Raw genomic sequence first — 219395 nt, 5'->3', positions numbered from 1 at the left:
GAGCATTAAATGAAGTAACACAGCTACAACTCAGGTTCAGCTGATTGATTTCTTGGAGAAATTGAGCCCAGTGTTGCCAACTTCTCAATTTTTTTTTTCAAGAGAACCCAGAATTATATATGAAATATTCTGATTTTTAAGGTTGGAACAAGTCTGCCAAAAGAAAAAGGCTTATGTTGAAATACATGCCTGAATTCACCCAGCAGGCCATCAGTTTGCAACCTCTGATAGGGTATTTGGACAGCATTGTCAATGATTTTATGTACATCTTGGGGTTTATATGAACCATTTCTGTGGACTCATCTTGACTATACCCCAAGTGCCTGGCACTGTGTCCTGTGCATAAATATATAATGAATGAATTAGTTGCATGAACATCTCTTTTTGCAGTTAAATTTCACTGTTATTCAATCTAATTGGCTGGCAAAACATTTTGACTTCATTCTTAGATTAGTTTCTGCTAAAGGTCTGCTACTAGTGTTTCCCAGCTGTTGAGCATTGCCATTCTTGGTACTTTGCTTTAAGGTTTGTTTCAAAATATTCTGGATGCTTGTGTCAGACATTGGTCATCACACTCCTTCAACTGCCTTATCATTACTTTTGTTCTCTGGTGTCACCCTTCTCTACAACATAACATTCCCAGTGCATGGAAAATGGTTTCACTGTCTAAGGAATGAAAGGATTAGTCCAGTATTGTTTCTTCCTCATCAGAGTATCTTCCTTACACTGTACAACACAATAATGGAGGTGAAGATGGTTGTTTCAAATACTGTTTCCATTCATTCAAAGATAAATCACTGAAAAAAAATCATTGAGAGCATACCCATGTGCCTGGCATAAACAAGACAAATAAAATAGAGTCTTTTATTTCAAGGGAAGTAAAGCATATGATAACAGTACAGTATAGTATGTGTTATAAAGAGACAGAAACACACTCTACAGGAGAGGTGTTTCTGCCTTCTATCCCTGGCCTTGTCTTCTTCTGGCCCTGGCCTGTGCACAGCTGGAACCCAGGTATGGCCAAGGCAGGACCCCTCAGCCACCCAGAAGGAAGTGCCCTGAAAGGGAGCAGGGTCCAGGCACTGAATCATCTGGGGAGGACCTTTTCTGGCCTGACTCCCACCCCCATGTTTAGAACACCTCCAGAAGCTGTCCCAGGAAGACATCCTGGAGTTCGTACATGACCATCTCTCTGTGGACTGGGCTGTCGAAGACAACGAGGTGTTGAGGCAACTTCAGGCCTCCATGGCAGAACTACATCGAGCTAAGTGTGACCTGCTCCCTCAGGTGGGTCCAGTGCTAGGTCCCCTGGTAATTCACCATCTGGGGCAGTACATAGTGACGAGGGCCTGGGAATCACCAGGTCTGCTGTCTGGTCTTTCTACTCTCTTCCCCTCCTCTGCTCTAAGAAGCTTCTGAAAGCTTCTGAAAGCAAGGCCAGATGGGCCTCAGGACAGGTGCTGGCCTCAGATGCCTCAGAGATGAGGCGGGAGATGTCACCATCTGCCACCAGCTCCTCCTCCATGCCCTCCAGTTCTTGCCCTCAAAGACCCCCTGACAGCTGCAGGAGCCTTCAGACCTATCCGTTCAAGTAGAAGACCCCACCTGAGAGCAGCAACAGCCCCCAGAGGGCAGTAGGGCATCCCTCCCGAACTCCCACGCAAGGATGCCAGGACAGCAGGCTCCAAGCCAGACAGTGAAAAAAAACCTGAGTCCCAAAGCTAAAAAGGATTTGGGGCGAGGGCACAGGTGGGACCCCTAGGCCGGAGGCAGCACCTAGAGTTTGGCTGAGTGTGGGAATGGTCCAGTCTTGGCATGGAGTGGACAGCCCTAGGGGCAGAGGGGGCCAAGTGCCTGGGGGCATCTCACTCACTATTTGGGAGAGGCGAAAAGTGGGTCAGGTAATAGTTAGGGTGTCACCTGCTTGAATTCTGAACCAAGACTGAGACCCAGGCCAAGTAGCTATGGGGTGAGGGCTTGATGCAGAAAACCTGAGCCAGTCTGGTCCAAACACTGTGGGGACATCCCAGGAGCAGCCTAAGTTGCCCTGCAGTTTCCAAGCCTCAGGATGACCACACCCTTTGCTTTTGGATCAGCAGCCTGCAGGAGTGTCCTCAGTGTCAGATCAGGGAGGCCACACAGCAACCAGGAGCACTCCAGGGACCCAATGCCATGGGCTCTGTATGGAAGCTGAGCACATCTTTCCTTGCAGCAACACCTGAGGAGTTTCTGAGGAAATCCCTGGGTCTGGAGCTGGTGTCCCCATTACCCAGGCCTTGGCTGGCCTCCCTTAGCATGGAGACCCTCCCCAAGAATAATGGGCTGGCCCTCTCTGGACCACGAGCACAAGTCCAGCAGATTCAGGAGGCCAAGGTCCAGCAGCAGGAGGATCTGTGCAGAGCCCAGGGCTGTGGGTCTCTCACTGCAGGCCTGGGGAAATCAGAGTCTGGCCAGCCTGACCCTGGTCCAGACAGGCCACCAATAGTAAGGACCCTCCTTCAATGGAGCTCACTTCCTAACCTCCACACGGACTTGGACTTTGGGGGTCTGTGGTTCCCCCTGGACAGCTTTCAGCAGGAGTGAGTGCTGGGTCCCTGTCCCATCCATATCAGCCATGGCCACCCACAGGACCACAGAACAGGCCCAGTCCTGCAACCCCATGGAAGCCCCATTATCAGGTCCTGCCTGGACCACTGAAGGCTCACAGGCAAGGCCCAAGTCACTTGGCAAGCTGCCCTGCAGACGCAGATGGCTTCTCAACCAAACATTGTTGGGAAAATAGAATAGTTTGGTCAGGGCCCTCACCTTGGGTCCAGTTGGGTGTGGTTTTAGCACATCCTTTGTAAGCAAATTGTGTGTGTGTGTGGAGTTAGTGCGCATGTGCGCCAATGTATCTTTTTAGTTTTGTTACTATTCTCGTGTTCTTAAGAGAGAAAAAGAGAGAGAGAGGGAGAGAGGAGTTTTAGTGAAGCAGGTGGGCAGGTGTCTTGGACGTCCACCCTGCGCAGCCATGCTTTCCAACCTATGGCTCCCAGGACCTTTTGGCCAGTTACCTACCTCATAGACCTGTGTGAAGGGGTCTGGTGACCCAGCCTGGTGTGTGTGGGGTCTGGTGACCCAGCCTGGCATATGAAGGGTTTGTGACCCAGTCTGCGAATGGGCTTGAGGGGTCTGGGAGCTCCAGATCCAGACCTAGCTCAACAATCAGCCCAGTCGGTACAGGATTACCAGCGGGTAAAAGAGCCTGACAACTGGCATGGTCATGTAGCTAGACAATTGGCATCACGAACAGGATTAAGAGCTAGACAATTGGTGATGTGAGCAGGATTCCAGAGCTTAGCCTTGGCTCCACAACTGGCGATATTGGCAGGGTTCCGACAGTAGCTGTGGCATGGCAAACATCAATGTCACTGGGGAGGCTGGATATTTGCGGACCACTGGAGAGGAGGGAGAGCATGGTGTCCTACCAGCCCCAGCCAGCCAGCAGTGTGCCCTGCATGCTCATGCTGGTTGATCTGAGGGACGGACACAAGTATCAATCCCAGAAGGACCCAGCTGGGCCACAACCAGAGACCAAAGAGGGGAGGGGCACAAGAAGTACCATAGGCCCCCCATCAGCCAGGATGATGACCAAGAGGACCCAGCCCCCTGCAGCCCTGGCCATTGCTGGAAATTTTGCCAAGGCAGGGCAAAACCTGGCAGAGTACCGTGTGCCCACCTGGGGCCTGCCTATGCCCTGCAAGGCTGAGTCAGTGTCTACAGGGTACTGAAGGAACAACTGCCTCCCTCGGAGAGAGCACAGCAGGAGGAGGCGTTTCAACCACCAGCCTCCATCCCACAAGGAGACTGGGAAGGCCAGGCTTTGGGGCCCTGAGTGGCCATCTGGGCACCGATAAGGCAGAGGTCTGAAGCCAAGCCCAGGGCACTGGGCCCCTGCTTCCAAAATTCAAGAGCTCATTCTCCAGGAAACTCTGCAGGCCTGTGCCCAGGGGTCCCAGTCCCTAGGTTTGCCTTCCTGGGCAGCTGCAATACAAATACCCAAAATCTCAGGAAATGCAGCCCAACATGGAGCTAGAAGGCTGCACAAGGTGGGGACCAGAACCCCAAGTTAGGCTTCAGTGTTACTTAGGAAGGACTTCCTCCTGGGACAACAGAAGCCCTCTGGACTGGAGCCCACTCTTCCTTGTTGGTTACTACAAATAAAATTTTATCGGTTACAATGTATCTGTTTTTGTTTCTCTCAGAGCTCTGTAGGAAGCACAGGACACTCTGGGGCAGAGATAGAATGGGGTGGTGCAGCCCAGGCCGCAGACCAGCCTCTCCCAGCCTCCCCCTTGCCACGGTGTCAGCAACCCAATGGCCACACAGAGCCCAGGTTCCCACATACCTCATTAGAGGTCACAGTTCCACAGCTTCCCACTCTCAGCTAGACACCAGGGTCAAGGCCATCAAATGATTACCGAGAGTCAATCTTTGCCTGGAAAAGGCCCAGAGAGGACTGGGAGGGGAGTAAAAGACTAGGGTGCCAGCAGAGTATGGGACAGTTAATGACAGTCTGTGCAAAGCGTCCCTGCGGCAATCTACAGTCACCTCTGTGCTTGGACTGTTTGGGTTCCAGAGGGACTTCCTTCCCTCTTTTTCTCCTCCTCCTCTTCTTCTCTATTCCTACTCCTGGCATGTGGCAGCCTCACATCCTGAACCTGTGCGGAGGCAGGTCACAACGGATGCTGCTGACCATAGGGCAAGGGACTGGACAGTGAGGGGAGCATGGTAGAGTCAGAGTGAATGCAGTGGCTCATCTGGCTGGTGGGGGGCTGCTGATCTAGGAGCAGACTAAGATAGTACAAATGTATGGGCATGTGTATGTTTGGTGTGCATGTGTGTGCATACCTGTTGTACCTGTTTTTTTTCCTAAGACCCTGTCTGTGATCCCAGATGACCCCACCTATGCTCTTGCTGAAATCTGCAGAGACAGATCACAGCCCCTGGCTGGTGCATACTGTACTTTGTAACACCATTCTCATGGGTGTCAGTTACAGAAACAAACGAACTCCCTTAGGGTTTCCTTCCACATGTGTCAAGAAAGCGATGTATTATTGTCCTATTTATTTATTTTTTCATTCCATTGATTCTTCTTACCACCTTTCCTCTTCTTACTAATTTTGTATGAAGGGGTTCTTGATGGGGGAAAGACAGCTGGTAAGAAATAAGGTACCGAGGGACTATTGAAGTCTCTTCTGCCTGTTTGGGGACTGCCCTTGTGTGGTCCTCAGTCTACTCTGGTGGGTGCTGGTCATATTACCTCATGGCCTCTGCTCTGTATCTCTAGAAGTTTGGGCTCTTCTGGGAGGGCCTTGAGACAGCAGCAGAACAGGGTATCAGGGTCTGAAAAATGTCCCCCCATTCCTTTGGCTCTGTGTTCAGGTGGTGTTAGACCACCTTGCTGTCCCTTGTGAGAGGGACTCAGAGGGCCATTGTGGGAGAGAGTGTGAAGCTGGGCATCCAGAACCTAAGACGCCACTGTCCCTCCCTGGGGTCCTGAAGCAGGGGCCATATTCAGAAAACACTCCGAGGACCTGGGCTGGGGGTGCGGACATGAGGAGGAGATGGTCTGTGGGCTGAGCAGGGGCATTTCTCATTGATTTGGTGCCTGGGTGACAGGAATGACTCATGTTCCTTCTCAGAGCACAGCACTCAGGTGACTCCTGAAGCCCAAGAGGAGCTGAGTCCTAAGAGCTCAGCTGCTCATGGTTGAAGAAATAAATGTGAACTCAACTCTCTATTCCATGTGAATTTATATTCAAATGTTATTGACAATTATCAAATTTTAATGCCTTGTTACCAATTATTTCATGAAAGGTTATCTGTATAAGTAAGTCCTGGCTCAGGAAGACTTTGAAAAATAATAGGGATCAATCCTTTTGTGACTCATCATTTGGCCATATAAGTAAACTTAAATATAATGAGAGCAGCCCTGAAAAGATGTGTGCATTGTATTCTTGCATGTCCAATATTGGTTTTTTTTTTTTTTCCGTGACCGGTGCTCAGCCAGGGAGTGCACCGCTCATCCTTATATAGGATCTGAACCTGCGGCGGCGGGAGCGTCGCCGCGCTGCTAGCGCAGCACGCTACCGAGTGCGCCACGGGCTCAGCCCGCATGTCCAATATTGTGAGCCTTTGGGAGGGGTGGGTGGTGACTTTCAGTGCCTTATTGTCCTCATCTGTGAGGAAAACTCGCTGAATAACATTGGGCTGTAAAGGCAGACTCTCAGGAGTCCTTTAGGACTCACCTGGCAGGCATGTTCTGCGAGCATCAGGATTCTGGGCCTGTGCTCACAAGCACTGGGATCCACCCAGACCCTGAAGAGAACTTTTACACGGTGGGTGAAGAACTTCAATTAGTTCTCCACTTAGCCACTTGATATTTTGAGAGTATATGCCATGGTTTTAGGACTATATTCCCTGCAGAGTCTAAAAGTGAAAACAGAGATAAACCCAGCTAAATTATCCAAGATTATGAGTGCCCTGTGTTTAAGAGGTACTAATCCTGGGGAAATGTTTACTTCCCTATATTTAATTCCCCTCTGTCCCTTATGAATGGAACACATTCTTTAAGAATTTGATTCCATAGAAAATTTTATTATTTTTTATTTAGACTGTACATGTTCATGGGGTACATTGTGATGTTTCAATACACGCATACATTGTATAATGATTCACTCGGGGTAGTTAGCATATTTATCACCGAAACATTTATTGTGGTGATAACATTCAAGATCCTCTTTTCTAGGTATTTTGAATATACATACAATATTATTAGCCACAGTCACCCTAGAGCACTAAAATTTAGTCTTCCTTTCTCACTGTAAATTTGTACCCATGGAACAACCTCTCTTCATTCCCCACTACAATCTTCAGCCTCGGGTAACCACTACTTTAGAGAGAACCCCTTCTGTGAGAACCCATTTTTTAGATTTCACATATGAATGAGATCATGGGGTATTTGTCTGTCTGGGCCTAGTTTGGGTCAGGTAACATAATGGTCTCCAAGTTCATTCATGTTGCAGTAATTTCTTTTTTCTGGCTGAATAATACTTCATTGTGTATATATAACACAATCACAATTTTTCTTTATCCATTCATCCATTGAAGGATATTTAAGATTTCCATCTCTTAACTATTGTGTGTCACCTCTCCCAGGGTGATGGAGAAGCAAAGAATTAATCAAAGCCGGGATTACTCAAAGCCCATTTCTCCAGAGCAGTGAGATGCTCGAAAGGGTTAATCCCAGGAACAATTCCTTCAAGAGAGAAGGATTCCTAGGAAATTAACCCCAAATTAGGTTTTCTCTCAGTTTTTATTGTCCAGGCAAGAAAGTTACAGAAAAAGAACACTGGTGGTTACAAAAAGAACAATGAGATAATTGTCATGGCAACACTTAGTTCCTTAAGAAACTCAGAGAAACAGCCAGAGGCAAGATGTGAAACATCCCCCAACCATCAACCTTGAAGCCTTTAGCTCAAATACTTTCCCATCATTAGGTTTAGCTGCACCAAGGATGACTGCCCTTAGAGCAAGCATTTTTGCTGTTACAATTTTTTTTTATCTACAACAGAGACTTTAGTCCTGGGAAAGTTTTCTGTTTTCACCAAGCTTAGCATTACTATGTTCAATACTAAAAAGTTAGGCTGTACCTTAAACTACTGGGTTTGGCTTTGCTAAAACTACAGGGCTGTGGCCCCACAAAGCTATAAGTTAGACCCTGTGAAATACATTTGCTTTATTAATGTTGGTGTCCTCCACAGTTGTGAACAGTACTACAATGAGCATGGGAGTGCAGATATATTTTTGACACATTTATTTTATTTTATTTGGATATATATTCAGTACTGAGATTGTTGATCATAAGGTAGTTCTATTTTTTATTTTTTGAGGAACCGCCATACTGTTGTCCATAAAGGCTGTAGCAATTTACACTCCCACCAATAGTGTATAAGATTTCCCCATTCTCTGCACCCTCAACAACATTATTTTTAGTCTTTTGGTGAATAACCAGTCTATCTGGGGTGAGGTTGAAAGGGACCTTAGCCAGAGAACTGCCATCTTTGGGATAACTAAGACCAAACAGAAAATTTCAGTGAGTCATTAACTTAGAAAGTGATAATCATCTATTTCTAGAGATTAGCAGAAGAATTGAGAAACTGACCGTATGGCTAAAACTGCCCCGGGGATGAAATCATGCCCCAAAGGATCCTTCTCAAAAGTTTATTTCTGTTCATTTCCCATTACACCTTCTTATGCTGATTTACTTTAGATGTCGTGCACCTAAAATTAGGAATTGAGACTAAGTTTTCTCGTTTTTCTTACCTTTCCCAATCAATTGCAAAGAAAGGAATTCCAAGAGAAAGGCAAAGCACCCTAGCTGATTATTAGCTCACTTTCTTGCTTAAAGAAAAATTGCATCCACGTTAGTTAGAGGTATGAGTCAGGCGTTTTTATGTTCCAGTGATGCTTGACTGAGGTTATAGTCATTGAGCTCTCCCTAGGAGATGAGGACTCCTGAGGTAATGTCAAGGGTTTGAAGCTGACCAGTCCATCAATTGCAGACTCCATGATGCCAAAGCACCCAGTCCATCATGGGACCCTGACATCTGAATCTGCTGATCCGGTGACCAGCCTCTCTCTCTGTCTGCAGGACAAACCTTTACCTCACCTTCCCACCTCTTCCCCTTTACAACCCCCAGAACAAGCATAAGAAGGCAGGATGAATTCAGCCTGGTCTCCTCCCAGATGCTGGTTATCTGAATAAAGCTTCCAATGCTACCACCAACTTTTAGACTTTTGGGTCATTTGTTTAGTGTGAGAGGGCAAGCCTTAGCCTGTTGACAGTAACAAGGCGATGTCTCATTGTGGTTTTGATTGTAATTTCCTGATGATTAGTGACGTTGAGCATTTTTTCATATGCTCATACCATACCATTTTAATTTCTATAGCTTCATAGCATATTTTGAGGTCAGGTAATGAGATGCCTTCAGCTTTGTTCTTTTTGTTCAAATTGCTTTGTCTATTTGGGGTGTGCTGTGGTTCCATACAAATTTTAGAATTGTTTTTTTCTATTTCTGTGAAAAAAAGTTCATTAGTATTGTCATAGGGATTGTTTTGAATCTCTAGATCACTGTGTGTAGCGTAGACATTTTAATGACATTAATTCTTTGAACCCGTGAACTTGGGGGTGTCTACGACCTTGTGTGTTCATCTCTTTCGTCAGTGTTTCATAGTTTTTATTGTAGACATCATTCACATCTTTAGTTTATTCCCAGGCATTTCGTTTATTTACTGCGCTATTTAAAAGGAATTACTGGTAGGTGGGAGCGAAGCCAGTGGGAGACCCTGCCTCACCTTTGGAGGTGAGAAAGGGGCGGCTTTCCTAACTAGTCCTCCCCGCCCCGCGCTCGGGTCTCCACGGTGCCCTGCGGTCCCCACCTCTCCCGCAGAGCCGGGCTCCACTCCGCCTGGAAGCGGGGAGCTCGGACGTCTCCTGGGCTCTGGCCGGGCCGGCGGGCGCATGCAGGCTCCTCCGTCCGAGTGCGGGACGAGCGCGCGGGACCGGGCGGCTGAGGCGGACCCAGGAGGTAGGGCCGCGGCGAGGGCAGTAGTGTCCGGCCGAGGCGAAGGGAGGCGCGGGGTGCCTCGGGAGGGTCCGGGTGTCCGGGGCGGGGCGGCGGGTGCTGGGGCCGGATAAGGGGAGGCGGTGGGGCGTGACCCCGGGGCCTGGCGGGCCGGGGGCTGCGTGTGGCGGGGCGGGGCGGCGGTGATGCCGGCGCAGGCCGAGAGACCCGGCGCCCTCCTCCGGGCAGGAGGAGCCTGGCGCTGGCCGCCATGTCTGCCCCGGGTGGCCGCGGCGGCGGGTGCTGGGGCCGGATAAGGGGAGGCGGTGGAGCGTGACCCCGGGGCCTGGCGGGCCGGGGGCTGCGAGTGTGGCGGGGCGGGGCGGCAGGGGACGCGGTGGCGAGGGCGCGGTGGCGGGGAGCGCCGGGATCCCAGCAGGGCGGATGGTGGCAGGACAACCCGCCTCGCCGGTCACTGTGCAGCGGCCGCGCGGCAGCGCGTGTGGGGGACGGCGCCCTCCCAGGCAGCCCAGGAGAGCCCCTTGCAGTCCACTCGCCGAGGCTCCGCGCCTGCGGGTCCTCCTTGCCGGGCCCTGCGCCCGTCTGCCCCCGGGAATTTTCTGAGGGGGTCATTGCATTTCTGGGAGGCCCCACCACCACCCCCCTTTTTCATTTTGGCTGAAACCCATTGCCCAGGCGGCTAAACTGGGGCAGGTGGGGCTGTCCGGGTGTCCCACCCACACCCCCAGGACAATGTAACCGGGTTTTCTGGGCTGTGGGAAACTCTGCCTCAGACTGGGACGGGTAATGGATGGCGCAGGGATCTAATCCTCAGCGCTTTGTAGTGATGCAAGTTAAGAGACAGTCATCTCTCAAGTCCAAGTGGTGGTATCAGAGCGGTGATATATGGGGCAAGTCTGTATATATTATGTATATTCAAATAGACATATTTGACTGTGTAAAGTTTTAAAACTTTTGTTTGGCAAAAGATACTTTAAGCAATCAGTGGACTAATAGTGGATTAGGACGAATTATATAGCTTCAATGCAGGTAACGTACAGAAGATTAGTATTCACTGTATTCCTCAATTGGTCAGGAAGAGAGAAAACAACCGCATAGAAATGGGGAAAGGACATAAATAGGTAAGTCAGAAAAGCAATTTCAAAAGGTTTACAAATTTATGAAAAGATGCTCAAGCTCAGTAATAGAATGCAATTTAAAGTAACTGTGATACATCACTTTACGCTAATCAGACTGTCACAGCTATAAACACCAATACCACTTCGGTTGGGAGAAGAAAAGAAAGTTTCATACATTGCCCGTGGAGATGTGATTATAGCTTTTACAAAAAGAATAAACTGAAATACAACATTCTGTGAATTTATCTCATTGAAATAAAAGTACTGGTATATCAAGGTGTATTCACATGATGATTATTTCAGCATTGTTTTTGGTGGTTAAAAACTGGTAAAATAACGAATTTATTAACATGGAGTGGTTGGGTAAGTTATATCTACAACACAGAATATTGGAGATATTTCAGCAAAGTATTTTTAATTGACAAAAGAAAGAGGTAAATAAAATAAGTACTTTGTAAGTCAAGTGTAAAGCCCCTATAATATTTGGTTATGTGAGTAAGTAGTAAAATATGAGAAGGTGTGTGCTAGGTTATAACCACGAATAACTGGGGATGATGAGTTTGAAGGGAGCTGAAGAAAGAAGGGGAGTGCTGAGCGAAAAAGGAAAAGGAAGTGATTTGTTTTAAAAGATATAAGGTATTATGCATCATATGATCATATATGTCATATTGTAATACATGTGTGGGAGGATATGTATGTACATGTAATATTTTGAGAGGTATTTTAAATGTCATTAGCTATGTGTGAACAATTTTATCTAATCAAAGAAGAACTGGGAGAAATAGAAGTGAAGGGAAAATTTCTACCTTCTCTGCCCTGAGGAATGTACAATCCCTGATGTGAAAATCTGAGTTGAATATTGTCTCCAAAGACACCAGGGTCAAAGCATCTTCATGAGTGTATAAAGTTTCTTAAATCTGTCTTTCCTAAAAGATTTGAGTGATGGAGAGGGTCCTGGGAAAGCCTGTGTATCAAATCCCCAAGACCTTGAAGCTCAAAATAAAATAATTTACACGATGCTACATGTTATTTTGTTGGAAATAAAAGAACTGTTTGGATTCCTTTTTTTGTAGTTTAATGATCACTGCCTGGCAAATTCATATTGAAAACCATGATCTTTATTTGATTGATTTTCTGAGTGAGTCAAAGACAGATTTATAAATGTGCTGAGCCTCTCTGCACAAAAGGAGGGTTTTAGTTCAGAACTAACCTTCTGCAGCAGCAAAGCTATTTCTCTTTGGAGAACAAAGGTGGAGGAAAAAACACAAGGACAGTTCTGATGCCTCTAGGCAGAAGGAGGATGAGCATTGAATCTTTATGTTTTTATGTCCTTCCATGGACTCTCTTTCTGCAGCTCTGACCCTGAGTTACAGATAATTAAATGGTCTGTGCAGGAGAAAAGTAGACATCAAAAGTACTGCTGAGATGATTCGGTTTGTAGTGCCTCCATTCTTTCTGCTCCTTATAGAATTTCCTGTGAAAGAGACCAAGGTTCTATTGCTGACAGTAACTTTCTTGCTGTATGTACTTCAGAAGCCAAAGGACCTCTGTGCGTCTCTGATTCCTTAATTCTGCCATGAACATGGTGCTCATGGTCTCCACCCTACACTGCATCCAGAATGGGCTGGTGGTCAGCACAGGTAGCCTGAGTATGGCTTATGAAGTTTGACAAGCATAAAGTGGAATAAGTGTTAGTGACACATTGAGTCAGAGAAAAGATGAGAAATCACTGCATTTCCTCCCCTGGACAAATTTCTCCCATATGCTTTCATTATGCCGATGCCTCCCATGCACCTGTCTTTATTGTACGAGCAGTGCCAGATCCAGTTTTCTATCAGATAGTTAAACCTCAGCAGAGCCTTTGGCTTCTTGGCTTCAGAAGGGATTGGGCATGGCATTGCATGGTAAATCTGGGTTCTGTCTCAAATATGACTGTACTGTCCTATCTTTCAGATCCCACTGGAAGAGAATGGACATTGGAAACAGTTCCTTCATCATTTAGTTTACTCTTGTGTATCTAACAGAATATTCAGGGATCCAGTTCCCTCTCTTCTTCCTCTACCTAGGAATCCGTGTAGTCACTGTCAGGAAAACTGGGTTGGTTTTTCTAACTGGACTGGATTCTAACCTTCACACTCCCATGTACTACTTCCTCTTTAAATTATCCTATATTGATCTTCTGTTATTACTCCATAACTGTTGGTAAACTTTGTGTCAAAGATGAACACCATCTCCTATGCAGTATGCATGACTTAGCTCTTTTTCTACTGCTTCTTTGTCAGTGCAGAGTGCTATGTGTTAACAGTGATGGCCTATGATTGCTATGTGGCCATCTGTAAGCCCCTGCTGTATAAGGTCACCATGTCTCCTCAGGTATGTTCTCTGCTGACTGTGATTGTGTATGTGGGGGCATTTATAGGTGCCTGGGCCCACACAGGGTGCATGATGAGGCTGACCTTCTGTTAGGCTAACACCATCAACCATTACATGCGTGACATCCTTCCCCTCCTGGAGCTCTCTTGCACCAGAACTCTCATCAATGAAATGATGGTTTTGGTGTTGTGGGCTTTGACGGTGGTGTGCTCAGCCTCACCATTATTGTCTCTTACACTTCATCCTCTCCAGCATCCTACATATTCACTCCACTGAAGGAAGGTCCAAAGCCTTCAGCACTTGTACCTCACATGCAGTTGTTGTTTCTGTTTTTTTTTTAAGTCGAGGGTGTCCATGTCCCCCATCCTTCTCCTGTTTGTGTATGAATCAGGGGAAAGTGTGCACAGTCTTCTGTACCATTGTGGTGCCCATGCTCAATCCTCTGATCTACAGCTTCAGGAACAAGGAAGTTAAGGTTGCCCTGAGAAAAAGCTTGAGTAGAAAAACATTTTTCTGAACTAGGAGCAGTACTAATTGTCAGAAGACAATATGGTTTTCCCTTTGTCCCCTCCCTCCCACAACACCCCAGAGGTTTTTCACACAGACAGAAGTGGGATATAACAGAAAGATCAATGAATTTGGGATCAAAAGGCCTGCATTGAAAGCTTTGGAAAATAAAGACGTCATTATAGTTTTATAGGGTAGCTGGAAACAATAAGTTAATGTAAATTAAAGTGTGTATTGGGGCCAAATAGATGTGAGATTTATTCCCTCCTTTTCTCTTTTCCTTCTTCGTTTCCTTCCTTCCTCTCTCTCTCTTCTCCTCCAATGTTTTCCGCTTATATTTTAGAGGGAATTTTCAAACTCTTTTCAAATAAATTTACTAGTTTATTACAGATTACAGTCACTTGAGTTTGGAAAGAATCCCTTCATCTACAACTTTAGGTAGAGTTTGCATCTGAACTTCAGACCTACATATTTCACTGCTTAGCATCTCCATTCGAGTTCTCCGTAGGCATCTGAACTCAATGTGACAATTAACCTTATCATGGCAGCACATCCAACCCCACTGAACTCTTTCTTCTTCCTGTGATCACCGTCATAGTGAACAGTACCATCACCTGTCTAACTGCTCAAACCCAAGAGGGGTGTCTTCCTTGATTCCTCTCCCTTTACTCATCACTTCTCACCCCTGCTTTGCAGTACTCAGTGCTGCTGTTACAGAGAACCCCTGTAATTTCCCCTTTTGACCCATTTCTCCTAGTATTACCTGATGAGATGGCTGTGCCTCCTCTGTACCTGCCGTCCATGTATGAGCAGAGCACTGTCCAGCTGTGAACCCCTGTAGTTTCCCAAATACAACACATTCTTTTTCCCTGAACACTTGTCCACAAGTTCTTCCCTCAGCCTAGAACACTCTCTCATATCCTCTTCTTTGCCTTGCTCAGCCTATCCATCCTTCAGGAATGAGATTACCCAGAACCTCTGCAAAGTCTTTCCTGAACAGAAAGACAAAGTTAGACGAACTTGGGGTATAATCTCATAGCATTCTATGCCTACCCTGTTGTGGTACAGGTCCCACTGTATAAAAACTTATTTTCCCCTCAAATCTCTCCCCCTCTAAGTCTATTGGCAGAAGCTGTATCTTGTTTGATATTGTTTCTCTATTACCTAAAACAGATTTGAGTCCCTGACCTAGAACAAGCACTTAATATTACATTTATAATCTGATTTTACTTACTTAATTATAAGAAAATTCTAAGAAACTTATTTGCAGGATAATTTTTGTTTAATATAAGGCAGTAATGTATATAAGAATGACATATCCAGCATGGTTTTTCAAACATAGTAGAAGAATAACTTGATAATTTATACAGTGTGTATGGGATTTCCCTTGTTTTCTTCTGGCTACCATCTTTGTAGATACATTTTGTTTATTGAACAGTGCTGCTTCCTAAATGGTTAAATAATATTTGCCTTTCCACATCACTCTTGTTAGCTGTTCCTCTCCCTTTTTTTTCCTTCTATGTTAATGTTCAGATATCAGCTGAAGAGAAACCCTGCTTCACTTATCCTGCCAGTTCCAGCTGCTCCTGTTGTATGTTTTACAGACTAACGTAAAAAATAAGGGCCTCAATAATAGCAGTTCTCACGTTCTTGTTTAATTGCCTGATTAGTTATCTGTCTTCTCTACTAGATGATGAAGACTTTCAGGATAGACAGCATGTGTGTTTTATTCACTATTATATCAACAATGCTTAGCCTGGCTTCTGGCCCTTAGTAAAGACTCAATAAATGTTGGTGGAATATTTATTTATTTCGCCTATATGTACACTTGTTATGACTTTAAGTTTTGACTTGAAAAGAAGACATGTTTGCGTAGAATAGTGACCCAAAGAATTGCTGCCACTTCTGTGTCATGGAATGATTTTTGTAATAATCTACTTTCATTAGGATTTTTTCTATCTTCTCTTAAAGCACAATGATGGAAAACAAAGCTTTATTTATTTTTATCTGGGTTGTTGTGTGTATTCAGGAGTCAGCAGTGGAAGATGTGAGTTGGGCAGACTTCAAGAGTAGAGCAGGTGAGCTCACAGCCTCTGGTGTTGGACTACCTGGGAGTTTGGCTCTTTCATTTACTAATTAAGTAGTCATAAAAAAAATTATCCAACGTTTCTGGATGTCAGTTTTTTCATCTCTAAAATGAAAATAGTAATACTGTCTCCTTCAAAAGATTTTATGAAGATCTCTATCCACTTGCTTGGTATTCAAGCTTCAGTAAATGGGATGTAGTTCTGAATATGCAGCTGTGTTGCAGTGTCATTTTTCTTTCTGAACCTCAGATTAAGAGCTTGCAAAATCAGAGGTTTGGCTGGATTATGCCCAGCATTCCACCCACTTTTAAAATCTTATGATAATTTTGTCTCAATTTTTTCATTTAAGCGATAATAGGATTGGGCTGGATCAACAATTCACAACCTGGATATTTGTCAGAGTCACTTACAAAACATTTAAAATTATGATCCCCCATTTCCATCTTAGATCTACTCAAACAGAAGATATTTGTGAGCAGGGCTCTGGTATCTGTACTTTTAAAATGTTTTTCAAACTATTATGACATTACTGTTTGGATGACTGGTGATTTAGGACTTTCCCACAACATTCAATGAGTTTACCACTATCTATTGACAGAGGGATATGTGGAAGATACTATAAATGTTGCTGAAAAGGTGGTTTCCTGGTGTCCAAAAGTTCATGAACTATTTCAAGAAGGAGAGAGGTGTCAGCACTGTTAAATACTGTAGAGACTAGGGGAGGTAAGCATCAGGTTATGTGCCTCATGTTGGAAATCTGCAAACTGGGTGAGAGAAATTGTATGAAAGTGGTAGAAGCAGAGATCTGATTACAATTGACTAGAAAGTGGAAGAGAATGAGGAGGCAGAAAAATATGCATAGCTTACTTATTCATCATATATTAGAATAACAGATCAGTGGAAAAACATAGAGATCTGGAAATAATTCCAAGTACGTGTAAGAATTTGGCACACAATGTTAAAACAATGTATTTGCTATTTAGAAAAAAGTACAGGTAGATAATTACATTATTTCACATACCAAAATTAATTTCATGGTATTAAGCATTAATATTTAACAAATTTATCTATAAAGGAGCTAAGGAAAATATATGTGAATATTCATGTAACTTCAGCGTGAAGGTAGAAGAAACCACAAGAAAAAGCTTTTATTAAAAAAGCCCTATGGTGAATAACTGTTTAGATACAACGATAACAAATAAAAGTCATTAACTTTCACTTACTACTCTATGGTGAAATAGATATTTTGACGGGCTTATTTGTAACAAAATAATTAGATCCTGCGTTAAACATAATATTCATTAAATTGTTGTGTGCGCAGGATATACAGAGAATTACCAAGAAGAATAAAAAGGAGGAAGGAGGAAAGAAGGAAGAAAGGAAAGAAGAAATGAAGAAGGAAGAAGGGAAGAAAGAAGGAAAAGAAGGGAGAGTGGGAGGCAGAGAAAAAGAAAGGAAGGAAGAAAGAAAAGAAGCAAGTTAAAGAAAACTTTAAAAAAATAAATTACTGAAACTGGAGTAGTGATCTGTGAGTACACACATAAGGTCTCATCTGCAGGTGAAAAATTATAACAGCCATGAAGGCCAGCAACAAAGTCAGGGGCCTTAAAAAAAAAAAATCCAGGCCTCCAAAATTAAACCTGGGACGTTAGAAGTAGGAGTGGGGGGGGGGTCCCAAGGTGATAGTGCCCTAGCTTTTTAAAAACAAGTCAAAAACCAAAAAATGAACAACTATAAATACTCTCTACAGGAAAGTGTTGTTAGCATCCTATGTTAGGTCCCTAGGTTTTCCAAAGCGTAAGATAAACGAAATATAATTTTATAATCAAAGATCCCCAAATTTATAATAGGGGTGGGGGATGAGGAACAACCTCCAGAGTGTAATCAGAAAGATCAAATAAAAGATTTAGATCTTCATGGATTTTAGATGCTTCAAGAATGAGGGTACTTTAAAAAATTCATGGTAAGATTGCATTATCTTTCAATACTATTTTTCTACAAACTTTTTGAAGTACCCTCATATTAGGTATATAATATATAAATGTGTTATAAATATTATATAAAAATAATGATAAATAAAATGATTAAGGAATCAGCAGATAGAGTCCTACATGAGCAAGCCATAAGAGACTACAAAAAATTCAAAATAGAGCTTTTAGAAATACATTTGCTGGAATAAAATAATCTAAATTCAGAATAGACACAGATTACAAGAGGATCTGAAAAATTTCTTAAAATGCAGCACAGAGACAGTAAAAGATGAAAAATATGAAAGAAGCTAAGGATTGTGGAATATGGAATAATTAGGTCTCATACATGTCTACCTAGAGTCCTAAGACAAGAGAATAGAGAAATGATGAGAGAGATTACTTGAAACGAATGCTTAACATTTTCTGAGATCAGTGAAAGACATGAATCCACAGACACAGGCTAGTGTGGCTGGAGCAGAGTTAGTGAGGGAAGAGTGACAGGTACAAGGTCTGAAAGGTAACGAGGAGAGGTGAAGATCATGCAGTGATACAGGAAGCATAACATATATGAAGCAGAACAAATAAAAATAAACCCATTCCCAGACACATTATTAATAGTAAGTGCTACTGAACAAAAAAGACCAAGAAAATAATCTAAAATGGACAGAGAGAAGGATCACTCTGAAATGAATGGCAAAGTAACAAAGGCCCCTAAGAACAAATCAGAAGACAGTGAAATAATTTACTCATTCATTTATTCATTCATTTATATGACAACTGTTTATTTCTACTCCTCATAGTGTTTTAGCCACTATAAATATGCCCTCAAGTAGCTAATGTGAGCAAAATGAACCAAATACATGGTATCATAGGAGGTGGTAATCATGGGAAAAATGAAACAGATGAGCATAGAAAATGTTGGGGGAACATCTTTAAGTTGGGTGGTCAGAGAAGGTCTTGCTAAGTTGTTTTCAGAACAGAAACTTGAAGATGGTGAGGAGGTAAGCCATATAGACATCTGGGTGAAGAATATTCTAGAAAGGAGAATCAGTAGATGCAAAGGTGCTGAGGAATAGAAGTGGTGCCTGAGCAGTTAGAGAAACAACAGGAAGACCGTGTGAGTGGAGCAGTGTAAGGAGAGAGAAATAGGTAAAGAAAAAAGACGTAAGCAAGGAGATTTACAGCTTTTACCAAGTGAGATGTGGAGTCGCTGGAGGGTTTTGGGCGTAGGAGTGAAATCATGTGACTTACATTATAACAGGATCATTCTGGCTAGTGTGTGTTGTGGTAAAGGTGAAAGTAGCGAGAACTATTTTGAGGCTATCGTAACAATGCAGGTAAGAGATAATGAGAGATTGAACCAGGATTGCAATAGAGGTGGTGAGAATCGGTTGTATAAGGATAGATTTGAAGGTAGAGGTCACAGGATTTGCTATTGATTGGATCTGGTCTAAAAGAGAAAGGAGGGGCCACTGGTGACTATACAGTTTTTGGCTTGACCACCTGAGAGGACTGAAGTTTTATTAATTCAAATGGAAAAACATAGCAGGAGGAGCAGATTTTGGGGGCAAGATCAGAATACCAGTATAGGACATGGAGTGTTTGAGATGGTTGTTGGGATAAAAGCAGACATCCTGAGGAGGAACTTGGATGTAATAGTACAAAACTTAGAGGGAAGGTTAGGCCAGAGATATAAATTTGAGAGTCAATATACATGTTGAGGTTTACGGCCTTAAGACTGAAGGAAATCACCAAAGTGAAGCTTATATGAAGAGGTCCGAGAGTTGAGTCCTGGGACACTACGATACTGGGAGAAGCTGATGAGCCAGCACAGGAGACTGAGAGTTAGATGGAAAGAGGAGAGCTTGAAGGGTCCTGAAAACCAAGAAAGAAAGTATTCGAAGAAGTGATTAACAGTGCCAGCTGTCCCTGAGCGTAGAGTGGGATGATGACCAGAAACATGGATTTAGCAAGGTCACAAATGTTGCTGATGTCTTTGATCATATTTTCAAGGTGCTGAAAGAAAACAAGTATCAAAATTCAGAAATTTGTAATTGGCACAACTATCTTCCATGGACAAGGGTGAAATACTGACAGTTTTGAATAGACAAAAACCAAAAATCCAGTTTTTCACTACAGACTTACACTAGAGGGATTTCTAAAGTGAGCCTTTCAGGAAAAATAAAAGTCATCAAAAAGGACAGTCTGAATTATGAGCAAGAAAATTGACAAATGTGTAATTAATCTAAGCAACAATTGTCTGCTTCATATGCTCATATTCTTTCTACTAGTAGAATCAAATACAAGTATTTGTTGTAGTTAGAACTAAAATGCTGTATAACACCGACATGCATGTTAGAATAGGGGTGTCAGAATTAGTGTTTTAAGTTTTAAGTTTCTTTGGCTTTTCAAGATTGGGATAAAATAATTAACTTTGGGCTTTAAGCGTGCATGATAAAAATATGTGAGTAACTGCTAAAAGAAGATGAATAGGAAGTAACTCTACCAAGTGTGAAGAGTAGGGATAAGAAATGGAGAAAATAAACAAAAACACAAAATTCAATGCGAAAAAGGCAACACAGGGACAATAGACAGCAAACATTAAAATGGTAAGCAAAAAATCTAATATGTCAGTAATCCTAATAAATCTAATTGGGATAAACACACTTCAAAAGATGGAGATTATCAGTTTGTATAATAATAAAATTTTATTTTATATATGCTGTCTATAAGAGACTCATCTAATAAGCACTTGAGAAAGTTAAAAGTAAAATGATAGAAAAGGGATATACCAGGAAAACAATAACCTAAAGAAAGTTTTAATAGCTATATTAATTTTAGGTATAATAGTTTTTGAGATGAAAATTAGTATTAGGGATAGAGAGGATCACCACATAATGATAGAAGACTCAATTGACCATGAAGATACAGTTCTTACATTATATCCACCAAATTAAAATAAAATCTTGTAAAGTACAGTTCTATAGGAAAACATTTTTATATTCACCATCTTGTGGGTGCTTTCAACATTTCTTTATCAATCATTTTTTTGACCAGAAAAGATGTAATAAAGATATAGAAGATTTGAAAACAAAGGTAATAAGCTTGATTACTGAATATGTATAAAATCCTCCTTCATTTTATTAAAGAGTAAACAGGGGCCGAGCCCGTGACGCGGCGCACTCGGGAGAGTGCAGCGCTGGGAGCGAGGCGACGCTCCCGCCGCGGGTTCGGATCCTATATAGGAATGGCCGGCCAGTGCACTCACTGGCTGAGTGCCGGTCACGAAAAAGACAAAAAAAAAAAAAAAGTTTAGTATGACGTCACCATAGTAACGGCAACCAGTACGCAGGCGTTCTTTTAAAGACTGGGTGTGCTCCTGCAGTCGCTGAACCTGCCCTCCCCCTCAGACCGCCTTGTCTCCATTTCCCCGAGACTGCTCCTCCCCGTGGAAGCCAAATCGCCAGTCACCGCCCGCCTTTTCCTTGACGTCATTGGAGCGCGCCAGGTTTCAAAGGCTCGGGGGCGGGCTCCTGGATTCGCGCATGCGTCCCTGTGCGCTTTCCCCAGGCTGGTTCGGCCATCTTTCAGTGCCGCGCCTCCGCCTGGCCTTAGGTATCTCGTGTTTCGGGGCCGTCTGTGCTGTAGCCGCCGCCGCCGCGATGGGCAAAACTGCTGACTCCCGGACTCCGGGAGCCCTACCCGACCCGGTGCGGAGCTTTAATTGCTGGAAGAAAAAACACAGCCATAGGCAGAACGGAAAGAAGCTGTTGAGGAAGCAGCTGAAGAAGCCCGAGTGGCAGGTTGAGCGCGAGGGTATCAGCCGCCTTATTCAGAACTACGAGAAGGTGAGGATGGAGCTGGGGAGGAGGCGCGGACCGGCCCCTGCCGCGCGCGGAGTGGGCCGGCAGCGGGGGGCGGACCCGTCCCTGGGGACCCGGCCTGGGGAGCATGCCGTAAGTCCACTGGCTGGAGAAGGGAACGGGGTGGGAGTTGTCACCGGAAGCCCTGTTAAGGCCCCAGGAGTGGTCCAGTGGGTGCCACAACCCAGGCCTCTCCACCGTCGTCTCCACACTTAAAAAATGTTAGAAATGCAATGGTACTTAAGGGCAGGGAGACTAATGCTGTAAAACTTATAGTAATATTTATAGTAATAATACAACAGTAATGGTAATAACGACACCTACATTTTAAATCACGTATTAATTATTTGACTTCTTAGGTATGGATCCGAATATTCCCATATTACAGATGAGAAAATTGAGGCTCCAAGAGGATACGAAAACTTATCCCAAGTTCTCACACTTAGCAGGTATTTGGAATTGGATCCTAGACTCATGTCTTTCTAATTGCAAAGCTTCTGCTTTTGATGGTTAAGACAGACTGTCCCTCAACATCATCCATCCTCCTTCCTGTGCGCATCTCATTTTCTCCACTTGCTCATGTCGCTATCAAAGAATTGGTGTAGAAAAGTTAGATTGTTGGTCTGTTCCTGTTGCCTATCATCCCCAATATTGTAGCTTATGTTCCCAGATAAGTATCCTTGTAGTTAGGACTTTGACCTCTTAACCTCTTTCCCCCTCAAGATCCTTAGGTCCTTCAATTCCTCTCCTCCTTCCCCCAAATCCCATGGCCTTCACCCACCGAACTCAGCCTGCTCACCCAACTCAGCGACTGCCCCCTTCTAGCACAGTATAGTCAGGTATTTAACAGGTGGAATATTCCTGGAATTTAAGTCATCATGGGTCATCCTGGTGTAGTCTTCCTTTAAATGACCCTGAGATTAACAATAAAGTTAGAGCTTAGAGTTTGAGAGTTTGGGCTTTGGAGTTCAGATGATGATTTGATCCCGGCTCCTGCTCACCAGATGTGTGACTCTGGGCAAGTTACTCTGTTTGCTTCCTTTTTCTTGTCTTTAAAAGGTGTAATAATAGTACCTACCTTATAAGTCGTTATGGGGATTTAGTAAGATAATGCATGTGAAGCATTCTGCACAACACCTGGCACATAGAGATATTCCATATATTCGCTGTTATATCATTACTGCTACTGTTGTATACAAAGCACTTCAAGAAGGCACTGTAAAGTAAATTGCTATTAGATTTCATTTCGAACTGTGAGTAGAATTGCCTAGGGAGTATAGCCTCAGCCCTTTTTTGGTTTATTCCTGTGTACCAGTGACTTCTTATTGTGTTGGGCCCAGAGCTCTTCTGAGTTCGTATTCTTATTTCTGACTATACTGGATGTTTTACCTAATAGAGTCACAGGATACGTTAAGTGCCAGAAGTCATTTTCTTTTCCCTCATACCTCAGCAACCCCTCCTAAATCCATAATCCTATGTATTAGTTTCCTGTTGCCATTCTAACAAATTACCACAACCTTGGTGGCTTAAAATAATAGAAATTTATTCTCTCACAGTTCTGGAGACCAGAAGTCTGAAATCAGTTTCACTGGGCCAAAATCAAGGCATCATCAGGTCCATGATCCCTCCAGAGGCTCTAGGGGAAAATCTGTTCCTTGCTTCTTGTAGCTTCTCGTGGCTGCCAACATTCCTTGGCTTGTGGCTGTATAACTCCAATCTCTGCCTCCGTGGACATGTTGCCTTCTTCTGTTCTCTGTCAAGTCTGTCTCTGCTGTCCTTTTATAAGGACACTTGTGGTTGCATTAGGGCCCGCTTAGATAATCCAGGATAAAATTTCCCTATTTCAAGAAGTGTGATTAATTTTTATCACACCTGCAAAGTCACTTTTTCCCTATAAGGGAACATTCATAGGTTCCAGGGGTTAGGTAGGGCATCGACATATTTGGGGACCATCTTTTAGCTTAGCACATCCTAGCTCCACCATCTAAGCAGACCATTGAGCCAGAAAACCTAGAAGAAATCCTAGACACTTCTCTTTTACCCATTCTTATAACCATCTGACTGATCACACTGGTGATCTATTCTGCTTCTTAAATTTCTCAAGTGCATCTCCATCTCTACTGCTATCCCCTAGGTCAGGCCTCATCATCTCTTGTCTAGAATACTTCGGTAGGTGTCGCTTACAGCAGGGGTCAGCAAACCTTTTCTGTAAATGATAGTACATGTTTTCAGCTTTGCAGGTCATAAGGGTAGAACTATTCAACTCTGTCCTTGTAACACAAAAGCTGCCATAGAAGTATGTAAATGAGTGAGTATCGTGTTCCAGTAAAACTTTAATTAGTGAAACAGGTGGCCAAGGGGATTTGGCTCTTAGGCCTTTTACATCCCTAGTCTATTCTCAATCATTTTACTCCTGATTAAAACCTTTACTTGGCTCACAGTTACTTTCAGGAAAATTTTCAAACAATGTGTCAACATGTTCTAGTCTATTGAAAAACTAAGTTATTTGTGGTCAGGTAGACCTGTTTTAAATCTCACTGAATTTAGGTATTGACTAGCTGCATTTCTTAATGTTCGTTGAGTCTCAGTTTCCCAATTCAACAAACAGATTATTAATCACCCAGAGGTTGTAAGGTTCAAATAATGTATGTAAACCAAGCAGTACATGACAAGCACACATGAAGGAATGATTTGCAGTTTGGTGAATTGGCCATGTTTCTTGATGCTTCTTGATGTTTCTTCTCCAGTACTTGATGTTTTCACTGCTTGTAGTGAGCATTCCCATTCTCCCACCCACCCTAGGGATACGTAGTACTTGTCCTTCATGATTTGTTTTACACTTCTCTTATTGACCTCCCCAGGCAGAGTTAGGGCTGCTGTGCATCTGTAGGGTTGTGTAAATACCTTTATTATAGCATTTATGACCTGGCTGTGATGATTTGCTTCTTTATTTAACTTCTTTAACTGCCTGCTAGATCATGAACCTCTCAAGTTCAGAGACCAGTGATATACAGTCATCCCTAGGTATTCATAAGGGATTGGTTCTAGGACATCTCTCCCCCTGTCCCCCCCCCCAACTGTATACCCAAATCCATTGCTCAAGTCCCTCATATAAAATGGCATAGTATTTGCATACAACCTGTGCATGTCCTCCCATATACTTTGTCATCTCTAAATTATCTGTAATATTTAATACAATGTAAATGCTGTGTGAATAGCTGTTATACTGTATTGTTTAGGGAATAATGGCAAGAAGAGCCTGTACATGTTCAGTACAGACACAACCATCTGTTTTTTTTCTTGAATGTTTTGGATCTACATTTGGTTGAATCCATGGATGTGGAATGGATGTGGAACCCACAGATATGGAGGGTCCACCGAAGTCATCTTTGCTCTCCTGAGACTGGTAGCACAGTGCTTGTCCTTGAGGAGGTGCTCAGTCAGTGTTGAGATGATGTTTGGTGTAAGATTAGACCTTTTCCAGAGGCTTTGCTCTGGTTGTAGCATTGGCTCATTCTTTTTGGTCTCTTGTTTTAATGATAATTCGTAACATTTATCAAACTTTTGTACATGTTGACTTACCATATCCTCATAACAAACAACCATGTGAAATTGTTCCCATTACACGGATGAGAAGACATTAAGGCATAGCAAGGTTAAATTATTTGCACAAGGTTAAATAGCTAGTGAAAAAGGAGTTCTAGCCCAGGCAGTCTAGGTCTGACACCAGACTCCAAACCACCGTACTTTACTGAGATTCATTTGTTAAACAAATGTTTAAATTCCAATCTTTTCATTAAGTTGAAGGAATAGCTCTTTTTCCTCTGAGCATTGTTCTGTTTTATTTTTCTAATTTTAGACATATTTTAAGATTTGGTCAAGAAATAATGGGGCCAGCAATACTAGCATGTAATCATTTAAATAGCAGATTTGTTACTCTCTTGGTAACCAAGGTGCAGACTCCTCATTGTGTGGCTCCTCAGGTGGTAGCATTGGGGAATACAACTTTTATTATAGAGCCAGGGTACAGGGTGGTGCTTAGTTGCCTCACTGGTGAAATACTGAACAATTGGATTTATAAACCTTTGAAACAATTTGACAGGCACTTGTTGAGGCCTATGTAAATGTACATAGGAAAAATTCATATCTGGGTCCCTAGGGAACGGTGATGCAGTGGAGTGCGGTTGATACATTTTGACAAATTTTATAATAGTAAATATGTATAAAATGTTATAATAGTAAATAGTATATAGGTAACTCAGTGCTGTGGAGTTAGAGGATGGTGTAATTAGGGGGAAAAGGTTGAGTTACTGGGCAAGGTGCTCCTTCTGGCCAAATGTATTAGAAAAACCGTGTTTCCTCTGGACTTGCTGTCTTCTTCCTGGTGGTTGCAGCCTCAGGCAGGCCTGGTTTGGGGAGCTGGGTGGATGGGTTCAGCCCACCATACCTCAGCTTTACCAGCTGCCTTTGTGCTGTGTGCAAGCTGTCCAGCTGTTTGTGGTAGCCATGAGTGGAGCTCATTCTCTCTTTTTTTTTTTCTTTTGACACCTCGAGATCATTGGGTAGGAGCTAGTTCTTGAATGATGAGTTCACCAGATGGAAAAGATTGGCAAGGACATTCTAGGTGGAGGAGCAACATGAGGAAATACAAAGAAATGTGAAAATGCATAGAGTTTTTTGAGGGAGGAAATACTCCTTGGAGTGTTGCATGCGTTCCTGCATTGGCTTCATATGGGTTGGAGAAGAGATTTTTTTTTGCAGGTGGGTTGTGAGTGACTCTCGAGGCTGTGGTAAGCAGAATAACAACCTAAAGATGTCTGCATCCTAATCCCTGGAACCTGTGAATATGTAAGATGGCAAGGGGTCAGTTAATCAGCTGACCTTAAAGTAGGATGCTTAGCCTAGGATATCCAGGTAGGCCCATTATAATCATAAGGGTCCTTAAAAGTGGGAGGCAGCACAGTCTGTGTCAGTGTGATGTGGCAAAGACTTGATGGCCATTGTTGGCCTTAAAGATGGGAGGGGGAACATATCTTAGAAATGTGGGCAGCCTTTAGAAGCTGGAAAAGGCTAGGAAATGGACTCTCCCTTAGAGCAATCAGAAAGAATTCAGCCTGGCTGACTTTTTTGTTTTAGCCAAGTAAAACCCAGTTTGGATTACTGACCTCCAGAACTGTAAGATAATACATTTGTGTGGGGTTAAGCAACTGTAGTAATTTGTTATAGCAACAGTAAGAAATTTATACAGAGGCCATGCTCAGAGACTTTATCTGGAAGCAATGGGAAGTCTGGTGGCAATTAGAGAATATGTCCCAGTTATAAAGGTTCTGGAGGCTGAGACCAGGTAGAAGACTATTGGTGTAGCCTAGGTCTTGGGTCCTCTGAGAAGCAGATGGCAAGATGGGATTCGATGAATTGGAGATTTATCGGGGAGAAATGCCTGCGAAGGATGAAGGAAAGAACAGGAATAGGAAGGGAGAGGAGAGGAGGAAAGAAGGAACAGGTAGGGAGTCTGACTGTAGCACAGTTGTAAGAAAGCTTCAGCCAGCTGATGGGGAGTTTCTGTTCCAAAGTTGTCAATTAGAGGAACCCCCCCAGCCTGCAGTAATACTGCTACTGAACTTAGTCACTGACTAGGAGCAGCCAGGGAAAGCATGGTGTTTTCAGTGGTGGATCTAAAGGGGTGACAGCTGGCAGGGTCAGTCGGCTGTGCTCCCCGCAGTAGGAGATCTGGCTTGTGTCTTTCTAAGGACATCACATACGGTGTATGTGATGGAGAACTGGAATTGAGGCTTATTGAAAAGTGATGAACTATTTGTTGTAGTTCAGCAGCTGTTTTCACTGCTGGATGGCTCAAAGTCTGTATCTGGGATTCACTGAGATTTTTACGATAATCACCTGTGCTATATAGAAACTCAGCATTCTAATCCTGCCTTTTTTTCCAGTTAAAATTTGGTCTGGTGTGATTTGAGGCACATTGCTTTTCTCCTCTTGATTGCAATAGGTGGAGCACTCTAGGAAGGTTTTATACTTTTTTCTCTAGGCATTATTCACTTTTGTGAGAAATAGCTATTATCAGAGAGAGGTGGAAGAAGGTGGTTAAGTGATATTCACTCTGTTCTCCCCTCTGCCCCCTCCAACTTTTCCACAACCGTTGGGAAGTCTTTAGAAAGGACTTTCCTGACTTAAGAAGAATAATGATACAGATTTTAGTGAGAGTGTGAGGATTGTGGAGACAGGAGTGAATCCCCCCATCCTCAAGCAAAAGATAGTGTTATTCTGTTTATAGGAACCACAGCCGTCTTCTGCTGTGTATACACCTTCTGCTGTATATAGTACTTCTGCTAAGTATTGCTTGGACTGTAACAGACTCTTCTAGAGCCAGGTTGGTAAACTTCTTCTGTAAAGCCAGATAAACTTAGGCTTTGTGGGCTACACAATCTCTGTCACAACTGCATAAACAATATGTAAATGAATGGTTGTAGCCGTGCTCCAATAAGACTTTTCTTACAAAAACAGGCAGCAAATTGGGATTGGCCTGCAGGCTGTAGTTTGCTGACCCCCTGTTCTAGAGCATCAGCAGGATCAAAATTTCTTTCTCTTTCTTTGGTGACCTCTTTTTTTTTCTACTAGTTTAATTCAGTGTGTTGTTTTCTTTTTAAATGCATTATTCTTTTTTTTTTAATTTTTAACTTTTTTGTTTTGCCATTAAACAATGTAAACTTTTTTTTTTGTCGCCCTTTGCCAATTTCTCCCTAATTCTCCCCCTCCCCCTTTCCCACCTCTGGTGGCCTCAGCTTTGTTCTCTTCTTCTGAAAGTTCAAGGAATTATTGATTGTTGTATCTTTCTTTTTTTTTCCCCTCAGCTCCTACTTATGAGGGAGGACATGTGGTATTTCTTTCTGTACCTGGCTTATTCCACTTAACATAATTTTCTCTAAGTTTGCCCATGTTGCTGCAAATAGCAGAATTTCATTCCCTTTTATGGCAGACTAGAATTCTATTTTGTATGTATGCCACATTTTCCTTATCCAGTCATTTGTCGATGAACATTTAGGTTGGATCCAACTCTTAGTTGTTGTAAATAGAGCTGCAGTAAACATAGGAGTGCAGGAATTCCTTCGACATGATGATTTCCATGCCTTTAGGTATATACCCAGCAGTGGAATTGCTGGATTGTATGGCAGTTCTACCTGTAGTTGTTTGAGGAAACTCCATACTGTTGTCCATAATGGCTGTACAAATTTACAGTCTCACTAACAGTGTAGAAGTGTTCCCCAGTGACCTCTTTTTAAGATTATGATGTTGTTTTATATTGTAATGGTTGACAGTAGAATGTTGGAACAGTTTCACTCTTCGAAGATTCCTCTCTAAGAGGTTTACAGACTTTAGAAAAATGTGCAGTATTTTGTTTGAGGAGCCCACCTTGCCTGTGCTGTGTCTCTTGATGGGGATCATAGAGGGTGTTGCCAGTCTACCTCCTCCTGTAGGCATTCCGTTCCCTGTGAAAACAGCTTTCTAGCTGATAGTACAACAGTGCAAGGATGACCACACCTAATTTTAATGTCCTGTTTGGAAGATTATCCACTGAAGTTTCTTGCTGGGACAGGATGTCATTTGAATAAGTCATTCTTTTTTTAGTATATGTGCTGCCAAAACAAGCACTGAGTAATCATTCTTCTAATGCTAGTACACTGATTCTGCCTCCTCTCATAATGTCTGAAATGATTTGTAAGGATTATGACAACGTTTTAACATTTGTGTTTTCAGTATTTGTGGGCAGAGAGTAACCCTGGCCTGGGTTACATCAAGAACGCTGGGAAAGATAATGTGTAGATTGTGAAATGAAATACAGCTGCCATCCCTTTGCTGCCTAGAGTGTAACTTAAAAAAATGAGCATTACAGATGCAACTTTCCCCTTTTGTGAATCACGAATAATTTGGCGGCATATTCCCAGATATGAGCAGTAGTTCCTGTGTTCAGTATCTGTAATAAAATAATTCTTCTGAGCAGCTGAAATGAAATTCAGAAAATTGGATTTATGCTAATAAAGAACATTAGTAATGAAGATTTGGATAATGCAAAGTTAAAGGGCAAAACATTACTTATCATGGCATCAGAGCATGACACAGACATTTCTCCTGATTTCTTTGAAATAATACTGTTCCTTTAGTATACCCCCAAAATGAGTAGTTTATCAGGTTGGATTTCATAGGCCACTGATTTATGATTAAAATTTTGAAAAGATTGTGCTCACAAGATCTACTTCTTTCAACTAAGATCTACTTTTTTCAATCTTTTGTAGAAGTTGTGCATATAGAACTATTTTCATCGTGGTCTGTGGCTTGTAGTCATTTTGTCCCTTATTTTTTTTACACTGATATCCCTTAAAGGATGACTGAAAGTAAATTTTCTTTCTAAAGTTGAGGTGGTGATGACTTACTGTGTTAATATCTTGGAGGTGAAGGATGTTGAAGGTATTAATGTATGTTACTCACATGTCTAGTAATTTATTTATTTTTTAATCAACTTAAATGGTTTTACAGACTTACAGTTTTGATTCAGGACAGCTTCCTCAAGGCAAATTTCCTTTCAGAGGGAATGATGACTTTTAATTAGCAGTGATGATTGAATTTAATCCTGCCATACCAAGGATGAGCTAGGCAGTACAAGTTAGAGAAAAAGTGATTTCATTGTGAAATAAATGAATTATCCTGTAGGTTATTTTGTCTTTTCTGACATTGTCCCCTTTTGTCCTTTTTTTCTAGATAAATGTAAATGAAATCACCAGATTTTCAGATTTCCCCTTGTCCAAAAAAACATTGAAAGGTAGGTATATGGTGATCTTGGGACATGTTATTGGATTTCTTGATGCTTTTTTATAAATCAGAGAGGATTTAGGGAGTTTAACCTGAAAAATCTTACTTTGATATCATGAAAACCAATTAAAAATGAGCAGTATTAATTTGAGTTTTAACAATCTGTCAGTCTCATGATTTCTAGACCAAAGAACATTGAAAAAAAAAAAAAAGATGCTAGGAGCCTCTGAATAATTAAAATGAAACCTAATCGTGTTAGTTAAAATAAGCAAAGGAACAAACAAAAATTTGATACCCTTTGTATTGGTTTGCTAGGGTTGCCAAAACAAAATACCTAACTAGGTGTCTTAAATAACAAATTTATTTTTTCATAGTTCTGGAGGCTAGAAGTCTGAGAAGAAGGTGCTGTCAGGGTTGGTTTCTTCTCAGGGCCATAAGGGAGGGATCTTTTTCAGGCCTCCCTCTTTGGCTTGTGGACAACTGCCCTCTTGCTGCCCCTCTGTCTTTTTTTTTAATTGACAAGAATTGTATGTGTTGTATACAACATAATGTTTTGAAATATGTATCAGAGTACTTTGAAAAGGTTGTGGAAAAATGGAATTAAAATGTAATATGAATCCTTCCATGAACTTTTTGAAGGCTCCTCATATATGTTGTGGAATGGTTAAATAAAGCCAATTAACATTTGCATTCCCTCACTTTTTTTTTTTTTTTTTTTGGTAAGAACACTTAAAATTTACTCTTACTCTTAGCAGTTTTCAAGTATACAGTATATTATAAGTAACTATAGTCACCATGATGCACAATAAGCATCTTGAACTTATTCTTTAAAGGCTGCATAGTATTCCACTGAGTGTATATGTACTGTATTTTCTTTATCCTTTGCTAGACACTTAGGTTGATTTCATGTCTTGGCTATTATGAATAATGCTGCAATGAACATGGGCGTGCACATCTTTCTTCAACATACTGATTTCATATCCTTTGGATATATACCCAGTAGTGGGATTATTGGATCATATTGTAACTTGCTACCTATTCACATGGTTGTCCTTCTATGCATGTCACCCTTGGCGTCAGTTTGTTCAAAATTCTTCTTAAAAAGACGCCAGTCATGGTGGATTAGAGTCTACCCTGAGGGACTCATTTTAACTTAATCCCCTCTTTAAAGGATCTGTCTGTCTCTAAATACAGTCACCTTCTGAGGTACTGGAGGTGAGGACTTCAACAAAGGAGTTTTGGGAAGACACAACTGAGCCTGTAACACTAGGATTTTCTAAAGTATCATTTTCCCTTTCCACACTGCCAGGTTTGCAAGAAGCCCAGTACCGTCTGGTTACTGAGATACAGAAGCAGACCACTGGGTTGGCTTTGCAAGGTAAAGATGTACTTGGAGCTGCCAAAACTGGATCTGGCAAGACTTTGGCTTTCCTTGTTCCGGTAAGTGCTTTACTTATATTGGATCAGATCCTCTATTATACAATTTTATAACATTCTGTACCTTAGGTGCGAATGAGTAATTATGTAAATAGTTGTCTTCATATTGGATTTCCTGGCTAGAATGCAAGCTTTATTAGGAGCCACATCTGTCTTGTTCTCCACCATATTCCCCAGATCCTATTGCACAGGGTGGGCACTCAGAAACGTATTGAATGAATAAATGATTGTGCCTTGACAAGCCTTTACATTCTTGAAGGTTGTTGGGTGTTCCAGTATGGCAATTCAGTGCAGTAGGACTGGTGGGGAAATCTGTTCCTGTTATCACCCTTGCAAACCTGCCAATAGCATTTATTCTTGCTACCTATTTAGGACAAAGCTGAAATATTGTCATGTTAAGGAGATCTGGACATTTGTTAAGAATTTCCTGGGTCATTGACATGTCCCAGTAAAACAGTAGAGCTTCCTAGGAATTCACTTACATCTCAGTTACATAGTTTGTCTCCTAATTTTTGATTGCTACAAAATAATTGTCCCAGAAAAATCACATTTTAGTATTTGTTCCAAGTATTGCAAAATCATTTTGCTCTTAAGTCCTAGTTTTTTTTAAAGCAGAGTATCCATACAGTTAGAGAATTCAGTCAATATATAACTTCAGCAGTAACACAGCTAAAAGTTTATTTTTATGTGGTTATTGCTCAGAAAATGATAAATATTTTTCTTCAGTGTGTTTTAATGGTTTGTGGGCTACACATACCTTTCACTGATATCCAGTCTCCTGATGGGATAGCTCTGGCAGCAGCTGAGCTACCATGGGGCTTCTTTTCCTTTCCTTCTGAGTTAGAGGTGGATGCTTCTGATGGAAGAAAAAGAAACAAAATCTGTTCTTTAGGATTGGATAAAACTTGAGTGTTATGTCTTCTGCTTAGAGGGTGCCTTTGATTTGAGGGGCAATACTGAGATGTGGGTCAAAAAGCTGATTTCTCTAAGGACTTACTGAATATGAGTTTGTTGTCTTTTTTGAGGTGCTGGAAGCCTTATATCGTCTGCAATGGACCTCAACAGATGGGCTGGGGGTTCTGATAATATCACCCACGAGAGAACTGGCCTATCAGACCTTTGAGATTCTCAGAAAAGTGGGAAAGAATCATGACTTTAAAAAAAAAAAAAAAAAAGAATCATGACTTTTCAGCTGGTCTCATCATTGGTGGAAAGGTTTGTCTTTTTGTCCTTTTCCTTCTTTCTTTCCTTCTACCATGTTGAAGCATTGTGGCACTTGACAGGCGAGAGGTGGAGACTTCATCAAAACAGACTGACCTCCTAGGCAGGTCCTCATAGGTAGTGATGCTTTGGTGTGGTGACTGTCATCTAGGGTCTGGTCCCGAAAGTCTGTTTTTGTCAGGGTATCTGAATTGATGAAGCTCTCAGAGATAGATTTACTCTAATCAGCCTATAAATCTACTTATTTATATATATTGGGAAAGATGACATTTCAGGATGTGGACTGGTACCTTTAATAAAATATCTGTCTAGGAGGTTGAATAATTCACAACATTGCTATGTCAGCAGTAGAAGAAAGGAACGTAGATTGTTTTGAGGAGTGTTTATTTTAGGTCATGGTTAAAACTTGCTGTCCAATTTTTGTTCTACTTTATAGTACATTTGGAATGCCTGTATCTGCTAGAATCTCCTCTAGACTGAAGATAAGTTCTTAACTTCTTGAATTTCTATGCAAACATACACAAAAGAGGAAAGAATAGCATCCAGACCCTCATGTACTCATGTACCTGTCACCCAGCTTAACAATTAACAACATTCTGTGGTTCTTGTCTCAAGGAGAGAGAACCTCTAAAATGTAGAGAGCTTGGCTCTTTTTTTTTTTTTTTTCAGTCCACAAAGTGTGGTGAGTAGCGTTGGAGAGCTTGTTGAGTGTTCCTGGGTACTGATTTAAAGAATGGGGGTAATTCTGGGTTTTAAGTCAATTCTGGTGGCCTTAATAGGAAATCAAGACTTACAAATGGAGCATTCATTTAATATATATGGGGGGGTACTTCAAAAAGTTCATGGAAAAATAGAATTAAAAGATAATACAAATCGTTCTATGAAAATTTTGAAGATCCCTGGTGTGTGTGTAATTTTTTTTGTTGTTTTTTGCCTCAAATCTGGGTATGACTAAGAATCTAGAAGACCCCTGTATTAGTCAGGGTTCTCCAGAGAGACAGAATCAATAGGATATGTTATAATTATGAGAGGGATTTATTCGGGGGATAAGCTCACATGGCTATGAAGAAAAGTCCCACGATAGGCTGTCTATAAACCGGATGCCAGTAGTGTGGCTCAGTCCAAGTCCAAAGTCCTCAAAACCAGGGAAGCTGATGGTGTCCTTGGTGTAAGTTCTGGAACCCCAAAACTGAAGAGTCTCAAGTCTGATGTCCAGGAGAGACAGGAGAGAAGAGTGTATCCCAGCTCCAGCAGATCCAGAGAGCGAGCGGTTCACCTCTTTCTTCTGTCTCTTTTGTTCTTTCCGGACCCCCAGAAGATCGGATGGTTCCCATCCATACTGAGGGTGGGTCTTTCACACCCAGGCCACTCAGACTCTCATACTAATCTCTGCTGGAAACACCCCCATGGACACACCTGAAAAGATTGCTTTACCAGGTTTCTCAGCATTCCTTCATCTAACCAAGTTGCCATCTATAATTAACCTTCACAACCTCTGAGCTCTTTAGGTCTTCACTCAGGAATTTGATTTAGCCCCCAAATTTGGATGCACTGCAGAAATAGAAGAGAGAAGTTATGTTTTTTTCCTGAATATGTAAACTGCTATGATAAAATGCCACATGCAGATGGCTTTTTATAGTTTTGGTATACAGGCTGCTCAGTGATGTGTCTGTGTAATCAAAAGAAAGAACTGTTTTCAGGATCTGAAACATGAAGCTGAGAGGATCAACAATGTAAATATACTTGTTTGCACACCGGGTCGGCTTCTTCAACACATGGATGAAACGATATGTTTTCATGCTACTAATCTCCAAATGTAGGTGAGTAACAAATTTCTAATGGAAAATAACTCAGACTGAGGAGAGAGCCATCACATTTTAATGATATAAATGTTATATTAGATAACTATTATGATTAAAAACATTCTGAGGAATAACTTTTAAGTTTTTTGGCATGTGGGCTCCAAACCTAGAGAATACAATTAGCCCTTTTTTTCTTTTTCTTTTTCTTTCTTTTTTTTTTTTAAATATGTACTCTTATATGTGAAATTAGGTACTTCAATATTAGACATTGCCGAGAAGTTTTTAAATCTGTCACAGCCACTTCTGATCACTGAAACGTCAAATTGGCATTTTTTAAAATGAACTTTTTCTGTTTTGCTTGGTGATACTACCTAATGTGTATTCTTTTAATCAACTTTTTATTTTTGAATACTTGTAGATTTGTGGAAAAGTTACAATGATGGTAAGAGTTCCTTTGTTCCCTTCACCCAGTTTTCCCTGATGTTAACATCTTGCTTAACTATGGCATCTTTATCAAAACTAAGATTAATATTGGTATGTTATGTAAATGCCAGGCTTTATTCAGATTTCACCAGTTTTTCCACTGATGTCCTTTTTATTTTTTTAGGGTCCAATCCAGGATACTACATTGCATTTAGCCTGATATATATTTTAAATATTATAGTTCAACTTGCATTTTCTTTTTTAGTTCTTGATGAAGCAGATAGAATCTTGGATATGGGCTTTGCTGATACCATGAATGCTATTATTGAAAATCCTCCCAAGAGACATCAGACTTTACTTTTCTCAGCAACACAAACCAAATCTGTAAAGGACCTTGCACGCTTGAGTTTGAAAAACGCTGAGTATGTCTGGGTTCATGAGAAAGCAAAATATAGGTATGTACTCTTTGATTCAATCAAAAAATCAATGTTCTTTTTTAGTTTAAGAATTTGATATTTTAAATTTATGTTTTCTAGGAAATAAAACGTTTTATGTTATTAGATGTGCTAAGCATAGTAAATATATCAGTTAAAATTACTCAAATTTTGGATATATCTTTAATGTGAGTATGCTCTAAAGCAGCATTTCCCAAAATGTGGTTTGGGAACATTATTTTTTCTATAAGATGTTAACAGGTATTTTACCATTTGCCAGCTCTTCTCTCCTCCCACCACTCCCCCAGATAAATGAGAGAGGGGATGAATTCCTGGATAGATAAATAGCAAATGTTGAGTCAAAGTGAAACAGTTTTTTTTACGTCAAGATTTCTCAGAACCTTTAATGTTTTCATGGATGTTGTGACTCCTCAAAGCAGTGGGAGGTAGATACAGCTTGCTACATTTACCAAAATTATTTGGGTATGTAATCATTCTTTGGCAGTATTACGCAAGACCAATGTGCTATGGAGAACATTTTATCAAATGCATTAAGAGTTAGCAAAATATCTTTGTTTAAAATTGTTTTAGCATCTGTTATTTTGTCTTGGTTTCACTAAAAACTGGAAGTAAAATATGTGTGTTTATGTGACAGTAAAAAGTGTGTGTGTTAGTGGTATGCAAATGGTTGAGGGAAACTGTATTTCGATATGACAATTGGAAGTATGTGTATATTGGGTATGAATCATTATAGATTATGGACATACTTGACTTCCAGAAGAAATGTTTTCCAGTGAATATAAGTTGGATTCTGTGTTGAAGACATTAATATGGATTCAATTGTACCATTATTTGTATCTTAAAACTTTCATTTCTTCTTGCTATGAAATGTTAGTATAACAAGAAATAGATTTGGAAAGTGAATTTGGTTATCCTGTTGGAAAGTCCCTATGTACAGAAAATATAGATATTCAGGCCCACCTTGACCTTCTTCATCAGATGTCTAGGATTAAAAAAGAGCCTAAAAGAGGCCAGACTATATGCTTCCAGGTGATCCTAACAGATAAACTTTGGAGAATCTGAGTACTGGTAGCTTTTGCTATCAAAAACTTGGCAGTGGAACAGGAAGAGATATTTGAGGTATAGTTTCTTTCTTGGCTTACTATTTAGTTGACATTGGTCTTTTAAAGTTGTGTTGAGATAACTATTGAAATTTGTTACAATTAACGTGATAATGTAAAGTCTACTATCTAAGTCTTTTGATTTTTCTCCTTTGTTCTTTTTGCTGTTTGCCTCGTGCTTATTTTCAAAATTCATTAGACACAAATTTTTCAATTATGAATTTCTAAAGCCTTCTATAATTTAAGTTAATTGTGCACAGTATCCCTATCCCTAATTTCTGTAGATGATAGAGTTGGTTATTATCTGTAGGTTATAAAATTTTTAGAGAAAAACTGAATGTGAAGACTTTGATTATATTTTGCAAATGATTGTTGAAATGCAGTTCCATCACTTGTGAAAATGTGGCTTTCAGGAAAAAGGTTTAGAAGGCAGATATGCAGCCACATAATTTATAAAACTACAGGGTGTATGATAGTGACTGCAGTGCTCTGTAGATCCATATTCATTGGAAGCCCTATAAAAAAGCATATGCTGTTGGGAATTTTGTCTGATGTAATTATTGACTTTTCCCCTTTAACAGTTAATACGTCATGACAAGTTATAATCAAGAATATCTTAAGGCATTATAGAATATCTACTCTCACATTATGAAGGAACTGGAAATTAAATTTTAAAAATTCACATCTTCTTGAAGTTGTATGTCACACTATACTTAGAAAAAGTGTAAGTTTTTTCTTTATATTGCTATATGTAGACAAATAGTGCTTCTAATGTTTTTATTTTTAAGAGAAAATAGTTGCCTTTGGGCCATAGTGACTTCCTGTTTTCCAGTGACTATAAGTTGAATTCTGTGGTACATTATAAAAAATTTCAAATTTGAGATACATATTTTGAGTTTATATTATTTGAGATACATACAAATTTAGTATTAAATTTTCTGTTAACTTGAAACATTAATCATTATAAAATGTTCCTTTTTATTTTTACTAATACTTTTTGCCCTTAAAGTCTAGTTTGATTGCTGTTAGTCTGCCGATAGCAGCTTTCTTTTGGTTAGTGTTTGCATGGTGAATCTTTCCCATCCTTTTTCTTTCTACGTTGTGTACACCCTTAACAGTTTTAGATTTGTCTTTGTAAGTAGCATATTGATTTTTATCTTGTATGATAATTGCTTTTTAACCTGGGTGTTTTCTTCTTGCATTTTTGTGCTTCCATTTGAGAATTTTTCTTTTAGTCAACGAATTTTCTTTTAGTACATGTTTGTTAGTGAAAAATTCTGGTTTGACTTTTCTGAAAACCTCTTTATTTTTTGAAGGCTGTCTTGGCAATTTTTTTTTTTTTTTTTTTTTGCTTTTCAAAGGTATCTTCTATTGTGCTCTAGTTTCCATTATTTCTGTTAAAGTCAGCTGACAGTTCTCTTGTTCCTTTGAAGGTATTATTATTTTTTTTTTGTAAGATTTTTCTCTTTGGTTTTTACTAAAAATCCTTTGTGCTCCGCCTATTCACTCCTCCTTAATGCCTGGCAACCAATGGCCTTTCTACTGTCTCCATCTTTGTCTTTTCCAGAATGTCATATAGTTGGAATTATAGTGTATATATCTTTTTCAGATTGGCTTCTTTCACTTAGTAATATGCATTTAAGATTCCTCCAGGTCTTTTCATGGCTTGAGAGCACGTTTCTTTTTAGCGCTGATTAGTATTTCATTGCCGGGATGTTACAATTTATTTATCCATTCACCGACTAAAGCACATCTTGATTATTTTCAAGGTTTGGCAATTATGAATAAATAAAGCTGCTATAAACATCCATGTGTAGGTTTCTGTGTGGACATTAAGTTTCAGCTCCTTTGGGTAAATACCAAGGAGCACAATTGCTAGACCAGATGGTAAGAGTATGTTTAGTTTTGTAAGGGGGAAAAAACAACAACAACAAAAAAACTGCCAAACTGTCTTCCAAAGTGGCTGGACTATTTTTTGCATTCCCGCCAACAGTGAGTGAGAGTTCCTGTTGTTCAGCATTGGCAGTGTTTGGTGTTGTCCGTGTTCTGGATTTTGGCCATTCTAATAAGTGTACTAGTATCTCATTGTTCTGATTTGCATTTCCCTATGACATATTGTGTGGAGCATCTTTTTATTTATTTGATTGTGTGTAGGCTGGGAATGAGCATCTTTTCATATGTTCATTTGCCATCTGTATAACCATCCTCTTTGGAGAGGTGTCTGTTAAAGTCTTTGGCCCATTTGATTGAGTTGTTTGTTATTGAGTTTTAAGAGTTCTTTGTATATTTTGGAGAACAGTCCTTTATCAGATGTCTTTTGCAATTATTTTCTCCCATTCTGTGGTTTGTCTTCTCATTCTCTTGATGGTATCTTTCACAGATCAGAAATTTTTACTTTTGGTGAAGTCCAGCTTATGTTCTCCTTTTGTGGATTGTGACTTTGTCTTATCTAAAACCAGTTGACTTCTAGTTTTTGATTGTTTCCCTTTTTTCCCTGTCAATATAAACACAGATACACACAGGTGCACATGTGTATGCGTATGTGTTGTATATGCGCACCCTGATAAATAGTACCAAACTATGTTCTGTTTTGCTACTGGCTTCTTAACAATGTATCATAGAGATTGCTCCACAGCAGTATATGGATAGATTTCTCATTCCTTTTTTATAGTTGCACGATATTTAATTGTGTGGATATACAATAGTTTATTCTGTGAGTTCCCAACTGATGGACATTTGGGTTGGATTTTCATCTTGTTTTTGTTTTTTATTGGAGTATTTTTGGAATAGAATCCTAAAAGTAGGTTTACTTAAAGAGCAAGTGCATGTGTATTTCTCTCCAACATTTTAATATGAAATTTCAAAAATGCAATAAGTACAAAGACTTTAACAGTAAACACCTTATACCTACACCTGGATGCTACCTAATTTACTAGCCATTTATCCATCCCTCTAACTGTATATTAACTCCTCTCATTTTTTGATGCATTTCAAAGTAAATTGCAGATATCTGTCTACATCCCCCTAAGTACTTCAGCACACCTATCACTAATGAGAGTTCAGTATTTGTATAGATTTTCTTTTTTTGATGTAAAATTTACATATAATGAAAAATGCAAATTCAAAGTGTACATTTGCTGAGTTTTAATGAATGTATATATCTCTGTAACCCAAACCTCTGATAAGATATAGAACATTGCCATTAGCCCAGCAAGTTCTCTTGTGCCTCTTTTTAGTTCACCCTTGGCCCTACACTTTCAGAGGTGACCACTATTTGCATATATGTCTGTGTGTGTGTGTGTGTGTGTGTGTGTGTGTGTGTGTGTGTGTGTGTGTTTGACATATAATCTATAAGGGATTTTGAATGTATTTTAAAGTCATGTGTTGGATTTACTTTTTTAAGGAACAATAGAGAAAAGATCTCTTTTTGACGTATGTGTGTGGGAAATTTGTTTGAGAGATGTGCCACCATAAAAATTTGTTTCCTTTTTTGGTCTGGATTTCGAAGTTACTACCATGGCATACTTTTAATGTTTTTCCTCCCCTTAATTCCACAAGCACCCCTGCCACTTTGGAACAGAATTACATAGTTTGTGAGCTGCAGCAAAAAATAAGTGTGCTATATTCCTTCTTGAGAAGCCATCTGAAAAAGAAGAGTATTGTATTTTTCTCCAGTTGCAAAGAGGTACTGACTGTTTATTTTCTTTATGAACTTATTGATGTTGAATCATCCCTTTTGAGATATCACATTTCGGTTACACAAATAATTGTGTCATATGAGAAACACAGTGCTAGGTGTGGCAATGGATCTGTAGATAATAAGAATCCCGTGTCTTTTTGTAAAGGAATCTGTGGATGGGACTTTAATCTGGATGAGGGCAGAAACTGTCTTTTCTTCAGTATTGTGGTAGGTGCTAACAATACTGGAAACGTAGTAGCTCTCACATATTGGTAGAATGAACAATTGGCAGCTAGGCTAAGCAGAGGTCTTTATAATCTGACACCTCCCATCCCCTCCATGGATATGGAACTGAGTATTGCGTTTATTTCCGTGCTTCATATCTTTGTTCGTGCTGATCTCTGTTTGGGATGTCCTCTCTGTATCCCTTCACCCTAATTCTGGGGAAATATTTAGTGTTCTTTAAGGCTAAGTTCAGATGTTCCACACGAAAGTCCTTTTCTGACACTTCCATTTTTTAGAATCAGTTGCTCTCTCCCCTGTCCTTCTGTAGTGTTTTGTTTATACCTTTATTTAGTTCATAAACACTTCTTGAACACTATACCAGTGCTAGGAATAAGGGATTCAGAGATGTATGAGGTGTCCATTGACAGGTGACTGGATAAAGACAAGGTGGTATATATACACAATGGATTACTACTCAGCTGTAAAAAGTGAAATCCTATCATCTGTGGCAACATGGATGAGCCTAGAAGACATGAAGTTAAGTGAGATAAGTCAGGCACAGAAAAATAAATACCCCATGTTCTCATGTGTGGGAGCTGGAGAAAAAAATTGAGCTTATAGAAGTAGAGAGTAGAGTTGTGGTTACTAGAGGCTGGGAAGAAAGGGAGGTAGGAAGAGTTAACAGAATCAAAATCACAGCTAGAGAGGAGAAATAAGTTCTGGTGGACTATGGTAGTGGTAGGCATTTATAATTAACAACTTATTGTATATTCTCAAATGGCTAGAAGACAGGAGCTCAAATGTTCTTCTCATCATGAAAATGATAAATTGTGTTGGCGAATATACTAATTACCCTGATAGGATTTCACACATTGTATACATATATTGAAATATAACTCATGTATAATCAATACATGTCAATTAAAAAATAAGTTTTTATTCATCATGAAAAAAAGTTCATGGAAAAATAGAAATAAAAGATAATACAAATCTTTCCATGAACTTTTTGGAGTACTCATGTGAGAAAACTTTGTCTCCTCCCCTAAGGAGAAAGGAGCATGGTCAATTTTGTGTGCCAGTTTTTCTTGTACCATGTTTCAGACTCCTGATCACATACAGTAGTTGGCATCTTGTAGATCATTTCTAGATTTATAGCTTTTACAACAGCTGAGCTTGATAAATATGCAGGTGAGTTTCCCTCCAGCTTGTGGGGAAGATGAATGGTGGTTTGTTTCTCTTGTTGGGTGAAAACACTTGAACTCTATCATTTTACTATGTAAAGAATAACTTCATATTTTTTTAAGACCTATTTTAGATTTTCAGGACTTTATATCTTCTAAAAAAGGATGGTTTTGGTATCTAGATGTTAGGAAATAAATCTGAGAGTCCTGTTAAAGTTTCTGCTTTGTAATACTCTGCTTTTCTTCTTGTCACAGTAGACAAAGTGTCCTTGCTTGTATCTGTGACTAACTCTTCTTGTGTGTTAGACTGTCTTCTCGTGTGCTCAAGTCCTTTGCTACTGCAAATACCCCTTTCTCTCCTGCATTTTCTTTTCTCCCTATCATTCTTTAATATTGCCCATATTAAAAATAAAAAATCCTGTGTCCCTTTCTAGTCACTACCTCTTTTCTCTGCTCTTCTTCATAGCAAATTCTCCTAAAGGCTTATCTCTAATAGCTGAGTCACTTTATCATCTCCTTTTCTCTCCTTAGCCCACCTTTGAGTCAGCCTTTATTAAGGGATGCAGCTTTCCAGAGGTGGTGCTCAGTTATCAGTCTTTATCTTACTTGACCTCTTAGAAGCATTTGGTACTGCTGACCATTTTCTCCCTCTTGAAGCAGTCTTTAGACTGCTGTGACTCCTCAGTCATTAACCTGTCCTCCCCTCATGTTTTCTGACTACTCTAATTTTAACCTCCTCTCCTTGACCTCTGCAGTTTGGAGTGCCTCAGATCACTCTACTCCACTCTTCCCATCTATGCTTTCTTTCTAAGTAACATCATTAGTTTCATGGCTTTAAATTCCATCTATGTGCTAACAACTGCCAAATCCACATCTCAAGCCCTAACTTCTTTCCTGAGCTCCAGACTTGTGTATCCCCTTGACTACTGGGTATGTTGCATACCTACAATGCATCTCAAATTTAACATAGGAAAAGCAATTTAAGAGTTCCTGTCCCTATGTCTTCCTCCCCCAACTCTTCCCCATCTTGATAAATGACTGAATCCTTAATTCCTGTCTGTCTTCATCCCATATTAAATCTATCGGTAACTCATAAGCTCTGTCACTTCTCACCCCCTCCCATGCTACAGTGCAGTCTGAACCATGCTTAACTTTGTCTTAGCCTTCTAATTTGTCTCCCCATTCTCTCTCTTTCCTGTAGTTTTCCCACGTAATAGCCAGAATGGATCTTTGGAAAGTAGAAACTGGAATATGTCATTGCCTTGCTTAAGACCCTCCAATGACTTTCTATAAATTAGAATTAAACTCCATACTTAGAACTTACATGGCTTTATCCCACATATGTTTTCCCCCTCAGTTAGTTTGTCAATTCAAGGCCAGTCCTGATTCAAGAGATACAGAAAGTTTTTATGAACTCAGTTTACACTTCCTGAGTTTCTATATGTACTTCTTCTGAGATTGATTTGCCTGAGTGCATCTGTGGTCTGGAAATTCTACTTTTCCATCTCCCCTTTCATGGTGGCCCTTTTAATATCTTTACAAAAGACAGGTGTAAGTTCATCTATCCCCAGTCTTACTGGTACATTGTCCCAGAATCAGAACCTTTCACTAGAGTATTGCTATTGAGAAAATGAATGTGTCTGCTGACTCTGTAACACGTGATTTTGCAATTTAGGTGGTGCCCCATTCTTTACCTTCAACAGAATTGAAGAGAGACTTTAATGGAGTTATTAACTGATAGATGATTACAAATAATTTTTGCTGATCTGTCATTATGATTTTTGGCATTTTTTGAAGGAGTTCAGAGTTAAGGTTTCTTCTAGTCCTTTTTCTGTATTTATGTGAACAGATTTTCTTAACTCCTATGTTAGAGAAAATAGGAATAAAATGCTGAACTCTGCCTCAGTCTATCAATCCAGTTTCCGTTTATGAGTATATAAACTAGAGACATAAAACTAAAACAGTAAGCTCCTTCTAGTTCCGTACATTCAGATGTATTTACAATAAAATTTTGTCTTATAGTTATTTATCAAATCCTAACATATTTCTTGTTTTGGTCAGTTTTATACTACTATTATGATAATTTCTCAGTCTGAGAAGAAAGTTAATAAAGCCATATAAACAGAAAATTAAAATAATGTGTATCAATTTTAACTTTTTTGTTGTGGAAACTTATGGATTATGATAACACGATTAATAAGATTTTCAAGCTTAAAACTTAAGATATGGTTCTGTGGGATCAGGAAATAGAAATGAGAGTTAAAGGAGGAAAGGAAGTAAAAGTTCTTTCTGTTAAAGGAGTTTCTTCACATTTTTTGCATGATTGATGGGTATTAAATTGCTTTGCTATTTAGAATCTGTTGGATACGTTTATAAGAGATAAGTGTTTATTTTTAAAACATCAGTATTTATCAGTAATTACATTTTTTGCAACTATTCAATTTTGGAAAAATTTCAGATAACTTAAATGCAAGAAGAGCATTTTTTCCCCAAAAAAATTATTTGAGGAAAAATTCGATCAAAAATGTTTGAAGATCACAACTCAAGACTACATTTCCCTTTCCTCTGCTCAATATTTAAAAAAATATTTTTTTAATTGGTGAAATGTGTGCTCCTTAGTACATTTTTGCTGTTTATTTTGTAAGATTGCTGCCATCTGGCAGTACCAAACTCATTCTTCTGTTAATGCCCAGGTGCAGTATCTATACTGAGTGTTTTGCCGGCTATGTCCTGGTATTTCTATCCTTGCCCTCCATGGTCGACAGCAGCAGATGAGAAGAATGGAAGTCTATAATGAATTTGTCCGTAAGAGAGCTGCAGTGCTCTTTGCTACTGATATTGCAGCTAGGGGGCTGGGTAAGAAAACTTCCTACAGTGAAATTTCTGTGATCATGGGAAACATGATTTGCTTGTAAGGTGTATTTTGGGAAATATAATAGATTCACATAAGTGGGCTTTCTTTTCTTTCCTCTTATTTTGTAAGAGGAAAAATAAGTAAATTGATGAGAGTGGATTACCGTTAAGAATTTGTTGGTGAAAATTTCCATAATATTTGCATCTTTTGTGCTCTTACTGTTTTTTTATTGATAATTTTACCATAGAATCCTGAGGAACATATAAAACCAAAGGAAGATTAAACATTTAAAGACATGAAAAAAAACCTGTTTCTTTGAAAATTGGAAACTTGTTGATAGCTATTGTCACTCATTTCACAAGAAAAATCAATGAAGTCCATCTTTTTACCAACCATTCTAATTTTTATTTTAAAATCACTACACGTAATGTATTTAAATTTATTTTCAAAAAGCCGCTGTGTTAGTTTACAACTTGTGGCTTTGTGGCGGTGGCATGGGGTGGAAGTAATTAGAGAGGAAAACTAATTAAGAGGTAGGAAGGAGCAAAGGATGAGAATATATAGGTGGTAATTTGAATTCTTCAATCACTTAATTTTATTATATTTGTTAATTATGGCAAATTTTTAAACATAAGCAAAATAAGTTTAATGTCCTCTTATATACACATTATCCAGCTCTAACAATGATCTTTGTCATGATCCCCCTTTTCCTCCTGTCTGTCTTGGAGTATTCTAAAGCCTATCTCAGGCATATCAGTTCATCCACATGTGACAGGAGATAGCAGCCAAATATGCATATTTTTAAAGCTCTCTGGGCTATTTTCTCAGCCCTATAACAACTCATTTCCCCACCCCCTCATCACTATTTGGCTATATAGTTTTGAAACATTTTGATTGTGTTTATATGTATTTATATGTCTCTGATTTTTTGAACCTAAAATGCTTTAGGTCAACAAAAGCAAATTTTGAACTGAAGTTTACTCCTTTTAAGGGCCAGATTCCTTTCTTAATTATAAAATAATTCTAAAAAATCACACGTACTATCTACTTACAATGTCATATTTTCCTTGGATTTTCTTAAATCAGATAGCAATCAATGTAGCCCTTTTTGTACCCTTTCTCTGTTGCATTTTACTCCCCTCTCTCCAAACACACTTACTGTCTTATGTTTGGTGTGTAAACTTTTAGTTGAAGGTTCTTTACCTGTAGTCCAAAGAGTCTGTGATAGAATTCAGTGGATCTGAGAACTCTGAAGAGGAGAAAATTACATATTTTCACTAGCCTTTAACTGAAATATAGCATTATGAAGGTAAGCAACAAACTATTATAGTTTCAATAGTACCTATGACTTTGTCACTTACTGAAATCCTTGATGTTTTCATTTTGCATTAGTTTTTACAGATATCTTGGAATATTATTTACACTCAGTCCTATTTAGATGTTATGGTGGTTATTAGACCCACGATTAGGTCATGTTAGTTAATGTAGTAAACAAGCCCATACATTAGTATATCAAATTCTATAAAAAATATTGATGTCTATAGTTTTTATTAGAAATGTTTTCTCTTGTAGTCCTATATGTTTTCATTTGTGCATTTAAAACATTATTTTGAGGAGTTCATAGGCTTCAACTATGGCACAAAATGTCAAGAGCCTGTGTTCTAGTTTATTTTTTAAAAAGTATTTTCTGTGGATATATTCATTAGCAATTTCTAGTATTATCTTGGGTCTTCTAGAAGTTCATATAAACAATATCGTTATACATACTAGTCTGTGACTTGCTTTTGAAGTCTTTCCATGTTGGTGTATAAAGATCCAGTGTTTTTATGAAGAGTACCCCATAGTATGAATTTATGCAGTTATCTATTCATTCCTGTAAATAATGAACACTTAAAGTTGTTTTTTATTTTCCATTACAAACACTTGCAGTGAATATCCTGAAGCTCTCTTTTGTAAATGTCCAAGAACTTCTTTAGAATATACCAGTATCTTTTTAAACTTTATTCTTAATTTTAATTTTTAATAATACACGTACATGGGTGTAAAAATGAGTTAAGGGAACATGCAGGCTCTGCTAGAAGTAACTCCTTAACTTTTTTATTTCCTCTTGTGTTTAGTTCCATATTCCTAAGTAATCTTATGTTCTGCCATTTTTAAATCTATCAAGTTTAGAAATTATCCAGAAACTTCCTTTTATTACCTCTCTAACAATCAACCGTCTTCTGCTACCCGCCATCTATTATATATTGTTATATCACGACTTCTGGTTAAATAAACCTTTTTTTATTTACGTTGTTTTGGTTATAAATTAATTGCTTCTGAGGAAAGTGTAGTGTATTAGGGCTACTTTCTTTCTTATGCTTTCTTTTGCGATTTTCTTTGAGTTAATAATTAAGTTGTTACAAAATTTTGCTTAGTTTTCCATGTTCCCAGTTCTAATTTCTCTAATGTTCAAGCAAATGCCACATTCCTAGTTTACTAACAGTTCAGACACAGTTCTGTTTCTTTTCCCCTTGGGACCTCCCTTTTGCAGCTTCTGCCTCTAGTTCTAATCTGAACTGGTTGCTCCATAAGCCGTATGCACGTTTCTCTTCCTAGGACTCTTCTTTCTAGATCTCTGTCTTCTTTCTTGGCTTACCTTTTTTTTCTCCCTTTTTAATCTTATTTTCTAATAGCTTCCTAAGCGTACATGGGAGGTAAATTTTGAGTCTTTGCATATCTGATAATGGCATATCTTTGAATGATAATCAGGTTGGGAATAGAATTTTAGTTTGAAATTTTCTCTCTAAATTTTACAGATATTTTTCATTGTCTTCTAGTAGTCAGTATTCTGTTGAAGGTGTTTGCTTTTCTGATTCTCTGATTCTTTTTTTTGTAACCTGCTTTTCTTTTTCTAGATATACTTAGGATTTTCTGTTCATCCAGTGTCCTGACATTTTATGATAATGTACCTTAGTGCAAGGTCCTACTTAGTTGTTGTGCAGGCATTCAGTGTACATTTTCACTCTGGACCCGTACTTTAATAGAATTTTCTATGATTAATGAAATATTCTACGTCCAGTACTGTAGCTAGTTGCCACATGTGGCAATCGAACACTTGAAATGTGGCTAGTGGAACTGAGGAAGGGATGAGTGTTTAATTTTATTTAATTTTAATTAAACTTGAATAGCTACAATATTGAGCAGTATAGAGACTCATCTCTTTCAGTTGTAAGATACTTACTTTTGAATTGCTTCTTGGTGTTTTGGTTAAATAACATTCAATATTTATGTTATTTTGACTATGTAATTATTGTTTGCTGCTGAGGGAATTAATTCCTTAGATTGTTTCTTATACTTTTTTTTTTGCAATTCTCTTTGAGTTAACAACTGCCTTATAAAATTTCTCCCCTTCCTCACCCTTATTTACTTTTTTTTTTTTTTTTGTCTTTTTCGTGACCGGCACTCAGCCAGTGAGTGCACCGGCCATTCCTATATAGGATCCGAACCCGCGGCGGGAGCATCGCTGCGCTCCCAGCGCTGCACTCTCCCGAGTGCGCCACGGGCTCGGCCCCTTATTTACTCTTTCTAGAGGAGTATTTGACCTCTTTGATCTTCTAATTTCCCTGTTCTCTCCTATTGCCCATCTCTTTGTCCTTTTCGTGTTCTTTCTGGAGTATTTCTTTGACTTTATATTTCAACTTCCCTAATAAAATTAAAATTTTTAAGTGTGTAGACCTCCTTTTTTACAGCCTCTTGTTGTTTGATGGATGCATGTTTTCTCTCTCTGAAGGCATTAAGTTTTTATGTTTTCTTCTCCACATTGTTTCTGTTTCTGCTCTGTAGCCTTTTCTCTGTCATTCATGTTTGAGGCTTCTCTCAGTTTTCTGCAATTAGATGTCTTTTTATATTTAGCAATGAGGCACCAAAAAACTATTTGAAGTGATTTGTACATGGATGAGGCTTGTTGACTAATGGCCTTCATTGTGAGGGGATTTAGACAGAGTCGATCATTTTGTGGAAGACACAAAATGTTGAAGTATATTGTCTTCCAGCATTTAATCTCTCTAGGGAAGAAAACCTCAACCTCATGAGAATTGAGCTTGCTGCTGGCTCTCTGGAAGCCTAGCAAGAAAGTAGACATGCAGGCTTTCCCTCAGTACCCCTGTTTTCACTCTGCCTCTGCCTTCTACTGCATCTGGTGTCCTGGGGTCTGAAGCCTTCCTCCAGATTAAGGCTCTTGGTCTTGAGACCCAACTATACAGGAGAGGGTAGGGGACTTGAGACTCTAAGTACTGCTTTCAGCCCATCTTCCTGTTTGTAGCATTGTGACGTGCCCCTGCCTTCTGAGTCACCTGCTTACTTCAAGTCCTGAGAGAATTGTTCTAAATATCTCTGTTCTGTTTTTCTTGGTTCTTTCTCCACATACTGAAATTCTGCCCTTTTGAATAGATCATATGACTTAGTGACAGTTTTTCAAAAAAAAAAAAATTTAACATTTACATGTATATTTTTGTGGGGTACAGTTGTGTCGTTTCAATATATGCATATACTGCACAATGATTCACTTAGGGTAGATAGCATAGTTTTGTACCCGTTAGTCCACCACTTCCCCCACCACCCCATTTCCCTCCTGGCCTCTGGTAACTGTTGTTCTACTTTCTACTTCTATGAGAGCCAGTTTTTTTTTTAGATTCCACGTATGAGTGTATGACTTAGTGACAGTTTGATGCTTCTAAGTATCATTATCTTCCAATATCTTTTTGTGTGCTCAGCCCTTTTCCTTGATAGAAATTGATTTGAAATCCTTGCAGCAAAATCAAGGAGTTGAGAGCAGGATTCTCTGGAAATGAATGGAAACTTCTGTAGCCAGAAATATATATGGAATAATTATCGCTAGGAAATGGGGAGGGACCTAGAAAGACATTACTTCGGATAAAGGTGGGAATAGCAGGAAAAGTAAACCTTCATTTAAATTTAGAAACTGGTTTTGTAGTTCACTAGGTCCCCATGAAAAGTGGTTCTTTTAGGTTATTAAATATCAGGGTATTTCATTATTTGTCTGACCCAAAGCAGCTTGTCTCTTCTATGTCAGATATGAAGAAATCTCATTCATACACTGTCATTAATTTAGGTTCACTTTGTCAAAGAAAAATGTTTATCTCTTGGTTCACACAATTAACTTTATTTCTAATAGGATTCACAGATGATCTGTTAGTTTGATGTGATAGTCATAGAAAGTTTGGGCAAGCAATATTGTAAAATATAAATAGTGCAGCAGGACAGACATTTAAACTGATTTTTTTTTTTTTTAAACTTGACATTCTTTCTTTGTAGATTTCCCGGCTGTAAATTGGGTTCTTCAGTTTGATTGTCCAGAGGATGCCAACATGTATATTCACAGAGCCGGTAGAACTGCCAGGTAGGTGTAGCGGCCCATTTCTTTGCTTTTGATGCTAAGTACAAAGCATGCTTCCCAACTGCAGACAAAGAATGGAAGGATTCAGGTACATTTAGTGCTGGTTTGGCATTTTGTGGTGTGAGTTGATAACAGCTTCACAGCTATTGTAAATCATTATGGCAGGTACTCGATTAGTGCTGAGAAGAATCCATGAAAAACTTACTTTAGTTTTATTTTAATCTTCCCTTACTAAACTTGTCAGTAGAACTGCTCACTGAGCATCATCTCATCGAATCCTAATGATCTCTCAGGTATAGGACCTACTATTCAAAGCTCTGTTTTCAGGTGAGGAAAAACTGAGTCTTTGAGCAGTTAAACAACTTGTTCAAAGATCTACAGAGCCAGTGCAAAGCAGTATGACTCCTCTAGTCTAGATCTTGTCCTCTTCTAGCGTATAGGCTCTAGTAAGAGGCAAAGCGGTGTGGAGTCATGAATTTTTTTCCTTTCTTCCTAGTGCAAGAATTAGAGGCATTGCTGGAGGCCACTCCCAAATATTTCTTTTTGTGCCCCTCTCCCCCAAACCCACCACTCCATGAAAGCACCCTTTGCTCAAGAGCTGTGGGAGAAATAGAACATAGCAAAGTCAGTCATTTGAAACTAAATGGCATAGAAAGGTATCTGAATTAATGAAAAAGGATTCTACGACATGTCATTGCTATTGAGGTTGCAGTGAAGCCTGGAGATGAATGCTTTTGGTAGAATTATAAATAGTTGACATCTTTCTGGATAGCATTTGGTAATGCTTATCAAAGCCTTAGAGTTCTTCTTTTTGCCTTTGTAATTCCGCATCCAGAAATGGATCTTAAGAAAATAGAGATGAGTAAAGTTTCCATAGAGATGTTTGTCTTACTAATACTTGTAATGTTTAAAAATTGATGGCAACCTAAATATTAATCACAATAAAGTTATGATTAGTTACAATTAGCCACAGATGGACTGTTTCTTTGGTTTTACATTTTCTCAAACCTGGATTATTGAGTATTTATGATATGGATTTCAATGTTGATCTCACTGGACCAACAGTTGCTTGTGATTTCAAGCCACAGGCTTTTGTTTAAGGGTTTCCCAGGGATGGCAAGATCTTTAGGCCCAAGCAAAGACTGTACTTTTCTGGCAAGCTTCTTTTTTCACCTGCCCTGTGCCTGTTTCATCAAGAGGCTCCAGGTGTGAAAGTTTCCTCTATCCCTTGCTCATCCAGGAAGTCCCTTTGGAGTTTAGTCTAAGATTTCTTTGGATCTGTAGTTTTCAGGTGGCTTTGGAAAAAAATATAATTTTTGTTTGTATATGGTAACTTCTTGTTTGTTTCAGCTGGTGAAGGTTTTCCTGTCCTTCTATGGCTTAACAAGAAGTAGAGCTCTTCTTTCCTATATGTTTTTTAATTTTCATAAGCGATGTTTGAATGTTTGAGTGTTTAAATGTTTTTTGATTGATTCACATTTACCCTGAGGTCATCTTCAAATATGGGTTATAATCAAAATGTACTCACTTAAATGTGTTTCTTTGACCAGCATGAAAGAAGGGAGAGAATAGTATAGTAATAAAAGACTATTTAAAAATAGGGTTTATATCCTATAGGGTTCAAAAATATGTCTCTTAATTGCCATTTTTTAAATGTTTTATTTTTATTTTTAATTTTTGGGTGGGTATGGTGCATGGATCAAACCCTGGCCTTGGTGTTATCAGCACCACACTCTAACCAACTGAGCTAACTGGCCAGCCTCTCTTAATTGCAACGAGTGGTATAGTATTTTGAACAACAAGCAATAGAGTTAGAACTGGGTTCTGTGTATGATGTCATTGTGTATTCAGGCAAACTTGTCTTCAGGATTTTATTTCTTCTGGTATCTAAGTCAGATGGGACATGGGTAGAAAAGCAGTGTGTTCTCTTTTCCATTTTATAAGAAAGTGCATGGTGCCTGAGTGGTTCTTAATCTGTTGGGTACATGTTTGAATTATTATTCATAGTGAGACATTCTGAGAAGTCATTATTTCTCCAGTGTTTAGTTCTCAGTAAATGTGTGGTATGTATACATGTGTACCTGTACTTATGTACACATCTGCATCCTATGGTCCTCTGGATAGGTAAGGTTGGATATGGTGTCTCACAGCATATTGGATGTCGGGCTTAGATGCTCTTAGATGTACCAATGATATAGACCTGGATAGGGCAGACCAGACTGACTCCTTCCTAGAATACATTTAGCAGTATTTAAAAATGACTCTCCCTATATGAAGATTATTGGACATCTCAGTATACCAAGAAAAGGTCCAAGACGGAGAAGTATTTCAGGGTTCTTTGTTCCTGGAGAAGTTGTTGAAAATCTTATGTAGTTGAACATCTTATGGAGTTGAGCATGCTGTGGTGAGCATTAAATTGGGTCTTAATGACCGTGGAGAGGAAGAACATCACAATGATTGTGTCTGAAGAGAGAGAATACTAATTTGAAAAAAAAGTTTTAATGTAATTTTTAATGTAGTCATCAATTTTGAAAGTACAGCCTGTTTGACCTTTTGTAACAATTAAAAATATTTTGAATTGACTATTTAGATGTGTAGTCAGTGGAAAGGTTTAGCATATATAATGCTTATTTTGTTCTCTGGTAGTTTAAAAGTTGCCATTAATGGGCTTAGAGATAATTAGAAAGTTTTGTGGCCATAGGACTGAATAATTGAATAGAATAAAGGCTAAATTAAAATTTGAGACTAATTAAAGTCATGTGTTAGGCTGTAATTAAAACCAGGTTGCCAGATAGTATTTGCTTTTGGAATTGAACTGTAATATATGAATATAGGAAAATGAATTCGTTAGCAAATAGCTAAGATTTGGGGAATCTGTTCTTTCCTTTCTATACTTTAAATAAAAATAAGGGGTGATTCAGGTACTTGTTGCTTTGAAGTACTTATTCTGTTTTAATTTATTCACCTGTCTAAAATTCTTTTGCTCTAGAGCCATCGAGAAAAACTTCCCTTTATTTTCCTTAACCACACACACACCTTAAAAAAAAAAAGATCTCCTTTAGGGACAAGTGAAGCAAGGGATATGAATATAATTTTATAAAGCTGTATCCTGTGGTGCATTCTACCACTTGAGAGATTCTCTTTAGGGCTTACAGTTTTTGGTACTCATAAAACCAAGCTCTTCCATTTCTTATAAAAATGCCCAGTTGGAAATAGAAAAGATTTGGGAATGAAAGGTAGGCACACCTCAGATACTCCTAACTTTTATAATGCTTTTATTTGGGGAGGTTTGGGGGGGCCTGTGGGAGTTTATGTATAACTATTTTCTTTTCCAGATCAGTAGAAGGTAAAATAATTTCGGCAATATTCTCGCTTAGCTTTATTTGTCTGGCTGCATTTTGTGACTCTCAGAAATTTCATGAGTAATTTGGGTAGCAGAATGTGATTCCACTAGGGGACAGCAGAGGCCAAGCCTTTGCATTGTACGCACACTGGCAGCAGTTTAGATCTTAACAGCAAATGTGAAGATGGAAACTAGTTAAAATTTCCAATAACGTGAAGAGTTATTTTGTTTGTGGAAAATACTAGCACTTTCTGGAATAGATATGGGATTTTAAAAAGTTTCTTTAATTGGTTTGTGAATTGAAGTAATAAAAGTGAAAGGACAATTTCCATGAGCATTAACTTAAAGGACAGGAAAATTTGCTAGTGAAAATTCTTTCTTTTATTCCTTTCACTTAGATTCGTGAAAGTCCTGTCTTCATTCTGCTCCTTCTAGATAGAGGCTGATGCTTCCTTATGTGGTAATTTGCCATTGTGTGTTGGTATCTAGGGTTTAAAGTTTTAATAGAAGTCCAAGGCAAATCCTTCATTTTGCATCTTGAAGGAGTGAGGAGCTGGTGTAGAGTATAGCTGTAGAGTAGATAGAGGACTGACATTTCTTAGCAGTCTACATTTTGTCATGAACTTACTTCCCCATCTTGTCTCCTACTGTCCATTCAATACAGCAGGTGGACCAATCCTTTTAAAACACAAGTTAGATCATGTCACTCCTCTGATGGCTTCCCATTTCATTCAGAGTGAAGGCCAGTGACATCCTGGGCCTATGCTGTTCATTCTCCCTTCTGCCCTTCCTTTTTCTGTTCTGCTCTTGTTCCCTGTGCTCCATACTGGCCTTGCTGTTTCTTGTACATGCCAGGCATGTTCTTGCCTTAGGGCCTTTATATTCACTGTTTGGCTCAAATGCTTCCTCAGGTATCCACACAGGTATCTTTCTTACCCTCCACCAACCACTTCTTTCCCTGCTCTGTATTTTCTTTTTTCCATAGCCCTTTCTGCCTTCAAATATGAATTTCAAAGTGTTCATGGAAAGATTCATATCATCTTTTAAATTTATTTTTCCACCAACTTTTTGAAGTACCCTCGTATACTAGAGCATTTACTTAGTATATTTTTTGTTTCTTTCTCCCTATTAGATTGTAAGTTCCACAAAGGCAGCAGTGTTTGTCTAGTTTATTGATGTATGCTATGTGCTTAGAACAGGTCCTGGCATATAGCAGACATTTGAGATAATAAATCCGACTTATGAATAGATCTTACCTAATATGTTAATTATCTATTGCTGTGTAACAAATTGTCCCATGGCTTAGTGGCTTAAGGCAATAATTTACCTCATAGTTTCTGTGGGTCAGGAATCCAGGGGTGGCTCAGCTGGGTCCTCTGGTTCTCAGTCTATCACAAGGCTCCAATCAAGGTGTCATATGGTACTTTAAGCTCAACTAGGGTTGGATTTGTTTCCAAGCTCACTCACATAGTTGTTGGAGATTCATTTCCTCCCTGGCTGTTGGTCAGAGGCATTTTAGTCCCTTTTTATATGGTTGTCTTCATAGGGCAGCTCACAACTTGTCAACTGACCTCATCAGAGAGAGCATTATGAAAGGGCAAGGAATTGAAAGGTGGAAGCAGCAATATCTTTTATGACCTAGACTTGTACGTCACATTCCATCTTATCTGCAGTATCCTAGTGGTCACACATCTGAGCCTATTCACTGTGTGTGAGGTAACTACACAATGGTGTGAATACCAGGAGGTGTGGATTATTGGGAATTATCTTAGAAGCTACCCATCACACCCAGTATCAAGTTTTATTAATAATTTTAAGGATAAAGGCAATCTCGAGTTATAGGTGAAGCAGGAAGAGGTCTGGGACCTCCATTACAGCCCCAGGTATTTTCTTGCCACATTAGGGTGTACTCTGCCCAGCCTAACACAGAAGACTCTAACTGATGTGTGTGACATATCACTTACACAGATGGGCCATTTGTATACTCAGGTGCAGAGCTCACTAGAGAGAAATATCCACTGAATCCATGGATTGTGAACAACTCTGGTACATTCTATTAAAAGCCTCTCATAGATGAGGACCCTCATGCTAACAGCGTTTGTCTCCCAGGAGGTCTGTCAGTATGTTTACGAGGAGATTTGACTTTGGCCATATCACTTTTTTGTTTGTTTGTCTGGCATCCTCCTCCCTACTTACCCCTATACCACATGGGGAATGAATGGATTGTGGCTTAGCTATTTACTTCCCAAAATTTGATAAATATTTGTGTAAATAATGGGTGAACTCATTTAGCCTGTAGAGCAACCTTATGAAAGAGGTTTTCTTACTAGGAAACTTTTTCTCAGAGACTTGAGGTAAAATGTGTCTAAGATTACTCAGTTGAGTAAGTACCAGGCCTGGGATTTATACTCAGGTCTTTCTGATTCTATAGCTCGTTCTTGCCAATGTGCAGCTGTTTACATTTAATGGATTCTAGTGGGTGCTGCTCCTATGCAGGGCTTCTAGAATGCATGAAAGCCAGGTACTTGGAGAAGGAAGGTTGATGTCTTAAATTTGCTGCCATTTGTGGTCATGAAGATAAACTAAAAATGTAGTCGTTTTCTTTCTTATTTGGATTGTGAGAGCCAGATATCCCATAGTTGTTCAGACATTGTCTTTAAAAGTCAGGAAACTTAGGTCTGAATTTGATTTTGTCACCTAATAGCTGTGCACCCTTGGGTCAGTTTTTAAATTCCTTAAGGCTTAGTTTCTTCTCCTGTAAAATGAGGTAATCATATCTAATTCTCAGTTGTTTCCTGAAAGTACAGTTTTAGGTAGAATCAGTACTGCTTTTATTTGAGTTTTATTTTTATTCTTATCTATTAAAATTTAGCTTTAAAAAATCCTTTTTTGGGGGAACAGAGTTGATAGAATTTAAGATTTCTACCCTTTGTGAACTCTATAAATCCATTTTCTTAATCAGTGTGCTAGAAGCTTTCCATGCAGTATGTATTAACCGGCTTGGTTTCTTTCCAGTTATTTTATGGAGAACTTAATTTGTCACTGTTGAGTCTATCGTGATATACCTTTTTGTTATTTGAGATATTAGGTTGCAGATGACTTACTTTTTCCCAGAATATTTCCAAACCTATTCTTTTTTCTCCTTAGAATCCAGTGTAGAGTGTTTAGACATCCTGTAAGTCAGAGATACCTTCTTTCCTGGAATCAGCTCTCTTTTGTACCATATTGTGTGGGAGGAACAGAACAGTTGGACTCAGATTCCTTATGGCTGTCTTTCTGCATCTGCATGACAGACTGCACTGTTCTTTCATAGTGACATGAAATCTTGGGGATGGTTGCCACAGGTAAGGCTGAGGTATAGGGAGAATGGGAAGATTCAGGGAAGGAAAAAAAGAAGGACTGTGGAATAGAGTGTAATCAACAAATGTTTCCCTTTCTCCACCTCTTGATTATGCTTGTGTTATGAATAATGACTAGTATATTAATAGTCACAGTTGTAGAATTTCATATCCTAAAGGGACCTAGATCATCTTATTCAAATGTATAATGTGTAAATAAGAAAATGTAATAGATCGCAATAAAATCTTATCAAAAATTGTATAGCTAATGAATAAATAGTACGACAGTACTGGAACCCACTTCTTTTGGCTCCAAATCTAGTGTTTTATCTCCTCGTATAACATCTAGTGGTCACTTGCTTTCCTTTACTCACCAAATATTTATTGAACAACTGTTAGGGACACGTGTGTGTTAGGGACACGTGTGTGTTAGGGACACGTAGCACATTCGTACATCCTCAGATTTAATGGTCAAGATGTGGAAATACACTAATTTGGTAGTACTAGGATGTGTGTTAAATGAAGTAAGAGTGATATAAGATGTCCAAAAGCATATAGAGTTAGTTTTTTACTTATTTTTGTTAACTTGTATTTTATTACCAAAGTAATGCTTATTCGCCATGCAGATTCTAGACAATAATGGGAAAACAATTAAAATTATTTAAAATCTACCACCCAGAAAGTTTTTTTTCGTGTATGTTTGTGTGTATATATTTTTTCAGATTACAAAAATGGAATTGTGCTAAATAGACCCTTTTGTAACTTGACCTGTAATCTGGGACACCAGGTGGAGAGAACTTGGGGTGACTAGGCAGTTATTAACAGGGCCAGATCAGGGCAGGGTGGAGTGTCTGCTTATACCTCCCAACTACTGTTAGAGACTTTATTGGAATGGAGTTGATGTGTTAGAGAATTTGAATTGAAGTTAAAGGGTTATTGGCTTTTGGGTAAAAAGCAAATTATTGCCAGAATGGCAGGGCTTTTTTTTTTTTTTTTTTTTTTTTGCTTCTCTGGCCATAGTTTGAAGGTTATTTTAATGGAAGAATTACCATGTGCATCCAAGTCAGTGGTCTGAATCTCCTATTTTAGCCAAAAATACTAGTGAGCTGCAGGATGTGGAGATAAGCTTTTTGGTATTAGTTAGACAGTCATGATCAACCTACTGAGGATCCTTGTTTCTGGACAGCATGCTGGTATAATTGAAAAAGCAGTGGATCCGAAGTTTAAAGTCTGATATGTAGTGACCAGCTGATTTTAGGCCAACTTCCTGGTATTTTGGGAACTTTATTTTATATTTGCGTCCTCTACTGATTGTTTGCTTTTAACATCAGCAAATTAATGTAAAACGAAGTTCTTTGTAAATTTGGATGAGCTGCGTAAACACAACATGGCATTAATAGTAATGGTGAAGATGAAATTTTTGTTGTTTCAGATGCAGGGCTTTTTTATATGGTGCCTATATATGTCTTAAAATAATCTATTATGGTGACTACGGTTAATATACTATATTCTTGAAAATTGCTCAGAGTGAATGTTAAATATATTCTCACCACAAAAATAACTCTGTGAAGTAATGCATATTTTGATTAGCAAGATTTAACCATTCTACACTGTATATATACTTCAGAACATAATGTTGTATATAATAAATCCATACAATTTTATGTCAATTTGAAATAAATTCTAAAACAAAAATCTGTATATGTGGAGTTTTAAAATGTAAGTATTATGAAGAACATTTATTTCTCTTGTATATATATTTAGCCTTAGGCCATGGATATTGCTTTTGAAGTCTGAAAGCTACCTCATGGGTAAATAGACTTTATTCTTATAAGCATTAAAACAAAGTGAAATGGCTTATGCCTTCTTTATAAAAAGAGCTTTTATTCTTGAAAACTGGAAATTTTTTAGTATTAGTGTGTAGGAGATAATTTGTGCTTTACGTTGTTTCAGGGAAAAGACATGTATAATGTAAAATAGGTAAAATGGCCAGTGATGATCTTTTTAATAGATGCTTGCCTTGTGGGATTTGGCTTTGGATATTATTTTCCATTTTCCTTTGGGGAAACTAAACTGCACTGTTACAGTCTGTCTTAACCTTGTGTGGCCTTTTATATACATATTCTGTTAGCTATAGCTTTAAAAGGTTTGTGCGTGGCCCCTTTGTGACTTTAATCCCAATTCGTTCTCACAAATTCTCTCCGGGTGCATGAATGGGTAAATAAGATAGATATAGATGACTGGCCACATTATTCCTGCTTATGAGTCAGAAGAATCTCAGAGAACATTCAGTGGATGCCTTTTTGATGTCAGAGAGTTCTCTTAACCCTTTGCCCTAGTTCTTGCTCTATGTAGACTTGTGGGCCTATTTATTTTATCATGCTGTCTCTGAATTTTGTATAGAATGTTGAAAGGGTTGACAATCTTTCAAACCACTGTTTTCCCTCTTCCCTGATTTTTCCTGTTTGGGCCACACAGAGTAAACCTTTCTACTTCTGAAGGCCTGAGGGCATTTTGGTACTGCTTAGTGGTCAGTATTAACTGATTTTGTCCTCTTTGATCCTTGACGTGTCCCTAGTGAGGTCTTGGTGCTTCAGAAGTTGTGATGTCCCCAAATATCTCGTCTGCTTAGGGTGTCACCTCTTTATGTTATACACTAATAACTTATGCCTTCATGGATGGCTTAGCCCAATATTGCTGAGGCAAATCCTTTAAATTCATATTTCTTTGTAGTGAATAGATATGAAAAACTTTCAGTCATATTATTCTGTGTTAAAATATAATAAAGAACGTATGTGGTACTACTTTTTCAGTTATGAAATATAGTTAGTAAAAGGATTAAGTAAGTTGTATGTTCAGCTTTACTCTTTCCTGCATTAACTAGAAAAAGCAAATAAGCATGAAGACAAAAGTATACAGGGGATTCTTAAATGCTGCCTTTTCCCCATGGAAACCTTGACTCTCCCATCTGTATCCCTATCCCTAATGTTTGACTAATTCCTAATTATTTCTGTGGGTCTCAGCTTAGATGTCATTTCTTCAAGGAAGTTTTCTTGTCTCCTAGACTACATTAAGTAGAGCTCTCTGTCATACTTACACATAGCTTCCTGTATGTCTACTAGTTCACTCATAACACTTGATTGTTATTACTAGTTTTAATTACTGGTTTTAATGTCTGTCCCTAATAGCTTTGTAACAGCCAGGACCATGTCTTTTTTGTGTGTGTGACCAGTTAGGGGATCGCAACCCTTGGCTTGGTGTCGCCCGCAACCCTTGGCTTGGTGTCGCCCGCACCGCGCTCAGCCAGTGAGCACACCGGCCATCCCTATATAGGATCCGTACCCGCGGCCTCGGCACTCCCAGCACCGCTGCGCTCCCAGCGCCGCACTCTCCCAAGTGAGCCACGGGGTCGGCACCAGGACCATGTCTTTTTTATCTCTGTTTCAGTGCCTAGCCTATAGAGGATCTTTAATAAAATGTGTTGAAAATTAATGAATGAACTTGAAGAAAATTTAACATTTCGATAAGTTTTATATTTTCCTGTCTGAATCTGTGTACACATAAGGATATTTACATATTTATCTTATGAAAATGAGATTAGACTAGAGTTTCACCTTATTCATAGGAGTTGAATTTTAGAGCCAACATGTCAGGTAAAAATTGCCCTTCAAATCTTACTTTTTATTTTTGGCAGCTGGCTGGTACAGGGATAGAACCTGGACCTTGGTGTTATCAGCACCATGCCCTAACCAACTGAGCTTACTGGCCCGACCTCAAATTTTAAAATGCAGTATAGTACCATCTCTCAGCAAATCATCAAAGTCAGTTTTTCCTTTCAGCATTCAATGATAAAGGTCTTACAGTGGTATTCAGTCTCTCCATGCAGAGGCATCCACGGTCTTCCAAAAACAGGATCTTATGTACCTTTTTAGCAGTCTTTCCTGTTGTCCATTTATGTACTCCAGCTTTGGTGTTCACTCTTTACTAAATTTGCCTTGTACTTTCTGGTTTCTACTCCTTTGTTCATGTAATTCATCTTTGGGATACCTTAGCTTTTTCCTTTCTGTCAAGGCCCACCTGAAATGCCATCTGCCATGACTATTTCTGTTTATCTCTGGCTAGCCCTGAGTGAACTCTTTTTACTTCTGTGTTGGTGGCATTTATTGCTGTGGTTGACCTTCAGCACTTATTTACAATTCTGTGACTGTTCTCTTGACTCTCTTGCTTCTGTGTTTTTGTCTTTCCTACTCAACTGAGCGTTAGATAACAGAAGACAGGGATTTTCATCTTCTGTTTCTTTGTGTTCTTCAGTTTATGCCTGACACAAAGTTTCTCAGGAAATAGTTTATTTGGTTAATTATAAAAATTTCCCTTTGTATTTTATAGCTTGAATCCTGAAGAGAGTGCTTTGAGATTTTTTTCTTTTGTTTAATTAAAAATATTTCCCCAAATACCCAATTTCATTGTCTGTTTTACTAGTTGCATGTCATAGCTGACACTAAGGTATCAGGAAGTCTGTATGCACGTAACACAAGAAGCTTAAGTAACTACAAGATGCCTTGTGGCCCATGTTAGTACAAATTTCTGAAGGTGCAAGTGTGAAATAAGATTTTACTAGGTGAGGGAAGAGAAGTTACATGGATTGGAGGTATGTGTTTTATCTGAGCAGTGATCCATTTCTTATAACTGATGTCTCTGAACAACTTTATACCCAAGGTATAAATAAAATTCCCAGGAAGATTAATTGATTTCTTTAATATGTTTGCTGCCATGTTCATTAAATGACTGATTTTATTAGATCCTCTAGTGACTTGAGCGAGAAATCGTCTCCATGCTATATAAGTAGACATTTATTTAAGAAATGTCCTTTGGTTGGTTTCTTTCTTTAAGATCTAGCTCTTGTACTGTGGCACAGCCTAAAAGTCACTAGGAATTATAACGAGTGATGAAAATTTGATATGAGGCATTCAGAGCCCTAACTTTCTGCTGCCACAGAAGGTTAAAAACTGGTATTCTTAATATTTACCAGTTAGATGAATTTGCTTCAGCGTTTTTGTTCATCATACTGTTAAAATGTAAAAAGCAGGTTGCATTGATACAGATTTTCTTCTTGTTTAGGTACAAAGAGGATGGTGAAGCTTTATTAATTTTGCTTCCCTCAGAAGAAAAAGGGATGGTACAGCAGCTTCTCCAGAAGCAAGTACCTGTGAAGGAAATCAGGTAAGAGCTACGTGTTGTTTTTATGTTATTATTAGGAAAATAAGGACATGAAATTACTGTGCTTAATTATGTATACCAAATTCCCTTCTAATCCAATCAGCTGTCTGGTTTGTGACTTAAAAAAATAAAGACTATTTTTTTTTTTATTAGAACAGTTTTAGGTTCACAGCAAAATTGAATAGAAAGTATGAGATTTCCTTCATACACCATGCCCCATACATGCATAGCCTCCATTTACCAACATCCCCTGCTAGAGTGGTACATCTGTTACAGTTGATGAACCTAAACTGACACTTCATTATCACCCAAAGTAAGTTTATGTGAGGGTCAGTCTTGGTGTTGTATACTCTACAAGTTTGGACAGATATGTAAAGATGTGTATTCACCATTATAGTATCATACGGTATTTTCACTGCACGAAGAAGTTCTGTGTTGTCTATTCCTCTCTCCCCTCATCACCTCAGCCCCTGACAACTACTAATATTGTTACTGTTTCCATGGTTTTTTCTTCTCAGAATGTCATACAGTTGGAATCATACAGTATGAAACCTTTTGATATTGGCTTCTTTTACTTAGTAACATGCATTTAAGTTTCCTCCTTGCTTTTTCATGGCTTGAGAGCTCATTTCTTTTCAGTGCTGAGTAATATTCCATTGTCTGGATGTAACAGTTTATCCGTTCACCTGCTGAAGGACATTTTGATTGCTTCTAGGTTTTGGCAATTATGTATAAAGCTTCTATGAATACCCACCTGGATGTTTTCAACTCCTTTGGGTAAATACCAAGGAGCATGATTACTCGATAATAAAAGTGTGTTTGGAAGACAGTTGGGCAGTTTCTCACAAAACCAAAAGGGGCTACCGTTTTGCATTTTCACCAGCAATGAAAGAGTTCCTGTTGCTCCACATCCTTGTCTGAATGACAAGTTTCAGTCTCACTTGTATTTGGGCTGTTGAAATGCTTTGGCTTGATTTCTCTAAAAATAATTTGGAGGGTGGTTAGATGGAGGAAGAGTGGTCGAGGAGGTAGAAGAAACAGAATTGGCCACAAGTTAATAATTGTTGAGGCCGAGTGAAAGTTTTCTACCTTTGTTTATTTTGAAATTTTCTAAAATTAAAACAAAAAAAGGAAAAACAACCTCATCCACCACCACGCATTATCACCCCAGCTTTTCAGGAACAAAGTGGTTCAGTCTAAAATCAGGGAAACAAGTGGGGTGTCTTGTGAAACCTAGAATTTTTCTCTCCTGTAGCCCCAGTGGGCAGAGTTAAGTACCATCCCTGTTGTATTATGCCTACTTTCCAAATAGAGAAGTCAATATTTATATTCTTTTGCTATTTGTTTATTACTTAAGATTGATTTTGTGTTATTTGACTAAAAATGAAAGCAGTTATAAAAATGATATTAGACTTCACTCTATTTTATTGAGGATCCATCTCCCATGGGAGACTCCTTTCTATTTTTGTAGAATTAAGAAGTAACTAGGGCTAATTGCGGTGTTAATCTAAGTATCTTTCACTCACTCATCAAGGGATGTTTAGAGAAAGTGTCTGTGTCATTTCCTTTCTCTTTTGATATTCGTAAGAGAATCAAATTTATGTCCTGTGTAATTTTGGTCTAATCTGGGTCATAGATGAGAAAAAATGTTACACATTGAAAGATAATACTGAGGAAAATAGGAAAAGATTGTGCACCATTTTTAGTCTCTAAAATTGAAATATTTTTATTTAACCTTTATCTTTTTGTTACAAAGAATCAATCCAGAAAAACTTACCAGATGTCCAGAAAAAACTGGAATCCTTTTTAGCCCAAGATCAAGATTTAAAAGAAAGAGCACAAAGGGTAAGTTGTTTTTGAACTGGATACATTTGTTGGAGTGGAATTTATGATAAAATTAAATTTCATCATCTTCTGTTCCTTCTAGGTTGCATGCTCATGTTTCAGATATTCAAGCAGTGTAATTTTCAGATAGATAAGTCTAACTTATTCCTTAACTTTGAAAAATGGTTTTCTGTTCATTTGCTTGGTAGCTGGCTAGTGTGGGGATTCAGACCCTTGACCTTGGTGTGTTACAAGGCTGTACTCTAACCAACTGAGCTAACCGGCCAGCCTGAAAAATGTTTTTTATATTAACCTGAGAAAATCTCTATTTGTCTATAGTCTTAGAAAAGACATATGGAAAATCCTCTTAAAGATAATTTTTAGATGCATGATGGCCTGGTTTCTAGTATGTTTATAAAACATACTAGTATGATTTGAAAACTGTGGTCATAAAAAAAATGTAGTAAAATGGCCTTTGAATTGTCATCTATAGTTATTCTAGTATAAATTACAGTATAAAATTAAAACTTTGAAATAAAAAGCCTCTTTAAAAAGTATGTTCTCTTGTATAAGAAATGTAGGTTTGAAATGAAAACAAATTTACATGGGTTGCAATTTAAAATGTATTTGCTTTTGTTAAGATATTAACTTTCATGAAAGATTTGAATGGACGTTCAAATTAAATAACATACTGAAGAAGCAAAATTTCTGAAACAGAGGAGGAAGAAACCACAGTAATAATACTCTGCCAGTTCCCCAAGATGGGTTTTTACCCTGACTCTGAGGGGACAGATATAACAGTCTATTATTTGCTTAAAATTGATGGAAGTGTCACAACAGTGGTAGCGGGACTGAATTTAAAAAGTAGGCTGCTTCAGTTTATCCTAAATCCCCATTCTGTCCCTCCGTTGAATTCTTAAACATATATAAAATTAATCATAGTATTTGAATAGGAGTAAGAAAAAATATTAATATTCAAGTTTCATGTACTATAGTTTTAGAAGATTACTTACAGCTCTTTCAGAAAAATTACTTAGGACTAGATGACAAGATGCTATTAGTTTTTCAGTAAATTAGGTGCTCTGTCTTTAAATGTGACCCAGAAAAATATTTGTAGCCTTAGTTTCACTTCAGCTGCTGAAATGAAATGAAATGTTTTGACTGCAGTTTGAGTGATTTGAGAAGCTCATATTAAATCCAAGAGTTATTCTGTATCTAATACATGTCAGTATACTTGTGCATTGCAAAGATACATTGCTAACCATGATGTTTGACATTTGTTCATGCACTTTTTATCATGCGAGCATCACAAAATGATTTTTGATCTGCGTCTAAATAAATGAGATTTTCTATTAAGCCAGTGCTGCAATTCAGCAATCATTTAATTGCTCACTGTGTGCTTTGTACATTACTTTGTGAAGTGAGAAGGTATTAAACGAAGTGGAAGATTAGGTTAGGTGTACTTGTAAAGAACCTTATATTGTTCATGAATTTGGACATATTTGAAGGAAATTTAAATAGTTTCTCCTTTATTTGTTGAAGCATTGAATTGTAGGTGCCTACAAAATTGGATGACCAGGGTGATCCACAGTTGTACTCCTGCTTCCGCAAAGCCTTATTTAAATTTAGTTGCTGCTATATTACTTTTAAAGATGATTTTGAATTGGATATTTTCCCCATGTAATAATACATAGACTTCTGCATTTACAGCTCTAATTATATTTTCCTTTGTTTCTATTGTTTTTTATACCCTCTTTCTCCTCCACTATGTAAACTTATGAAGGCCGAACTGTTTTGTTTGCCTTTATATCACTCATAGAAGCCAAGGGTTTTCCTCAGGAAAAGCAAATGGATACATGATTATACAATTCTTTCTGTACCATACATCCAATATTACATATTTCTGATTCTTCCTTTGTAATGTCTCTTCTGAAACTGTCATCATGAGAATAAGGTAGTATAGGGTTTTAAAAATTCTTTACTTCGTTCAAGTACATAGTCATTTATTTAGAAGTAGCTCTTTACAGGTGTGACTTAGAGGACTCATGCTTGAATACCATTGTAAGCTAGCTTATCGTTTAGATCTCTTTTATGATAATGAATATTAACATACATTTATGGAGCACCTACTGTGTAAGATGTGTTTGTTTTCTCATCCCAGCTATTTAGATTTGCAGCAAACTTGTATTAACTTGTGAATCTTATTTATGTTCCTCAGAATTTTAAACATAATAGTATGGAAGGAACTGTAGTTTAATGAATGTCATGGTTCTTGAGATTACATTTTAATAAACTGGGGAAGTGCTATGTCATATGAGGCAGGAACATCTGTTTTCATAACAGTATATCCTGCACCAGTGCCTGGTACATAGTTAATGCTCACTGAGTCTTTGGATGACTGTGTGAATGAATAGATAAATATTGTTACACAGGGTTGGTAGCAAGTAATTAACTGGTTAGGCTGTTGTGCAACCATCAGGACTTGAGTTGCTTGAGTTTTTAAAAGCTTCAAGTTGACTTCAAGGGCGTGGAAAATTTAATTACTTTGAGAGCCTTTTCTTAAGTAATAGGTGCTACCTTACTGTCTTTTAAGTGGTTGCTGAGACAAGGGACTCTTCTACTTTTGGGGTGCCAGCCATTTCAGCTGTCATATTGGAGAGACAAAGAGGAAGCAAGATTGAGCACTAAGCTATATGGACCTCATCATATATATCACCAGTAGTCTTTGGCATCTTCATAGGATTTCGCTGCCAGTAAATAATTCTCTGTGGGATTATTTTACTGCTTATTGGAAGTCAGTGTCACGATTACTTGTTTTATACTGAGATGCACTCTGAGAAAAGGCTGTATAAAAGTGCATTTGTGCTAAGGAAATTCGTTTTCTCCAAGAAAGTGGAAGTCAGATTTCATGTTCCTTTGGGGCCACACAATAAAACCCTGTCTACTTTCCAATTTAGGCAAATATATTCAGGCATCTGAGACTTGATAACATGTAATGAGTATGGGGCATTGATTACTATGAGAAGAGGAGGGTAGAAAAGATTAGGCTGCTTCACTGAGATCTACTGGCAGCGTTTTTACTGAGAGTGGATATAAGGATGTCACCTCTTAGTTTTGGGGAGTGAATGCCGGAGAGATCTGCTTTATGTCCTAACAGTTCAAAACTGCAAATTTCAAACTTTTAAGTTTTCCTTCACAGATCATGGTGTTTGATCCTTTTAGCCTTTACTCATGCTGTTAATGTCTGTTTGGAATACCCTTCACTTAGCTCCTTCTTGGCCTAATTAACTCATGATTTATTACGTTAAGGGTTGTTTCATCTGGGAAACTGCCTGTACAGTTCTGGTTATGTATGTGTACCTGTGGTTTCCAAAGAGCAGGATGATCCTTTGGCATACAAGAAAGAAAATACTAGGTTTCGTATTTATATATTTATCTTGAGAGAAAAAACACTAAGCTTTTCTAATATTAGTTGCTTTGACACCGTCACTGTTTCACATATGTTGTTATATATAATATAAAAGTATAAAAATGTTATATATAATATAAAAGTGTAAGAGTGGGAGTTAGTGAAACACAAGGGGTTTGTATCAGTATCTGTACTTATTTGTTGGTTTTCTGCATACAGCAGTGTATTTTAATTTGTTGTGTGTGCTTGGTTATCTTAAACATCCAAATTTTGTGGTTATCCTCCGTGGTATAAAAGCATACTGGACATAATTAAGTCAAAAGTTAACTAATATTTCTACCTTGCTCTTGTACAGTGTGAGACCCTTGGAACACTTTCCCAACTCAAATGTTACCATTTTCAGTATTTTAGTTTCACATTTTCTCCTACCTCCAGTTTAGTCACTCCCTCCCCCTCAGAGAGCAGTGCTTATTATTTAAAACTACAGCAACATGTTTACTTATTTGCTCAAGTCTTTCTTGTGACCTACATTTTCCTTTTGGAGTTAGTTTTCTTCTTAAAATACCATTTTTTAGTAGTTCTTTCAGTGAGGGAAGGGTATGTTATTAGTAAATCTTTTTGTGTCTGAAAATGTTTTTCTTTTACTCACAAGTGTTGGAGTCATTGGGTGTGACAGTTATCTGATCTATTATCCCACTGTCTTCCAGCACATGCTACAGCTGGTGTCAGTCTAATTGTCAGTGTTTGTAGTGATTTGTCTTTCTGATTGCATTTAAAATTTTGTCTGACTATTCAGTGATTGTTCTTGTACTTCCTGAACCTGAAGATTCGTCTTTTTCACCAGTGCTAGAAAATTCTCAACATTGTTTTCTGTATTTAAACTCCAATTTGATATATGTTGTCTCTTCATTTTGTTCATATTTTGTAATCTCCTTTTTATATTTTCTGTGCTGCCTTTTTGTTTAATTCCTCAGATTTATCTTCCAGTTTAACTCTGTCATCTTTTTGTGTACCTAATCTGTGTTTTTAACCCAACCATTGATGTTTAAATTTCTGTGCTGATTTTTCATTTCAATGGGTTATATTTAGTGCGTTTTTTAGTCTGCCCTAAGAAAAAGGTACTATCTCATTTTTTCTCACAGTTTTGATTTCTTATGTTTTTTAGTAAATGCTAAACTTAATAGAATTATGAGGTAGATACTCAAAAAAATAATTATCTAAATTTCTTGGGAATGTAAACTCCTTTGACACTGAATTTTTTTTTACAATATTTGTTAATTTAAAATAATAGCAAATGCTGCTTGCTAACTTAAAATAGTTTTTAATGAAAAATAATTGTCTTCTAAAATAAAAATTAGTGAGAAAATAACACCATTATATATTGTTAACCATACAAATCTCTTTAACATCTGCTGAATAGAGTTGAAAACAGTTGGATTATAATAATATTTTCTGAGTTTAATCTGTTGCAATATATTCCTTTGAAGGATATTAAGAAAGTCTGGCCTTGCACAGATTTATAGTTGGAAAGGGAGGAATGTGTTAATACCCCTCTCAGATGTGTACATTCTTCTTTGATAGCACACCAGAACTCAACCAGTGATAGTTTCATATAAATTCTGAAACCACATCAATGAACCTTTTGTTCTTTGTTACAGTCAAGTCCATTGGTCTGTCTTGTACTCCAAAAAGGCCTTTTAACTGTATTTTTTAACCTCATGTTTTGTTTATTTGGAAAATATTCTCTGAGTTATGCAGATCTTCCAAATACTGACCTATTTCATTTTATAAGTATCAAAACCACATTTATTATCACCAATGGTCTCATTAGAAAAATCTTTTTTGGGAAGCTATCCAGTGCACAGTAGATACAAATTTCCCACAATCAAATTTGCTCTTAAAGCTTGAATTTTATCATTGGCAATAAATACTGTCAGTTTTCTTTGAAGTAATAAGCTCACTTTGTGCATTTTTGAGGAGATGTCTGTAATTGACCAAGGCTCAAAACCATTGTCAGTGCCCTCCTGCCAGAGACTACCAGGAACACACCTGTAGTGGACTGAATTATGTCTTCCCCCAAACTCACTGAAGTTTAAATTGTGTCCTCCGAGTTTTATGTCTTAGAATCTTAGCCCACATTGTGACTGTTAAGAGGGTGGGAAATCCTATTATGGTAATTGAAAGGACCATGCCATAGTGAATCGGTTAAAAATGGAGGTCAAGGGCATGGTTCTGGGGGCTTTAAAAGAAGAGGAGAGTCTGTCTTGCTCTCTCTGCTTCAACCATCTTGCTATGTGAGACCCTTGGTCACTGTCACCACCATCAGATGGACTTTGGAATTCCCAGCCTCAGAAACTGTAAGCAAACAAATTTCATTTTCTTCATAAATTTCCCAGTTCCGTGTACTTTGTTATAAGCAACACAAAACAGACTAATACACCTGTGGTTGAACAAGTTGGGTTAATTACTTGTGGTGGCAAGGGAGAATGCACACCATGAAGAACCATGGGGCATCTCAATAAGAATTTATTAGACAGGACTTACTGTAGGACTTGGATTTATGTTAAATGATTCAGTGGAAGGTTAAAAGAAGGGGGCCGTACTCTGGATTAGATGCTGTGGGGTAACTGGGGTGATTCTTTTACTGGTTTTCTTAATAAATCTCATTTAAGGAGGAAGGAATAAATGGAGGCTAAAGCTTTAATTGGTGAAGGAATTGTGGTCACTCTTATTAGCTAGGAAAGGAGGATGTTTAGTCATCTTGTGGTTTGGGGAGTGTTGATGTTTTTATTTTTGTTTTTGTCTTGACCCATCATGGTCAGTGTCCTAGTCTGATGTTGATGTTCTGTTTAACAGGAGAACATGAAGGCTTAGTTGTGAGGGTCAGGTCTTAGCAACATCAAGACTCTGCTGATACCAGACCAGCTTCTAGCTTTCAGGGCTGCTCTTGTTGTTTTTGTTACTGTGGTTTGTCACTTGTTCTTGTGAGTAAAAGTGGTGCCCATTTAAAAAGAGTCTAGTTCAGTTTGCAACTCAATCTCACAAGTGCTTTTCCTCAAGATAACTTTTATATTTCACTGTGCAACAGAAGTGCTTTACGAATACTTGCCATTTGGCCACGTGGGGTATTAAAAAGTCTTGTAGCAGGCTGAATAGCAGTCTCACAGAAGATATGTCCATATCCTAAGCCCTGGAACCTGCCAGTGTTACCTTAATTGGACAAAGGTTCTTTGCGGATATAATAAAGATCTTGAGATGAGATCATTTAGGGTTATTCAGGTGGGTTCTAAATCCAGTGACAAGTGTCCTGATGGGAGAGAAAATACACAGAGACAGAAGGAGAGAAGACACAGAGAGTCAGTGTGATCATGGAGGCAGAGATCGGAGTGACATGTCTATAAGCCAAGGAATGCCTGGAGCCACCAAAAACAAAGAGGGAAGGAATGGATTCTCCCCTTGCAGCCATTGGAGGGTGTGTGTGGCCTTGCTAATAGTACCTTGACTTTGGACTACTGGCCTCCAGAAGTCAGAGAATAAATGTCTGTTGACAAGCCATGAAATCTGCATTAATTTGTTATGGCAGCCTCAGAAAACTAATACTTATACTCAAGGGTTAAGATTTAATGATCAGTTTTTACTGGTTTATGGAGGGCATTTTAAAGTGAGACTGGCATCTTTTATTACAAGCATGTGATGGTAGAGAATATCTGATGAGTACAGTTTGTTGATGTCTTTGTTTTTGTTTTTAAAAAAGCATTTGTTAGCATTTAATGAACCTCTCTCCATGTGGCTTCAAACCACTGGGACAGAGACCTTCCCTTCCCCCCAAATCTTCTCAGCTTCTCTGCTGAAGAATTTGGCCTTCATGATGACAGGCTGCTTTGGGAGCTTTCCAGAACTTTGCAGTAGCCTGATCGCATCTCATCAGAGATTGGAGCCGCTCCAGTCTTGTTTCTGACAGCATTTCCCTGTGTCTGTTCACTAACCAAGGTCCACAGTTTATCAAGGTTGACAGTTAAGCAGAAGCTTTGCTTCCTCTTCAAGTGGTAATGCCTCATACCACCTTTCCCAAAGTAACCTGGGTGATATTTGTCAAAGTTGATCCTGTGGTGATACATGCCACCAGCATTACTCCTGCCTCCCAGATGCTGCTGGTGCTTGCCAATGCAGCCGTGGCTCACGTGGCCCCTAAGTTTCTAGATCTTCTCAGTCTGGATGGCATGGTGGCGGCTGAGGTGAAAGAGCACCAATGTCTTGATCTGTGGTAAGGTACCAACAGTTTTACCCCAATGCTGTTTTTGTGTCATAACTGATAATGTCAATATGGTGAAACATCAGTATTGTTATGAACAAAGTTTTGACCTTGCAGACTTATTGAAAGGGTATTTGGAGTCTGTGGACCACACTTTGAGAACCAGTGGCTGAGGGAACCTGACCCAGTTGTAGAACCCAGATAGAAGATGAAGAACTTTCTTCTTTGAGACTCTATGTGGAGTACAGGATATTGAAATCACTATGTTCTTTTTCACTGCCATCTCAGATATAAAGTGTAGCAGGGTGCCTTGTGTACATGGTATTTGTTGAATTAGAACTTTTTATTTACTGTTATGAACATTATGGTACTTGAATAAATGAGCAAGTAAGAATGATTTCTCTCATCATTGAAGAGAGATCTATAAGTAAGAGAGTAGATCTTTTACTTATAAGTGACCAAAAGCAAACTCAAGACTAACTTTCTCTTCTGCTCACTCAAGATAATTGGCTGTTGCTTTTAGAGATTTACCTATCAAGGTAGCAGCACTTACTATTGGTGCTTTACTTGTCTTTTGGTGAGGTCTGCTGGTCTACCCGCGTTCTTTAACTATCATGGTTTCTCTTTTGGAACCTATAAAATTTATTTTTTTGTTTATGGTTCTATTTTTCCACCAAATTAAGTCTAGGAGGTCCATGAGCCTTTTCTTTCCCCTCCATGCTTCCCACCGTGTGTGCATGCACACACACTCAAAGGCACAAATGCACCTTTCACTTAGTTATGTAGTTGTTTGTCAGCCTTTTCCTGGAATCTGGTTCTATCATTCATTGCAGAATTATAAATTTTGATATTGAAGGGTTTGCATTAGTTTATTTATAGCAGAACTGAAGAGGACAAAATATAGTAAGGGCTTTAGTTTATATCTTAGTGTTGCCTATAAAAAGTAGTTTTAAACTTACTAATGTTTAAAAAAAAACACTTGTATTCTCATTTAATTGTTTTGGAAAGTGCCATAGTGCTGAGAAGGGAGATCCAGCCCTGCAACTGCTAGTGTGAAAATGAGTACTGGGCCTAGAAAAACATAAAAAGAAGCTATCTTGCTTTCCTTAGAAAGGATAGAAAGTACTGGTTCCCAGAGATGCACAAAGATGAGTGGCCGCACACATGAAATCACTTAGTGGGTGGACAGAGTGAAGGTGTTCTTAGGAAAAACCACCACAACAAAAACTGGTATTGCAAAACCATTACTGTGTAAGCAATTTAAGTACTTAATAATACTAGTTTTTTTTTTTTTTTTTTTTTTTTTTTCCCGATTGGCTTGGGGCTACTTGACAATCAGAAGGAGAAATCAGGCTTGTTTTTTATTTTTTTCCAGTAGGAAATGTGAAGTAATTGAATTGATGCTGTGTTCTGTATGTAATGAGAGAATGGATCTTGCCTTGGTTTATTGCACCTTGGTGAGGTGGGAATCATCTGTCCATTGGCCGTGTGGCTAGGCTGGCATCTTGTGGGCATTGCCCTGTGAAGGTACTTAGGTTGTAATTTCTTCACTGCTGAGTTATTTACTATTCATCCACTTAACACAGTATATGGCTTTGTTAACATCTGTTGTTTTCTGTTGTCTTCTCTTTCTCTTGGACTTTGGGAGTTTATATTTAAATTATTTCTTGTACATTTTTAAATGTATTCCTTGCTGGAGGCAGCAAAGTGGGTACGCTCAATTCATTATTTTTAACTGGAAATATCTGCCTTTGTTTAGCCTTTGGCCTTGAATTGTACCTCAGCTGTTTTCTTAAATCCCTGAAACCTGTACCTGTTTACATTAGAAAATATTATTTGCATTCCATTTTCCCCATTCAAATCTATACCCCTGTATTAGTCTGTTTCTATTGCTGATAACAGAATACCTGAGACTGAGCAATGTCTGAAGAAATGAAATTTATTTCTTACAGTTTAGAGGCTAGGAAGTCCAAAGTCCAGGGAACACAGCTGGTGAGGACCTTCTTGTTGGTAGTGACGATAGCAATGCAGCATACCTCATGATGAAATGGTTGAGCAAGAGAGAGAGCTAAGCTTCTCAGTTGCTCTCCTTTTTAAGCTATCAGAACCATGCCCATTACTCCATGAATGGATCAATCCATTCTCAAGGACACATTCTTCACAGTCTAATCACCTCTTTAAGGCCCCACCTTTCAATAACCATCACAAGATTTCCCATCCTGTAAACACTGTCAGAGTGGGGATTAAGTTTCTAATACATAAAACTTTGGGGACACATTCAGCCAATAGCAACCCTCTGTAGTATTTCTTACACTGTATTCTGTATGTTTTCCCCAGTGAACATGAGTTTTGAGCTTTACTTTTTATAGTTTGTATTATGGAAAAATATGTGTATAGGCATGTTAAATATGCCATTTCATACCATTTGCTGGTATGCTTTGAGGGTGGATTTGGGCATCCGGTCCCTCTCTGATCTAGTGAAAATCACATACTTCTCACTGTTAGGAGATTACTACATCTACCGGTGATCAGTTTCTAACTTGCTGGAGTCAGAAGACACCTCAATTTATATGACTGGATGGCTGGCAGCATAGTGGTCTTTGGTAATGTGTTACAACTTCTTACCAGTCTGGGCTCTTATTGAAATAACTCAGTACCAGGTAGCTTTAGGAGTGACAGAGAACACAGTGAAACATTTTAAAAACCTATTTAGAGTTAGACATTGGCACATTTAAATGGTTGGTATTGCCAAATGCATCCCATTCCGAAAGAAGTGAAATAAATGTTCATTAGCTCATTAGTGAAATGAAGGAAACATGGTGCATATAAGGGTGAGTTGTCATGGGAAATTACACGGAAATGAAAAATGTTAATCTTAAATTGGTTTTGCTCTGCATGCTGACTTTTAAAATGTGACAGGTTACATTGGCAGATGGATCTATGAAGACTGTGACCTTTGCAAGGAAGCATGCAGTACATTTGACAATTGAGTGAATGTATCAGGAAATAAATGAGTGAGGTACTTTGTTTAATTAAGGGATTGGTGACCAGCTAACTGAAAAAGATTAAAGAGGAATTTATGCTAAGCCTTGGTATCTGTGTCGAGTTATGAAAACTGAAGCATCTATTTAGTTAAGTACAATATCTGAAAGCAGTGCCTGAGTATCTTGGTTTGCTTATGTAGCAGGTGGTAGCAAAGAATGCACTGACTTTCTCACACCCCTCCCTAAGTACTATTTAAAATTTAAATATATAACTGTAACATCAAAAAAAAAAAATAATGTGACTTTAGAGCTACTTATATGCTCTACTTTTTTGTCACTTTCTCAACTTGTCTGCATATTTGTAGTTTTAATGCAATATCATAAAAATTGATTTTTTCTTACATTTTGAGGTATAATTTTCATATTGCATAGGTGCAGATTTTAAACAACTTCCTCTGTGCCCTGTCCAGCTCCCTAACATCCTCTCACACAATCACTGTTATTTCATTGACCAAAGCTTAGCTTTTCCTATTTAAGAACATCATATAAATATAATCATATAGCATGTACTCTTTTATGTGTGATTTCTTATGTTCAACATACTGTTTTTAAAATTCATTCATGTTAATGGAAATATCAGTAGTTAATTCATTTTCAGTGCTTCATTATATTTTATTGTGTAAGCATACAATATCTGTTTACTTGTAGGTGGACGTTTGGATTATTGTTAGTCTTTGGATAGTATGGATAAAACTGTGTAGACATTCATGTACAAATATTTTATGGAAATATGTGTTCATGTCTGGGTAAACACCTGGGTATGGAATTGCTGGGTACATGTATGTTTAACTTTAAAGCAGTAGTTCTCAATTGTAGGTGATTTAGCCCGCCCAAGAACATTTGCAATGTCTAGAAACATTTTTGATTATCTCAACTGAGTGTGGAAGGGTGGAGGTCAAAGATACTGCTGCCCATTGTACAATGCACAGAATAGTTCTCCACAACAAACAAGTGTCTGGTCCAAAATATTAGTAGTGCTGAGGTTGAGAAATTCTGCTTGAAACAAAACTGTGAAACCTTATTCCAAAGTGGTTGTGTTCTTATATATACATTGGTAATTATCTGATAGTTCCAGATGCTACGTATATTTTCGAAAATTTGGTATTATTAGTCTTTTTAATTTAGACATTCTAGTGGTGTCCTGTTGTGGTTATAATTTGCTTTTCCTGATGACTAGTGATGTTAAGCATCTTTTCATGTTTCATCTTTTCATTCCTATTTTCTGCAAAAGTTTCTGTTCGAGTCTTTTGGCCCTTAAAAAAAAAAAGGATTTTTTTCTTTTCTTTTTTTTTTTTTTATTTAAATTTTATTTTGTCGATATACATTGTAGCTGATTATTGCTCCCCATCACCAAAACCTCCCTCCCTTCTCCCTCCCCCCTCCCCCCCAACAATGTCCTTTCTGTTTGCTTGTTATATCAAATTCAAATAATTGTGGTTGTTATATCTTCTCCCCCCCCCCCCGGTTTGTGTGTGTGTGTGTGTATGTGTGTGTGTGAATTTATATATTAATTTTTAGCTCCCTCCAATAAGTGAGAACATGTGGTATTTCTCTTTCTGTGCCTGACTTGTTTCACTTAATATAATTCTCTCCAGGTCCATCCATGTTGTTGCAAATGGCAGTATTTCATTCGTTTTTATAGCTGAGTAGTATTCCATTGTGTAGATGTACCACATTTTCCGTATCCACTCATCTGATGATGGGCATTTGGGCTGGTTCCAACTCTTGGCTATTGTAAAGAGTGCTGCGATGAACATTGGGGAACAGGTATACCTTCGACTTGATGATTTCCATTCCTCTGGGTATATTCCCAACAGTGGGATGGCTGGGTCGTATGGTAGATCTATTTGCAATTGTTTAAGGAACCTCCATATCATTTTCCATAGAGGCTGCACCATTTTGCAGTCCCACCAACAATGTATGAGAGTTCCTTTTTCTCCGCAGCCTCGCCAGCATTTATCGTTCATAGTCTTTTGGATTTTAGCCATCCTAACTGGGGTTAGATGGTATCTCAATGTGGTTTTGATTTGCATTTCCCGGATGCTGAGTGATGTTGAGCATTTTTTCATATGTCTGTTGGCCATTTGGATATCTTCCTTAGAGAAATGCCTACTTAGCTCTTTTGCCCATTTTTTAATTGGGTTGCTTGTTTTCTTCTTGTAAAGTTGTTTGAGTTCCTTATATATTCTGGATATTAATCCTTTGTCAGATGTATATTTTGCAAATATTTTCTCCCACTCTGTTGGTTGTCTTTTAACTCTTTCAATTGTTTCTTTTGCTGTGCAGAAGCTTTTTAGTTTGATATAATCCCATTTGTTTATTTTTCCTTTGGTTGCCCGTGCTTTTGGGGTCGTATTCATGAAGTCTGTGCCCAGTCCTATTTCCTGAAGTGTTTCTCCTCTGTTTTCTTTAAGAAGTTTTATTGTCTCAGGGTGTATATTTAAATCCTTAATCCATTTTGAGTTGATTTTAGTATACGGTGAGAGGTATGGATCTAGTTTCATTCTCCTGCATATCGATATCCAGTTATCCCAGCACCATTTGCTGAAGAGGCAGTCCCTTCCCCAGTGAATAGGCTTGGTGCCTTTGTCAAAGATCAGATGGCAGTAAGTGTGTGGGTTGATTTCTGGATTCTCTATTCTATTCCATTGGTCAGTGTGTCTGTTTTTATGCCAGTACCATACTGTTTTGGTTATTATAGCTTTGTAGTATAGCTTAAAGTCAGGTAGTGTTATGCCTCCAGCTTTATTTTTTTTGCTCAGCATTGCTTTGGCTATGCGTGGTCTTTTATTGTTCCATATAAATGTCTGAATAGTTTTTTCCATTTCTGAGAAAAATGTCTTTGGAATTTTGATGGGGATTGCATTGAATTTGTATATCACTTTGGGTAGTATGGACATTTTGACTATGTTGATTCTTCCAATCCAAGAGCATGGAATATCTTTCCATCTTCTTGTATCCTCTCTAATTTCTCTCAGCAGTGGTTTGTAGTTCTCATTATAGAGATTTTTCACCTCCTTGGTTAACTCAATTCCTAAGTATTTTATTTTTTTGGTGGCTATTGTAAATGGGCAGGCTTTCTTGATTTCTCCTTCTGCATGTTCACTATTGGAGAAAAGAAATGCTACTGATTTTTGTGTGTTGATTTTGTATCCTGCTACTGTGCTGAAATCATTTATCAATTCCAACAGTTTTTTTGTAGAGGTTTTAGGCTGTTCGATATATAGGATCATGTCATCTGCAAACAGGGACAGTTTGACTTCATCTTTTCCAATCTGGATGCTCTTTATTTCCTTCTCTTCTCTGATTGCTCTGGCTAGTACTTCCAACACTATGTTGAATAGGAGTGGTGAGAGTGGGCATCCTTGTCTAGTGCCTGTTCTTAAAGGAAAAGCTTTCAGCTTTTCCCCATTCAGGATGATATTGGCAGTGGGTTTGGCATATATGGCTTTAATTATGTTGAGATACTTTCCCTCTATACCTAACTTATAGAGGGTCTTTGTCATGAATGAGTGCTGAACTTTATCAAATGCTTTTTCAGCATCTATAGAGATGATCATATGGTCCTTGTGTTTGAGTTTATTAATATGGTGTATCACATTTATTGATTTGCGTATGTTGAACCAACCTTGCATCCCTGGGATGAATCCCACTTGATCGTGATGAATAATTTTTCGTATATGTTGCTGTAAGGGATTTTTTTCTTTATAGAATCTGGTTAAATCCTTTGTCAAATATATTATTGCATATATTTTCTGTCTGTGGCTTTTTTTTTTTTTTATGGTGTCTTTTGAGAAATTTTTAACTTTGGAGTCCAGTTTATCATTTTAATTTCTTTTTGGCTAGTGGTTTTTGTGCCTTATGAAGGCTTTGCCCATAGCAAGATGTCACTAACATTCTATACTTGACTATTTTGTAGGAATTTTATAGTTGTAGCTTTTATGTTCTATTGTAATTAATTTTTAATATGTTGTGTGAGGTGGGGAGGATTGAGATGTATTTATTTCCATGTGGATTTTCACTTCTTATAGATCATGTTTTTCACAAGATTGTCCTTCCTCCAAGACTGTCCTTCCTCCAATGAATAACTTTAACTCAAGCCTAAACTCAGTTTATCTGTTTATTTGGGTCCATTTTAACACTTCCTATTATGGTCCATGTGATCTCTATCTATCCTTATTGCCGGTATCATTTACTGCCTTAATTACTGTGGTTCACAGTGAGTCATGGAAACAGGTAATATGAGCCTTTCAACTTTATTCTTCCTCAGTATTGTTGCCTATTGTTTTGCCTGTGCTAAATCTTCTGGATTTTCATATAAATTTTAGAAGATGCTTGTAAGTTTCTATAAAAAACACGTTGGGATTTTAACTGCAATATCATCGATCAGTTTGAGGAGATTTGATGTCTTAACAGTGTTGACTTTTCCAGTTTATGAGCTTGCTGTATCTCTTCATTTGTTTCTTTAGAGTTTCAATTCTGACAGCAGTGTTTTGGAGTTTTGGAGCAAGGTCTTAGAGTTTCGTATTTGTTTCTTAAGTGTTTTATGATTTCTGATAATATGTCAGTGTTACTTGGGAAATATTTATTTTCAAATTGTTTGTTGCTGGTACAAGAAACCTTGAATACAGTTAATGTTTGTGTTTTGATTTTTGTATCCTGTAAAATAGGTAGATTTACTTGTTAGTGCTATTAGGATTTATTTTTTGGTGGGCTCCTTAGGATTTTCTGCATAAACAACCATGTTATCTGGGTCTAAAGACCATTTTATTTTCTCCTTTCCAATCTGTATGTGGTTTATTCATTTTTCTTGCCTTATTTCAGTGGTTAGGAGCTTTAATATATAATATTGAATAAAGAGTGGTAAGAGTGAATATTCTTGCTTTTTTCCACATCTTAGGAGAAATGCATTTATTATTTTACCATTAAGTATGATTTAGAATGTATTATTCCATTTTTGCCTACCCAAGGGTCTTCTTAGGTTCACGTAAACATTTGGTGGTGGAAGACTTGATTGCCATACTTGGCTTCAGGGCAGACTCAGGCATGCCTCTTCTGTGGGAGCCATTACTGCATTACATGGGTTTATCTTTGGTTCCCAGGTGAGAGTTTCAGGTACAAGGAGACAAGATCCACATTGAGTGGATGGGAGAGCCATCCTGGCATAGAAGCTTCATGCCCTCAGAAGCTGCTATCTCTTGTAACAACGCTACAGCTATCTCTTACAGGGTTTCTGTAGGGGACATGTTCATTACAAGAAAGCCTGAATTTGTACTTCCTATCATATTATTGATAGTTCTTCAAGTCCAGATTCATTCTACCAATGAGACGTCATTTTTACTATAAGCATAAAGCTTGTGGACATGCTACTGTTATCAGGTTGCCAAGGACATAGAGCTAGAAAGTTAACCAAAGTCTTTTTACCTACCTCATAGTTGTCTTTCATCAAATTGAGGAAGTTCCCTTCTATTCCTTCTTTGTTGAGTGCTTTTCTTTTTTAAATTATGAAGGGGCATAATTTAGTCAAGTGCTTTTTGTACATGTACTAAGATGATTTACAGTTTTTCTCCTTTAATTGGTTAATATGCTGAATTACATTTATCAATTTTTGCATTCCTGCATAAGACCCAAATCGGTCATTCTGTACTATCCTTTTTATATATTGCTTGGTTCAATTTTCTAGTATTTTGTTAAGAATTTTTGCTTTAATGTTCATGAGTGAAACTGGTCTATAATTTTTTTTTTTTTTGACTGGTAAGGGGATTGCAACCCTCAGCATGGTGGTGTCTGCACCACGCTCAGCCAGTGAGCGCACCGGCCATCCCCATATAGGATCCGAACCTGCGGCCTCGGTGTTACCAGCAGCGCACTCACCCAAGTGAGCCATGGGGCCGGCCCTATAATTTTTTTTTATAATGTCCTTTGCAGGTTTTGATGTAAGGGTTATACTTGCCACATAAGAGGAATTGGATGTTTTTGTGTAAGATTGTTTTACCCTTAAGAGCTTGGTAGAATTCACCATTGAAGCCAGTGGTACCTGGAGAATTTTTGTCAGAAAGTTTTTAATTTTGAATTCTTTAGTATATATAGGGATATTAAAATTTTTTTCTTATGTTAAAGTCAGTTGTGATTTCTAGTTACTTGACTACTTAATCTTAAGTTGTATGGATAGTTTAGATAATTTCAGTTTACCTGTCTTCAGGTTTATTGGTTTTTTTTTTTTTTTCTATTGTGTCTGATTTACAGTCAATTCTTTCTGAACTTTTGATTTCAGAAATTTTGTTTTTTCCATTTTTTTCCTTCACGATTCCAGCCTCTTTTGAAATACCCATCTTTTTAATCTACTAAATCCATTTGTCTTCTCCTTATGCAGTATTGCACTATCTTGATAATGGAGATTTTTCAGAAGTCTTGGTACCTGGTAAAGAAAATTATCTCACCTAATTCTTCAAGAATGCTGTGTTTATTCTTAGACCTTTGTAATTCCATACAAATTTTATTTTTTAATTTTATTTTTAATTGCAACATAATTGATTATCATATTTGTGGGGTACAGAATTGACTATCAGTATTTACGTACAATACGTGATGATCAAATCAGTATAGTTGACATATTCATTGTTATAAACTTACTCATTCTTTGTGTCCATTAACCAATTTCTCCCTAACCCTCCTCCCACTCCCCTTCCCCTTCTAACAACTATAGCTCTGATCTCTCCTTCTGAAAGTTCCATGTCTTATTGTGTTTGCTGTTTCTTTTTTAGCCCCATTTATGAGTGAGGACATGCAGTATTTCTTTTTCTGTGCCTGGCTTATTCACTTAACATAATTTTCTCCAAGTTCATCCATGTTGTTCCAAATGGCAGAATTTCATTCTTTTTTATGGCTGAGTAGTATTCCACTGTGTATATATGCCGTATTTTCTTTATCCAGTCATCTGTCGATGCACATTTAGGTGGATTCCATATCTTGGCTTTTATAAATAGAGCTGCAGTAAACATGGGAATGCAAATATCTCTTTGACATGATGGTTCCCATTCTTTTGGGCATATACCCAATAGTGGGATTGCTGGATCATCCATAGAAATTTTAGAATCAGCTTTTCAATTCTTACCTAAAAATCTATTTAAATTTTTATTGGCATTACACTATTATTTCTTTAGTTTTACTCCCCTTAGGTTTAATTTGCTGTTTTTTTCCTAGCTTTTAGACAAGGAGTTTTTTAGTTATTTAGGTTTCTAGTTACTGAATTGATAACTTTAATTATTTAATCTTTGTTTCCTTAGTAGTTACATGCTCTTATGATTTTTTTAGTAATTACTCTAAATATTAAGATATATCACTTTATCAAAGCTTAATATTTATTGTTAATTGCATTTTTACCCTCTTCCTGGGCAATGCAAGGACCTCGGAAATATTTTCACATCTTCCTGACTTATACACTACAGTTTTTGAGTATTTTAATTCTGTTTATTTTAAACTAAGAAGATACTATTATTGTTGTTTTAAACAGTTATTTTACCTCACTCTCACCGTTTTGTTCTCTCAATTCTTCGTACATATCTTCAATTTAAAATTCTAAAGAATTCTTTTGTTATTTTCTTTAATGACATACTGGAAGTGATCAATTCTCTTAGCTTTGCTTTGCCTGGAAATTTTTTTAACTGCCTTCTTGAGGGATATTTTTGCTGAGTTAAATATCTTTTTTTTTTTTGAATATAGATACCTTGTTTGGCAGTAATTATTTTTCAGAGCTTTGAAAATGTATTTTAATCGTCTTCTGGTTTCTTTTTTCTTTTCTGTTGAAATGCCAGCTCTCAATCTATTTGTTGTTTCTTTGAAGGAAATAGTCCACTTTTCTCTGAATGCTCTTAAATTTTTGTCTTTATCTTTCATATTCACTAAACTTCCCATGTTTTGTTAGATGTAGATTTCTTTAAATTTTTTTTCTTTTAATTTTCATAGAAATTCATGAATCTGCAAGTTGATGCTTTTCAGCAGTTTTGAAAAATTCTAGGCCATTATCTTTTAAAATATTTCTTCTGGTCCATTCTACTTTCTGTCTTTCTGAGATTCCAATTATAAAGTGTTAGACTTTATGGCTGTGTCCTCTGTTGCTTGCCTTCTCTTCTGTGTTTTTCACCTCTTTTTTTCTCAATGGTTCATTCTGGATATTTACACTGACCTATCTTATAATTTATTGATTTTTTTTTTTTTTTTTTTAGCTGTGTCCAATAGGCTGTTAAACCCATCCATAGAGCACAGAGGCCTGTGGACGGCGGAGGGGGCGGACCTGAGGCGGGGCGGGCCGGCACTGACAGGCCTTCGCCACCGAAATCGCCTTCAGCTGGAGGTGCCGAGCGCAGGCGGCGATACATGGCCTCGACATGGGAGGCGCGCTGCCCACACCCGGAGCTCGGCGCCCCGCCTGAGCGCGGGCGCCTCAGCCTGCACGTCCTCTCCCCTCTGGCCGCCAGCCCGCAGACATGACCGTGAAGCCTCCTCCTGGAATGGGATTTGCTTGAACATTTTCTTCATGGAAGCGATGTCCCCCCAGCAGGAGACTCTAGTGGGGGCAGCCGGGGCACTCCTCTTCCCTGACAGGAGTGTCTCTCATCGCCGGATGCCCCAGCACCAAGGTGAGGATGCTGAGCGGGGTCTCGTGCCCTTGGCTGCCGCTGCCGCAGCTCCCTCTCCCCGCGCACGCCCTCTGAGCCCGCCACCGTGTCACGTGAGCTGGATGCCGTCACGGGGCTTTAATGCTGGAGGCTTGTGGCCCTCGGTGTTCCATTCAGGGCCTTCGCGTGTTCTGTTGCCCCTGACGACGACCGCACTGCTGTCTCTCGGTTCACTCCGGTACCAGCTGCCTTATTGATCTCTGAAGTCTTAACCCGTCTCCAAAGTATTAACCCGTCTCTGAAGTCTTAACCCGTCTCCGAAGTCTTAACCCATCTCCGAAGTCTTAACCCGTCCCTGAGCGACCCGCAGCCTCCCTCCCCATCTCCACCCGCCGCAGGATCGGCAGCCCGGCTCCTCCCTCAGTCCGGGCCTGGGGCCTGGACTGGGGGGGTCACCTTCCCCCAGCCCCTCTGCGTGCTTGGACCCTGAGTCCCCTGAGGTTGTCTGGGCGCGCATCGCCCCTTGGCAGGGTCATCTCCGAAGTCATCAGGACCGCCGGCATCTGCGTGGGCGCAGCAGCCAGCCACTTAGAAGGTAGGTGGCCGGGCTCAGCCCCCTCATCTAGCCGCGGAGGTGCGGCTGCTGCTCTACGGTAATTTGGGGAGGGGAGGTGTTCCCGTGCCCTGCTGGATGGTCCTGGATCGGCCGCAGGTCTCCGAAGTGGTGGTCAGAGTTTGGAGGTGCGACTATGGATGCTAACGGTCGACATTCGGGTACATGGAGGTTTGGCTTGGCTTAGAGCCGGGCTGTGTGGGAGCCGGGGGCTGTGTCAGGGTGTCGCGAGGGCCGAGGTGGGGAGCCTTCGCCCTGCACTCGTCCCCTGGCCCTCGGGACTTGGGCAGAGCTGGAGAGGGATCTCGGTGTCTGTGTGGGGGTGGGGGTGGCACGTGTTCCCTGTCAAAGCTGGGAGGAGGGATGTGGGCAACTACTTGTAGCGTTGCCATTCCGATCAACATGGCCGCGGTGTGGTGGGAGCATTCCGATCGGGGTCGGGTTTCCTTGGAACGGTTCCCTGAGCAAGTGCACGTGGGCCGCTCTTAGACACTGATTTAGATGTTTCTAGCCGTGTCTGCCACCATCCCCGCCCCCTCACTCCAAGCACAAAACCTTACAATTTTGGATATTTGGCCATTTTTGTTCCTCATCATGGCGGTGCTCTTCCAGCTTCTCTGGAAAGAAGATGCGATTGGAGGGATCATGTAGCTCTTACTTAGGAAATATCTTAAGGCATTGCACCTATACCTCTAGCTCCCTGCTTGTACTGATCTTACTGTCTTTTATAAATCTTCCCAACAGGATCGTGGGTCGGCTGGAGGTCAGTTGAAGAGAGGTGAGATCTGTACGCTGTCTAGGAGTGTATGTAAGTTCCCAAGGACTTTAATCGTGTCGCAGAGCCATCTAGGGGTGTCTGAGCTTGATGATGTATGGGCTGTAGTGCCGGCTCAGCCTTTGATGTATTCAAGCTGCGGTTTGTCCTTGTCGCTTTTCCCCTTCAGAGATGGAAGGGGGGAGAGAGAGAGAGAGAGAGAGAGAGAGAGAGAGAGAGAGAGTGTGTGTGTGTGTGTGTGTGTGTGTGTGTGTGTGTGTGTGTGTGTGTGTGTGTGTGTGTTCAAGTCTTCCTAAATAACACGTATGAATTTAGTGCTACATTTGGGAAAATAAATGAATGTTAAGTAATTGACAGAGGTTTTAAAGCATTTTTTATTTTTGTAAACTTACAGAATTGGGAAAAAATAAGACATTTTCCTGAACAGTTCTGAGTGTTATTAAGCATACTGGTAAAGGGGGAATAATTAAAGAATAGCATCATTTATCAAGTAGTACTTGCCCAATAAATAAAAGGTTGCTTTGCCCTTTTCCCACTTTTTTACTCAGTGTAAATGTAAATTGATAATGTTGCTCACCTGCTTAAAATTTTGTAGTGGCTTTCGGTCACATTTATAACAACATTTAGACCTCTTTTCGTCCTCATTTGTGTGTTCTCTAGCCACGTGGGCCTTCTTTCTCATACATCAAATCATCAAATGCATTCCTGTTTTGAGGCCATGGTGTCTTTGCAGTGTTGACTGTTTCATGTTGTTCAGACCTTAGGTTCTCCCACAGGGCTGTCCCGACTACCTAAATGGAAGTTGCCCCACAGTCATGCTCTGTACCTTCTGCTTTATTGTCATCTCAGCATTCATCCTTGTTTGATATTTTATTTACTTGCTTTTCATCTGTTACCTGTATCTCTCCCCAGATTGTGAAAATATTGAGATAGGGACCTTCTCTATATTGTTCAAGGCTACCTCCCTGTGCCTAGAGTAGTGCTTGCTACATATTAGGTGTTTCATCAATGCTAGTCAGGTTATGTACAGTGGTGAACAAGGCAGATATGATTCCTGTCCTCAGAATTTATGGTTTAGAGCAGGGTCAGCAAACCTTTTCTTAAAGGACCAGGTAATATTTTCGGATTGCAGGACATACCTACTCTGTTGCAGTTCCTCAGCTCTGCCATTGTAGCACTGTGAACAATATGCATATGAATGGGCTTGTGTGTTCCAGTAAAACTTTATTTAGAAAAACATGCTGTTATTCCTGTTGTGTAGTTTCCTGACCCCTGGTCTAGAGCAGTCCTGTTGAGTGGAACTTTGTGCATTGATGGAACTGTTCTTTATTTATAATGTCCCGTTTAGTAGCCACTGTGCTACATATGGCTCTTGAAATGTGGCTGGTTCAACTGAGGAGCTAAAATTTTTCAACAGCTTCATTGAGGTATAATTGACATACAGCTAACTGTACATATTTAAAGTATTGTAAATTTATGAGTTTTGACATAAGTTTGATGCATGTGAAACCATCTCCACAGTCAAGGTAAGGGATATATTCATCATCCCTCGAAGTTCCGTCCTGTCCCTTTCTAATCCCTTTAGTCTCTCCCCATTCCCAGGCACCCACGGGCCTGCTTTCTGTTGCTGTAGGTTAATTTGCATTTTCAAGACTTTTATATAAACGGAATCAGACTTTACATTTGCCTGGCTTCTTTTGGTTTGAGATTCATCTGTGGATTTGCATGTACTGATAGTTCATTTCATTGCTGAGTAGTATTCTACTGTAGAGATAGACCACAGTTTGTTTATCTATTCACCTATTAGTGGACATCTGGATTATTTCCAGGTTTTGGCTATTACAAATAAAGCTACTGCTGCTGGAGGCCATTGCTGCAAGCTGTTGCTGCCGGTGTCCCCAGGATGTCCTGGGAAGCCACCACCACTGCTGCTTCTGCTGCTACTGCTGAGGACTGCCAATGGCTCCCGGGATCTTTCCCAATTACCTAGTGTGGACCTGTGTGTGAGGGGTCTATGACCCAGTCTGTACAATGGCTTTGAAGTGTCTGAGCCCTAGCCCTGACAGTACAAGTGGAAACTTAGTATAACTAAAATAATGAAATGTTTTGGCTTTAGTTATGAATTGCCTAGCCACACAATTGGTGTTGTCACGTAGCTTTACCATTGCCTGTGTCGGCAGGAATCCAACAATAACCCCAACCAGACAATTGGTGTAACTACTGCTGTAACAGTACAGTACAGGTAGTAGGAATCAAGCCAAGGTCTGAAGGCGAAACAGAATCCTGCAAAAAATTTAGACTATAGCTTGATGCATATGAACAAACTGCCACTTTTTTTGTAGTAAAATCAATGCAGTATTCCATTACTGAGACTCTTCACATTGGGAGGTGCTGCTATATCCTGCTATACAAATACTTGTCTTCCAAATTTCCTTTCTCCCTGCAACCTGTGCAGTTACATTAGCCTCAGGATGTTAGATTCCTGAGGTTCCGAAGAGGTGTGACTAATAGAAATAGTGAGATGAGACTAGCAAGATAGAATATATAAACTAGGTGATTGAAATCACTAGGGTTGGGAGAGATTAGAGTCTTCTGGAAATCTGACAGCTGTGGGCTGTTTCTCTAGAAGAAAAGCACCAAATAAATATACATCACGCAAAAAATGTTATACAAGTAACCTGGCCTGAAACTGATTCATGGTTAATAACTCCTGATCAATATGTTTGATATTCTCTGTTTCTTAACCCATTTGTTTCTTGTCTTTGATCAGTGTTTTAAATAATTGTTTTAGCTGCTGTCTCAGCTGTGGTAAGAAGATTTGGGTGTACAGACTCCGTATGTGAGCCAAAAGATTAATGAGGGGAACAGAAACACTAAGGCCAGAGCAGTGATGACAACAGTAAGTTGGGAGAGATCCCTGGGGCCATTGTGAATTTGTGGGATAAGAATTGTGCCAAAGAATTTCAGTATCCCCTTCCCACTGGATGATTCCTCCTCTATTCCTATGCTAGGATGTAGGTTTTATTTTACTAGCCAAGAAACAGTTCCTTTATGAGTCATGTAATGAGATACTGACACTGAGCCAGCTGGTTAGTTTTATATGGTTCCTATTAGAGCAACATCCAGTTCCCAAGCATGACTGCCCTAGGCCCACCCACAGACATGGGTGAGACTTCTGGTTAGGATAGGGCGAAAGGGTATAGCAGGAAGAATGGCTTTAGTGTGACACAGCCTGAACTTCCCTCATGGCTATTTGTGGTTATATTGTTAATTTTACTCATCTGTCTCTAGTGGCAGGCTCTCTGGCTGTATCTAGAGATATTAAGATTGAATTTAGAGAGTAATTATCTGGACAATCCAAACCTCATTCACCACAAATTTTAGGTCATTGGAAACAGAGTACCTGACTTATCGAGTTTATCTTCTATTAATATACCACCTAGAAGAGAAAAAATGATTTTTTTCTTTTTTTAAAAAAAGTTACACTAAAAAAGCCTATTTGGAGGAAGAGATTCCCAAATGTGCAAATATTTCAATGTAGAACAAAATTTAAAAGCTGATTAAATGTTTATGTAAAAATTTAGTCTCTATGCCTTCACTTTAACAGTTTTTTTCTTCTCGTTTACTGGATCTTTCCAAGTACTGTCTTTCCTTGAAGCTCAGTTTGGGGCCTGTCCTGCCTATGAGATAGGAATAGTAGTTCCTACCCTGATGACATTTTGGGGTATAAATGAGATAATCTATGTCCAGCCTTTAACATAGGGCCTGACACATGATAAGCAATAGTAATGGTTATGATCTTACTTTTCCCAAATACTCAGATCAACATTTAACCTGTTTATTCTCATAAGAAACACTGCCTATACCATGTTTGACACTTACTATCCCATTTTTGATGTTATAGTTTATCTCCATAATGAAATTTAGGTTCCTTACTAGGTAAAGATAGGCAATAGAAAATTTGTTGATTTGAGTTGAAAATCAACATTTACTTCCCTTATAAGCCACATGGTCTTCATTTCAATATTTTTTTCCTCACAGAAAATGGAAGCAGAAAGGAGGAGGAGTGCTCCATCTCATATCCTGGGTAAAGCCTTACAAAAGCGGCCTGGTACCAGGTGAGTGCTAAGTTTTATTTGAGGGTGCTTCAGAAAGTTCACGGAAAGATCCATATTGTTTTTTAATTCTATTCTTCCACGAAATTTTTGAAGTACTCTGGTATTATACATTGGTATGTGCTTGGAACATTATATTAGACGAAGAGTGTTTCGCATCACATTTTTTTACGTGTGGGGTTGTTTGTTTTATTAGTACCAGAATTCTCTAATTAATAATAGGAAATTTGACATTTGTTCTGAGATTATTTAATAAGATCTATTCTTTATGGGAATTATAAAGCCTTTTAGAGCTGGTATGTATGCTTGGTTGCTTCTTTGTCTTTATTATCTCCCACTTATGAATGAGGACATGCAGTATTTCTCTTTCTGTGCCTGGCTTATTTCACTTAACATAATTTTCTCCAAGCTCATCCATGTTGCTGTGAATGGCAAAATTTCATTCTCTTTTATGGCTTGGTAGTATTCCATTGTGTATATATACCACATTTTCCTTATCCAGTTATTGTTGATGGACATTTAGGTTGGTTCAGTATCTCGACTATTGTAGAAAGAGCTTTGATGAACTTGGGAGTGCAGATATCCCTTCAACATGATGATTTCCATTCCTTTGGGTTATATACACAGTAGTTGGATTGCTGGATTGTGTGGTAGTTCTATCTGTAGTTGTTTGAGGAGGCTCCATACTGTTTTCCATAATGGCTGTAAAATTTACAGTCCCACCAACAATGTAAAAGGATTCCCCTTTCTCTGCATCCTTGCCAGCATTTGTTATTCTTTGTCTTTTTGACAATAGCCAGTCTAACTGGGGTGAGATGATATCTCAGTATGGTTTTGATTTGCATTTCCCTGATGCTTAATGATGTTGAGCATTTTTTCAGGTACTGGTTGGCCATTTGTATATCTTCTTTGAGAAATGTCTATTCAGCCCCCTTACCCATTTTCTAATCAGATTTTTTTATTTTTTTACTGTTAAGCTGTTTGAGTTCCTTCTATATTCTGTTGCTGCTTTTGTTTGTTTTTTGTGGCTGACCTGTACAGGGATACAAACCCTTGACCTTGGTGTTACAACACCAAGCTCTAACCGTTGCACATTCTAGATATTAATCCCTTGTCAGATGTATAATTTGCAAATATTTTCTCCCATTCTGTATACTCTGAATTCTAATGCTTACAATTTCCTAAACCCACCATACTCTCTAATCATGGCTCAAATGTCACTTGCTTCAGAAACTCCTCTAATGCCTCATAAATAATATTCATGCTCCTATAGAACCCTGCGTATCTTTTAGTCATAGCACTCAATCACACTTCATTGGAATCACCTTATATATCATGTTCTCTTCAGTGTCCTAGCATACATCTGTTAATAAAATAATGCCTTGTACATACTTGAAGTTCAATTACTATTTGTTGGATGAGTGAGTGAATGAAGGAGTGGCTCCATTTCCAAACCGAGAGAGGAATTTAGTAGGTTACCATAATAGTTTCTGACTTTCCTGACCTCCTTCAGGTAGCCAATACATAAGAGACTTTCTTGTTGATTGGTATTATTTGTGAAATTTATGCTAGTGGCAAAATTGGCAAATTTTTACCAAAATGGACTTCATTGCTTTGTTAGTCAAAAGTTTTCTCAGGCCCACATATCACTTTATTCTTTTTAAACTGCTTTCTATATTCATTAAAAACAATCAAATACATTTGTTCCTGGTACAATGTGCTAATTTTTTATGGTATGATGCTGGGAGGAAATCTTTAGGAGATTATATTGTCTCCCCACGTTCTAGTGGGCTTTGACAGGGTAAAAATTTATTTTTGTACTTGCAGGACAGCACATCCATTTAATTTCTTCATTCCAACTTTAGCATAATTTTCTAATCACAGTTCTGATTCAATTTTATCTTTCATTTTGGCACCAGCAAAGCACTCTCTCATTAATGCATGTTTATTCATCCTTCCTCACCATTGTTCATGGGATAGCAGGCTATCCTAAGACATCCTCACTGTAGTACATCTTCACTGCAAGATAAATGCCTTCTCCTGTACAGCTTGAAAGTTAGGGTTTCTCAAAGGAGTTTTGGCATTTCTTGATTGACTTTCCGTCAGAACCTTGAGAAAAAGACATATGAAGGAAGCAGAAGAATAATTGTTACTTTTAGCAAGAAGCTTATTACTGTGGTTAAGAAAGTTTGGACTCTGGAGCCATATTCTTCCTGGGTTTGAACCCTGGATCTTCTTACCAGCTGTGAGAATTTTTGCAGTTACTTAACCTCCTCAGGCCTCCCTTTCCTCGTAAAATGGGGTGACCTCAAAGGGGATTAAAAGTGTTAATATTATAATGTATTTGGCATATTGTGATTGCTATATAAGTTTTTGTTAAATAAAATCATTAAAATATATCAATCTGTCTGGTACCCTGTCACATAATGTCTAGTTTTCTGGGTGTTCCAGGTTTAGGCTTATCTTCTCAACTTGACTGTCTGCTCTTTGAGTGAAGAGACCGTATTTTCTGCTTTTCCAAATCTAAATGTTCAGTGCTGGCTATAGAACAGATATTTTGTAAATATTAGCTGAACTGAATGATTGATTTCTTTATTCCCCTAGCTAAGTAGGTCAGCTCTCAGTTGGAATGGAAAAAGGGATGAGTCTGCAGCTGCCTGACATAGTATAACACTGCCAGTGTTGAAAAGCCACACAAAGAAATGTCAATTCTGGAGTAAGCAGCTATTTAATGTATGTTGACTTTATGCTCACACATTTACTCTATCATGTATATTATCACTGCCATTAGTTTTCTGACACCTAGTTCCTAGTGTAATGGGAAGACACAGAGAGTGGATTCTGGGTCCCTGCTCTAGTGCTATATGACCCTGGTAGAGTCACCTATCCTTTCTGTGACTGGGACTTTTCCTTCATCTGTCAGTGATGGGGGAGGGGTGGATTGAAGTTGACTGAATATTTCATGTAGCCCTCAACTCTACAATTTTGTGTTCCTTTATTCTGATAGCAACTCAGCAACAAGTAGAATGGAAAACAATATGAATGGTCCTTGCAAACCCTTTTATTGCAACTCTTAATACATCTCCGAGAGTGCATCTGTCACACTGCTGAGGAATAAGTAGTATCCTCTTTCAGTGCAAAGCTCAAACATTTGCTTATGTGGGATCTTTTGTCTGTTTATTATCATAATGTTATTTTAATAGCCAGCCTACACAGTGGCCCCCAGTGGTTCTCACCTCCTGGTAGTCACACCCTGGCCTAATCCCCTTCTGCGTTTTTTTTTTTGTTTGTTTTTTGTTTTTGTCATTTTTTTGACCGGCCGCACCGCGCTCAGCCAGTGAGCGCACCGGCCATCCTTATATAGGATCCGAACCCGCGGCGGGAGCACTGCTTGGGCTCCCAGCGCCGCACTCTCCCGAGTGCGCCACGGGGTTGGCCCCTAATCCCCTTCTACGTTGCATCACAATTGATCTGTGTAACCAATAGGATTTGGCAAAAGTGATGTTGTGTGGCTTCTGAGTTTAGGTTATAAAAGAAGCTTCCCTCTTGATTGCTCTCACACTCTCTTTCTCTGATCACTTGATCTGGGGGATGCCATTTCATGAGCAGTCCTGTGGAGAGACCCACAGCAGAGGAACTGAAGCCTCCGAGTAACAGCCACATGATGAGCTTGGAAGCAGACTTTCCAATGCCAGTCAAGTCTTCAGAGATGGCAGCCCTAGATGAAAGCTTGACTGCAGCCTCATAAGAGATATGAGCCATACCCACCCAGCTAAGGAACTCCCTGATTACTGACCCTTAGAAACTGTATAAGATAATAAATATTTGTTGTTTTAAGTTGCTATGTTTTGGGGTAATTTGTTAGGCAGCAATAGACAACTAACACAGTCATCTTCAAACTATGAAGAAACTAGCTTTCTAAAATGTTTCTGTCGCATACCTTTTATGTATTCTTATAGCTGGAGGTGGAAAGATAGAAACAGATACTATTCTCATTTATAAATAAAAAATGTGATTTCTCAGATCATGTAATTTGTTGGAAAAGGGACCAGACAACATTCTTTCTTTTTAAAAACAGCTTTATTGAGATACAGTTCATACTGTTTAACTTAGCCATTAAAAGCATACACTTCTGTGGTTTTTATTATATTGGCAGGGATGTGCAACCATCACCACCATCTTAGAGCATTTTCATACTCCAAAAACAAACCTGTAGCCATTAACCGTAACTCCTCATTCTCTCCCACCCACCCCCACTCCATTGCTAGCTCTAAGCAACCACTCATCTATTTTCTGTTTCTTATATTTTCTGTTTCTTCCTTTCTTTGCCTCTTCTGGACATTCCATATAACTGGAATCATATGCCATGTGGTTTTTTGTGACTGGCTTCTTTCAGTTAGTGTAGTGTTTTCAAGGTTCATCCATGTTGTAGCATTTATCAGTACTTCGTTAATTTTTTATTGCCAAATAACCTTCCATTATATGGATAGATACCACGTTTTGTTTCTTTATTCATCAGTTGATGGAAAATTAGGTTGTTTCCACCTTTTGGCTATTTATGAATAACACTGCTGTAAACATTCTTTTACAAGTTTTATGTGAACATCTGTTTCATTTTTCTTGGATATATACTAGGAATAGAATTGTTGGGTCTTATGGTAACACTGTGTTTAACTTTTTAAGGAACTGCCAAACTATTTTTCAAGGCAGCTTCGCCATTCTACCTTCCCACCTGCAATATATGAAGGTTCCAATTTCTCCACATACTTACCAAAACATTATTTTCTGTCTTTTTGATTATAGCCGTCTTTGTGTGTGTGAAGAGGTTACTTATTATGGTTTTGATTTGTGTTTCCCTAATGATATTGAGCATATTTTCAAGTGTTTATTTGCTATTTGTGTATCTTTTGGGAGGGAATTTATATTTAAAACTTAAACCATCTTTAATTGGTTATTTGAATTTTTAATAATGAGTTATGAGTTATTTATATATTATCAAATTCTTAAAATTATTTGCATATTGCAAAGTACAAGATTTTTTAATTTTTATTTTTAATTATTAGCATTTCATTATTACAAATTATCATTTTTCTTTATGCCCTTTACCCAACCTTTCACTTCCCAAACCCTTTCCCTCCCTCCCCTCTCCCTCTAGTGTCCTAGCATTTGTTCTCTCCTTCTGAAAGTTCAGTGTATTGTTGTGGTCTTTTCTTCCTTCCTTCCTTCCCTCCTACCCTCCCTCCTTCCTTCCTTTCTTCCTCCCTCCCCTCCTTTCCTTTCTCCTTTCCTTTTTCCTTTCCTTTCCTTTCCTCCCAGTTAATGAATGAAAATGTGGCATTTCTCTTTCCTTGTCTGGCTTATTTCACTTAACATAATTTTCTCCAGACTCATCTGTGTTGCTACAAAAGGCAGAACCATATGCCAGGTTTTACGCTAATATTTTGTGTATACATTGTTTGGCAGCTTTTCTATTTTCCAAATAAAGATATTTAATCTTAGAGGTTTAAAATAAGTTATCTTATGTTTGCAACTATTAAGTAGCAGAGTTGAAATTTAAATCTACTTCTCTCTGACTCTAAAGTTTGTTATCTTAGCCAGCATACTAGATTGCCTCAATAAGATCAATTCAATTTTGAGAATTTTCTGTATCTTAAGATAAAGACCATTCCTAGGAGCTGGGTAAAGAAATGTCATTGTTACTATTATAATCTTATGTGGCCATTAGGTTCTATGTGTTGTGGCTTCATGTAGACAGGTCATCAGCTTAAATGAAAATGACAGAATGATTCTGAAATGATTCAGACACCAAATCATTGACTTTTATCTCTAAGTCATGGAGGCTAAATCTTCCTATAAATTATATTGCTTAATGTAATTATTTTATTACTTCATATATTTTTTAGTATAAAGTGGAAATTTTATTTATTTTATTTTATATTATTTTCTTTTGTTTTCACTTTTGGCCATAATTTTTAATGCTAATTTCTAAGTTTATGGCCTGTACCAGAGAATATGGTAGTATGGTATCTGATTTTAAGAAATTTTTTATGACTTGATATATAGTTAGGTTTTTATGAGTATTACATGTATGTATGTGAAGTATTACCAGTTATATAAATAATCAATATTCTTCCTAATATTTTATCCTCTTACTCTGTCACTTGCCAAAAGAGCTATGAAATGTTTCCCACTTCAATTGTGGACTCACAAACTTGTTATTCTATTAATTTCTTGCTGTATATGTTTCGAACCTATATTGTTAGGTCCATAAAGTGTAGGATCTTTTTGGTGTATTGTACTTTTTATCAAATGGAAATATCCCTCTCTGTCCCGTATATTCTTTTGTGTCCGTCTCTTTGGGCTCAGCAGAATGTTTTTGAGATTCATCTATGTTGTATGTAGGAGAAGTTTGTTCCTTTTTATTGCCAAGTAGTATCCATTGCACATTGTATACCGCAATTAGTTTACTCATTCATGTGTCAATAGACATTTGAGTTGCTTGCAGTTTGGGGTTATTATTAAGAAAGCTGTTAAGAATATTTGTATGCGAGTCTTTATGTGGACATTGTCTTCACTCAGGGTAAATACCTAAGAGTTGAATTCCTGAATCATATAGTATTTGTTTAACTTTAAAGGAGACTACCATACTGTTTTCTAAAATGGTTGTACAATTTTACATACCCATCAGCAATGTATGAGATTTCCAGGTGTTCTACATCCTCACCAAAACTTAGCAATGATAGTTTAAAAAATTTTAGCCATTCTAGTGGGCATATGGTGGTTTTAATGTTCACGTTCCTGGAGATAAATGATATCACGCATCATTTTATAGAATTATTGCCTGTTCATATGTTTTTCTTTGTGATCTGTTTAAATTTCTTGCCCATTTTTTAATTTATAAACTTAGGGAATTGTAAGAGTTCTTTATATATTCTGGATATAGCTCCTTTGTCCAGTATAAATATTGAGAATTTTTTCTCTAAACCTGTCTTTGTCTTTTTATTTTCTTAACAGTATTTTTTTTTTTTTGAGGAGCAAAAGTTTTTAATTATGTTTAATTAAGTTTTTATTATTCCCCAATTGGATTGGGAAAAGAGGACATGTGTTTTCACTCTGGAACCTTTGTGAAAAATCAATTGACCTGTATGTATAGGTCTACTTCTGGAGTCAATTCTATTCCATCAATCTGTATGTATATATTTTCATTACTTTGCTTTCCAAAGTATCTTGTTTTGTTGGTATTGTGACTATTTTAAAAATTTTATGTTCCATTTGCTCATTGCTAATATGTAGAAATACAATTGATTTTATTAACTTTTTATCCTTTAACCTTGCTAAGTTCACTTATTAAATTCTATTAGCTCTTTTTAAATAAAATTCTATTAGCTTTAATGTAGATTTCTCAGTATAGTCTTTGTTCACATTCATTTTCTTTATGAATAAAAACAGTTTTATTTCTTCCATTCTAATTTTTGATATTTATTTTCTTTTCTGGCCATAATGTACTGGCTAGAACTTCTAGTATATTATTGAACAGAAATGGTAAGGAAGATATACTTTCTTTATTCCTGACCTTAGGTAGGAATATATCAGTCTTTCAACTTTAAGTATGCTACCTTTAGAATTTTTTTGGAAGATGCCCTTTGTGAAGTACGAAGTGCCCTTTAATTCCAGTAATTGAGTATTTTTTCATGAATGAGTGTAGAATTTTGTCAAATGCTTTTTCTGCAACTTTGATATGATCATGTTGGGGTTTTGTGAGGGTTTTCAGACTTAATTTGGTGAATTATGTTATTTCATTTTTTAAATAATCTTTTTATTTTGGAATAATTTAGATTTAGAGAAAAGCTTTAGAAAAGCAGTTTCTGCACAGCCCCCAACCAGGGAACGCTATTGTTTATATTTGACAATATTACAGTATATTTGTCATAACTAATGAACCAACATTTTTAACTAAAGGCCATACCTTATTCAGATTTTCTTAGTTTTTATCTTTTTTTTTTTTTTTTTTTTTTTTTGTGTATCAAGATCCTATCTAGGATACCACATTAGATTTAGTCAGCATATTTCTTTAATCTCCTCTAGATTGTGACAGTTTCTTAGACTTACCTTGTTTTTGATGATGATTTTGAATAGCACTGGCTAGATAATTTGGTAGAATGTCCTTCAGTTTGGATTTATCTGATGTATTTTTGTGTTTAGAAGGGGGTTATGATTTATGAATTATTTTTCTGTCTGTGTTCATGTGAGATAGGGGTCTGTAATTTTCTGGTAACATCTTTGTCTGGTTTTGGTATTAGGATAATGGTGGCCTCATAAAATGGGTTGGAAAGTGTTACCTCCTCCTTTTGAAAGTGTGTGAGGGAAGGTCATTATTTCTTCTTAAAATGTTTGGTAGAATTTATCAGTGAAATTATCTAGTGTTTGAGTTTTTTTCTGGGAAGATTTTAGATTATATTATCGTTAATATATATAGAACTATTTTGGTATTCAGTTCTTTCATGAGTCAATTTTGTTCATTTGTGTCTTTCAAGAAATGTGTACATTTCATCCCAATTATCAACTTAATCAACACAAAGTTAAGCATAATATTCTTTTTTTATGTTTTTGATGTATGTGGGAACTATAATAATCATCATTCTTTTATTCTTGGTATTGGTGATTTCCAAATTATCTTTTATTCCCTACGTCAGTCTAGCTAGAGGTGTATCAATTTTGTTTATCTTTTCAACAAACCAGCATTTGGTTTTGTTGTTTTTCTCGATTGTATTTACTTTCTATTTTATTGACTTACTTTTTGTCTTTAAAGATTTATTGAAGTGTAATTATGTACAATAAAGTGCACATGTTTAAAGTGTACTATTTGATGGATTTTGATACATTAGGCACCTGTGCAACGAATACAGCAATTAAGATAATGAACATTTATATAACCTCCAAAGTATCCTTGTATGCCTTTGTAATCAATCCTCCTTTGATACCTCCAGCCCACCCTCTGGCAATCAGTGATCTACTTGATGTTACTATAAATTAGTTTGCATTTCTGAGAATTTTATATAAATACTGGGCCACTTTCTATTGCTGAATGGTATTGCACTGTGTGAGCAGACCACAATTTGCTACCCCTTTTAAATGCTGGTGGACGATATGGTTTTCTTCGAGTTTTGTGATTAAAAATAAAGTTGCTGTGTATGTTCACATACAAGTATGAGTATTTGTGTGTATCTTGATTACATATACTTTCATTTCTTGATAAATACCAAGAAGTGGTAGCTGGATTGTAAGGTAGATATATTAAGAAAATGACAAATTGTTTTCAAAATGGTTGTACCATTTTATATTCCCACTAGCAATGTATGAACGTTACAGTTGTTCAGCATCCTTGCTAACACTTGCTATGGTCATTCTTTTTAATTTTAGGCATTCTGTGTGTGTGTCATTATATTTCTTTGTGGTTTTAACTGGTATTTCCCTGATGACTGATGATGTTGAGCATGTTTTCATGGGCTTATTTAGCATCTGTGTATCATTTTTGGTAAAGTGTCAGGTTGAAATCTCTTCAGTTTTTGTTGGGCCATTTTTCTATTGTTGAATTTTAAGTGTTCTTTATAAATTCCAAATCTGTGCTGTCTAGTGTGGTAGCCACTAATCACTGGCAATGTATATTCAAATGAACTAAAATTATATATTATAAATTTAATTCCCCAGCCACACTAACCTCATTTCAAAAGCTCCTTATTACAGTCATTTATTAGTTCTAGTAGCATTTTAAAAATAGATTTATTAGAATTTTCTACATAAACAATCGTATCATCTTTTACTCAATGCCCCTTATATTCATGAAGTTTCTCCATTTTGGCTGTTTGGAACAAGAAATATTTCCAGCCTTGTAAGTTCAGGGTATCACTCTACCTGCTTTTTCTTGATGGTGATTTCTACAACCTGAGTTAGTTTCCTCACTCGCATGCATTGATCAGTTCTCAGATGAAAACTTATGAGGAACCCTTTGCAGATCTCTGAGCTCTGTAGACAGCTCTTTCCTCACTGGCACTCTGCTTTTTGAATTCTAGCCATATTGGCCTGCTTGAATTCTTGACTCTGTCTCCTCAAGTTGGGCTCTGTTTTGCTTCCTCCTTGTACTGTGGGGTGGAATATCTCTCTGGGCAGCAATCTGGGACAATCTCAGAACTCACCTTGTTTATTTGCTTTCTCTTAGGTATTACTGTTCTGTACTTCTGTTGCCCAATGTCTGAAAATGATTGTTTCATATATTATTTCCCATTATTTTGTAGTTTAAGTTATTCTAGCATGGTTAAAAACAGAAATCTCTATTTTAATGACTTTTGCTCTTATCTTTATTATTTCCTTCCTTTCACTTATTTTGGATTATATTTGCTCTTCTTTTCCTAGCTTCTTAAAATAGAAACTCAGATTACTGATTTTAGATCTTTATCTTTTCTAAGGAGACATTTTTTTCCTAAGCATTGTTTTAGGTGCATTCCACAAACTTGGATATATTGTGTTTTCATTTTTCTTCAGTTCAAAATGTTTTCTAATTTCCCTGTGATTTCATCTTATACCTGTGGCTTATTTTTTTGTGTTGTTTAATTTCCAAATATTTCAGCACTTTCTGAGTGTCTTGCTGTTATTGTCCTTAATCTAATTATATTGCAATTGAAAAACATGCTCTGTATGATTTCTGCAAATTACCTGCTGGGATTTTGATTGGGATTGCACTGAATCTGTAGATCATTATGGTAGTATCGATATCATAACAGTATCGATTCTTCCAATATATGAACAAAATATATTTCTCTGTTATTTAGGTCTTCTTTAAAATCTCTCAACAGTGCTTTGCAGTTTGCAGTGTACTGGATACAGTACATATTTTTAGCATATTTACCCCCATTTCATATTTTAATGCTTTTAGGAATAGGGTTTTTTATTTCATTTTTTGCATGTTCCTGGGGTACAAAGCTGACTGTCACCACCTGTGTCCAAGATGTGATGATCAGATCAGTATTGTCAGTATGCCCATTACCACAAATTGCCATTATTCCTCATGTCCCCCACCCAACCTCTCTCTAGCCTCTCACACCCTCCATCCGTCCACCCTCTGGCAACCCTACCTATGTTCTCTCCATCTGCAAGTCCAAAGCACCACTGTGGTGTTTCTGTCTTTCCTTCTTTTTCTTTTAGCTCCCACTTATGAGTGAGGACATGTGGTATTTTTCCCACTGTGCATGATTTATTTGCTTAACATAATTTTCCCAATGCTCATCCATGCTGCTGTGAATGGCAGAATTTCATTCTTTTTTATGACTGAGGTATATTCAATAGTGTATATATATCACATTTTCCTTATCCAGTCATCTGTCGATGGACTTTTAGGTTGGTTCTATATCTTGGCTATTGTAAATAGAGCTGTGATAAACATGGGAGTACATGCATCCCTTCAGCAAATCTCCCACCAACAGTGTAGGAGAGTTCCCCTCTTTCCACATCCTCGCAAGCATTTATTATTCTCAGTCTTTTTTATTATAGCTAGTATAACTGGGGTGAGATGATATCTCAGTTTGATTTTAATTTGCATTTCCATGATGATAAGTGATATTGAACATTTCTTTATGTACCTGTTGACCATTTGAATGTCTTCCTTCAACAAAATGGCTATTTGTCTCCTTTGCCCATTTTTTAATTGGGTTCTTCAGGTTTGTTTTTTTTTTTTTTTTTTTTTTACTGTATAGTTGTTTCAGTTCCTTGTATATTCTGGATGTTAATCCCTTGTTGGATGAATAGTTTGCAAATATTTTCTCTCATTCTGTAGGTTGTCATTGCACCGTATTGATTATTTCCTTTGCTGTGCAGAAGCTTTTTAGTTTGATATAGTCCCATTTATTTATTTTTTCCTTTGCTGCCTGTGCTTTGGGTGTCATATTCCTAAAGACTTTTCTTAGCCCTACTTCCTGAAGTTCAGTTTCCCGTATGTTTTCTTGAGTAGTTTTATAGTTTTGGGTCTTAATAATAATGCTTTAATCCATTTCGAGTTGATTTTGGTATATGGTGAGAGATACAGGTCTAGTTTCATTCTTCTACATATGGGTGTCCAGTTTTCCCAGCACCGTTTATTGAAGAGGCTGATGTACATTCTCGGTGCCTTTGTCCAAAATCAGTTGGCTGTAAGCATGTGTGTGGATTTCTGGGTTCTCTATTCTAGTCCATTGGTCTGAGAGTCTGTTTCTATTCAACTACCGTGCCGTTTTGATTAATAAAATTTTGTAGTATTATTTGAAGTCAGGTAGTATGATGCCTCTGCCTTTTTTATTTTTTGCTTAGGATTCCTGTGTCTATTTTGGGGTCTTTTGTTGTTCTATATGAATGTTAGGATTGTTTTTTCTATTTTTGTGAAGAATGTCATTGGTATTTTGATGGAGATTGCATTGAATCTGTAGATCACTCTAGGAAGTATGGACATTTTCACAATGTTGATTCTTCCAATCCAAGAGCATGGAATGTCTTTCCATCTTTTTGTGTCTTCTTTAATTCCTTTCAGTTCAGTAGTGATTTTTAGTTCTCATTGTAGAGATCTTTCACCTCCTTTGTTGGGTTGATTCCTAGGTGTTTTATTTTTTTGGTTACTATTGTAAATGGGCTTGCTTTCTTGATTTCCCTTGCTGTTAGTTTGTTATTGGAGAATATATACGCAACTGATTTGGGGTCGTTGATTTTATATTCTGCAACATTACTGAAATTTTTAATCAGCTCTAAGAGTTTTTTGGTAGAATCTTTAGGTTTTTTTATATATAGGATCATGTCATCTGCAAAGAGGGACAGTTTGATTTCATCTTTTCCAATCTGGATGCCCTTAATTTCTTTCTCTTGCATGATTGCTTTGTCTAGTACTCCAGTACTGTGTTAAATAGGAGTGGTGATAGTGGGCATCCTTGTCTTGTTTCTATTTTTAGGGGAAAAGCCTTTAGATATTCCCCATTCAGGATGATGTTGGTGGTGGGCTTGTCGTAAGTGGCTTTTATTGTGTTGAGATAGATTCCTTCTATACCTAATTTGCTGAGAGTTTATCATGAAGCAATGTTGAATTTTCTCAAATGCTTTTTCTGCATCTATTGAGATAATCATATGTTTGTTATCCTTGACTTTGTTGATGCTGTATATCACATTTATTGACTTGCATATATTCAACCATCCTTGCATACTTGGGATGAATCCCACTTGATTGTGCTATATAACTTTTCTGATGTGTTGCTGTATATTCTGATTGCTAGTATTTTGTTGAGGATTTTTGTGTCTATGTTTGTCAATGACATTGGCCTGTAGTTTTCTTTTTTTGTTGTATCTTTGTCTGGTTTTGGTATCAAAGTCATGCTGTCCTCATAGAATGAGTTTGAGAGAGTGGCCTCTCTTAATTTTTTGGAATAGTTTGAAGAGAATTGATGTTAATTCTTCTTCAAATGTTTGATAGAATTCAGCAGTAAAGCCATCCTGTCCTGGGCTTTTCTTTGTTGAGAGACTGCTGATTATTGCTTCAATCTTGTTGCCTTTTACTGGTCTTTTCAGATTTTCTGTTTCTTCTTGGTTCAGTCTCGGTTAGTTTGTTATGTGTCCAGAAATTTATCCATTTCCTCCAGGTGTTCAAATTTCTTGCATAGTTGTTTGTAATAGTGTTTCATGGTTTCTTGTATTTCTGTGGTATTAGTTGCATGTCTCCTTTTTTCATTTCTGATTTTTATCATTTGGGTCTTCTCTCTTCTTTTGTTTTGTTACCCTAGCTAGTGATTTGTTTATTTTGTTTATTTTCTAAAAAAAAAAAATCTACTTTTTGTTTCATCGATCTTTTGTATCATTTTTTGAGTCTCTATATCATTTAGCTTTGCTCTGATCTTAATTATTTCTTTCTGTCTACTAACTTTGGGTTTGTATTGTTCTTGTTTTTCCAGTTCTTTGAGGTATAGCATTAGGTTGTTCACTTGACATCTGTTTTTTTTGATGTAATCATTAATTGCTATAAACTTCCCTCTTAATACTGCTTTTGCAGTATCACACAGGTTTTGATATAATGTGTCTTTATTTTTGTGGGTTTCTAGAAATTTTTTGATTCCCTGTTTAATTTCATCTTGGACCTATAGGCCATTCGGGAACCTGTTTTTTAATTTCCACGTATTTGTATAGAGTCCTCAGTTTTGATTGTTATTAATTTCTAGTTTTAATCTGTTGTGGTCTGAAAAGATATTTGAGATGATTTCAAATTTTTTTAAAGTTATTGAGACTTGATTTGTGACCTGAATGTGGTCTCTCAGAGAATGCTCCATGTGCTAATGAGAAGAATGTATATTTTGTAGTTGTTCAATGAACTGTTCTGTAGATATCTACCAGGTGCAGTTGGTCTAAAGTGTAGTTTAACTCCTATGTTTCTTTGTTGATTTGTTGCCTGGATGATCTGTGCAATGATGAGAGAGGGGTATTCAGTTCCCCCCTCTATTATCATATTGGGGTCTATGTCTTTCTTTAGATCTAATAGTATTGCTTTGTATGTCTGGGCACTCCAGTGTTGGGTGCATACATATTTTATGATTGTTGTGTCTTCTTGCTTGATAGATACCTTTATCATTATGTAGTGGCCTTCTTTGTCACTTTTTATGGTTTTTGGTTTAAAGTCTATTTTATCTGATCTAAGAATAGCTACTCTTGCTCATTTTTGGTTTCCACTTGTGTGGTATATATCTCTTTCTATTCCTTCACTATCAGTCTGTGTGCATCTTTACAGGCGATGTGAGTCTTTTGAAGATAGCATATAGTTGGGTCTAGCTTTTTGATCCAATTTGTCAATCTGTGTCTTCTGAGTGGAGAGTGTAATCCATTTACGTAGGGTTGTTATTGAGAGAAATTGTCTTACTCCTGGTATTTTATTGCTTTTTGTTTAGATGTTTTAAATATCTTTTGTTCCTTTCTTCCCATTGTATTGTTTGTCTTAAAAGTTTGTATTGGGGGGGTGTGTGGTAAGATTTAGTTTCCTTTTTCTTTCTCATTTGCATTTGTGTTTTATCAGTGGATTTTGTTCTTTCTTATGAATTTGTGGTAGTGGTTATTGTTTTTCATATTCCAGATGCAGGAGTCCCTTGAGAATTCCTTGCAGGGCTGATTGTGGTGATGAACTCCCACAGTGTTTGTTTGGCAAATATACTATTTCTCCCTTGTTTCTGAAGGATAACCTTGCTGGGTATAGTATTCTTGGCTGGCTGATTTTTCTTTTAGTGTTTAGAATATGTCATCCGCTTTTCTTTCCAGGAAAATTCTGGGAAGTTTCCTGTCATTATTTCATTGAATAGATAGACGTTCAATGCTTTTACCTCCTTCCTCTTCTGGAAAACCCATGATTTGGTTGTTTGTGTGCTTAAGGTTGTCTGCTAGCTCTCTTAAACTTTCTTCATTTTTTAGATTGTTTTTTCTTTTTCTCTGCCTGGATTATTTCATAAAGACCACCTTTGAGTTGAAAAATTCTTTCTTCTGCTTGCTCTAATCTGCTGCTTAAGCGCTCCATTGTGTTTTTTATTTCATTGAATGAGTCTTTCAGTTCCAGGAGTTCTGCTACATTCTTTTTTAAGGTATTACTCTCTTTGTAAATTTCCTCCTTCATATCTTGGTTATTTTTTCTTGTCATTGTGTTGTCTGAGTCCTCTCTTACCTAATTGAGTTTCTTTAAGATAGTTACTCAGAATTCATTTTCAGCCTTTTTAAGTCTTTCTTGTTCTGTAGGGTCTGGTCCTTGAGAGTTACTAAATTTCTTTGGTGGTGTTGTATTTTCTGGGTTTTTTTTTTTGCAGGGAGGTTGTTTTGTTTTTGTATTTCTAATATCTCTATGTTGATTTCTGGTCATTTGATAGATCAGTTGCTTGTTCTGTTACCCTGGAGTGGACTTTGATGGGGAAGATCTTTTCCTTTTTTCCATGTTCCTCAAGTGACTCTCCTTGTGTCAATGAAGTTAGATATGCCATGGACCACCTGCATGGTAATCGCGGATGTCACTGTAGCAGGAAGCCATCCATGCGCTAGAAGAAGCTGTGATGGTGGCTGTTGTGGACCAACTCCACGGAGGCTGTGTGAGGGTCTCCCCCAGTAGTGGCAGGATTAGGTTTCTGCCTTCTGTGCAGGCAGGGCAGGGCAGCAGCAGCCAGTGCCCAGGTTTTCTGCCTGCCTGGGGCCTCTCCAGTGTCTGTGGCCTATAGTCAATTTTTGTATATTGGTCTTATATCCTTCAACCTTGCTAAACTCACTTTTTAGTTTTAGTAAAAAATTTTGTAGGTTCCATTAAACTTTCTACATAGACTGCCATGTGAAAAACGATAGTTTTACTTCTTTCTTCCAATCTGATGCCCTTTATTCCCTTTTCTTCCCTGATATCTCTGACCAAAATCTGTAGTACAGTGGTACAGTGTTGAGGAGTAGTGGTGATAGTGGACATCTTTGTTTTATTTCTGATATTAGGAGTAAAGAGTAAGTTCTCTTCTATACCACGATTGCCAACTTTTCGTCATGAATGAGTATTGAATTTGTCAAATGCTTTTTCACCATCACTCTTAAGATGGATGATACCTTCTTTTTAAATTTGTACTGTAAGTTATATTGTTTAATTTTTTTTTGAAATGTCAAAGAAACTGAATTCTTGTGATAAACCTCACTTGGTCATGATGTAATGTCCTTTTTATATACTGTTGGATTCAGTTTGCTTAAGGGTATATTTTAGAATTTTTGCCTCTGTATTCCTGAGGGGTGTTGGTTTTCAGTTTCCCTATAATGTCTTTGGTTCTAGTATTAGGGTAATGCTAGCCTTTTTGAACAAGTTGAGAAGTATTTTCTCCCCTTCAATTTTACAGAAGAGTTTATGTAGGATTAATATTATTTCTTTCTTAAATGTTTGGTAGAATTTATCTGTGAAGCTATTTGGGCCTGAAGTTTGAGCTGGTTCGTTGATTTTGTGGGAAGGCCTTAACTCCATATTCAGTTCCTTTAATAGGACTATTCAGGTTATTTATTTATTTTTGAGAAAGCTATGGTAGATTATGTAGTTCAAGGATTTTTTTTTCATCTAAGTTTTCAAATTTATAGACATGTAGTTCTTTATAATATTTCCTTATTATCCTTTAAAAATCTGTAGAATCTTTAGTAACATTACCTCTTGAATTTCTGATGTTCGTAATTCTAGTATTAGTGCATCTTAGAATATATTATATATTAGTGTATTATATAATATATAGTATATTATATAGTGTAATATCAGTGTCTTTCCTGTTTTATTCCTGATCAGTCTGGCAAAGGTTTAACAATTTTATCAATATTCTTAAAGAGCCAGCTTTTAGTTTCAGTGATTTTTTTCCTGTGGCTTTTTGTCTTCTATTTCATTCATTCTACTTTGATCTTTATTATGAGCTTCTATTTATGTCTGGTTTAATTTTTTATTGTTTGTTTTTAAGTTTCTTAAGTTGGAAATTTATGTAGTTGCTTTAAGATCTTTTTTTAGTATGTAGGAATTAAATAACATAATTTCTCCCAAGAACTACTTTAGTGACATCCCACAAATTGGGAATCAGTTGAACAATTTGTCTCTGTGAGTTAAATTCACCAGTTCTTCAGTTGAGCAGTTTGTCCCTTTGGGTCATATTTATCAGTTGCGAATAACCCCTGTTGACCAAATTTAAATTTAATTTTTTGAGTGGTTTTATTTTTGAGAAAATGTTCATTTCATTGGATATTTATTTCAAGATGCACTGAAACCTGTGATTTTCAGTGCTTCTAACCTGCCAGCCATTGATGTCTTAAAGCAAAAATGGCTATTCTTGGAAATATGTTTACAGCAATTGCCATTTGTCATGGGTCTCTCTTTGAATCTCTTTCTGTAAAACCCAACATTTCCCTGGAAAATGTGGCTTCATCTTCTATTCTTATGGTCTACAGCAGTCACAGGGAAAGCAGCTACTACTACTACTGGAATTTCAACTTATTCTATGGTCAATATCTACAATTTCTGTCACAAAGTATGCAAGCATTACTTTGAACTGCATCTGATACAGCTTGGTGGTCCAGGTCATTACTTGCAAATCAGTGATTTCTGTTTTAGTCACAGAATCAGGTATCATTGCAGAAGTGCTCCAGAGAGGGGAAATATGGGGTTTTGGTACTGTAAATACTACCCATCAACGAACTATTGGTTATTTGGAAATTGTTGGTGACCGTTCGGCCCAAACATTGCTACTTATTTTGCAGTGTGTAATTCAGCCTGGTTCTACTATTCATTCCCATTCACGGGCTGCATTTAATAACATTTAGCCTCTCCTTGGTTTTCAGCATGCTGAGGTTAACCATAATGATCCTACTTCTGTTTTTTGTCACCTCTAGGCATGCATACCCAAAATATCAAGTCATATTGGAGCAAATGTAAAACAAAGGACAAGACAGTGAGAGGAGTTCATTGTAATTTGTTGGACTTATATTTTACCAAATTTATGTGATGTGATGAATTTGGAAATGATACTTTCAGTTCCCTTTCACTGCATATATCAGAACAATTTCCTGTGAACTGTAATGTTTCCTTTTACTGCATGTATCATCAGAACAATTTTCTGTTAACTAATATGATGTTTTGGCTTGTGATTTTAATATGTTTTATTACAAATATCTAGGGACAAATTCTTCAGTCGAATACATTTGGGAGACAAATTGTTTAACTGATCTCAAATTCTAATGTAGTGTTTTCCCTCTTGTTCAGTTGAAAGTCCTTTCTAATTTCCCTTTGATTCCTTCTTTGATACATGAGTTGTTTAAAAGTGTATTTTTTAGTTTGACAACATGTTCTTGGTTTATCTTGTATACCTCCTACCTCAGACCTGAAATCAGGTATTTATCCATGACTACAGTCTGGGGACAAGGGATATTCATTGCTACTAGACTGGTCATCATTTTTAGGTCTTTTCAGTGGATATAACAAGGAAAATATATTGTCATGACTGAATTTATATTGAGTTCCAGTTCAGACTCAAGAGTACATGTGTTTAACGTAAAGTAATCTATGTTAACATTCATGTTTCTTTTCTTTGTATGCTGAGAGTCCTATTCTCAATGGCACTGGGAATGTAGGGATTAGACTATCACATAATTACATTATCTTAGAATGCACACATGAAAGTTTCAGAATAACAGTATCAATACTACCACCACAAATATGATTACTGGAAATACTTTAAGATTTTTTTTGGCAACTATATTTATGTTTATGACATATACCAGTAGTGATGTATTATATTACTGTTTTTAAAAAGTCACTTGGAATAGTTTTTCTCTGTGTGGTTATTACACTAACTGGATATAAATTTTGGTTAATTTATTTTCATTTTATTTTGGTTTTATAAATATGTAAATAGTTCAAGTTGAGTCTATTAAAAGAAGCTATATTCAGAGAAGTTTAATTTTTATTTCTATCTCTTCTCTTCAACCCTGTCTTTTTCCCTTTGCCATTGTTTACTTTAAAAAATTCAATTTTTTAATATAAGCGGATATGGATATATATCCATATATATATATGTCCAATATATATCCATATATATGTCCATATATATATCCATACATATACAAGTATATACACAAGTATATATCTTTCTTTTTCTTAGATAAACCATAATATACTATATAATTTTCCACCTTACTCTTTTTATGTAACGTTATATCTGTGTGATCACTCCATACCAGAATATAAAAATATTTCTATTCTCTTTCTACAGGTTCCTAGTAATCCATTGCTTATATATGCAGCATAGTTCATTCATACTGTTCCTTACTGATGAATGATTGATTACATCGTTGCCACTCTTTTGTTATAAATGACCCTGCAGTGGAAAACCTTGCGCTTATCTCTTTTTATTTTTTCTGCATTGTTTTCAGAAGTGGGATTGCTGTGTATAATTTTGCTAAATAATACCACATTTTTCCTTGATAAGGGTGGTAGCATTTTTATTCTTACCAGTAATGTAGAATACCTGTTTTTGCTACAGCCTCACTAATAGAGTATCTTCATATGATGAATCAGATTACTTTTAATTTAAATTTCTAGTGGTGTGAAGTAAAACTTATATTTTAAATTATATGTTATGTTCAATAAATTTGAATTATGTTTATTCTGATATGAAAACTTTATAGGAAATTCATGATATAAAAACATAAGTGCAGGATAGAAAGAGAAATGTTCTTTATATTGTAAAAAAGTATAGTTTGGATGTGTTAATGACGAGAATGTCACTCAATTTTTTTTAAACAGGCACTTATCTCCAGATAATATTTTTATTATGGAGGTACAGAAGGAAGTAAAATTTTACTAAACTTGCAAATTTAACTCATTGGTTTTTAAAGGACCTTTTCCAGTTAACTTCTGAGTATTAATTCCTTGTCCTCCTGCTGGCTTTTTTTTTTTTTTTCTTCTTTCCACTGTGTTTTTTCCCCCTGTGTTTTGGATAAACACGTAAGTTCTTAATTTATTATATAAAAATGAGTTTATGGTTATGTTTGTGCACCTGGATACTTAAATGGACTAATTCCTTTTGGACTTAGTAATTGTCTGCTTTTTATTAAAAGGAAAATAAAATGAAAACAGTAAAAGATGAAGGACTCAGTAACAACTTTTTATATTTTAACCTTCAGCAAACATTGGACAGATGGGGTAACTTTTAAGTGAAACAACTGGTTCAACAATGGTCCTTTGATATATTTCTTTTGCAGTTGTGCAAACTTCTGAACTGAGTAGCGAGAATCTGTACTGTAGAAATTTGGACTCAATTTCCACTGGGCTGGAATTTTTTAATTCTAATGACAATTACAGGTAGCTCTAATATGGGTGGGTGGGGCATTCGATAGTTTTCTAACATTTTAATTAGGAAAAATTTTGAGCATAAAATTTATATAATAGTACAATGAACACTCATATACCCACTACCTATATTTTACCTACAGTTATTGGCATTTGGTCTATTTGTTTCATCTGTATTCATTTAGGTATTTATATATATATTGTTCTTTTTTCTAAATCATTTGAAATTAAATTGTAAACTATTAATTAAGTTAATAGTTCTTACTTCAAAATAGTTCAGCATAAACTCCTAAAATTATTAGCATTCTTCTACACAAAGATACCATTACCACACCTAAGAAAATTAACATCACTTCCTTAATGTCATTTAAAATATGTTTATATCCAAACTATTCTAATAGTTCCTATTTTTATAGCTATCATTTTTTAAACCAGGAATTAAATCAAAGTTCACAGTTGCATTTGGTCATTATGTCTCTTTATTCTCTTGTAATATAGAACAGGTCCTGTAACTTTTTTTAAAGCCCTTAAAGAGACTAGTTCTAAAATCTGGATCCGTCTATAGAATAGTCAATATTAGTTATCTATTTCTGTATAACAAATTATCCCAAACTTAGCAACTTAAAATAACAAACACTTATTATTTCACAGTTTCTAAGGATGAGAATCTAGAAGCAAGGTGGATGGGTCTGGCTCAGAATATGTCATGTGGTTGCAGTCAAGATGTCAACTGATGCTGCAGTCATTTGAAGGCTTGACTGAGGCTGGAGGAATCACTACCAAGAATAGTCACTTACATGGCTGTTAACATGAGGACTCAGTTTTTTGCCATATGGGTCTCTCCATAGGGTTGGTAACAACAGCAGCTAATCTCCCCCACAGCAAGCAATTCAAGAGAAAGACAAACCCATACACACACACGATGACTCAAGATGAAAGCTAGAGTGTCTTTTATAACCTAATCTTGGAAGTGTGACATACTGTCACTTCTGCCGTAGCTTCTTGGTCAAAAGGACCAACATTGTACATACTCTGAATTGAATACACAGGAGTATGGATACCAGCAGGCAGATATCATGGCCTGCTGACTTAGAGGCTGGCCACCACAGCCCACATTCTGGATTTGTCTGATGTTTCTTTGTATTGTCATTTACCTTGTTCCTTTATTTCTCCCATATTTCTTATAAACTGGAAATTATATCTAAGTGCTTGATTACTTAATTTTATTCAAGAATCATTATGTGCAAAAATGCTTTATATGATAGAGTATACGAAAGTACTTCAAAAGGTTCATGGAAAGATCTGTGTTATGTTTTAAATTCTATTTTTCCGTGAACTTTTTGAAGTACTCATATTTCATATTGCATCATTTCAGGAGGTACATAATGTCAGGTTGTCCCACTTAGCTAAGATGACCTGATATCCTCTGTATAGGGGTTTTCCCTCTTTTGCAATTAGAAAGTAATCTGTGAGTTAATGCTCACATTAATTTTGTTGTGAAGTGATTAAGACATAGTTAAATGGTATAGCCCAGGGAATAAGATTCAGGCAATATAGTTTACTCCTTAGCGACACTAGGAGGGCAATTCTCAGGCCTCTTCAGGATTGCTAAGTGTCTGGAGAGCTACTGCAGGCTCTGGTAGCTCAAGACAAAAAACAAACCAACAACCACCACCTGAGTCTTGGATGTTATACACATGGACCAAACATTAGTTCCTGGCACAGAAATGAAGTCTTTGCTGAACTGTGTTTCACTGTACTTGCATTATGTAACATGGGTTTAATTCTGCCCTGTAAGTAAGAATGGATTTTCAGTGTATCCCTTTTTTATCTGCTTTCCTTCCCACATAGAGGCAGTGAAATAGATGAAATTAGTAGTTCTTCCTATTTGCCAGGCATAAATTGTTACTTACTGTTTCCCAGTACAAGGGGCTCTCTGGAACTACTTTTAAACATATATTCTGGTTTTTGTGCTGAGGAGATAGGAACTGTAATATGTTAAGGAAGAAGAGAATTATTCTTGGGCAACAGGGAGACAATTGTTTTCCTAAAGCAAGTGACCCTGTAGCCTCCTTCAAGTTTCTAGAGAAGTTCCAAGTGATTAATACTGCAGAGGATGTGTGGTGCTGCTACTCTGTGATAGAGAACCATTGCTCCCAGTAGTAACAGCCATTATGTGTTGAGCACAGACGTGATCCAGATGTGCTTAGCTAAGTGCCTTACTTGGATTATCTCATTCAGTCCACACAGCTACCCTGAGAACTAGGCATTAATGCTTCCATTTGACAGACTGGTAAAATGCAATTTAAAGGTCTTACCTGACTGTCCAAAGTCACACAGTCTTGAAGCATCAGACCAAGTTTCAAACTCAGGTCTGTCTAACTCCTAAATTTATGCCATTAATCCTCATTTCCTGGCACTCCCTCCCCACCCTTCAGCCCTAGACACTTCTAAGGTCTATGTATCTCTCTTCGCCTTGAATAGACTCCCCTTTTGCTTCTGTACTGAGATAATTACTTCATGGCTCAGTTCAACTTATGCCTTGTGATACCTTTCCTAGCCAGATCTTTCTATCTTCCCTCTTCAACTCCCCACACTCCTCACACTAAATTCCCATCATGGTTTTTCACCACACACATAACATAATCATTTCTTTAGGTTTCTGTTGTGTCTCTGAATGGCCAGTGACTACCCGATAGCCAGGTTTAGTTTCTTATTCTCTTTAACTGATAACTGCAGCCTAAATTTATATTTCTCTTCCGTGATTTCCTCAGAACCTTAGAAATTGAGAACTGAAATGAACTTAGCAAAAACAAACAAAAAAACCCCTCACATCTTAAAGGATGAAGGATTGAAAAAATATTAAACAGCTGTTTCCTTAATAAAATAAATTCTCAAGGGACCATCATTTCCATTCTAATAATGAGTAAATCAAAAATATAGGTTCTCTTGAACCCATTAGTGAACTGAGTTTGTAAAACAACCAGGTGAACTAAGTTCCAAAGAGTGACAAGCCCCTCCGAAGAGAGATAGGACACATAAACTGTTTTACTTTTGGAAGATCATGGCCGGAAGAGGTGGACATCACCAAAGCAGGTAGAAAGAAATCAACTAAAGTTCAGTATTTTGTAAAGGTCCCAAATGTGGGCTAAAGTATCAGTTTAAAGTAACTGGAATCCCCAGAACACAAAGGGAATTAATATTCACATGTTTGTTCTTTTCCATGGGCCTACACTGGTTTTCTCACAAAAAAGGTTAGAGATAGTTCAGGAGATGAAAGAGAGCCCACCTCAGTGGCCAGGCATGCAAAAGTCAATTGGTTGCCTCTGGGAGACAGACATGAAGCACTCATTGCCTTCTTCCTCCGAATCTTCTCTCATACTAAGCAAAAGCCTTAAGCCACCAAGGGAGGGCAGCAAACCCTCTCATCCTGAGTCCAGGTGAAGCTCTTTTCCTTCCTGGGGAGAGGTAAAAGCAAAACCCATCTGCCTCTTGGAGAGGGAACAATCTCCCTCACCCAAAGGACTCATGCAAACACCCAGTGCTTCTGGGGAAGGAGTTGAAGTACAGGTCATCTGTCCATATGGGAAGGAAAAAAAAAAAAAACTTCTTGTTCCCAGGGTTCTGCTCCAATACAAAGCAGAGTTCTGCTGCCACTGAAGGAGAGGCTGGAAACTTTCTTCTGCCCAAGAGCTACCACAGATTCATGGCAGAATTTGGAAGCCATGGGGTTAAGGAGGGGCAGGAATATGAGAAGACCCTACCTCAGAGGCCCAGGTACATAGGCTGTGCCTAGAAATCAGACATACCAGAAGTTCTGAGAATTCCACATGCTCCGACCAAGAGCCCAGTGCTGACTAACAAGCAATAGGAGTCTGCTGTCGGGGAAGGGGCTAGCTGCCAAGAGAACTTTCCCTTCTGTAGTACAAGCATTTAGGGATTGCTGAAAGCTGAAAGTAGAGCAGAAACATGGGGAAAAGCCTCCAATATCCCACCCCTTGCATTGAGCACAAGGTAACAGCAGCCCATTGCTGGAAGAATTTGAAGTGTGTGGTATACTGAGGTTAAAGATAGCAACAACAAAATCCAAACCCAACTATTGACTGAATTGACTCAACCTCTCATGCTAATAGCCTAACAGAAGAAGAGACATGCCCATTTCCATGACGCTTTACCTCAGTCTCTATTATTCTTCCATCACAAGGTCCGGCATTCAATCAAAAAGTTCACAACACACTAAAAAATAATGAAACACTACTGTTGAAAGAGAAGACAATCAGCCAGACTGAGAGATGAACCAAATGTTAGAACTATCAGACAGGGACATTTTAACAACTATGATTAATATGTAAAGGATCTAGTGGAAAAGGTAGACCACATTTGCCAAGAGATGAAAAATTTTAACAAAGAGATGGGAATTTTACAAAGCCAAGTGGAAATGTTATAGATAAATATATGATATCAAAGATGAAGAGTTTTTTTAAAGGCTCATCAGTAGACTTGATATAGCTGAACGAAGAAGCAGTAATCCTGAAAGATGGCTGAATAAAAATTTTCCAAAGTGAAACACAAAGAAACACAAAGGAAAAAACAAAAGCATTCAGGAGCCATGAAACAATATCAAACAGTCTAACATACATGTTACTGCGATTCCAGAAGAAAGAGAGAAAGGAAAAAGGGACAGAGAAAATATTTGAAGATATAATGGCTAAGAATTTTACAAAATTAGTAAGGACCCAGAGTATCTCAAGGTGGATAAATAAAACCCAGATCCTCCTACACTAGTAGTCGAGGGAGAACATCCAGGTGAAGAGTGGTGGCTGGAACTGTCAATTTAGCCTTTTGTCCCTTGGCTCCTTACTGCGTTGGAGATCTCTCCCTAGTTATCACTGTTATCATTGCTATCACCACACTGGCTATGTAATACTGTAGCCCAGGTATAGATATAGGAATCTTCCCTAGTGCCAGCATCACAGCCAAAGCAGGCTGGATGGGACTACCTAAGCAAGACACTGGACTGCATTTCTCAGTGTGTTCAATGTCAGTAGGAAGCATTTCTCCTGCCAGGTGTGCAGTTGTGGGAAAGAAAGGTTCTTCATCAATTTTTATTCTACATACTGGCATAGTAAAAGCTCTGGAAAATAGGTAAAAAAACCTCTTCAATCTGGTGTATCCCTCAGTTTCTTTTTCCCAGTACCATATCTATGCCTTCATAGAGTGTGCACTCTGGAAGGAATAGGCATTTTATCGGTCTCGTTCATCCCCTATAACAGTACCTGATAATTGCTAATTTATTCAACAGATATTTTAGCAATAACTATGTATCAAGCACTTTTCTAGGCATTTGGTCATAAGGACTCTGCTTTCATGGATTTTGCAATCTAGTGGGGAGATGGATAGCAAAACACACAAATTATAATATTAGAAAGTGATGTCTAGTATGAGAAAATAAAATGGGGCAATTAGAGAGTGACTAGGTTAGAATAGACAGAGAAGGCCTCCCTGATCTGAGACACCTATTAACATTTCATGGAAGATACTCAGGGAAATGCGGGGCCCTAAAGGAAATAAAGACAACCGTGTACCTTTAGGAAATCTCATTTATAAATTTGGATTTGTTCTTTCCTCTCTTTCTATTGGTCATCTCAGTTCCAACCCCAAGGATCTCCACTCTTTAATAAGGCACCAGATAGAAGAATGAGAGGTCAGAGATAGGCACTCTCACCTACTTCAAAGACATAACTCTTCCTTGGACACTAACCAAGTATCTGCCACCTTCAGAGGAAACCCAAGTATCTGCACCTTCAGTGCAAAAGGGGATTTACAAGACTAGAACAAAAGTATTTCCTATGACCAGGTGCTTCTGAGAACACAGCAGTGAAATCGACAGTCAAACCTTTGGCCTTGTGGTGATTGCCTTCATGTTCCAATCCAAAACATATTAGTGCTAACTGTAATTTACATGTAGGTCTCCCATTTCTCCCCACTCTGGATTTCACTCTAGGAATTAATTGATAAGCTCGACCTAAATCTCATTTCTACCAGATTTTAGTATAGGATTTTTTGTTTGTTTGTTATAAGACAGTGACTCTTTCTACTATATTTGTAGTTGGTACCACCTATTGTAAAACTTTCTGTTCTCTGTTTCATATGTGCTCACCTTGTCTCATTAGATTGTAAGTACCATGAAGGCAGGGACCCTGATTTGTTGTGCTAATGTTTTGAACACATTTGGCTGTGGTTCCAGAAGCAAATAAGGCTTGCTCCGATCCTTTTTGTTGTTGTTGTTTTCTTCTTTTTCAGAAAGTTGTCTACCTAGCTTCCTGGTTAAAAAAAGAGAGAATAGACAGCTCAAATGTGGTTAGTGTTACTCTGTTTTTGTGGAATACTAACTCTCCATGTAAATATCCAGAGTAAAAGTCAGTGGAGAAACTTTTCTGAAGAATGAGAATGAAACTTCTACTGGAATTTAATTGTGTTCTGCTTAAAGATTTATTCTCAGTTCTTCTCCCAACTCCAAGATTCAGAAACCTCCAGAATTTATTTACAATTAGTTTTATTGGGAATGATAGAATTGGTAGAGCACTTTCCCATTAACCTCTCTTTCCAGAGAGGCCTTTATGCCAGGGAAGTTTGCTTTAGTGCTTAAATGGTCAGGGAAAGCACCTATAGCATTGCACTAAAATTTTCACAGTCTGGAAATAAATCAGGCCACACGTGTGTTTGCTCAGCTCCACCAACACAGATGCAGTGTGTGCTTTCTGCTTTGTTAAAGGAATGATGTCATTTCAGCTATGTGAAAAATGACTTAAAATGTGGTTTGGTTTTAGTTGAGCTGTCGATTTTTATTTTGTCTAGCTTTTAACATGTGGGTTCCACACTTTGACATGCATCAGCAGTTATTTATAAGTATTCCATTATTACTAACGTTTTTTAAAGACTGAATAAAATAGAAGTTAAAATATTTCTTTAGCATTAACTTATGATCATTATGATTAAATCTCCTGATAATTTGAACTTGAGGAAAAATTTTTTGAGAATGATGAAAGGACTTTTAATAGAATGATTTTCATATGATGGCTCCTATGACTGATATCCAATGGATAAGTACATTAATGTTTCTTGGTTTTCTTCGATTTGGATTTCAGTTCAGCAAGCATTTGTTGAGTATATGCTAGACTTTGTATTTTGTAAGGAGCAAAATTGAAAGATTTGTCCTCACATTAGGGTTTTGAATTCCAAAACCATGCTGGGCATCTTAGCACATGCTGTTGTACATGTGCACACAGCCTAAGTCTTTGAGAGGGTTGAGTCTGAATTAGAGTCTGTTAGCTTAGGTAAGAGAGACAGTTGCCTTACGTAATATCTAATAGCATTTAGCTTTTTCTCACTTTTTGGAATGATTTGATCACTTGAGAAAATAAAATGGGACAATTAGAGAACTAAATTGCGTGAAGTCAGGTACTCATCTTTCTGGAATTCTCATCCCCTCCTTTTTGATTTCTATTTAGAAGCACTAATGGAAAAGAATTCCAGAAATAGAGTGGCATGGATGTAGAGGTGCTACTACAATCATAAAGGTAGAGAAGGGGAGCAGATGATCAGATGGGTCTACCTCTGCTCCAGAGAGGTGGTTACTTTCTTTACCTGTGTTCCACTGGGATACTGTAACTGTGGTGATTATCAGACAAAAGAGAGAAAAACTCTCTTTCCCACCTCACCCCACCTCTGCTCCAGCTAAAAAATATGAGTGTCACCACACATTCAGACCAAAATGGCTTTGGGATTTGTTTTTGGTTTCTGAATGAATGATACAAATAAACTGAATGATTTCTCCTCTTTTATATGTAGAGAAGAAACTAAGGACACTGTGTTGTGTTTGTTTAGCTGTTCATTCTACAGATATTTGAGTCTTCTATACTAGGCACAGTTCTAAGAACAGGGGAGCAGAAATAAGATTTGGTTCCTGTTGGGAAAACAGAATAGTTTGGTCAGGGCCCTCGCCTTGGGTCCCATTGGGTGTGTTTTTAGCACATCCATTGTAAGCAAATTGTGTGTGTGGGTGGGTGGAGTTAGTGCACATGTGCGCCAATGTATCTTTTTAGTTTTGTTGCTATTCTTGTGTTCTTCACAGAGAGAGAGAGAGTAGAGAGGGTTTTAGTGAAGCAAGGAGGCGGGAGGACGTCAGCCTCAGGCGATAGCCTCAGGCGTCTGCCCTGCGCAGCCATGCTTTCCAACTTATGGCTCCAAGGATCTTTTGGCCAGTTACCTACCTCATAGACTTGCGTGAAGGGGTCTGGCGACCTAGCCTGGCGTGTGTGGGGTCTGGGGACCCAGCCTGGCATGTGAAGGGTTTTTGACCCAGTCTGTGAATGGGCTTGAGGGGTCTGGGAGCTCCAGACCCAGCCCTAGCTCATGAATCGGCCCAGTCAGTGCAGGATTACGGGCAGGTAAAAGAGCCCGACAACTGGCATGGTCACGTAGCTCTACAATTGGCGTCGCGAACAGGATTAAGAGCTAGACAATTGGTACTGTGTGAGGATTCCAGACATTAGCCCTGCATTAGCCGTAGTTGTGGAGCCAAACAGTTCCTGCCTTGCTACATAGTGTAGTTAAAATGTAAAGTGCCAACTAGGAGCTTACCCTCTAATTGGGGAAATATGATGTACAAATACAAAATAAGTAGAGAACGAGGGGTGGGGTGTGTGGGGAGAGGTTGGTAGACTAATACAAAGTTGCAAAGTTACAGTTATACAGGTAGAGTAAGTTCTGGTGCTGTGGGGTGACAATAGCTAATAATGTTGTATTGTGTATTTCAAGATAGCCAGAAAAGAGGATCTTGAATGTTGTAACAAAGAAATGATAAATGTTTAGATGATATACTAAACATTCGGATTAGATTATTATACAACATATGCTTGCATTGAAGTAACAAACTGTACCCCATAAACATGTACAATGAAGAAAATAAAATTTAAAATATTAGTAAAGAATGTGAGCTAATGTGTAATTAAGTGCTAAGTAGAATATTTGTAGGCTATAAATACACTGTCAGCAACTAATTATAACACCTACTACGAGTCAGATAGTGCTAATATACCAGGGATAAGGGGATTTTTTTTAAGGTTTCATATAGTTTCTGTGTTTAGAGAAGAGAAAGATCAAGAAACAGAGCTAATTTAAACATGAGCTATGGAATTTTTCTTGTTCTCAGTGTCCTTTTAGCAATTTTTTTTCACTGTGACCTATTTCAACCAGAGAAATGGAAAAATAAACAAAGATTGTTTCCTACAAGTAAAACTAGATGAAAAATACTGCCCAAACTGCCACTTTTGTCCAGAATTTCATGCCTAATCCAAAGTCTACTTGCTTTAGGCATCAGGAAACCATTGTCCCAGGTCTGACTTTGCAATAAGTAGCTTTGTGACCTTTAGCAAATCACCTGATCAATTTATGCTTCAGTTTTTCTCTTTTGTCCAAGACATAACTCTCCGAAAGACATAGAAGAAATGCTGACTCCTCTGTGAAGCTTTTTCTGATCTCGTCTTCCTCCCTGTCCACTCCTCTGCAACTTCACCACCTAGTTGTCAGGGAGGACACTTTCTGACTCCTAAACTCCCTTAATATTTACCTCTTTTCTATGATACTTACCACCTTTAACCTTCTTTTGTATCATTTTTACATCTAATTACACTGTTTTTAATACATATTAATGGCAATGAACATGTGCCTGTTCAATTTAGAGAATTTTTATTTGTTTTGGTGACGATGAAATGAAATGAAAGATGTTAAGATTGTACAGGGTAAAAAGTTATTTTAAATGCCATACCTTTGAAGTACTGTTATATCACATTTCATTTAGGTGTTTTCACCATTGGTGACAGCACCAGGTGGAAAGGATTAATAATTGTAAAATAGACAATTTCTTATACAGTAGTAAATATAAAATTGTTTTTCTGTACAATTTGAGCCTTTTAGCACAAAGTTTTTTGACAATGTATGTTGCATTTGTTCTATATAATTTTAAGACTTGAGTTTACTTTTGTTTGAAAATGGAAGGTATGTTAGATTTTAATGCTTCAAAGTGTAAATGTCAAGATTAGATTTTCCAATGTAGGCTTGCGTGAAGTACTTGAGATATAGTAAGGCAGCCCTATCTAAGACTTCAGCATGTTTTTAGTATGTTATTGCTTTTATTCTACCTAGAGTAAGTAAGTTTTAGTACAGTAAAATAAGCAACCAAGTTATCTGGAAACCTCAGTTATCTGAATTTTGGTGTACTTTTATCCAAAAGAGACATGTGAATATTTTATTGCAAGTTAACATCAAAGATTTACTGATTTAAAAAGCATTTCGTGTTATGATGTGGGACTTATGAGTCTGTTCCTTTGTCTGGAATCATAATTCATTGTGTCTCTAACATCTACATAATCCTCAGTTATCAAGGATTCAGATACACACAGTTCCTGACTTAAGATGGTTTGACTTATGATTTTTCAGCTCTGTGATGGTGTGAAAGTGATACACATTCAAGTAGAAACCATAATCGAGTACCCATACAACCATTCTGTTTTTCACTTTCAATACAGTACAGTATTCAATAAATTACATGAGATATTCAACAACTTGTTCTAAAAGTAAGTGTGGTGTTAGATGATTTTGCCCAATTGTAGGCTATGTAAGTATTCTGAGCATATTTAAGCTATGATATTCCATAAGTTTAGGTATATTAAACCCACAATATTTTCAACTTAGAATGGGTTTTTATCAGAATGTAACACCATTGTAAGTTAAAAACATCTGTACACACACATATTCATATGTACATATACATATATACATATATATTGTGACATACATATGTTAGATTTGGTAGACAGGAAGGCTGTTCAGTCCTAAATGTTAAAACAAAAAATCCCAGGTTTTTTGGTAATTATTCAAGGCTTTAATATGTAAGATAGTTTTAAAACATTCTTTTGGAAAACTGAAATGGACTGGCTGTCAAAGAGAGTATTCTGACTTCTTTTCTTTATCTCACCTGATACTTAACTTCCAATAACAATTTGCAAAAAGTTGGTAGTGTTTCTTAAATGTTATTGCTACTGAGCACAAGAAAGCATGCTTAGCATTCTCACAAGGGAGATACTTTCTTGGAACTGTGGGGAAGAATTTTCTGGAATATGTGAAAATATCTACTCTAATTATGATGTAGCTTTTAGGTTCTATTAACTTTAGTTGTTTTAGCTGTTGTAGGGAGAGAATACTGTTAGAGCTTTGTAAATAGCTCTACCAAATAATGGACAATATCATTTTATTAGGGCTTCCCTGGATTAGAGACATCTTTTGTATGTATCCAGTCTTATTTGTTATCTTCTTAACACATTTTTCCAGAAATCGAACATGGTTTTGAACAAGTTAGATAGTGACATTGCAGAATCATCAATTTCCAAAAATTTGAAGTTAACATAAAACCAAGCTGGAGTCATTTCTTCATGAATGCCCATCAAGTTGTTCTTCTCAGGGTCACTAGAGAACTTCATAATCTTTGGTCATATCATCTTCCTTGACCTTCCTTCAGCATTGGACACCCCAGTCTCTCCCTTCTTCCCTTGGCTTCTTGGTTCTGTTTACTGACAACCAGCTTGTTCTGCTTTACTAGTTTCTCCTTTTCCCAAACTGTAAATGTCGATATGCCACAGGGCTCAGTACTTGAACCTGCTCTCCTTCTGTACTAACTTTCTAGATGATCTGATCTCTCCTGCAGCTTTAAAATCCCCATTTTGATGTCTAATAGCTGTTTCAAGCCTAACTTGTACAAAACCAAATTTCTTATCTTCATCTCTACCCCAGTTGCTCATGCCAGAAATCACTCTATCATCAAATCCTTTTAAGTTCTACCTTTGAAATATATCCAGAATTCCACCCCCCGGTTTTTTTTTTTTGTGTGTGTGTGTGTGTGTGTGAATTTATATATTAATTTTTAGCTCCCACCAATAAGTGAGAACATGTGGTATTTCTCTTTCTGTGCCTGACTTAATCAGCCACAATGTATATCGACGAAATAAAATTTTTTTAAAAAAGCAAGATATCTCATTAATCTTTACATTAATTAGATGTTGAAATGCTATTTTTGAAATATTGGACTAAATAAAATATATTGTTAAAGTTAAAAAAAAGAAAAGAAAAGAAAAGAAATATATCCAGAATTTCTTAGCACCTTCACAGCTACCATCTTTTGCAAACCATCATTATCTCTCTCCTAAGTTACTATATTGCAAAAAGCCTCCAAAAAGTTTTTATTTAAATAATTTTAGCCAACTCTTTACTGTAGTTTTCTTTTAAATTTTCTTTCTTTTTTGGGGAGGCAGGGGTTTTGCAGCTGGCTGATAAAGGGATCTAAACCCTTGACCTTGTTGTTATAACACCATCTTTTAAAATTTTGTTGAAGCAAGTATTTAATGCATGCTTCCACTCTTGCCTCCCTCCAGTCTTTTTGCCATCTGTTCGCCATATGGATTCTGCTGCTTCTCTGTTCAAACCATCCCCTCTTCTATCTCACTTCGACTAAAATGTGAAATTCTTTGTGTGGCCCCTAGCTACTTCATTGGCTGCTATATTCCCAGTACTTTGAATAGTATTTAATGTACTGTGGGCAATCACTCGTGTGTGAGTGATGGAATAAATTATTTTTAGATGTGGAATATGATTTGGAATTTAAAAAATAAAAGTTAAACCTTCATCAAATAGTTTAGCCACCTCAATATAGAAAAACAACACTCTGAATTAAAATATTCCATTATATTCATGTTTTTATTTAGCATCCACTAAAAAAATTATTTGCTTTAATTCTTCAAATGATTTAATTTGAAATAAATTTATCAAAAACAAGAATGTGCTCAAAAATTTATTTCAAAGACTAATGATTTTTTTTAAAAGAAACTTTAACGCATTGAACCTCTTATTTTCTTTTAAAAATGTCTTAAAGCAAGTATTCATTATGTGGTTCTTACTTATCTTAAAACATATTATGTAGGTATTTTTTCAGGATAATCGTTAAAGTTTCCTGTCCAAGCTATCTCTTCTATTAATTATGAATCAACTAATTGAATCAACTCATTTATGTATTAACCTGAATATTGACATTTTGGCATTAATGAGCTGGAGGTGATAGGTAACTTAAGTCAGTGCCTGGAGTATACTGCCTTTAAGACTTTGTAATTCATAGGTATAATATGGTAGTTCTTAATGTCCTAGTTACAAGTTATTAGCTGATATTTTTTAACTTTAACAGACCTAAAAATTGTAGATAAAACTACCTTTAATCAGGTATTATTCTTTTTTCTCTTTTTAGTGTACCATTATTTAATTATTACCTGAACTAAACTAGTCAAACTACTAGAATGCCTAATCTGCATACTAGTGACTTGGTTCATTGTTGAATCAGTAAATAAACATATAGCCACATCACATTGTAATTACTACATATATAAATTTCCTTGAGTAGCCTGAGTGTTTTCTCCACTCTTCTTTGATTCAAGTTGACCGAAACCAACTTTACTTAGTTGATAATGAAGATAAGTAGTATTTTTAACTCAGCAGGCCATATGAAAGTGACTGGTTTGGTGTTTTCTCCAGTCCTTAATTGGTATCTCTCTGTTTGTACTCATTGTTTCATAATCCAGTAGAGCTATTCTTCTCAAAAAGTTGCCATTTTTACTAGGCTATTCGAAGCTCTCAAGCTCAAATTTTTCTCTGATTAATGGGCTTGCATCATGGTATGTAATTTGTATATAAATTATCACCTTATGAAGTCCTCAGAGACAATGCTTATAGGGTCTTGTTCTCTCCTTTGTTTTTGTAATGTCAAATGCTTTGCACTAAGTGAATTCCTAATAGATGTTGTTGAGCAGTTTCTGTGTCAAGGCTGTGAGGAAGTGATATAATTAACTCCCTTCTTTGGAAATGATGTTTCTTTGTGTGTGGATCTTGCTCTATTAGTGTAACTATTTATTAGTGTCCTTTTCTGTCCTTCACTCCCTCTTTCCATTCTTGTTATTCTGTCTTTACTAATTTAATGTTTTCCTTGATCTTTAAATATTAGCATTATTGTTGATGTAAGATTGTTGGTCTCATTATATCATAGAAGCTGTCTGTTCCAATCAGCATTTTGATGATAATTTTTAAATGCTGCTTTGAATACTTCTTGCTTTTCAGCCCTTGCTCACTCTGTTTATCTAACCACTCATCCATCTATCCTGCTAAGCCCTTATCCTATCTTAGTTCATTTTGATCTTGGGATTATCACTAGGCTTTGTTCTCATAATCCAAGTCAGAATTCAGACTGTATGTGAGCTACATGATTCATCATTTTATCACTGAGAGTACTTGGAAGTGGAAGTATAGTATATATTGCAATCACATCATGTTATTATCACTATATGTAGTTTCCTTTGGTGATTTGAATGTGATTTTATCAAGATAATGACAATTGAAATGTCATAGTACTTTCTTATGCTTTGTCTCATCAATAAGACAAATGGTTGTTTTAGACTATATTTCCAGATAATATGCTTTCAATGCTGAGATGTTCAAAATAGTCATTAATATTTAATGGATAAATTTTTATTGCTGAGTAAGATACAGTTTTGATGTTGATAATGGTTTTTATAGCTTTATTTCAATAGTTATGTCTTTTTGTTCCAAATTACTTCTGGACTAATTTATTGTCTAAGACTCAACAGGATTACCCCTTATACAGGCAATATAGGGAGTTCTAACCTGATATATTACCACCAGGTAAGGTAAAACATGCTAGAACTCGATAGTTTATTAAGTTGGTTTTACTCTTTAGAGTACATGTTATAATGATTGGTACTTGCATCAGGAAGATTAATTTGACAGAAGTGAGAAGTGAGTAATATAGATTAGAGAAAAGAGCATGAAAGTAGAGAGTTCAGTTAGGAGTTCATTATGAATGAAATGACTGTAGGTTACGTGAGGGCTTGGAGTCAAGAAATTTTATTCTTTAGTTAGAATGTCCTTAAAACAAAAGAAATTATTATATGTGGGGAGCAAAAGAGGGAAGAATCAAAAGTCACACTAGGACCTTCATACGTTGCTGGTGGGAATGTCAGCTGATGCAGCCAATGTGGAAAACAGTTTGGCAGTTCTTCAATAAGTTAAACATAGAATTACCATATGATCCATTAATTTTACTCCTGGATATGTATTCAAAATTATTGAAAACAGATATTCAAATAAAAATGTGCACACAAACTTTTATAACAGCACTATGCAGAATGGCCAAAAGGTGGAAAATGACTCAAATGTTCATCAGCTAATGACTGGATAAATACATTTGGTATATTCATACAATGGAATATGTTATTCAGCAATCAAAAGGAATGAAGTATTGATACATGCAACCACATCTATCAAACTTGAAAACATTATGCTAAGTGAAATAAACTGGACATAAAAGGACATATGTATTATATGATATGACATATCCAGAATAGGCAAATCCATAGAGACAGAAAGTTTTTAGTAGTTGCCAGCCAGGAGCTAAGGGAAGTGACTGCTTAATAGGTATAGAATTTCCTTTAGGGGTGCTGAAAATATTTGGGAACTAGATGGTGTTAATGGTTGCACAACATTGTTACTGTACTAAATACCACTGAATTATACATTTTTAAATGGTCAAAATGGAAAATTTTATTTGATGTGCATTTTACCATAATTTTTAAAAAGAACTCAAAATTAAGCTAGTTAAAAAGAAGCAACACTAGGACAAGAATCACAAACTGAAAGGATTTCAGGGCCCTAGGAAGTGCAGTAGACAGTAAAGAAGTAGCAGAGAGGGAACGTGGTGAACTAGACATTGAAACCCAAATGTTTTTGAAAATCCTCTGTGGGCCAAATAAAATAAGACTGTGGAGTGCGGTTTCCAACCTCTACTAGAAATGGAGCTGAATAACTAGACTCAAGTTCCAAAAGAATACAGAGTAATCTAAGCTGTTTGCTTTGTATCTCCACCATTTTAGCACAATGCCTAGCCAACACATATAGACGCTCAGCAGGTATTTAATGCATGAAAAATAAATAAAAAATAAAGAATGTGCAGTAAGGCTGTATTTTTTCTTAGTCAGTTTTATCTTCATCTCACCCCTCACAACTTATCAATTTACATATTTTAACAATCTGTGTTTATTTTATTGTGGTAAAATACATATCATAAGGATTGTCATTTTAAGCAGTTTTAAACATACAATTGCATGGAATGAATTAACAATCTTTTAAAAAAATATCTCTTAAATATGTTTTCTTCTATCTTTCCTATCCTTTTCTCACTGCCAACTCAGGTGTGCAACATTTCTTGCCTAAGATTACTGCAGTAACTCCCTAATGTCTCCTTTCCTCTAAGATGCCCTTCTCTGTGTTCTTCAATATGTTACAAAACACAGTATACTGCTTAAAATCCTTTAATGCTTTCAGATAAAATCTAAGCCCCATAGCATGGGAAAACATTGATGATCTGGCCCCTTCCTCATTTGCTGCAACTCTTCCTCAGGTGCTTGTAACTCCAGACTTCCTGAACTTTCCACAGTTCCTGAAGCACACGGTGCAGGTACATGTTTGACATGTTCTTCTTAGAGTTCTCTTCAGACTTCATTGGTCTGTCTGTCTTAAAACTTTGGTTCTTCCAAGAAACCTTTCTAACCAATCCAATCTCAGGTAGGGATTCCTGTTTTTGCTCTTCTTTGTGCCTTGGCACTTTGCATTTCTTTTATTGCACTTACCTTACCTCACTGGTTTATCATTGTGTTTACTAGTAAGTCTGAATCCCCTGTCAGACTGCTAACACCTTAAGGCCAGGGATCTAACCTATCTTCAGTGCCTGGCACATGGCAGGTAGCCAGCAAAGGCAACCCTTATCACTATTACAAATAACTTATTATATGGTAATTGTGTGTTCAGTTAATGTCAAATGAGAATATGAATGTTAGATGTCATATAGAGATGCCAAGCAAGGATTCAGTTGAGAGAAAGTTTTCATGGAATAGATGGCATTTGGAATGGGCTTTGAGATATGAGTAAATTTCTGGAAGGTAAATTCTATTCATTTATTCAATAATTATTGAGCAGTGACTATGTGCTCGTTACTGTAACAGGCTTTGAGGTTGTCCAGGTCCTATATAGCACTGGTCATCATAATCTCTTATTGATTACCACTTATAAACATAGACATTTCCAAGAAGTATTCTGAATTTTAGTTTATTTTGTGATTTACAACAAAGCACCACCTCTAAAACTGTACCAAAAAGTGGATTGACTTTTAGAATGAGCCTTAGCAATAAATTAAGAGATATTACTGTGGCCATCTTTCATGAAAGTTATTATCTAGTTTTAGCAAAAGAACGATTACGTTCCTAAAACTCCTTTTTGCCTTCAGAAATAGCTTCACAATCCCATTTAAAAATGAAATGTTAATATATAAGAAGCAAGCAACAGGTTAATTCTTAGACTCTGCTTGTATTTGTTAGATCATTTTAGAGCTCTGTTAATTATAACTTGTAAATCCTAATCAGGTTATATTAAGAGGCTAAATAGAAGGTTATAATCTTACCCCTCCCCATTTCCATAGTCTAAGAGACTAAAATAAACACATCTACTTTGCACTCAGATTAAAAATAAAGACTTCAGAAACACGTAATTGAGAAATACATTTTTAAGTAGGAGACACTGATTAAGATTTGTAGTTTTAAAAAACATAAAGGTTGTGTTTTTGTTTCCTTCTATGAAATATTTTTTCTTTTTAAATTATGTGGGTGCTGAGATGTTTATTTTTCTCTGAAGTACTGCGTGAATGTTTTTTAACCAATGCTGAGCTTGCTAAAGTATTAAAACATCTCTTGCCATACTTATATGTTGATCTTTAACATGACAGAGTATAGAGTATATGTTGATAAACCCACACAGAAAAATAAAAGTAATTTCATTGTGGATTCTCCTCAAAGCCACCACCAAATGTACTTATTTGACAGTATTACCGTGAAGTAGAAATGAGTTGCTATGTATGAACATCCTTTGGAATTGCTTTAAAATAAAAACCGTTTTTAAAAATAGCCTAATTAATCTTTGGCCTAGGCTAACCCCAAGCAAAAAATAATAATTTCCTAATTGCTTCTGATTAACCTTAATTTATAAACATTTAAACATTTAGAAGTATTGTTTAAACCAGAGGTCAGCAAACTGTGGCCCAGACAGACCTCCTGTTTTCGTGCATGAAGTTTTATTGGAACACAGCCATACCTGTTCACTTATGTATTGTCTATGAGTGATGTAGCAATACAAAAGCAGAGTTGAATAGTTTCAACACAGACTGTATGGCCCTCAAAGCTTAAACTATTTATTATCTGACCCTTTAAGTAATAGTTTCAGGATCCCTAGTTTAAACCATACTGCTCTCTGCTGGTTTATTACTATAACCAAAAAGCAGTTGTTTATTGGATACCTAAACCGAAATGCAAAAGATGATTTTCTCTCTCAGTATTTTCTTGTCATTCCATAAAGAGATTAAGGCTATGTAAAATGCTATTTTAGCCATTCTTTCTTCCATTTATTGCTTGCTAGCCTTGTCCTTGCTCAGTTTTGGCAAGAGTAAATGAAGCTTTCTTCCTATCTTCTATAAATTTGAAGATCACTACATAGTAAAAGATGTCATTATACCTTTTTTTGATCCCTCACCCTAAGAGAATTTGAGAGAGAAAAGATTCTTCTCTATGATGGAGAATGTGGGCATTTTCTTTTGTCCCTGCTTAATTCCAATCTATAATAGCAAGCATAAAAACCCCTTTTCCCTTTTCTTCCAAAGGATTCTAATTGATTTACTTGCCTTGTTCTTCACCTATACATCTTTTTGTTATACATAGTCCCCCATTACCCACAGTTTCAGTTACCAGCAGTCAGCCACTGTGGTTCTCAAACATCAATGTGTAGTAGTTACTTGAATGGCTTGTTAAAATACAGAATGTTAAACCAACCCTTCAGCATTACTGATTCAGTAAGTCTGAGGTGGGCCTTAAAATTTGCATGTTTAAGAAGTTCCCAGTTATTGCTGATACTGCTGGTCAGGGGACAACACACAGAGAATGACTATAATAGAGGAAGGGATGGCTGATCACTCAGGCATTATCTCAAAGTTGTCAGGATAGTGTATGGTCCTTAGACTTTTAGTATTCCTGGGAGAGATCAGACATTATGACCCATACTATTCAAACCCAAGGAACATAGATAAGCTAGAATCCCCATTTATTATAGCTGCCAGGTGAATCGGATAGTTGGGGTGATAAGTCATGGCCTCTTACGACCTGTACTTTAATGGAGACTCTGCCAAGTTCTTGTTCTTTAAGCTCCTTTTTACTGAGACTAATAGAGAACTATCTCTTAGTTCTTGTTATTATTATTGTTATTACTGTTGCTTGGGGTTTATTTTATTTTATTTTATTTTATTTTTTAATTGCAAAAAGAACCCTTAAAAATGTGTTAGAAAAACCTAAGCAGAAATCTGGTCAAGTAAATGAGCAGATAGGTCACACACCCCAAAGAAACACACATATCTAATAAATACATTTTAGGATCTGGTTGTGGTTGGGGGTGTGGCTGGCCCTTGGCTCCCATCTCAGGACCTCTGAACATCTTGGCTGGCTGTGTTGCTTGCCTGGATGTGGGCAAGGGATGGCCTAGGCCCTTGTCCCCTGCATGCAGACCCCCAGGCATCTCGTCTGGTTTTGTTGCTTGCATGGATGTGTCACTGTTGCTTGGGTTTTTTATTTATTATTATTATTATTTCAACTCTAAATTGTTTCCCTGAGATGACTCTCAATATACTTAACTATGCATTTATAAACCATACTTTAGGATTGGGTTGCTTTCACGCAACCCAATAGCTAATCATATCTGTTATCTTTTTGTCTTTCATCAGTAATCTTAATTCTACTTTTTGGGTACTTATTAGTATAGTTAGTACCATATACAAATTATAAGGGAAATTTAAAGATCTTATAATCCGAGTCTAACTTCCCTACTTTACAGCTGCAGAAACAGGCAACCAAATAACTTGCACGCTACTTTGCAAAAAAGTTAGAATCAGCCCCTACCTCCCAAGCCATTAAGTCCTAACCTACTCAACTAAACTACTGAGCTCAGTCACCATGGTGGAGGAGGGAGTTGAATCAATGTGAAATGTTTGTCTCAGAGGCTACATAGAATTTTTAAATGCACATATTTTGAAACCATGCTTACTTGTAAATCGCCTTCACTTAATTATGGTATATTTTGACTACTGTAAATAGCTTCAAATCTGTAAAATGAGGGATAACTTGTACCTTTAGTGCTGATTGTTTCTTTCTTCTTTAAAACATCATTAGGAAAGTATACAGGCAAGCAGTAGGTAGGGAGAAAATATTTCCCAAAACACGTACCTGACAAATGACTGCTATCTAGGAAACATAAAGAAATTGCTACAACTCAGTAATAAAAAGATACATACATGATTTTTGGATAAATAGGCTAAAGATTTAAGGACAGTTCCCAGTGAAGATACACAAATGGCCAGTAAGAACATGAAATAAATTAATTAGTTATCAGAGAAATGAAAATTAAAATCTTAATGAGATGGTACTATACATCCACTAGAGTAGCTAAAATTCAAAAGACGGACACCACCAAACCTTGGTAAGGTTGTGGAGAAACTGGAACTCTTCTACAGTGTTGCTGGGAATGTAGAATGGTACAACCACTTTGGAAAACTAGTGTTTTTTGTAAAATTAAACATACACTTGCTCTGTGACCCAAAAGTTCCACTCTGAGGTAGTTGCCCAAGAGAAATGAAAACATAGGTCACAAAAAGAACAATAGAACATTTAATAGCAGTTTTATTCATAAAACTGGAAACGGCCCAGATGTCCATCCATAGGAGAAGAGATAAACTTTGGTATGTTCATACATTGAATACTATTCAGTAATATAAAGGAAGGGATTACTCACAAATGTAACAATATGAATGAATTCCAAAAACATGCTGAGTAAAAGATATCTTACACAAAAGAGAATATACTGCGGTGTCATTTACATAAAATTCTAGAATAGGCAAAACTAATCTTCATTGGGAAATAGTGGTTGCTTATGAGGAGATGGAATAGAGACTGACTGGTATAAGGAGTTTGGGGGTTGATCATGGAAAAAGATATGACCATTGGACAGGATTGCCTGAGGAGATAAGTCGCTCATAGCATGAAACTGTCCAGAGGCTTATGGCAAGGGGCCACCATCCAGAAGGGGAGGAGGACAAGGGAACCTCCTACAAGAGAGGAAGATCAGAGAGGATATCTCTGGCAGTTACATGTCCAGGTAATGTTGCACAGTAGCATGGCGGTGGTGTGGGGGACTAAAAATCTGCTCATTTGGGCTGTTTTTCAAATAATTGGGTGTGTAAACTTGAATTTGGTACCAGCGAGCTTTTGAGCTAATAGGTCTCAGCATACAATGAAAAAATAAACAACCTAGGGGCCAATGCATAGAGATAATTTATAGAATTACTGAGAAGGGACAAGAGGAAATATTCTGGAATGATAATAATTTTCTGTATCTTGATAGGGATTTAAATTACACAGATGAATACATTTGTCAAAACTCAGTGAATATACACCTAAGATTTGTGCATTTGTGTATTTCATTTTTAAATTAATTTTATATCAAAAGAAAAATTCTAAATAAATATTGAACTCTAATGATATGCATACCAAAATATTTTGGAAGATATGCACTGCTGTATGCAGTTTGCACTGAATGCCAGAAATAAAATGAATAAAGAGATAGAAGGATAGATAGTTGAGTAGGTATATGATAAAGCAAGTACATAGAATATTAATGGTAGAATCTACATTGGAGTATACATGTGTTTACTATAAAACTATTTCAGCTTTGCTTTATGTTTCAAAATTTTTATAATGAAACTTTAAAGACTGTTGTGTGGAGAATAGACTGGAGACCAATAAGGACACTATGCCATTGCATTAAAAACATTATAGAATTTTATATTTCTTGTCCAACTATCAGCTGTACTCTTATAAAAACTTGGTTCTATACTTGATCATTTGAATAGCTGATCTGTGGCATTTGATCTGTTACAGGAAAAGTCCTTCTGCTAGTGTTGACACATCTGCATTTCTGTCATCATTTATGTGCTCCAGTAGGACTCTGCTGATTGATGCCCCAGTAGAGCTGAAAAGAGGCCTGCAGAGGCAGGAGCGACACCTTTTCCTATTCAATGATCTGTTTGTTGTGACTAAAATCAAGTAAGTATACTGCATACTCTCTCCCAGTAATCATTATAAGATTGCATTTCCACTAACAAAGATACCTTTTCTACACAATGTTTACCGTAAGAATGTCTGGCCTCTATTACTAAAGCTAATATCTGTAGTGAGCTTTTTGTTTTGTTTTTGCCAAAAAAAGTCAATTGTTATTCATGCAACAAATGTCTATTTAATCTCTGTTCTGTGCTATGCTCTGAATAAATTTATTCTAAGATGCAATGAAGAATGTGATGGGTATGGTCCCTGCACTTTGGGAGCTTAAATTCTTATGCGTCGGGGAGGGAATTATAGATTGTGATTAGTGCTATGAAGAAAATAGGGTGCTGGGTGAAGTAAAATGGGGGGAGATATATATTATGTAGGTGAATTAGGACCAAAAAATAATTGAAGTTCAATGAAAAGCAACCAGCTATTCAGGTATTGTGAGAATAAGCATTCTAGGTAGAAGGAATAGCAGGTCTAAAGCTGTTGAGAAAGGTTGGTCCTTGGAGGAGTTAAAAGGCCTGTGTTACTGGAACATAATGAACAAAAGAAGAATGATAGGAGTTAAGATTAAAGTAGACAAGGGTTAGGTTATCATGGTCTTTGTAGGTTATATTAGTTATCTATTGCTAAATTAACCCAAAACATAAGAGTTTAAACTATAAACATTTTATAGTTTCTCTGAAGACAGGAAGCTGGAAGTGTTTATCTGGGTGGTTCTGGCTCAATGGGCCTCATGAAGTTGCAGTCATTTGTTGGCCAGGGTTGCAGTCATCTCAGGCTTGACTGAAGTTGGAGAATCCACTTTCAGGTTCACTCATGTGGATTCTGGCAGCCTCGGTTCCTCACTGGCTGTTGACCAGAGGCCTTAGTTCGCACGTGCGTGCGTGCGTGCGTGCGTGTGTGTCAGCAATGGAGAGAGCACCAAAATAGAAGCCATATTCTTTTATTTTGGAAGTGGTGTGCCATCATTTCTGACATACTCTATTGGCCACACAGATCGTCTTGGTACAGTATGGAAGAGAACTTCGCAAGGGTGTGAATATCAGGAAGTAGGGTTCATTGGGTGCCATCTTGGAGGCTTGGTTCCACAAAGGTTGTGATAAGGAGTTTGGATATTATTCCAAAGGGTTTTAATTGGGGGAGTGGCATAATGTGATTCATGTTTTTAAAATATCATTCTGGCTCATGTTAGATAATGGATTGAATAATGGTAGGCAAGAGTGCAAACAAGGAGACCAGACAGGAGGTTATTGTAGCAATCCTGATGAGAGATACGGAGGCTTCATCTGAGGAAATGACAGTTAAAAGAAGGATACAGACATATTTGGAATATACTTTAGAAGTACCTAAGAGAATTCACTTTCTGTTCAACACTAAATGTTCATGTTCAGTGTTAATGCATTAATACCCAGACTAGAACATGGTAGCTACTACTTGCTCCATCCCCCATTCTCATTATTTATGAAACATCATGAACGATAAGGGTATTTTAACAAATTCAGTCTCATCAAAGGGATTATTAGTCACTAGAGAATAGTAAACACTTTTTCCTAATACCTACACTCTCACACCTAAGTTGTTCAGTGTCATAAATGAGACATGGGCAGGGCTAAGTACTAATTTTGCAACATGCTATATTTAATCTGAGTGGTATTAATAGCAATAAAAACCAAACATTTATTGGGATCTTATTGTATGTTAGGTATTATTCTAAGTACTTTAACCCTTATAACAGTTCTACATGGTGGGTATTTTTTGCCTCATTTTACAAGAGAAATTGATACTGAGAGAAGTTAAGTGACTTCCCTAAGATCACAAAGTAATTAGTTGAGCCCACATGTGAACCTAGGTCCATCTTATTTCAAATTTCATTCTTTTAACCCATATGTGGTCTGCTGCCTCTATTACTCTTTGTTTTCTTCTGGATTTCATAGATTTCTCAACCATATAGTTTTTATTAACATTAAATCAGTCTTTCCCTTTGTGATGAGTAAAAGTGTCCAACTACTCATCTAGTAAGAAATGGAATGAAATGTTTAGTGAACTGTTCATATATTTTTTTAAATGCAAAGATAAAGAAAACAGTTTCAGAATGCGTTTTGAATAGAAATAATACAATGTAATTATATTTGGATGTTGATGTTATGAGGAATACAGAGAAAGAAAAGTCTCTCCTATGCTTTTGCACTAGGTCCACTTAAAGCTCTAAGTAGGGAGGCTATTAACACAGGAACAAATCATTATTTTTTAAAAATGTAGTTTAGTTATGATTTTTTTGTTTAAAAGTTATTAGATGGGTTCTATATTCTAGGTATTATAATAGGAGAATCACAAATGTCTCATTTAATTTTCCTAACAAATTAGAGGTGGGAAAGGGAGAGGGGAGGAGGGGTTAGCAAGAAATTAGTGAAGGGGCACAAACATTGATTACATTTTGCAAACATGAGTATACTAATGATCCTGACTTGATCACCACATATTGGTGATCAATAAAAAAAACTGTCAAAAAAATAGTAGGAAAAAATCATAACAGTTTTCCTAACAAGTCCCCAAAACAAGAGTTGTTTTACATATTGAACACAGAGGCTCAGTGAGGTTTGTTGGGTACTAGAAAATGGCAGACCTGGGGTTTGAATGAAGGCCTTAATTCCAATGGCTGGCTCTTTTCACTTTACTGCATTGTGCTCATTAGGTACAAAGCTTTTTGCTCAGCCTGGAGGTAGATACACAGACAACAAAAATTTATTATAATAACCCATTTCCTAAACTTTAGAACCTTAAAGACTATTTACTTGTAACATGCATCTAGTTCATAGGGAGGAATGTATTTTCCTTTATCTTTAGATTTTTTTCCTTTAGCAGTTGTAGTAATATTTATCATAGAGGGCCTTTGTTTTCTTACCTGAAGTTATTTATGTTCTGTTTACTGGTAGCATCTAAGTGGTTTTTATGTAACCTAGGTTTTGGTAAAAACTTTTTATATAAGGACAATTTCTTTTCCACTAGAAAATTGCTGTTTTAGATATATTGGAAAAATGTGTGCCAATCTTCTACTTCTATAGCTCACTTTTTATTTTGATTGTACCTAAAGTCACACAGTTTGTTTCCAGACTGCTTTTGAGAGAACTCTTTGTGTCCACTTCAATGCTTTTATGAAGTGACAAAACTTATATGAATTGATTTAAGGGTTGTTTTTTGAGAGATTCAATTCATTTTAGTACTTTCTATATCTGCTGGGGATATTTAAAAGTGTGAGTGATCTAAGTTGTTTTTACGTATTTTTTTGCCATAAACCCAAGACCCTTGGGATAAAACATGGATATTTGAGGAGATAATTATATTATTATTGAATCCTGCCACATTGCAAAAATTTTGACCACCACTTTTCAGGAAATCGCTTACATGATCATTCTTGTAGCAAACATTTAAATATATTCACAGATCCTTCTTAATATGAAAGAACTTATTATTTTTATGAAATGAACAGCAACCAAGAAGAAATAGCCCCCTGCAATACCAAACCTGTTTATTTCCTATCACTTCTCACTTTTAGATGAAGGATTGGGTAGTACTGTGAATCAATATATTTGCTGAAATTATCCAAGACTAGCAGTTAGTCTTTATACTTAGCCATGAGGAAGTAGGGGATAACTTAATTTCCATATTATATCACCTCATCTTCATGCTTCATTTGGAAACTGCTTTCAATCTTTAGTTGAGCCTACAGAAATAAACTCAAGCGGGATAAATCATTGACTAGCTACTTACATATTTATTTAGTCAAACTAAATAAATTGTAGTAAGTGCAATAATATAGAGGATGTTAAATGCTTCCTTTTATTGGCTAAAGTGTTACATTTGCTCCATTTTGTGCTGAATGTTGAAAGCGTTTGCTGAAAATTGTTTTCAGTTTATTGTCATTGTTTTCCTTACTAAGTTAGAAAAGTGTTAAAGCTAGATGAGTTATTAGAGACCACTTTTGATATTCATTAGAAAAATAAATAAGAATTGTTTTTCCAATAAAATTATGGTTTTTCATTTTTTAAAACAGCATCTGTTGTATAGACATTAAAATATTTAGAAAAGTTAATATTTTTTAATAGTCATAGAGCACCTGTATTAGTCTGTTTCTGTTGCTTATAACAGAAGTATCTGAAACTGGGTAATTTGTAAAGAAATAATATTTATTGCTTATAACTGTTTTTGGTAACTGGTAAGTCCAAAGTCCAGGGAACACATCTGGTGAGAGCCTCATTCTTAGTGATGACTCAAAGTGCCACAGGGTATCATATGGCAAGAATGGCAGAAGCGAGAGAGAGAGAGAGAGAAAGAGAGAGCAAGCTTCTCATGAGCTCTCCATTTGAAGCCATCAGAACCACACCCATAACCACCATTAAACCATCAATGGATTAATCCATTCACTAGGGCATAGTCCTCACTATCTAATCACCTCTTAAAGGCCCTACCTTTCAATTACCATCATAGGATTTCTCACCCTCTTAATACTGTCACAGTGGGAATTAAGTTTCCAACATGAGCTTTCAGGGGACAAACATATCTAAACTACAGCAGTACTCCTATGGAATTTACAGAGAGAAAATGACTGTACTTACCTCACACCCTCTTAAGCCATCACTATTCTCATATTTTATTTCCTAAAGCAAATAGTAAACAATAATGAGTTCTGTTTAAGTGAAAAAGATGAAGTTAAACAAAGTCTGAGTATTAATTCATTATCAATAGAATTGCCATGATATACTTGTGGAATACATCTTGATCTATGCCCTAAAATATATTTGATAAGATATCTTCATCTTAGAATATGGAGAAAGCTCCCTAGAATCTTGTGTATTTCAACATTACACTTTAATTCCTTACAGTTTAAAGATTGGAGGACAGGAAAGCAAAGTATATCTGTTATCTTAATAAATTTACAGTAAGGAACTACATTGTAGAAATAAAGATTTGGTTTTAGGGGTTGTTTTGTTTTGTTTTCAGCCAGTTCATGTTAGATTTATATATTTTAAAATTTTTGTAGCATAATGCTATTGGACATTGAGAGTGACAAATCTGAAAAAGTACACTGTGACCTCAGGACTGTTCATTTTAATAAAAAGCTTTATTGGAATACTTCTTTTAAATATTTTTAAGCTCGCCCATCTAGCTTTATGTACAAAAACGTTCGTATTAGTCCATTTTGTGTTGCTATAACAGAACACCTGAGACTGGGTAATTTATAAAGAACAGAGGTTTATTTGGCTTACAATTCTGGGACAGCTGCATCTGGCATGGGCCTCAGGCTGCTTCTGCTCATGGCGGAAAGCGGAAGGCAACTGGTGGGTACTAGCAGATCACATGGCAAGAGGAAGAGATCACATGGAGAGAGACAGAGAGAGAGAAGTAGTTAAGTCTTTTAAACAACCAGCTCTCGAAGGAACTAACAGAGCAAGGTCTTACTCAGGACCCCCATCCCCCAGGGAGAGAAATCAATCCATTCATGAGGGATCTACCCCCATGACACAGCTTCCAACACTGCCACATTGAGGATCAGATTTCCACATTTGTTTTGGTAGGGATAACACATCCAAACTCTATCAGTGTTCATGAGATTTCTCCCCCAAACTCTGAAGTAAACTAACAGCCTCATCAGAAAAACCTTATAGCTCTGGAGAAACAAAAAAGTAGGCTAAAGATACAAATGCAAAAGGGAACTTTGTGGAAAGATACTTCATCCAGGTGCTTTATAGGAATGGCAATATCCAGAGCTTTTTATAGATACATAGTAGTTAAGGGCATGAATAAGATCATGAATCAACACTGCCTAATTTCATATTCTAGCTTACTACTTAAGCTGTTTTGACTTTATAGATTTTGTTTGATATTACCTAAATAGTTGCCACCAAGAAGTAAGATTTTGTCTGTAATCGAGTCTATTTCATAAACAAAATCTAAAGGTTTATAGCAGTAGGGTGAGATATAGAAAGAAGCTATCATACCACACAGACACTTTTCAATTACACTTAAAATCAGTGTACCCTATGGAAAGTATAAATGAGACTTTGAATCTAGATTATCCTTCATTTATACTTCCTGAAAACCCCTTTTTCATTTTATAATCCCACTGAATAGTTTTAGCTTTAAATATTCTGTAGATCAGAGGAGTTTTACGGATACTTTGAAATGTATCTTTTTAAAAAATTTTAACGTCTCAATATACATTGTAGTTGATTTTCATGACCCTTTACCCGTTCCTCTTCTCCCGTTCCTATCTCCCCTCTCCCCCCACATCATATCTATTCACTTGTCTTAAAAAGTTCAAGGAGTTGTTGTGATTGATGTGTATTTAAGTCTCAGGTCTATCGTGAGCATTAAATCTGTCAATTAGGTGAAGATGGATGGTGGTTTCCATAACAGGGGACTAAACGGTATTAGGTAGAAATTGTCAGAAAGCAATTTCACCACTATCTTAAAGTAGATGACCTTCAGAGTCCCCAGAGATGAATGCTAATTTTGTCAACTCTGCTTTTTTGTTTGTTTAAGTTTAGGTTCTGTTTTTAGGCTACAGTTTTTCAGTTTTAGCTGGAATATAAGGGAAAATAGTGGAACAAAATCTTAAGAAAGGAAGTTTAAAATAATCTGTGCTTCTAAAGGCTAGAAAATATTGTTACCATTTACTTAGAAATGTACTATAAATTCCTCTAATTTCAGGGTTTTTTAGTGCATCTCTCTTAAGATAAAAATTTTATAAACATCTTAATTAAATCGTGTGTAGTTTTTGTGTTCAGCCACTGCAATCTTTTTGGAAGTAAGCAAAGTATAAATAATAAATTAATTTTTGTAAGAGCAGTAAATTTAAAATTAGATTTTTGATCCAAATGAAGTGCTTAACATATAGAAAATTAAAACAAGCCAGTTTATGGCTATTTGCTGCCGTAAATGCAAGTGTGACGACTAAATAAATGTTTCACCAAAGTTTCAGAGGGTTTCTTGGGCCAAGGTAGCCATTCATGTTACGATTTACTGGCTGGATACTGAAGATTAATACAATGAATAAGATATTCTTTAATCATGATTAGTGAAAACTGCCCTCTTATCACAAATACTGAAGCTCCTGTAAAATTTAAGACACAAAACAAGAGATCCTGTTTGGTTTTTATCTTTCTAGATATAGCAACAACTTTAAGATAAAACATAAAATTAAATTAACTGATATGTGGACAGCAACCTGTGTGGATGAAGTGGGCGAAGGCAACACCAAAGCCATGAAATCCTTTGTCTTGGGCTGGCCCACAGTGAACTTTGTGGCCACTTTCAGGTAAGAACCTCAGCTTGTCCTGTATTTACCTGGGTTAGCTACTGTGATAATTTCTTGTCTGGAGAGAAAAATTTAATAAAATCTTGTTCCTTTAATTTTTTAAAAGAAAATGTTTTATTCTGCTTGAGTACTCACTCGATCACTCATGTTTTGACACACACCCCCAATGAAAATACTTGTGTGCTTTATGTTTCTCCCAAAGAGCTTTTAATTAAAATATGTGAAAATTAATGGTAAATATTGGGAACTCCTGGGATCATTTTCCATCATTATAAAATGATTATTAAATGTCCAATTAAGTTTGACTAACTAGTTTATACTGACAAAAACTTTCCAAAGAAAGTTTTTCATTATATAAATAAAATTAATGTCATGAAATACTGGGTTGCCTGAATTGTGTATTAAGTCTGATTTAGTATCTATAGAAATATAATAATCAGAAGCAAATTTATGAGTTTAAGGAGTAAAAGTTAGTTTCCCAAGACTCACTTTTCGGCTGAGATGGGGTTGGAGAATATATGAATACAAAATATTTGTCGTCTTATCCTGAACATACTTAATTGTACTTTTCAGTTAGGGTGAACAACCAAAATTCACACCTGTGAATTTTAAACAGTGTGCCCCAACTCCAGTATTTATTTTACACTTAAGAGTTAGTATTTATCACATGCAAATGATGCTCTTCATTCTGCTTCTCTTCACACTACCACCAAACTCCTTAGGCACCATTCTAAAGCCACATAACTAAAATTTTCCAAGCTGTTAATTTTCCATTAAAGGACAGGCATGTCATTATATTCTGTTTTGCAGTATTGGCCTACGCCAAGATTTTAACAGCTTATTTGGAAGAAACATGTATTTGTATCATTCTCTGCATGATGTATTTCTGTAAAGGACACTTCAAAAAGTTTGTGGAAAAGTAGAATCGAAAGATAATATGAATCTTTCCATGAACCTTTTGAAGTATTCTCATATTATCATTACCTGTTGCTTAATCTTCTTGGAGTTGCAAGTGAAAGGAAGCAATTTCAACTGAGGGATGTGACTACATAATATTTTTAATCAAGGATTTTCCATGAAACTTCTTTCTAAGAAGAGGGGAAAATGTGGAAACAAGTTTTACATACATTGTATTGCTCAAACTATGGTTCTTTACCCAAGTGATCAAAGTTAACATTACCAGTGATGTCATGTAGATATCATATACCCCTTGATATAATGTGACGAGAAAAGCAATTCATCTCTGTGATATTCCTACCCCCAAAACCATAATCTCAGTCTAATCATGAGAAAAACATACAGGAAACACAAATTAAGAACATTCAATAGGTTATCTGACCAGTACTCTTTAAAACTGTGAAGGTTAAAAAAAAAAAAAAAAGGCAGACAAACAAACAAAACAGGGAAAGACGGAGAAACTGTCACAGACCAATCACTAAGGAGACAAATGTAATGTGCTATCCTCAATTGGCTCCTAGAACAGAAAAAGATCATTAATTAAATAAAAAACAAAAGTGGTGAAATCTGAATAAGATCAAGAGTTTGTTAATAGTAATGTACCAATATTGTTTTCTTAGTTTTAACAAATAGGCCATGATAATGTAAGAGGATAACATTAGAGGAAACTGGCACTGGATGAGTAGTATACAGGGAATCTCTGTGTTATCTTTGTAACTTTTCTGGAAATCGAAAATTATTTCAAAATTAAGTTTATTTTTTTTAAAAAGTAAAGTGTTGAGTTCTGCCTCTGGAATGCAGAGTGAGGTCTTAACAGACTGGCCACCCTACAGATAACAACTGTAAACTCTGCATAATATACAAACAGCAACTACTGAGGGTTTTGGAGAGTGAACAAAAGTTGAAAGATTTGGGAGAGGCGTTGAAACTTGGAAGAAGGCACCACACTGGGTGCGTTTCCTATTTTTAAGGCTTTAGCTTGAGGTCAGGCTGCAGTCACATCATGGTATGGTGCTACCAAAACTGACAAAAGCCCACAATCTTTCTGGGCTGAAGAACTAGAATACAAAGTCCAGATCAACCACAGTTATTGGAAAGCAAAAGTAGAAATCTCAGAAAGGAGTACATTAGAGAAGGGAATCTCCAAATTCTGTGTATAGATACTGCCCAAGTCTGTGGCTGATTGCTGAACCTCACATGCATGGGATAGACTCAAAGCACTTTAAACCTAAGACTAAAAGAATTGAACTGAGCTGCTGCCCACCACAGATAAGATAGAATTTGTAGCTTCATCTAATCAGGTTAGTTGTCTGTTAAAACAAAAACATCAACACTGTTTTGCAGTTATAACAGAATATGGTCTCCAAAACAAAACATTCATAATGTCCAGAATACAATCTAAAATTTCTTGACATATGAATAACAAGGAAAGAGAAAAGATAATAAAAGCCAATCCTGAGATGACCTATGTGTTGAATTCCCAGAAAAGAACTTTAAAGCAGCTTTTTTAGGTATGCATGATAGATAAAAGGAAAATTCAATTGAAATTAATAAAAAGATAGGAAATCTCAGCAGAGAAAAAGAAAATATAAAAAGGACCAGATAAAAATTCTAAAACTGAAAACTGCAGTATCTCAAACAAAAAATCTCCCATATGGCCTTCCTTGCAGAATGGAAATGAAAGAGGAGTCAGTGAATTTGAAGATATATCAGTTCAAATTGTCCAATCTGAAGAACGGAGAAAACAAAGATTTTTTTAATGAAAAAATGTATCAGAGACTTGTGAAAAAATATTAAAAGATATAATATACGTATTAATGAAGTCTGAAAAAGAGGAGAGAGAGGGTTTGGAGCAGTAAAGAAATAATGGTTAAAAACCTCCCAAATTTGGTGGAAGACAAAAATGTACATATTCAGGAAGCACAGTATTCCAAAAGGAAGAGTATGAAGAAAACGACACCTGGCCATGTTATAGACAAATTTCTGTAAATCAAAAGAGAAAATTCTTGAAAGCAGCCAGAGAGAAAACAACATGTTACATATAGCAGAACTGCAATTTGAAATTTTGTGAGATTTTCATTAGAAACTATGAAGGGCAGAAGACAGTGGAACAACATCTTTAAAGTGTTCAGATAGCCCAGCAACCACCACTGAGCACCGCAGGAAGCGCCATGGGCTCTGGGCCATGGGTTTCTGGGCCAAGATATTTCCATCCATATGCCAAATTTCTCTTCAATCTCTTTAATCTCAATATTAAGCATACTTTCTTAAGCATGGCCCTTTTCACCTGCAAAATCTTTCTAAGATAATTTATTTGTATGGCCCTTTAAGCTGCAAAAATACTCTGGAAGATAATTAACCCAGTTTTTCTGGTGTGGAAACTGAGGCTTAGAGAGGTTAAGTGACTTACGATCACCTAGCCTGCATATAATTTGGAAACCAGGTGTTTGAATTCCAAATCAAGTTGTTCTTTCCACTGTTAAGAAATACCTCCCACTGATATAATACCATTTGTAAAAGAGCAGTAAAGGAGGACACTGGGTCTGTCTTGTATCTATCCAAGAGGATTTAATGAAACCACACTTGACTATGTAGTTTTTCCTAAAGGGCATTTTCACAGCAGGATTCTCCAAAACACAGTTGTGCCGAGGTTGCAGCTTACATGTGTAACTACATCTGTTACATGTGTAACTACATCTGTTACAGGCTGTTGATATTTTCACCTGGATTGACAATCTTAAACATGCTAGCATAGTTTTTTACATGGTTTAATTTTTTCTCTCTCATTTTCTTTGATTGCAGTTCTCCAGAACAAAAGGAAAAATGGTTCTCTCTCCTTCAGAGGTACTTTTTCAGTATATGTGTTTTTAGTCTTTAACCTGTAATAAATGAATTAAAGCCTTTTCTGCAGAGATGTTCCCCAAACTATTTTCCTTCTCTTTGGTAGAAATTGTTCATTTGTCCTCAGAATAAGCTGTTGTTTAGATTGTACATTAGCTACTACTTAATGTAAATAATGTTCTCTCATTACATGTATTTCGTACTTTCTCAGAAGGAGAACATTGAGGTCTAGTTAGATCATTTTAGACAGAATTTAGGTAATATTCTCTCCCATCTCTTTCTGTTGTCTCCAACCTACCAATTGGAACTATCAGTTTCCTCAAAGTGTATACTGTTTCCACAAATTCAGGGCTTTCTGCTGAGCACCTCAAAAATGAATTTTATTCCTGCTATTGAACATACAGACTAAAATGGTCAACTTAGGCACGTCTGTTAGACCCACAATTTTTTCCCCTTTCTCCCCTCTCCTGCTTCCTAAGCAATGGGATAACCAAGATTTACCCTCTGCTGGAGAGCTAAATGAGAAGTCAAAAGCCATTGCTTTGGTTCATCCTAGTTAAAAGTATCATATATGTTCCTGTACTTTTTAGTAAGGTGCCAGACCTGTCCAGAGAAGACAGGGAAGCTTTGAAGATTAAATATCTCCTAGAGGTGACTTTAGCTGATTGTGCTTCTCAAACCTCATCTGACATGTATGTCCCATTCTTTTTTGTGCCCATGCCTAATGTCCTGATTTTTTAAAATTTCCTTCCAACCCATGATGTAATCTGAGTTTGCTGAGTCTTTCCATTTGTCTTTTTTAAAACAGCATATAAGTAGTATATTGAGAATATTAGCAAAATAGATTGATTTTTAAAATAAGCCATTAGCGAATTCCATCTGACTCAGTGTTGTTTTGAATTGTTGTTGCATTTGATTAGATACATCAATGTAGAGAAAGAGAAGGACTACCCAAAGAGCATTCCGCTCAAAATCTTCACCAAGGACATTGGAAATTGTGCCTATGTAAGTGTTTCTAAGCCAGAAAATTAAATTCCAAGTCCCTGCATGAATAAAAAGAGAGACAGGGAGGCAAACAGACTGTGTATGTGCTATAGAAGGTAGGCATTTTGAAATACGATAGGGGGAAAATGCATTTTCCTGGATATATTTATGTCTTTGTATATATGAAAAGTAAACCTAGCAAAAATAAAGCAAGAAAGATTCATATTAACTACAGTATTTAACATTTACACTTGGAAAGAATATTGCTTGTCAGATGTCTTTTTCCTCCCTCTGGCATGAATGTTTCTCTGGATCTTTTCAATAGCAGCTGCAGAGGCTTTTAGTAAATCTACTTCCATGAGGTATTTCCTTTTAGTATTAAACAGTTTTTTTTCCAACGTATCACTTCTTAAGTAGAGAGTGGTTTTGAAAAGTTTTCATTCTTTAAGTTTTTAGGGATTGAATCCCTCAGGTTAATAAGTGGAAGATCTGAGAAAGATGATATTTATAAGGGAATCAGCATTTTTCTAGATCACAGTATTTGTCGTTTTGGTCAAATTAATATTAATTCTTTAACCCTAGTTGTTATGTTTAATTTGATGACTGAAATTATAGTACAAGGGCCAAGATGTTATCAGTGATGAACAAGTTGGAAACTTATGAAAGTTTTTATGATACTATGGACTATCATACTTCACAGCAGCTCTAGATTACATTGGATAGCTTTATTTGTGTGTAGAAAATACATGCAAAACAGTTATGTTTGGGAGAAAAGCAAAAGCTATGCAGATGTTCTGACCAACTCCTGAGTGTGAGATATCGCTGCTTGAGGAAAGTACTCAGATTTTTATGGTATGAGACTACAGAGATCTCCTGCAGCAAAGTAGGAAAACAACAACAACAACACTTGTTTCGGCCTGCTTTCATTCGACTGTTGTGGCAGTTGGTTACAATCAGGATTTTCATGGAAAATCCTTTATCACTTTTTTTTTCAGTATATAGAAAGTGTGTGCTTGAGAAAGGACTGATGTCCCCCATTTTGAAAGAGAAGACAGGAGGTGTGGTCAGGTTGGGTGTTCTGTTTTTATCACTAGTACCCTAGATAAGTCAAGGGTGCTGTGACACACTATGTCCTTTGCTCTCTGAAGTAGCTTTCATGGCAGTAGTCTCTTACAGGGAGCCCTGCTTCCAGAAAGAGTGATTTCCCCAATTACGAGTGCATCTATGGGAAGTATTCTTTATCCTTGGTCTTCAGTTAGGCACAACCTGTCAGTGAGTTCTGCTAATATGGAAAGGAATTGCCACATTTTCAGTTTTGTCTGTTTGTTTTGTTGTTTGTTTACTAGCCAAAGAGCCGTATCTGCCGAAATTCATTTTTTTCATCTACCAGAAAGGCAAGCAGGAAAAAATACACTTCCTATAGCACTATTTTGAACATATGTGCCTAGTGTTAAGAAAAACCATTACCTTAAGAGACCAGGTAATTGGGAAGATAGATTCTTCACTACAAAAGACTTCATGAGAGATTTTCTTTAAATTGAATTGAATGGTTTTCAGACTTGGGAAAAAAAAAAGAAAAAGAAAAAAGCAGAAGCCTTTTTTGAAGTTATATGTCAAGTTACAAAGCTCAGTATGTAGTATAACTATGCCACTCTGGTAGAAAACAGGCACCGGATTGGGCGTTCCAAGCCCTTTTTGTTGTGCTCTGAGACACTTTTGCATAATCTTTGGGATAGAAGGAGGACAATTTGAAATCAGTGCACTTAAAAAAAATTGTTTTAAATAAAATTCAATTAACTAACAACTTTTAAAGGCAATTTGTCATGTGAAGTAATTGACTTATTGGGAAGACATAATATAAGGGAACAACAATTGATGAATTATCAGTGGATTTCACTTCGCTTTATTTTTATATCATTTTTTCTTTTATATTATTTTTTTTCCTTTTATGCTACTTATTTGTACCATTTAAGCCCTTCTATCAGCAGCCCTGATCGCTTATTTATCTGATAATTATCATATATATAACCTATGTGCATAGCAAAAATATTTCCTTTTTGATAACACAACACTGTCGTATATTTACATAATATATTTTGGAATGCAGTGAGCTCTATAGATAGCTCAGAATCTTGTTAATCCCTTTTCTGTTTGTAGCATGCAAATTGTCTGTTTTTAAATAGCAATTCTCAATGTAGTTTAGCACGGAGCTATTACAGATACCCTATTGAATGGCAGAGTTGGTAATAGAGTAGAGCTTCCTAAACTTTTCAGTTTTTTCCTAGACTCATCAGTTTTAAATTCTCTGAAGATTTTAACAATAAGAATCTTAGTAGCCACAATGCCTAACACATAGAAAGTGCTCAATAAATAGCTGTGTTTTAAAATTCTAAGCTTTAAATGTCTTTCATAACCAGTTCTTATTCTGATTTTACCTAAACTGACTTTATACCATGGAAAGAAATAAAATCCTATATTGTGAAAACAGTACTAAGGAAGAGATATAAAGAGATTCAGCTCTCTCCCTTTTTTATTACCCATTGCGCAATGGAAATACAACTATGGAAATGAGGCAGAACACCAGCCTCACTGAATTTTTTTTTATTGTACTCTCTATGAAATATATTTAGTCTTCTCCTTACTTGCTTAAGCTCTTATATTTTGTGAGCCACACATCTTTTGAGAGAAATAAATGTTTTATTAAAGGGCATAATATATAAGGAAATGAAAGTAAATTATAGTCAAAGGTTTATATTCTACTTAAGTCATGTGCTTTACTCTGTCCACACTTGAAATCGGGTTTGAAATTTTATTTATAACCACCTAAAGGAAATCAGGATTTGCCTTTGGATAATCATTTGGCAATTATTATTTGTTCACCTGTTTTAAAATTCTTTATTCATAGCTCTATTTCTTATTTCTTTTTTTTCTACAGTCTAAAACTATAACAGTAATGAATTCAGATACAGCGAATGAAGTTATCAACATGTCATTAACAATGCTAAGGATAACTGTAAGTTACTCTGCTAGATATTCTTAATTGAAAACAAACCTTGATACTTTACAGTCATGTAAATATTATTCCTTCCATCATAAGACAGCTGGTTATTAGATATACCAAAATCATATTTTATCCCCCAAAGCATAAAAAATAAGGACAGTAAATCTTTAATATTAGTTTAAAATATGGGTGCTATCTTCCACTCTTATTTTAAAACTTGTATGAACCAAAAAGCATAAGATTGGACTATAATTTTAGGGTGATGATGTGTATTTTTATTGTATATGCTATGTACATTTACAAAAAAATTTTTTTTTGGTGTAAGATTCTTAGTAATAAAGTTTCAACTCTTTCCCTCCTTTCTACTTGTCAATATTTGAGAGTTCTCCTCCCTACCTAATCATCCTATTATTATCTCAAGACACAGTTAGTCTTAGGATGATGAATTCTGAAGGATTTGCTCTGTAGTAGAATTTTTGCATAAAGAACACATGGCTAGAAGCCATTTTGCCTGGCTGTAGGTCCTGAGGATAAGATGCCTGGTACTTCTAATGAACTGGTAAATAAAAAGACAAGCTTTTAAATAGATCATGGATTTGAAGGGCTTTAGTGTATACTCCACACTTTTTCATTTTGCTTTTAGCTTCTGCTCCTGTTTTCTGAGACAGAGGTTACCTTTTGAAATTGTTTTAGAGGAAAATATTGAAATGTTTGAGAATGAGTTGGGGAAAGAGAATTGGAAGGTTCTCCTCATTGCCTCCCTATCAATTATATAAACACCACATAGTGAGTACTTTTATTAAAGAGAGTGACTCTCAGAAGGGTGGAAACTAAGGAAAGCACTTGAACAACACTATTCCTTGTGTGAGATTCCCTATAAATTTTAAAACACACTATGATGTGACATGACACATGTTTAAGACATGCCATGTATTTCAATTTGCTAGTACATGGTGCTATAGTAAGCCCTTAAAGAGCTCAGGGTTTGCCCTGAGCTCTTTAAAAATTTGGGATTAAAAATCTGACTTATTAAATTTAGTAATGTATTTTAAATGTAATTAAATTTATATGCAGTGAGTAAAGCAGACATCTTTGCATTGATTTCTAACCTGTGTGAATGTTTTGGAAGAAAGTGAATAGTTTTAGGGGTAGGAAGGGAGATTAATTAATGACAGGATTCATTTCCTTATCTGTATTTTTCTTTTAGATAAAGTGATCCATCTCCTCAGATCCCAAAATAATTCTATTAATTTAATTAGGAATTGATTGAGGCTATTTGAGTACACCTGGTCTAAAAGATGATCACAGTGTTTTTAGACACTATATGAAAAGAAAGGATTTTTATTAGGTTGCTCGTTCCATTTGAAATATAATTTTTTGACTAGTGATGAAGTAACAAACTATGTATGTATGGTAGTGGGGGCAGTCTGTATGGTATTCTCCATAGCCAAGACCCTCCGTTATAAGGGCAGGACCATGATTGCTAATCAGAAGTTAAAGTCAAGAATATGAAATACTGCCAACAGACTTGACTATATCTGTACTAGCTTCTTTTAAAATATATTTATCGTATTCCTCCTAGAGGAATATAACCCTTCCGGGGTTATAATTCTACTAGTGAACAATTTTATTGTTTTATGTTTTCCATGACTGGGCCTATTCTCTAGATTGAATTCTCATTCTTTCTGTGCCCAGGACTGGACTTGCCCAAACTAAAACCAGTGTAGACTATGCCAGTTGCCTATCTGTTCAAAGCCTCTTCTTCTCCTGCTCAGAAGCAGCTGAACTAAAATCAGCCTTTGATATTTTACTTCTTAATCATACATACAGAAGTGTTTGTGGCTTTCTGGATAAAAAGGTTGTCTTTGCCTGGGACATGTTGAAGGTTAAGTCGGATATTCTCTGAGAAGTCCAGAGACATAGCAGAAGTCAGGACTCTAAAGAAGAGATTAGCCTTTTAGAACCAGAAAGTTTGTTCTTCCTTTGTAGAAAGATTTAGTCAAGATTTCACATTCCGTGGGCTCCCTTTATATTGAGGGCCTGATTCCATTGAAGTTTGTGGATCCCTAGCCATCACTGGGGATTGGGGGGAGAGAGATGGGGTTTTCTAAAAAAAATCATAATCACTCCCGTGTACCTATATAGCATTTACATTGTCCCCAGGTTTTTCCTTTGACGAAACATAAAAATGCCCCCCAAAAAAGTCCTCATCGAAGTACCAAATGTTGAAGATTTATTATGACTTTTAATTCTTTTATCTCCAAGGGCTCTGAGAGAGATTACCAGTTATGGGTCAATTCTGGCAAAGAAGCAGCACCATACCCACTCATTGGTAAGTTTCTGTGAAAATCTAAGAGAACTATAATTAAAATTCAGTGAATACTAAGTGTCTGAGAGAATTAGTCATATGGTCCTAAATTTAAATACTATGAAATGTTAAATCTCATATGAAGAATAAATATCTACTAAACATTTCTCTGTGTTAGAAAAAATCTCTTTGCTCAAGTAGCTAATTTTATAGTTGGGAAGAAAAATGTGAATTTTCTTCTGTTTTTCACTTTATAAACAGAGCTAGCTTGCCAAACCTTTACTTTTTTTCTGTAACACAGCAATATGTATTGGTATTTCCTTTTCTTCATACACTTCTTTTTATATTCAGTTCTTGGGATTTTCTGTTCCCTTTCCTATCTACTATTTTGCCTCTCTGGAAGACCAGTCTATAATCCAGTCATGCATCTTAAACCACCAGTGAGTATGAAATACCTGCCCTGTGCCAGGAACTTTTCTAGGCATCAAATAAAATGGATTAATCCATTTGAACATATAAATCTTCACTGGCTAATCTACTGTCACTTCACTAACTTACTTTGCTATTTCTGTAGCTCAGTTACCCAGCATTTGATTTGAGGAGCATTGGTATATAGTTTACACCTCACCTTATTTAAATCATTTCGCTAAAAAATATTTTTTGATCAGTAATTTTATTCAGAGTCGTTAACAGAAACAGAGCAATAAAAATGAAGGACAATATCTGTAGCAGATTTTGAGATGATGAACAGAATGATGTTGATGACGTTGATTTCTGTTAACAATTGAAAAATGCTTACTACCTGCTAGACATTGTGGAAAGCATTTCACATGCATCATCTTGTGCAGTCCTTTCATTTATCTGTGAGGTCACTACTGTGTAATCAGTGTTTCCATTGATCTGAGTAATCTAAAACCAAACTTTTCTACAAAATCTGTATGCTTAGAATGTAGAAAGTGATCATGCATAAACTGAGGACAAAATTGACTTATTTCAGGGTTTCTTTTTCCCCCTCTATCTGAAAATTTTATTTTTATTGAAATAGTTGATTATACATATTTGTGGGGTACAGAGTGGACTATCAGTATTTGTGGACAATATATGGTGATCCAATCAGGAGAATTAGTGTATTTATCATTTCAAAATGTAATAATTCTTAATGTCCATTAATCAATTTCTCCCTAATACCCCTACCCCTTCCCACCTCTTGTAATCACAGTTCTGTTTTCTACTTCTCAAAGTTCAATGTATTATTGTGATTGTAGTTTCTTTCTTTCTCATTTTTAGCTCTCACTTAATGTTGCCATTTTTGTAAAGTCAATGGAGAACAATTAAAGTCGGCAAATCTTTAAAAAATACTTAAAATATGCTTTAATAAAATACATTAATTTAATTAAAACTAGGTGAATGGTAACTTTCAAGCTTAAAACATCTCCAAGCTTCATTACCAGCTCTTACTAAAAAACCATGGAACATGACATGTGATTGTCCCACGATTGAATAACAGTTCTTATTTGTATATTTTGGGCTGGCTGGTTAGCTCAGTGGGTTAGAGTGCAGTGTTATAACACCAAGGTCAAGGGTTCCAATCCCTGTATTGGCGATATACCAAAAAATAAAAATAAAAATAATTGTATATTTTAATGTGCCTTGCAAACCTCAATTGTAGATGAGCTGCTGGCTATTTGGATAAATTGATTGTTTTATTGCTGTTATAGAAGGCTTCTTCTTCTTTTTTTTTTTTTTGCTTAATTCCTAGAAGTTGCTGTATTGCTTGATATTAATCGAATATTGACATTATGTGCCTATGCCAGGTAGAAAGGAACAGTAAGCGTTTACTGAGTTACATTTAGTGATAAGTCAGCAATAGAAGGGAACTTACTCCTGTGCTTAAAAAATCTGCAAACCAGTAGTGTTTGAGCTTTACACTAACAGGATGCAATTACTTAGAATATTAAAGAGCAAAAATTATGTTGCGATGAGATGTGCAGGGTTTAGCTTTTCTAGTTTGTAAATCCTTTTTGCATCTCTTTCTGTGTTTCTAATCTCCTGCAGTCTTCCTTCTGATTATTGCCTATGAACACCAGCCTCAGAGTGCAGCAGTGGGAGGGAAGCATAAATCAAACCAGTCCCAATGCTCTTGAGAAGCTCTACTTATATAACTAATAAAAACTAATTAAATGTTTTTCAGTCAGACATCTTGTGTTAAATAATAGTAACAATAGCAATTCTTGACATACATAGTTCATTGTCCCTATTATTTAAATAATATTAAGCACCAGTGTTTACTTATTTGATCTTTACAATAGTTGTGCGATAGGAGTAGGGTATTTTAAATCATGCATTTGAGGCTGAGAGGACTGGGATTTGCTGAAGATTTATAGATCTAGTTAGTGTCAAAGGAGAAACTGGAATACCTCTAAATATTCTTATGTGCAAATAGGAGAAACCAACATTATGCAACTCACAAACTGACCTGTACATTCACTCCACACTAGATAATTTTAAAAGACTTTTTTTCTTCCTTCCTTTCTTCTCATCCTTAAAACTATTTTGGTAGGACCACCTACATTATGCAGTGGTCTCCAACTAAGAGGAACATGGTGATCATTCAGTCAACAAAAGGATTCTTTATACCAAAAGTACCAGGGGTAAATTGCAGTACATTCCAGTTTGTAGCACACATGCTCACAGTATCAGCCTGTCTGAAGTCTACATTTAGATTTTTCTCTGTGTAGGGCATGAATATCCTTATGGAATTAAAATGAGCCACCTTCGAGACACTGCACTCCTGACACAGGGATCAAAGGACTCCACCACACCTCTCAACTTCCAGGACCCCTTCCTTATGGAACAGCTGCCCCAAGAGATGCGGTGCCAGTTCATCCTGAAGCGCAGCCATCTGGCTATGGCCCAGCAACGGAGTGGTGAGTCGCTTCTTGTCCTTCATAGAGCCTTCTTTCAGCAAAAGTTTTCATTTCTGGATACAGATTTTGTACAAATGAAAATACCCAAACTTCCAGCCAGATGGAGTGATTTTTCTTTTGAATTACCTAGGAGTTTTGAAAGGAAAGATGGAGTTTTAGAAGAAGATCATTTTATAAATCAGAAATAGGCATGACGGATGTAACCAGCAACTAATAGCAATACAGCCTATCCCTTCTTTCTTCACCATTCTTTCCCTTTAATCTTATGGCCACTGCAGAGTCAAAGGCACTAGGCAATGCTGCAGGTGCTTCAATACCTTCTTTGTACTGTAATACACTCCACTGTGTGTTCCCCCTAAATGGTCACAGTATAAAAAGGAGGCTGTCAGTAATGGATGTCAGGGACTCTGATCCCCTGCCTGGATCCTGGGACTGATAACTATGTGAAGACTAGGATAATTTCTACAGAAGTCTCTCCTTAGCCTACCAATTGAGTATTAATTTCCTGTGAACATAGCTGTCTCTTACCTCCCCATTATAAAGACTCTAGAATGATAAAAATGGTGTCCAACATAATTTACCCTAAGCCAAGTTTGAGTTTTAAGCTCTCAGTCTGAAATTAAGAGTGTATGAGAAATAGAAAATGGATACCAGAAACTATGAGTGGGATAGTAGAAAATGGATGCTAAATTTCTACAGTTGCCCTTATCAATTTGAACCAACTAGGGGGTCCAGTGAACAGTGGAATTGCCTTTGCAAATGCACAAACTCGGGCCCAAGGAGTAATAAATTTAAAGGCATAGCATGGACCTTGAGAGATCACTGAAGCCACCTACCTGCCACATAACAGATTTTAGGCATCGTCTGAATGCCAAAAGAAATTTCGAAGTACTTCCTCTGTGTGTGATCCAACTGATGTAGCATTAATGAAAAAGTAGCTCATACTGTTTTTAACCTTATTGTAGAATGACCCTTCTTTAAGAAAAATGTGTATGTAGCAATCTAAACTTAGAGAAAACAGACAAATCAGCACTCATTGTGAATTTTACACCCCAAGATCCCTTTTTAAACAAAACATCTTTCAATTCATTTAAAATTGTTTAATTTATAATTTTCACATTAAAACATGTATAGATTTTTTTTAATAATTGCAATACTAGCATAAAACTTATCTTCCTATTCACTCCATTGATTCCAAATTTTGACATCTTATTGTGCAAAAAGAGTTGTAACTGCCCTCTCTTCTTCTTCAGCCAGCCTTTGTTCATTTTTTCTTTTCTGCTTTCTTGCTATTGTTGAAGAGTTGAATAACTAGGACAGAAGCTGTGGCACACAAAAGCTACAATATTTACTATCTCGACCTTCCCAAATGATTTGTCAGTTCCTCATTTACAATAACACGTCTAGTCTTTGTGCATGGAAACATGGAAAAACAAAACAAAACAGTTTTTCCTCTCTGGAAACCCAGATTCCTCCTGTCTACTTATAACTTACAACACTGTATCACTTTCTCCATCTTTTAGTCAACTCCTATTTTTACTTCTTTCCTTATCCAACTTGAATTCCATGATTATCATGATTATCTCTCTTGCAGATAACCTCAGCTTCTTTGACCCTCTTTCCTACTTTCCTATGTACGTAGCAAAAGTCCTTCTTTAGATGAACTCTAAAGAAACACTGCTAGAGGAAATAATACAGCAGCAGGGCAGTTTTATATCACTAATGACCACCCTCAAATGGGCACTCTATACTGGCTAGAGAGTCTTAACTTTATCACTAAGGCATTTTCCAACTCCTTGAGTCAACTGTTCTGTCTGAATCCCCTCCACACACATATACACACTTAATCCCATCACTTTCTGTTGATGGTGACCTGGCCTCCAACTCTATACTTTACTGAAGTCAACAGTAAATTAATAGATCGGTCATCAGGGACTCCCTCATCTTGCCAACACCGGTGTACAAACTTACCGTGAATTCATACCAGTCATCTTCTCCTGTCCTGTAACAGTAAGTTGAACTTTTGGACTATAAAACTGTTTGCTCACTTACTTGGGCTGTTCTGAGGGGGTGCTATAGAGAGACGTATCATGGTTTTCCATCCAATAAAATGTGAGCTTCATGAAAGCAGGGATTTTGGTCTGTTTTGTTCACTTCTGTATTGCCAGAACCTGCAACAGTGCCTGGCATATGTAAATGAATATTTACTCAATGAATATTTGTTTAATGGATAATCAAATTAATTTTTAGATTTGTTATCTCATTAAAGATACAAAGAGAATCTTTATAACTATGCTATGGAGAATAATATTCTCCCACTCTACCTTTTTTACCCATGTTTTCAGAACTATTTCTCTGGGTCTGTTGTCAATTTTAATTAATTTGACTGATAATCAGAGAGTAGGAATCCTAAGGGTTTTACTCAGTTTTGCCAGTGACTTGCTTTCTAAGTTAAATTGTAGGCATCCTCTGCTCAGTTTCTTTCTATTGGAAGTTAGGATAATGGTAGTTCCAGAGGTAGATGATTTGTGGCAAATGGGATCAGGGATGGAGTAACTATAGCCTAATGGTGCCAAAGCCAAGCTGGATATCAGAATCACCTGTGCAACTAAAAATTGCAGGTGAACCTCTTATGTGGGTTTTTTTTTTTTTTTAATACAGAAGATATTGATGAACAACTGTTTCAGAAACCACTGATTTAGATCAGGGGTCAGCAAAGTTTTTCTGTAAGGGGCTCGATAGTGAAATTTGCAGGTAGGTGCTTATGTAACAAAAGAAAGAAAATTTCCATGTGTTTTTTACTGATGGAATTCAAAATATAATAATTGAGTATAATTATACATAATACATGTCTACTAAAAAGAGTTGAATTATCTTGAGGGGGATAAAATTTGACTTAATTGGGTTTTAAAGTTCGTGACTTAATCGTCAAAATCAATTGCAAATGTTCTGATCTGTAATGAGATTTTTATATTTCATCTTGGAAAACGTTTTCACACAGATAGGTACTGCCAAATATCGATATCATTCTATGAGCGTATAATCCTAATTGAGCACATTTCTCTCTTAGATGGCATTTGTAGACTTGTGTTAGATTCTTCTTCATTTCATGGAAGATAATCACTTCCAATTGCAGGTTAAGTGGAAGCTCCTCAATTTAATAAATAGATTTTGAGTTATGATATTTTCCTCTTGCGTGGAGATTGGTAAAAGACTACTAGAGTTATCGTTTGAACTCGGAAAATATATGTGCTGCAGACTTGTGTGGGACTAGAGATCTTTCTTCTTGTTTTGACAGCACCAGAAGTGTATAAAGCAGCTTGACATTACTTGTGATTAAATATCGTTGAATGACTTTACTGCATTAAAAGTTTTATGTATAAGCATTGTTTTGCCTTGTAATTTTAGGTGGGATTCATTAAGAAACATCAAATCTACAGGAAAAGTTAACTTATAAAGCCATTCAATGTCCAGTAATAGTGATTGAAAGCAGTTCTTCTCATTCATAAAAAGTTTAATCTCAGCCCAGAATTTAAAACATCATTATAAAACTTTACCACTGCTGAGCCATTGAACTGCTCTGTGATAGTACAAGAAAGGCTAATATTTGGCTTCTATTTCTGACGATTCACAAAACTGACAATGGTTAAGTCCATGAGAGTAAATGAAGTTCACTGCTGACACTACTAATCCAGTAACACTTTATAGATTGAAATATATTCCCTGCAGTACCACTGATCAATACACTGAATAAACCATACGTATTAAACATTTAAAAATTTTACAACCTTTGTAAATTTGTTGAATCACACCGTTTTTTCACTCCACACATTTGCTACATCATCAGACATAACACATTTTAGCAGATTCCACTTCAGGTGGTGCTGAATTATTTTCTCAAATTCTTTCAAAATATTCTCACCCATAGTTGTTCTATGCAGTCTGTTTAAGGCTAATTCTTCAGTCACTTCAAACGCGGCATCAACTTCTTGAATAAGCAACTGAGCAGTATTGGTAACATCTGTCAACTCATTAAGAACCAAAGTGAGTCACCTGCCTTGTTTTAGTTAACTATTGATATTATTCCTGATGTCCTCAACTATTTGATCAGCTATTCTGACTAAAAGGCTAATAATCTTAAATCTAGTTTCTCTGGGCTCATTTCTTCATCTACTACAAGCACACAGGATTTCATCAATTCACCATTAGTAAATGGCTATCCTTTCTTGGCTAACAAATGAGCCACTCAAATTTACTTTTGTTGCACTCTGTTCTCATTTTTTGTCTTTGTGAAGAAATTCTGTGGTGATGAGATATTTTATTTTAAATATTCTAATTTTTCTGATCGTTGCTTTCTTTTAAGTTGGGGATACTGTGATAGTGTTTAGTCTGGTAATGTCAACATCTATTGACAAGTGCTTAGTCAGGTAAAGTTGACATATATTTTTTCACCATGGCTGTTATGTCGTTGCACAGTAACCACAATACTTTGCCCATTGATTCAATAACAATGTCATACACACTTCATGGTGCCCTAAAAACTCAGCACTGGAAGACTACTTTTCTTATTTTGACATGATGGATAATAAAAAAAATAGATTTGCAGTATCATGACACACGTGGCACTTGAAACATTGTCAAAATATAATGGAGTCACTGAAATTTGTAGTGCCTTGAGCAACAGTGCAAAGCAATGAGAGCACAACATATTGTCTTGGTCACAGCTACTCAACTCTGCCATAGAGTGTGAAGTGAAAACAGTCATAGACAATACATAAATGAATGAGTGTGGTAGTGTCCCAGCAAAACTGTTACAGACAGTAAAATTTGAATTTCTTAAAATTTTTTATGTATCACCAAATATTCTTCTTCTGAATTTTTCAACCTTTTAAAAATGTAAAAACTATTCTTAGCTCACAGGCTATCCAAAGAGAGGTGGCAGGCCAGATTTGGCCCAGGGATTGTAGTTTGCTGCCCTCTAATTTAGATTATTAGAATGCACATTTAATCAAAAACATTTCAGGTAAAGTCTCAGTATTCTACTAGACTTTATAACAGAGCTTTCCCTAAGTAACAGAACCATCTCTTTTGACTGGTCTCCGTTTCTTTGCCTGTTACATCTTTGCAGTGTTTTAATGAGAAGTAAAAAAGCCAAAAGGCATCTAGAAAGACTAAAGAACTGTAGAGAGCCTACAAATTCTACAAATGGAACTTTTGGTCCCTGGATGATAACAGTCTTCATAATGTTAACAAGTAATTTCTACATAAAACATAACAGTTTATAGAATACTTTCTTTTAAGCCTCAAAACAACCATGTAAGTTTCCATTATTACCCATTTTACAAATGAGCAGACTCAGACTGTGTCCAGCATCACAAAGCATATAGCAGTAGAACTGAAAACTCAACATAGATCTTCTGTCCTTAGATCTCGACTCATCATTAGACCCAACTGCCATATTATGTGGACATGTTAGTACTAACTCACTTCATGAAATGGAGACAATTTTACATAGTTATTGTTTGTCTTACTGTTAACATCCTCACAGCTTTTATTAATACTCGTTTTTTTTTATTTGAAGGCAACATTCCACTCTGGAAATTGTTTTCAGTACTTCCATAGCCTCATTGTGATGTACAATATATGACCCTATGATTATCAAAATTTAATGTATTTTAAAGTCCATATTTCTGTTTCCTTCTTTCCCACCTTCTTTGCCCCCAACTCATCCCTAACATAAATCAGAATTAAAAAGGAGACCTCGTAGGAGGAAATGAGTTTAAGAAGAAGACTCTCTTCACTCTCTTTCCCTGCCTTTCTTCACATACATACCAACAATTAACCTGACTTCTAATAGGGAAAAATGAGCTAATACTTTTTTTCCAGCACATATTATATATATGGAATTTGGCTTTATTTACCAAGTGCCACTTGTTATACTCAGAGTTCATCATACTCTGTTTGGCCTGTATATTTATTTATTTATTTTGTCTTTTTCGTGACCGGCACTCAGCCAGTGAGTGCACCGGCCATTCCCATATAGGATCCGAACCCGCAGTGGGAGAGTCGCTTCGCTCCCAGCGCCGCACTCTCCCGAGTGCGCCACGGGCTCGGCCCTGGCCTGTATATTTAAAATCCACAGAACTCTTAAATTCTTAAATTGCTTAGCCCCAGGAAGTAGATATTTTGCGTGATCTTATGTGGAAATTTATATGTTGTTTCTAAGATTAGCAAGGAGATAAAAGAGGAAGATAATTTCTATTAAAATATTGGCTGGGAAGAATTAATATTATGTTTTTAAACCACCTGAATAAAATAAGCCACAATTAGACAAAGCTTCATACATCCATTTCTGAGAGACGTTTTCTCTAGTTAGCTCAAAGAAAATATCCTTGTTAACCAGCATCGCTTTAGGTGAGCACAGTCATCTTCCATCTGTTTTTCAAATTTCTGCTTCATTGTCGAGAAGACCTCCCACTAAATAGTCTTACACTGGAAACAGAATAGCAATAGATCTCTCAGAACTCCACCTCTGAGACTTGAGTCACTACAAGTCATCCTTGGGGTGGTTGGTCCACAGTGAGATAGCTCTAGTGTTAATTGGGGGTGCTGAATATAGACATTCAAAGATCTGACCTCAAGACCCAACTCAAATATCACTTCTAGGAAATCTTTGTTTCTTTGAATCTTTAGCTACCCCTTTCTCTGTGTCTCCAGAGCACTGTATACATATCTCTAGTGTAACTTAAAAATTTACGTTGTGATTATTTGTTTACATATCTACATGTCTCTTTAGACTGTGAGCTTCTCTAAGGCCTGAGAACTCATCCCAGGACTTAGTCCAGTGTATAGAACAGAGCAGAAGTTAAATGAAAGATTGAATGGCTTAGTCACACCTACTGGAAAAACTTGAATGAAGTGGAAGAGTTAATTAAGCGGGATCTTTCTGAGTGTGGTCTGAAGCAACTCTTGGGGTTCTATTGTGAGTGGAACTCCCATTTCTGTGAGCCCACAGCAGGCTTATTACCTTCCATATCTGCTTCAGACCCAGGACTACACTGGAATTAATGTGAACTTTTATAGTGGATGGTAAAATATGGGACATGTTTCTTCTTTTACCTGTTTGCCCTGTCATTCCAATGTTCTCTCATATGTATTTCCCACTCTGGAAAAAAACAAAAATAAAGGTCTTCTTAATTTCTGTAGCTATGTGGCCAGAATAGAATTTCTAATGAAAGCTTTTACTGTTGTGGTTATTATTCTATACGCACAAAGTTTTAAGGATTGTTATTTTTAATATTCAGTTTTCTAATTTAAGCATGCAAAAACACTAGCCTGAATCTTGCCAGGGTTATTTAGGAAAGCTAGATTTACATGAAATTAGTTTCCTTTACATTTACATAATCTTTTTTTTTTTTTTTGCAGTAACATGTTTTTTCATCAGCTTTTGACATTTAGAAAATAAGGGCTATACATTAAAGGCTCTGCACCAAAGTAAATTTTAATGAAAATTCTTTTTCTCTCAGTCTCAGAGGGAACCTGGACTCTCAGGTTGAATGCCGAACATAAAAAGCATGGCTACAGCTGAAATTTTTTATGATAAAGTAAAGAACTCAATTTCCACTTAAACCTCTGTCTACATTCATAGAATAACTGAGTTTATAACTTGTGATAGAGCATTCTTCTTAAGAAATGTGAAAGCTAAAAAATCAAGTAAATCTCATAGTTATAGAAATAATAAAACCAGGTTAAATGTGAGCAAACCAGACTGAGTACAGCTACTCAGCATATATATTATGGTACATACTAAACAAACATTTGCCCAGATTGACATTGCTAGACATACAGGAACCCCTTTCTGGATTTCAGAAAGGGTTTCATTTCTTTTTCTGTTTTCTAAAATGGTGTAGGTTGGGAATGTCAAAGCAGGAAGAAAATTCTTAATAGAGTAGTGGTATTCTTTCATGTCTACATACCTCCAGAAGGCTGTTAAACCAAATGGAGAGTAAGTACAGCGAGGAGGTCTTGTTTTTGAGGAGTAGATTGGTCTCTTGGCAGCTTTAATCAAGATTCCTTTGACCCATGCCCTGGGCAAAGTAATACTTTCCGTACATTATCTTGCATGATCCTTTCAGTAAGCCTTTGAGGGATAGGTTATCCTTTGCATTTTAAAGTTAAGGAAAGAAGTTAAGTAACCTGCCTAAATAAGTGTCTGAACCAAGAGTCTTAACTAGGCTCCTGAGTTCAAAGCCAAAGAGCTTTTGCCCACCTGACTGTGTGTACATTGACGACGTACTTACTGTATCCTAAGGGAGTGAAGTGTGGATGATGGTCGTAAGGCCATCTGATAAAATGTTGCTTATTTGCTTTCCTCTCACAACTTGGCTTTTTAAATATTTGGTTTAAGTAGGTTATTCTGAGAAAATAAAATGCTAAGGTACATTATATCCAAACGAGATAAAAGACTTCTTTAAAGTTAGTATTTGACGATGCTTAGAGAGAATTGAGTCAAACCGTGAGTGAGTGCTATCTGGGTATTGTGGCCTCTCATATCTTGGTTCTGTTAGCCTTAATTGCAAGATGTTTTGAATCTGCCCCAGGAATGCATGCTTTAGGGGTTAGCCAGCAATTTGGGCAGAACTGAATGTACAATATTTGGGGCTTCCACTGTCAGGTTTTGTCCTTTCTGTGATTCCCTCTCACGTTCCAGCTGCTGTGGGTACCTTTATCTTTGTTCTCTATTTCTCCAAGCCAGTAAGAGTTCCGGTTTCTCTCCAAATTTTAGTTGCCCCGCCACCCTGGGGCCTGTCTTCATAATAAAAGCTATAAGAATAGGAAACATTCAGTGCCATGCCATTCCCTTCTTCGAAGGGTCAAACTTTTACTTTCAGTGTCTACCTTCTTTTGATCACTCTTTAGTGACTACAGGTAGGTTTATTTTCATTCACTTGTGTAGAGGTTATAGTTGTTGTTGTCTGTGTGTGTGTGTGTGTGTGTGTGTGTGTGTGTGTGTGTGTGTGTGTGTGTGTGTTGGGGGAAGGGAGAGGGAGAGAAGGAGCCAGCCACTTTTAGAAGTGGAACTTTTAAAAATGGAACCTTTTTATGTATCAGATCATTTGCAAACTAACTTTCATGTTAAAATTAGACACAGATGACAAAAATTTCAGCACTGTGGTATCAAAATCATAACTCACTATTGACCCTTTTTACTTCTGCCTACTTTGTATATGTTGTTTTTTTCCACTTAAATTTCTCCTCAGTTTCAATCATTGTTCAATAACAATTGAGTACTTATTAGGTACAAGGCATTATGCTGGATGCTGTCTGTTGAAGTCTTATTCATTCAAAATCCAAATCAGGTTGGCCAGTTGGCTCAGTTCATTAGAACATGGTGTTATAAACACTAAGGTCAAGGGTTCGGATCCCCATACCTGCCAACTGCCTAAAAAACATCCAAATCAAATGCAAACGCCTCCAGGATCACTCCTCTCCCTCGTACTGGATCAATGTGCTTTACTTTCTTCTGAATACCTTTGGTCCGTTGTTCCTCCCTTATGATGTTTTATTTATTAATATACTTGTTTTTCCCCTCTCTCACCCCACCACCAGTCTTGTTCCCTATTAGATTATAAATGTCGCCATGGCAAGGGCAAGTCTCAGTCATGTTTGCACCCATCCATCCTGCCTTAAGCATACGTCTTAAAGTCAGGAACTGAAAAGATACAGGAAAGTCTTTGCAGTTGCAAAGAAAGGGAAAAAACGAAGGACATTGCCTTCCTGTATCTGTTGTCAGTAGTAGAGTTGGACATCAGGCAATAAAGCATTCTTTGTTTCCATAGAACATCTTAATAGAGACAACAACTCTTCTCCTCTTTCTCCTCTTCTTCCTATTTCTCCTCCATCTTCCCCTTTCCCTCCTCCTTGCTTGCTTTTTCTCATGATTTAATTGTAGTATAATTCAGTCTTCAAATTTCTGGATGCCCAGTCTCATCTTTAAAATGGGAAAATGTATATGTTAGTATGAAAAACACTTTTTGCTTTAAGTTGTAATATTTCAATAGGAAGCCATTCTTTCACCTTTGAAATTTAGTGCCAAAACTCGAGTAAACATACCAGTGGTGTCTCAGAAATAGATAGAAGAAGAACCAAACATTTGATTCTTCCTTAGTTGATTTTTCCTTAATTTACATAATATTATAGAGAAATGTCATGGGTTGAATTGTCAATAACAAAGGACATCTATAAGCATTTCTTTTCTGAGCCATAGTAACGAACATATAGTGAAATGGAAATTATAGAAATAAAGTTAAGTAAACTAAACTAGTTTTTCTAATACTCTCAATTCTGCCTTAGATTCAAATCAGAAGACATTTAAAAGGAGAAGATCTATCTTAAACTGGGCCTTTTGGCGAGGCTCTAGCACTCACCAGCACAACTTGCCCATATCTCCAACATCTCCTGTGCCAGGACAGCTGTTTGGAGTTTCTCTGCCAAATATTTGTGAGAATGATAATCTGCCCAAACCTGTCTTAGTAAGTCTCATTTTGGCCTGTAAAGTAATGGGAAAGGAATTTTAGGAATGGGGAACTTTGGAAAGTAAACCTGTCCCCAGATGGAGAGATTATAGACATCCCTGGCTTTAGCTAAGAATCTCTATTATCATTATTTAAAAGAATTAAAATCTGACTTAGCTATTGCAGAATCATAAGGAAGACATAAGAGATAATCTAGACTACTGGTTTCAAGAAAGAGCCATATAAGCCTGCTCAGGTAAATTGGAATTTGCTCTGTAGATAGACAATCCATATTCTATCTCTCACAAATCCTTCTTCAATTCAACTCCATATTGTTCTGAAAGTCTGGTTTTTTTTTTTAACCACTTCACCAACAGAGACTACTTAATCATATTTTTTAAAGTTTTTAAAACTGCTTTATTTGTATTTCAAGTATTTAAGAATAAAGATACATTCTCTGGCATTTAGTTATCTTTTGTGTGTAGAATGGGTCAGTTGAAAGCCACTGAGTTTGTGTTGATATATTAAATAATCACTGTTAACCAACATTTTTATTGAGTATCCAGTATCCTGCAAGCACTATACTAGATGTGTGGCATTTTATGCTGTATTGTGCATCTATAAATGCCAGACACTAGTCTAGCCCCTTCACAGCTTATCTGTCACAGCAAATACAGAGGGTAGTTATTATTGTCATCATTCCTTTGTTTACTAATTAAAAAAAAAAAGCCTCCGAACTTTACCAAGGGTTACACAGTAAATAAGTGGCATAACTAGATTTTAAATGCCATGGATTGCTTGTCTCTAAAACCCATTCTCTTCCTACACTGCAAGCAGAGGACATACAAATAGAAAGAAAGCAAAGTGAGTAAACACTTAAAATTTACTCTCCTAGCAATTTTCAAGAATTTAGTACATTGTTATTAACTGTCATCACCATGTTATACAATAGGTCACCTAAATTTATTTCTCTTATCTAACTGAAATTTTGTTTCCTTTGACCAACATCTCCCTAACTCCCCTGCCATCATCCCCAGCCCCTGGTAACCACCATTCTACTCTCTAAAAGATTGACTTTAATCCTTCTAGCTGTCCATCCTGCTCCAATCCTTCAGTGCTTTTAATCTGTCCTCTAGTAGCTGCAGTACATGTTCCCTTGCATGTATGTGTGAAGTGCTTTTTTGTTTTGTTTCCTTTGCTTCCCCATAGGATATGCTTTACTTTCTTAATCAAAAAGGACCCCTAACAAAAGGAATCTTCAGGCTATCAGCCAGTCTGAAATCCTGCAGAGAGCTAAAAGAGAAACTGAATTCTGGAGTCGAAGTACACCTAGACTGTGAATGTATTTTTGTGATAGCATCTGTTTTAAAGGTAGGAAAAGTTCTCCCTTTATCCACCCCGTGGTGTAGCTCTGGAGCAAGTTAAACATTTTATGTTTTGTTTTGTTTCATTATGAACATTATTTCTATCAGGAAAGAACCAAAGTAGATTTAGAATCTAAAAAAGGTTAAAAACATTTCAAAAAGTCAATATTGGACTTTAAAAGCCACTGCCGATGATATGACATGTCAGATATACTTTAAAAAAACTTTTTTACCTCACACCAATCTCTTCTTCAGTTCTGCCACCCCATGCAAAAAGAAAAATTGTAATTAAAAATTAAAATAATCAAAACATACACAGCATGTTTACAAAAATAAGCATCCTGCTTATGATGATTTTCTCACTATCTCACTACCTTCCTAATGAAGGCAAAGTTTTCGAAGATAGTTACAGCTTACCTTGCAATAAACAAGCATTTGCCTTGGAACTGAAACAAAAAACTATTGAAATGACTGAAAATTGCATTCATTTACATAACCATCATGCCCACAAATATTCCTTCCTTTGTCCCCTAATGCCTTTTACTTTGGAAGTGGAGTAAGAACGGCTACAACATCTGGGCCTTCTTTCACTTTTACTACATTTGACATTCTCTATTGTTCTTACCCTTTACCCATGGTTACTATGTCACATCTACCCATGGCTGACAGAGTTCTAAAATGTTTTCTTCCCTCACATTCTTGGAATTGTCATACATTTTTGGAAAACCTAGAGTCAAAACTAGCTTTAAGCAGAACTTTTGACCCCAGTAGTAGCTTCTGCAGACCTGCAGAAGGGGGCCCCATCTCCCAAAGTGTTGGGGTATACTGGAGCCACAGGTAGAGACAAGGCCCACAGCCTGCATCCCAAGGCCTGAAACATAAAAACCAAATGATGGAAAATATGGCAAAGAAGACTTTTGCATACCCCTACTCCAGCTGAGTGGCCAGCTGCTTTCAGAATTTTACTGCATATCTTCATGAACACTAGGTGTTTTGGGGTAAATGGGCCATGTCTGCTCTTAAACAAACCCTGCTGTGGACTTTTGCAATAAATTATCACTCAAGAGAACTGGAGAGTTTTAACTAGGTTCAACTAATCTGTTTTGTACAGGGTTTGTGATGACTCTTCAGTCCTGAAATACAATAAGGATATCTGTGGTATGCTTAGCTAGATATATATGCCAAGGATATACGAGTATATGCATATGAGTTTTTCTTTTTCATATAATTAGGTTCTCTGCCAGCTCTCAATTTAGGAAGGTAAAACCAATGTTTTAGAAGAATTTCCTTAATGTGCTGTTCTTCACAACACCATACTTCTTAAAATTTTGTGCTAAATTCTTGAGGCTATTACAAAGAAGCATGGTTCTAGAAGAGTTCATTTGTGTTTTAGATTGCAGAAATATTATTTTTCCAAAAATAAGCAAAAGACAAAAAATTATCCAAATGATTGAAGAGTCTGGTTAAATAGGTTCCAAATAATTGAAGGTTTATCATTATGTAACTGTTTTAGTCACATTTCTTCCAAGTGCTTTCATGAAAGGAGATCAATTTTGGCAAAAGTTTTTGAACTTTTGTTTCTCATTTTTAAGACTGTTTTAAAGTAGTGTAGTATAAATTTAACTTCTCAAACTATAATTGGACAAAAATTGCTTGAGACACTATAGCTTTGATCTATCAGACTTTTAAGGAAAATTTCATATTTAATCTGGCAGAATTTCATCTCAAATGAATTGGAGAGTTCTGCTGATGGTCTGGGCTGTGGTTTCTGTGAGTTGGTGATTGTAATTCAGAACCGGCTCGCACATCCTTCTCAGCTGTGATGATGGCTCTATTTCGTAACTTGTTATTCCAGCTGTGGGAGAGTTCATTGAGATATTATGAGTTATTATCTTTTAAGTGTAAGTTTAAGATTTAATGATGTTTTTCTTGAAGGCAGATCATAAATATGTTTTCCAATGAGATTTAAAAAGAGAGCTATTGTCAGCACCCCATTTTAAAATAACAAATTTTGCCTCTTCTAACTGACTTTTAAAGTGAGTGCAGCAGCTAAAATTAGTTTGGAATTATGAAAATTCCATAGCTTTACCCAAAAAGGTAAGTTTTGTGATAATATATCTGAACCACAAGTATCCAGGTATATTTCTACTGCAAGATACAATAGAACAGTGGAAAACTTTGAATTAATTCATCCTTCTTCTTGTTAACCACTCTAAAAAAAATATGTTAACAGAGTGACTAGAAGGATGTTCTTCAAATTATCTTAGAATCTCAGTTACAGTTGATTAGCCTTCTCTTGCCCCCCATTAATATTTTCCCATGTGACACATAGCAGCAGTTCAGTCATGACTTCCACTGTGGCTGGGGCTGTGCTTGGCATTGACAAAGAATTGAGTTTTCTCTGACTAAAGTTTACTGATGGGAGATGAGACTGCAAGCTTGGCCTTCTTGTTGTCATACCGAAAGCAACAGAGAAAATTGGCCTAGAATGAACTCTTGGACCAAGACCAAATGTGTTTTATTTTTAAGCTTTTGATAAACAAAAATCCAAACAGCAAATGCCCTTGGTCATATCCTGTTTGTGTCATCATCTAGTTTCACCACTTAGCCCTGCCAGTGGTCTCCACAGAATGGGATCTCTAAGAAAGGATATTGTACCATGGACATACTATTTAGCATGGACTTGTTTTATTCACTCCTCTATCCCTAGCACCTCAAACAGTGCCTGACATATATGTATAAATACATATAGAGTGTTGAATAAATATATATAGAATGAGCAAATGAATGATTACCAGATTATGAATCTCACAGATATCTTGGTGCATTTCCTTGGACTAGATATTTAAGGGAAAGGAGGGAAAAAAGGATTTAAGATTGTTTACTGCCAGACCCTATAAAGTACCAATTTGCTTAAAATACATAAAACAGGAGGTTTTGGCCCAAATAGGTTGTCGTTTATCTTTCTCACCATCATCCAAACTTTGGTTGTCCAAATGGTTTTCGTTAGAAAAAAATAAAAGCACGTGTTTCCATGTGCAGAAGTCAGTGGAGAGCAGGCACAGAGCTCTGTGTAGTACGAAGAAGGGAGGACTTCACAGAACTTTCAACAAGATGTTTTCTTTCTTATTTCTCCAATACATATTTGGCATGAGAATAATGATTTTAAATGCTTGTTTTTCCATCGATGTAAGGAATTTCTGCGAAATATTCCTGGAAGCATTTTTTCATCAAATCTCTACGATCACTGGGTCTGTGTAATGGATCAAGGAAACAATGAAGAGAAAATAAATACAATTCAAAGGTAATTATTCTAATTTGGTCATGTCTCACAAATACTTCTACAAAGCTTTTATAAGCTTGTCTATTAAAATAAGGACAATTATCAAAGTCATGGTCCCAGGGACCAGTTTGAAAATAGATTTATGCTGGCTTCTGTCATTGTTATTGTTTCTTTCCCTCATCTTATTAACATGGAATACTTGAACATTGTATACCTTCTGTATATCTGAATCTGGTAGGAAATGAAACGCATTCGTTTACTACCTAATATGTAGGCCCAATCTATAGTTTATGGTCTTAATTTTAGTAAATATCTAACTAACCAGATGACTCCTTATTGTCTTCAGCAACCGAAGTGATACAGAGAAAATGACCTATTTTCTCCCTTCAAGGAACTCACAGTCTGCAGTCTGATAGAGCAAAGTAGATAAATTGTGAATTACAATGCAGTATAATCTGTGCTGTAAAAGATACTAGGAGAAAACCCGAGAATCCCAATATAATTTCTTTGTGTGTGCTTGTTTAGTACAGTTTTTTCTTGAGCAACTTTTAAACATGAGTGCAGATCAATCAGTTGTCTCTCCATCAGACAGAATTTTTCAAGTCTGTAGACAAGTATTAGGTACACTGCTATCAGTTATCTATAACATGTGGAGTAGTAAAATAGCTCAAAGGCTCAGAGCCCCCATAGAAACAGATAACCCAGAAGCATATGCTAGATGACTTATTTGCCATTGAATACACCCAGTAATCTTTTGGTCTGTTTCAAAGCTCTTCATAACTTATCTAACAAAATATACTCATTGTCAGTCCATTGTACTGAAGAAAGACCTCTCTGCTGTTTGTGCAACAGGAGGCAGATTACCTTATTCCCCCCAGGTTGCAGATTCTTATTGAAAAAAGCAGTAGTCATGAATATCAGCTTATCTGTTTTCCAAATGGTAGTAAAAAACATTTTTGGTGAATGATCATTTAAAAATCCTGTATCAAGTTCTGGTCAAGATGGCAGAATAGACGGTCCCCAGCATCTCTTTCTCCCACAAATCAACAAATTTACAACTGTAAAAATGTAACATCAGCCAAGCTGGGGCTGCTGGAGCTCAGGGGAAGAGAAGGAGAGACCTATGGAGTTCATGAAGGTGGGAGAAACCATGATGACAGAAAGAAAAAACTGCTCTGAGCATTTCATGCTGCAGCCACTTTAAGGCTGGAACTGCTGAGTGCATGAAGCAGGAGCCGGTAGAAGCCGCAGCTGTGTCCTTCAGATGGAGTTACTTGGAGGCAGCAGGGAGGAAGAAGAGGGCCTTGGTGGCCCCCAGGAGAGCAAGACCACTAATTGGGTTCCCGTGGAGCCACGCAGGAGGAGCCAGAACAGCTGAAAAAGGGGAGCCATTCAGAGGCCGATGAGTCATCGCAAGGGACCAGTGCAGGCCCCGTCCCATGGGAACTGTTTGGAGCATGGGCAGTGTGAGAGACAGGCCCACCAGGAGAACACTGGGACACAGCAAGGACAGCCGATCTGACCCCCAGTCAGCACAGGACCACTCAGAGGAGACTGGTCCGGAATGCAGAATTGTATGGGGTGCAGTTTGATGGAAGAACTCAGGCCTAGATCATAGTTTCTACACCACCCAGGTGCACCAGGTCTCTGGAGAGGCGGAAGTACCTATAAGGTCAACCATTAAACCCTGAGCTGCAAGAAAAGGCTTCCCTAGGGAAACAGCAACAAAGCAGCAATTTAACTCAACCACACAGCTCAAGTACTGATTCCCATAGGAAGTGGGATGAAAAGGACAAAAAATTAGTTCCAGCCCAGGCATACCACCAGTGCCTTGGTGTCTGCCAGGGGACATGAGGCATGGAGTGGGGAATGGACCCCCCTCCCACAACCAGGCACACTGTGCCAGCACCTCAGGGCCTGCCTGGGGACCCAGGGCATGGAGAAGGGGACCAGAACCCCCAACCACAACCAGACATACCGCATCAGTGCCTCGGGGCCCACCCGCTGACCTGAAGCATGAAGCCAGGGACCGGAGCCCCCTCCCACAACCAGGCACCGCTCCAGTTCCTTGGGGCCCACCTGGGGACCCAAGCTATGGAGCCAGGGACCAGACACTCCTCACAACCAGGCACACCAGCAGCACCAAGAAGCATGCCAAAAACATCACCTCCATGTGGGTGGCCCATCACAGCCGTCACAATAACCATGGCTGCCATGAAAGCAGCTAGATGCCACAACCACCATGCAAATGGTCCACCAGCCCCTGGAATGCACTGACACAAGGAGAGTCACCAGCAGAGATAAAGAAAAGAGGAGGACGTCTCTCTCCACAAAGCCCATTTCAGAGTGACAGAGAAGCATCTGCTCTATGATAATATTGGGGGACCTGATCACACCTCTCAGCATTGGACAGATCATCTAGGCAACAAATCAACAGAGTAACCATTATTCTTTAAGAAGGAGAGAAGAAATCTAGGGTAATTACAGGGAGTATGGGGAGAGATTGGACAAAGGGTGTAAAGAATAATTATGATTTGTAACAATACTTAGGCTAGTAATATTGCTTGGTCAACATATCTCTATGTTGAACCCCCAAAATATGTATAATCAATTTTGATTCAATAAAAATGAAAAAAATATATAAAATCCCTTATGAATGACAAAATGAAAACAGTAGAAAATGTACTATTGTAAGCTTGACATATATGTGAAAGTGATACCAATGAAACAGAGATTTGGGACAAAATTGGCCTTGGAAGCTGGTGTAGCAGAGCATAAGCTTTCAGAATAGACCTGAAAGTCTTAATAGCTAAGGTTTGGGTTCTCACCAAGAGACAGCATTTCTGTGTTGCTACTTGGAAATAAAGAAGCACTTTAAATTTAATCATTGTTAAAGTTTATCAGAAAACTTTGTGGGTTTTGGTTGAGAATATTCTGAAATGTTATAGGATTTGCCTCAGCTAAAACACATTGTACTGGTTTCAGGGAAATATTTCAGGCAGCACTTTTTTATGGGACATTTTTCTGCATTCTTTTACATTTTCATTGGGTTGTGAAGGCAGTGTACAAAAAAAATAAATAAATCCCCAGTGCTTTTTAAAATTTTCTCTTTCTGTATAGGCAGTCCTCACTTTGTATGGTACCACGTTAACGGAAATTCCTGCATATCTGAACTCTGTTCCTGATTCACCCCCTTGACTTGCACAGTTCCTTATGCAAAGTTAGGGTTGCCCATCTTTACAAGTTTTTTAATGAAATGTTTAAACAGCACATTTTTCTGTCTTTAGGCTATTAGACCAGCTTCCGAGAGCAAATGTTGTTCTCCTAAGGTATCTTTTTGGGGTATTACACAACATCGAACAACAGTCCTCGTGTAACCAGATGACTGCTTATAATTTAGCTGTGTGTATCGCTCCAAGCATACTTTGGCCTCCTCTTTCCTCCAGGCCAGAAGTAGAAAGTGAATTTACAAAAAAGGTAAAGAAGTTTCTCATTTTTATGCCCTGGGGGACTGAGTCCCCAATTTGAAACCAAAATTCAGAGCATTAATTCTGAAAGACAGTTTCTTAATTAACTTAAGTACACCTCCTTATAAGCTGAGTCTACTGATTGTGAAGTGTTTTATCCTATCCTAATAGGCTATAGGAAGGTGATTGTTAAGCAGAAAAGAGATTGCACTTGGATTTCTTCTCTTTTCCCTTTAAGGAGGCTAAACTCTATGACTGACTTAAACCATAAAGTGATAATAAAGCAGTTCATATGATTATTAAATTAAAAAAAAAAACCAAGGACTTTGGAGTTAGACAAGCCAAGGTTTAATTCTCAGCCCCCCATTTGCCAGATGTACAGTCTTAGGCAAAGTCAGTTATACTGAGCCACTATGTCCTCATCTGAAAAATGGAGGTGGTGATAATACTGTAGTTACTTGAAATCACACTCCTGTAGTGCCTGGCAGTTAATAAAGGGTTTGGGGATATTAGTTTCCTTTGCTCCCAACATTCCTCCTGCCCCTTGGCCTCAGCTACTGGGGTAAGAAACTACAGAAAGGTTCCAGTACATCTCAATGGATGCACAAAGCCCCCTAGTAAACTCTTACCCCCACAAGCACTTTCAGTTCGGAAGCTTATGGAAGGCAACAGTGGATAAGCTAGTCAGACAAGTGCATAGGTAGACACTAGTCAGGAAAAACACAAATGTTCTTTCTAGCTGTCTCTGTCCTTCACAATATACCCACAGAGGAGCCCTCTTCCCAAGCTTAGGACAAGCTGTCCTTTACACAAGAAGTACTTTGCATAAGTCTTTATCTTGTAATAATACTTTACAAATTTTAATAACAAAATATATTTCTTCATCCCAAACACCCTATAGAGAATACTTGAAATTATCCCAATTTTACAAACAGAGCTATTGGTATAAAATGTTAGCATTAAGCCAAGTACACAAATAATTTTAGGCCACTGATTAAAATTAAGTTCTATGTCCAAACTTCTCTTGAAAGTATTTTTTAGGGGAAAATTTTGTATACTTTTAAAGCATATAAATTTCTCAGGATACTTTAGTATTTTTTGTTAAAATCAAGATTCACATAAAATGTGATTTATAAACACGTTATATGAAAAGTAGCAGTTCATTCTCCCTTTTTTACAGGTTCCCCTGCTTGTACAGTTTCTGATTGAAAATTGCTGCACGATATTTGGTGAAGAAATTACTTCCCTCTTAGGAGAGACTTCAGTGAGATGTGACACTAGAGAGAATGCCTCAGGTATTGTGAATAATTGGGTTGGTTTTTGTGAGAAAGAGAGATTTTGTCTGTGAAGATGCTGGGACAGTGGTTGCCCAGAAGCCCACAGCAGCTGAGGTGAAAGAGGCCTCTGACCTGGGTCACTGGGGCCCAGGGCCTCTGTTCCTTCCTTAGAAGTCCTGCTATATAGGTCAGGGTATATTAGCAGTGTGGTGGGGTTAAGAAATGTGTAAGATGAGGTCCCAGCCTTCAAGAAATGTTTAATGGCAGCGTGCTGTGGCATTATAGTTTGAAGCTTTTTTTTTTTTTTTTTTTAGTAAAACTTTATGAAGAATCCTACTATATATAATAGAATTGCTGTTGTTAAAACTAGGGTAGAAGGCCCAGAGGCAGTAGAGGCAGACCTGTTTTTTGTTCTTGTTTTCCTTTTTCTCCTTCCTCTTACTGGTCCCCGAGACACCTCAGGATTCTAGTGTGCTATGAAACAGTTTGAAAACTAGCATCATTTTGTGGGGGAAGTGCTGAATTCAAAGACATACAACCTTCCAGAATTCCTCTACTGCCAGTTATGTCATCCTTGACCAATTATTCTATGCCACTGAACATCAGTATCTTCATCTGTAAAATGTGGAATACAATAAAATCTAACTTAATGATTATTGTAAAGGTTAACTAAGGTAATGGATATTAAAGAACTTTGTAAAAGAGGAACTAATAGGGTTAGTAAATGGTTTCCCCAAGACTACAGTTAATCATGTATAAACACCAACAATCCATGTTGAAGGCAGTCTTATTTGGAATCTGGGTATACCTAGTATTAATTCCCTTATGCTGTTGTTTTGGTTTGGGTTTTTTTTTTTAACCTTTTCATGGTCTTATAACATTTTCACTGTTTTGAGAAAACCTTAAGAAACGTTTTGTCAGGAACTGAGATAAGTTTAGTACAGTATACCCCAACAGTTTATTTTTCTTCTGCACTAACAATTGAGAAGATTGTGACAGAATCTTTCTTTCCTGAGAGTAGAGATTTGAACACTCTATGTGAAAAGAGAATTTAACTAAGCACCATAGTTTGTGTTTAAGGCAGCTTGGGCTATATTTATGGTAAGTAAATATGTTAACCATGCTCTGGTTTTTTTTTTGACAGCTATCTCTTGCTTCCAACCAAGTGACTCTTCCCATGACAGCTTGGAAAATGAAGTAAATGGGGATGTGGATGCTCCATGTAGTGACTTGGCAAATAAACTAGACCAGAGTAGCAGAAGGATGGACTCTGTCTTAACCCTCAGTGACCATAGTCTTGACCAGCCTAAGGCTGAAGGCCTTGACCAGCTTGAGGCTGAAGACCTTGACCAGCCTGAGATGGAAGACCTTGACCAGCCTGAGGTTGAAGGCCTTGACCAGCCTGGGGCGGAAGGCCTTGACCAGCCACAGGTTGAAGGCCTTGACCAGCCTGAGGCCGAAGGGCTTGACCAGCCTGAGATGGAAGACCCTGACCAGCCTCAGGCCAAAGACCCTGACGAGCCTGAGGTCGAAGACCCTGACCAGCCTCAGTCCAAAGGCCCTGACCAGCATCAGGTCGAAGGCCCTTACCAGCCTGAGGCGGACGGCCCTGACCAGCCTGAGGCGGACGGCCCTGACCAGCCTGAGGCGGAAGGCCTTGAGCAGCCTGAGACCGAAGGCCTTGAACAGCCTGAGACGGAAGGCCTTGACCAGCCTGAGGCCGAAGGCCTTGACCTGCCTGAGGCCGAAGGCCTTGACCTGCCTGAGGCCGAAGGCCTTGACCAGCCTGAGATGGAAGACCCTGACCAGCCTGAGGTCGAAGACCCTGACCAGCCTGAGGCTGATGGCCTTGACCAGCCTGAGATGGAAGACCCTGACCAGCCTGAGGTCGAAGACCCTGACCAGCCTCAGGCCGAGGGCCCTGACCAGCCTCAGGTCGCAGGCCCTGACCAGCCTCAGGCCGAAGGCCGTGACCAGCCTGAGGCGGATGGCCTTGACCAGCCTCAGGCCGAAGGCCCTGAACAGCCTCAGGTCGAAGGCTCTGACCAGCCTGAGGCCGAAAGCCCTTACCAGCCTGAGATGGAAGACCCTGACCAGCTTGGGGTCGAAGACCCTGACCAGCCTCAGGCCGAAGGCCTTGACCAGCCTCAGATGGAAGACCGTGACCAGCGTGAGGCCAATGGCCTTGACCAGCCTGAGGTCGAAGGCCTTGAGCAGCCTGAAGTTGAAGGCCTTGACCAGCCTGAGATGGAAGACCTTTACCAGCCTGAGGCCGAAGGCCTTGACCAGCCTGAGATGGAAGACCCAGACCAGCTTGAGGTCGAAGACCCAGACCAGCCTCAGGCCGAAGACCCTGACCAGCCTCAGGTTGAAGGCCCTGACCAGCCTGAGGCCGAAGGCCCTGACCAGCCTCAGGTTGAATGCCCTGACCAGCCTGAGGCCGAAAGCCCTTACCAGCCTGAGGCTGAAGGCCCTGACCAGCCTGAGGCCGATGGCCTTGACCATCCTGAGGCTGAAGGCCTTGACCAGTCTCAGGTCAATGGCCTTGATGAGCCTGAGGTTGAAGGCCTTGACCAGCCTGAGATGGAAGACCCTGACCAGCCTGAGGTCGAAGACCCTGAACAGCCGCAGGCCGAAGACCCTGACCAGCCTCAGGCCGAAGGCACTGACCAGCCTGCGGCGGACGGACTTGAGCAGCCTCAGGTCGAAGGCCCTGACCAGGCTGAGGCCAAAAGCCTTGACCAGCATGAGGCAGAAGACCTTGACCAGCCTGAGGTTGAAGGCCTTGACCAGCCTGAAGTTGAAGGCCTTGACCAGCCTGAGATGGAAGACCTTTACCAGCCTGAGGCCGAAGGCCTTGACCAGCCTGAGATGGAAGACCCTGACCAGCCTGAGTCCGAAGGCCTTCACCAGCCTGAGGCTGAAGTCCCTGACCAGCCTGAAATGGAAGGCCTTTACCAGCCTGAGGTCGAAGGCCCTGACCAGCCTGAGGCCGAGGACCCTGACCAGCCTCAGGTCAAAGGCCCTGACCAGCTTGAGGCTGATGGCCTTGACCAGCCTGAGATGGAAGACCCTGACCAGCCTGAGGTCGAAGGCCCTGACCAGCCTCAGGCGAACGGCCTTCACCAGCCTGAGGCGGAAAGCCTTGACCAGCCTGAGGCGGAAGGCCTTGACCAGCCTGAGATGGAAGGCCCTCACCAGCGTGAGATGGAAGACCCTGACCAGCCTCAGGCCGAAGCCCGTGACCAGCCTGAGGCGGAAGACCTTGACCAGCCTGAGATGGAAGACCTTGACCAGCCTGAGGTCGAAGGCCTTGACCAGCCTGAGGGTGAAGGCCTTGACCAGCCTGAGATGGAAGACCTTGATCAGCCTGAGATGGAAGGCCCTGACCAGCGTGAGATGGAAGACCCTGACCAGCCTCAGGCCGAAGGCCGTGACCAGCCTGAGGCAGAAGGCCTTGACCAGCCTGAGGCCGATGGCCTTGAACAGCCTGAGGTCGAAGGCCTTGACCAGCCTGAGATGGAAGACCTTGACCAGCCTGAGGCAGAATGCCTTGACCACCCTGAGGCCAAAGGCCCTGACCAGCCTGAGGCCGAAGGCCCTGACCAGCCTCAGTTCGAAGGCCCTGACCAGCCTCAGGCCGTAGGCCCTGAACAGCCTCAGGTCGAAGGCCCTGACCAGCCTGAGGCCGAAGGCCTTGACCAGCCTGAGATTGAAGACCCTGACCAGCTTGAGGTCGAAGACACTGACCAGCCTGAGGCCGAAGGCCTTGACCAGCCTGAGGCGGATGGCCTTGACCAGCCCGAGGTCAAAGGCCTTGACCAGCCTGAGGCGGATAGCCTTGACCAGCCTGAGGCCGAAGGCCTTGACCAGCCTGAGATGGAAGGCCTTGACCAGCCAGAGGCCGAAGGCCCTGACCAGCCTGAGGCTGAAGGCCCTGACCTGCCTGAGGCCGAAGGCGCTGACCAGCCTCAGGTCGAAGGCCCTGACCAGCCTCAGGCTGAAGGCCATGAACAGCCTCAGGTCGAAGGCTCTGACCAGCCTGAGGCCGAAAGCCCTTACCAGCCTGAGGCCGAAGGCCTTGAGCAGCCTGAGGCGGATAGCCTTGACCAGCCTGAGGCCGAAGGCCTTGAGCAGCCTGAGGCGGATAGCCTTGACCAGCCTGAGGCCGAAGGCCTTAAGCAGCCTGAGATCGAAGACCCTGACCAGGTTGAGGTCGAAAACCCTGACCAGCCTCAGGTCGAAGGCCCTGACCAGCCTGAGGCCGAAGGCCTTGACCACCCTGAGGCGGAAGGCCTTGACCAGCCTGAGGTTGAAGGCCTAGACCAGCCTGAGATGGAAGACCTTTACCAGCCTGAGGCCAAAGGCCTTGACCAGCCTGCGATGGAAGACCCTGACCAGCCTGAGGCCAAAGGCCTTTACCAGCCTCAGGTCAAAGGCCTTGACCAGCCTGAGGCTGAAGTCCTTGACCAGCCTGAAATGGAAGGCCTTGACCAGCCTGAGGTCGAAGGCCTTGACCAGCCTGAGGCCGAGGACCCTGACCGGCCTCAGGTTGAAGGCCCTGACCAGCTTGAGGCTGATGGCCTTGACCAGCCTGAGATGGAAGACCCTGACCAGCCTCAGGCCGAAGGCCCTGACCAGCCTCAGGCGAACGGTCTTGACCAGCCTGAGGCCGAAAGCCTTGACCAGCCTGAGGTCGAAGGCCTTGACCAGCCTGAGATGGAAGACTTTTACCAGCCTGAGGCCGAAAGCCTTCACCAGCCTGAGGCGAAAGGCCTTGACCAGCCTGAGGTCGAAGGCCTTGACCAGCCTGAGATGGAAGACCTTGACCAGCCTGAGGTCAAAGCCCTTGACCAGCCTGAGATGGAAGACCTTGACCAGCCTGGGATGGAAGACCCTGACCAGCATGAGATGGAAGACCCTGACCAGCCTCACGCCGAAGGCCCTGACCAGCCTCAGGTTGAAGGCCGTGACCAGCCTGAGGCGGATGGCCTTGACCAGCCTGAGGCCGATGGCCTTGAACAGCCTGAGGTCAAAGGCCTTGACCAGCCTGAGATGGAAGACCTTGACCAACCTGAGGCCGAAGGCCCTGACCACCCTGAGGCCGAAGGCCCTGACCAGCCTCAGTTCAAAGGCTCTGACCAGCCTCAGGCCGAAGGCCCTGAACAGCCTCAGTTCGAAGGCCCTGACCAGCCTCAGGCCGAATGCCCAGAACAGCCTCAGGTTGAAGGCTCTGACCAGACTGAGGCCGAAGGCATTGAGCAGCCTGAGATGGAAGACCCTGACCAGCTTGAGGTCGAAGACCTTGACCAGCCTCAGGCCGAAGACCCTGACCAGCGTCAGGCCAAAGGCCTTGAGCAGCCTGAGGAGGACGGCCTTGACCAGCCTGAGGTCGAAGGCCTTGAGGAGCCTGAGGTGGATACCCTTGACCAGCCTGAGATGGAAGGCCTTGACAAGCCTGAGGTCGAAGGCCTTGACCAGCCTGAGATGGGAGACCTTGACCAGCCTGATGCCAAAGGCCTTGACCAGCCAGAGGCCGAAGACCCTGACCAGGCAGAGGCCGAAGGCGCTGACCAGCCTGAGGCCGAAGGCGCTGACCAGCCTGAGGCCGAAGGCCCTTACCAGCCTCAGGTTGAAGGCCCTGACCAGCCTCAGGCCGAAGGCCCTGAACAGTCTGAGGCCGAAAGCCCTTACCAGCGTGAGGCCGAAGGCCTTGAGCAGCCTGAGATGGAAGACCCTGACCAGCTTGAGGTCGAAGACCCTGACCAGCCTCTGGCCGAAGGCCCTGACCAGCCTCAGGTCGAAGGCCCTGACCAGCCTCAGGCCGAAGACTCTGACCAGCCTCAGGTCGAAGGCCCTGACCAGCCTGAGCTGGAAGGCCTTGACCAGCCTGAGCTGGAAGGCCTTGGCCAGCCTGAGGCCAAAGACCCTGACCAGCCTGAGGCCGAAAGCCCTGACCAGCCTGAGGCCAAAGGCCTTGACCAGCCTGAGATAGAAGACCCTGACCAGCTTGAGGTCAAAGACCCTGACCAGCCTCAGGCCGAAGACCCTGACCAGCCTGAGGTTGAAGGTCCTGACCAGCCTCAGGTGGATGGCCCTGACCAGTCTGAGGCCGAAAGCCTTGACGAGCCTGAGGCTGACGGCCTTGACCAGGCTGAGATGGAAGTCCCTGACCAGCCTGAGGTCGAAGGCCCTGACCAGCCGCAGGCCCAAGGCCTTGACCAGCCTGAGGCCGAAGGCACTGACCAGCTTGAGGCGGACGGCCTTGACCAGCCTCAGGTTGAAGGCCCTGACCAGCCTGAGGTGTATAGCCTTGACCAGCCTGAGGCCGAAGGCCTTGACCAGCCTCAGGTCAAAGGCCTTGACCAGCCTGAGGCTGAAATCCTTAACCAGCCTGAAATGGAAGGCCTTGACCAGCCTGAGGTCGAAGGCCTTGACCAGCCTGAGGCCGAGGACCCTGACCCGCCGCAGGCTGTGGACCCTGACCAGCCTCAGGTCGAAGGCCCTGACCAGCTTGAGGCTGATGGCCTCGAGCAGCCTGAGATGGAAGACCTTGACCAGCCTGAGGTTGAAGGCTTTTTAACCCCGAGTGACTTTGACTTAGACCAGTCTAAAGATGAAGACATTCAAAGGAACCAGCCTCTTGAATCCAAGCTGATGACCGCTATAGTGATGTACAGAGAGGCTCTTCCACTGCAGGAGCATTTCAGTGCCCCATCTGACTTGTGCTCACCCAGCTACCTGTCCTCAGATGCAACAGATGCTCCAAAAACCCTGAGTCGACTCCAGCGCTGCTCGAAGCCCTGCACCAACTATCTAGATTCTAAGCTTTCCTCTCTCAAGGAGTTTTATCAGAAAAAGTTACGCAAGTCCAGCCATGTTGCAATTTTCTCTCAAAAAGATGAGGATTATCTGAAGCAGAATCAATCTCTCCAGGAAGGGGATAAGACACGTTTTAAACAGAGTTCAGTCACAAGCACTAATGTCAGCAAGAAAAATGCCACCAATCAAAACATTAAGAAGAAAAGCATGTCTGGTACTGAAGCAAATCATGAAGAACTTTTCCCTAAGTCCAAGATATGTTTTAAACAGAATTCAGTCACAAGCACTAATGTCAGCAAGGAAAATGCCACCAATCAAAACATTAAGTACAAAAGCATGTCTGGTACTGAAGGAAATCATGAAAAACTTTTCCCTAAGTCCAAGATATGTTTTAAACAGAGTTCAGTCACAAGCACTAATGTCAGCAAGGAAAATGCCACCAATCAAAACATTAAGTACAAAAGCATGTCTGGTACTGAAGGAAATCATGAAAAACTTTTCCCTAAGTCCAAGATATGTTTTAAACAGAGTTCAGTCACAAGCACTAATGTCAGCAAGGAAAATGCCACCAATCAAAACATTAAGAAGAAAAACATGTCTGGTACTGAAGCAAATCATGAAGAACTTTTCCCTAAGTCCAAGATATGTTTTAAACAGAGTTCAGTCACAAGCACTAATGTCAGCAAGGAAAATGCCACCAATCAAAACATTAAGAAGAAAAGCATGTCTGGTACTGAAGGAAATCATGAAAAACTTTTCCCTAAGTCCAAGATATGTTTTAAACAGAGTTCAGTCACAAGCACTAATGTCAGCAAGGAAAATGCCACCAATCAAAACATTAAGAAGAAAAGCATGTCTGGTACTGAAGCAAATCATGAAGAACTTTTCCCTAAGTCCAAGATATGTTTTAAACAGAGTTCAGTCACAAGCACTAATGTCAGCAAGGAAAATGCCACCAATCAAAACATTAAGAAGAAAAGCATGTCTGGTACTGAAGGAAATCATGAAAAACTTTTCCCTAAGTCCAAGATATGTTTTAAACAGAGTTCAGTCACAAGCACTAATGTCAGCAAGGAAAATGCCACCAATCAAAACATTAAGAAGAAAAGCATATCTGGTACTGAAGCAAATCATGAAAAACTTTTCCCTAAGTCCAAGATATGTTTTAAACAGAGTTCAGTCACAAGCACTAATGTCAGCAAGAGAAATGCCACCAATCAAAACATTAAGAAGAAAAGCATGTCTGGTACTGAAGAAAATCATGAAAAACTTTTCCCTAAGTCCAAGATATGTTTTAAACAGAGTTCAGTCACAAGCACTAATGTCAGCAAGGAAAATGCCACCAATCAAAACATTAAGAAGAAAAGCATGTCTGGTACTGAAGCAAATCATGAAGAACTTTTCCCTAAGTCCAAGATATGTTTTAAACAGAGTTCAGTCACAAGCACTAATGTCAGCAAGGAAAATGCCACCAATCAAAACATTAAGAAGAAAAGCATGTCTGGTACTGAAGGAAATCATGAAAAACTTTTCCCTAAGTCCAAGATATGTTTTAAACAGAGTTCAGTCACAAGCACCAATGTCAGCAAGAAAAATGCCACCAATCAAAACATTAAGAACAAAAGCATGTCTGGTACTGAAGGAAATCATGAAAAACTTTTCCCTAAGTCCAAGCCAGTGTCCTTTTCTGTGGCATCATATAGTCATATGTCCTCACAAGATCATTCCAGGAACCAGCCCTTTGATGAAGGTACATCGGGATACTCCCTGCCACACACAACAGGTACCCTCAAGAGTTCAAGGACACACTGGCACTGCTCAGAGCCCAACATAGATAACCAGCACTGCAAACTGATCTATCTCAGGGGGATTGATTCAAAGAAACAACATAAAACCAGCTGTGAAGCTGGTCTCTTGCAGGGAGAGGAGGATTATCTCAAACAGCATAAGTCTTTGCAAATGGAGGGTCAAAAGCTTATTAATCAGAGTTTGGTCATGGGGATTGAGTTGGGCAAGAGTAGTGCCACAAACCAAAACTCTGAGAAGGTTTTACCCCCAAGATTAAGCTTTTGCCCAAAGACTAGCTGTTCCAGCTTATCCTCCCCAGGCACTTCCGCATCTGGCTCATCAGCGAGCTGTCAGGACAGTCCTTTTTCTCAGATTTCTGAACATTCCGTGTTTACACCCACTGAAACTCCCCCTCCAATAGATTGCAATTTTCAGGCTCAAAGAAAACAGGGAGAGCTTTCTTCTGACTTTAGCAGTTCCAACTTCATTTCTGGAATGCCTGGTCCGTCATCAGGGCAGGGCAGCAGCCACCTCGTCAATACAAATAAGGATAGTGTAGGGTGGCATTCACGAATGCGTTCTATAACTCTTCACCTCAACACATGGTTGAGAAATGGTATAGCCAGTTTGAGAAACTGGTCCCTCAAAACGAAAGCAAAGGCAGCCAGGCCAGAGGAAAATAAAATAGGTTCTCTAAAAGGACTTTCAGAGCCACCTCCTCATGCTTCTGGTGTTGCAGAAGCCAACTCACTGGAAGAGAGACAGAAAGACATGCCCATGAAGGCAGTGGAAGGACTTGGTACTGTGCAGACAACCCATTCATATAATTCTTCTCCCTCCCAGGAATCAGAGAGACACAGCAGCTCTCCATTCAGCCTAGTAGACAGCGCACTCAAACTGTGTATGAAGTCCCACAAGGAAGTCAAGCTTGTAGGTCAGGGCTTTTCTAGAGTTCTGCGTTGGGGAAGAGCCTCAGCCGGCTATCAGAGAATGGAGGATATGGCCAGCCCAGACATTTAACCAAAGACATTTAACCACAATGAGGATCCGACATCTACGAGAACAAGAACTGGGCTAATAATATAAAGATGATAGTTATTATGACCCCTTTGTACAAGATATCTGGGATAGGTAGCATAAGGATAATTATTGCTAATACTTATGAATTATTGCTAATACTTTCATGAATTTGAAAATGCATGATGTAAAATCACAAGCAGAGCCCCATTTAAATCAGTCATCTTACTTTTAGCCTGAGCTATACCTTACTGTTACCTAGTGGCAAATGTGACTTATGGTATCTGCTGGTTTTGAGGCAAAAAGAATTATGTCTTTAAAGCTACTTTTGCAAGTTTAAGGTCAAAGAGGGAAACAAGCTACACAACCTACAACAGGATCTTCCAAATAAATTGAATGTGTCAGCCATCTGGAATTCTTATAAAAATTGATAAATTCCCCCAAATTTAAAGATAATAAAAGCATATACTTAATTTAGCATACTACTGAAACTGCCTATAAGACTTTAAAGGCAGTAAAAGTATTAGTCATTTCTGAATCCTAAATGCCTGTATTTTACTTTCCTGCCAGTTTATTCAGTAAAAACTCAAAATGGGTTTTAAACATTGGTTTTAGTAAAAGAAACCATAAAAATGTATTTGAGCCTGCACCATATATATAATTAAGAAAAAACTTTTGAAGATCTTTATGTCTTATTTCCTGTTTTCTTTAGATGTCAAAATATTTGTCAGCAGTTATATTTTCTCTTTCACTAATCTGTCTTCTGTATGTAACAACTAGCAAAACCTGAAGAAAATGTAATTATCAAGAAATTTTATTAAAACCCTACTACAGCCTGGCAGTTCTATGCCACCCTTCTGGGGCTCACCTGCTGATTATGTGTTGAGAGGATAGGTCACCTTCACTGTGTTGGTGGGCAATTGGTGGGTTCGTTGCCAAGGATGCATCAGGTTTTAAAAGTAGGATGAATTCTGTGATGGAGATCTCGATGAGAAAATTGGTTTGTTATCGGAATTTCCATAGATAAATGGACTGTACTTCAATCTGGGATTTGTCACTATAGGAATGATAGAAGCATGGGGCATGAAGAGTTCATGCTACAAAGGGAAATGACTATGGTGAGAACACAGATCACCACAAAATAGAAAGCAGGAAAGGAAACTGAGTAGGCCAAGTTGAGGAAACAAGGAGTTTATTGTACTTGACGAAAAGCAAACCCTGATGAATGACAGCCAATAAACGTTAAATGTATGAACTGTATAACTCTGCCATCTCATTTCTTCTCTTCTACCTACTAGTTCCTCGAAGACCCTAGCTCAATTAACACTGGTAAAAAAAGGTTATCTACCCTTGCTCTGGTCTTTCATGGTGCCAGGCACATTACAGCACCTAGGTGAGCTCTTGCATATTTACTATTCAGTTTTTCTGATTTTCTGCAAACCAAAACAGTAAATGTTAATCCAGTCTAGTCTCAGTGTCTGTGTGTTTGGAACAGTTCAGTGAGTGATTATCCTCAAGTTCTCCCCTAACTACATTTTCTGGGGAGGAGAGTGGAAAGGCCATGCACTTTAATATAATATTTAGTAAGTATACCGTCCCCTCCCCACCTCAGATTTTATTACTCTGGGAAAAACAAATCTTGATCATGAAAAACGAAAGTAGCCAACTTAATATATCTGGAAGCCTTACATAGATAATATTCCTGACCTAAGAAAGGAATATTTTCTCTACAGCATAAACAAATGAGTTTAATTATGGAATGTATTGAGGACTTAATATTAAGTAATTCATTATTTCAATTGCCTGTACTAAGTATGATGGTTAATTTTATATTTCAATTTGATTTGCCATGGGGTGCCCAAACTAAATATTATTTTTGAGTATGTCCATGAGGGTGTTTCAAGACAAGATTAGCATTTGAATCAGTAGATTCAGTAATATAAGTTGCCTTCCCCTATATGGGTGGGCATCATCCAGTTTATGGAGGGCTTAAATAGAGCAAAAGGCTGAGGAAGGAAGAATTCGCCCCTTCTTTTCCTGCCTTCCAGGTGGACTGGGACATTCACCTCATCTTCTGTTCTTACACTGGGATTTACACTACCTGCTTCCCTGCGTGTCAGCCCTTCCTATTCAGACTAAGTTTCATGACTGGCATTTTCCAGGGCCTCCAGCTTGCAGATGGCAGATCGTGAGACGACTTAGTCTCCATAATGTTGTGAGCCAATTCCTTATTATAAATCATATTATGTATACAAGTATACATAACATATAAAATTATAAAATCTCTCAGTGCTGTTTCTCTGGAGAAACTTGACTAATACACTAAGGAAAAGTTGCATTAATAGATGATAGGTTGATACAAAATATACATTAAGGCAAATTAGTATTAGTAAACAGGCACTTTCTTATAATGTTATAATTTATTTTAATGTGTATATTAGCATGATTTTCATGGTTACAAGTTCTCTACTCATTAGTCTAAAAGTCAGTATCAATGCCATTATTTAACATGTGTTTGGAGAATCCAGAACAATTTGAAAAGAGAAAATTGAGATATAAAGATTATAAACATTGCCATTGTTTTCTGAAACTGAGAAAAACACTATGATTCACCAAAATATCTAGGAACAAAGTAAACACTTGGAACAGTAGATATAAAAAGGATACCACTGGGCCAGCCCCGTGGCGCACTCGGGAAAGTGCAGCGCTTGGGAGCGCAGCGGCACTCCTGCCACGGGTTCGGATCCTATATAGGAATGGCCGATGTGCTCACTGGCTGAGCGCGGTGTGGGTGACACCAAGCCAAGGGTTGCAATCCCCCTTACCGGTCACAAAAAGACAAAAAAAAAAAAAAAAAAAAAAAAAAGGATACCACTACTTTTGTTATGAAATATTCACGAGAACGAAGTATGAAAACAGAGGAAAAAGAAAGAGAAGGCAGTAGCTTTAAGAATTTCAAGCACAACAGGTAACGAACATAATTAAAGCAATGCCATACTAGTGAATTTACAGACAGACAAAACAGAGTAGTATACGTATCTATCTCTATATCTTTTTAGTTGTCTTTGTGTCTACCTATGTATTCCTTTATCTATCCTCAATGCTAAGTGTGAGATTCACTTGCCCTGGAGCAATAGGAAGGATTTGGAGCTTCTGCCCAGAATAAATGCAGACACTACAAAAGAGGTAGTACCCAAAGTCATAAAGCACTGATACTACGGAGGAGTTCATTAAATTAGTATAGGTAAGTTTTTTTTAATATTCATTTCTTTGAAGTTAGTGAGAAGTCTCATTGAGAGCTAACACATATATACACATATAGAAATATAGCTGCCTACATGATTCTGCCCACTCCCACTTGTGGGAATAGCCAACTCCTTACTTCAGGGAGTAGAGAAAATTAATCAGGATTCCAGCAATTTTCTCGAGGCACCTACCTTACCTCTCAAATATTCCCCACCCTGGATTCAGTGCAGGAGTTCCAAAGGACAGTTCCACAGAGAAGGGAGGAGTCACAGGCTAATAGGTGTCCTCCTACCACCTCTGGCAGGTAGAAAATCAGGAATGCAAGTTTCTTGCTTCAGGAATATTTGGTTTAATCCAATGTGGCCCCCCCAATCCAATCATCTCATTGTTTATCCAAAGAGCCTTAATTGTGTGAAGTTACTCTGGGGGTGGTATTGGGTGGTGCGGGGGGATAATGGCTCAAACTTATATTCTCTCAGGAGGGCTGCCTCCTCCCATGTTTATGGACCTGATATAGAGAGTACTGCTTCAAGTTCCCTTCTTCCCAACCTGTTCTACTTTGTATGGAAGAGGAGAAGGAAGGAATAAAGCAGGGAAGTAAAAACGGGCAGGAGGAGGTCCTCTCCCTTTCACATGGATGCCCTGGGCTTTTGCTGGAAAGCTCTCTGTTCAACCCTTTGTGCATACACTAAAGCTCAGGTGGAGTCTGAGTCTGAGGTGTCCCCTGAGGAAGATAAGCTGGAGCCTCAGACCCATGATCTTCATCTTCATCCCCACTGCTGGTGTCTGAGGAGTTCGTCCTTTGTCCTCTTTCCCACCTTCCTTCTTATTCTCTTCTGATCCCTATGAGGGATGAGAGTTGACCCAAAAAGTCTCTGATGAATCTGCCCCTGGAGCCTGCACTTCTGTAAGCCCTCCTTGCAGGACTGTGCTGATGGAGACTGCAGATCTGTCCATCCCAACTTGGGGTTCAAGCATCCTGTCTTGGATCTGTTCTTATGCTTAGTAGAAAAAGACACTTTTCATGCAGAATATTCCTCTTGAGACAAACCTCTGAAGCAGAGGTCCAGGTCCACCATGTGCTATTTCTGCAGCTCCTCAAACAGGCTCTTAAAATGTTCCTTCAGGCTCTGTGGGATGCACTGCCCAAGTTTGCTCATCTCCACCATATGCATAAAAGGGTACATAGTTCAACTCTATACTCAGGCACAAATCCTGGTAGGACATGTGGTATCCATTCATGGGGGACTTCTTGGGTTCTCTATGGAATCACATCTTATTGGAAAAGTCATAATTTTCTGAAAAGGACCTTTTGGTTCATACACATTCCTAGAACTTCTGAGCTTTGGTTAAGTGCCTTTTAGGGATAGCATATTCTTAGAGTTCTGGGCTATATCAGGGTGGTCTTCAGTGAGTTGAGCCAGTTTTTCCTCAAACTCCTGTTTCTCCTATAAATCTTGAATATATTTCAGTTTGTATTGGGAACTCTTTGACAGGACTTTGGTCAGCTTGCAGAACTGAGCTCAGAGTACATTTGGGAGTACTGAAAAGTGAGCAGTCAAGGGCTTGCTTCTTAGAGGAGTCCCTGTTTTTCCTCCTTTTTTTTATGAATTATTAATACATTTCTTAGCTTCTAGGACTAATTCTTTTAAAGTGCAGGACTTTCTCAAATTCTGACAAATTTCTAAGCATTTGAATTTTGCCCATTTCTCCAGAAAAGTCTTTAAAAGCTATTTTTTCCCAGTCCAGAACCAACTGGGTTATCTTGAAGTGCTGGTTGTCATCAGATGGCAGGTTATTCTCCATGCATTCTAGTAGCGTCAGGATGTCCTCTTGGGACCAGCGGTTTTGGTTTCTAGGCAAAGCCATTTCCAGGCCTTTGAGCCACTTATAAGCTTCCAGTGATGTAGGGAACTCAGCAGGAGCTCAAACTTCTTCACTCTCAAGACTGAGCAGGTAAATTTTTTGAGATTTCTATAGTACATGTAGTTCTATGTTTCTGAGGAGAAATAAAATGAAAATTACCCATCTTCATTGAGATGAATGAGAAAAATCACACCCCACTTGTGATGTCCCTTGTATAATTAATTTACCTTTAAGAAAAAAAAATTGCTTTATTTCTGAATTTCCATATGCTTCATTTTAAATAGTTAAAATCCTCATCCCCAGCCCACCCAGCCTGTCTTCTGCCAGATCTCACCAGAGCCTATCTGAAACAGAACTGAATAAGACAAATGCCAGGGCACTCACTCAAGAAACTTAAGATAACAAAAAGGTCCTGGGGATGGAAAATGAGAAAAAAATGGCTAAATGGGGAAGGACTTTCACTCTACAGTTCTGAATGTGACCACTTTCTAAGTGCAATCCAAATGACCATGACTGAAGGTGCAGTTGAGAAGCTGGAAACAGAATGAGACAAGTCTAAGAGTTCCTGCTTTTATGGGTGGACTGTGAGCCTGTAGTAAATGACTGACATATAGATTATTCAAGACCCTGTGTACGAGAGTGAAAGCTTTCTGTAGTGATTGATATTTCTTCTTTCAAACAGAAAATATTTAATGAAAACCAAATAAAATTGCAAATGTTCTATAGTTAACTGTTCCTCATGCATAAGCCTCAGTGAAAGTTTTCCCTCCTCCAGAAAATTCCTCCAAAATACCTGTCACTTACTGGATCTTGAACACATGGCAGATCTGATGGCTACAATCTTCTTACCAACCTTGGCTTTTCTAGTATAATATCTCTGGCACATGTTTCCCCAGATCACTCCCCAAATTCTCATAACTCCTTCAATGATATTTTAAAGATAATCTTCTACTCTAAAACAAAGCCTCATATAAGCCAAATTGTGTACAAATAAAACCAGATCTTGCCTGAATAGCAGATGAATAAGAGGAATATAACAAGGAGCCTTCAGGGAGGAAAGAAAAAAAAAAGAAGCAAAAGAAGGGAAAGAAAATATCAGACTTAAGAGCAAAAAGGAAGATGAACTTCTGAAAATGAGCTTCTGAATATCCGAGAAGAGTATTTTTGAGAACTATTTGAAATTTTCAGTAGAGTATGAAAGGATATAGCCTTTGAATGACATTAAAAAATATTCTTCAGAAGAGAAAAGAAGTTCTTTATAATAAAGTCAGAGAAATAATAATGAATGTGCCAGAAAATTATAGATTATAATATTCTGAAAAATTAATTGTATTATTCAAGTCCATATTTGAGGTAGAAACAGGGAATAATAATAGCCCAGATATTATACTTTGATGTGAAAAAGGATTTTGAAGATTATTCCAAAATAAAAATCTTTTAAAAATAAGAGTTACGAAAGAACAAGCCTTTTAAATAAATGAAGTGAGGAGGATTGAAGAGAGAGTGAAATTAAGTTATTGAATTCTTAAACTAATTTGTTTCTGATTTTTTAAAATCAAAGTCCTTAGAAAAATTATAGCAAAATGGAACAGAGAGAATAATTCAGATAAAAGTAACATTTATATGAGAAAGGAAAAAAAGAATTGAAGCCAAGTTGTGTTTGAATCAAACGTATTGTGTTTATGATCACATCTTTCAAATTGCTCAGGGGAAAATGTTCTTTGCTTTAAACCTTCAATATTTTGTAAGTTATTATTAGAAGTATAATAAGATGTATTCTAACTCAGAAATGGGGGGAATTATATAACATTGACATAGATGTGGAATATTTGGATTCTGAATCTAGGTAAGAAAAATCAGTCTTTCCAATTCTAAAGTTTGTGATGATGCATGTAAAGCAATGGAAATGAAAGTACAGTTGTGTTTGTTATGTGGTACTTTTATTAGCTAGGCATTTTTCCTAAATTTCAGTAAGTTGAATAGTGTCCACCCCATTGTTTTGGAATAGAGACTTTGCAGATGAAATAAATTTCAAAATCTCCAGAGGAGATTATCCTGGATGTAGAGTGGGACCTAAATCCTATGAATAGTGCTCTCATAGGATAAAGATGAGGCAAATTTGAGACACAGACACCAGGAAGATGTGAAGACAGAAGCAATATGGAGTTATGCTTCCACAAGCCAATGAAAGCTAGGTGTTGCCAGCAGCCATCTGAAGCAGGATAGAGGTATTGGGTGGATTTTTCCTCACAGACTCCAGAGGGAGCCAACCCTGCTAACACCTTGATTTTTAATTTCAGGACTTGAGAAAAGAGAGAGAATAATTATTTTTAGCCACTCCATTTGTGCTAATTTATTATGGCAGCCTTATCAAAATAATATACAAATGTTTTATACTTATTTTCTCATTTTCCTCCCCCTAATTCTATAAGGTGGGTTTGTTATTATTATCTGTGCAGTATACCAATATTTATGAAGCAAATGTATTTCACAGGGCCTCCAGAGCCCTGCAGTTTCAGGTTTAGCCTAACTTCTTAAAAGTACATATAAAAATGTCAACCTTGCAAAAGACAGGAAAATTTCCCCAGGCTAAAAGTCTCTGTTATAAGATAAAAAAAATTGTAACACAGCAAGGTTGCTGGCTCAAGGACAGACAAGTTACTGATTAATATGTAAAGATACTGGGAAACTGCTATAGGGAAAAACAATGTTTGCTAAGATCAAGCTTTTGTTGGTGGATTGACTTAACCCTTTGCAAATTGCATCATGGAATGTCCCTTTGCTTGTTACCAGCCTCTATTGTTAAACTATTACCCCACCTATGTTCTTTTTCTGTAACTTCCTGGTCTGGAAAATAAATGTGGGGGAGAACCCCAACTCATGGTTAATTTCCCAAGGAAGGAATGCCTTGCTCTTGAGGGTTCTGGGAGATTAACCCCATTGGGGTCTCTCACTGCTCAGAAGAGATGGGCTTTGAGTAATCCTTTTGCAGCTCCATCACCCAGGGCAAGAGAGGTGACAAATCCATGGGAGGCAAAGCAACAATTATCCTATTACAAGATGGGGAAGTTGGGACAACTAAGCAAGTTTACATAAACTCACAAAGTTACAGAGATGGGAAAAATATTATTAAAAAGATAAGACTTAAAAAAAAACTCAGATGACAGTACTTTGTAAAATAAAAATGCCATTAGGCAAATTAAAACTTCAGTAGAATGTTAGGAAAATAAAGTTGAGAAATTAGATTAACAACTTAGATTGTAAAATAACTGTTATCAGCATAAAAGGAGGAAACTAACTCATGATTGAAGATATTGTAAATGAAAAGTCTAATCATAATGTTATGAGCAAGGTAAAGAAAACCAGCATGGCTAAAGACCCCCAAGATTAAAAATTGCAGAAAGCTATTACCACACTAAATCTGAAAAGGGCAAAAATTCTCTAGATGAATTTGAGGGACCAACTGATGTGTATGTTAATCTGGAGAAAACATTTTTATTATAAAGTTTGAGGGTGCATTTGTGACAGTTTTAGTGAAAGCTAGAAAAATGAAACTTATCAACTTCAGGAAAAATAAATGTATTAAGTAACTGAAAATACAATCATAGTACATCTCATGGCTCATCTATGATCTCATTTTACATACAGACAATAATTGATAGAATATTGATTCAATCAAAAATATGACATAGAAAAAAGACATTGGATTATGACACCATCATGATGATGAAACAGATAATTCCCAGCATTTTTCTCTGCACAAGTAACCATATTATAACTATTAAAAAGCAAAGACTGCTAATCTGGGACCACTAGAGCTGGGGGAAGAGGAGAAGAGACCTGCAAAGTTTGCAAAGGTGCAAGAGGCCACAGTGTGAGGGTACAGAGATGGCACTTATTGTTCTGAGCCCTGACCACTTCTGGGCCACTCTGATATGGAGGCCTACAGTAGCTACAGCATAAGCATTGATGCTGAAAAAAAGCCACAGTGGCACCCTTTGCATATATCTGCTTGAAGTCTGCAGAGGAGAAGAGAGTTTCAGAGTGCCACATACCAGACAACAGGCAATATAAACTGTAGGCAGGATTCCCTAGGGCCTGACTAGGAGTAAGCAGATGCAGCTGACTGGAGAAAGGAGTCACCCAGAGGCCAGTGAGTTATCCTAAGGGATGCATATAAGGCCTGTCCCATGGGATGTGCTTGGAGTGCAGGTAAAAGGCTGGCCCTCCAGGAGAGCATTAGACTCATCATGGGTAGCTAGCTGTTCTCAGTGGAAATCTGTCACGTGATAAAACTGCAGGGGGGCACAACCTGAACAAAGACTCAGTCCCAAGTGGAATTCCCACATAGTCCAGACTGAGAAGTGATTAACAATTTGCACCAAAAGCCTTTCCCAGAGAATTAGTGCCAAAGCAGCAATTTAGCTCAAGCACAGAGCTTAGGTTCTTGTCCCCACAGGAAGTTCCACCAACTTGGGAACTAACCACAGGACAGCACATCAGTTTCAATATAGAGTCTAAGTGGTGATGGTAATTATTCAACCACCATAGAACAGGAAAAGGGGAAAAAGGGGGACAGATTGGAGACAAATCTCTGATATTAACCTGTAAAGATCTTACACAACCAAAAATCACCTATAAATCCTAGAAGACATAGCAGTTTCCTCAAATACCCAGGCATCAACCTAAAGACCCAAAGATCAAGTAAGAACACAGAAATATGTTGCCACCAAAGGAAACAAAGCTCCAGCAACAGACACAAAAGAACAGAACATCTGTGAAACAGACAGAATTCAGAATAACCCTCTTAAGGATGTTCAGGGAGTCACAAGAAAATAAAGATAGAAAATTGAGTGATATCTGGAAAAAACAATTCAGGAGTAGAATGAGAAACTTGATGAAAGAATAGAATTTATTTAGAAAAAGCAAACAGAAATTTTAGAAATAAAGAATACATTATGTGAATTGAAAAACTTGATAGAAAGCTCCAACAACAGACTTAAACAATGGAAAGAGTCAGATAAAACACACAAAATTATCCAATCAAAGGAGAAGAAAAAAGGAAAAAATAAGATAGAAATAGAGCAAATATGTGATGCTCTCAAGCAAAATGACATAATTGGCACACCCAAAGGAGAGGAAAAGGAAAAGAGGTAGAAAGTATATTTAAGGAAATAATGGTTGAATGTTTCCCAAGTATGAAGAAAGATGATATCATCCAGGTACAGGAAGCTCAGAGGTCCTCAATCAAATTCAGTCCAAGAGGAAACACCCCAAGGCACATCATAATCAAATTCTCAAAAACCAAAGACATGAAAGAATACTGAAAGCAGCAAAAGAAACCCATAACATTTAAGGAGGCCCCAATACATCTCTCAGTGGACTTCTCAGTGCAAACCCTACATTCCAGGCGAGAATGGAATGATAAATTCAGAATGCTGAAGGAAAAACCTGTCAGTCAAGAACTCTGTTTCCAGCAAAACTAAGCTTCAAATATGAAGGATAAATAAAGTCTTTCCCAGACAAACAAAAGCTAAGTAAATTTATCAACACTAGACCTGCCTTACAAGAAATGCTAAAGGGAGTTCTTCAATCTGAAAAAGACAGTGCTAAAGAATAACAAGAAAACATTTGAAGGTGCCTAACTCATTATTAAAGTAAGTTCACAGACAACATCAGAATACTCTAGTATTGTAAGGGTGGTGAATAAAGTGCTTACACTCTTAGTATGAAGATTAAAGGACAAACCTAACAAGCCACTAACATATACAACCAGCATATAAAAGGTAGGCACTATTAAAAGATGTAACTTGAAACAGCAAAAACAGGTCCAAAAGTAGGGGAGAATGATGGCAAACCACAGAGTTGGCTTTGACTTTTTTTCTTAGATATCAAACTTGAGTTGTTATTAATCTAACATAATTTGTTATAACTGTAACATGTTTTTTGTAAGCCACATGGTAACCATAACACAAAAACATAGAAGAGACATACTAAAAGTAAATAGTGATAAGTCAAAAGTTAAAGCTAGAGAAAACCACTCAACCACAAAACAAAACAGTAATACTAGAAACAAACTAAAATCTACAAAACAACCAGAAAAAAAAAGCAACATCAAAGTAACAAGTCCCTGTATATCAGTAATAACCCCCAATGTAAATAGATTAAATGTTATATTAAATTAGATTAAATGCTCCATTAAAAGACACAGGATGGCTCAATGGATTATAAAACAAGAACCAAAAATATGCTGCCAAAAAGACAGTCACTTAACTAATAATTACACACACCAGCTGAAAGTGAAGGGTGGAAGAAGATATTTCATGTGAATGGAAACAAAAAAAGAGAAGGAGTAGCTATACTTATATCAGATAAAATAAAATAGACTTCAAGACAACAAAAGTGAAAAAACAAGTTAAGGAAGGTTATTATATAATGATAAAGGGATCAATTCAAGAGTACATAACAATTCTAAATATACATGAACCCACACTGGAGCACCCAGTTGTACAAAGCAATTGCTATTGGACATAACAAGATAGACTCCCCCAACATAATATAGTTGGAGATTTTAGTGCCCCATATTCAGCAAACAACAGATCATCCAAAGAGAAGATTAACCAGGAAACATCAGAATTAATCTCTACTACAGGCCAACTTGACCTAATGCATTTATAGAACATTTCATCCAATAGTGATAGAATACATTCTTCTCAGCAGTATGGAACATTTTCTAAAATTGACCATATGTTATGACATGAAACAAGTCTCAACAAATTAAAAAAAAAATCTGTATATCAACTTGAATGACCGCAATGGAATAAAACTAGAAATCACCATCAAAAGGGAAATTAAATAAAATCCTCCTAAACAATGAATGGTTCAAAGAAGAAATCAAGAAGGAAATTAAATTTCTGTAGAAAAGTGAAAATGAAAACACAACATAGCCAAAAATAAGGGATACAGGGAAAGCAGTTCTAAGAGGGAGGTTTATAGCAATAAGTGCCTATGTCAAAGAAGAATAAAGACTCCAAGTAAACAACCTAATGTTACACCTGAAAGAGCTGGAAAAACAAGAACAAACCAAATCCCAAATTGGTAGAAGGAGAGAAATAAAGATCAGAGCACAAATAAATGAATTAGAGATTAAAAAACATTACAGAAAATGCATAAAACAAATAGTTATTTTTTCAAAAAGTAAATGAAATCAATTTATCTAGACAAAGAAAAAGAGGACTCAAAATCAGAAAAAAAGGAGACATTAAAACTGATACCACAGAAATACAAAGGATCATAAGAAACTACAAACAACTATGTAAACAAATGGTAAAATCCAGAAAAAAATGTATTAATTCCTAGACACATAAAAAACTTATGAAAGTTGGATCATGAAGAACCAGAAAACCTAAACATACCAATATCAAGTAATGAGACTGAAGCACTAATAAGTCTTACAACAAAGAAAACTCCATGACCATTTGGCTTCACAGCCAAATTCTACCAATTAAAAAAGAATACCAGTTCTTTTCAAACTCTTCATTTACTTGGAAGAGGAAGGAATATGTCCAAACTCATTTTATGAGACCAGCATTACCCTCACACCAAAACTAGAAAATGAGACAACAACAACAAAAAAATAAAACTACTAATGAACACAGACACAAAAATACTCAAAAACACTGGCCAATACAATTCAGCAAGATATTAAAATGATCATATGCCACGATCAAGTGGAATTCATCCCAGAGATGCAAGGATCGTTCAACATAAGCAAATCTATACATGTAATACATCACATCAACAGAATGAAGAAAAAAAAGCTATATGATAACTTCAATAGATGCAGAAAAAGCATTTGATTAAATCCAACACTCCATGATAAAAACACTCAACAAATTAGGTATAGGAGAGGAATGTATCTCAACACAATAAAGCCCATATACAACCGACTCACAGCTAATATCATACTGAATGGACAAATATGGGAGGTTTTGAGTTCTGGTCAAGATGGCAGAGTAGTCGGTTCCTGATGTTGCTGTCTCCCACAGAGTAACCAACTTGCAGCTATTGAGGAGCAGTGACAGGGTACCTGATATCTGCGCTGGAGTGGGCAGGAGCCACGCACCGCAGGACCCCAGTTCAGATTGCTCCCCAATGCATAGAAAAACTTTAAAGCTTCTGGGCCCACGTGCCCTGTGCCTGCCAGGCCAGAGAAGGCAGGTAGGGTGGGACTTCCAACCCAGGCCAGTCCTGCTGTAGGGAGAGACTTAAGAGACTTTGGGTTCCCACACCCCAAGCCAGCCAAGCTGGAGAAGGCAGGCAGAGCAGGACTTCTGGCCCTGTCTGGTCCCTGCCTCTGGGAGTGACTTAAGAGGCTCAGAGACCCCACACCTGGAGCCAGCTCAGCCAGAGAAGGCAGATGGAGCGGAACTTCAGGCCCAGCTAGTTCCTGCTGCCCAGAAGCGGCAGTTCCTTCAGGATCAAAGCCAGAAATCAGGGTGAAACGAGTGAACTGAGATACCCCCAGCCACAATGACAAAACACCAAAGGAAAGATACCAGAAATATGAAAAAATAAAGTACATCACCACCAAAGGTAAACAATAACTCTCAAGTGCTAGATCCTATGGAACAGGAAGTCTTTGAAATGACAGACAAGGAATTTAGAGCAATTATTCTAAAGAAACTAAATGAGATACAAGAAAACTCAGTTAGACAACACAATAAAATGAGAAAAAATATACAGCATCTGAAAGAAGAAATGTACAAAGAAATCAATGCCTTGAAATAGAATGTAGCTGAGCTTGTGGAGTTGAAGGATTCCTTCAATGAAATAAAAAACACAACATAGTTTAACCAGCACACTTGAACAAACAGAAAAGAGAATTTCTGAGCAGGAAGACAGGCTGTTTGAATTATCACAGGCAGACCAGAAAAAAGAATCAAAAAAATTGAAGAAAATCTAAAAGAGACAACTGATAACCTTAAGCGCTCAAATATCCGAATCATGGGTATTCTAGAAGGGGAGGAAAAAGGAAATGGCATTGAAAACATATTGAATGAAATAAAACCAGAAAACTTCCCAGGTATAGGGAAAGTCACAGATTTCCAGATTCAGGAAGCCCAAAGATCACCAAACACATTCAACACAAAAAGGTCCTCTCCAAGACATGTGATAATCACACAGACAAAACTCAAAGACAAAGAGAATATTAAAAGCTGCAAGAGAGAAGCAGCAAGTCACCTGTAAGGGAGCCCCAATCAGAATAATATTAGACTTTTCATCAGAAACCCTAAAAGCCAGAAAAGAATGGGATGATATATTCAAAACACTAAAGGACAAAAATTGCCAGCCAAGAACACTTTACCCAGCAGGACTCTCCTTCTGAAATGAAGGACAAATAGTATATTTCTCAGACAAACGAAAACTGCAGGAGTTTACTACTACACGACCAGCCCTACTCAAAATTCTCAAGGAAGTACTTGGTTTGATACCACAAAAACAACCATCACTGCCATGAATACACAAGAAAGAACAATACCTATCAGCAAAACAAAAATGTTAACAAAAGAGAAAAAAATAGTTTATCACCCCAAGAAACTGACAAATACAGAAGACAAACAGAAAATTGGAAAGAAAGGAACAAAAGATACATAAGACATCTAAACAAAAATCAGTAAAATCTAGGCCGTAGCAGCATGGTACTGGCATAAAAACAGACAGGTTGACCAATGGAATAAATAGTTCAGAAATCCACACATTACTGCCAACTGATTTTTGACAAAGATGCTGTCTTGGGTTGAATGTCCCCTCAAAATTTAATTCCCAATGTAACAGTTCAGGGTGGGAAATACTATTATGGAAATTGAAAGTTGAGGCCTTGAAAAGGTGATGAGATTGTAGGACCATGCAGTAGTGAATGGATTAATAATCATTGTCAGGGGCGTGGTTCTGAGGGCTTTAAAAGGAGAGCAAATGAGAGGTTCAGCCCCCTCTCCCCCCTCTCCCCCCTCACCCCCTCCCTCCTCTCTCCCCCTTCTCTCCCCCCTCTGGGTCACTGATGCTACTACCAAGACCCTCACCAGATGGGTTCCCTGGACTTTAGACTTCCCAGCCTCTGAAACTGTAAGGAATAAGTTTTGCTTTCTTTACATATTACCCAGTTCCAAGTAATTTGTTATAAGTAACAGAAATGGACTAATACAGGTGCCAAAAATATGCAATAGGAAAAGTACAGCTTATTCAAAAAATCATGCTGGGAAAACTGTATGTACACATGCAGAAAACTGAAACTAGACCTCTATCTCACCATACACAAAAATCACCTCAAATTGGATTAAAGACCTAAATTTAAAGACCCAAAACTATGAAACTGCTAAAAGAAAACATGGGGGAAACACTATGCGAAATGGGAGTGGGAAGTGCTTTTTTGAGCAAGACTACAAAGGCACAGGCAACTAAAGCAAAGAATACATAAATGGAACTACTTAAAACTAAAAAGCTCCTGCACAGCAAAGGAAACAATCAGAGTGAAGAGACAACCTACAGAATGGAAGAAAGTGTTTGTAAACTACACATCAGACAAGGGGTTAATATTCAGAACATTCAAGGAACTTAACAGCAAAAAATAAAACAAATAACCCAATTAAAAAATGGGCAAAGAATCTGAACAGACATTTCTCAAAAGAAGACATGCAAATGGCCAACAGGCACATGAAAAAAAGTGCTCAACATCACTAATCAGAGAAATGCAAATTGAAATCTCAATGAGATATCCTTTCACTCCTGTTAGAATAGTGACTGAGAATAGTGACTATTATAAACATGACAAAAAAATTACTGGCAAGCATGCAGAGAAAAAAGAACCTCCTACATTGCTGTTGGGAGTACAAATTGGTACAACCACTGTGGAAAACAATATGGAGCTTCCTCAAATAAATACAGACCTACCCTGCAACACAGCTATCCCAGTACTGGGTAAATATCCGAAGGAAACGAAAACAATATATCAAAGAGACACCTGCACTCCCATATTCATCACAGCACTTTTCACAATAGCCATGAGAGGAAATCAGCCTAAATGTCCATAAATGTATGAATGCATAAAAAAAGACTGTGGTATATAGACACAATGGAATACTACTCAGCTATAAAAAATACGATACCTATCATTTGCAGCAACATTGATGGAACCAGAAACCATCATGTTAGTTGAAGTAAAGCACAAAATGACAGATATTGCATCATCTCATTAATATGTGGAATCTAAAAATGAAAGTTGTTCTCATGGATGTAGAGAGTGGAATTGTGGTTACTGGTGGTTGGGGGCAGGCAGGAGGAAAAGTGGTGGATTAATGGGTACAAAACTATTATCTACACTAAGTGAATCATTGTGCAGTATATTCATGTACTGAAGCAACATACTGTACCCCACAAATATGTACAAATTAATGTTAGAATATTTTGAATAAGAAATTATAAAAACAAACTAAAGGCTCTGGAAAATGTGTATGACATAACCCTACCGGGAAGATGAGAAAAAGAAGCAGAAATATGTGTCTAAGAAAAATCAAACACTTAAGGAATTAAATGTCATTTCTCACAAAGTCACGAACTTTTTTTATACTAAAAAGTATCAGAATAAACATGCAAGGTTACTTCAAAAAGTCTGTGGAACGACAGAATTAAAAGATAATGCAAACCTTTCAATGAACTTTTTAGAATGCTCTCATGCTATTTAAAATCATATACAGTATGATTGGGACTGTTTTCAGAAGATATGTATAGATGAAGATAATCTCTCTCTCAACAGAAGGTCACACATAGGGACAAATAAAACATCAAAAGAAAATTGCCATTATGAAGAAATGTGCAGTTGCTACGTGAGCTAATGGAAGAAATCACTTGTCTATGTTATTTCCATTTTGTCTTCTTCACCTGTACACAGAAATACTCTGTTTACCACCCATGGACAAAACAAGGTGGGAAAAATGATTATACATATAAAGACACACTAAAATTAATCACCAAAATGAGTGACCCAAATTAGCCACTTTCAATGCTTTATTTTGTACTCTTTAAAAACCCGCACCATTTACCCCAATACAAAATAGTTATTATTATGTCAATCTTGGTTAGACTACAACCTTTAGTTCAATACTCTTGCTTTTAAATAACCTTAATGTAAAGGGTATCTATTGATGAGAGAAGAGCAATATATTCTACAATCATATCACACTTGCTATCAAAAGATCATCCACTTTAGGAAATATGTAAACCCCAAGTTAAAATGACAACCAGTGTTATCTAATATATTGTGCTTATAAAATAAATAACTGGAAGTAATCAAAATTCCCATTCTGGACCAGAATGAGTCCAGGCGATTCTCTCATTCCTGTTACTTTGCTGTGGTAACCAACGCCACATTTCCACAGCCATCACCAATTTCTGGATTGCTACTGAGCACTTTAATGACCAAGGCTGCAACCTGAAGTTTCAGGAAAGTTAGTACTTTTCACATTCTACAACAAGAGTTTCCAAGGAAGTTAAGATATCACGCCAAAGAAACTACATGATATCTAGGACTTTCTCTCTAAAAATTCACAATCTGTATGTATAAGGAATAAAAATAAAAGTTACGTCATACTATACATTTAAATAAAAAGATAGAGATTAAATTTTTCTAGCTCAAGAATAAACTGAAAGTAACTACATAATTTTTATTATCTTGGCACATTACTTCTGCTTGGGAAGCTCTTAAGTATACTGAGAGTCGAATTAATTCCTCTATTTTTTATTTTTAAGGGAAGAAAGTAGGGATTCATCTACTCAGAAACCTGTACTCGCCTGATAATTGGCCTCATCAGCATTTGTAGCAAAATCCACCCAAAATACATCGAACAAGGTCTGGGGTTCTGTTTTCTCTGGGCTCTCTGGATGGCAACTGCAACTTTCTGAGGTCTTCGCAGGCCAGCCAACTCCAAATGACTCTGAGCACAACACACTTTGCTTTTCAAACCCCTTTATGTGAGGATCCTTGTAGCCACGGTGTGATGAGTTTTTTCAGCAGGTAGGACCAGCTGAAGGACCTGTCTTCTTCTTATTGATTACATGAACTCACTAGTGCTGGTTTATCCCCATCATTGATGTTTAAACAACACCCACCTGGCAAATTCTGGTCTGAGTTTCTAGAATTTCACATTCTGCTTGCATGCTCACTCTCACCTGTGACAATATTTAATATGATGTATGAATATATGTCCTTCTCTTCCTTGATAATTTCTGCCCTCTCTACACTATGTTCTAAAATAAATACCACAGAACACTGTTGTTGGATCCTATGGTAAGAATATGTTTGGTTTGGGAAATAATCACCAAATTGTCTTTCAAAGTGTCTGTACCATTTTGCATTCCCACCAGCAATGAATAAAAGTTACTGTAGCTCCACATCTTCCCCAGCATTTGGTGTTGCCACCTCTTCATATTATTAGATGTCAATTAGTACTTGTTAATAAATTATTATTAAAAAAAATACATTAGGATAAACACCATGATAATCCGGAGTAAAAAAAAAAATCAGGAATTCCAGTTGTGTTTCTTTTCAGAGCTTGTCTTTTAGCAGAAACTGTGTTCTCTTTGCACTCTTTCAAGACCTATTTTAAAATATCCTTAGTAGATAGAATATTTGAAAGCATAGGAAATTTCACAATACAAGGAAGTTTTTTTTTCATAAGTTAGAACAAAATAGAAGGTGGGATTTCTCTATCTTCCTCTCCACAACTTCACAAAATAGAGGACAAATAGATCACAAAGTAAGCAATAAGCAAGCTGTATGAAAATCACACAGAAATGATACAGTTCAAGTATCATCTTAAACTAGGGGGATTCAGGCAAGCTTCCCATTTGAGAAATGCAGCAGAAATAGATACTTTCTGACAGAAAACTTGAAAGCAAATGTAGGTGGTAATCCTTTTAATTTAAATTTGGTACTACCAGACAGGCTTTGAAATCTGTCTGGCCAAGCCCCATTTTAGAAGAACCTTTGTCAATGTTAGGATGTCTTGCCACTTAAAATAGTACCTCTCTGAAATACAGTAAGTTGTGATTCACTGTACATTCTCCTGAAAAGAATGTGTGAAATGATAATAAAGGAAGAAGAAATATTTGTTCTGACTGCTGTTGTTACAAACTTTCTGATGACCATGTCTATTTTTCTTAGAAGTTACCACACCTCTTTCTTCAGAAAGCATTAAAACAATGGAATTGGTGTTTTTGTTTGTTTGTTTTATTTTGGATCAAAGCATGATTTATTATACATAATTTGGGGGGGTACAACGTTGACTACAATCACCTGTGTACGACATGTGTTGATCAAATCAATGTTCTAAGACACTATCCCCATTGAGTAGATTAACACAGGAGAGTAAAAATATTCTGTGAAAAAACTCTAAAGATCTGATAATAACTGATTGCACCTGAAATCAATTAGCACCACTTACGGATTTTTACACCAGATATGCTTAAAGCAGTGGTTCTCAAATTGTGGTCACCAGATCAGCAGCATCAACTGGGAACATGTTGGAAAGGTCAAATTCCAGAGACCCACCTCAGAGTTACTGAATCAGGCACCCTGGAGGGGAGCCCAGCAACATGTTTTAACAGGCCCTCCAGGTGATTCTAGGTTTTGCTGTCCTATTGCATGGCTTCTAAACTGAGCTACAGCTTTATGTTATATATTACACATAACTTCAAGTAGTAGTACACACATACCCACACCTTTAAACACACAGATACATAAATACATATAGAATAAAGTTGAGAATTTTTTATTCAGTCCCGTCTAAAAGGCTTTTGCTTCTCTCTGGGTCTAATGTGAAGACAATGATAGTCTACAATCAAGAACTCAGTTATGATGTGTATGTATATTTTCCATGTTGCTGCAAATTGTAGGATTTTATTTTTCTTTTTATAGCTAAATAGTACTCTATTGTGTATATATGTCACAGTATTTTTTATCCATTCATCTACTAGTGGGCATTTAGGTTGATTCCATGCATTGGCTATTGTGAATAGTGTTGCAATGAACATGGGAGTGCAGGTGTCTTTTTGATATAGTGATTTCATTTTCTTTGGGTATATACCAGTAGTGGGATAGCTGGGTCATAAGGTTAATCTATTTTTGTTTCTGTGAGGAACCTCCATACTGTTTTCCACAATGGCTGTACTGATTTACATTCCCAGTAACAATGCAGGAGGGTTCCCTTTTCTCCTCATCCCCATCAGCACTTGTTATTTTCTGTCTTTTTGATAATAGTCATTCTAAATGGAGTGAGGAAATACCTCATTGAGGTTTTAATTTTCATTTTCCTGATGATTAGTGGTTTTGAGCATTTGAGTTCCTTATATATTCTGGATATTAGCCTCTTGTCTGATGTGTAGTTTGCAAACATTTTCTCCCATTCTATAGGTTGTCAGTTCATTTTGTTGATAGGATCCCTCGCTGGGCAGAAGCTTTTTAGTTCGATGTAGTCTCATTGGTGTACTTTTGTTTCAATTGCCTGTGCCTTTGTAGTCTTGCTCAAAAAAGTACTGCTGAGTCTCATTTCATGTATCACCCCTCCTATGTTTTCTTCTAGTAGTTTCATAGTTTGGGGTCTTAAATTTAAGTCTTTAATCCAATTTGAGGTGATTTTCGTGAATGGTAAAAGATAGGGGTCTAGTTTCAATCTTCTCTTAGTGGATATCCAGTTTTCCCAACCCCTTGTGTTCAAGAGACGATCCTTTGCCTACTGTATATTCTTGGCACCATTGCCAAAATTCAGTTGGCTGTAAGTGTGTGGATTCATTTCCAGGCTCTCTCTGTTCCATTTTTCTATTTGTCTGTTTTTATGCCAGTAACATGCTGTGTTGGTTATTATATCTTTATAGAATATTTTGAAGTCAGGTAGTGTGATAGATCCAACTTTGGTTTTTTGTTTGTTTGTTTGTTTGTTTGTTCAAGATACTTTTAGCCATATAGGGTCTTTTTGTGGGTCCATACAAATTTAACAACAACAACAAAAAAGAATGTTATAGGTATAGCAGATTATTTTAGACTAATAATAACTTAATTTTGGTGTCTAAGAAAAAAAAACAACTCTATGCTTTAATGTCATTACCCCTTTACCTTTTGAAATTCTGTTGTTTCAAGTTGCATCTTTTAATATCTTTTATATAATTGTTGTATTTGTTGTTGTCTTCTGTTTGCCTTTAGTTTTCATACTAAGGATATAAGTGGTTTATTCACCACCCTTTCAACTTTATGTTCTCTATGTACTTACATTATTCGTGAGTTATGTAACATCAGATGTTTTCTTGCTGCTCTTTAGGCCTCTCAGCAAGGGCAGGAAATAAAATTTTCTGCCTGACATGGCCTGACCCATCTCAGATGCTAAAGGAGAGAAAAGCCAGGAAGTCCCAGTTCAGGGAGCTCCTTGGGTCAACTTAATTTATAACTTGCATTACAACAAAACAAAAACAACAACAATGGTAAAAATGAGAAAGAAAGAATTTTTTAAAAAGAATAACTCATATTCCCACTCTTCTACAATTTGGCAATTAAATATAGATGACCTTTTTGTTCTTATATATTTCTCACCAAATGACTCAGCTATGGGAATGCAATATTTGGAAAGAGTGGGAATTATTGTCTGGTCTTTCAATCTTCAGAAATAAATGTATATATACATTTCACATGGAAAATCTACTAAGTCTTTAAAATTTTGATTTTTGAAGGTGATCTTAGATTTCAAAAGCACAATCTCTCTCTCTTGGGGGCCTACAGATAAAAATCTCAAGGGCTTTATTTTCCAATTCTTAACCAATTTTATTAGCACAATTATTTTCTCATTGAAGTACAGAAGTGTGTATTTATTAAAAAAGTAATATATTTTTAAAAAATATTAACTAGGTTTTTCTAGGGATGATATTAAAGCAATTTTATTTTATCCTTTTTTCTGTATTTTATAAAATGTTAATGAGAAGACTGTGGTATTTGTGTAATCAGAAAATAAAATATATATTTTTTGGTCCCACTTATTTGTAAGAAAATAGAATGGTTGATCCTTACAGTTTTCCAGGCATTTGGGGCTAATTTCTAGCCCTGCATAGAAGACAGACCTCTATGTTTCCTGAGGAAAATCTACACCAGATTCTACAAAGGTGATTCTATAAAGTGATATAAAGGTAAGATTCAGTTTTGAGTTTCACGTTCCTTTGAACTTTTCTCTGGTAACTACTGCCATCATCCAGGTGAAAATAAGGTAGGACTCTTTGACAAAATTATTCTCAACAAACCCTTATCTGGTATCTTTTCCAATAAATCTAGAAACTTGAGATGCTGAAACTAAGCTCTGGGAAAAGTTCTGGGTGGTTGGCAGAAGCCAAGAATGAACAATGCTTCAATAATCTGGTTTAGAAATTTCACTTTCCTCACCTTCAGCACATGCTTTTCTGCAGTATCCTGACTTGAGGCTGCACTCTAAGGAATACCCCATGTTCGGCAACAACCACATAAGAGCAGACCAGGCAGAGCCCTCCATCCATATCCTGTGTGTCACAGAGAAAGGTTTTCCCTCTGCACCCTCCACAAGGCTTCTTCTCATTTGGGTGGCCTTTTTGAGAACTTCCCCTTTTTATGCAGATTAATATCAAAAATGATTTTGCCCAGTATTTACTAAATATGATTTGTAGATGCACAAACAAAAAGAACCTAAAACACAAAAATTATACCAAATTGGATGGTGCAATGTGGAAATATGGGCCTTCAATTTCCACTATAAGTATACCGTGCTGGTGGTGAGGTGAGAGGAAGTGTTGGAAAAAGCAGCTGCCCTGAGTTATCCTGGGCTTCATAAACCATCAGAAGGACCAGGAGACCATGTGGCTTTTCCCAGAATGGCAGTGTTACATGAAGACAGCACCTGGTGTATTATTCAGGGTTCTCCAGAGAGACAGAAACAAAAGTATATGTCTGTAATAAATATATGGCAGTGGATTTAGTAGGGGAATTGGCTTACAGGATTGTGAAGGCTGAGGAGTCCCATGATAGGCCATCTGCAAACTGGATGCCCTTTAGCGTGGCTCAGTTGAAGTGTGAAAGCCTCAGAACAAAGGAAGCCAATGGTGCCGTTGGTTTAAATGCTGGAACACAAGAGCTGAAGAGTCTTGAGTTCTGATGTTCACAGACAGAAGAGCTGAATGTATCCCAGTTCTTGCAGATAAAGAAAGATTCATCTTTTCCTCTGTTTTTTTTTTTTTTTTCCCTCTCAGGGTCTCCAGCAGATTGGATGGTGCCCACTCATCTCGAAAGCACATCTTTCCCACCTAGTTCATTCAGGCCCACGTGCTAATGTCTTCTGGAAACACCCTCGTAGACACACCCCAAAATATTGCTCTACCAGCTTTCTAGCAAAAAGGGATGCTGTATATAAGGGAAATTTTAGCAACATTAATAAAGCACACAGTTCTACCTTCATAATCCATGAATACTCCTATTAGATCAATCACCCTTGGCACATAATGCCATAAAAATGGGGAGATGGAAAAGACATTGCAGTGAATGTCCTCCTTAACACATCCAAGAAGAAAGAATCCCTCCTTCTCGTCTATCTTATCATAACTATTCTTCTCTTTCTAATAATCATTACAGACACCAAAAGACAAATTCCAAGAGTCCCCCACATCCACCTCCCAGTAATGTCTGCCAGAGGTAAAAGTCTGCACACCCCACGCAAGAAAACATCCAGGTTTTGGAGAGATATAGGATGCATCATGAGGATCACATCCAAGACTAGTCCTTCTCAACTCTCCAGATAGGAGGACTTGACTATTGACTCTTTGAGGATCCAGAGAAACATCCACTCAAAAAAGAAAAAGCATACATAGACATATATGTAAATAATGAAAATTTAAAGCCCTGAGATAAAAGTTGTTCTACCAAAAGGTTAATTTCCTGAAAAATATAAGGTTACAACAGTGAGAATAGCTTAGGTTGTAATATCTAATAAATTATAGGGATGATGAAAACATCTACAGAGCAAACAAATCCCTAACCAAAAATATTGAAAATTTTTGAGAATTCAAATATTGAGAGTCAAATGTAAAATCAATCTCTTTCAATTCAGTTTTCAAATCAAAATAGCCAGTAATTTATCTCCTGAACTTTCTTTTTAGTTATACAGGTTAGTATCAGAAAGACATTTCTTATTTCTAAGTAATAGTGTCATCATTTTGAATGAGATGTGAAGATATTCCCTTATCTAAGAACCTCTAAGGGAACTGGAAGAAAATCTATATGTCCATATGTGCATTTTGAAATATAACATGCAGCTTTTTATATTGTAAGCTGAAATTATTTTTGTTTTTATTACTACTTTAGTCTATAAGAAATTCCTTTTACGTTTTTACATTGTAACTCATATTTTTTACATTATATGAATACAATCTATCCACTGTGAAAAAAATTAAAAACAAACAAGCTCTAGCAAGCTATATATCCCCCCAAAATTGCTTAACAATTCAAAATTAAATATACTGAATAAATGTATAATTTTGTATGTAACAGTGAGAAATTAAGCTGAAATCTGATCACTGATCCATTTATTAAAATTTTCATTTTCTATGTGTCATTCCTTTTACTAACTGTATGACTCACTACATATGAACCTGGGTCATATTTATGTTTTGCACTATCATTAACTCTTGATATTGTAAATCTGCCTGTAAGGACATACTCAGTTAAAGGATTGCATAGTTATATGATTCATTTCTGAAAATATCTAAAACCATTAACAAAGGGGAAAATATTTCTCACGGGCTCCTAACAATAAATACTAGATCACGGGAATACAGCCAATGGGTTGACACTCACCTTGGAAGTGGTTGAGCCCATCCATCAGTCCAGTGATAGGCCCCACACTGATCTCTGGATGCAAAGGTTGGGGCGTATGCACCAGCACTGATGTACTCCTGCAAGGACAAAGATGCAGGGCAGCCATAAAAAATATTATTCTTATATATAAGAGACTTCATCAGAATACTTTTAATGCACTAATTTTGAAATTTAAAAATTACCACCTTGTCAAATTCTTATTCACAATTCCTGAATTTTTAAGTATATTGCTAAAATGTCAGCATTTAGTCTAATTGCTCCTGCTATTGCCCAGAAATCTGTAAAGATCCTTAGTCTCTTATGCCCTTGAGCATATTCAGGAATGAAATTCTGGTGTCCATTAGCAAACTTCGCTGAAATCTCCATCTGGAAATGAGGGGTTCTCTGAAGACTGGTGTGTCTGTTGCTATCTTCACAGGGTAGAAATTGCGGAACTTCTCCAGACAGGGAGATCTGCTTCCTAAAGCAGAGCTTTCCTAGAGGAAAACACAGCTGTTAACACCTTAAGGGTTTGTTTCATCTATTTTTCAAAACTTGTGCATATAGAGTCTGTTAGTATACTCTCTTTCTCTCTCTTCCTTTCTCCCCAGCATCTGCTGGCAACCTCTGTGAGGTATTTGACTTTTTCACCACCTACAAAACTCAGCGGTCCTCCTTCATACGTGTAGGCTTTGGAGAACTAAAAAAAGTCAGGAATGAAGGGACAATTTTTTATCATTTTGTTTGTTTGTTTTTGCAACATTTGTATTAAACCTGCCAAATAAAATCACTCAGCATGACACTAAAAAGATGTATACCTGGATGGGAGAGGGGAAAAGTAGATCCAGGCAGATATTGAATTAATATCCCAATAAATTATGCCATCACTTTAGTAGATCCTGCCTGATATTTGGGGAAACTCTGAAAGATCATCTGCTGGAATCCAGGTACACACTCACCTGTGCATTATGTCTCCAAAAGCCCGTGAGAAGAAAAATGAAACAGTGCTTTTCACAAGATACCTCTTCCACTAGGTCCGGGGTAAGATTGTGAAATGGTTTCAGAAGTTATTATTTCCCCACTGTCTTTCTTCCTGGGAAGCATTTTCTATGTCCTAACAACAACAACAACAACAACAACAACAACAACAACAAACAACAACAAGAAGAAGAAAATCAGTCTACCCTACTGTCATAAATTAATGTCCTGGTAAAATCTGATTTTTGAAGACATTCTCAGTGTGAGACAAGGGGGAGGAGGCCTGGGGAGTCTCTGTGCTCTGCTATAACTATGAATAAGTTAATGAGCCATCGTTCCCAGGCCCTAACTAATTCCAAAGTTGGTATACCCCAAAATGATAGTAATGCAAGCCTAGATTCCCAAATTGCTCCATCTTTCTATGTCCATGAGTTAACCTAAATGTCAATAAACAGCTTATTCTTTTTCGAATTTTCAAAAAGTCAAAATATATTATTAATTTTTAGGTGGGAAGTATTTCTTGAGGATGTTACCTTAACCATTCTACAAAATTCTGTTGTTCATGGATAAAGTAGGAGGGATCTCTGGTTTGTAGAATCCCTTAGAGAGGCAATGTCCTTGAAACTAAGTAGCTGCAGTTTTAGAACGATGTTTTTGGAAACAAATGATGAAAATAGAATAGGAGATGGATTTCAGTTGAGACAGAAAAATAACTTCACATGAATGTTCAACATCCTGATACCCCATTTGTCAGTCATTACCTGGAACAGCTCCATATCTGTTTCCTTCAGTTCCTCATATGTCCTTAATATCTCCCTCTTTGGAGCCATTCTGAATTTACTTTCCTCGAGTTGCTAAAAAATGTCCTTGCCCTCCTTTCATAGTCTCTCTAACTGATGTTGCTCCTCTTCATGAAGAATTGCAGGCATCTTCTGACGTTCAGCTGTGGTTGCTTCTCTCCTTAAACTCATAACCCTGCAATGACACTGGGGTAGTCAAACCATCAACCTATTTCTCCATCTCCTACGGAATCTCATTGATTCTGTTTTGTATCAATTATTTTTAACCCTCCAAAAAAATTTTATTCCAATTTTTTTTGCATTAGTCTACTTCCAGGGAGAGGTCTGACCACTTATGACAATTGAAACAAAACAGGGAAATATATATAATAGACTGCATTAAAATTGATTACAGAATTCTGTAAACCTTGAGTTGACAAGAGGCAAAGCCTCAATGTCTTCAGCAAACTGCTTTTGTGTGGGACAGCAGGGAGTGATGATCGATTAGGGGACATAAATGGAGCATTACCTCAGCAAAGTTGACTTTCCTCTGATCACACCGGTTGGCTGATTTTGTATAATCTCTCTGTGTGGATAATACTCCCAGTCTCCTGAAGAGCAGTCTATCCTATGCTATTTCATAAAATGGCAAAACTCGCCCGGGGATTACCAGAATATGCATAAGTAAGTGATTGAACAAACATAACGACGGGAGACAAGGAGCACATATCACTCAGCTGAGAGAAATGGCATATGCAGGGGACATTTCAATGTCTGGACTGCGTTGCCAAGAAAGCATTCCCGTGTCTCAGGATGGACCCTCCCCCTCACCTGGAGCAGCTCCGCGGCAGGCTTCTGGCACGTCTCAGCCAGCTCTCTGTGCATTTCTTCTAGGTGTTCTTTCTGTTGGGTCATCCTGACTTCACTGCTCCTGAGTTGCTGGAAAGTCTCCGCTGCGTCTCTGTCTATTGTCTCTAGATGGAGTTGCTCCTCCTCGTGGAGAAACAGATGTATCTTCTGACATTGAATTTTGATCGTCACCTTCTGTAAAGCCACATAGTGCTGCAGAGATATTCAGTTAAAAAGATCACATGTCCTCATTCTCAACAGAAAACTTACAACTTCAGGTATGATTTCCTTACAACTTACACCTTCAAATATATCAAGCAAATCATTTCTAAACTTTCTGCCTCAGACCTTCAAAGGGTCTTGAATATTTTCCAGTCTTTTCTGGCCATCCTTTATGTTTCCCACCCACTCTTCCTATTTAAATCAAAATTTACAGAGTCTGAGCTTCTCTCCCTATGATGCTTCTACATAATTCTTACTACACCAATTACTTTCTCTACTTCCTGAATCTTCTTACTTTCCTGTTGTTCCTTTGCCTGATTTTTCTAAATATTTCAACATATTTAAGTATACATCATATTATATAGATTTTTAAAAATTACTGTATTTTTCTGCTATGTACTATTCTATTTCTCTTCTCTCCTTCACACTAAAACTTAAGACAGTTCAAGGCTGTCTTAACCTCAGTGTTGGAGAAGGTTTATCCAAACCTTCAAAGTTGAACTATAAATACCTATCACGTCCCGTTTATCCAATATACTAGTATTCTTTGCATTAGTTTGTGTTGATCTGTATACTTGTAATAACTGATGTACCACTTGAAACCACTACTTTTCCTGGGAAGAAACCACTATCCTTTAACGTGTAATTTGACTTTAAATAGTATAAGCCAGCATTATGTCAATTTGCATAAAAACAAATAAAACATTTTCATTCTTACCGCTAATGAATGGATTTTACTAGTTTCCTGATTTAGATGGTTTTGCATTTCCTGAGTCATTTTCCGTATGGTGTCCATTTTCTTTAGAAATTTCTCCTGCAAAATAACCAAGAGCTTTAGTGACAAAGAAGATATTGTAGATTTCATCCCATTATCTATAGGAAAATCTGTGGTTGAGCGAATAGTAGTCTTGAGTTAGAATGGAGTGGTCAGGTTTTTCCATGATAAGCAATTTGATTCTAATATTTGGGATATTAAATGTGACGGAAATATTTAATAGAGAGTTTTAAGTCACCCTGCAGATAATATAATCCATCTCCTGAGAAATTTGTTTTTATATAATCTTTCTATAAAGGAGTTCTGCTTGCAGCAGAAGCCAGTATTCCTGCTACTAGCCACCTGCTCCACATCCGCACCAATTCCCCATATTTGGACAATGTTCCTAAGGAAAATTCCCTTACTGAGTGCTAAGCCCAACCATGATTATAGTATCACATTGATTAGCAACATGGAAAGGACATATCGATAGCTTGGGATTTATATTGAAAAATTACCACCTCCAACATCTCCATTCTCATCAACTTCATTATCATAAGTCCTCATCTCTCTCTCTCTGATTTAGAATCCTATAGATTCCAAATTTGCTTTAGGGGTATCACATACCCGGTATTCCTCCGCAGCACATTCTATCGAACTGTGGCTGTGAGCCCTGTGCTCCAGTGATTCAGAGCAGGGTCCACAGAGCAGGTTTCTGTCCACTTCACAGAAGAGCCCCTTTGCCTCCTTGTGTGCCACACAGATCTGGTCCTTAGAGCTGTCAACGTGACAAGGCCTGGCTTGTCTAGCAAGTGAAGCCAGCCTCTTGAGTGCAATATTGGTTTTGAAGTCTGGCTTCTCTGATATTTCCCTGCACTCAGGGCAGCACATTGACGTTTGGGCTTCCTCCCAGCAGAGGTATAGGCAGGGCCTGCAAAAGCTGTGACCACAGTTGATGGTGACAGGGTCTATGAAGTAGTTTATGCAGATGGAGCATGTGAGCTCACTCTGGAAGGCTTGCAAGGTATCTGAATCCATGTTTCTGAAAATAAAATCGAAAAAAAATTTAAAGAGAGAGAGAGAGGAGATAAAGTTATTCTTGTGGAAGTTATTCTTTGGAAAAAAGCTTTTGGATAGTTCTACTTGTCTGCTTGAGCTCTGTCCAATCTACACATTAATTTACCCTCAGTAGAAACCTAGGCTTGATAAATATAGACAGACTGGATTTATACTGTGATACAAATGAGAACGTGAGATGAGATAGCCCTCTCATATCCTTTTTGTTTAAAAAAAAAAGCAGTGTTCTCAATCATACCTAAATTACTTGGACAAGCTTAAATCTTGGGGCAGAGGGTAAAAGTTGGGATGATACTAGAGTTATTTGTATTAGCTGATTAATCCAGAAGCACTTCCAAAATCTCTCTGTCTCTCTTTTTTTCTCTCCCAATGACTCCATGATTGTAATAAACAACACAACTCCTAGTCTCTCTGCTAATAGTCCATGCTCTCTGCCTCCTATGTCACTGATGCAGTTTTCCAAAGACGATGAAAAATTGATTCAGTTTACTCTAATTTAATCAACGTTAACTTCAACTTTCAATGCCTAAAACTATAAACAGTTGAATTTATTCTTTTAACTTAAAAATCAAACTCATCCTTTCAAAAAAAGCAAAATGTAAAAATTATCTATTATTTCTAGTTTAGGAAAACAGTTTTCCCAGAGTCAATTCAGACCATCAGAGAGAGTACCTTTACTTTCAGAAAAGGTAAATAGTCATCCTACAGTGATAATCAGTAACAATTAATCGATTACCTTTTAAAAAAAATAGATAAACACAGGGCTTTCTGCTCTACACTAAAGAATGCAGAGATAGGTTAATGAACCACAAATTAATCTTTATTTCCAATATTTCCTATGGTGATCAATGCTACTTCTTGGGAGCCCTTACCAGTTGGTTGGATTGTTTTTGAATACTTTTCAAATTTTAGTCTGCAAACTGAAGAGTTTAAAGAGACAGCAAATAGGAATTTTACAATGTTTTGTAATGAATTCAACACATTTTATGTTAATGTGTATAAAAACTAGTATATTAACACATTATATTTAACATTTTAGGTGGTTATGGGTTTCATAGTTGCATAAAAACTGCAGAAAATTATTTTTAAGGCCTAAAAAAAATCTAATATAGAAACTAATGGAATAAAAATAAATCAAATAACTTAATATAACTCAAACCATATATTACAAATGCTCTAGTTACAGATACTTTACATTGATGTCATTTAAAATAATTAGGAGCTACTTATTTGATTAACAAGACCCAAATGGGCTGACAGGTAAATTTAAAGTATTTCTGTAAAGAAAAGTAAGCATGAAGGCCTTTACTCTCAATTCCATACGCACCAGAGTCTACTATGAGCGGTCTCACGACTGGAACCTCTGGAAGATCTGTTGATATCAAGGTCAGCAGTAACTCTCAGCTCTTCAACACCTGGCAGCTGGAAATTCTGTCGTCCCTGGAGAAGAGGTCTTCTCTGCACGAGTGTGCTATTTAAGTGATTAGATTCACCTAAGACCACACCCACTTCTAGGAAATAGATGATTAAGTTATGCAGAAAGGTGTGAAACTCCTGATTGGATTTACAAACTATAGAAATCAACACCGGGGGCTGAGAGTAACAGTAGAGGAGGTTTGTGGTGAGACTAAAAAACGTTGACCTGATGCAGGTTTTTCAAAGAGATATTTTAAATGAAGCAATTATTTCATTAAATAAATTTTTATTCTATAAGAAATGACCTCACAATTTTTAACATTTGGTTTGTTACTCTACTTTTAAATTTATAATTATTAATTAAGTTCCCAGCCATTCTTTATCTGAATATGTCCGACAATAAAACATTAACTGAGATAAACAACACATCTGACTGTGTAACTGTATCACTTTAAAAAGTGCATCTAGAAACACAATTGTATTTTAAACTACTGTATCTTTAATAGTTGATGGAATTACTTATAATAATTAACTTGTAATGATTAGTTATATAAAAATAAAATCGATTTTTTGGATTCATTCACCTTGATGCATAATTTGAAATCAGATACTTTACACATGTATATATACATATATGTGTGTGTTCATATACGACATCCACCACAACGTGTGTATTTATATTAAAAGTACTATATGAGGCTACTTCAAAAAGTTTATGGAAAGACTCGTACATCTCTTAATTCATGTCTCTCAATTTTTACATAAACTTTTTGAAGCACTTTCGTATATAATAAATAATTATTTAAACAATGATTATGTATATACTCATCTTTAATAAATAACATTTAGAAAATTATTTACAATAGGTGTCCCACACTACCTATATTTTGTTGTCACCTATCAGAGTTTAAGAAATTAGCAATGCTTATGTATAAGTTGTGTCAATAAGTTATCTAGCAACTGGGGATTTATATCCTTTTTAGAAACCTATGAAAATAGTTTAATCCTGTTAGAAATTGGAAAAGTGAACAACTAAATAAATGTCACCATTTAAATATAATCAGATTGAAAAAAATTATAAAAGCTAGCATATCCTAGAAAGAGATGAAGTGTTTGTCCTCTTACCAATATATAGTGATATGAATTAATAAGTTTTCTTAAGTGTCATCTGACCAGCAATTATTCTTCAAAAAAAGGTATCCTAGGAGATTAAGAAAAGGTTATCATATGTGTGGACCTTTCCAAAAACTTTTTCTTTGAAAACTGCCTCAATCATTTCTTACAATGTTGCATATCATCCACGTAAATAGAGAGAGGAAAGACATTCTAGTATTCTCATTTTTAAGTAATTAAAGGGTCAATGGTATAGGATACCTTCCTTTAGTGTTGTTAAATGGAGCTTCCCCATAAGAGGGACTTATCCAACATTTGCTTACAACATCACAGTTGTCCCCCAGTATCTGTGGGGAATTAGTGCCAAGACCCCCCTCAGTTACAAATTCTGAGGATGCTCAATTTCCTTATATAAAATGGAGAAGTATTTTATATAACTTATGCATATCTCCTCATATAATTTAAATTATCCCTAGATTAATTATAATACCTAATAAAATGTAAATGCTATGTAAATAGTGTAATACTTTGTGTTTTTATTTGTCTCATTTTTTATTGTTCGATTTTTATTTTTCAAATATCTCCAAGCCAGGGTTGGAATGAAGGGCTAAAATGAAGGGCTATGCCAGGATCATGTATTGAATACACAATATGGTAAATATGTCAAATCTTCCCAAATAGAACTATAGAGTAAATACCTTTCCAATTAATGGTCATATAGAGCTTTTTAATGCACGTGTGTGGAAAAGGAGAATTTGATTTATAATAGTGTATGTGTGACTGGGGCTCTTAGAAGATGCTTGTACTCTAGAGTGTAAGGGACAGGCTGCAACACTAAAAAGGAATTAGTGCTGCATTATCAGTCTTATCAACTCCATTCTTTCCGTACCTATAGACACAAATGAAACTGCTACTACATTGTTGCAAATGGCAGAGTTTCATTTTTTATGGCTAAGTAGTATTCCATTTTGTATATATATATATATATATCACATTTTATTTATCTAATTATCTGTTGATAAACATTTAGTTTGGTTCCAAATCTTGCTATAGAGCCACGATAAACACTGGAGTGCAGGTATCCCTTTCACATGTTGATTTCCTTTCCTTTGCATAAATACCCAGCAGTGGTATTGCTGGATCATGTGGTAGTTCTATTTTTTCATTTTGTGAGGAATCTCCATACTGTTTTCCATAATGGCTGTACTAATTTACATTCCCACCAACAGTGTATGAGTTTCCTTTTCTCCACATACTCACCAGCATTTGTTATTTGTCTTTTTGAAAATATCCATTCTAACTGGGGTGAGATATCTCACTGTGGTTTTGCTTTGCATTTCCCTGATGATTAGCTGCTCAGGTCATTTGTCCATTTTTTAATCAAAGTATTTGTTTTCTTTTTTCTTTTTCTTTTTCTTTTGAGTCTTAGGTTTTTCCGTTAATGAGATCGTGTCTTCTGCAAAGAGGAACAATTTGACTTTCTCTTTTCCAATTTGGATGCACTTCTTTACTTCAGTTCTCTTTCTTGCCTAATTGCTCTGGTTAGGACTTCCCGTACTATGTTGAACAAGAGTGGTGAAAGTGGGCATCGTTGTCTTGTTTCTGTTCTTTCTTGGCCTTTGTTGTGTTGATTCTTTTCTTCTATAGCTAATTTGTTGAGTGTTTTTTTTTTTTTTATCATGAAGGAGTTTTGAATGTTATCAAACGCTTTTTCTGCACCTCCTGAAATGATCATATGCTTATTGTCTTTAATTTTGTTGATGTGATATATCACACTTTTTTATTTGTATATTTTGAACCATCTCACCCACAAGATAAATCCAACTTGATCATGGTCTATAATCTTTTTGATGTGCTGTTGAATTGGGTTTGCTAGTATTTTGTTGAGGATATTTGCATCTGTGTTCATCAGGGATAATGGCCTGAAGTTTTGTTTTTGTTGTATCTTTTTCTGATTTCAGTTATCAGGGTGATTCTGGCCTCATAGAATGTGTGTGGAATAATTTTCTTTTCTTTGATTTTTTGGAATATCTTGAGAATATTTAATTCTCCTTAAGAGAGGTTTTAGGTTAATTATGATAATACATATTTATTACAAATATTTTTCTCAGTATGCTGTTTTCATTTTGTTTACATATCATTTACTTTGTGATTTTTTTTTCCTTAGGTTTAGTTGATCCTAATTCATTCATCCTAAAACATACCTTCATTCCTTTCTGATTCTGTGGTTGTATTCTTCACATTTAACTGTTTATTTTATCTGGAATTTAATTTGGTATTTGACTGTATTTTACCACTGAATTGAATTTAAATTATTTAGAGATTTAACTATTTGGCATCTGAATTTGATTTCTGTCCAAATAGTCCTAAATGATTTATTGAAATATACAGAAGTGTTTGATTTACTCAAGTGAATGTAGTGGATAGCATATGAATTGAAATATTTTTTAAAAACCTGAGTGATAGTCCCTGACAATCAGAGATGAAATTCCATATCCATTGGACTTTATAATCCCCTTCAGCCTTCCAAAGTTGCATATGTTTTGTTAACATTCTTATCAGATGAGTATAAAGTATTAAACCTGTGGATTAATCTAATCCATAGAGTTACATGGAGAAAGACAGTAGTGTCCTAATACTAGAACGTAACTTCAGTATGTACAGATGGAGCATCCCTAATCCAAAAATCTGAAAGCTGGAATGTTCCAAATTCAGATATTTTGGAGCACCAACATGACACTGCAAGTTGTTCATTCGTTGGCTGATGATGAAATAGCCAAAATGGTTCTGAGTCAAGGTGATTATGATAATAGTAACAATGGAGATGAGTGATTACACTGCAGAAAAAGTGCCTATAGACAAAATGGTGAAAATGTGTGATGGGCTTATTGGAGTCCTAGTGCAGCGTGCATTCATAACAGAACAAGAAGTGATGTCAGTTTATAAAATCAGAGAGAGACTTCTAAGACAAAAACCATTGTTAATGAAGCAGATGACTCTGGAGAAAACATTTTTTAAAAAATCCAGTAGAATGTCTCCTCATCCCTAGAGGACGCACTTCCTGGTCTCTAATGTTCTTCTGATGTTTCTTCTCACTTAAAAAGCAAATAAGCAAACAAACAAAACAAAACAAAAAACAAAAAATGCTGTACGACAGTGAACAGAGTTGGGATTGCATAGCTTCTGACTACCATTCTGCACTGCAAAAGACCAGCCTCTGTGCGCCTGTAGGTGCTGAAATAAAATCACCCCTGCCGTTTCCCTTCTCAGGCCTGCATTATAGATTAAGGATGTAGCAGGTGCTTGAGTCCAGTGCAATGGTTCCATTTATATTTATTAAACGCCTTCGTGGCCTGCACGAGGTGTTGAGAATACACTGGCCTAAGATAGCTGAGTACCTGGGATCAGGCGTTAATTAAATCACCACACAGAGAGATGCTCACAGACTGAGACAGATGCTGGCAGGTGGAAGGACAGGGCACGACATGACTCATCCCTGGCTTCATTGTTTCTGATTTGATATTTTTACCTCCCACACCCTTTTCTACCAGGTGCTGTTTCAGTCGGTTCTATTTTAGCAGGGAGGGTCCCTCAGTACGAGCGAGTGTGGTGTGGCTGTCCTTTGGCATTTGCATTGAAGAAGTTTAATTAAATAGAGAAGTAGAGAGCAAATGAGAGAAAAATTAGGTAAGGGGTATTGGGTGAATAAAAGTGGGTAAACTTAATTATGTAAATATATTTAGAGTCTGGATTTAATTTATTGTCTGCAAAGACCATCACCATGGGTTCTTTCCAGTCAATAAAAAGCTGACATTGACATGCTGCTTTGCAGGGTGCCAGGACATTCCAAATCTCACTAAGCTGTTGCAGCAATACTTTCAGAAAGGTCCTTGGCACTGTTTCACAGCTGAGCCTCCGAGGAGCAGTTAGGGACGTCCCCAGCACCATGTGTCCCAGCAAGGGCTGCCCCTGGAGTCACCTTCTGGTGACAGTTGTCCCCTCGACCTTTTCTCTGTTCCATGCAGTGGGACTTATTTCCATGGTTGTGATTTCTACACTTTTCTCATAGCGATTTCCTCCCACGTGTGCATTTTTATGGGCTGCCTGTGCGAGGGAAGCCTGTGCTTTCACAGACTTGTGCATTCAGTACACGGCATTGGCAAGTGCAGAGGAACCCAGGGAAGGACGTAGAAGTTAGGGGGGCTTTTCTCTTTGGCTTTTCGTGTTTATGTTTGCAACAACCACATATGAAATGGAAGAAGAGGGACAGGTGGGTGGACAGGTCAGGGAGTGGCGTCCCGTGCAGCCACGTTCCCAGAAGCCCCTGGAGGAGAGGACCATGTTCTTGTGCGATTCTTCTCTGCGGGGCTCCACTTAAATGCCAATCCCTCAGCACTAGAGGCGTGCCTCCTGCTGTGGCCACCTGGTCCCGAGCACATTGGGGCCACCTCCGTGGTCCCATCTGAGTGTCGTTACTCATGCATCCTTCCTTCCCCGGACCCTTGCCCGTCCCACTCACGGTGTGCTTCCAGGTGGCTGCCACACCTTCGGGGCAATGAATGCTTGATTTCCCTGGACTCCTAGGAAAGAGTAGAACTCAAGTTTCAGAGTAACATCTCCATTTCTGGGGGTGCTGTTTGAAGGAAGAATGAGAGGCAAGGCCAGGGGACCGCCCCTTCTCTGATAATGTCATCGTTTCCAAGGCTTCTCACTGTCTGGTCCACGGTCGCTGTCAGCTGCTCCTTCCTCTACCTTCTTTTCTGGCTGAAAATGCGCATCCATGCAGGCCATTATGGAAATGGATACCTTGCCATCCTTCTTGCACAGATGCATCGATGTGCTGTGTTGGTGCAGGGGCTAGAGAGACCCAGGGTCATGTGGGTGACCCGTGGGACTCGGGGAGGGTGCCTGAGGTGCAGGGGTGGGGGCAAACCCCATGGTGAGGACCCGATGCAGGAGCAGCTGGTCAGGGTGGCATGCAGGTTTCATCTTACAGGGCATGGTGCCAGTGGGCTGCAGCAGAATGTCCTTTCTAATGGGGACAGAGTTTCCAGTGGCCTTAGCCTTAGTGCTAACAAGTCCCATCGCAGGTTGTTTTCATGCTAAACTCAATGAAAGACTGTTTGCTCTGTTGAGTCAGTGAAAACACACCCAAGACCTACTCTGTCCTTGTGACTAGCTGATGCGTATGTATGACTCCTGCGGCCAGGGGCTGTCAGACGAGGGGCAGGGCCCAGCCTGCTCACGAAAAATGAGTGAGACATCTTAAATGCTACCCTAGAGCTGTTCAAAGGTGATTGTGATGCACGGAGGGGAGGGGGACTTTCTGCATGACAGGCTGGGGAGGCAGTGTGGAGCAGGGGGACCCTCCTGCACCAGGCACTGAGGCATGCATAGGAGT

The 219395-nt window shown here is 37.9% G+C and overlaps 1 protein-coding gene, 1 long non-coding RNA gene and 3 pseudogenes across 2 annotated transcripts; 3 read left to right on the top strand and 2 right to left on the bottom strand.

Moving 5' to 3' along the window:
- Positions 1–12716: 12716 nt before the first annotated feature.
- On the top strand, positions 12717–13637 carry LOC134377269 (olfactory receptor 8B8-like; annotated as a pseudogene).
- Positions 13638–21452: 7815 nt separating this feature from the next.
- LOC134375185 (uncharacterized) lies at positions 21453–30379 on the top strand. Its single transcript, XR_010023383.1, has 3 exons — positions 21453–21532; positions 21907–21996; positions 30317–30379. It is a non-coding gene; the product is annotated as an uncharacterized LOC134375185 (long non-coding RNA).
- Positions 30380–32961: 2582 nt separating this feature from the next.
- LOC134375184 (rho GTPase-activating protein 20-like) lies at positions 32962–183048 on the top strand (annotated as a pseudogene).
- On the bottom strand, positions 71066–71495 carry LOC134374976 (large ribosomal subunit protein uL15-like; annotated as a pseudogene).
- A 21287-nt stretch (positions 183049–204335) lies between the features above and the next one.
- LOC134376186 (tripartite motif-containing protein 64C-like) lies at positions 204336–211426 on the bottom strand. Its single transcript, XM_063094827.1, has 7 exons — positions 211016–211426; positions 210907–210909; positions 210353–210448; positions 209383–209625; positions 207177–207187; positions 206807–206904; positions 204336–204415 (listed from the first exon to the last, which is right to left on the bottom strand). The coding sequence occupies exons 1-7, from the start codon at positions 211424–211426 to the stop codon at positions 204336–204338; spliced, it is 942 nt and encodes a 313-aa protein (XP_062950897.1).
- Positions 211427–219395: the final 7969 nt, after the last annotated feature.

Source organism: Cynocephalus volans, chromosome 4, assembly GCF_027409185.1.
Source record: "Cynocephalus volans isolate mCynVol1 chromosome 4, mCynVol1.pri, whole genome shotgun sequence".
NCBI classification, from domain to species: Eukaryota; Metazoa; Chordata; class Mammalia; order Dermoptera; family Cynocephalidae; genus Cynocephalus; species Cynocephalus volans.
The sequence above is the reverse complement of the archived record's forward strand: the minus strand, read 5'-3'. Positions and strand labels throughout refer to the sequence as shown.

Coding starts and splice junctions, on each gene's coding strand:
- LOC134376186 (XM_063094827.1), bottom strand. CDS start 211,426: ATGGATTCAGATACCTTGCAAGCCTTCCAGAGTGAGCTCACATGCTCC. Junction 209,626..210,352: donor GTAAAATCCATTCATTAGCG/GTAAGAATGAAA, acceptor ATATCTCTGCAG/CACTATGTGGCTTTACAGAA. Junction 204,416..206,806: donor TGGGCTCAACCACTTCCAAG/GTGAGTGTCAAC, acceptor GGTATTCCTTAG/AGTGCAGCCTCAAGTCAGGA.